Source organism: Pristiophorus japonicus, chromosome 1 (genome assembly GCF_044704955.1).
Source record: "Pristiophorus japonicus isolate sPriJap1 chromosome 1, sPriJap1.hap1, whole genome shotgun sequence".
In the NCBI taxonomy this organism is placed as follows: domain Eukaryota; kingdom Metazoa; phylum Chordata; class Chondrichthyes; family Pristiophoridae; genus Pristiophorus; species Pristiophorus japonicus.
Genome location: NC_091977.1, coordinates 101,201,436 through 101,489,793, shown reverse-complemented (window position 1 = coordinate 101,489,793; position 288,358 = coordinate 101,201,436). Strand labels below are relative to the sequence as shown.

The window sequence follows — 288,358 nt, the reverse complement described above, 5'->3', positions numbered from 1 at the left end:
AGCCAGCTCCTTCCAAGCAGTGTGGGGCCATCGCCTGGGACAATCCGGAGTGGCAGTTCATGCACCGTCCCTTCGTAGATGACCTTGACCATGGCGCTGCCCAGGACAGTGATGAGCTCTTTGGTGTACGTTCTCAGTTTCGTGTGGATGGGGCTCAGGGCTGGTCTGAGTGCCTTGTTGCACCACAGTCTCTCAAACATCTTTTTAGTCATGATGGATTGGCTAGCGCCAGTGTCCAGTTCCATGGCTACGGGTAAGCCATTCAATTTTACATTTAGCATTATAGGTGGACATTTCATCAAAAATGTGTGCACCTCGTGTACTTCAGCATCTGCCTCCTCTCTCTGAGGCTCGAAATTGCTTTGATCCACCATGGACCGATCTTCCTCTGCCATGTGGTGGTTAGCAGGTTTTGCAGAGCTTGCAACTCGTCTGCAAGCTCATTGGAGGTGCCCCATTGTTCCACAGCTCTTGCAAACATACTCTTTGAAGTGGCATGAATAGGCTGAATCGAAGCCTCCACAACGCCAACAAGATGTGAATTGCCTTGCATTCATCCTTTGTTGGGGATGCTGAGTCATCTGGGTCACCTGAAGCCTGTTGGCGGTTGCAGACTCGTGGTTTCTGCCCTGTACATTTCTGCTCGCAAACACAGTTCCAGTTATTTTATGACCATTGCTGGCACTTGTGTGTTGAGAAATTTGTTTGGTGTTATCACTGGTGGACATAAACACCTGTGCTATCGCAATGGCCTTACTGAGGGTCGGTGTCTCTACAGTCAAAATTTTTTGTAGGATGGTCTCGTGGCCAATGCCCAGTACAAAAATGTCTCTGGGCATCTGCTCCAGGTAGCCATCAAACTCACATTGTCCTGCAAGTCACCTTAGCTCGGCGAAGTAGCTCGCCACTTCCTGACCTTTAGATCACTGGCACGTGTAGAACCAATACCCTGCCATCAGCACGCCCTTCCTCGGGTTAAGATGCTCCCGAACCAGTGTACACAGCTCCTCATACGACTTATCTGTGGGTTTCACCAGAGCCAGAAGATTCTTCATGAGGCTGTAGGTCGGTGCCCCGCAGACTGTGAGGAGGACCGCTCTCCTTTTTGCAGCGCTTCCTTCTCCGTCCAGCTCGTTGGCTACAAAGTACTAGTCCAGCCATTCGACATAGGCTTCCCAGTCCTCACCCTCTGAGAACTTTTCCAGGATGTCCACAGTTTGCTGCATCTTTGTGTTGGATTCGTATACTCGTCGCCAGTTGTGTTCCTAACACAGCTGGGATCCCTCGGGACTTCAGGGGATGCGCTCCCAGGTGGCGGAACATGGGAATGCATGCTTTGCAGATACACAACACACCTCACTTCCCTGACCCCCCCCCACCGCTTCTCCTCCCCACCTCTACCCCTTCCCGTTCCCCTCAAGTCTCCAAGCCGCCTGGCCGAGGAATTCCTCAGGCGCTGCTTCATTGCGGGGGGGGGGGGGGGGGGGGGGATGATGGCAGAACCGCTGGTTGGACGGATACAGGAGAAGATGGTCCCGAGATGGGAACATGCTCCTAGCCAGATGCAAGATCTTCCTCCTGGCTGTCATGTGTCGTTGGCAATGGCGGCACCTTGGGGTGCAGTACCATGCTCCGGGAACACTGGGATGCCTCTGCCACCAATGTTGCTGGTTATCAGCTCCAGGGCCTCTGCCATCTACGGCACATACTCCATCATGGTGGCGGACGTGCTCGCCAGCTGGAGGGATATGTCCCCCATTATCTGTTGGATCTGCTGACCTATTTCAACACTCCTCCTGAACAAGTGTACCATGTCCCCGTTCAGATCTGCCACTCGTGGAGCAGACCTGCCACATCGAACCAACTTCCGCTTGGTCGGCACCATTCTGGAGACACCTGGGGTGCCCTGTGGCAAGGTGCTTGGGCCCGGTACCTCCACGGTGGATGCGGGAATGGCCGCAGGAGCACTAGATGTCTTCGATGTTGACTGGATTATGGAGCTTGGCGATGCAGGTCTCCTCGAAGTTGGTACTGTCATTTGTTGAGAAGGGACCCAGTAGATGCACGGGCAAGAATCGGTGCTCCTCAGCACCAGATGGAGGATTGTCCGGCGAGTCTGTCCCCGCACCTTCTGGGCTCGGTGTTCTTGCCTGGGGCCGCACTGCTGGCTGAGCTGCAAAACATAAATGAGGTTATTAGAGGAGTAGGGGGGTGCTAGGGTCACAAAATGAGTGCAGTGCTACACACAGCATATGCACAACAAAAGCACCACCGCCATCAAGATCATCACAGACATCACATTTCATGACCATCACCAAATTCTGCATTGCAATGATTCTCATGAGGACATCATTATTTCGAGAAGAAGTTTATGATTTTTATGATACATCAGGCTCTGCTGCTGTTTGCGTGGCCAACCAGGGGTGGATCCCCACTAGTGCCAGCACCCGCTCCTCGATGTCGGTGAGGTCGATGATGACTGGTGGCCCCCACCCATTCACCTCTGTTTGGCCCTATTCCTCGATAGCTTCTTCTATAAAAGATAACAACAGCATGACATGGCATGAGATCATTGCGATATCATTGCTAGGTACTGTCACAGAGACTGATACAACACATAACCGACAGATGTAATCACGATTATGATGAAAATTATCATTCTTTACCTAAAGACGTACACTGTGACCGCAGGCTTTGACTATAACCTTCCCGGTATAATTGCAAGACATCACATCCGATTTTAATCACTCATTGCACTTACAATTGCAATTATATAAATATTTCAGTGCATGTAAATAAATGTAATACTTACTCTAGTGAATCTGACAAAGTCGTTCCATCATTTGCGACATTGGTTGCCCTCTTGCACCTCATTGATCTCCGATGAGACCACCTCGACTATCTCGGCCCATATCTTCTGGTAGGCCTTTGGGGTGGGCTTCCCACGCCCTCCCTGGGTCAATTGATCCCAGCGTGACTCGACCTTCTGCATGAGGGAGATATTTGCCTCATCCGAGAACCTCCTTGCTCTTTTGCATCCTCCCAATTGTTCCTCTCCCAGCTCACTGCTTTCGCAGCTTCCTCAGTCTCCACAGTGTTCTGGGTCGCCTCCTCCATCCCTTCCATGTTAAATATTATTTTTTCCACAAAAACTTGGTGCCAAATACCTTCTTTGTGCTTAGTAGGCTTTTTGCTGCTGGTGAATCTCCCTCGTGCCTCCCACAACAGCCAAGGAAGCACATACCACACCCACACACGCTTTCAGTCCCTCTCTGCTCCCTCGCTCTCTGTCTCCTCTTATGCGCATGCAATGATGACCTCTGACCTCCTGAAACACGGGAAACGAGTGTTGCCATGCCGTTGCTATGGTCAGCGACACTTTACATCAGAAGGTCAAAAAAATTTAACGCTAAAGCCTGTTTCAGATCGCTCGCGGTAACGCCCATTTTCAAAAATGGAAAGTTAGGGTTTTGAAAATGGGCAATAATCCAGCAATCTCAGAACACATTTTACCGCCTACACTGGAAATAACGCCCATTTTTGGGCGTCGGCACAAAAGTGGGAAGTCTAGCCCCATATCTTTTGTTGTGTATAACCGTGCAAGTTATGTATGATGATTATTTTGTTATGATCACTTCTTCAGTAAGGAAGGAGAACTGTAATATAGAGATCCCTCTAATGGACTACTGCTCCACCTAATGGACTACTGTGGTAATGCAACTGCTGCTGTAAATACAATAAATGTCACATGATATATTGGAACCATCTCGTAAAGACTGTGGGGCCGAAATTCACCGTCCCCAAAGGGACGGCTACCGTGGGGTTTGGGCGGTTAGGTACTTTTCCCTCCCCGAGCCATATTCAGCTTGGGGGGGGGAGGGGGGGCGGTGTGTTGGTTGAGCAGTGCTCACTTCCACCAGAAACGGCAGGGTGTAGCCGCTGTAAAGGTAAATTTCCAGCGTTGAGGTCTGCAGCATGTGGGCCGTTGGAAAGCGGCCAGGACGATTTTCAGCTCCAAAAAGATAGGAGTTCTTCAGGCAGTGCCCCCGCGAGGTATTGGAGTCAGTGCTTGAATGCAACAGCACTGGAGTATTGCCACGATCGGGGCCCTTAGGTCGAGAAATAGTTTTATTAATTTTAGTTTTTTATTTCAGATTGCATCAACCGCAATATTTATGTTTTCACATAGTTTTATTAATTATTCGTGTTTTTAATGTCAGATTCCATCATCCGCTGTATTTTGCTTTGTAAATAGTTTTATTAATTGTTTTGGCTCCATTAAACCTGCTGAGTGCTGCTTAGAGGTGTTCACATACTTTTGTACAACTTTCAGGTCTGACTCTTTAGTGGAGTCCTGTTAGCCGCAGAGACATGCTTGGCAGGGTTCACGCTGAGGATGGGCGGAGTGTTGGCAGGGCGACACTTGGTACACCTGCTCAGAAGCAGGGTGGCATGCAGGAGAAGGCACGCCATCAGCACCGTGCAGACAGGCAGCAGGCAAGGGAGGCAGCAGCCATGATTCGTTCATTCTGCACCAGACCAGTGTGCCCACCGCCTTCACCGGCCTGAATCAGGATTGCAGTTGGCTGCTTGGGGACAAGGAATATCCTCTGTCCACTTGGCTTCTCATTCCACTGTGGAACCCCAGGACAGTGCCAGCATATAATGACACTCATTGTGCCATCAGATACATCATTAAGTAGTGCATAGGCATCCTTAAGCAGAGGTTCTAGTGCCTGGACTACTCTAGTGGCACCTTGCAGTACTCTCCTCAATGGGTCTCCATAATCGCCGTGGTCTGCTGCATGCTGCACAACCTGGCCATCATGAGGGGACAGCTGCTGGAGGTTGAGCCAGCAGTACCAGTGGAGGAGAAGGAGGAAGAGACACAGGAGGAGGAGGAGGATCCCTGGCGCCCCAGAGCTAGGAGGCATTGACCCATCGCCACCCTGGAAGAGCCGGGTGCAGACTGGCCAGCACCCTCCTGGGAGGGTGCATCCTCACATATATGGAGGTGCCTGACACCCCCCCTGCAATCTCCCTCAATGCATTATGAACTGACAGTCTGCCAAGTCTCCCCTTGTCAGGAAACAGTATTCTTCTTCTGTCCTCCACACCGTTCATCAGTGTCTCCAGCTCCATATCAGTGAACCTGTTGGCTCTCCTTGCACCTCTTACACCAGCCATCCTTCCAAACTCCTTCCAGCAGGGCCTTGCTGAAAAATCTACTTTGGAAGGGTTCATTAGCGCTGGAACCCATTTTTTCACTTTTGGAGCTGAATATGGGGTGGCCCAGCCGCGAAAAGATTTTGGCGCTAATGGCCACAAAAAGGTGGGGAGAGCACTAGCTTTCCAGCAATACTGAATTTCGGGCCCACAAGCCTCAACATTTGGCAGAAGAGATGTGACAACCAGTTACTCAGAAGAAGGCTTACAGTGGGTTGCATTAAACACCTTTACTTAAATGCTCATACCGTCCAATGCACAACATCCATTTGCATGTGTTTCTGACTCTGGCTCAAACATAAGATCCCTGTCAGCCCTACATCAACATCCATGAATACCAATGCACTTCTTCAAAACTACCTTACTCCGCTTCATTATAAATAAACTGCCATGATTCATTACAGTATCAATTAACCCAAATTGTATTTGTCCCAACAGTGTGTGCTGCAAGTCTGTTCTTTGTATTTTTCCTCAGTGATTCCTCTTTTTGACAGTGTATGGCTTGCTGCTTCTACATCTTAACTGTGTGCTTCTCCAAAGTGTTCCCCAGTTAGAGGAGGTAGTGAGGTAGTTAACCGCTGCATGTCAATGGCTGCCTCTAAGGATGGAGGTGGTCAGCAACTGCAGGTGCCCAAGGTATGGTTGTCTGAGCTTGTAAACTATCTGACACATCTGCACTTATTTGAGTACAATGGTTGGGTGTTACGGATGTGACACCATCCTGCAAGACATCTCCATCATTTGTGCTGATTTTTACCATTCCCCTCCTGCTTGGGAATCCCTTAGCATGCCAGCTGTCTGAGTGGGAGCAGACTGCTGGGCAGCAATGTGGTTGCTGTAACCTTGGATTATGGCTGCCTCAGTCTGATTCTGCAACATGCTGAATTCAGACATATCATACTGCTGTAGACTGGAGGCTGGGGTCTTGATAGACCCCATCAGAGCTTTCATTATGGAAGCTATGCCTAAGCTTGGTATCTTTGTTAAGGGGGCTTCATTGTAAGGAACCCTGGCATGGCCATCCTCCCACAGTGGTCTGCAGCTCAGTCAAATGGTCAAACATGATGCAGTACTGTGCAGATGCAGGTTGTGCGTGCTTCCTAAACTAATATCGCAGGGGGATGGGAACCTATGCAGGGAGACAGAGGGAGACAAAAATGAGGCAAAAGCAAAAGACAGAAAGGAGATGAGGAAAAGTGGAGGGCAGAGAAACCCAAGGCAAAGAACAAAAAGGGCCACTGTACAGCAAAATTCTAGAAGGACAAAGGGTGTTAAAAAAGCAAGCCTGAAGGCTTTGTGTCTTAATGCAAGGAGTATCCGCAATAAGGTGGATGAATTAACTGTGCAAATAGATGTTAACAAATATGATGTGATTGGGATTACGGAGACGTGGCTCCAGGATGATCAGGGCTGGGAACTCAACATCCAGGGGTATTCAACATTCAGGAAGGATAGAATAAAAGGAAAAGGAGGTGGGGTAGCATTGCTGGTTAAAGAGGAGATTAATGCAATAGTTAGGAAAGACATTAGCTTGGATGATGTGGAATCTATATGGGTAGAGCTGCAGAACACTAAAGGGCAAAAATCGTTAGTGGGAGTTGTGTACAGACCTCCAAACAGTAGTAGTGATGTTGGGGAGGGCATCAAACAGGAAATTAGGAGTGCATGCAATAAAGGTGCAGCAGTTATAATGGGTGACTTTAATATGCACATAGATTGGGCTAGCCAAACTGGAAGCAATACGGTGGAGGAGGATTTCCTGGAATGCATAAGGGATGGTTTTCTAGACCAATATGTCGAGGAACCAACTAGGGGGGAGGCCATCTTAGACTGGGTGTTGTGTAATGAGAGAGGATTAATTAGCAATCTCATTGTGCGAGGCCCCTTGGGGAAGAGTGACCATAATATGGTGGAATTCTGCATTAGGATGGAGAATGAAACAGTTAATTCAGAGACCATGGTCCAGAACTTAAAGAAGGGTAACTTTGAAGGTATGAGGCATGAATTGGCTAAGATAGATTGGCTAATGATACTTAAGGGGTTGACTGTGGATGGGCAATGGCAGACATTTAGAGACCGCATGGATGAATTACAACAATTGTACATTCCTGTCTGGCGTAAAAATAAAAAAGGGAAGGTGGCTCAACCGTGGCTATCTAGGGAAATCAGGGATAGTATTAAAGCCAAGGAAATGGCATACAAATTGGCCAGAAATAGCAGCGAACCTGGGGACTGGGAGAAATTTAGAACTCAGCAGAGGAGGACAAAGGGTTTGATTAGGGCAGGGAAAATGGAGTACGAGAAGAAGCTTGCAGGGAACATTAAGGCGGATTGCAAAAGTTTCTATAGGTATGTAAAGAGAAAAAGGTTAGTAAAGACAAACGTAGGTCCCCTGCAGTCAGAATCAGGGGAAGTCATAACGGGGAACAAAGAAATGGCAGACCAATTGAACAAGTACTTTGGTTCAGTATTCACTAAGGAGGACACAAACAACCTTCCGGATATAAAAGTGGTCAGAGGGTCTATTAAGGAGGAGGAACTGAGGGAAATCTTTATTAGTCGGGAAATTGTGTTGGGGAAATTGATGGGATTGAAGGCCGATAAATCCCCAGGGCCTGATGGACTGCATCCCAGAGTACTTAAGGAGGTGGCCTTGGAAATAGCGGATGCATTGACAATCATTTTCCAACATTCTATTGACTCTGGATCAGTTCCTATCGAGTGGAGGGTAGCCAATGTAACCCCACTTTTTAAAAAAGGAGGGAGAGAGAAAGCAGGGAATTATAGACCGGTCAGCCTGACCTCAGTAGTGGGTAAAATGATGGAATCAATTATTAAGGATGTCATAGCAGCGCATTTGGAAAATGGTGACATGATAGGTCCAAGTCAGCATGGATTTGTGAAAGGGAGATCATGCTTGACAAATCTTCTGGAATTTTTTGAGGATGTTTCCAATAAAGTGGACAAAGGAGTACCAGTTGATGTGGTATATTTGGACTTTCAGAAGGCTTTCGACAAGGTCCCACACAGGAGATTAATGCGCAAAGTTAAAGCACATGGGATTGGGGGTAGTGTGCTGACGTGGATTGAGAACTGGTTGTCAGACAGGAAGCAAAGAGTAGGAGTAAATGGGTACTTTTCGGAATGGCAGGCAGTGACTAGTGGGGTACCGCAGGGTTCTGTGCTGGGGCCCCAGCTGTTTACATTGTACATTAATGATTTAGACGAGGGGATTAAATGTAGTATCTCCAAATTTGCGGATGACACTAAGTTGGGTGGCAGTGTGAGCTGCGAGGAGGATGCTATGAGGCTACAGAGTGACTTGGATAGGTTAGGTGAGTGGGCAAATGCGTGGCAGATGAAGTATAATGTGGATAAATGTGAGGTTATCCACTTTGTGGTAAAAACAGAGAGACAGACTATTATCTGAATGGTAACAGATTAGGAAAAGGGAAGGTGCAACGAGACCTGGGTGTCATGGTACATCAGTCATTGAAGGTTGGCATGCAGGTACAGCAGGCGGTTAAGAAAGCAAATGGCATGTTGGCCTTCATAGCGAGGGGATTTGAGTACAGGGGCAGGGAGGTGTTGCTACAGTTGTACAGGGCCTTGGTGAGGCCACACCTGGAGTATTGTGTACAGTTTTGGTCTCCTAACTTGGCCGGCTCCTGCACCTATTTTCTATGTTTTCTATGTTTTCCATCAAAGCTCCCAAACTGTTGCAGCTGCTTGGTACTCCCTCGAATAAATGCATGGATTGCTGGTGGTGAACTAGCAATTTGTGATTTTAAGCAGGGCCTGTGAGGTCTGGGTTCAGCAACTGATGGAGTCCTTGAGCTGGCCCTCTGGCCAGCAGGATACTACTCCTCTAATTCCACTTGTACACTGTACTTGCTCCTCCTCGCTTATGCTCTGTGCTTCATTAAGCACTTGCTCCTGCAGCTCTGACTCCCACTGAGCGGACATATCTCTGTTGGTGCTCGTCATTGTAGCAATAAATGATACGGAGTGCTGTGAGCTGCTTGGCTTACGCTGGACAATGCACTCCACTGGTTTGCCCTCTTGGTCATCTAAATAAGTCGAAGAAAGTATTTAATAATGTCGGTAATAAGACAATAAAACAAAGCTGTACATGGTAAGACACTGTGGTGTGTTAAGCTGTAGTGTTGCGGTCTATGCTTATATAGGACTGAATGAACGAGTGCATGAATTAGTGAATAAGGACAGAAAGAATGAAAATCAAAGTGTGGTACCAATCATGTGCTTGAGGGAGGCCTTCAACTATACCTTCCTCTACCCGCCAAATCTGAAATGCTAAATGCAAAAAAAAAGTAAATCCAAAAAGTGATTCTCAGCTTTAGTGATTGTCAATCAAAAGTTCAGTCTACAGTCTGCAGTCTTCAGTCTACAGTCTACAGTCTCAGCTGATCCGACCAGGAAATTTGGGGTTGCAGCACTGCTGGCCCTCATTTACATATATTACGATTAGGTGGCTGGGGACTGCAGGCAGATGGTGGGAATGACCAAATCTCATTAGGAAATTTGGCAGAAATCGATTTCTGGGAGGAAACCAGTGGAAAAAGCTTCCACCCCAATTTGCTGCCCAGGAAAGTACTTGCAGTACAGTGGGTGCACTGCTTTAACTCATCTATGACCACAAAAATAGTAACAATCTCTAGCTTGCACACGATTGCCTTTTAAAAGCTCAAATTGTGACTTGCTCCAAGAACACAAACAGGGTGGTAATATAATTAAAATGGCGCTGTTTACACTTACCATCTTGACTTAAGTTAGGAACCAGGCATTCCAAGCACCTGCCTGAATCCAACATTTAAATATTTAAACAGGAATCCTATCATGCAGATGGGGCCTCCAGTTTGATATTGAAGTACATCAGAATTAGGAGCAGGAGTAGGCCATTTGGTCCTCAAGCCTGCTCCGTCATTCAATAAGATCATGGCTGAACTTCTACCTCAACTCCACTTTCCTGCACTATTCCCATATCTCTTGATTCCCTTAATATTCAAAAATCTATCGATCACTGTCTTGAATATACTCAACGACTGAGCATCCACAGCCCTCTGGGTTGGAGAATTCCAAAGATTCACCACCCTCTGAGTGAAGAAATTTCTCCTCATCTCAGTCCTAAAGGGCCGACCCCTTAGACTGTGACCCCTGGTTTAAACTCCCCAGCCAGAGGAAACATCCTCCCTGTACCCACCCTGTCAAGCCCTGTAAGAATTTTATATGTTTCAATGAGATCACCTCTCATTCTTCTAAACTCTAGAGAATAAAAGCCTAGTGTACTCAATCTCTCCTCATAGGACAATCCCCCCATCCCAGGAATCAGTCTGGTGAACCTTCGTTGTACTCCCTCCATGGCAGGTATATCCTTCCTTAGTTAAGGAGACCAAAACTATACACAATACATCCAGGTGTCGTCTCACCAGGGCCCTATATAATTGAACTACGACATTTAGGATAGAAATTGCCCTCCGCCAGAAATGGGATGCACATACTGTTTTAAAAAACATTTTCTCCACCCCAGTCCATAGGGCGGAGATACCAGAAAAATTCAGCTGACGCATTACAACATCTCTCCCTTTCAGTTAAAAGGAAGGGCTGCTGCAAACTCTGAAATTACTTCAGTGGTGCCCACTGGGCCATTAGGGAGGGTTTCCTGACCAGCCAGACCAGCCGCCAGATACCCAAGAGGGGGTGCTTGGCTGCCTATTGGCGGCCCGGCCGAACCCGTGGCCACCATTGTCAGGCCGACTTGGCAGTTGGCCGACAATTAAAATAAAATGCGCCCTCCCCTTTAAGGGCAGTCATGACACCATTTCACAGAGTGTGCACCAGAGCACTGGCCAGTGGTGGGGCTGCTCCCGCGGGGCAATTCCGGGTAAAGGGCAATTTCGCGAGGGGTCCCCGCCAGATGGTATGGGATCGGCGCGTGCACGTTGCAGCGGGAAAACGGGTGGAGTGGTCCCGGGTACCGCTCCGCTCCTGAGCAAGGACAATTTCTAAAATGGCAATCCCTCCAAGGGGAGTCGGCGGCCATTCTGTGCTGTCCCATGGGCGCCTGTCTATATCCCCTTGAAGCCTCATTGCATCCTCCTCACAACTTACATTCCCACCTAGCTTTGTATCATCAGCAAACTTGGATACACTACATTTACTCCCTTCATCCAAATCATTGATATAGATTGTGAATTGCTAAGGCCCAAGCACTGATCCTTGCGGTACCGCACTAGTTAGTTTGCCTACCCAAAAATTACCCATTTATTCCTACTCTTTGTTTTCTGTCCGTTAACCAATCCACAATCCATGCTAGTATATTACCCTCAATCTCATGAGCCCTAATTTTGTTTAATAACCTCTTGTGTGGCACCTTATTGAATGCCTTCTGAAAATCCAAATCCACCACACCACTGGTTCCCCCTTATCTATTATATTAGTTACAACCTCAAAAAACTCGAACAGATTTGTCAAACATGATTTCCCTTTCATAAATCTGTTTTGACTCTGTCCAATCCTACTATTATTTTCTAAGTGCCCTGTTACCATGTCCTTAATAATAGATTCTATCATTTTCCCTACTACTGATGTCAGGCTAACTGGTCTGTAGTTCCTCATTTTCTTTTTCCTTCCTTTTTTAAATAATGGGGTTACATTTGCTACCTTCCAATCTGCGGGAACCATTCTAGAATCCATGAAATTTTGGAAGATGACAACCAATGCATCCACTATCTCTATAGCCACCTCTTTCAAAATCCTAGGATGTAGGCCTTCAGGTCCAGGGCGATTTATCGGCTTTCAGTCCCATTAATTTCTCCAGTACTATTTTTTTTATTAATACTAATTTCTTTCAGTTGCTCATTCTTGTTAGATCCTTGATTCTCCATTATTTCCGGCAATTTTTTGGCGTCTTCTTCCATGAAGGCAGACACAAAGTATTTGGTTAATTTCTCCGCCATTTCCTTATTCCCAATTATAATTTCTCCTGTCTCATCCTGTAAGGGACCCATATTTACTTTCGCTTATCTTTTCCTTTTTACATACCTATAGAAGCTTTTACATTCTGTTTTTATGTCTCTCGCTAGTTTACTCTCATATTCTATTTTCCCTTTCTTTATCAATCTCTTGGTCCTCCTTTGCTGAATTCTAAAATTAAGGTAAATAACGGGACTACTAATGAAGGCAGGAACTGTCCAGTAGGAAGCAGACAGACCATTTGGAGTACTACTTAAAGGGGAACTCACATGAAACTTGATTTATCTGGAAGCAAGCTGAGCTTATTACAGAGCAGTGTACTTTGCCAATAAAAATGTTTAGTTGGAATTCTGCAAGAATCGTGCAGACTCCTACAATCTGTGAAACTTGCTGAGAATGGGAGCTGTCCCAGCAACACCAATATGGTTGGCGGAGAAGAAGAACATTGGCAGCAGCACAGAGACCTAGAGCTGCACGGGAGGGTGGTGGAAGACTGCCAAATGGGGCAAACAACAAACACCACAGAGGGTGGTAAGTTCTGTGCCGCCATTTTAACGATGTTACCACCCAGTTTGCACCCTCAGAGCAGGTCAAAATTGGTCCCAGTATGAGGGCTTCTAAGGTCATTGCAAAAGAGCCAGAGGTGAGACGGGAATTTTTTTTAACGCAGTGAATTATTATGATCTGGAATGCGCTGCCTGAAAGTGTAGTGGAAGCACATTCAATGGTAACTTTCAAAAGGTTATTGGATAAATACTTGAAGGGGAAAAAATTGTAGGGCTATGGGGAAAGAGCAGAAGAATGGGAGTAATTGGATAGCTCTTTCAAAGAATCGGCACAGTAACAATGGGCCAAATGGCCACCTTCTGTTCTCTAAGAGTCTATGTTAGAAGTGGACTCCTCCAAACTCTCAGCGATGCTGCAGCATCAATATGGCAGGCTGGCCAATGCATCCACTACTTGCTGATACAATTCCAAGACCCTTCTCAAAGGTTGAGGGGCTGAAATCTACATCTCCACCTTCTTCACCAGTGCTTGGATTTGGGCACACTCCTTGAACAGTGTCCTCTGCTCTCCCTTCTACCACTGCCAACTGCTGTTCCCTTGTGATGTGCACTTCACCATGTGAAGACCCTTCTAACCAACTATCTGTTCCCCCAGAGTGCTGATCTTGCTGGTGGTTGTTAAATAGGGAGTGGGTGTTGGTACAGGCTGGCTTGGCTTGTCTTTATCTACAGCAGGGATCTGAAGATAGAAGAAAGGAACAATGATTAGTGAGTACTCGGCGGGTTAAGGAGTGTCAGAAATACGAAGCATCACCACTTTGGCCAGTATACATTGGGGACAGATAGAAGAAAAGAGAAAAAGACAAAGACCCTGCCATTCCTGTTAAGTTCAGAATAACTCCACGAGACTGTGTTGTAAGCTCAAACCATTGTAACCTTGGTCTCTTGAATATAACTCCAAAGCGAGGCAGCAGCATGGTGGACTGCCTTTTATACCTGCTTGCTCCAGGGTACACAGGTGACCCTTGGGTCTCCCACAGGTGTGCCCCCTAGTGGCAAGTTGTACACATAGGTTAGGTTCACTTCCCCCCAAAGTCTTAAGTACAAGTTATTTACAGATTGAGGCGATCTGGCGCTCTGTGCTCCCGGGTCGATCGCCTGAGTAGAAGTCCTGGCATGGGTGAGTTGGTCGGATCATTGCTGCACGGCAGCGCGGCTGGTCTGAGCAGAGTGTCGGGCATAGTGGGTTCATCCTCGTGGTTGACAGCGAGGTCGATTGCTGGTTGGGTGTTCTTGGTCGCAGTTTGGTCTGATCCAGGTGCTTTCTGCACGTTTACCCATTCAACAATTTCACAACAAACACCCTATTCTCCTCCTTGGCTAAGACAGTGCCGGCAATCCACTTGGGACTGTGACCGTAATTTAGAACAAACACCGGATCATTGACCTCAATGTTGCGTGATGCCACTGTACAATCATGGTACACGTTATACCGGTGCCACCGGGTTTCTATGTGATCATTGAGATCCGGGTGGACTAAGGAGAGCCTGGTTTTGAGTGCTCTCTTCATTAACAATTCTGCAGGGGAACTCCGGTGAGTGAGTGGGGGCGCGTCCGGTAACTGAATAGGACCCTAGATAACTGGGTCTGCAAGGAGCTGTCCGTTACGCGTTTCAAGCTTTGCCTGATGGTTTGGACTGCCTGTTCCGCTTGGCCGTTGGATGCGGGCTTGAATGGGGCAGACCTGACATGCTTAATGCCATTGCGGGTCATGAACTCGTTGAATTCTGAGCTGGTGAAACATGGTCCATTGTCACTGACAATGGGAAAACCATGGGGGGAAAACCATGGGTGGCGAACATGGTCCTAAGGCTTTCAATGGTGGCAGTGGACGTACATGATGACATTATTATACATTCAATCCATTAAGAGTAAGCGTCTACTGCTACTAGAAACATCCTCCCTAGAAAGGGGCCAGCGAAATCTATGTGGACCCTGGACCACGGCTTGGAGGGCCATGACCACAGGCTCAGGGGGGCCTTCCTGGGTGCGTTGCTCAACTGTGAGCAAGTGTTGCATTGGTGTATGCATGACTCCAATTCGGAGTCAATGTTGGGCCATCAGACATGCGACCTGGCGATAGCCTTCATCATGACTATGCCTGGGTGGGTACTGTGTAGGTCGTGTATAAACGTTTCCCTGCCTTTTTTGGGCACGATCACACGATTCCCCCATAGAGACATTCCGATTGGATGGACAATTCATCTTTGCGTCGGTGAAACGGCTTAATTTCATCTTGCATTTCCCCGGGAACCGCCGACCAGCTCCCATTGAGGATGCGATTATACTAGTGATAGCACAGGGTCCTGGCTAGTCCAGGTCCTGATCTAGTGAGCCGTGACGGATGACCCCTAGCTCTCAAAAGCATCCATTACAAAAAGCAAGTCTGCGGGTTGCGCCATTTCCACCCCGGTGGTGGGCAATGGCAGCCGATTGAGGGCGTTAGCGCAGTTCTCAGTGCCTGGTCTGTGGCGGATTACATAGTCATAAGCAGACAATGTTAGTGCCCATCTCTGGATGTGGGACGAAGCATTGGTATTGATACCTTTGCTTTCTGAGAGTAGTGAGGTAAGCGGTTTGTGGTCGGTTTCGAGCTCAAACCGGAGGCCAAATAGATATTGGTGCATTTTCTTAACCCCGTATACACTTCTTTCTCAACCATACTGTAGGCTCTTTCAGCCTTGGATAAACTCCTGGATGCATATGCAACCAGTTGCAGTTTGCCTGACACATTTGCTTGCTGTAACACACAACCGACCCCGCATGACAACGCATCACATGCTAGTACTAAATGTTTACATGGGTCATACAATACAAGTAACTTGTTAGAGCATAGCAGGTTTCTGGCCTTATTAAAGGCTGTCTCTTGAGATTTACCCCAAACCCAGTCGTTACCCTTGCATAGCAATAGATGTAAGGGTTCCAGCTGTGTGCTCAACCCCTTCCGTAGAAAGTTACCAAAATAGTTGAGGAGTCCCAGGAATTAACGCAGCTCTGTCACATTCTGTGGTCTGGATGCATTCTTGATGCCCTCCATGTTGGAGTCCGTGGGTCTGATGCCATCTGACACGACCTTCCTCCCCAGAAATTACATCTCTGGTGCCAGGAAAGCACACTTGGAGCATGTCAGCCTGAGTCCCACTCTGTCCAGTCACTTTTCCAGGTTGTGCAAGTGTTCAGTGGTGTTGCGACCAGTGATCAAGATGGCGTCTTGGAAAACCATGGTGCATGGAACCGATTTCAGCAGACTCTCCATGTTCCTCTGGAAGATGGCCGCAGCCAAGCAAATCCAAAAGGGGCATGTATGGTACATGAACAGTCCTTTGTGCGTGTTGATGCACGTCAATTTCTTTGACAGTTCAGCCAACTCCTGTGTCATGTAAGCAGAGGTTAGGTCTAACTTGGTGAATGACTTTCCCCCTGCTAGCGTTGCGAATAAGTCCTCCGCTTTGGGTAATGGGTACTCATCCTGTAACGAGACTTGGTTGATCGTCACCTTGTAGTCCCACAGATTCTGACCATCCCGTCACTCTTTAGCACTGGCACGATTGAGCTGGCCCACTCGTTGAACTCGACTGGCGATATGATTCCCTCTCGATGAAGTTTGTCCAGCTCGATTTCGACTTTCTCTCGCATCATATATGGGACTGCTCGGGCCTTGTGATGAACAAGCCATGCCCCAGGAACAAGATGGATCTGCACCTTGGCGCCTGTGAAGTTTCCGATGCCTGGCTCAAATAATGCCGGGAATTTGTTTAGCACCTTGGCGCATGGAGCATCATCCACTGAAGATAGTGCTTTGATGTTGTCCCAGTTCCATCGGATCTTGCCTAGCTAGCTGCTGCCTGCTACAATCCATAGTGTTAAATAATGCATCATTCCGTCGTACCATACTTTCAGTGCCGCACTGCCGATAACAGGTATGAGTTCTTTGGTGTAAGTGCGCAGCGTTGTGTGAATCGGGCTCAGTTTTGGCCTCTGTGCCTTGTTGCCCCAAAGTTTCTCAAAAGCCTTCTGGCTCATAATCGATTGACTCGTCCCCATGTCCAATTCCATGGAGACCGGAATGCCGTTGTTTAACTTTTAATATTATTGCAGGGCTTTTGGTGGTGAAGGTGTGTACCTCTTACACTTACTCCTCATCCTCCGGTTGAGTTGCCGCTCCTGCTCGTTCAGTGTGATCCACGCTGGATCGGTCGTCCTCTGCTGACTCTGCCATGTGGTAAGTCCGAGGTCGATTGCACATTCGCTGGAGGTGTCCCATTGTTCCACAGCCCTTGCACACATATTGCTTGAATCGACATTGATGGGCTCCATGACTGCCCCTGCAGTGCCAGCATGGTGTTAATGGACTCGCATTACCACTCCACAGCGGCCTTTGAGTTACCCTCGGCCTGGCCTTTGCAGTCATGTGGGCCCTACCATGTACTGTTCTGCCTGCTGAATGCATTATTTTATGCATAGTACTTGCCGGTGAGCTTCGATTCTGTGAAGATATCTGTTTCGTGGATATGAAGACCTGGGTTATCGTGATGGCCTTGCTCAGTGCTAAGGATTCGGCAGACAGTAATTTGCGGAGGGTGGCTCATGGCCAATTCCGAGCACGAAAAAGTCCCGCAACATTTCCCCCAAAGATCCTGCAAATTCGCACTGTCCCGCAAAGCATCTTAGATCGGCAACAAAACGCGCCACATTCTGGCCCTTGGAGCGATGGTGCGTGTAAAAGCGATATCTGGCCATTAAAATGCTCTCCTTCGGCTGGAGGTGTTCCCGAGCCAGCGCACACAACTCTGTGTAAGTCTTGTTCTTTGGTTTGTCTGGGACCAGTAGATTTTTGAGGAGGCCATATACCGATGACCCACATACGGTGAAGAGAATCGCCCTGCACTTGGTCTCTGTCTCAGCCGTGTCCAGCTCATTTGTCACGAAGTACTGGTCGAGACGCTCAACGAACATTTCCCAATCATCACCCTCAACAAATCTTTCAAGAATACCAATGGCAGCCATTTCCGCGTGAAAGTCCGTGATCTGTAACTCGTCGCCAGTTGTTAAGTTCAGAATAACTCCACGAGACTATGTTGTAAGCTCAAACCATTGTGACCTTGGTCTCTTTAATATAACTCCAAAGTGAGGCAGCAGCATGGTGGACTGCCTTTTATACCTGCTTGCTCCAGGGTACACAGGTGTCCCATAGGTCTCCCACAGGTGTGCCTCCTAGTGGCAAGTCTTACACATAGGTGAGGTTTGTATACATAACAGTTCCCATCCTCCCACTTCTTCATCTCCGACACTCTGAGATAGGCCTAGAATCTCCAGGGCATCCTGATCCATGGAAGTGACAACCTGAAGGGAGGTTGGTTCTCCTCCTGTTCTCGCCCATTTGCAGCTATCGTGCGCCAACTTTTCTTGCGGAAAGAAAGCGAGCTTCTTAATGTGTGAGGCATACTGATGTGTGCATGGAGAGTGTTTCATGCATCAAGCAATGTGAAGGATGGGGAGGTATCATAGAACAGGAAAGCAACAGGAGCATGACATTTGGATCGCAAATACAAGAAGGGTGCAGTGCTTTCCCTTTGCAACCAGGTGACAACAGTATGCTGCATGCACTTGCTACGAGAATAGCAGTAGTTACTGCTTGTACACCTGAAACTAGGAGGACAGTAGGCTTAGTCCCCATTATTAATTAGAGTAGAAGCAGGTAGAGAATAGGTTGGGAATGTACAAGGTGGAGGTGGGTGAGGAAGCGGGGATGTACTGTGGCATGGTGTGATTCAGAGAAGGAGACATCATAAGTAAATCTTACCTTGGCCGAGCATGTCACATCATTAAACTTCTTACGTCATTGTAACCATGTCCTGGGCTGGGGGCGGTGGAGGCGGGGGGAAGGCGGGCTGGTGGTGTAGCTGACTGCTCAGATAGCTCCCTCTTGGCCTGACTTGAGACGTTAGTCCTACTGGAGGAGATGAACATATCCCTGTGTGCCCTCGCTTCCAACAAAATCTCCAGGGCAGCGTGTGAAAATCATTCCTTCAGTGTCTGTACCATCAGTTTCTTCTCTTAATCTGCAGACAAAAATAAGGCCATCCTTGGTTCAACAGCTTGCATCTCACTTTGAGAGATGCAATCTCTCTTTATATAAACTCCAGAGCCTGTCATCATGGCCTGATCTAGCAATGTAATGCCAATTATAATGACATCCCTTTATGTAATCCACAGAGTCTCAACAACATAGATACCTTCTAGCTGTTGTTGATTGGCCACTCATTATATACCCAGCCCAATTTTCCTTTCCATTGTAACAAGCAGCTGATCCTCAACTATCTGTCTTCCGCCCACCCAAGTGAATATTACCCTCAAAGAACTCATCATGTAAATATTTTTTCCAGAAGTTCTGTCCACAACATTGCTTCTCATGATGTTGCTGCTCGATTCCCCTGGGTACTAAACATGACTCCTCTCTAAAAATGGATAGAATGTCGTGATAAGCTTTTGTTCCAGATGCTGTATTTTCTGCAGCAGGAACCATTGATTTTTGTCAGATTTTACTCGAATTATAAAAAAATATTAATAGTTATAGGCATAATCTGTCTCCTAAAACTACCATTGTACCACCAATCATGTCAGAGGACATATTTTCATTTCCAAACCTGGTCTTCCAAGACACGTTAACAGATAATGGGCTCAAATTTTCCTAACCCATTTTTCTGGCGCACTAACCCGAGGTGCGCCTCTTTTATCCGTCTCCAAGCGTGCCGAAAATCTTCCTCCTGATTCTGGCCACTCCCCAGCCTCTCCTCGGTGGTGGTGTAGCGTGGCCCAGTGGATTGAGGGCGGAGCCAGGTCCCGGCGCTGAAAGCAGTGCCGGACCTCTGCACATGCGCGCTAGAGTCTACGCGCATGTGCAGTAGTTCCTGGCAGGCCGAATCTGTGAGTGCGCACTGCAGGCTGTGTGGGAGGGGCACGAAGCACATCACCCCTAGCCCTGGCAAAATGGGCTCCCTCATCGGCGGCCCGCTGCGTTCCCTAAGGTTGGACTTCTATTTTTTATTTGTTATTTACTGATTGATTGATTGCTTATTACTTTGGTCTTGTGTCTTTAGGTGCAGGGTTCTTTCTATTTTTTTATTTGTTATTTATTGATTGATTGATTGATTGCTTATTACTTTAGTCTTCGTGCTTTAGGCGCAGGGTTCCTTCTATTTTTAATTTTTTAATTAATTGCTTATTACCTTTTGTGCTTTGTTTAGTGCTTGGTGCAAATGTACTGCTTTGTTTTGCAGCACTCCCCACCCCAACCCGCTGATATCAAGGCCAGTATCTCACTACCCTCCCTGAATGGCCTCACACACAGGCCGACCTGCTGCCTTCCTGGGCAGACTTTAAAGATTAAGGTAGGGTTTACTTGATTTCTATTAGCATGTTACTTGTTTCTGCTTTTACTAGCAATGTTTGGTGCTTGGTTATATTGTTTCAGGTCCTCTCCGGTTCCCTTCCCTCCCCTATCCCTGCCCTAATGTCCGCTGATGTACTAATGTGCGCTGCTTTCTTCACTGCCCGCAATGTTTTTCAGAGCTGGACACATACGCTGACCTAAGTCGATTTGGAGTAAGTTTTAGCTGGCCAAAGTGGGATAAATGGCCAAAACTGGCTAAGTGGCTGGGAACGCCCCCTTTTGAAAAAAAAATGGAACTAAAAAAAATCGTACCTAACTAAGTTACTCTGGAGCAAGTTTATTGGGAAAATGACGTTTTTCAACTTACGGCAGAAAAACCAACTTACTCCAAAAAAATTGGAGCAAGTCATGGCCAAAATTGGGCTCAACCGTATCAAAGCTGAAACTCTACTGTGATCAAATCATTAATATATATATATATTTATATATTGATTGATCAAAGGGAGGAATGTGGAAGTATAGCCCATTATGATACCATCATATACAGTATATAAACAGAATATGTATCGCAGGAAAAGATGACTGGGCCGAAATTGCCCTCCGCCCAAAATGGGACACACCTATCGATTACGAAGGGTTCCATCGGCCCCAATGCATTGGGCGGACATTCCGGAGAAATTCAGGTCTTTGTGGTTTTTTTTGGAGTGGGGTGGACGTAGTCTCATCAGGACAGAAATGCGGGTGGGTCGGAGCGGCCGTCGCTACGGGTCATCAGCGCTGCAGCGATGAAGTCAACACGTCGCGCTGATGCGTCACAACGTCCTTCCCCTTCAGTTAAAGGGAAGGGCCACTGCAAATTCTGCAGCCACTTTAGTGGCAAACACTGGGTCACCAGGGAGGGTTTCGGCCAGGCCAGCAACCTGGTACCCAAGAGGGGGGTGCTTGACTGCCTGTTGGTGGCCCGGCCGAACCCGTGGCCACCATTGTCGGGCCAACCTGGCACTCGGCCGACAATTAAAATTAAATGGCGGCCGCGGCAATGCGCCCTCCACTTTAAGGACAGGGCAGATGTGCCGCCCAGCCACAAGAAGCCTTCTACCGGGAAAAACCGTCGGGGGTACCGACCGGCGGCAGCGCCGCTCCCGTGGGGTAATTCCACACGGGGAAATTTCCCGTGGGGCAATTTCTGAAAGGGGGTCGCTGCCGTAAGGGGTTGGCGCATGAACAATGTGGCGGGAAAATGGGCGGGACAGTCCTGTACAACGCTCCAAAAAAAAGGGCAATTTACAAAATGATGGCCCCTCTGCGCTGCCCGAGTGGTTATTCCTTACTGACCCATGGCCACCTCTTTGAGGCAGCCACGACCCTTATAGAAAGGGACAATTTCGACCCTGATATGTGTGTGTTATTTGAGTCAACATTTCGGGCTGTCATTTTCATACACTTTCTTCCAACTCCATGTTTGCTATTTAGCCATCGGATGTATTATGCATACAGAAAACAAGAGCAGGCAGCGGAAAGAATGTGCGGCAAACCTGTCCCACCCACCCTTACCCTCAATGACTGTCTGTCCCACCTGTGGCAGGGACTGTGGCTCTCGAATTAGACTGTTCAGCCACCTAAGGACTCACTCTAAGAGTGGAAGCAAGTCTTCCTCGATTCCGAGGGACTGCCTATGATGATGATATCTTCAGTGCTGAGGGGAACAAGTCAATGCCGCTGGTCAGAAAATTAGCCATGATGTTGCACATTCACCTCAAACTATGCTAACATATGGGAACAAAGGGAATTAAAAGACAGGTTTGCTTGTCCATCCAGTAGACTGTGTAACCTCAGATAGGAACACCCATCCCCTAGTACTGCTGCCTTCTGGAAGAGTCAAATACCACAGAGAAAAAACTGTGGCCAATTCAAGAAAAACTCTGCAAAATTCCTCTCCAACTCTCTGAGGCGATCAAGTAAGTTCTAGGATACATCATAATCTAAACTAACTAACCACTTTCCCCCGATAGCCGGCAATTTCCTGACTTCTCAAATAAACAAATTAGATGATTCCTTCTTCTCTACCCGCTTTTCCAAAGCTGGCTAGAAAAGCTGGTAAAAGGTTAGGAATCCTCAAAAAAGCTCTGCCATGCTTGTCACCATTGACAACTTCAGTATTCTACAAACTCCATATGTGCACAAACCACAGAGAAAATGTAGAGCAGATTTTCATCTGATGTCCTGTCAATTTTGCACGAGGACTGGGGCAAGAGAAAATGGATCAGTGATGTTGGATCTCTGCCCATTTTTGTCCACATAAATTTTCCCAGCAGAAGTGATGTATGGCACTGAAAATAAAAATATAATCAAATGACACAGTAATGATCGACTGCTGGCATACATCACATCTTTCATTACCACCAACGCTCAAACTATCAAAATTCGTATACAACAGGAACCCAGCATTGCTAGGGCCAGCCCATAACAATTTCTCTAGCATGATGCCAAGCTTGTCAGGTAAGAGGAGGCAAGATTACAGCTGAAGGCCTATATGGCAGCAGTCTGAGGACTATGAGGAGATGATAGAGGTAGCATACTGGCCTCTGCCATGAAGGACTGCCCTGGAAATGCCAATTGTTGACTGAATGCTTTTGATGCGTTGTGCACGAGAACTTCACACACGCAGAATCCTCCAGACTCGCCACCATGTGTTGGAAGCTGTTTGGCAAATCCCTCAATGACTCCAATGTATTCCTAAAGCATTCTTCTTTTAAAAGCTGGGAGAATCTTTAGCCTCAGCAGCTGTGGATAAAGGTGACCTGACCTTATGGCTGCATGCTTCCTGCTCCTCTGGACAATTTCCACCTGCTCCTACTCATTTGTTCTCTGTGCTGCACCCAGTGCGCTGTCCTCAAACTGACTGACTTAACCCATTCTTCTGCCGCCCCTCCCCCATCCACCCCCAGCCACCACCATCCCTCCCCTCTGAATTTTAAAAAGGTCTTATATTTCTAACAAACTATGACGATTTGATATCTGGGTGCTGAAGTCTGAAACGTGATGGACACACATTTGATTCCAAAATTGTATTTGGCAAAATTGAGGCACTACCCACAGTAAGTTGGGTGCACTGTTTTTAGGTACAAGGACTGTTCTGTTTTGGGACTTTTGACCATTTTGTAGTGGAAAGGACTTGGGGATGAGTTTTTTGAAGTTACTGTTTCCGAGCTTACAGCTCGCATCCCACCGTAGGCAACTAGGCTCATTCAGCACTGCCTGGTCTCCAGTCGTCTTGGACCCCCTTGCCACTGGACCAAGACCTTGCTCTGCTAAGCCCGTGTAGTAGCCGGTGTGCAACGGCCACCCCACGTTAAAAGAATTTACTCACAGGCATCTTCCACCCTTCAAAATGAAGTTCGGGACCTGGAACGTCGGGACCCTCATGGGCAACTCAGTCACCTGAGAACTCAGTTTTGGAGTGGAAGCAAGTCTTCCTTGATTTCAAGGGACTGCCTATGATGATGATGGCTACATGAAATCTAGCTAGCCCCATGAGTGAAGGTGCACAGCCACAAGATTAGTGGATAGAATTATGCAATGTGCAGACCCTGGTCATGGAGAGAGTTCATTATGAGTTATCTTAAGAAAATATTGTATAAACATAGGAGCATAGGAAAGGAATAGATCACTCAGCCCCTCAAGCCTGTTCCTCCATTCAATGAGATCATGGTTGATCTGTATCTTCCTCCATTTACCACCTTAGTCCATATTCATTAATACTGTTGGCTAGCAAAAATCTATTGATCTCAGATTTTAAATTATTAATTGAGCTAGCATCTACTGCATTTTGTGCAAAAGAGTTCCATACTTCTTCCACCTTTTGTGTGAAGAAGTATTTCCTAACACGCTCCTGAATGGCCTGGCTCTGATTTTAAGGCTATGTCCCCTTATCCTTGTAATATAGCTCCACCTAGTGGACTACTGCTCCACCTAGTGGACTACTATGCTAATGCAACTGCTGTTGTAAATACAATAAAAGGAATGGCGCCATCTTGTAGTCTGTGTGTTTATGATGTCGTAAAGTAGATATATCACATTGATGACGTATAATAGCATAATCGATTCCCTAGCTGAAATTTTTGTTGGTGGATGTTCCTGCCAACCGACAGAGCAACTTTGAGAGGTTCTTTCTTTTGCAGAACAGCTAAAAATCCAAGGTAAATTAAAGGCACACTTGGCTTAACTAAAGAGTTCAGATTGCCGCGCCTATGGGAATAATAGGGCGCTTGGGTGAGTTCTATAGTGACCAAGAGATTTTCGGAGCATACGTAGAGCGGCTAGAAATGTTTTTCACCACAAATAGTACCGTCGAAGTCCCTGATGATGAAAACTGTAACCGGGTAGTTTTAGAAAGAAATGTCCTTGACTGAAGCAGACCCCGAGGTGTATAATAACATAAGAAATAGGAGCAGGAGTAGGCCATTTGGCCTCTTGAGCCTGCTCTGCCATTTAATAAGATCATGGCGGATCTGATCACGGACTCAGCTCCACTTCCCCGCCCATTCCCCACAATCCTTTACTCCCTTATCATTCAAAAATCTGTCTACCTCCGCCTTAAATATATTCAATGACCCAGCCTCCACAGGGCAGAGAATTCCATAGATTTACAACCCTCTGAGAGAAGAAATTCCTCCTCATCTCAGTTTTAAATGAGCGGCCCCTTATTCTGAGTCTATGTCCCTTAGTTTTAGTTTCCCTATGAGTGGAAATATCCTCTCTGCATCCACCTTGTCGAGTCCCCTCATTATCTTATATGTTTCGATAAGATCACCTCTCATTCTTCTGAACTCCAATGAGTATAGGCCCAACCTACTCAACCTAACTTCATAAGTCAACCCCGTCATCTCCGGAATCAACCTAGTGAACCTTCTCTGAACAGCCTCCAATGCAAGTATATCCTTCCTTAAATACGGAAACCAAAACTGGCTTCATCAATACCCAGTACAGTTGTAGCAGGACTTTTCTGCTTTTATACTCCATCCCCCTTGCAATAAAGGCCAACATTCCATTTGCCTTCCTGATTACTTGTTGTACCTGCATATTAACTTTTTGTGTTTCATGCACAAGGACCCCCAGGTCCTTCTGTACTGCAGCACTTTGCAATTTTTCTCCATTTAAATTATAATTTACTTTTCTATTTTTTCTGTCAAAGTGAATAACCTCACATTTTCCCACATTATACTCCATCTGCCAAATTTTTGCCCACTCACTTAGCCTGTCTATATCCCTTTGCAGATTTTTTGTGCCCTCCTCACAATTTGCTTTCCCACCCATCTTTGTATCATCAGCAAACTTGGCTACATTACACTCTGTCACTTCATCCAAGTCATTAATATAGATTGTAAATAATTGAGGCCCCAGCACCGATCCCTGCAGCACCCCACTAGTTACTGTTTATCAACCGGAAAATGACTCATTTATCCCGACTCTCTGTTTTCTGTTATTTTGCCAATCCTCTATCCATGCTAATATATTACCCCCAACCCTGTGAACTTTTATCTTGGGCAGTAACCTTTTATGTGGCACCTTATCGAATGCCTTCTGGAAATCCAAATACCCACATCCACTGGTTCCCCCTTATCCACCCTGCTCATTACATCCTCAAAAAACTCCAGCAAATTTGTCAAACATGATTTCCCTTTAATAAAACCATGTTGACTCTGCTTCATTAAATCATGCTTTTCCAAATGTTCTGCTACTACTTTCTTAATAATGGACTCCAGCATTTTCCCAATGACCCTGAAAAATTTGCTTGTTCCCGTCTAGCCAAAGTATATGCCATTGATAGAAATTCTAACCAAGTTAGAATAGCACTGCAGTTCTGAGCCCCTGGAAATTGCTGAAAGTTATCATTTTGGAACACAAGATCAGTTAAATGATGAGAATATCAGTGAGTACATTGTAGCTTTAAGAAAGCTATCCATTCACTGTCATTTCTGAAACTTTCAGGACCGAGCATTTCGTGACCACTTCGTTTGGATGAAAAATGAAACAATCAGAAGAAAGTTGTTGACAACTCCTAACTTGACTTTTGATTTAGCTTGTCAGACAGCTATGTCGATGGATATGGCCGACCAATACTCCCGAGAATTTTGTGATATTTCCAGTCGACAGCCAACTGAGGTGGATCACTTGCATGCTAAAAGTAAAAGGCAGCTGGGCCCCAAAGTCTCAGCAACTGGCCAAGGTAACAGCGCATTGAAGTTGTGCTATCGCTGTCTGGGACAACACATTGCTCAAAGCTGTCCATATGTGAAGGCAGAATGTTTCTTCTGCAGGAAAACTGAGCATCTTGCAAGGCATGCCAACTGAAGAGTAAACCAACTTTCAGTGCTATAAGTAAAAATTGGCAGAGACTACATAGCATTGAAGAGAAGCAATAGGACGAGGACATTTTGAAGATACGTGTCATCAGGAGCACGAGGGTACCTACCAATGATTCATAATATAATCGTCATCCATGTAGACATTGCAGAAACCAGGATACCTATGCAAATCGACACTGGTGCATCTGTGAGTGTAGTACTGGAATTGCTATATCTCGACAAGTTGAGTGATTTTCCACTGGAGATGTCGAAGATAGAGCTGCAAAGCTACTCAGGAGAGCAAATCCCTGTGGTAGGACGGATCACCATACTGGCGAAATACAAGGATCACTTTCAGAGCTTGCCGTGCTTAATAGAGGCAGAAGACAAGCCTGCCTTAATAGGTAGAAATTGGTTGGGATCTTTGAAGCTGGATTGGAATTACATTTTTCGTGTTGAAACGAGATTTGCATTGAAGGATGATATCATTAAGCAATATCCAAAGGTGTTCCGCGGTAAGGTTGTGTGGTGATTGTAAAGTAACCATAAACCAGGTTCTCGAGGGTAATCGAACCAATACATTGCCAAACGTAGAAGATTTGTTCACAATGCTGACAGATGGCCAGGTCTTCTTAAAGTTAGATCTCACAAATGCCTACTTACAACTTGAACCAGATGAGGAGTCCAAGTCATGCTTGACTATAAATACTCATCTCAGCCTATAGCAATTTAATAGGCTACCATTTGGAATGTCTTCCGCCCCCGCCATATACTAAGGGGTGATGAACCAAATTTTGCAAGGCACTGAAGGGATAGTATGTTATTTAGATGACATACTCATTTCTGCACCAAACAGGCAAATCCATAATAATGTATTGAAATAAGTGCTCAAATAGCTGGAGAAGCACAGAGTACGAGTGACTGCTCCCAAGTGTGAGTTATTTCAAAACTCAGTGGAGTACTTAGGGCACAGAGTAAACAAAGATGGTTTACATCCAACCAAGGGAAAGCTAGATGCAATTAGAAATGCACCCACTCCCAAGAATATCGCTGAACTTCGATCATTTTTGGGTCTTTTGAACCATTATGGGAAGTTCCTACCAAATCTGACTACAGTATTACATCCACTGAATGAGCTGTTAAAAAAACAGGTCCATTGGAAATGGTCAGAAGAATGCAACACAGCATTCAAGAAGTACAGAAGTAAGAGGATAGAGCAGATGAATGCATGGCTGGAAACTTGGTGCAGGAGGGTGGGCTTTAGATTCCTGAGGCATTGGGATCGTTTCTGGGGGAGGTGGGATGTGTACAAGCTGGACGAGTTACACCTCAACAGAGCTGGGACCAATATCCTCGTCGGGGGGGGGGGGGTGGTGGTGGGTGGCGGTGTGGGGGTTGCTAGTGCTGTTGGGGAGGTTTAAATTAGTTTGGCAGGGGGATGGGAACCTGAGAATAGAGTCAGTAGGGAGGGACGAAAAACTGGAATTGGAAAACAAAAATGTAGAAAGTAAATTAGAAGGACAGAGGAAACAAGGGCTAGATAGTAGTCAACAAGGAGGTTTGCCTGTACTAAATAGCATATACTTCAATGCAAGGAATATAGCAAATAAGACAGATGAGTTGAGAGCACAGGTAGACACTTGGGAGTACGATATTATAGCTATTACAGAGACATGGCTAAAAGAGGGGCAGATCTGGCAGCTCAGCATTCCTGTTACAGGATTCTAAGATGATATAGAGACCAGGGTAAAATGGGAGGTGGGGGGGTTTGCGGTATTGATTAAAGAAACTATTGCAGCTGTGAGGAGGGATGATATGTTAGAGGGATCATCAAACGAGGTCATATGGGTCGAACTGGAAAACAAAAAAGGAGCGATCACACTGCTGGTCATGGCAATAGACTCCCAAACAGTGATGGGAGATCGAAGAGCAAATATGTAGGCAAATTTCTGAGAAGTGCAAAAGCTATAGGGCAGTAATAGTAGGGGATTTCAACTATCCTAATATTAACTGGGATAAAATTAGTGTGAAGGATATACAGGGTGCGGAATTCCTAAAATGCATTCAGGAGAACTTTTTTCACCAGCATATAGCAAGCCCAACAAGGGAGGGGGTGGTTCTGGATTTTGTTTTAGGGAATGGAGCTGGGCAGGTGGAAGGAGTATCAGTGAGAAAGCATTTAGGTGCTAGTGACCATAATTCAGTCAGCTTTAAGGTAGTTATGGAAAAGGACAAGGATAGACCAGGAATAAAAGTTCTAAATTGGGGAAAAGCCAACTTTGCTAAGCTGAGAGGTGATTTAGCCAGTGGACTGGAAACAGCTACTTGAAGGTAAATCAGTGTCAGAGCAGTGGGAGGCATTCAACGAGCAGATCCGAAGGGTTCAGACGAAATATGTGCCCTTAAATAAAAAGGGTGGGACTAACAAATCTAGGGCCCCCTGGATGTCTAGGGACATACAGGGTAGGATAAAGAAAAAAAGAGGGCTAACTACGGCAGAATCTCTGGAGGCATATAGCCGGGAAATTGTGTTGGGGAAATTGATGGGATTGAAGGCCGATAAATCCCCAGGGCCTGATGGACTGCATCCCAGAGTACTTAAGGAGGTGGCCTTGGAAATAGTGGATGCGTTGACAGTCATTTTCCAACATTCCATTGACTCTGGATCAGTTCCTATGGAGTGGAGGGTAGCCAATGTAACCCCACTTTTTAAAAAAGGAGGGAGAGAGAAAACAGGGAATTATAGACCGGTCAGCCTGACATCGGTAGTGGGTAAAATGATGGAATCAATTATTAAGGATGTCATAGCAGTGCATTTGGAAAGAGGTGACATGATAGGTCCAAGTCAGCATGGATTTGTGAAAGGGAAATCATGCTTGACAAATCTTCTGGAATTTTTTGAGGATGTTTCCAGTAGAGTGGATAAGGGAGAACCAGTTGATGTGGTATATTTGGACTTTCAGAAGGCGTTCGACAAGGTCCCACACAAGAGATTGATGTGCAAAGTTAGAGCACATGGGATTGGGGGTAGTGTACTGACATGGATTGAGAACTGGTTGTCAGACAGGAAGCAAAGAGTAGGAGTAAATGGGTACTTTTCAGAATGGCAGGCAGTGACTAGTGGGGTACCGCAAGGTTCTGTGCTGGGGCCCCAGCTGTTTACACTGTACATTAATGATTTAGATGAGGGGATTAAATGTAGTATCTCCAAATTTGCGGATGACACTAAGTTGGGTGGCAGTGTGAGCTGCGAGGAGGATGCTGTGAGGCTGCAGAGCGACTTGGATAGGTTAGGTGAGTGGGCAAATGCATGGCAGATGAAGTATAATGTGGATAAATGTGAGGTCATCCACTTTGGTGGTAAAAACAGAGAGACAGACTATTATCTGAATGGTGACAGATTAGGAAAAGGGGAGGTGCAAAGAGACCTGGGTGTCATGGTACATCAGTCATTGAAGGTTGGCATGCAGGTGCAGCAGGCGGTTAAGAAAGCAAATGGCATGTTGGCCTTCATAGCAAGGGGATTTGAGTACAGGGGCAGGGAGGTGTTGCTACAGTTGTACAGGGCATTGGTGAGGCCACACCTGGAGTATTGTGTACAGTTTTGGTCTCCTAACCTGAGGAAGGACATTCTTGCTATTGAGGGAGTGCAGCGAAGGTTCACCAGACTGATTCCCGGGATGGCGGGACTGACCTATCAAGAAAGACTGGATCAACTGGGCTTGTATTCACTGGAGTTCAGAAGAATGAGAGGGGACCTCATAGAAACATATAAAATTCTGACGGGGTTAGACAGGTTAGATGCAGGAAGAATGTTCCCAATGTTGGGGAAGTCCAGAACCAGGGGTCACAGTCTAAGGATAAGGGGTAAGCCATTTAGGACCGAGATGCGGAGGAACTTCTTCACCCAGAGAGTGGTGAACCTGTGGAATTCTCTACCACAGAAAGTTGTTGAGGCCAATTCACTAAATATATTCAAAAAGGAGTTAGATGAGGTCCTTACTGCTAGGGGGATCAAGGGGTATGGCGAGAAAGCAGGAATGGGGTACTGAAGTTGAATGTTCAGCCATGAACTCATTGAATGGCGGTGCAGGCTAGAAGGGCCGAATGGCCTACTCCTGCACCTATTTTCTATGTTTCTAAGTGAAATTAAAAAGGATATTAGGAAAACAATGAGAGAGCATGAAAAATTCTTCGTGGCAAGTAAAATCAAGGAAAACCCAAAGATGTTTTCTAAATATATTAAGAGCAAGAGAATAAGTAAAAAAAGGGTAAGGCCTATTAGAGACCATGAGGGTAATCTGTGTGTGGAGGCGGGAGATGTGCGTATGGTTCTCAATTAATACTTTGCGTCTGTTTTCACAAAGGAGAGAGGCGATGCAGACACTGCTATCAGGGAGGACGAATGTGAAATATTAGATGAAATAAACATAGTGGGAGAGGAGGTATTAAGGGGTTTAGCAGCTTTGAAAGTGGATAAGTGCCCAGGCCTGGATGAAATGTATCCTAGGCTGTCAAGCGAAGCAAAAGAGGAAATAGCAGAGGCTTTGACCATCATTTTCCAATCCTCTCTGGCTTCAGGTATAGTGCCAGAGGACTGGAGGACTGCTAATGTGGTACCTTTGTTTAAGGAGAGAGAAAAGATTAGACCAAGTAATTACAGGCCAGTCAGCCTGACTTAGGTTGCGGGAAAATTAGTGGAAAAAATTCTGAAGGACAGGAAAGATATTCATTTAGAACTACATGGATTAATCAAGGACAGTCAGCATGGATTTTTTAAGGGATGGTCGTGTCTGACTAATTTGATTGAATTTTTTGAGCAGTTAACAAGGAGGGTCAACGAGGGTAGTGCGTACGATGTAGTGTATATGGATTTCAGCAAGGCTTTTGATAAGGTTCCACATGGCAGACTGGTCATGAAAATAAAAGCCCATGGGATCCAGGGCAAAGTGGCAAGTTGGATCCAAAATTGGCTCAAAAGCAGGAAGCAGAGGGTAATGGTTGATGGGTGTTTTTGTGACTGGAAGGCTGTTTCCAGTGGGGTTCCGCAGGGCTCAGTACTAGATCCCTTGCTTTTTGTGGTATGATCTAGACTTAAATATAGTGGGTATGATTAAGAAGTTTGCGTATGATACTAAAATAGGCTGTGTGGTTGATAATGAAGAAGAAAGCTGCGGACTGCAGGAAGCTATCAATCAACTGATCAGGTGGGCAGAATAGATGCAAATGGAATTTAATCCGGAGAAGTGTGAGGTAATGCATTTGGGGAGGGCAAACAAGGAAAGGGAATACACATTAAATGGTAGGACACTGAGAAGTGTAGAGGAACAAAGGGACCTTGGAGTGCATGTCCACAGATCCCTGAGGGTAGCAGGCCAGGTAAATAAGATGGTTAAGAAGGCATGCGGAATGCTTGCCTTTATTAGCCGAGGCATAGAATACAAGAGTTATGCTTGAACTGTGTAAAACATTAGTTAGGCCACAGCTAGAGTACTGCAAGCAGTTCTGGTCACCGCATTACAGGAAAGATGTGATTGCACTGGAGAGGGTACAGAGGAGATTTACGAGGATGTTGCTGGGAGTGGAGAATCTTAGCTATGAGGAGAGATTGGATAGGCTGGGTTTGTTTTCCATGGAACAGGGGAGGCTGAGGGGAGACCTCATTGAAGTGTATAAAATTATAAGGGGCCTAGCTATAGAGGATAGAAAGGGCCTATTTTCCTTAGCAGAGTGGGTATAAATTTAAAGTAATTGGTAGAAGGTTTAGAGGGTATTTGAGGGGAAATTTCTTCAACCAGAGGGTTGTGGGTGTCTGGAACTCACTGCCTGAAAAGGTGGTAGATGCAGAAACCCACGCCATATTTAAAAAGTACTTGGATGTGTACTTGAAGTGCTGTAACCTGCAGGGTTACAGACCTAGAGCTGGAAAGTGGAATTAGGCTGTACAGCCTCTTGTTGGCCGGCATGATACACGATGTGCTGAAATGGTCTCCTTCCGTGCTGTAAATTTCTATGATTCTATGAGTGTAAAAGCCAGTTGGTAGGGAGTACCATGTTAGTTCACTGTGATGTATCTAAGGAAATCAAGCAAGCATGTGACACCTCTCCGTATGGAGTTGGAGCAGTGATCTCTCATAGAAACATAGAAACATAGAAATTTACAGCACAGAAAGAGGCCATTTCGGCCCATCGCGTCCATGCCGGCCGACAAAGAGCCACTTGGCCTTTGGTCAGCAGCCCTGAAGGTTACATATAAACCAATGAAAAATGGCAGAAAGGTAAAGAGCGCCCAGCCCAACCAGTCCACCTCACAGAACTGCAACACCACTTATATGTAAGAGAAGGGATAACCAGCCGTGGATAACCAAGGAAATAAAGGAGAGTATCAAATTAAAAACCAATGCGTATAAGGTGGCCAAGGTTAGTGGGAAACTAGAAGATTGGGAAAATTTTAAACGACAGCAAAGTATTACTAAGAAAGCAATAAAGAAAGGAAAGATAGATTACGAAAGTAAACTTGCGCAAAACATAAAAGCAGATAGTAAAAGCTTTTACCGATATATAAAAAGGAAAAGAGTGACTAAAGTAAATGTTGGTCCTTTAGAAGATGAGAAGGGGGATTTAGTAATGGGAAATGTGGAAATGGCTGAGACCTTAAACAATTATTTTGCTTCGGTCTTCACAGTGGAAGACACAAAAACCATGCCAAAGATTGCTGGTCACGGGAATGTGGGAAGGGAGGACCTTGAGACAATCACTATCACGAGGGAGGTAGTGCTGGACAGGCTAATGGGACTCAAGGTAGACAAGTCCCCTGGTCCTGATGAAATGCATCCCAGGGTATTAAAAGAGATGGCGGAAGTTATAGCAGATGCATTCGTTATAATCTACCAAAATTCTCTGGACTCTGGGGAGGTACCAGGGGATTGGAAAGCAGCTAATGTAACGCCTCTGTTTAAAAAAGGGGGCAGACAAAAGGCAGGTAACTATAGGCCGGTTAGTTTAACATCTGTAGTGGGGAAAATGCTTGAAGCTATCATTAAGGAAGAAATAGCGGGACATCTAGATAGGAATAGTGCAATCAAGCAGACGCAACATGGATTCATGAAGGGGAAATCATGTTTAACTAATTTACTGGAATTCTTTGAAGATATAACGAGCATGGTGGATAGAGGTGTACCGATGGATGTGGTGTATTTAGATTTCCAAAAGGCATTCGATAAGGTGCCACACAAAAGGTTACTGCAGAAGATAAAGGTACGCGGAGTCAGAGGAAATGTATTAGCTGGAAAGAGAATTGGCTGGCTAACAGAAAGCAGAAAGTCGGGATAAATGGGTCTTTTTCAGGTTGGAAATCGGTGGTTAGTGGTGTGCCACAGGGATCGGTGCTGGGACCACAACTGTTTACAATATACATAGATGACCTGGAGGAGGGGACAGAGTGTGTGTAACAAAATTTACAAATGACACAAAGATTAGTGGGGAAGCGGGTTGTGTAGAGGACACAGAGAGACTGCAAAGAGATTTAGATAGGTTAAGCGAATGGGCTAATGTTTGGCAGATGGAATACAATGTCGGAAAATGTGAGGTCATCCACCTTGGAAAAAAAAACAGTAAAAGGGAATATTATTTGAATGGGGAGAAATTACAACATGCTGCGGTGCAGAGGGACCGGGGGGTCCTTGTGCATGAAACTCAAAAAGGTAGTTTGCAGGTGCAGCAGGTAATCAGGAAGGCGAATGGAATGTTGGCCTTCATTGCGAGAGGGATGGAGTACAAAAGCAGGGAGGTCCTGCTGCAACTGTACAGGGTATTGGTGAGGCCGCACCTGGAGTACTGCGTGCAGTTTTGGTCACCTTACTTAAGGAAGGATATACTAGCCTTGGAGGGGGTACAGAGACGATTCACTAGGCTGATTCCGGAGATGAGGGGGTTACCTTATGATGATAGATTGAGTAGACTGGGTCTTTACTCGTTGGAGTTCAGAAGGATGAGGGCTGATCTTATAGAAACATTTAAAATAATGAAAGGGATAGACAAGATAGAGGCAGAGAGGTTGTTTCCACTAGTCGGGGAGACTAGAACTAGGGGGCACAGCCTCAAAATACGGGGGAGCCAATTTAAAACCGAGTTGAGAAGGAATTTCTTCTCCCAGAGGGTTGTGAATCTGTGGAATTCTCTGCCCAGGGAAGCAGTTGAGGCTAGCTCATTGAATGTATTCAAGTCACAGATAGATAGATTTTTAACCAATAAGGGAATTAAGGGTTATGGGGAGCGGGCGGGTAAGTGGAGCTGAGTCCACGGCCAGATCAGCCATGATCTTTTTAAATGATGGAGCAGGCTCGAGGGGCTAGATGGCCTACTCCTGTTCCTAATTCTTATGTTCTTATGTTCTTACATTGAAACATTGTACACTCCACCCCAACCGGAGCCATGTGATTTCCTGGGAGAGGCAAAAACCAGATAAAAACCCAGGCCAATTTGGGGGGAAAAAATGTTGGGAAAATTCCTCTCCAACCCATCCAGGCAATCAAAATTAGCCCAGGAGATCACCCTGGCCGTATTCGATTCCATGCAGTACTTACCATCATATCTGCACCGGCCAACAAGAGGTTATCCAGTCTAATCCCAATTACCAGCTCTAGGTATATAACCCTGCAGGTTATGGCACTTTAAGTGCCCATCCCACCATCTTTTAAAAGTGGTGAGGGTTTCTGAATCCACCATTCTTACAGGCAGTGAGTTCCAGACCCCCACAACCCTCTGCATGAAGAAGCCACCCCTCAAATCCCCTCTGAACCTTCCACCAACCATCTTAAAACTATGCCCCCTCGTAATTGATCCCTCCACCAATGGAAATAGACCCTTGCTATCCATTCTATCCAGGCCACTCAATATTTTGTACACCTCAATGAGGTCTCCTCTCAACCTCCTCTGTTCCAATGAGAACAAACCCAGCCTATCCAATCTGTCTTCATAACTAAGATTCTCCATTCTAGGCAGTATCCTGGTAAACCTCCTCTGCACCCTCTCTAGTGCAATTACGTCCTTCCTATAATATGGTGACCAGAACTGCACGCAGTACTCCAGCTGTGGCCTAACCAGAGTATTATACAATTGAAACATAATCTCCCTGCTCTGATATTCTATGCCTTGGCCAATAAAGGCAAGCATTCCAAATGCCTTCTTAACCACCTTATCCACCTGACCTGCTCCTTTCAGAGATCTGTAGACAAGCACTCCAAGGTCCCTTTGTTCATCTACACTATTAAGTATCCTACCACTTAATGTGTACACCCATTCCTTATTAGCCCTCCCAAAGTGCATTACCTCACACTTCTCTGAACTAAATTCCATTTGCCACTGCTCTGCCCAACTGACCAGCAGATTGATAGCCTCCTGCAGCCCATGACTTTCCTCTTTATTATCAACCACACAGCCAATTTTAGTGTCATCTGAAAACTTCTTAATCATACTCCTTATATTCAAATCTAAATCGTTGATATATACCACATAAAGCAAGGTACCCAGTACTGAGCCCTACGGAACCCCACTGGAAACATCCTTCAAGTTACAAAAACATCCATCAACCATTACCCTTTGCTTCCTACCTCTAAGCCCGTTTTGGATCGTACTTGCTACTTTGCCCTGGATCCCATGGGCTTTAACCTTCGTGACCAGTCTCCCATGTCTCCCTATTTTGCTAAAGTCTATATACACTACATCATACGCACTACCATCTTGGTTATCTCCTCAAAAAATTCAAGTTAGTCAAACACGATCTTCCCTTAACAAATCACTAAGGAGGTGGTACTCAGTAAGATAATGGGACTAAAGGCAGATAAATCCCCTGGACCTGATGGCTTGCATTCTAAGGTCTTAAGAGAAGTAGTGGCAGGAATTGTGGATGCTTTGGTTGTAATTTACCAAAGTTCCCTGGATTCTGGGGAGGTCCCAGCAGATTGGAAAACTGCAAATGTAACATCCCTATTTAAAAAAGGAGGCAGAGAAAAAGCAGGAAACTATAGACCAGTTAGCCTAACATCTGTGGTTGGGAAAATGTTGGAGTCCATTATTAAAGAAGCACTAGCAGGACATTTGGAAAAGCAAAATTCAGTCAGGCAGAGTCAGCATGGATTTATGAAGGGGAAGTCATGTTTGACAAATTTGCTAGAGTTCTTTGAGGATGTAACGAACAGGGTGGATAAAGGGGAACCAGTGGATGTGGTGTATTTGGACTTCCAGAAGGCATTTGACAAGGTGCCACATAAAAGGTTACTGCACAAGATAAAAGTTCACGGGGTTAGGGGTAATATATTACCCTGGATAGAGGATTGGCTAACTAACAGAGAACAGAGAGTGGGGATAAATGGTTAATTCTCTGGTCGGCAACCAATAACTAGTGGGGTGCCGCTGGGATCAGTGCTGGGACCCCAACTATTTACAATCTATATTAACGACTTGGAAGAAGGGGCTGAGTGTAACGTAGCCAAGTTTGCTGATGATACAAAGATTGGAGGAAAAGCAATGTGTGAGGAGGACACAAAAAATCTGCAAAAGGACAATGGCCCAAATTTCCCCAGCTGCTTAGAGAGGCATAGTTAGACGTGGTGCGCCGATTTTGTGGTGGAGAAAACACGCCAAAAACTTACTGGGATAATTTGGCTGCTCCTGGGTCCCTGTGGTCCCGTGGAGTGGTGCTGCAAAACCTGTGGGGGGCGGAGCATGCTCAGCGCAGCCAGCAGGAGGCAGGGCTTGCGGCCAGCATGTCTTCGAGTGCCGGCAGGGGAACGCATATCCGTTTGTGCGTGCGCGCACGTGCAATGCGCATTGAAGTGTGTGCGCATGCGCAATGGGCCAGGCACGTTGGCAATCGGCCATTTAAAGGGAGAGCATCCTCAGTGCATCAGCAGCATTGGCAGTGGGCCATATTGGAAGGTAAGATGTTAATATTGATTTTTGGATGGCTGAGGGAGTGGAAAAGAGTGCTGTATAGGTGCATGCAAGGTGAGAACTGTGTTTTTTCAACATTACCTGAGTGTGAATCTGATACACCAATAACGCAAGAGCATGCAACAAGAACGAAGACTTATTGCATAAGTGGAAGTGGAGAAACTAGTCACTGTCATTGAGGACTGATGGCAGAAGCTGGATATCAGTAAGAGTGGTCCCACAAAAGTTCCACCCAAAGAAATGAGGAGACACTGGAACCTAGTTGCAGAAGAATTCTCCGCAGGGGTGAATACCATAAGAACTGGAAGCCAGTGTAAAAAGAAATGGCAGGATGTTGGTCAAGTAGTGAATGTAAATATTATCTTGAGTTTTAAATGGAATTGCAATTGTTACTCTGATCATCTGTATATGTCCCATCCATCAGAAGCTCACCATGTGGCAAAAATTACATTTTCATCTTTGCAGAAGAAATTGGCCGACAACAAAAGGGAGAGAACTAGAACAGGAGGAGGGCCGCCAAATCTGCATCAACTATCATCTCTGGGACAGAGGGTCGCTGCCGTGCTGAGTCACACCTGCAGAAAAAGAATCAGCTCTGCACAAGTTAGGCCCCACACGCGAGGGTGACGTCAATCATGAAATGAAATCATCACCATTCAAATCAACCTGCTGACTGGCCTGCTACGCATGAGACTACTCATTCCACCCATCCTGCTCCCTCCTTTTCTGCTAACCATTTGACTGATCTATTGTATTTTGCAGAACAAGAAGATAATCTTGAACATCCTGAAGATCAACAAGAAGATCCAGATGCGTCCGCTCCAGACCAAGGCGAGTCGGGGGAGAAGAGGTCCATGGATCTGTGTTCACAGGAAAATGCTGGTCGTGATATGGATCAGTCCATGGTACAGGGCATCACTTTGCCAGACATCTCCATGAGCTCTGCCACGACATTCCTTCGTTTCACACCTTCCGAGGTTGTGAGTCCTAGTGGTGGTGCTGGAATGCAGGTTGGAACACCCAGTGCCCCACCATCCCAGCCTGCGCCTTGCACTGGAGGGGTGCCGCTAGGCAGACCCATGGCGAGGGGAAGGAGAAGCCGACAGTCTCTCCTGAGATGCAGCCTTCATCAGATGTATATCAGGTTGTGTCATCGGGTGAGGAGACGAATGCCCTTACCCGATCACTCGTGGCCACTCGTGATGAGGTTGTGAAACTGTCGGGAAAAATATCAGCACTGAGATGGGAACTGAGGGCAGGCATGTCAGAGGGAGTGCAAACGATGGCAGAAGCCATGAGGGAGCTAGCTAATGCAATAAGGGCACATAGGCCTGACAATCAAATGCCACTCCCACTGCAATCCCCACACCAGCCTCTGTTGAGACCCATGCAGGGCCCCGAGCTCCCCCGCACTGTTGTGAATCTGTAAAGCATGCACTCCCATGTTCTGCCACCAGGGAGCGCATCCCCTGAAGTCCCAAGGGATCCCAGCATCCCTTGGGAGCACTCTATATAAGCCAGCCCCTAAGGCCTGTTCCTGACTCTGGAGTGTCTTAATAAAGACTGAGGTCATGGTTACTTTAACCTCCCTGCATGCAGTCTCAGCTGTGTTAGGAACTCAATAACTGGCGATGAGTATACGAATCCAAGCAAAGATGCAGCAAACTGTGGGCATCCTGGAGAAGTTCTCGGAGGGTGAGGACTGGGAAGCCTATGTCGAACGGCTATACCAGTACTTTGTAGCCAACGAGCTGGACGGAGAAGGAAACGCTGCAAAAAGGAGAGGGCACTGACCTACAGCCTCATGAAGAATCTTCTGGCTCCGGTGAAACCCACAGATAAGTCATATGAGGAGCTGTGTACACTGGTTCGGGAGCATCTTAACCCGAGGGAGAGCGTGCTGATGGTGAGGTATCGGTTCTACACGTTCCAACGATCTGAAGGTCAGGAAGTGGCGAGCTATGTCGCCGAGCTAAGGCGACTTGCAGGATAATGTGAGTTTGATGGCTACCTGGAGCAGATGCTCAGAAACTTTTTTGTACTGGGCATTGGCCACGAGACCATCCTACGAAAACCTTTGACTGTAGAGACACCGACCCTCAGTGAGGCCATTGTGATAACACAGGCGTTTATGTCCACCAGTGATAAACCAAACAAATCTCTCAGCACACAAGTGCCAGCAATGTTCATAAATTAACTGGAACTGTCTTTGCGAGCAGAAATGTACAGGGCAGAAACCACGAGTCTGCAACTGCCAGCAGGCTCGGGTGACCCAGATGACTCAGAGTCCCCAACAAAGGATAAATGCAAGGCAATTCACAACTTGTTGGCGTTGTGGAGGCTTCCATTCAGCCTATTCATGCTGCTTCAAAGGGTATGTTTGCAAGAGCTGTGGAACAATGGGGCACCTCCAACAAGCTTGCAGATGAGCTGCAAGCTCTGCAAAACCTGCTAACCACCATGTGGCAGAGGAAGTTTGGTCCATGGTGGATCAAAGCAATTTTGAGCCTGAGAGAGAGGAGGCAGATGCTGAAGTACACGGGGTGCACACATTTTCGACAAAATGTCCACCTATAATGCTAAATGTAAAATTGAATGGCTTACCCGTAGACATGGAACTGGCCTAGCTAGCCAATCCATCATGAGTAAAAAGATGTTTGAGAGACTGTGGTGCAACAAGGCACTCAGACCAGCCCTGAGCCCCATCCACACGAAACTAAGAACGTACACCAAAGAGCTCATCACTGTCCTGGGCAGCGCCATGGTCAAGGTCACCTACGAGGCACGATGCATGAACTGCCACTCTGGATTGCCCCAGGCGATGGCCCCACACTGCTTGGAAGGAGCTGGCTGGGCAAAATCCGCTGGATCTGGGGTGACAGCCGAGCGCTATCATATGTCGATGAGGCCTCATGTACCCAGGTTCTTAACAAATTTCCTTCCCTTTTTGGGCCAGGCATTGGAAACTTTTCCGGGGTGAAAGTGCGGATCCACTTGGTCCCAGAGGCATGACCCATTTACCACAAGGCGCGAGCGGTACCTCACATGATGAAGGAGAGAGTGGAAATCGAGCTGGACAGGCTGCAACGTGAGAGCATCATCTCCCCAGTGGAATTCAGTGAGTGGGCCAGCCCGATTGTTCCAGTACTCAAAAGTGATGGCACGGTCAGGATTTGCGGCGATTATAAAGTAACTGTTAATCGTTTCTCACTACAGAACCAATACCCGCTACCTAAGGCAGACGATCTATTTGCGACGCTGGCAGGAGGCAAAACGTTCACCAAGCTCGACCTGACTTCGGCCTGCATGACGCAAGAGCTGGAGGAGTCTTCGAACGGCCTCACCTGCATCAACACGCACAAGGGACTGTTCATCTACAACAGATGTCCGTTTGGAATTCGGTCAGCTACAGCGATCTTCCAGAGAAACATGGAGAGCCTACTCAAGTCGGTACCACGCACGGTGTTTTTCAGAACGACATATTGGTCACGGGTCGGGACACCGTCGAGCACCTACAAAACCTGGAGGAGGTCCTCCAGCGACTGGACCACGTAGGGCTGCGGCTGAAGAGGTCGAAATGTGTCTTCATAGCAACAGAAGTGGAGTTTTTGGGGAGAAAGATCGAGGTGAACGGCATTCGGCCCACAGACGCCAAGACAGAGGCTATCAGGAACGCGCCCAGGGCTACAGAAAGTCATGGAGCTGCGGTCATTCCTGGGACTCCTCAACTATTTTGGTAACTTCCTACCGAGGTTAAGCACCCTCTTAGAGCCCCTACATGTGTTATTGCATAAAGGTGAGAACTGGGTATAGGGAAAAAAACTAAGTAATTGCTTTTGAGAAAGCCAGAAACATTTTATGCTCCAACAAGCTGCTTGTATTGTATAATCCGTGTAAAAGACTTGTGCTAGCATGTGATGCGTCATTGTATGGAGTCGGGTGTGTATTACAAGCCAACATTGCGGGGAAGTTGCAACCTGTCGCCTATGCCTCCAGGAGTTTGTCGAAGGCCAAAAGGGCCGACAGTACGATTGAGAAAGAGGCATTAGCGTGTGTGTTCGGGGTAAAGAAAATGCATCACTACCTGTTTTGCCTCAAATTTGAGCTGGAAACCAATCACAAGTCCTGCATACCCCTGTTCGCTAAAAACAAGGGGATAAATACGAATGCCTCAGCCCGCATACAAAGGTGGGCACTCACGCTATCAGCGTATAACTATACCATCCGCCACAGGCCAGACACCGAGAACTGTGCAGATGCTCTCAGTCGGATACCATTGCCTACCACGGGGGTGGAAATGGCGCAGCCTGCAAACTTGTTGATGGTGGCGCAGCCCACAGACTTGTTGATGGTCATGGAAGCGTTTGAAAATGATAAATCACCTGTCAAAGCCCACCAGATTAGGACTTGGACCAACCAAAATCCTCTGCTGTTCATAGTAAAAAATACTGTGTACTGCATGGGATCTGGGCCAGCATCCCCGTTGAAATGCAAGAGCTAATCAAGCCATTCCAGCGGCTAAAGGATGAGCTGTCCATTCAGGCAGACTGCCTGTTGTTGGGTAACCGCGTAGTGCTACTCAAAAAAGGCAGGGAAACATTCATCTCGGATCTCCACGGCATACACCCGGGTATAGTAATGATGAAAGCGATAGCCAAATCCCACGTATGGTGGCCCGGTATCGACTCTGACTTAGAGCCCTGTCTCAGTTGAGCAACGCGCCCAGAGAGGCACCACTAAGTTTGTGGTCCTGGCCCTCCAGACCATGGTCAAGAATCCATGTCAACTATACAGGCCCGTTTCTCGGTAAAATGTTCCTGGTGGTGGTGGATGCTTTTTCAAAATGGATTGAATGTGAAATAATGTCGGGAAGCACCGCCACCACCACCATTGAAAGCCTGAGGGCCATGTTTGCCACCCACGGCCTGCCTGACATACTGGTCAGTGACAACGGGTCATGTTTCACCAGTGCCGAATTTAAACAATTCATGACCCGCAATGGAACCAAACATGTCACCTCGGCCCCGTTTAAACCAGCCTCCAATGGACAGGCAGTGCGAGCAGTACAAACCATCAAACAGAGCCTTAAATGAGTCACAGAAGGCTCACTCCAAATCCGCCTGTCCCGAGTACTGCTCAGCTACAGCACGAGACCCCACTCGCTCACAGGGGTGCCCCCGGCTGAGCTACTCATGAAAAGGACACTTAAAACCAGACTGTCGCTGGTTCACCCCAACTGCATGATCAGGTAGAGAGCAGGCGGCAGCAACAAAATGTAAACAATGGTCGCGCCACTGTGTCACGGGAAATTGATCTGAATGACCCTGTGTATGTGCTAAACTATGGACATGGTCCCAAATGGATCGCGGGCACGGTGATTGCTAAAGAAGGGAGTAGGGTGTTTGTAGTCAAACTAGACAATGGACAAATTTGCAGTAAGCATCTGGACCAAACGAGGCTGCGGTTCACAGACTGCCCTGAACAACCCACCGCAGACACCACCTTTTTCGAGCCCACAACACACATCCAAAGGATCAACGACACCACGCCGGACCAGGAAATCGAACCCATCACGCCCAACAGCCCAGCAAGGCCAGGCTCACCCAGCAGCCCTGCAGGGCCAACAACATGTCAGTCCAGCGAGGGCACAGCCAACACACCAGAACAGACATTTGTACCGAGGCGATCCACCAGGGAAACAAAGGCTCCCGACCAACTCACCTTGTAAATAGTTTTAAACTTTGACTTTGGGGGAGAGTGAAGTTGTGTATCTGTAAAGCATGCACTCCCATGTTCCGCCACCAAGGAGCGCATCCCCTGAAGTTCCAAGGGATCACAACATCCCTTGGAGCACTGTATATAAGCCGGCCCCTAAGGCCTGTTCCTCACTCTGGAGTGTCTTAATAAAGACTGAGATCACTGTTACTTTAACTTCCCTGTGTGCAGTATCATCTGTGTGAAGAACACAATACCGCCCCTATGAGGAAGTGCACATTCCCCGATATGTGGATGAGAGATGGGTGCAGCCTTTCTTTGCTGTTGTTCTTGTTGTTGTTCTTGTTGTTGTGGAAGTGCATTGTAAACTTTCCAATAAAAGATTTTTTGCATTAAAACTGAATCATGTTCCATTATCACCACACAACATTTAGGAACTGTAAAAAAAAAAAATCCCTTACCCCTACAGTTATGCATGCCTGCTGCCACTTCCCTGGCCAAAGGACTAGCCGGTTCGTTTTGCAGTCGGCAAGACAGGACTGCTCTATTTTCAGTAGCTCATTTATCTTTCATTTATTTTTGATGATGTCGTGAAGATGTTGTGTTGAAGTTGTTTGATGCTGTGCTGCTGCTGTGAAGGTGTTAGTAGTTCAGAATCCTCTAACTCACCCCTGCCGCCCACCCCCGTATCTCTGGCTACCTACGCTGATTTCTTAAATGTAGGTAAGGTTTTTCTGTGCCGACAAAAGTGGCCTCATGCTCTGGCCTAAGTTAGTTTAGAATAACTTTTAGCTGGCCAAATTTGCTTCTATGGCCAAAACAGGCATAAGTGGCTGGTCACGCCCCCTTTTGGAGAAAAAAAACGAAACTAAAAAAAAAACTAACTAACTGACTTACACTTGAGCAAGTTAAATGGGTAAATTTGCAATTTTTAAGTCACTCCAAAAAAAGCTACTTGTTCAAAAAAAAGCGGGGCAACTCCTGGGGAAATTTGAGCCCATAGACAGGCTAAATGAGTGGGTAAAAATTTGGCAGACGGAGTGTAATGTCTGAAAGTGTGAGGTCATGCACTTTGGCAGAAAAAATCAAAGAGCAAGTTATTATTTAAATGGAGAAAGATTGCAAAGTGCCACAGTACAGCGGGATCTGGGGGTACTTGTGCATGAAACACAAAAGGATAGTATGCAGGTACAGCAAGTGATCAGGAAAGCCAATGGAATCTTGGCCTTGATTGCAACAGGTTGGAGTATAAAAGCAGGGAAGTCTTGCTGCAGCTATATAATGTATTGGTGAGGCCACACCTGGAATACTGCGTGCAGTTTTGGTTTTCATATTTACGAAAAGATATACTTGCTTTGGAGGCAGTTCAGAGAAGGTTCACTAGGTTGATTCCGGGGATGAGGGTGTTGACTTATGAGGAAAGGTTGAGTAGGTTGGGCCTCTACTCAATGGAATTCAGAAGAATGAGAGGTGATCTTATCGAAATATATAAGATTATGAGGGGGCTTGACAAGGTGGATGCAGAGAGGATGTTTCCACTGATAGAGGAGACTAGAACTAGAGGGCATGATCTTAGAATAAGGGGCTACCCATTTAAAACAGAGATGAGGAGAAATTGCTTCTCTCAGAGGGCTGTAAATCTGTGGAATTCGCTACTTCAGAGAGCTGTGGAAGCTGGGACATTGAATAAATTTAAGACGGAAATAGACAGTTTCTTAAACGATAAGGGGATAAGTGGTTATGGGGAGCGGGCAGGGAAGTGGAGCTGAGTTCATGATCAGATCAGCCATGATCTTATTGAATGGCAGAGCAGGCTCGAGTGGCCGCATGGCCTACTCCTGCTCCTATTTCTTATGTTCTTATATTCTGCCTCCACACAAAGATTACCCTCATGGTCTCTAATAGGCCCGAACCTTTCTTTAGTTACCCTCTTACTTTTAATATATTTAGAGAAATCTTAGGGTTTTCCTTAATTTTACTGGCCAAGAATTTTTCATGCTCTCACTTGCATTCCGAATATCCTTTTTAATTTTGCCTCTTAACTTTCTATATTCCTCCAAAGATTCTACAGTATTTAGCCATCAGTATTTAGTCATCAGCTTCCCTTTTTTTATCCTCCCCTGTAAGTCCCTAGACATCCAGGGGACTCTAGAATTGTTATTTCCACCCTTTTTCTTTAAGGGCACATGTTTGGCCTGAGCCTTCTGGATCTCCTCCTTGAATGCTTCCCACTGTTCTGACACTGATTTACCCACAAGTAGCTGTTTCCAGTGCACTGTGACCAAATCACTCCTCAACTTAGCAAAGTTAGCTTTCCTCAATTTGGGACTTTTATTCCAGGCCTATCCTTGTCCTTATCCATAACTAACTTGAATCTGACTGAATTATGGTCACTGGCACCTAAGTGCTCTCCCACTAATACCCCTTCAACCTGCCCAGCTTCATTCCCCAAAACTAAATCCAAAACCGCCTCCTCTCATGTTGGGCTTGTCACATACTGACTAAAAAATTTCTCTTGAATGCATTTTAAGAATTCTGCACTCTCTATACCCTTCACACTATATTTGTCCCAATCAATATTTGGATAGTTAAAATCCCCTACTATTACTACCCTACGGTTTTTGGACTTCACAGCAATTTGCCTACATATTTGCTCCTCTCCCTCCCACTATTTGGGGGTCTATAATACATGTCCAGCAGTGTGATCGCCCCTTTTTTATTTTTCAATTCGACCCATATGACCTCATTTGATGATCCCTCTAACATATCATCCCTCCTCACTGCTGTAATAGTTTCTTTAATCTGTACCGCAACCCCCGCCCCCCCCCGCCCCACTTTCTACCCCCTCTCTGTCTTGTCTAAAAATCCAGTAACCAGGAATATTGATCTGCCAAACCTGCCCCTCTTTCAGCCATGTTTCTGCAATGGCTATAATGTCATACTCCCAAGTATCTACCTGTGCTCTTAGCTCATCCACCTTATTCATTATACTCCTTGCATTAAAGTATGTACTAGTGTACATGTACTAGTTAGATGGGGAGGAGAGACCAATTGTTTTTGCTTCACGCACTCTCCGTGCCAGTGACTAATTATACACAGATCAAAAGGGAAGCTTTGGCGTGGATTTTTGGGGTCAAGAAGTTCCACAAATACTTGTATGGTCGTAAGTTTACCATCGTTACTGACCATAAGCCCCTGACAGCAATCCTCCATCCAAAGTCCCCAGTTCCAACCTTAGCTGCAGCCTGAATGCAGAGATAGGATTTGATTTTGTCAGCATGTACGTATGACATTGACTACAGACGATCAGCTGATCATGGTAATACTGATGCTACGTCTAGGTTGCCAGCCCCATCACAAGTTACACACAATAGGGAAGCAGTGTTCTATTTTTCAAACATTGATGAACTGCCCGTCAAAGCTGAAGAGATCGGTAGAGCAACCAAATGTGACCCAGTTATGTCAAAGATGTATGATTACATCGCAAATGGCTGGTCAAACCAGGTAGCAGAGAAAGATATTCATCCACACTTTGTTCGTAAGAATAAATTATCAGTGGATAAACATTGTATTATGTGGGGTGCAGGAGTAGTTATTACAAATAAGTTCGGGTCCAAATTATTAGGAGAGCTTCATGACCAGCACTTGCGAATGTGCTTGACCAAGAGTTTTGCATGCAGTTACTTATGGTGGCCAGATCTAGATAAAGATATAGAGTACATCATTAGTCAGTGTACAACATGTCAATTGGTAAGCAAGAAACCACCATCAGTACCATTACAGCCATGGGAATGGCCTCCCAGGGTATGGCAAAGGTTGCATGTAAATTTTGCTGAGCTAGGACAATTGTTCATTGTGATTGATAGCCATTCGAAGTGGGTAGAAGTGTTTCTGATGCGGAAAATAACAAGTAAAACCCTAGACAATTTGCGAAGATTGTTTTCATCATATAGCCTCCCAGAAGGAATTGTGGCTGATAATGGCCCACAATTTTGTTCAGAAGAATTTGCAGTTCATGAGCAGAAATGCTGTGAAACATACGAAAGTTCCATTGTACCACCCTGCTTCAAATGGTGCAGCAGAGCGCACAGTACACATTGTAAAATGTGCTCTCATCAAATAAATGTTGGATCCAAATCCACTGCAGTTGTTGTTGGACCACAAATTAGCTAATTTTCTGATTTCTTATCGTAATGCTCATCATTAAGCTACTGGTAGAACATCAGCAGTGTTGTTTCTCCAACAGTCATGAACCAGATTCTCGTTATTAAAGCCAAACTTGGCACAGTCAGTAGAAGAGAATTAAGACAGAAAGAGAATCATGATAGAGGTGGAGTAAGAGAATTCAAATGTAAATCAAGGGTTGCCTTTGGAGGAAAACTGTCCTCAGGCTCAGCCTAGAATGAGTCTAAGTTCGACACCCGGTCTGTTCGAGAGTGAAGGTATCCTCTTTGAAACAGAAAACACATGGTTAAGTTTCATGGGCTAGAATTTCCACTCCATTTCCGGCGGTTTTCTCGGTGGTACTGCTTGTTTTCGGTGGAAAAACACCCGGCGAAAATTTCCACTCCATTTCACAAAGAGTTCCGCCGATGGTTTCGAAATATCGCTGGGGAGCAGAATGCTGGCGAGCACCGCTGAAAAAACCATTACTGCCCAAGTTTGGGCTCAGCGGTGACCTGTAGGTAAGATCGAAAAAAATGCCCATGAAAAGCAATCAGAGCTGGGCGGTAGGTAAGTTGTGCTGTACAGAAAGGTAAGTTAAAGTGTTTTTTTAAATAATTCTTTGAAAATTATTTTACAGCGATTAAGTTAAAAAGGGTCTTGAGAATGTTTTCTGATTTTTTATTTTTTGTTTCTTGGAAAAAATATTTTTTGTGTTTTCCCTCCTCCCTAGGTCCAACTGCAGCCTCGGTCTAAATTTGAGTAATTACCGTCCATTTTGATTAAGAACTGCCCAATTTGCCCAGGATTGCATTTAACTGCCTAGAATCTGCGTGTAAGATCTATTTTCTCGCCGGGTGGTATTTTTTCCTTTTTTTGTGCAATTTTCCGACGGCATTAATTTAAGAATGTTGGCGATCTTTTGGGCGACAATCAGCAGTGGTGGGTTTAATCAAAATTCTAGCCCCATATCTTTTGTTATGCATAACCATGCAAGTTATATATGATGATTATTTTGTTATGATTACTTCTGCATTAAGGAGGGAGAATTGTAATATACCTCCACCTAGTGGACTACTACTCCACCTAGTGGACTACTGTGGTAATGCAACTCCTGCTATAAATACAATAAAAGGAATGGAACCATCTTGTAGTCTGTGTATTTATGATGTCGTAAAGAAGATATCTCACAGTCTTAGCCTCCTCCACCAGCAGAAAAACATTCTTTCTACCCTATCAATTCCTTTCATAATCTTAAAAACTTCAATCAAATCACCACTTAAGATTCTATAGTTGGGAATCCTTGTACTGACATGTGGGACAAGAAAGATACTAGAAAGGTGCACTGTGTAGTTTCATGGGTAGGTTGAAAGTCAAGGAATGCATGGGTAAAATAGAAGAGTTTATGCTGGTATTAGTTGGTAGAGTGCCAAAATATGAGCTAATGTTAAGGGTGCCGAACTTGCCCCTCCTAGAGATGTTGTTGACTTTTTTTTGCAGCCAAGTCTTTGTATAGTGCTGCTGGCATTTATCATGTCAGCAATCTCCTGCCAAAATCATTGCACCACTGTGTTGGGCACCCTGTGGCTATGGCTATTCCTGGGACAAGGTTTCTGTGCTTTGCTCACACATGCAGGAGGTCCTGCTTCTCGTACCAATGCTGCCAGAGATCTAAGCCAATTGAGAAAGTTTGCAGTGATTTGTATTTCAACAACAATAACTTGCATTTATATAGTGCATTTAATGTAGTAAAATGTTCCAAGGTGCTTTCAGTGGCAAGCTAACTCCCCAAATATAGACATTAGGCAAACACAGCAGAAATAAGAAGGTTCAGGTCTGTTCAGGTGGATCTCAAGCACAGGAAGAGGAAGGAAAATTGTCCCCATGTAATCTATGTCATGCACAACAATAGAGTTGATGAGGATGATCTAATCCATGCTAGAGTCTACTCTTTCTAACATTGAAACACTTGCCCAAGCTGTCAGTCCTGTACACTGGAACTATTAAAATTGCCTAGCAGTTAAGTAAGACCCCCAGGAAGACTAAATCTACTGCAGCTACACATCATTATTTTGTATCAACCTAAAGGCTTGGAATTTCCTCTACTATATGCCCAAAATCAGACAAAGGAGAGAGATTGGGCTGCAGAGGCTAGATCCTCACCCTTGGAACTGCAACTGAAAGTTTTTCTCACAGAGGGAACCCAGCCACCTGAGTCTTATCTGCCCTATCACACTTAAATGACGTGGAGTGGGGGGGGAATGATGGGCCTAGAGGAACCAAACAATTTCCTTGCCTTCCCTCTGAAGTACTGGGATCCCAGGTACCAGCAGAAGTGGGGTGGTAGTACATCCTGAGACAACACTGGGAATCCCGATGATGGCCATATTGGAAGTAGTGGGCCTGGTACTGGCCACCTGGCCCTTCTGCCCTGATACCTGCACCAGAAGAAGTTGCAACCCATGAACAGCCTTTTAAAAACATTTTAAATAAATCCTCAGTATGTTTCTGCTCCCTTTATTTTCCCTTCCTCCGCCTTATGACGCTGAGTTTTGCTGACTGGCAGTGTCAAGATCTCTCTATGTGGTGGAGAAACCACCGGGTGCCCGCACTGCATGTTTACTGACACCAAACCCAGGAAAATGGGTCAGCAGCACGCTGGGGTTAGGCTGGTGGGAGGAAGCCCTGCACATACTTCTGAAAGAAAAACTGCCTGGAAAGAAGGCAGATGAAAAAGTTCACATAGAAAACCATTGATGAATCTTCATGTGCCGCTTGTGTCAATGGAATTCTTTTCTTGAAACACCATCTCTTCTGTGTAAACATTTCAGTCCAGTTAACCATCACTTTTTGAAGCAAGGTTATTGTAATATCTGTTAAACTATGAGAAATCTGTTGCCTCTGTGGCCAAACCCATTGTTTTACTACTCTATTATTCACAAAAATAGAACAAAAAATGGCGCGTACATTAGTGTGCGTGCTTAGATATGAAGCATGAAGATAAAATTTTATATGATGAAAAACATATGTGTACATTATAAAACCATCAGTTAGATTTTTGTATTCTGACCTGAGATATTATCAGGTACACTAATACATTTCTGGCAAAACCTGCTCTTTTAACTTCTGCTGGTCACTGTGCATTAAATAAATGTAATCTGATTACATAAGTGAAAGATGGCGGATTTCCAACAGGTGCTGTTGATCAGCAAATAGAGTCAAGCTGTGTAAAGGGAAATAAGAGGACTTTATAAATTCTGTCTTGAACAAATTAATCCGTTGCATTTTGTAACGTCTGTCAGTGAAAATAAAAAAAATTCTGAACATCTGTTATAGATTTGCACAGTATTACTTGCAATAGCAATAGTAAACTGAGAAATACATTTAGCTCTCATTGATAAAATTACATTCTTATCTATAATTTCTGAGGCTAAAAATATACTTTTTGTTGCATCAGTGTGTGGAGTCTTCATCACTGAGTCCTTTGGAGACTTGAGGTCAGAGAATCATGCCATAAAAAAACAACTCCCTAATGTTAAACTGGCTGTTTTAGATATCATTGTAATTGGCAGGTAGTGAAGATTTGCTTTAGGTAAATTCTGAACAGAACAATTTCCTCTTTTCACCCAGTGATAACTGTCCTGGTTCAATTTGAGCATGGATTTGGTGCAGTTTGGAGCTCCCTCTAGCTTGCTCCAGGAAACAATGAACAATATAACTCACTGGGTCTTGCCCACAGCTGTAGAAGACATGTGCTAATGTAGCATTTCCATTGACCACACCAGTCATTGTTCTAGCATTCTCTTTGAGATTACCAAACTATTGAGAGTTTTGTGCTATGCACATCCACTGGAACATTTGCTGACATTTCTTAAACTAATCTAATAGCCATCAAAGATAGGAAGTTTTCATCCAATCACTTTAGGCTTGGTTCAAACTCAAGCCCATGTGTGTTTTTCCTTTCCTCTTCTGAAAGTGCTTAATCTTGCTACAGTATAGCTACGTAGAAAAAGGTAGTTCTCCAATACTTCACTTAAGTAACCACATTTCATCTTTGAGCCACGACAGTGAGAGGCTAAACATCTGCGATCCTGCTCTTCCATTATAACTACAGCAGAGTGGGAATCACACACCAGCAGTCAGGAGGTAATTTTAAACATTTTGCAACATAAATTTCTGCCCCAATCCTTGTGGTACCTACCTGTAGAGCTCACTTGCACTCTTCAGGAGGCTAGTTCACCTCAACTGACTGAGTGCAGTGGCCTGCAAATTTACACTGAGTCCTTCTGAGGCCGAGGAAGTGTGAACTCGCAGTGTGAAGTGTAAATGATGGCCTTGCCTCCTCTGACACTGGGGACCATGTTTGGGGTGAATAGAGGTTATATGCCCGACAAGGCCCCCTAGAAGCTATCCAGCTAGACTGTGACCCATGTATCTAGGTTTCGGACTATTTCCCAGACCTTCCAGTCCGAGACGCACTCATTTTTGAGGCCATGGAGTCGAGCAGTACTTAAAAGTGGGTGCAAGTAAAAGCAAACATTTTTGAATCTGAACTGCTTCTTAGAATTTAAACATATAACTTCTTATGCAAATTCTGAACTGCAGTTCATAGAAACATACAGCAGAGAAAGAAGCCATTTGGCCCATCGTGCCTGTGCCGCTCTTTGAAAGAGCCATCCAGTTAGTCCCACTCTCATATTCTTTCTCCATAGGCCTGCAAATCTGTCCTTTTCAAGTACCTATCCAATTCCCTTTTGAAAGTTACTATTGAATCTGCTTCCACCACCATTTCAGGCAGTACAACCCAGATTACAGAAGATAACAACTCGAGTAAAAAGAATTCTCCTCATCTCTCCTCTGGAAACAGATTCTCCTTATTTACTCTATCAAAATGCTTTAATAGGGTTAGAAGAAGAAAATGGCAAACAGCCTATTCCACAGCTGGTTTGTGATCAGCAATAAACAAACACATAAAGAGCCCTCCATCCTCGCACAACATAAATCGCAAAGTAAGAAAAAACATTTTCTTTAAACATATTTTTAACAATCTTCCAACACATCATAAAACTAGAAAGGAGCATTCAGTGTAATGTAAAACCTCCAGCTGAACATTGATTTGTATAGAAAGTTCAGTGTTGTAGAATTGGCTTCACATCCTTTGAGTGTAGAAATCCATAGCTGGATTTAGATGTGTAGTGGAAAAATATGATGGTATTTAATACAATCATTTAAATTCATTTACATACAACCAATCAATCCATATGGCAACGCAATTCATTTACATACAACTTTTTAGTCCTAGTGAAACCTGATAGCATGGCGCGAGTTTGGGGGCTCTTCCTCTGTATCTTCTTTTGTGGTTAGTTATTCTGTTGCAAAGCTTTCTATGAAACAGTGGCCTGCACCTGGCCAGGAATCACTTGTTGCTGCAGAGTTCATATCAGGGACAGCAGATAGGCTTCTTGGTACAAAGTTCATTTAGTGGTGGCTTACCCCATCCTGCTTTGCTATGTCCGAAAATCCACTCCAACAGTTCCCCCTGTTGGTCCTGGAGGATGTTCACGAAATCCAGATGACCACAATGAAGGTGGCTCAGTGCCTACCTTCGAGGCACGTTACTTCCCTGCCTTGCCTGTAGCTCTAGCCTACCCTTCATAGGTAGTGGTCTGTGCCTGTGTCGTCCGCTCCGTCTTCCTCGGAATCCCCGGGTGTTCCCATCAGATGTTCTTTTCCGGTGATCGCGCTGGCAACCGGCACTAGTCGGGCCATCATAACTTTACAGCAGATATTAAAACATCCGATAATCAAGCAACAAGTAATTATTATTACAACAAGAATAACTACTCCATGCGTTAAATAGGAACTCCCAGGATCCCCCTAATAGCCAGTCAAGCCAGCTATTCCTCCTTTTTGGGCCTTGTCTGAACTCGTCAAGCTGCTTTCTTATGGCATCAATGGCTTGGGTGATATTGTATGATTCATCCGTAACATGCGTTATACATTTGTCTCCTATTATTGTGCATACTCCCCGCTGTTGGGCTAACTGATAATCTACGGCATAAGGGTCTGCTGCGTATACAATCTTAATTCAGACAGCTCCCGGATGATGGCATCCAATCCCTTAGATGTGCTGTTTCCCAGAATGGTTAATCCACAAATAAGATAGTTCCTATTTTTGGCACTAATTACCCCTGCTGATCCCCCCACAGACAGGGCCCCGAGGAACCCGTGGCCGAGTGATGATCCCAGCATGATAGGATCCTCCCAATTGGCACAGAACTCCTTGCTGATGGCCCGCGTTACTATCCTTCTCCGGGTATGCCCCCTTTGGGGGCATGGAATAGTAAGTGGTCCTATAGTTCCTACTACAAAGAGGACCGGGAGGGTCGGTGCTGCGGTCTTGAAGGTGCCGCTGAGGAGGAACACAAATCCCTCCTTAGCTCTAACACTTTACGTCGGTGTTGCTAACACTCGTGAACTGCTTATACCACCAATTGCTCGGTTCCCTTGAATTTGAGCCCGATCCTACCAATTGGTAAGCATCAAACGGGTATGCCCATGTTTCTGAGCTGACATGAGTTCCGTTGCACTGACCGCAGATAACTTGCCTCCCTGCGGTCATGTTCAGGCATCTTTGCTCGTTACAGGTGCAAGTAAACTGGCCTCTGTGCACTCGACAGTGCTGACGGGCACACTGCGTCTGCACACAGGTGGCGTTCTCGGGGACCAGGGCATATGCACACCCCCATCCTTGCCCCGAGAAGCAAAGCAGGTAGCTTGCATTGTCTGAGCATACCGTTTTGTCCTTTCCCCGGGACCCCCTGCACACAGGATCTGTGGGATTTATTAATTCCATGCATCTTCCCTGTATACCCCTTCTATATTCGCCCGTTTGTCCCTCACAGGATGCGTCCGAGGTATCCGCCATATATAAGTCACGGGGGATCCACCCAGGGGTGGCCACGAACAGGGCCTCTACTGATTGGGCCAGTGGGTTCGATTGCCATGTAAACGTATATGGGTCTTGAAAAACAAGTTATCTTCTAATCCTATTCGCTTTACAACCGTGACAACATAGAGTAACGCGATTATATACGCTTAGACATGTTTGTTATGCTCAAACAATACAATATTTACACATTAGCAGTAGCCGTAATTTGGGTTTGCTTGCAGTCGTCACCTGTTCGGGGTGCATAAACAAGTATCCTGGTTACATTATCGTGAATCACATGTCTTATGTTTACTCCTTTTTTTTTTGTACAATTTCAACTGGGTCCAATGTTTCCATACACTCTTCCCTCTTTTGTCCAGACAGGCACAGGTGTCTCCACTGATTATGACCTCATATGGGCCATTCCATTTTGGTGCAAACCCTGGTTTTTCAGGTAATGTTTTTACCATGACGCGACGTCCCGCCATCGGAACGTCAGGGAGCCTTTCAAGCTCTTTCTGAGCGTCTCTCTCTTCCTGATTGTCTCTTACTAATTTACGCATCCCTTTGAGTTGAGTGCTTAGTTCCAAAACATACCGTTTAATTTTGTCTTTTAATGGGCCTACGTCGGCCCCACCTGTTATGATGCTTTCTGTTAATTGCATCGCCCTTCCTGTCATTAGTTCATAAGGGGTTAATCCGGTTGTCCGGTTTACCATGGCTCTTAACTTCATTAAAATAATAGGTAATACTTCTGTCCATGTTCTTCCTGACGTTTGCATGGCCTTGGCCAGGGCGTTCTTAAGGGTACGGTTCATGCGTTCTACCATTCCAGAACTCTGCGGGTGGTAGGGGATATGGAATTTTTGTTTTATGCCCATCAGCTGGCATACTGTTTTTACAATCTTCCCGGCGAAGTGGGTGCCTTGATCTGAATCTATCTGAAGAGGCACTCCCCCTTGGGGAACCACCTGCTCGGTCAATATCCTTGCCACTGTTGAGGCAGTGCAATCACATGTGGGGAAAGCTTCCACCCACCTGGTAAATTGATCTATAATCACTAGGCAATATCTTTTTCCATGGGATGGGGGCAAAGGACCTGTGAAATCAATTTGTAAATGTTCCCATGGCCCCCGTGGACAGGGCTGGTGTCCCATTTTAATTTTAATGGGCCTGCCTGGATTATTTTGTGCGCACGTATCGCATCGATAGCAATGTTTGGCAATATCTCTCCCCATCAATCTCTTCCAAGACTCCCGGTCATGGCCTCATGTCCCGAATGGGACAGGCCATGGTGCAACTCCAATAAGGTATTCTGTATGCATTGAGGCGCCATTATCTTGTCGTTTCGTCTCCAAACGTTATCCTTTCCTTGCGTTGCGCCCTGCTTTGTCCACATACCCCTTTCTTCCTCAGAAGTGTCCTGGTGTAGTTTCTCGATACTTATCTGTTCGTCTCGGACCCCAGCGGCACTGACTGAGGCTTCCTCACGCTCCTCTTGTTCTAATGCCTCTTGTGCAGCTAAGTCCGCAGCTTGATTTCCCTGGTGACTCAGCCAATCTGGACTGGTTCGGTCCGGTTTCCTTTGGTGGGCTTTAATTTTAATGACCGCTACCTGTTTTGGTTTATTACTGGCTGCTAAGAGAGCTTCTATTCTCAGCTGGTGTTTTATGGGATGTCCGCTGGTTGTGATAAAACCCCTCCTCCCCCATGCTGTCATATGTACTACCGCGAATGCATATCTACTGTCCGTATAGATATTAACGATCTTACCCCCTGATAGTTCCAGTGCCCGGGTGATGGCTACCAATTCTGCCACCTGAGCTGACGACCCCCCATTAATTCGCCCTGATTCGACTGTCTCTAGATCCTGGTTAACTACCGCCCATCCAGTACGAGGTAGTCCCTCTACGTATTTTCGCGAGATGTCCACAAACAAGGTTTGTTCTGCGGTTTGAAGGGGCGTGTCTTTTATTCTATCCTCTTCCATGTCCATATCCACGTCCCCGCAATCGTGGGGCTCTCCCTCTTGCACTATGCCCTCCGCGGGGTTTTCCCCTACATCTCTGATTATAGTTACTGCTTTGTTGGGTGGCAAGAGGACTGCTTCCCACTTTGCCCGTCTCATATTAGAAATGGTTCTCAGTTTTCCTGTGTTTAACATTTCTACCAATGTGTGTTTGGTGTGGAGAATGATGTTTCCGGTCATTACCACGGGCTCGCTTATTTTTACTGCCCAAGCTGCGCAGTCTAGTGCAGCTATACATCTGGATAATCCGGCCACCACCGGACCTTCGGCGGTGGAGTAATAGGCTATAGGTCTCCTTTTATCCCCGTGATCTTGGGTGACCACGGCCGTATAGAACCCATCTTCATTGGTACAGTGGATGTGGAAATCTTTACCCGTGTCAGGCAGTCCCAATCCAGGTGCAGAGACTAATTCTGACTTGAGTTTACTATATGCCTGTTCTTGTTCAGGGCCCCACTCTATAAGGTCTAGGGCCGGTTTTCCTCCCTTTACTAGTCTTTGTATAGGCTCGGCAATCTTTGCAAACTCAGGGATAAAGTTCCGGCTGTAATTAAAGAGACCCAGTACCTTCCTCACCCCCCTTACCATTACTGGTCTAGGCATGTCCTTGACAGCCTTTTTCCTATCCGAGGGCATTTCTTTCAACCCCTTTGAAAGGCAGTACCCTAGGTACAGGACTTGGGTTTTCCCTACCTGGGCTTTCTTGGGGTTGACCTTAAGGCCTGCCGTCTCCAAAGCTCGTAACACCAGGTATAGGGTTGCCTGGTGTCCCTCCTTGGTTTCTGAAGCTATTAATATGTCGTCGACATATTGTAAAATACTATTTCCTGCCGGTACTTTTATTTGTTTTAGTACGTCGCTCATGACTCGGTGGAATATGGCAGGACTATTATGGAACCCTTGTGGTAATGTAAGGGGTGGTTTGCAGGGGGTCAGCTTTCCCTTCTGACCTTATATGAGCGGTTTTGAATCGCTCCCACACCCTTGGTTCTAGACACTGGAATTATGAAGGGACTGTGACAGACTTGGACAGACAATCGGTTTCAAGGTAGGAAGCAGGTATGGCTTTATTGTGTTTAAAAAGAAGTAAAAGGCACACCTTTAATAACACACACAGACCAATACACACTGAAGGGTACAACACATTGAATAAAATGTCAAATTACAGCCTGTGGAGAAAAGAATACAGCTTAAACTCTAAATGGGGTAAAGAGGAGAATGCAGATACATTTACATAAGTTATCCCAGCCTTCCCCCTCCCAATTCCCCTAACTAACTAAGTTATAGCTCTGAGGGTTCAGGGGCTATGCTCACCAATCCCTTTAGACAGTTGCCGGTGAATCACGGTTTCGGGGTTCGCCGCACTTGGCCTTCTAGGCAAGCCACATCCCGGACGGAGGAGAGAACTTCGGACTGCGTAGTCTTCGGTCGGGGTGCGTCCGTTGATGCGTTAAGTTGCGTTTTGGATGTATGGGGTAAGTACCCACTTTCTTTGGTTAGGAATAGTTTTAGTTAGTCCCTTTTGGTAATTTCTCCCCTGTTGGGTCGTTCAGAAGTAGATTGTAGAGTGGTTGTCAATTTGGTTGCTGACAACCTTCCGTTTCGTGGGCCTCGTGCTCGGTCAGTTCTTGATGAGTTCTGGTAGTTTCCTTCACTATTCCATTTCTTCACTGTAGAGGAAGCAGGCTGCTTGTGTCAGTGTCTGTGTTCCAGTCTGTGTCCTTGTTCGAGTCTGTGTCCTGCTAGTCTTTTCTTGTAAAACTGGGGGATAGATATATCCAAAAAAAATGCTCCGTTATCTCCCATCAAATCTCTTGGGCTCTGTTTAAACTGTTCTGTCCATTGATTTTCAAATGTCTCCTTTGTCAGCAGTAACTCGATTAGGGTGTGAAAATGTGCGATCACTGGTTTTGCATTGTTTTAGGATTGTCCAGTTTCTTGACCATGATTTCCATTGTGCTTGATTGGGTAATTCGATTATCTCTTAGAGGGTGAATAGCCTGGGATCCTTAATACACGAATTTGCTTCAGAGGTTGGCCCCACCTCCTGTATTTGGTAACTCTTTTTCGCAGCCAAAATGTTGTAGAATCTTAAAATTGATATGCTCCTTCCCATAGATGTTTAGGGGATCTCAAGCTTCTGTAATTTAGGTCCATTTTGAATTCCCTTTCCTATGAGTCCAAATACTGGGGGGGGGTTCTCCCTGAATGCATCCCCTTTTATCCCCCGCAGGCTTCGTCTGCCCCTCTAAACTCATTTTAAAAGCCCAGAAAAGGGATTCTTCTCCTCTGCAGGGGAAAGGTACCTGGAATCTTTGCGAGATATTGGTAAATTCTACAGTAATCGGGTCCAAGTATATTGTTTATCCTCCACCGTGATTCTGGGTCGAGGGGAAGGGCCCAGAAGCCATTGGCTATGTCCAGGACTGTAAAGATTTTATGTTCAGGGGACAATCCATTAAGGATTGTGGAGGGACTGGCCACTATCGGGTATAGTTTGGGAGTGACCTTATTAAGGGCAGTGTAGTCAATGGTTAGTCTATAACTCCCATCTGGCTTCCCTACTGGCCATGTTGGGGAGTTAGTGGTGCTAACAGTTTCTCTTAAGATACCTTTTTCCACTAATCCCTTTACTATTTCTACAACTGCTGTTCTGGCTTCGGGTCTTATAGGGTATTGCCAGTGTGGTTTACGAGATGGTCCAGGGACCTTAATAGGGTCCATGTCCGCCTTTCCGGTATCCAATTTTGTCTGTGCCCAAACCCCGGGCACAGAGGCACAAATGCCGCCATATCCTCCAGTCTCAGTATGCCAGTTGGTTTTTGTGGCTGTTGCTACACCTAAACTTTCCATATGGTGAGCTATCTGTCCCAAATCTCCCTTACTGCCATCTGCCTTTGGCCATGCTAATTTCCCCTCACCACAATCAATCAGGGCCTGGAATTCCTTCATTACGTCATTCCCCAATATTGTTCCCTCACGATTCTTGCACTTGTAAAATCTCATGGGTATACATAAATTATCAATTTCCACCACTTGGGTGGTGCTCAGGTAGGCCAGTGTTGGCCGTCCATCTATTCCGTTTATTAAAGCCTTTTTTTCGGTTACGGGAAGGGGTAGATTGGTAATAGATATTGAGGCTCCAGTGTCCACTAGCATCTCACACTGTTGGCCCCCTACTAATGCAGACACATATATCCTTCCCTCCTTTTTACTTTGTACAGGGGCCGCCGGGCATCACAGGATGGCTTTGTACTCCTGCCAATGCTGGTATTCCTGTGTTGACAGGGTCCTTGCCTTATTAGGATAACCATTTTTACTATAGCATGTCGCGTCTAAATGTCCCTTTTTGCCGCAATATGTGCATTGTTTTTCCATGCGTTTCCCCTTACATTCTTTGGCAAAGTGACCCACCTTCCCGCAGTTATGGCATGGCCCCTTTTTCTGTCCTCCCCCCGTCCCTGCTGCAAAAACCCTTTCTTGTTTTATCTTTGTTTGGGATTTTTCATCGCCCCCTACCTGGACACCACTAGCCCACTCGACCAGTTCATCATAATCCTGGGTTACAATTACTCCCATTTTTATAATGGTCTGGTGTGCAGCAGATAGTCTGTACTTAAATGCCTGGATAAATGCTCGGTCATAAGAACATAAGAACATAAGAATTAGGAACAGGAGTAGGCCATCTAGCCCCTCGAGCCTGCTCCGCCATTCAATAAGATTATGGCTGATCTGGCCGTGGACTCAGCTCCACTTACCCGCCTTCTCCCTGTAACCCTTAATTCCCTTATTGGTTAAAAATCTATCTATCTGTGACTTGAATACATTCAATGAGCTAGCCTCAACTGCTTCCTTGGGCAGAGAATTCCACAGATTCACAACCCTCTGGGAGAAGAAATTCCTTCTCAACTCGGTTTTAAATTGGCTCCCCCGTATTTTGAGGCTGTGCCCCCTAGTTCTAGTCTCCCCTACCAGTGGAAACAACCTCTCTGCCTCTATCTTGTCTATCCCTTTCATGATTTTAAATGTTTCTATAAGATCAGCCCTCATCCTTCTGAACTCCAACGAGTAAAGACCCAGTCTACTCAATCTATCATCATAAGGTAACCCCCTCATCTCCAGAATCAGCCTAGTGAATCGTCTCTGCACCCACTCCAAGGCCAATATATCCTTCCTTAAGTAAGGTGACCAAAACTGCACGCAGTACTCCAGGTGCGGCCTTACCAATACCCTATACAGTTGCAGCAGGACCTCCCTGCTTTTGTACTTCATCCCTCTCGCAATGAAGGCCAACATTCCATTCGCCTTCCTGATTACCTGCTGCACCTGCAAACTAACTTTTGGGGATTCATGCACAAGGACCCCCAGGTCCCTCTGCACCTCAGCATGTTGTAATTTCTCCCCATTCAAATAATATTCCCTTCTACTGTTTTTTTTCCCAAGGTGGATGACCTCACACTTTCCGACATTGTATTTCATCTGCCAAACCTTAGCCCATTCGCTTAACCTATCCAAATCTCTTTGCAGCCTCTCTGTGTCCTCTACACAACCCGCTTTCCCACTAATCTTAGTGTCATCTGCAAATTTTGTTACACTACACTCTGTCCCCTCTTCCAGGTCATCTATGTATATTGTAAACAGTTGTGGTCCCAGCACCGATCCCTGTGGCATACCACTAACCACCGAGTTCCAACCCGAAAAGGACCCATTTATCCCAAATCTCTGCTTTCTGTTCGCCAGCCAATTCTCTATCCATGCTAATACATTTCCTCTGACTCCGCGTACCTCTATCTTCTGCAGTAACCTTTTGTGTGGCACCTTATCGAATGCCTTTTGGAAATCTAAATACACCACATCCATCGGTACACCTCTATCCACCATGCTCGTTATATCTTCAAAGAATTCCAGTAAATTAGTTAAACATGATTTCCCCTTCATGAATCCATGCTGCGTCTGCTTGATTGCACTATTCCTATCTAGATGTCCCGTTATTTCTTCCTTAATGATAGTTTCAAGCATTTTTCCCACTACAGATGTTAAACTAACCGGCCTATAGTTACCTGCCTTTTGTCTGCCCCCTTTTTTAAACAGAGGCGTTACATTAGCTGCTTTCCAATCCCCTGGTACCTCCCCAGAGTCCAGAGAATTTTGGTAGATTATAACGAATGCATCTGCTATAACTTCCGCCATCTCTTTTAATACCCTGGGATGCATTTCATCAGGACCAGGGGACTTGTCTACCTTGAGTCCCATTCGCCTGTCCAGCACTAACCCCTAGTGATAGTGATTGTCTCAAGGTCCTCCCTTCCCACATTCCTGTGACCAGCAATTTTTGGAATGGTTTTTGTGTCTTCCACTGTGAAGACCGAAGCAAAATAATAGTTTAAGGTCTCAGCCATTTCCACATTTCCCATTATTAAATCCCCCTTCTCATCTTCTAAGGGACAAACATTTACTTTAGTCACTCTTTTCCGTTTAATATATCTATAAAAGCTTTTACTATCTGTTTTTATGTTTTGCGCAAGTTTACCTTTGTAATCTATCTTTCCTTTCTTTATTGCTTTTTTAGTCGCCGCGGCCCGGGTTTCCCTGTCCAGAGCATTCTTGATATATCTGGAATAATCATTCCCCATACTCTGAGGCTCCTTCCCCCTTTTGTTGTTTGGTTGTAGTAATTTTACTCCAATTAGTAGGGGCATTACCAAAAATGTAGTTGGTGGCCCACCCAAACTGTATCCAGCTCTGCCTAAAATTTGGTATTCGCACACCGGGGTTGTAATTTTCCCAGGGATGCCATTATCTGCTGTCTCTCGCCGGGGGTAAATGGTTTATAGGTTGCAGTGGGATTCACTGCAGTTCCTCCCCTGGTGACTGGCGCCGCCGGGAAGGTTTCTCGATCTTCCTGACCCGGGGCTGTTGCCTCACCTTGGTAATCTTCGTAAGGGGGCAGTGAGGCTGTTTCTCCCCCGCATTGGGAACGGTTCTGAATCTGTTGTTCTAACGCCAGGCATTTCTTTTCCCATTCCCTCCATTTTCCTTGTGCCTGACTTAATTGTTTATTTTTCTCTTCCCTTTTCTCTCTAATGTCCTTTACTTGCTCAATTAGTCCTGCTAACTGATGTACTAGTAATATGCCGGCCTTTTTGGTTTTATCTTTCTTTTGTTTTGCCATCCAATTTCATTGTTGTTCTAATGTCTGGGATACATCCTAGCCGTCTTTCTGCATTTTTTTAATTAAGACTTGTCGATCGGTCATGTAAGAGTTAATTAGGAACACTGGCGGTCCACATTTTACGTCCGTTTCCTTACCTGTCATTGAAGATGTTTACTCTATGTTCCTGTATTCCCCTCTAGTTTATGGAATTTCCGAACTTAAATACTCACGGCCACGATTCACCTCGCGAAGATTAACGTGTTTCCTTACCATCGGAGTCCGGCTCTTGGTTGGAGTGATCAGCTCCCTTCCACACCGATTTCTATATCACCTTCTATGAACATTGGACTAAAATAATCAACCCCTGCATCACTAATTACTTTACTTTCAGTCTGCGTTGTACGCCACCACAGTCTGAATTTCTTAACTCTCATCACATGCTATCACATACTATCACATACTATCAAGTTATGTCTCTTTACTTATTTAATCTATTTTATTCGTTTGATACCACTTCGCCGACCAGCCGCTTCCCCCAGTATAATTTCTGGGTGGTCAGAAATTGACTACTATCGCGTTCTACTGGGTCATATGAATATTCAGCTCTGCGGTATCCTGCCGACTACGCCAATTTGTTAGTGAAAATAAATTCACACAGACTCTAGTAAAGTAAGAGAAACAACTTTATTGCTAACAGAGCTCTGGGAGAAGAGTTGCGGTCCCGCGATCTGCGAACACCTTCTCCCCGAGTGCCTTGTGCCGCGGGGTTATAAGCAGTTTACAGGGGGCGGAATACAATCATTTAAATTCATTTACATACAACCAATCAATCCATATGGCAACGCAATTCATTTACATACAACTTTTTAGTCCTAGTGAAACCTGATAGCATGGCACGTGTTTGGGGGCCCTTCCTCTGCATCTTCTTTTGTGGTTAGTTATTCTGTTGCAAAGCTTTCTATGAAACAGTGGCCTGCACCTGGCCAGGAGTCACTTGTTGCTGCAGAGTTCATATCAGGGACAGCAGATAGGCTTCTTGGTGCAAAGTTCATTTAGTGGTGGCTTACCCCATCCTGCTTTGCTATGTCCGAAAATCCACTCCAACAGTATTTCTCCAACAGTATATTTGGGAGGAGGTATTGACTTTGTCATGTATCTTACATTATTATATATAACTGTATCCTAACATGCTATACATGATTGTAATAAGATATGACCTGTAACCACCAGCATACCTTACCACCAGGGGTGCACTTGCAAGAGACAGGTATATAAGGACAGGTCTCAGGCAAGTGCAGCATTCCAGAGCTGTGAAATAAAGGTGCAGGTCCAGAGTAACCTTGACTTCACTACATGCCTCGTGTGAATCTGTACTGAGGGGACAGGACTTTACAGTGGCGACGAGTTATGGGATTACAGAATCCACAGAATGGCGAACAACGGATCAGATGAAAAGTACAATGCGGGAGACAATTGGGAGGACTTTATAGAAAGGCTCCAGCAAAGCTTTGTAACCAAAGACTGGTTAGGCGACGATAAGGCAGACAAGAGAAGAGCCCATCTCTTGACCAGCTGTGGCTCGAAAACATATGCTTTAATGAAGGATCTGTTGGCACCCGAGAAACCAGCAAGCAAGTCGTTTGAAGAATTGAGCACACTGGTAAGAGGCCACCTGAAGCCAGCGAGCAGCCTACACATGGCCAGACACAGGTTCTACAACTACAGATGCTGTGTGGGCCAGAGCATACCCGACTTCGTGGCGGAACTTCGGAGGTTGGCTAGTTTATATGAGTTCTCCGATGAACTGAGGAGAGAAATGCTGAGAGACTTTTTCATTGAAGGAATAGGCCATGCAGGCATATTCCGAAAGCTCATAGAGACCAAGAACCTGACCTTAGAGGCAGCAGCACTGGTTGCACAGACATTCTTGGTAGGGGAAGAAGAAACAAGGTTGATTTACAATGCAGGTACGACAACTAACGAAATATCGGAACAAGAAGTTCACAGCACTAAACAAGCTGCTACCCCCACACACAGACAAAACTGGGAGAATAGGCTCTCGACAGCAGGCAGAAGCCATCAAGGGCCACAGGAACGGCTGTTCACACCTCATAAACCCACAATGCAAGCAATCAACTACAAACTGAGAGAAGCTCAAGAGAGATCAGCCAGACACAGCTCATTCTTTGGGAACACTTTGAACAATGGAACAGGTCTGTGCTGGGGGTGGGCACTCATCAAGGGGATGTCGATTTCAGCAGGCTGTTTGCAGAAATTGTGAATATACAGGGCATTTGGCCCACATGTGCACAAAAATGGCAGCTCGGCTGGTATATGAATCGGATGGGTCGGAAAGTGGACCAGAAGACAGTAGGGACAGTACCCGGGACACTGATGTACAGCGAGTAAACACGATCAATAGCTGCTGCTCCTACAACAGGACGCCTCCTATAATGATGAGGGTCCTACTCAACGGGATATCTGTCAACATGGAGCTGGATACGGGAGCGAGTCAATCTCTCATGGGCGCTCAACAATTTGAACAACTGTGGCCGCATAAAAGAGACAGACCAAAACTCAGAAGGGTCGACACCACACTAAGGACCTATACCAAAGAAATCGTACCAGTCCTTGGCAGCGCCATGCTCTCTGTCACACACAAAGGGACAGTGAACCGACTTCCCCTGTGGATTGTCCCCGGAGACCCCCAGCACTGCTGGGGAGAAGCTGGCTGGCAAAACTAAACTGGAAATGGGATGATGTCCTTGCCATGTCATTAGAGGAACAGACCTCCTGGTCAACAGTTATAAAGCAATTTGAACATCTCTTTCAGCCAGGTGTGGGCACTTTCAAAGGGGCCAAAGTCAAAATCTACATCGCACAGGATGCTAGACTGGTCCATCACAAGGCCAGAGTTGTACCCTATGTGATGAGGGAAAAGATGGAACGCGAACTAGACAGGCTTCTGTGGGAAGGCATTATATCACCTGTGGAATTTAGCGACTGGGCAAGTCCCATCGTCCCAGTCATGAAGCCTGATGGATCCGTACGAATCTGTGGGGACTACAAATCTACCATAAACAGAGTCTCCCTACAGGACCAGTACCCGCTGCCCAGAGCGGAGGACTTATTTGCCACATTGGCTGGAGGTAAACGTTTCTCAAAACTAGACCTCACATCTGCGTATATGACGCAAGAATTGAGCGAGGAATCCAAGCTACTCACCACCATCAACACACATCGAGGCCTTTTCATGTACAATCGATGCCCATTCAGCATCAGGTCGGCAGCTGCCATATTCCAGCGCAACATGGAGAGTCTGCTCAAGTCCATCCCGGGACGGTTGTATTTCAAGATGACATACTTATCATGGGCAGGGACACCGACTCCCATCTCCGTCATTTGGAGGAAGTACTAAAGCGGTTGGATCGGGTAGGCCTACGAGTCAAGAAATCCAAGTGCCTGTTTCTCGCACCCGAGGTTGAATTTTTGGGCAGAAGGATTGCCGCTGATGGAATCTGCCCAACAGAGTCCAAAACAGAAACAATTCGCCTGTCACCCAGGCCCCGGAATGTCTCAGAACTGCGTGCCTTTCTCGGGCTACTCAATTACTTTGGGAACTTTATGCAGAACTTAAGCACGCTGCTGGAGCCTCTCCACGTGCTACTCAGGAAGGGGTGCGATTGGTTTTGGGGGGACGCCCAGGAACGCACCTTCAATAAGGCATAGAAACATAGAAACATAGAAAATAGGTGCAGGAGTTGGCCATTCGGCCCTTCTAGCCTGCACCGCCATTCAATGAGTTCATGGCTGAACATGCAACTTCAGTACCCGATTCCTGCTTTCTCACCATACCCCTTGATCCCTCTAGTAGTAAGGACTTCATCTAACTCCTTTTTGAATATATTTAGTGAATTGGCCTCAACAACTTTCTGTGGTAGAGAATTCCACAGGTTCACCACTCTCTGGGTGAAGAAATTTCTCCTCATCTCAGTCCTAAATGGCTTCCCCCTTATCCTTAGACTGTGTCCCCTGGTTCTGGACTTCCCCAACATTGGGAACATTCTTCCTGCATCTAACCTGTCTAACCCCATCAGAATTTTAAACGTTTCTATGAGGTCCCCTCTCATTCTTCTGTACTCCAGTGAATACAAGCCCAGTTGATCCAGTCTTTCTTGATAGGTCAGTCCTGCCATCCCGGGAATCAGTCTGGTGAACCTTCGCTGCACTCCCTCAATAGCAAGAATGTCCTTCCTCAGGTGAGGAGACCAGAACTGTACACAATACTCCAGGTGTGGACTCACCAAGGCCCTGTACAACTGTAGCAACACCTCCCTGCCCCTGTACTCAAATGCCCTCGCTCTGAAGGCCAACATGCCATTTGCTTTCTTAACCGCCTGCTGTACCTGCATGCCAACCTTCAATGACTGATGTACCATGACACCCAGGTCTCTTTGCACCTCCCCTTTTCCTAATCTGTCACCATTCAGATAATAGTCTGTCTCTCTGTTTTTACCACCAAAGTGGATAACCTCACATTTATCCACATTATACTTCATCTGCCATGCATTTGCCCACTCACCTAACCTATCCAAGTCGCTCTGCAGCCTCATAGCATCCTCCTCGCAGCTCACACTGCCACCCAACTTCGTGTCATCCGCAAATTTGGAGATACTACATTTAATCCCCTCGTCTAAATCATTAATGTACAGTGTAAACAGCTGGGGCCCCAGCACAGAACCTTGCGGTACCCCACTAGTCACTGCCTGCCATTCTGAAAAGTCCCCATTTACTCCTACTCTTTGCTTCCTGTCTGACAACCAGTTCTCAATCCATGTCAGCGCACAACCTTCTGTGTTCCAACAGTGTTTTGACTTTCTTTGATCCAGGTAAAAAGCTAGTTCTCACATGCGATGCGTCAGCATATGGGGTCGGGTGCATTTTGCAACATGTCAATAGTGCGGGCAAATTACAACCCATAGCTTATGCCTCCAGGTCACTTTCGCAGGCGGAGCGCGGGTATGGAATTGTGGAGAAGGAGGCGCTCGCGTGGGTGTACGATGTCAAAAAAATGCACCAATACCTTTTCGGGGCCAAGTTCGCATTAGAAACCGACCACAAGCCACTCACGCCCTTCCTATCCGAGAGCAAGGCAATAAACGCCAACGCCTCAGCGCGAATTCAACGGTGGGCACTCATGCTGGCATCCTACGACTATACCATAAGGCACAGACCTTGCACAGACAACTGTGCCGACGCGCTCAGCAGGCTACCCCTGGCGACCACGGAAGGGTCTGACGAACAGGACTGTGAGATAGTCATGGCAATCAATGCCTTTGAGTCCACAGGTTCGCCCATGACGGCCCACCAAATCAGAGCCTGGACGGCCAGTGACCCCACGTTATCCTTAGTAAAAAGATGTGTCCTAACCAGTGACTGGGCAGGAGCTCGCGATGCCTGCCCCGAGGAATTAAAACCCTTTCACAGGCGCATGCATGAGCTATCACTACAAGCAGACTGCCTGATGTGGGGCAGCTGCGTAGCCGAGGCAGAGAGGCATTTGTCCGGCAGCTCCACCGCGAGCACCCGGGGACCGTTCTCATGAAGGCCATAGCCAGATCCCACGTCTGGTGGCCTGGTATTGACGCAGACTTGGAGCTCTGCGTTCGAAGGTGCACCATTTGTGCCCAACTCAGCATTGCCCCGAGGGAGGCTCCCCTGAGCCCCTGGCCCTGGCCTACCAAACCGTGGTCGCGGGTGCACTTAGACTATGCGAGCCCATTCATGGGCAAAATGTTCCTCATAGTTGTAGATGAATTTTCAAAGTGGATCGAATGCACCATTTTAAACTCGAGCACAACCTCCACCACTGTGGAGAGCCTCGCAACCATGTTTGCAACGCACGGAATCCCTGACATATTGGTCAGTGACAATGGTCCGTGCTTCACCAGCGCAGAATTCGAAGATTTTATAATTGACCACAGCATAAATCACGTCAAGCCGGCACCGTTCAAGCCGGCCTCCAACGGCCAGGCGGAGAGAGCAGTGCAAATCATTAAACAAGGCATGCTTAAAATCCAAGGTCCGACGCTGCAGGGTCGCCTGTCGCGACTGCTGCTGGCATACAGATCTCGTCCGCACTCATTGACTGGGATCCCCCCGCGCAACTGCTGATGAAAAGGACTTTAAAAACAAGGCTCTCATTAATCCTCCCAGACATGCACGAAATCGTTGAGGCAAAGCACCGTAAGCTGACTGAGTACCATGACAGAAATTCGAGGGGGAGATGGAATGAGATAGGGGACAAAGTGTTTGTACTAAACTATGGCAGGGGTCCCAAATGGCTTGCAGGGACAGTAACGGGCAAGGAAGGAAACAGGCTACTGGTAGTACAAATGGACAATGGCAAAACCTGCCGGAGGCATGTAGACCAAGTCAAAAGCAGATTTACCAACAACACTGCGGAACTAGAGGCAGACTACAATGTGGAACTCGCACCACGCCTGGTAGACAGACAGAGGGAACAACCTGAGGAAAGGGCAATCCCAACAGACAGCCCAGGCGAGTCAACAACAATCACAACAATCGAAACAGACAGCCCAGGCGAGATACCAGCAACCACACCCAAAGAAAAACAGACACCAAGGCAAACAACTGAACCACAACTCAGACGCTCCACGCGAGAGCATAGACCACCTGATAGACTGAACCTATAAAGACAATAAGACCTTGGGGGAGGGCGATGTCATGTATCTTACATTATTATATATAACTGTATCCTAACATGCTATACATGACTGTAATAAGATATGACCTGTAACCACCAGCATACCTTACCACCAGGGGTGCACTTGCAAGAGACAGGTATATAAGGACAGGTCTCAGGCAAGTGCAGCATTCCAGAGCTGTGAAATAAAGGTGCAGGTCCAGAGTGACCTTGACTTCACTACATGCCTCGTGTGAATCTGTACTGAGGGGACAGACTTCAAGCTAGAGCATGGTTTCACAACACCACACATGCTCCAGTACCTTTTCAAGTGACCATTATTCACCTATAAACCGTGGCATTGACATGCACCAGTCAAACATGATCATGTTCGCACTCAATGCCTACACACAAGCACTTCTAGAAAAGCGTAACTGGATTGCATTCAGTAGTAGGAACCTTAGCCAATGAACAATTTAAGTCCAGTGTGCTAAAGCCAATTGTAATGCTCCTATTATCAGCCAGGTTGTGATGGGCCAATTTAGCATAGACCAAGGCTCGAACCTGCGACCCTCCTGTTCGATGACCCAGCTACCTACGGAATAAACTTGTGAGGCGATCAAGGAAGCTCACAGTTCTGTTTTTAACAGCAACACGAGTGAGCAGTAGTTATACTGCTTGTTTACACCACTGTTGAGTGAGAGAAGGTAAAGCTTTGCACATGCATTGCACTGAACTCCAACTACTGTTGAGATTCTAATGATGACGGTATGAGGGTAACTGTAGCACTCCCATTGTTGATCCAGTTAACACAATACAGACCAGGGATCAAACCTGGGAACTTCAGATCTGTATGGCCTAATGTATTTACCCGCTGAGACATTTTGGAGCTTCTATAATGAGAACCAAACCACTAGAACTGTATGTACAACAGTTATGTGTTAAAAGCAATGCACTGTTTACTGGATTTAACACACATTAACTTAGACTCAACCACTGCTAAAATAATAACCACCTGCTCGTTTCAATTTACAGATCATGTAAAATGAAAAACCTCCCTCCAAAATTCTGTTGCTTTGAGGCCAGTACAATCATGAGTTGTGCATTCACTCTGCTTAGCACAGTACAAGCTCTCAACGTGGCACCTTTAGGAGCACTGTGCATCGATCAAAATCAACAACTACAAGTTAATAAAAACACTGCTCTGAAAGACAATCTGTTGTGTGTTCCAGTATATCATGTATGTAGACCATGTATACTAACTGTATAGTCACAGAAGGTGTGCCACCAGAGGACACTGCAGTGGGAGACCTGAGGGTCACCAGCATAGGTGTGCAGGGCCCAGTATAAAAGGCTGCCCACCATGCTTGTACCTGACTCTGGAGTTATAATAAATAGGACTAAGGTCACAACAGCTCAAGTACAATACTCGACCTCACGGAGTCATTCATAAGAGTATTAAAGACATAACAACTGGCGACGAGATTACGAACTTTCCCGCAAAAATGACTAACGGTGCATTCGAAAAGTTCTCAGAGGATGAAGATTGGGAAGCCTTTACGGAGCGGCTCAACCAATATTTCATAGCAAATGACCTGGTAGACGATGATTCGGCCACGCTGGCAGATAAGCGCAGAACTATCCTGTTGACCAGTTGTGGGCCCCCAGTCTACGGCCTCGTCAGGGACTTGCTTGCACCAGAGAAAACAATGACCAAGTCATACAAGGAGCTGAAAGTGCTAATTCGGGACCAACGCAAACCGAAGGAGAGCATCCTCACAGCCAGGCATCAATTTTATACACACTGCCGCCCTGAGGGCCAGGAAATCGCAAAGTACGCTGCCGACCTCATCACACCTCAGAATTCTTTGAGGATATAACGAGCATGGTGGATAGAGGTGTACCGATGGATGTGGTGTATTTAGATTTTCAAAAGGCATTCGATAAGGTGCCACACAAAAGGTTACTGCAGAAGATAGAGGTACGCCGAGTCAGAGGAAATGTATTAGCATGGATAGAAAATTGGCTGGCGAACAGAAAGCAGAGAGTCGGGATAAATGGGTCCTTTTCGAGTTGGAAATCGGTGGTTAGTGGTGTGCCACAGGGATCGGTGCTGGGACCACAGCTGTTTACAATATACATAGTATATGGAAGAGGGGACAGAGTGCAGTGTAACATAATTTGCAGATGACACAATGATTAGTGGGAAAGCGGGTTGTGTAGAGGACACAGAGAGGCTGCAAAGAGATTTGGATAGGTTAAGCGAATGGGCTAAGGTTTGGCAGATGGAATACAATGTCGGAAAGTGTGAGGTCATCCACCTTGGGGAAAAAAAACAGTAAAAGGGAATATTATTTGAATGGGGAGAAATTACAACATGCTGAGGTGCAGAGGGACCTGGGGGTCCTTGTGCATGAATCCCAAAAAGTTAGTTTGCAGGTGCAGCAGGTAATCAGGAAGGCGAATGAAATGTTGGCCTTCATTGCGAGAGGGATGGAGTACAAAAGCAGGGAGGTCCTGCTGCAACTGTACAGGGTATTGGTGAGGCCGCACCTGGAGTACTGCATGCAGTTTTGGTCACATTACTTAAGGAAGGATATACTAGCTTTGGAGGGGGTACAGAGACGATTCACTAGACTGATACCGGAGATGAGGGGGTTACCTTATGATGATAGATTGAGTAGACTGGGTCTTTACTCGTTGGAGTTCAGAAGGATGAGGGGTGATCTTATAGAAACATTTAAAATCATGAAAGGGATAGACAAGATAGAGGCAGAGAGGTTGTTTCCACTGGTAGGGGAGACTAGAACTAGGGGGCACAGCCTCAAAATACGGGGGAGCCAATTTAAAACCGAGTTGAGAAGGAATTTCTTCTCCCAGAGGGTTGTGAATCTGTGGAATTCTCTGTCCAAGGAAGCAGTTGAGGCTAGCTCATTGAATGTATTCAAGTCACAGATAGATAGATTTTTAACCAATAAGGGAATTAAGGGTTCCGGGGAGAGGGCGGGTAAGTGGAGCTGAGTCCATGGCCAGATCAGCCATGATCTTGTTGAATGGCGGAGCAGGCTCGAGGGGCTAGATGGCCTACTCCTGTTTCTAATTCTTATGTTCTTATAAGCTGGCAGGACCGTGTGAATTTGGCACATTCCTCGCCAATGCGTTGCGGGATGTCTTCGTAATTGGCATCGGTCATGAGGCCCTTCTTTACAGGCTACTGTCTGCCGAAACCACCGTCACTCTGCAGAAGGCCATCAGCATCAGCCAGGTATTCATGACCTCAAGCTGCAGCTCCAAGCAGATGATGTCTCACTCTCAGGACTCAAACTCGGCAAATAGAATGGCGCCTTTCACAGGCAGAACTGTTGAACATGAATCTGCCCAGAGCAGAGTGTATAGGCTCCCGAGTCCTTTAACTCAGAGTCCACCGAGGAGTGCAAATGCTGGCATTGCGAAGGTAATCACAGGGCTCAGCAGTGTCGGTTCAGAGACTATGTGTGCAAAGGCTGCCGCACAAAGGGCCACCTCCAGCGAATGTGCAAAAGAACTGTGACTCACCATGTGGAAGAGGAGTCAGCAGATGGCTGTGAATCCAGCGCTGATTACGAGGAGATGGCTAGAGAAGCAGCTCAGTCCCAGGACGAAGTGTATGGAGTATATATCTGCACCACAGATTGTCCTCCAGTGATAATGGAAGTCGAGATAAATGGCATTCCAATCTTCATGGAAGTGGACACGGGGGCAAGTCAGTCAGTAATGAGCCAGGAAGCCTATGAGAGGCTATGGAACGATCAAGCTGAACGACCCAAGCTGGTCCCGGTTCAGGCAAAGCTGCGCACCTACACCAAGGAACTGATATCGGTTGTTGGTAGTGCGATGTAAGTGTATCCCATGATGGCGCGGTGCACAATTTACCATTGTGGATTGTTTCAGGTGATGGACCAATGCTACTTGGAAGAAGATGGATGAGGAAGATTCATTAGAACTGGGAAGACTTCATCCCTCCAGCGATCGACGTCTCCCGTGCTCAGAGGCAGAGTAAGCCCCCACTTCGGTTGGACCAGGCACCAGAGAGCAGATTCATGCAGCCCCCCGAGACACAGACCACTCATCACGACTGCGTGACGATGATCCAGCCGAGACGACCCGAACACATCTTCCCGGTTTCAGTGGCAGGACTCCTGGGGAGAAGATTGGATCCGAGGGCGCCTTCCCAGCTACAGTGGCAGAATCACTGGGAAAGAAGATCGCGGCAGTCAACATCATGGACAGGGAAAAGATGGCGTCCAAACCACGAGGTACAGCGCTAATGGAGCAACGACATGTGGTTCCACACAAGGAAGATCATTGGGGTAAAAGTAGTAAGGCCATTTTAAAGGAGGCCAGCAACCCGCCATTTTTGAATGAACTACTTGAAATTGGTAACCAATGTAACCAATTCTCCAGAACATCTGCGGCGCCACAAACTTTCTTTTAGGTGGTGGAATTTAATGTAGACTCTTCCAGTCCTGCAAATGCACCTACTCCCCGCCCCCTCCAAAATTATTAACCCCCAATTGGAATTGGAATCTAACTTTTGTTAAGCTCATCTCCCACCCACCATGACCGAGAGAGTTTTTTTAGTATCATTCCGTGCTGGGATATTCTTAATGGAGATTGGCTGTCCTGGCAATACCACATTCAGGTGGGCATGATTCATGTATTGGCGCCTCCAGTTCACCTACGTCACTCTGGCTTCATCATTGTCCATCATCCATCATCATAGGTGGTCCCTCAAATGAGGATGATTTGTTTCCACATGAGTTCACAGATGTTTCAATGAAGGACCCGATACTCCAGTTGAAGGGATGGAAGATGCCTGTGCGTGGATTTTTTTAACGTGTGGTGACCATTGCACATCAGCCACAACACGGGTTCGACAGAGCTCAGCCTTTATCCAGTGGCCAGAGTTAACCAGGACGACTGGAGACGTGCTCTGCTGCACGGACTTAGAGCACACACATCTAACAGCACTGTGTGGGAGCACCTTCACCACACTGGACTGCAGCAGTTCAAGGCAGTGGCTCACCACCACCTTCTCAAGCGGCAATTAGGGAATGGGCAATAAATGCCTTGCCAGCGACGTCCACATCCTGAGAACGAATTTTTAAAAACCCACGACTTTCTGACGGAGGCGAATGTGCTAACTACCTAGCCAAGCTGGAAACAATTCCATTATTCCAGAGTATATAAAGTCCAGTTGGTCGGAGGAGCACCACTCTGGTTTTGTATGCGTACATTTAAGAGGTTTGGGGCCAGGTCTCCAGGATGGGAGCTGCGGGCCGCCATGTGGGCCTTCTTCAGCCACGACCACACAAGAGATTAATGTGCAAAAATTAAAGCACATGGGATTGGGGGTGCTGACGTGGATTGAGAACTGGTTGGCAGACAGGAAGCAAAGAGTAGGAGTAAATGGATACTTTTCAGAATGGCAGGCAGTGATTAGTGGGGTACCGCAAGGTTCTGTGCTGGGGCCCCAGCTGTTTACATTGTACATTAATGATTTAGACGAGGGGATTAAATGTAGTATCTCCAAATTTGCGGTTGACACTAAGTTGGGTGGTAGTGTGAGCTGCAAGGAGGATGCTATGAGGCTGCAGAGTGACTTGGATAGGTTAGGTGAGTGGGCAAATGCATGCAGATGAAGTATAATGTGGATAAATGTGAGGTTATCCACTTTGGTGGTAAAAACAGAGAGAGAGACTATTATCTGAATGGTGACAGATTAGGAAAAGGGGAGGTGCAATGAGACCTGGGTGTCATGGAACAGTCGTCATTGAAGGTTGGCATGCAGGTACAGTAGGCGGTTAAGAAAGCAAATGGCATGTTGACCTTCATAGCGAGGGGATTTGAGTACAGGGGCAGGGAGGTGTTACTACAGTTGTACAGGGCCTTGGTGAGGCCACACCTGGAGTATTGTGTACAGTTTTGGTCTCCTAACTTGAGGAAGGACATTCTTGCTATTGAGGAGTACAGCGAAGGTTCACCAGACTGATTCCCGGGATGGCGGGACTGACATATCAAGAAAGACTGGATCAACTGGGCTTGTATTCACTGGAGTTCAGAAGAATGAGAGGGGATCTCATAGAAATGTTTAAAGTTCTGACGGGTTTAGACAGGTTAGATGCAGGAAGAATGTTCCCAATGTTGGGGAAGTCCAGAACCAGGGGTCACAGCCAAAGGATAAGGGGTAAGCCATTTAGGACCGAGATGAGGAGAAACTTCTTCACCCAGAGAGTGGTGAACCTGTGGAATTCTCTACCACAGAAAGTTGTTGAGGCCAATTCACTAAATATATTCAAAAAGGAGTTAGATGTAGTCCTTACTACTAGGGGGAATCAAGGGGTATGGCGAGAAAGCAGGAATGGGGTACTGAAGTTGCATGTTCAGCCATGAACTCATTGAATGGCGGTGCGGGCTCGAGGGGCCGAATGGCCTACTCCTGCACCTATTTTCTATGTTTCTATGTAAAAGTCCAGCTGTAACGAGCAAAATGTTGTTGAGCAATGTCGGGTGCAAGTTGCACTCAGCCAATGTAGCGGGCGAACACCTAACGGTCGTTTACAGGTCCAGCAGGCTACCCAATGCTGTCGCCTGCATCCCCAGGACCAGAACGATGTATCATAAAGTGTCCCCACAGCTGACGGAAGTAGACAAGCTGCAGAGTAAACAATCCCCGGAGAGCAGAGGCACCGGTAACGATACCCTGCCTCAGATCGGTTTAACATTGCATGCACCTGATGGCATGAACCGCCACGGGCCAGAAACAGTAAACTGCACCTATGCTACCGTCGCCCACCACCCGGATGGAAAAGGCATAGCCCACAAACCCACTCGCCACCATGACAATGCCCAAGAGCGAAGGGTCACCCACAACGGCTCCTCCGAACAGGACCTGGACCAGCCAGGATCCCAAACTAGAGAGTGCTCACAATAGTGCCCTCAAGGAAAGCGAGTCAGCAGTCCCGTGCGAACTGCTAGACAAGACGAGGCAGCCCCACCGTCGCTTAGACGAAACGCTCACTCGCTCAAACCGCTTCCCAGGGAGCACCAGCGACACTGTGCAAACGAAAACGACAGGGAAGTCACAGACACATCAGCTGTCTTTGGGCCTGCCCGACACTAGGAGTAATGGCAAGAGCCCTGAGCTCCGGCAACTCGAGCAAAATGAGCTCATCTTGCCCACAGACCCACTAGCATGGGGCGCTGCGCCGCCACCAGACGACCCGGATCTCATCCGGCCGTGCTGGAACTCGACTGTCCTTGTGTACCTATACTGATATACCTGTACTGATCATGTAAATGTACCACACAAAAAGAAACGCAACTGTAATCCACCCAACAAATGTACCAAGATGTAAATGTAAAACCCACGTGATAAACTTGAATGCAACTTGTACGTAATGGGCCATTAGCATGATCTCTGTGTGGGGGGGGGGGGGGGTAGAAGGGAGTAGTCATGGACTCACAACCAGAAACCACGGGGACCTCCACTGGCAACAAATCTCACTACCAACCCACCCAAACTAGAAGCGACCCTGCAATGGTCAATCAGAGCAAAGCCCAGGTCACCGTCAATGTACGAGTCAATTTGCATTAAAGGCTCAGGGGGAAATTATGTCATGTATGTAGCATGTATACTAACTGTATAGTCACATAAGGTGTGCCACCAGAGGGCACTGCGGTGGGTTACCTGAAGGTCACCTGCATAGATGTGCATGGCCCAGTATAAAAGGCTGCCCACCATGCTTGTGCCTGATTCTGGAGTTACAATAAATGGGACTAAGGTCACAACAGCTCAAGTACAATACTAGACCTCGTAGAGTCATTCATAAGAGTATTAAAGACATAACACAGTGTATGCAAATATTATTGCTTTCCGCTTGCGTTGTTCTTTAAAGCATTATGGTAAACACACCAGTGAATTAAAGATTTGTTCTTATTTGTCAGTTCTTCATGAATGTTAAGAATAGAGGCCTGGATTTCCTCTGAGTTACTGCCCGCTTTAAGGTGGTAAACAAAGGAAAATGAGTTCTTAAAGACTACTGCCTGAAATCACAATAAAAAGGAACTCGAATTCTCCTCCCAAAAACAGTTAATTTTAAAATCTGTAACAGGACTGCTACACCAGATTTAAATAGGGTCTAGATGGATGTGGCTAACCCTTCTGCTCCATTCCCGTCAATATCAGTGGTAGAGAGCATCTACAAGGTATTCCCAAGGTGGATACTACATTGAGAAGGCCATTTTGTGTGCTGCTACTGACAGATGTTATTTCTTTGCCTGCATAGGGATATTCTTAGTATTTTGAGGGTTGAGTCAAGCGTCAGGACTTTTTCTGCTACTTTTATTCAGTTCTGCTCAAAGTACTGTTTTATACTTTAAACATGGATTTCTCAATGGGCATACCTTTGTTTTGATGTTATGAAGAGGAGGGTGAACACATGGTAGAGGCAGGGTTAGAGACTTATAGGGGGAGATTTTCACTGGGTAGGAATGAGGTGATAAATGCACCAATATTATAGGGGATAAACTTACTGCCCCATTTTTATTATGTTTGTAATGTACTTATGAATGACTCCACGAGGCAATGTGTTGTACTCAAACTGCAGTGACCTTGGTCCTTTATTCCAAACTCCAGAGTGAGGCACAAGCATGGTGTGCTGCCTTTTATTCTGGGCCCTGCAGGAAACCCTGGTCTCCACCAGTTGCACCCTATAGTGGTGCCAGCAAGTATATACACTGTGCAAACCTTATTGATAGTGCATCAGGTAAACAAGTCTCCATCTTATGCAACCACACAGTAACTACACAGAGAGTACATCCATAGTCTGCACATACAACAATTTCCACTTCCAAACTTGCCGATGCCAGCCTGAAAGGGGCCTACCGCTGGGCAGCAGGATCATCTGCCTGTTTCAGGTGGTAGGCCCGTTTAATATTGTCATGTATCTTACATTATTATATATAACTGTATCCTAACATGCTATACGTGACTGTAATAAGATATGACCTGTAACCACCAGCATACCTTACCACCAGGGGTGCACTTGCAAGAGACAGGTATATAAGGACAGGTCTCAGGCAAGTGCAGCATTCCAGAGCTGTGAAATAAAGGTGCAGGTCCAAAGTGACCTTGACTTCACTACATGCCTCGTGTGAATCTATACTGAGGGGACAGGACTTTACAGTGGCGGCGAGTTATGGGATTACCGAATCCACAGAATGGCGAACAACAGATCAGATGAAAAGTACAATGCGGGAGACAATTGGGAGGACTTTATAGAAAAGCTCCAGCAAAGCTTTGTAACCAAAAACTGGTGAGGGGACGACAAAGCAGACAAGAGAAGAGCCCATCTCTTGACCAGCTGTGGCTCGAAAACATACGCTTTAATGAAGGATCTGCTGGCACCCAAGAAACCAGCAAACAAGTCGTTTGAAGAATTGAGCACACTGGTAAGAGACCACCTGAAGCCAGCGAGCAGCCTACACATGGCTAGACACAGGTTCTACAACTACAGATGCTGTGTGGGCCAGAGCATACCCGACTTCGTGGCGGAACTTCGGAGATTGGCTAGTTTATGTGAGTTCTCCAATGAACTGAGAGAAATGCTGAGAGACTTTTTCATTGAAGGAATAGGCCATGCAGGCATATTCCGAAAGCTCATAGAGACCAAGAATCTGACCTTAGAGGCAGCAGCACTGGTTGCACAGACATTCTTGGTAGGGGAAGAAGAAACGAGGTTGATTTACAATGCAGGTACGACAACTAATGAAATATCAGAACAAGAAGTTCACAGCATTAAACAAGCTGCTACCCCCACACACAGACAAAACCGGGAGAACAGGCTCTCGACAACAGGCAGTGGCGCCAGAAGCCATCAAGGGCCACAGGAACGGCCGTTCACACCTCATCAACCCACAATGCGAGCAATCAACCACAAACTGAGAGAAGCTCAAGAGAGATCAGCCAGACGCAGCTCATTCTTTGGGAACAATGTTTGCAGTCTGTGCTGGAGGTGTGGGGGTGGGCACTCATCAAGTGAATGTCGATTTCAGCAGGCTGTTTGCAGGAACTGTGAATATACAGGGCATTTGGCCCGCACGTGCAAAAAAACAGCAGCTCGGCTGGTATATGAATCGGATGGGTCAGAAAGCGGACCAGAAGATGGTGGGGACAGTACCCGGCACACCGATGTACAGCGGGTCAACACGATCAATGGCCGCTGCTCCTACAACAGGACGCCTCCTATAATGATGAGGGTCCTACTCAATGGGATACCTGTCAACATGGAGCTGGATACGGGAGCGAGTCAATGGGCGCTCAACAATTTGAACAACTATGGCCGCAGAAGAGGCAGACCAAAACTCACAAGGGTCGACACCAAACTAAGGACCTATACGAAAGAAATCGTACCAGTCCTTGGCAACGCCATGCTCTCTGTCACACACAAAGGGACAGTGAACCGACTTCCCCTGTGGATTGTCCCCGGAGACCACCCAGCACTGCTGGGGAGAAGCTGGCTGGCAAAACTAAACTGGAAATGGGATGATGTCCATGCCATGTCACTAGAGGAATGGACCTCCTGCTTAACAGTTATAAAGCGATTTGAACATCTCTTTCAGCCAGGTGTGGGCACATTCAAAGGGGCCAAAGTCAAAATCTACATCACACAGGGTGCTAGACCGGTCCATCACAAGGCCAGAGCTGCACCCTATGTGATGAGGGAAAAGATTGAACATGAACTAGACAGGCTTCTGCGGGAAGGCATTATATCACCTGTGGAATTTAGCGACTGGGCAAGTCCCATCATCCCAGTCATGAAGCCTGATGGATCCGTACAAATCTGTGGGGACTACAAATCTACCATAAACAGAGTCTCCCTACAGGACCAGTACCCGCTGCCCAGAGCGGAGGACTTATTTGCCACATTGTCTGGAGGTAAACTTTTCTCAAAACTAGACCTTACATCTGCGTATATGACGCAAGAATTGACCGAGGAATCCAAGCTACTCACCAGCATCAACACACATCGAGGCCTTTTCATGTACATTTGATGGCCATTCGGCATCAGGTCGGCAGCTGCCATATTTCAGCGCAACATGGAGAGTCTGCTCAAGTCCATCCCGGGGACGGTTATATTTCAAGACGACATACTTATCACGGGCAGGGACACCGACTTCCATCTCCGTAATTTGGAGGAAGTTCTAAAGCGGTTGGATCGGGTAGGCCTATGAGTCAAGAAATCGACGTGCCTGTTTCTCGCACCCGAGGTTGAATTTTGGGGCAGAAAGATTGCCGCTGATGGAATCCGCCCAACAGAGTCCAAAACAGAAGCAATTCGCCTGGCACCCAGGCCCCGGAATGTCTCAGAACTGCGCGCCTTTCTCGGGCTACTCAATTACTTTGGGAACTTTATGCAGAACTTAAGCACGCTGCTGGAGCCTCTCCATGTGCTACTCAGGAAGGGTGGCGATTGGTTTTGGGGGGACGCCCAGGAACGCGCCTTCAATAAGGCATGCAACAGTGTTTTGACTTTCTTTGATCCAGGTAAAAAGCTAGTTCTCACATGCGATGCGTCAGCGTATGGGGTCAGGTGCGTTTTGCAACATGTCAATAGTGCGGGCAAATTACAACCCATAGCTTATGCCTCCAGGTCACTTTCGTGGGCGGAGCACGGGTACGGAATGGTAGAGAAGGAGGCACTCGCGTGCGTGTACGGTGCAAAAAAATGCACCAATACCTTTTCGGGGCCAAATTCGCGTTAGAAACCGACCACAAGCCACTCACGTCCCTCCTATCCGAGAGCAAGGCAATAAAACGGCAACGCCTCGGCAGGAAATTCAATGGTGGGCACTCATGCTGGCGTCCTACGACTATACCATAAGGCACAGACAACTGTGCCGACGCGCTCAGCAGGCTACCCTGGCGACCACGGAAGGGTCTGATGAACAGGACTGTGAGATAGTCATGGCAATCAATGCCTTTGAGTCCACAGGTTCGCCCATGACGGCTCGCCAAATCAGAGCTTGGACGGCCAGTGACTCCACGTTATCCTTAGTAAAAAGATGTGTCCTAACCGGTGACTGGGCAGAGGATCGCGATGCCTGCCCCGAGGAATTAAAACCCTTTCACTGGCGCTTGCATGAGCTATCACTACAAGCAGACTGCCTGATGTGGGGCAGCCGAGTAGTCATGCCTCTGCGAGGCAGAGAGGCATTTGTCCGGGAGCTCCACCGCGAGCACTCGGGGATCGTTCTCATGAAGGCCATAGCCAGATCCCACGTCTGGTGGCCTGGTATTGACGTGGACTTGGAGCTCTGCTTCCGAAGGTGCACCATTTGTGCCCAACTCAGCAATGCCCCCAGGGAGGCTCCACTGAGCCCCTGGCCCTGGCCTACCAAACCATGGTCGTGGGTGCACGTAGACTATGCGGGCCCATTCATGGGCAAAATGTTCCTCGTAGTTGTAGATGAATTTTCAAAGTGGATCGAATGCACCATTTTAAACTCGAGCACAACCTCCACCACTGTGGAGAGCCTCGCAACCATGTTTGCAACGCACGGAATCCCTGACATATTGGTCAGTGACAATGGTCCATGCTTCACCAGCGCAGAATTCCAAGATTTTATAATTGACCACAGAATAAATCACGTCAAGCCGGCACCATTCAAGCCGGCTTCCAACGGCCAGGCGGAGAGAGCAGTGCAAATCATTAAACAAGCATACTTAAAATCCAAGGTCCCATGTTGCAGGGTCGCCTGTCACGACTGCTGCTCTCGTCCGCACTCATTGACTAGGATTCGCCCCCCCTCACGCAACTGCTGATGAAAAGGACTTTAAAAACAAGGCTCTCAATAATCCTTCCAGACATGCACGAAATCGTTGAGGCAAAGCCCCGTAAGCTGACTGAGTACCAAGACAGAAATTCAAGGGGGAGATGGAATGAGATAGGGGACAAAGTGTTTGTACTAAACTATGGCAGGGGTCCCAAATGGCTTGCAGGACAGTAACGGGCAAGGAAGGAAACAGGCTACTGGTAGTACAAATGGACAATGGCAAAACCTGCCGGAGGCATGTAGACGAAGTCAAAAGCAGATTTACCAACAACACTGCGGAACCAGAGGCAGACTACAATGTGGAACTCGCACCACAGCTGGTGGACAGACAGAGGGAACAACCTGAGAAAAGAGCAATCCCAACAGACAGCTCAGGCGAGTCAACAACAATCACACCAATCGAAACAGACAGCCCAGGCGAGTCAACAACAATCACAACAATCGAAACAGACAGCCCAGGCGAGATACCAGCAACCACACCCAAAGAAAAACAGACACCAAGGCAAACAACGGAACCACAACTCAGACGCTCCATGCGAGAGCGTAGACCACCTAAGAGACTGAAGCTACAAAGACAATAAGACCTTGGGGGAGGGTGATGTCATGTATCTTACATTATTATATATAACTGTATCCTAACATGCTATACATGACTGTAATAAGATATGACCTGTAACCACCAGCATACCTTACCACCAGGGGTGCACTTGCAAGAGACAGGTATATAAGGACAAGTGCAGCATTCCAGAGCTGTGAAATAAAGGTGCAGGTCCAGAGTGACCTTGACTTCACTACATGCCTTGTGTGAATCTGTACTGAGGGGACAGGACTTTACAAATATGAAACTCGGGGTCCTATGATATGCATAGGACTATGCTCCACCCAGTTTTACCCATCGAGACAACCTAAGGTGAACATGAACAGTAAGATTTAAATTAATTCTGTGGGCCCAGGAGCAGGATTGCGTTTTTGGGTGTCACAAGAATAATGTGGACCACTGTCCTCCTCCATGATCGCCTGCTGAAAGAAAATAGTGACCCCAATAATTCCATGGGCCATTTACGTCCCCACCTGATAATCCTCCCTTTCTTGCCAGTCGCCGTGACTTGTAAGGGATGGAGTTTCCATTCACCACTTTGAAAATAAATTACAGGCCAGAGATTGCGGTGAGGGGCGGGAGGTGGGTGAGGCAAGATCAGGGACTGCCCCTGCTCCTCAATTTGGGCCTGGATTTTGTTTGGTGCCCAGTTTGCCAAGTGAATGGAGCCATACTGGCTTCCACAATGGCATAATTGGTGTAGTCCAGGGTCAGCCTGTGCCTCCAATTAATTCATTTTTTTTTAAACCAAGCCAGATCAGCCTACTTGCTCAGGGGGTAATAGGATGATTGCTGGATTCAAAACCCTGGGCAAACCTCCCCACCAAACCACCAAGGGCAGAACAAGTCTGGAGTTTCCAACAGTATGGGGCAGGTAGGTACCAGAGATGTGCACTTGTACCCACCTGCCCCAAACTCATGAAGTGCTTTCCCACTGACCCTACAAACTCTAAACCCAGGGAGTAACCAGGCAACATAGGAAGTTTAAATCTTGCACTGATTTTTGACATCAATTTCTGAAAAGTGGACAGATGCCTAGAAATGCAGACTGTCAGTGTGAAACACTAATTGTTGACATGTATGTAGATACTTCATGGTGGGTTGTGCTGATCACTATATGCTGGTCATGAAGCCCTCCTTGTAGTTGCTGCCCACCAACCAAGGGCTCAAAGTTACACTGTCAATTTCTGGTGGTAAGTGGAGTTTCTTTGGGCCCCAATGGTTCTATGATGGATAATTGCATGTATAATGAAATCAAACATTTTGTGCCAGACTCAGTAGTCTGATATCTGAACCAGGCACATTCACAGTACTCCAGAGTACTATTGATGATTGATTAGCCAGCTTGACTCCTTAATGGGACCTGAAGCAGTGGACTTCTCAATGGAAGCTGGGATTCTTCTCAGTTGGTTCCAGATAGCCCTAAAAACCTCCTAACAAGTTCATGCTGGACAAGCAGCAAGAAGCTTGCCAGTACTGTGTTGATAGGTCACATAGCCTAGGTTGGTTAAACTCCAGCAGTAACCCTGCAGACATTTTGGGATCCATAACACTTGGCACTGACAACGCGGACCTAAGTTCTGTGCTTTATATGAATTTTCAAAGAGTAATGTAATAGGGTACTGCAAAAGAGACACAAAATTAAGCGGAATATGGTACATGAATAGAGAGATGGCTGGAAGGCAGAAAGCAAATTCTTGTTGAGGCCACTCTTATTTATAATATACATAAATGATCTGGACTTAGGAATTGATGGAATATTATTGAAATTCACTGATGACAGAAAACTGGGGGGCATGGCAAATTGTGTCAAAGATTATGAAATTCCACAGGAGAATAAAGATAGGCTGCTACCACAAAAGGTAAGTTTAATATATATTGTTTTAATGTATGTGGAGTCAGGAGGAGCAGGAGTCCTTCTCCTGGCTCCATAATACTGCCGGCCAAGATCGGTCCCCCTCCTGCTGTCTTCCGCCCTCTCCTAACTTACCTGAGCGCCAAAATTTGTTTTGTGATATGTGCAAACCACCTCTGGAGGCATGGCAGGTGCCAGCACCTCACCAAACTCATTGAAATGAAGCTTGAGATTAAGGCACAGATTCTGCATTGGGCCGGAATTGTTTTTACCTGCAGAATACCAAAGCAAGAAGGTAATGTTCAATTTGCACAAGACTTTAGGCCATAGTCGGAACATGCAGTTTCTGACATTCCTTTATAGGATGTAAAAGCAATGCAAAAGGTCCGTAATAGTTTCACTGGGATGTTACCAGGGATAGGAGTTCATTTAAGCGAGGTTTCAAAAGTTATGACTTTTTCACTACAGCAGAGGAAGTTAAGCGGCAATCTAATGAAGATCTTCAAGATTATGAAAGGTTATGAGAAGGTAAATAATGATAGATTGCTTCCACTGGTAAAGAAAGACAGCACTAGAGCAAATTTAAGAGTCACAAAATGATCTTTACAGAGGATGGTTAGAATGTGGAATTCTCTGCCACAAACTGCTGCTAACGTAGAACATATAAATTGTTTTAAAAATGAAATAGTTGCTTGAAAAAGAGGAATATTAAATGATACAGGGAATAAGCAGGAGAGTGGGACTAGATGGCTTTTGTGGAATTCAACACTGGTGCAGACTTGATGGGTGTGTAGCCAATAACATCCAATGATTCTATTCTATTCTAGATGCTGAGTGGTTGTTTCTCCTGGCTGGAGAGTCTAGAACTAGGGGGCATAGTCTCAGGATAAGGGGTCGGCCATGAGATGAGGAGGAATTTCTTCGCTCAGAGGGTTGTGAATCTTTGGAATTCTCTACCCCAGAGGGCTGTAGATGTAATAACAACCAATGATTCTATGACCCAGGTAAGGAGGGTGTGGCCCGATGAGGTGGAATTGGAATTTCACTTTGGTAAAACAGGAACTTTTCCTGCGTATATTTCTCAATAGTTTAGGTTTGGAGATCCTTAAACAGAGTGATGGGGCTCCACGTGTGTCAAGACACCCCCTCATCAAAATACATATATAATCATGTGCATTGAACAGAAATAAAGAACACAGGGAGTGATCCTGGCGTTAAATGTAAATATATATATATTTAGTTGTGTAACACTGGGAATATTTTGTGTTTTAATTTAAAGTATTTTTGTAATTGTTTTTAAACCTTTAAAACATCATAACGGATGCTAATATAGAACTAGATTGATCCCTGGGGTGAGGGTGTTTTTGTGACTGGAAGACTGTTTCCAGTGGGGTTCCGCAGGGCTCAGTACTAGATCCCGTGCTTTTTGTGGTGCATATCAATGATTTAGACTTGAATGTAGGAGTATGATTAAGAAGTTTGCAGATGATATAAAAATTGTCCATGTAGTTGATAATGAAGAAGAAAGCTGTAGACTGCAGGAAGATATCGATGGACTGGTCAGATGGGCAGGACAGTGGCAAATGGAATTTAATCTGGAGAAGTGTGAGGTAATGCATTTGGGGAGGGCTATCGAAGAAAAGGAATACACAATAAATGCTAGGACACAGAGGTGTAGAGGAACAGAGGGACCTTGGAGTGCATATCCACAGATCCCTGAAGTTGGCAGGACAGGTAGATAAGGTGGTGAAAAAGACATATGGGATACTTGCCTTTATTAGTTGAGGCATAGAATACAAGAGCAGGGAGATTATGCTTGAACTATATAAAACACTAGTTAGGCCAGAGCGAGAGTACTGCATGCAGTTCTGGTCACATTACAGGAAAGATGTGATTGCACGAGACTAGGTGCAGAGGAGATTTATGAAAAAGTTGCCTGGACTGGAGAAATTTAGCTATGAGGAAAGATTGGTTAGATTGGGGTTGTTTGCTTTGGAATAAAGGCCGAGGGGGAAACCTAATTGAGGTGTATAAAATTACGAGGGGCCAAGATAGAGAGGATAGAAAGGACCTATTTTCCTGAACAGATGGGCCAACAACCACAGGGCATAGATTTAAAGTAATTGTTAGGTGGTTTAGAGGAGATTTGAGGGGAATTTATTTTCACTCACAAGGTAGTGGGGGTCTGGAACTCACTGCCTAAAAGGGTGGTAGGGGCAGAAACCCTCATCATATTTAAAAAGTACTTGGATGTGCACTTGAAGTGCCATAACCTACAAGGCTACGGACCAAGAGTTGGAAAGTGGGATTAGGCTGGATAGCTCTTTGTCGGCTGGTGCAGACATGATGGGCCGAATGGCCTCCTTCCGTGCTGTAAATTTCTATGATTCTATGAGAGGGTTGTCCTATGAGGAGAGATTGAGCCTTTTCTCTCTGGAGTTTAGAAGAATGTGAGATGAGCTCAATGAAACATAAAGGATACTGAGGGGGATTGGCGGGGTAGATGCTAAACAGTTGGTTCCCCTGGCTGTAGAGTCTAGAACTAGGGGGCACAGTCTCAGGATAAGGGGTCAGCCATTTTAAGACTGATCAGGAATTTCTTCATTTTGGAATTCTTTACCTGAAAGGACAGTGGATGCTGAGTAGTTGAGTATATTCAAGGCTGAGATCAATAGCTTTCTGGACTTTAGGGAAATCAAGGGCCATTGAGGTCGGGCGGGAAAGTAGAGTTGAGGTCTAGATCAGCCATGATCTTGGTGAACAGGCTCGAGAGGCCAGAGGGCCTACTCCTGCTCCTAATTCTTATACAAAAACAAAATACTGCGGATGCTGGAATCTGGAATAAAGGGTTCTGACGAGGGTCATCGACCTGAAACGTTAACTCTGTTTCCTCTCCACGGATGTTACTGACATTTCCAGCATTTTCTGTTTTTATCCCTAATTCTTATGTTCTATCTGTGGAGACTCGGCCTTGTGTGTCGGCCTCGATCTTTGAAATCAGTCGCGCTGCTTTTGGTCCAAAGTTAAATGTTTAAGAGTGAGATGCCACCGTTAACTACTTGGTTTTTCAAAGGGAGGCACCACGTTAAACGCCTTTGAAAAACAATGAGTGACGCCTGATCTGACTGCTCTGCTGGCTGACGCTCGGGCCACTTGCACATCGGCGGGCCCGCGCTGGGCCGTCACTTAGCAACCGCCCCCTCCGCGGGGCAACCGTCAGTGCCGCTGTGATGTCACGTGCTGTGACTGGTCATGTTAAGTCACATGATCCCATGGTATTCTTCCGGGTGAAAGGCAGTGAGTTGTGTGGATGACGTCAGACAGGATTTGAAGGATTGAGAGGTTGCGAGGCGAGCGGGAGAATTGTGACGCAAGACGCAGTCGGTGAGTGAGCGGCGCCGCGCGGGTACTGGATCCACATAAACACTGCTTACATTCATTAGGGGCACTGTTATAAAGCCCGAGCCGCCCAGTTGGCAAGTAACCTTCTGGTAGCTCAACTCTGTTTTGGAAGCCATTGATTTACTCCCTGGTGACTGCCGAACCCATTCATGTTCTTATTCCATTGGGTCCAGGGGAATTTCCCGGAGTGTTGGGGATTGCATTCAGTGATCCCGTCCACTTTTCCCAGTGTTGGGCATTCCAGAGTCGGGATTGCATTCAGTGATCCTGTCCACTTTTCGCAGTGTTGGGGATTGCATTCAGTGATCACGTCCACTTTTCCCAGTGTTGGGGATTCCAGAGTTGGGATTGCATTCAGTGATCCAGTCCACTTTTCGCAGTGTTGGGGATTGCATTCAGTGATCCTGTCCACTTTTCCCAGTGTTGGGGATTGCATTCAGTAATCCTGTCCACTTTTCGCAGTGTTGGGGATTGCGTTCAGTGATCCTGACCACTTTTCCCAGTGTTGGGGATTGCGTTCAGTGATCCTGTCCACTTTTCCCAGTGTTGGGGATTACGTCCAGTGATCCTGTCCACTTTTCCCAGTGTTGGGGATTGCGTTCAGTGATCCTGTCCAATTTTTGCAGTGTTGGAGATTGCATTCAGTGATCCAGTCCACTTTTCGCAGTGTTGGAGATTGTATTCCAGAGTCGGGGATTGCATTCAGTGATCCCGTCCACTTTTCCCAGTGTTGGGGATTGCGTTCAGTGATCCTGTCCACTTTTCCCAGTGTTGCGGATTGCATTCAGTGATCCTGTCCACTTTTGTTTGAAAACTAAATTTGGCTTTGGTAATCAGGCCTAGAGAAGCTGAAGTAATGATTCTTTTGCTTTTGCGAGTTCCTATGTTTAGGGAAGAAGCGTGAAAGAAGAAGAAGTAGTAAGTGGCTAAGAGGATGAGGAGATACAGGGGAGAAAGAATAAGAGGGGAATAATAGGAATGAGATTAGGAGGAGAAGAAGGGGGGGGGTAAGGGAAGAAAGAAGACAGGAGGACAAGGCAATGATGGAGAGGAGATTGGATGAAAGTGGGTGTTTGAGGCGAGGGAAAGAAGTAAAGGCGGAGACAAAAATGGTGGTTAGAAGGATGTGGGAAAAAGAGGTGAGAATTAGTTATTGGTCCTTGAACAACCTGATTGAGGACTGCAAGCACAAAACATAGCAACTATCAGATTCCACACTGATGGTCACTGTGTAATGCCTAGTGCCTACTTGTCAATGTTTGCTGAGAGAAGTAGCATGGGATTTAAACTTCCTGCACTGACCCAAAGTTACTCCAGGCTACTGTTGGACAAAGCTCTTCTATATATATGCGGCTGTGGGGTTCGATAGGTTTGCAACTCGTGACAAATAGATACTATGGGCTCAATTTTCCCCAAGCCCGTTTTCTGGCATATTGCCAGAGTTATGCCCGTTTTTCCAGGCCAGAAATGCGCCAGAAATAATTTGCCAAAGTTTCCCCGATGTATAATTTGAATTTGGCGCCTCGCAGCGTGTCCGGTCACCTCGGAGGGGTGGAGTCTGCTGTCTGCGCCGAAAAACGATGCGGCACCTTCTGCGAATGTGCGGGGGGAAAAGTTAAATTTTTGACGTCATTGCAATGGACTCGCATGCTCAGTACAGCTCGGATTTGGCAATCGGCCATTTTTAAAGAGCCAGTTGTGTGTGTGTGTGTGTGTGAGAATGTTGACTGCTGTGTGAGAGCATTGGAAAAATCGCAGCTGCAGAAATACAAGATGCAATGCCGTGCAAGGATCAAGAATTTCTTGCAGGATGAAGTGGAGGCACTAGTTACTGTGATTGAGAACAGATGGCAGGAGCTGGACACCAGCAGAGGTCACATAAAAGTTCCACCCAAAGAAATGAAGAAACATTGGAACCAGAAGATTACTGTGCAACGGTGACCACCACGGGATCTGGAGGCCAGTGCAAAAAGAAGTGGCAGGACCTTGGTCAAGTAGTTAGTGTAAGTAATATTTTAATTTATTCAATGCAATTGCAATTGTAAATTTGACCATCTGAATACGTCCCACCCAGCAGAAAGACACTCTCTTTAAAAAGTTAGGTTTTCATCTTTGCAGAGGAAGGTGGCACATAATAAAAGGGAAAGAACTCAAACAGGAGGAGGCCTGGCAAATCTGCATTCACTGGCACCCTTGGAAAAGTGGGTCACTGCTTTGATGGGTCCTGCCTGGAAAAAAGCAATCGGTACTGCTGGGTCCATACTCGAGGGAGAGTGTGAGTCCTGCAAATTGATTGTGGTCTTTCAAATCAGCCTGCTGCCTGCGATGTGTGAGCCGACTCCTCCAACCCATCCTGCCCCCTCCTCTGCTGCTAACCATTTGACTGTTCTGTTATATTTTGCAGAACTTGAGCCAACCCTGACAATGCAGAAGAAGATACAAATGCGGATGAGCCTGAAGAGGAGAACATCTTCCAATCCATCCATAGAGGGAGGGGATGGAGCTGGATGAAACTCCCACTGTTGTACTGACTTTGGAGGAGGTGCCGCTCATGGAGGTGACAGCTCCTTCCGTGACTAGTGGTTTGAGTGTTGTTGGGACATTCCATGGTTTCACACCTTCCGAGGTTGCGGGTCCCAGTGGTGGGGTGAAGCGAGGCACACCCAGGGCCCCACCGATCGAGGCTACGGGTCCCAGAGGTGTGCAGCGAGGCACACCCAGGGCCCCACCATCCGAGGCTGCGTGTCCCAGTGGGATGCAGCGAGCCACACCCAGGGTGAGGAGGGGAAAAGAGTTCGACCGCGTTCTCCTGAGGTGCAGGATCTAACAGATGTGGTTCAGATGATGTCATTGAGTGCGGAGAGCATTGACCTTACCCGATCACTCCTGGACACCATCAGTGGTGTGAGTGATGAGGTAGCGGGACTGTCGGGAGAAGTAACAGCAATGCCACAAGAAATGGGAACGATAGCCGGGACCATCAGTGAGGAAATAGTGGCCATGAGGGAGGGAATGTCAGAGGTAGTGCAAACCATGTCACTGACCATGAGGGAGGGAATGTTGCAGGTTGTTGAGAGACACTGTCAGGGCACATGAAGGACGGCTTGTTAGAGTTAGCTACTGCAATAAGGGAACACGCCCAGACCCCGCGCCCATTGACCGAATCAACTGTCACTCCCACTGCAATCCCCACATCAGCCTCTGAAGAGCCCAAAGGCCGGGCCCTCCAACTTGACGCCGACGCCGCCCCCGCCCTCAAGAGGTGCGCAGTACCCGAGATGTTAGAAAGAATAAGCTCCAGAAGCACTGTGCCACCGCCTGCAGGCAGGGGTGGTGGAGTATCCAAGACCAAGCGCAGCGGGCGGTCTTAGAATAAGCGGGAGGAGAGATGGGGACACCCTTTTTTTTGCTGCTTGTTGTTACTGTTGTAACTGTTCTCAAATTAAAAGTTTTTTGTAAGTTATGTAAATTTACAAGTTTATAAGTGATCTTAAAGTTTTTAAGTGATCTTAAAGAGTGATATTAAAATAAAGTTTGATACAAGAATAATTTTATTAAAGTTAAGTACATTGTAAACTTTTGAATAAAATCTATTTTACATTAAAACTGAATCATGTTCCATTAACACAACACAACATTACGGAACAGCTCCAAACAATAAACATGTCGATGTGGAATAGTTGTCGCTGAGCCCTCAGGCATCAGTAAAGCGTTCATGGATGAGCTGCTGGCGCAAGGCTCAAGCAATCGTTAAAGGGGCACGATGAGCCGCCCTCTTCCGCCATCATGCTCCGGCCTCAGGCTCTTGCATGGCTTCCTCATCCTCGTCATCCTCCCCCTGCTCATCACCTGCATCTTCCACATCATTATCATCAGCGACTCTCACCGCAGGTGGGTCTTCCAATACCAGGTGCTGCTGCCTCATGGTGGCTAAGTTATGCAGCATGCAGCACACAACAGTGAACTGACCGACAACCTCACGGGAGTACAGCAAGTAGCCTCCAGAATAGTCCAGACATCGGAAACGCTGTTTAAATATGCCAATGGTCCTCTCTATGAGGCTGCGCGTCACAATGTGCGACATGTTGTATTCACAGTCAGCTCCCGTCCGTGTTACGCATGGGGCATCATGAGCCAAGTGGCGAGGCCATATCCTTTGTCTCCCAGTAGCCAGCTCTGTCCTTCTGGCTGCTGCTGCTGAAACATGGCAGATGTAACACTGTCGCGTAGGATGAACGCATCATGGGTGCTCCCAGGGTATCTTGCATCGACTAACATGATATGATGTATGTCGTCATGCATGAGCTGCACATTAATGGAGTGGAAGCCTTTTCTGTTCCTGTACATCTCGGAATCCTCCAAAGGTGCTCGCAAGGCGATATGGGTACAATCAATGCAGCCCTGTACCTTTGGGAAGCCAGCAATCCTGGCGAAGCCCACCGTCCTGTAATGGATTGTTTAGGCAGTCATGGGGAACTTTATGAAGTAATTCCTCTGCGCATACAGTACAGCCGTCACCTGGCGAATGCAGACATGTGTTGCATGTTGAGATATGGCGCACACATCCCCAGTTGCAGCTTGAAACGATACGGAGGCAGAGAATGAAAGTGCAGCTGTAATCTTCACTTCAACTGACAAAGCAGTCCTCCTGATACAGGTCTGCTTTGACCAACTCATAGATCTCAGTTACAACTTTTTTGTGGCAACGCAGCCTTCTGACACAGTCTGCATCACTCAGGTGGAGGTACGAGCACCTGTCTCGATATACCCGAGGTGGGTAAGGCCTCCTCCCAGTACCCTATGGGCTCTGATGTTCCTGATGCGATGACGTCGAATCAATTGTCTCCTACGTAGCACCATGATGCAGAAGGCTCACACAAGGTATAGCATTGTCAGTATTGCCCCCATAATTAAATTTAACCTTTGAATAGATGTTAACAAAAATGATGTGATTGGGATTACGGAGACGTGGCTCCAGGATGATCAGGGCTGGGAACTCAACATCCAGGGGTATTCAACATTCAGGAAAGATAGAATAAAAGGAAAAGGAGGTGGGGCAGCATTGCTGGTTAAGGAGGAAATTAAGGCAATAGTTCGGAAGGACATTAGCTTGGATGATGTGGAATCTATATGGGTAGAGCTGCAGAACACCAAAGGGCAAAAAACGTTAGTGGGAGTTGTGTACAGACCTCCAAACAGTAGTGATGTTGGGGAGGGCATCAAACATGAAATTAGGGATGCGTGCAATAAAGGTGCAGCAGTTATAATGGGTGACTTTAATATGCACATAGATTGGGCTAGCCAAACTGGAAGCAATACGGTGGAGGAGGATTTCCTGGAATGCATAAGGGATGGTTTTCTAGACCAATATGTCGAGGAACCAACTAGGGGGGAGGCCATCTTAGACTGGGTGTTGTGTAATGAGAGAGGATTAATTAGCAATCTCGTTGTGCGAGGCCCCTTGGGGAAGAGTGACCATAATATGGTGGAATTCTGCATTAGGATGGAAAATGAAACAGTTAATTCAGAGACCATGGTCCAGAACTTAAAGAAGGGTAACTTTGAAGGTATGAGGCGTGAATTGGCTAGGATAGATTGGCGAATGATACTGAAGGGGTTGACTGTGGATGGGCAATGGCAGACATTTAGAGACCGCATGGATGTACTACAACAATTGTACATTCCTGTCTGGCGTAAAAATAAAAAAGGGAAGGTGGCTCAACCATGGCTATCAAGGGAAATCAGCGATAGTATTAAAGCCAAGGAAGTGGCATACAAATTGGCCAGAAATAGCAGCGAACCCGGGGACTGGGAGAAATTTAGAACTCAGCAGAGGAGGACAAAGGGCAGGGAAAATGGAGTACGAGAAGAAGCTTGCAGGGAACATTAAGACGGATTGCAAAAGTTTCTATAGATATGTAAAGAGAAAAAGGTTAGTAAAGACAAACGTAGGTCCCCTGCAGTCATAATCAGGGCAAGTTATAACGGGGAACAAAGAAATGGCGGACCAATTGAACAAGTACTTTGGTTCGGTATTCACTAAGGAGGACACAAACAACCTTCCGGATTTAAAAGGGGTCGAAGGGTCTAGTGAGGAGGAACTGAGGGAAATCCTTATTAGTCGGGAAATTGTGTTGGGGAAATTGATGGGATTGAAGGCCGATAAATCCCCAGGGCCTGATGGACTGCATCCCAGAGTACTTAAGGAGGTGGCCTTGGAAATAGCGGATGCATTGACAGTCATTTTCCAACATTCCATTGACTCTGGATCAGTTCCTATGGAGTGGAGGGTAGCCAATGTAACCCCACTTTTTAAAAAAGGAGGGAGAGAGAAAACAGGGAATTATAGACCGGTCAGCCTGACATCGGTAGTGGGTAAAATGATGGAATCAATTATTAAGGATGTCATAGCAGTGCATTTGGAAAGAGGTGATATGATAGGTCCAAGTAAGCATGGATTTGTGAAAGGGAAATCATGCTTGACAAATCTTCTGGAATTTTTTGAGGATGTTTCCAGTAGAGTGGACAAGGGAGAACCAGTTGATGTGGTATATTTGGACTTTCAGAAGGCTTTCGACAAGGTCCCACACAAGAGATTAATGTGCAAAGTTAAAGCACATGGGATTGGGGGTAGTGTGCTGACATGGATTGAGAACTGGTTGTCAGACAGGAAGCAAACAGTAGGAGTAAATGGGGACTTTTCAGAATGGCAGGCAGTGACTAGTGGGGTACCACAAGGTTCTGTGCTGGGGCCCCAGCTGTTTACACTGTACATTAATGATTTAGACGAGGGGATTAAATGTAGTATCTCCAAATTTGTGGATGACACTAAGTTGGGTGGCAGTGTGAGCTGCGAGGAGGATGCTATGAGGCTGCAGAGCGACTTAGATAGGTTAGGTGAGTGGGCAAATGCATGGCAGATGAAGTATAATGTGGATAAATGTGAGGTTATCCACTTTGGTGGTAAAAACAGAGAGACAGACTATTATCTGAATGGTGACAGATTAGGAAAAGGGGAGGTGCAAAGAGACCTGGGTGTCATGGTACATCAGTCATTGAAGGTTGGCATGCAGGTACAGCAGGCGGTTAAGAAAGCAAATGGCATGTTGGCCTTCATAGCGAGGGGATTTGAGTACAGGGGCAGGGAGGTGTTGCTACAGTTGTACAGGGCCTTGGTGAGGCCACACCTGGAGTATTGTGTACAGTTTTGGTCTCCTAACCTGAGGAAGGACATTCTTGCTATTGAGAGAGTGCAGCGAAGGTTCACCAGACTGATTCCCGGGATGGCGGGACTGACCTATCAAGAAAGACTGGATCAACTGGGCTTGTATTCACTGGAGTACAGAAGAATGAGAGGGGACCTCATAGAAACGTTTAAAATTCTGATGGGGTTAGACAGGTTAGATGCAGGAAGAATGTTCCCAATGTTGGGGAAGTCCAGAACCAGGGGACACAGTCTAAGGATAAGGGGTAAGCCATTTAGGACCGAGATGAGGAGGAATTTCTTTATCCAGAGAGTGGTGAACCTGTGGAATTCTCTACCACAGAAAGTTGTTGAGGCCAATTCACTAAATATATTCAAAAAGGAGTTAGATGAAGTCCTTACTACTAGGGGGATCAAGGGGTATGATGAGAAAGCAGGAATGGGGTACTGAAGTTGCATGTTCAGCCATGATCTCATTGAATGGCGGTGCAGGCTAGAAGGGCCGAATGGCCTACTCCTGCACCTATTTTCTATGTTTCTAAAAAGGCAGGAAAGCAGGCAGGCAGGACAGGTTCGCAGTTCTCTCTCTCCCCAAGGTCTGTATGGATGGACCACACCCAAAGGTCTTGTGACTTCTCTCTTTCTCCCCCCCCACTTAACTAATTGGAGTCTTGTGACTTTTCCCCTTCTCTTTTCCCCTCCCCCATTAACTCATTGCAGTCTTCAGTGCAGAAGTCTTACGATCGATACCTTGCTCTCGCTGTCTCCTCCTCCTCCCCCCCCCCCCCACGCGGCTTGTTTTGTAGCCAAGCCCCGAGCCGCTGTGTCTGGGTGCGGGGCCGATTCTGCCGGCCAAAGCTACGACCCTCCAGCCCTGCTTTAAGACGTTCGGTGGTGGCGTGTGAGTGAGTAAAAAAAAAGGGAAAACTTCTGAAATCCAACAAATTTACACTTCTACGTTGACAGATTAACAAAAAATTGAACTCTATTATTGATTTTGACAGTGTTCTTGACTCCCTCCAAAATCTTCGATTTAAAAACAATGGCGTCTTTCAGCACCGATTTGTCAATGTGTGCTGGCTTTCTTAGTGCCCAGAAGGCTTTTTGGGAGTGGCCAGATACGACGACCTAGGAAGAAAAAATGTTGGCCAAACTGTGGAAAATTGAAAAAAAACAGCGTAGACATGAGGGAATGCCCTCTATGATGTAAAATAAAACTGGCCTAGAAAAATCGTAACTCAGTCAGTTACGCCGGCGCAGATTGCAGGGGGAAACTTGGAAAAAAAATAAATACACCAGAAAAAACGGTGCAAATGACCAGGTAAAATTGAGCCCAATTGTTTATCCATGTGACATAGCCCATCAGAACATTATGTGCCATTACATCATTGCTTCAAAAGTTTTTTTAAAAGGTTCTTAAAGTCTGGTCACTCTGAATTACATCTTTTTGTTCTTACTATTGAGTATTTGTGAAAACAAGAATTCTGGTTGTTTGTCACTTTCTGTAATTTCCATTGTATTATATTTTGATTCATGTTTAAGCATCGAAGAATGTAGAGAAAGAAAATATGATCCAAGGAATCATTGTTGTGGCTGATGCTGTTATAATGTACATAAAGACTTGGAATGAGGACAAGAACACATCTTCACATTTGCCGATTATATCTAAATAGGAGGGACTGCAAACAACAGAGAACAGACTAATCAAAATTGTAAGAGTCTGGATAGACTGGGGAGGTGGGCTGATAATTGGCGAATGTTGTTTAACGTGGGCAAATGCAAAGTAATGAAATGGGCAAAGGATAATAAACAGTGACAATGTAAGATAAATTGTATTATTCTACAGGTCACAACACAGGTGATGAATTTGTAGGTACTGGTGCATAGATCAGTGAAACCATCGACACAGTTTGTGGCAACAGTAAAGAAAATAGGATCTTGGTCTGTATAGCCATAAAATGGAGATTAATAAATTTTGACATGTGCTTTATTTTTCGAAAGTTCTCGAAAACCATGCATTGAGAAGATCTACAAATGGAGCTAAGTGTCTCAGATCCTGAATCAAATATCGATAACAGAGCAGGTATGTATAGCAACCCTTGAATAGTTGAATGATTTTGTTTGTAATCTGCATTTGACTAATGCTCTGGCAGCTATTTCCATTTGGCTGACATTTTTAATCTAATTCGCTTACTTACTGAATTTCTTTGTTTTCAGAAAACTGGTTTGTCGGTGATCAGGTTTTTGCCCCCTTTTCTGGGGATGATAAGCTGTACGAAGCCACAATAACGTCAATTTCTAAGATTGAAGGTGGAAAAACTGTGGCAGTTGTAAGGTTTTCCAACTTCAAGGAAGAGACTGTGGCAGTGACCACACTAAAAAAGAAAAGCAAATGTGAACGTTGGAAAGGTTTTATATTTGATGACGAAGATCTGGAGAAGCCCTTCTTCCATGAAAAAAAGATACCAGGCCCCAAGGTCTCTTTGAAATTGTCTGAGGGCGGTGTATGTGTGCCACATACTATTAACAGATACTTGCGAGACTACCAAAGAGATGGAGTCCAGTTCATTTGCAGACATTACTTTCATGGCAAAGGATGTATCCTTGGCGATGACATGGGACTTGGAAAAACTGTGCAGGTAATTAATGTTATTGAATTAGACTTGCCAGCTTAGTAGTGTTGGAGTGTGGGCTATAATAGGGGGTATGAAGAACCATCAATCCATCCCAATATACCACAACATTGGGTTGTTTTCTTGGCTTGTTTTCCACTGGGACATGATCATCAAGGCTCTATTACAGCATTTCTGCATCAAAAGCAAACTGGCAGCATTACCTTTTCTAGGAAGTTCAGTTTATTGAACACTAAAGTGAGATTTTCCTTAATTATTTCTGTTTCTTAAAATCTGTTTGATGGCAAGAAAATTGGGGAGAAGGAGGTTGCACCACTATGAAAGAAGAAGAGTGCATAGTATTTCAAATGCTGAGCAGGCATTTTGATAATAAAGGAATAAAACCAGCATAGGTTTAAGCCATCTAGGACTGAGATGAGGAGAAACGTTTTCACCCAGAGAATTGTGAACCTATGGAATTCTCTACCACAGAAAGTTGTTAAGGCCAGTTCGTTGGATATATTCAAAAGGGAGTTAGATGTGACCCTTGCGGCTAAAGGGATCAGGGGGTATGGAGAGAAGGCAGGAGTGGGGTACTGAAGTTGCATGATCAGCCATGATCATATTGAATGGTGGTGCAGGCTCGAAGGGCCGAATGGCCTGCTCCTGCACCTATTTTCTATGTTTCTATAGAGACCAGCATAATAAATGGCAAACCTAATGAATTCTGGTGTAGGATGTCTCCCTCGCAATGATATGAAGCTTGTCGAATTGCATTGTTTATCACTTGGCTGCTCCAGTCTAGTTGTAAAGAGCATTAGCCCGCAGCACAGGACTGTCTTTTATGAGGCTGCAGCTGAGAAAGTAATCGCTGGGCCTCCAGCATGCCCCTCCTTCATCTGATATTCCTGATCTGCACAATTACTCTGTTGTAGCAAAAGACTTGGGGCTAGACTTTCGGCATATATCCGCCCATTTACCACCCATATAACCGCCAAGATTCAGTTTACCACCTATATTTGATTATAACTGGAAACTAACGGCCAATTATCGGCGACAGAACTTTTGGCATACAATTAGCGCCGGGAATGAGCTGAACTGTCCACCCATATTTTTTTAATATAATCTGACGTCATCACTCGTGCACCGCCCAGAAGACTGTTTATAATGGAAACTAATGCCCAAATACCGCCCAGATTATCGCCGAGCGTTTCTTTCGGCATTTCGCCCACATACCGCCCAAATGATCGCTCGCCCAAAAAGACGCTCAAGAAAAGCTGCACTCACCTGACCTTAACCCAGCAGTACGGACGCCATTTTGTAAATTGGAGGACTTTTAATAAAATTCAATTTGATGGGAGCATTGAAGTAATTTGTGAGTGATTTTAAGGGTGTTTTAAAATATTGACAATCATCTAATCACATTGTGATGAATTTTGAGTTTATATTGCATTTGTAGAGGACAGTTTAATAATTTTGAAGACATTAGGGCATTTATAGTAATGGGGCCTGTAATTTCTCAGCCAGTATTCATCACTAATCACATGCTGCAGAATAGAGATGGGAGAAGGTTCACTGAAGAGCATTATGTGCCCAATCAAAGAGTTGGCAGACTGCTGAGGAGGAGGAGACCTTACACCCAACGCATTAACAGGGATAAGCGATCATACCTGGATTTTTCTGATAATGCGTGCATTAGGAGACTGCACTTCCGAAAGAAGGCCATCAGTGAGTTATGCCAACTAATTAAGGGAGATCTGCAGCCTACCAGCACCATCAGGACCGCACTGCCCGTTGAGGTTAAGGTTACTGCGGCACTTTCCCTCTATGCATCGGGCTCCTTTCAGGTTTCAGCTGGCGACATTTGCGATATCTCTCAGCATGCCACACATTGCTGCATTCAAAAGGTGACTGAAGCCCTTTACGCACGTGAAGTTACGTCAATGACAGTTACAGTTACGTTACGTTACGTTTCATCCTTGCCTGGCCGTGCCATTGTTTGAAACCCTTGTATGATGTTTAACCTGTCTGTTACTAGAAGACACTGCACAACAAGTTAAATAAAAAATATTTAATAATTACACTTAAAAATTTTTTTTAAAACAAACTAAAGTGAAAAAACAAACATCTACATCAAATAAATAATTGAATATAAACACCCATCTCTGCCCCACCCCCACCCCCACCCCTACAGGCAACGCATTGTTAATAACAACAATATTTAATAACAATTAAAATGTAATGGAACACAAACACCCCCCACGCACCCCCCACACCCCCAACTGTCAACAAATATTTTAATAACAAAAACAACAACCCCGCCAACAGTCAACAATACAAAAGCAAGAATAAGGCACCCCCCCACCCGCCCCCCACCCACCTGCGGCCATGCTTCCCTCTGCTTCTACACCCCTTGGCCTGAACCATCCCTTTCCCACTTACACTCCCCCTTCTACCCGCATTGACACCAAGCCGTCTTGCAGCAGGGCACCTCGAGTGCTGCTGCTGTGGGGATGGGGTGACGGTGGCAGAGTCACATTTTCTGGTGAAGCTGGAGAAGACGTTTCCAAAGAAACATCTTCCGAGTCAGAAACAACTGCTACCTCCTGACTCGCATCTGTCGGCTTGGGTGGTACGGCACCTTGGGGTGCAGTACTGTATTCCGAGACCTGCTGCATGGCATCGACAGAATTGGCCATTCTCCGCATTGCTGCAACCATCTGCGCCATGTCCTCCGAAATATGCGCAGTCAGTGCGGCAATGTTACCGGTTAATCCACCCATCGCCTGGAGGAGCTCTCGACCAATGTCGACGCTCGTCCTCGACAGTGAAACTATGTTCAGGTTCAAATCTGCCTGTCGTTGCGCATGCCTGCCTCGTCGAACCAACCTCCGCCGGATCGGCATAGGTGCTGGACCACTCGGGGTGTCCTGCTGCAAGATGCTTGGTCCCGCACAGGAACATTAGACCCTTGAGTTGAGCAGCATGCTTGAGGCTCATCATCCTTCTCACTCGTCTCCTCCATGGTCAATACAAACTGCACCAGAAGTGGTGACACTCCAGGGGCCTCCAAGTTCCTGCCTTGCTCCTGGGGAGCTAGAAAACATAATTGAGGTTAGTAGAAGAGAAGGGGAGGCCAGGGTGACGTGAGAATGCTTATGCTACGCAGGCATCTGTATGAGTAGCAACACTACTGCAATAAATATCACTGACAGAAGTCACATATAATTAATATCATGAGAGTACAGAAGCTGCATGGCATTTCCATGAGATTTCATGATCCCATCATTAATTACATAACATTACATCATTCATATTATACTCAAATGGCATTAAATTACTAATGGTTTATACATTACTCACAACGGGATCAGCACCAGTACGGGTGGCCAAACGATTGTGCACACCAACAAGTGCTGAGGCCCGTTCCTCCATGTTGGTTAATTAGTAGAGGTCAGCAATCCATCCTCCTGTGCGCATGCGCTCAGCGCGATTCTTAGATATCTTCCTCTGCAAAGGTGACAAGAGCATGGCATAAGCTAATTGCTTAGGTACTATTACAGATATTACTGGATGCTATTACAGAACACACATATTATAATCCACAATTAGTCATTGCCCATGCTTTTCATCATTAACATTATATGCTAATACACTTTGTATGCAATTGATGCATGGTTATAGCTATGATCGGAAAATAAATTTAATAAGATCGTGGTTAGGGACTAATGCATGACACCAAGATTATCAGCTTAATTACAATCCATCAGGTTTACATTTTAATTAATGAGTCATTGCATCATTACAATTAGAAATGTAATAATTTAATACTTTTGCAGACCCAACAAGGTCGTTCCAGCGCTTGCAGCACTGGTTTGGCTCTTGGACATCGTGGGCCACCGATGATATAACTTCGGCAATCTCCGCCCAGATTCTTTGGTATATGCGGGGGGGGGTTCCCGCGAGCACCCTGGGTTAACACCGAGTTTCCATCTTGTGTACAAAGGCAGCATTTGCTTTGCCAGAAAATCATTTTGCTCTCCTCCCTCCAACCTCCGCCAAATCACTCCCCTCACCCACTTCCTCCACCTCACCAACATCACTCACTCCCGACTCCTCATAATCCGTCTCCATCTTAGTATCAGGTTTTTTCTCTTTTCGCTCTGCTAGCCTCGACAATAATGCGGTCTCTCCCTCTCTTTCAGTCTTCTGAGCATGCACAGATGACCCCCGAACTCTTGAATCGCGGGAAAAGTTAATTATCTAAAAAAAACACGCAGCGCAGAATGGCCGTTGCTATGGACACCGGCCTTGCACGACTGAATACATCGCTATCGCCCATTTCACATCGCTACGGCTATCGCCCAAATTAAAAAGGCGAAACTAGCGGTTTTTAAAAGGGGCACTACTCCGGTGATCCCAAAAAAGAAAACAACCACTAACGCTGGAAATGGGCGATAGCGATTGGTACTTCGTTGTAGATTTTACAGTTGAGAGCTTCTGGCTTCCCTGAAATGTTTATTATTCCTCACAATCTAATTCGATTTTTTTCCTTACCCTTCTCTCCTGGAAGTACTGTCTTTTGCTGGAATGCAATTCCACAAGTAACAATAGCCCTCCCATACCTTGCCCCAAGTGCTTATTCTTCAGGTGTGAACCTAAGCCGAGGCTCTTTGATTGTGCCGGGCATAACAGCGGGACCCATTTCTGCTTCCCAAGCCTTTCTACCTACCAATATTATCTACAACAAGCAATTTCACTTGGAGTAATGCCATGGTGGAGAAAGATGATGTAGTTGACTGTCAAATGACAGAGAGAGGCAAGACAGAGAAGAAAGGATAATGCACCACAATTTCAGCCGCAAAGGAGATCATTGGTGATTTTTACAAGGGTAGTCTTGGTGCTGTGGGCAGGTGAAAGCAAGATTGAAGAGATTCACAGAGGGAGTGATTGGAGAGGTGGATCCAGAGCTAGTTGGTGACAAGACATTTGAGGAAAGGGAGGTTAGAGATAGGACATTACCTGGTGAGGATAAAGGGAAGGTTTTGAGGAGAGGGGTGAAGACTACAATCTTGAAACGTGGGGACACAGCCTGGAAATAGGAGGCATTGACGATGCTTGAGAGCATTAAGCCAGCAGAGGTGGTTCTGTCTATATTGAGTTGGATAGGATCCGAGAGCACAAGTAATGGGACACGTTGGTGATTAGCTTGGTGAGGGCTTGAGAGAAAATAGGAAAAAGCTATGAAGTGATCAGAAATGGGGGCAAGGATGTGGGAGGAGACTACTAGATCAGAAACAAGGAGAGGAAGGAGGCAGCTGAGGCAGTCAAGTGGATGGAGGCTCGCGTGGAGCATAAACGCCGCCATTGACTGGTTGGTCCGAATGGCCTGTTTCTGTGCTATATATCCTATGTAATACTCTGATTGATAAACAAGGACCAAAAAAGTAGGAGATGCAACAAGAGGAGAAAAAAGGAATAAGAACATAAGAAATAGGAGCAGGAGTAGGCCATACGATCCCTCGAGCCTGCTCCATCATTCAATAAGATCATGGCTGACCTGATCTTGGCCTCAACTCCACTTTCCTCCCTGTTCCCCTTAGCCCTTGAATCTCCTATAGTTCAAGAATCTGTCTACTCAGCCTTGAATATTTTCAGTGACTCAGCTTCCACAGCTCTCTCGGCTAGAGAATTCCACAGATTTATGACCCTCTGAGAGAAGAAATTTTTCCTCATCTCCGCCTTAAAAGGGTGACCCCTTATTCTGAAACTATGCCCCCTAGTTCTAGATTCCCCCACGAGGGGAAACATCCTCTCAACATCTACCCTGTCAAGGCCGCTCAGAATCTTACATGTTTTAATAAGATCACCTCTCATTCTTCTAAACGCCAATGAGTACAGGTCCAACCTGCTCAACCTTTTCTCAGGAATCAACCTAATGAACCTTCTTTGAACTGCCTCCAATGCAAGTATGTCCTTGCTTAAATAAGGAGACCAAAACTGTACACAGTACTCCAGGTGTGGTCTCACCAATGCCCTGTACAGTTGTCGCAAGACTTCTCTGCTTTTATTCTCCAACCCCTTTGCAATAAAGGCCAACATTCCATTTGCCTTCCTAATTACTTGCTGTACCTGCATGCTAACTTTTTGTGTTTCATGTACGAGGACACCCAGATCACTTAGTACTGCAGCATTCTGTAGTCTCCATTTAAATTATATTTTGCTTTTATATTTTTCCTACCAAAGTGGATAACCTCACATTCTCCCAAATTATACTGCATCTGCCAAATTTTTGCCCACTCACTTAACCTATCTATATCCCTTTGCCAATTTGCATGTGGCTCAGGTAGTAATCCAGAGATTATTACCCTTGAAGTTCTGCTTATTAATTTAGATCCTAGCTCCTCAAACACCCTCAGCAGAACCTCATTCTTAGTTCTGCCTATGTCATTGGTTCCTACATGGACCAGGAGAATTGGATCCTCTCCCTCCTACTCCAAGTTCTTCTCCAGACACGAGGAGATATCCTTAACCCCGGCACCGGGCAGGCAACATAACCTCTGGAACTCCCTGTCGCGGCTGCAGAGAACCGTAACTATCCCCTGACTATACTGTCCCTTACCACTACCACATTCTTTTTTACTCTCCCCCACTTGGATGGCCCCCTGTACCACGGTGCCATGGTCAGTTTGCCCATCCTCCTTGCAGTCCTTTTCCTCATCCATACAGGGTTAAAGGCTGAGGCTCCTCCATCACTACATCCTGGGTTCCCGTACCTTCCTGACTTGGTCACACCCTCCTGTCCCTGACCATTGACAAACTCTCTAAAGTACGATTTAACCTTAAGGGTGTGACTGCCTCCTGGAGCAAAGTGTCCAGGTAACTCTCCCCCTCCCTGATGCATCGAAATGTCTGCAGCTCGGACTCCAGCTCAACAACTCTGAGCCGAAGTTCCTCGAGTTGCAGACAATTACTGCCGATGTGGTTGCTCGGGATCGTGATGCTCTCCGCCAACAATGCTACAAATATGACACACCACCTGCCTATCATCGCTAACCTTGTTTTATTTATTAATTAATTGGATAAAGCTTTTATTAAATTGATATTTTAGTTTTATTGTTTAATTATTTTATTTGTTCTAAGTTATTAATTTAATAAGTACTAGCAAGTTGCAGTTTACCCTTTCCCTAATTTAGACAGCAAAGAAAAGCTGTAATACTCACCAACCAATCACCTACCTGCTCTCCTGTGACGTCACGTTTTGATTTTTTTTTTTCGCCGCGCTCTGTATTCAGCTCCGCTCACCGTGCTCCCACTCAGGTTCGCTCCGCCGGTGGATGGGAAGGGAACATTTTATATCCATATTTCTCACAAGGGTTAACTTACAACATTTTCAATTTAGAAAATTAGTGGTTGATTCTAAATCCAGCTAGTCCACTTTTGTGCAGGTCAGGTGTAGAGTCAATTATGTCTGTCTTTGAACCATATGCTTTGGTCTGGCTGATTACATAAAACCGAGTTGCCCTGGCACAATGGAGAGAGTTCCACTGCACTAGGCCTGAATTAAAAATTGAGATATTGGCAGATTGTATTTTAGTAGAATCACTGACATTGTTACATCACTAACGATATGCATCTTCTGTAAAAGAGGATATTTACTCTTTCCTTTTAAAATTTGCTTTTGAAACTTTTTATTTGACCCAATTAAAAAATGAATTGAGTGGAAGTAGTTGTATTATTCATTTAAAAAAAATCTTGGTCAACTTGGTAAACTGCTAACTTTTTCCCTCACAGGTTATTTCCTTTCTAGCAGCTGTGCTTCATAAAACAGGGACCCGAGAGGATATTGAAAATAACATGCCCAAGTTTGTTCTGAAGACTATGAGGAAGGAATCAAAAGCACTCAATGACAAAGTAATCATTTACAGCCTGTATCTTATTGCAAATCTCACTTTCCTAGAAATAATACATTTTGCTTTGATACAGGAAATTCTTAATTTAAACCTTTAAAGAAGTTGCCATTAATGGCACTATAAGTTGCAAACATTTTCTTGTGGAATCTTTGATTCACTGTCCACATTAGCTTTGTTGAAAGTTTAAAAAAATATTTTTTTTTCCATTTTATTCTTGCCCCCTGTCCATCTGCCTTTATTCATGTTGTCTGCAACAGTAACTTGTGACCCCAGTATCACTATGGTCTCCTTTTGTGCTGTATGATTCTATGAAAACAATTGATGAAGTTTGGTATAAATCAGATGTGATTTCCTCTCTCATACTCACCTATAGTGTAGAACCATTGAACCTTACGACACAGAAGGAGGCCCATCATGTGTGTGCCAACTCTCTGAGCTATCTAATTAGTCTCATTTTCCAATACTTTTCTCATGCCCCTTAAAAATGTTCTTTTTCAAACATTTATCTATTTTCTTTTTAATGCCCATTAAGGATTCCACTTCCACCACTGTTTCTGGTAGGACATTCATAGAAATATAGAAAATAGGAGCAGTAGTAGGCCATTCGGCCCTTTGAGTCTGCACCGCCATTCAATATGATCATGGCTGATCCTCTATCTCAACACCATATTCCCGCTTTTTCCCCATACCCCTTGATGTCTTTTGTTTATAGAAATCTATCTATCTCCCTCTTAAATATATTTAGTGACTTGGTCCCCAGAGCCTTCTGTGATAGAGAATTCCACAGGTTCACCACTCCCTTAAGTGAAAAAATTTCTCTTCATCTCAGTCCTAAATTTCCTACCCCATATCCTGAGACTGTGAGCCCTTGTTCTAGACTTCCCAGCCAGGGGAAATATCCTCCCCGCATCCAGTCTATCCAACCTCATCAGAATTTTATACGTTTCATTGAGATCTCTCATTCTTCTCAACTCTATTGAATACAGGCCTACTCATACGACAGTCTTGCCGTTCCAGGAATCAGTCTGGTGAACCTTCGCTGCACTTCCTCTATGGCGCCAAAACTGCACACAATACTCCAGGTGTGGTCTCACCAAGGCCCTATACAACTGCAGCAAGACATCCTTGCTCCTGTACTCAAATCCTCTTGCAGTGAAGGCCAACATACCATTTACCTTCCTAACTGCTTGCTGCAGCTGCATGTTTGCTTTCAATGACTGGTGTACAAGGAGACCCAGGTCCCTCTGAACATCGATACTTCCCAAGCCATCACCATTTAAATAATACTTTGTCCTTGTGTTTTTCCTACCAAAGTGGATAACTTCACATTTATCCACGTTATACTGACGGTAGCGACGAGTGATATCATCAAGGTCCAGTTCGGTGATTGGAGCATGGGCAGGTACAGCTGGAGCGATGAGATTGGGGCGAAGGAGCAGTGAGAGACTAGCGGCACGTGATCGGGGCCCAGGAGAGGCATGAGTTCGGGGCCAGAAGAGGCGATGGCCCAGGGGCAGCACGGGTCAGCACACACTCTAATATGTGTGCGCCCTAGGTCCGTGCAGCAGAGTAGGTCTCCAGTCGCCCTGGATAACCCTTGCCACTGGACCAAGACCTAGATCTGTCAAGCTCGTGTGGTGGCTGGTGTGCAATGGCCACTCCACGTTAAAAAAATCCACACACAGGCATCTTCCAGGATGTAGTTCAGGACCTGGAATATTAGGTCCTTCATTGAAACACTTGTGAACTCATCCTTTTTTGGCATGGAAGCAAGTCATCCTCGTTTCGAGGGACTGCCTATGATGATGATGATGACTGCATCTGCCGTGTGTTTGCCCACTCACTTAACCTATCTAAATTGCCTTGCAGTGTCTTTGCATCCTCCTCACAACTCACAATCCCACCTAGTTTTGTGTCGTCAGCAAACTTGGAAATATTACATTTGGTTCCCTCATCCAAATCATTTTATATATATATATATATATATATAGTGAATAGCTGGGGCCCAAGCACTGATCCCTGTGGTACCCCACTAGTCACTGCCCACCATCCCGAAAAAGACCTGTTTATTCCTACTCTCTGTTTCCTGCAAGTTAACCAATTTTCAATCCATGCCAATACATTACCCTCAATCCTATGTGCTTTAATTTTGTACACTAACCTCATTTGTGGGATTTTATCAAAGGCCTTCTGAAAATCCAAATACACTACATCCACTGGTTCGCCCTTATCTATTCCAGCCATTATGTCCTCAAAAAACTCCAGTAGGTTTGTAATACATGATTTTCCTTTCATAAATCCATGTTGACTTTGTTTAATCCCGTTGATATTATCTAAATGTGCCGTATAATAGTCTCTGGTATTTTCCCTACTACTGATGTCAGGCTCCGGTCTGTAGTTTCCTGTTTTCTCTCTCCCTCCTTTTTTGAATAGTGGGGTTACATTTGCCACCCTCCAATCTGCAGGAACTGTTCCATAATCTATAGAATTTTGGAAGATGACAACCAATGCATCTACTATTTCCATGGCTACCTCGTTTAGTACACTGGGATGCAGATCATCAGGCCCTGGGGATTTATCGGCCTTCAGTCCCATTAGTTTCTCCAGCACTAGTTTCTTACTAATAATCATTTCCTTTAATTCCTCTTGCTCACTAGACCCTTGGTTCCCTAGCATTTCTGGGACATTATTTGTGTCCTCTTCCGTAAAGACAGAACCAAAGTATTTAGTTAATTGTTCTGCCATTTCCTTGTTCCCCATTACAAATTCTCCCGTTTCTGTCTGTAAAGGACCTACATTTGTCCCCTCCACAAGCTCCATTATCACCTCTAAGAGGTGGGAATGGAGTGGAGAGGCCTTACCGACCGGGGGACAGATGGATGGGCCGACCCTTCCGAAACTGCTCCCGGGCCGGAAGTGGCAGGAGCGGGTTTCCGCTCATCCCGTTTTTCCACCGCATCAAGCACGCGCCAACCCCTTATCGACCGGCGGCGACCTTCAATCCAACCCCCGTGGGAAATTGCCCTGTGCAGAATTGCCGGATGGGAGCGCCGCTGCCGCCGGTCAGTACCACTGACAGCTTTAGCTTTTTCTGTCGGAAAGCTGTGTGTGTTTAGACGGTGCGTCTGCCTTTAAAAGGGAGGGCACGCTGCCGCAGTCGCCATATTATTTTTTGTTGTCGTCCAACTGCCAGGTCGGGCCGACAGTTATGCCCCCGGGTTCAACCAGGCCGCCAACAGGCAGCCTGGCACTCCCTCTTGGGTGCCAGGCTGCTGCCCGGCCGAAACCCTCTCTGGTGGCCCAGTGGACTGAACTTAAAACTCTGCAGAGTTCGCAGCGGCCCTTCCCTTTAACTGAAGGGGAGGGATCTTGTGACACGTCAGCGCAACGCTGATGACTTGGAGCGACGGCCGTTCCGACCTGCCCCCACTTCCACTCTGGTGATGACGGCCACTACGACCCATCCCTATCCTGACACCAACTGGAAACAAAATACGAAAACCTGAATTTCTCCGGATTGTCCGTCAAAGCAGGGGTGTCACCAATTTGCACTCTGTTATTCTCAATGACATGTCCCTTAATGTGCTAACTTCCCACTTCCCAACTAATTATTAGTCCCTCCCCACACACACTTTTAAGCATCCTAATTCATTGTGCACATGTGACATTTTGAGTCGTGCATACCTATATTCTAAAAGCAGCTTGAGTGAACAAATTTCCCCTGGATTTGCTTTTAACTGGCTCAGCCTGAAATAAAAGACTGTCTTTTTCTGGATTCCCCTCTATCTAGCCTATCTATTTCCTTCAATACTTTAACTGTTACTTATATCACCCATTGTACAGGGAATTTACCTAGTCTCTCAATCCCTTCATCTTGTAAGTCATCCTGGGAAATCACTCGGCTTTCTCCAAGGCCAGTATATCCTTCCTAAGGTCGGACACCCAAATCTGAATACAATCTTCCAAATTCCATCTGACAAAAGCTTTGGATAATTGCAGTTGCTTTAATATTCTACATCACTATACCTCTTGTGGTGATGCCAACATTCCATTAGTCTTTTGATTACATTTTGCACCTGTGCAGTAAGTTTTAATGATTTATGTACCTGGCGTCCTACACTCCTTTGTTCTTCTCCTCTCAGTGCTTGCCCATTTGCTATTATTATTTCAAGGTGTACTGCATCATATTTGATTATCCTAAACTGCCCACATACTTAATCTACCAATCTTTTTCTCTTCACAATTCACCAAAACTCCTACTGAAGCATCATTTGCAAACCTGCATATACTTTCCTCATATTGCCAAATCCAGGTCATTTATATATAGGCCAGGAATTTGCGGTCAGTGGCGAAGCAACGGTGATTGCTGCTGATCACGAAGAAAGCTACTACAAAGATCTCTACAGAGTGAAATAAAGATTGGGACATACACATTGGGTTAAGGTAGCAACTGAAAATCATATTTAAAAAAATATTTTTTTCATTTTAAAAAAATTATTTAAAAAATCTAGTAAGTTTCTATCATAATGGAGAAATTTGATATTCCACAAATGTAAAATTAATTTTTCAGAGCTAGAACGGTTCAGCAGTCAATACGTCATTAAAACCCCAGTTACACCTATTCCAAAAAGGCCTGGACTTTGCGGTCGGAGGCGTACCTCCGGAGTATGCCTCCACCCACTAAAATTATACCTATTTACCTTCAGGCTCCTAGGCTGTGGAGACTTAGGGTCCTGCGCCTGCATTAAGGCTCAGGGATGCGGGCAGCTCGGAAGTATCCCTGGTATCACGTGGGCCAGCTCCTCCAACCAGAAAGGAGGATTCCTAATGTGCTTATGGAGATTCCATTTATGAACGGAAACCCCATAAGCATACGGTATTAGGAATACCCAAATGATTAAATAATTTAGACAACTGCAATAAGAATAAATATTCTCATTTTCAAATTTCATTAAAAGTCCCTTCAATAAAGCAGATACAATAAAAAATTAAATTTTTTGAAAAATAATTTTAAGCATTTTAGCCTGGATCAAAATTTGCATCAACTACTTTTGTGTTTGGGCATAATTCTTTATTTAAAATGTTTTAATTTAAGGTTTATATTAACCCTTGCGCTGGTGAAAGCAGGCCTTACGCTCTACCAGGCGTAAGGGTTTTGTGGGCATTTGCTGGGCAGTAGTTGGGCAAATAGCCCAACTTTGCGGCAGCAAAAATGATTTTGCTTTCGGTGCGGTATATCTCTCGAGGCGAACCTTGAGAGATTGCAAGTTCTGTGTTTTCGCGCATATGCAGTGCATGCACAAACTAAAAACTTTGCGGTCGTTTCTAAAGGCTTACGACAGCGTATGCTGTGAGTACGAGCTCATTGGAACCGCAAAGTCCGGGCCTTAATTTTTAATGGGGTGTTTAACAGCACAATTAGAAGCTTAAGTTTTTGTCAGTTCCACTGATTTCTCAGAATGTTGGCTATGTGGAGTTCCGTAGCGCAGCCTGTGGTGGAGCAATGAATGACTGACCACAATTTCAGTAATTCTGTGCTTAGCTGCGCATGCACTAAAACCTGAAGTTACAGTCAGTTTCAGAGAGTAATGACCCCAATTGCTGACAATTTGCTGTCATTACCCACCACCAAATCTGGGCCATTGAGTGACAAGTGAGGGTCCCAGCACTGCTCTCTGGTGAACACTGTCAAATCAAGAATGTCTCTTTTATCCAAACTCTCTGTCTCTATCTCCGACCAGTTTCCTATCCATGCCATAAAGTTGCCTTCAATTCCACATGCCTTGATTTTAAATAGAAATCGCTTGTGCAGAACCTTACCAAATGCCTGCAGAAAAATCTATGTATATTACATCCTTTGATCATCCTCTATCCATGAACTTGATGACTCTGTCAAAGAACTCTACTAAGTTAGTTAGACATAGCCTACCTTCCACGATACCATGGTGACTCTCCTTAATCAGCTTATAATTAAAAAAACACTCACTTGCTTTACCACAACAATGGACCTAAAACTTGTCTTTTTTTTCCCGTTGAAGATTTTCCTAATCATTGCTCCTTTGTCTGTGCTGTATAACTGGAATGATGAACTGGATACCTGGGGTTATTTTAGAATTTGTATCTTGCATGGCAACAAAAAAGATCATACTCTCAGTTGCATTCGACGAAGGAAGTGCGAAATCGCCCTGACAACCTATGAAACAGTCCGCCTCTGTTTGGATGATATCAACAGGTAATTGGTTCATATTGCAATGTATTTAAAGTTGGATTGCATTGAAAAGAGTTATTAGTGATATTAGCTGTGACGTTTGGTACACTGTAAATGTAGGCTAGTCTGAGAGATCCTGTTTGTTTGATGGTGGCCAGAATAATCTTGTTATACAATTAGCTGCTTGGAATACTGCTTCAAAAAGATGATATACAGGCAGATGTCAACTGGGAGGGATTATGGAGTGTCCTCCTCAAATTCGGCTGCCGTCAAAAGTTTGTTACGATCCTCCGCCTGCTTCATGATGACATGCAAGCTGTGATCCTGATCAATGGATCCACCACAGACCCAATACACATGTGGACCGGGGTCAAGTAAAGCTGTGTCATCGCACCAACGTTCTTCTCCATTTTCCTTGCTGCAAAGCTCCATCTCACCCTCATTAAGCTCCCTGCTGGAGTGGAGCTAATCTACAGAACAAACGGGAAACTGTTCAATCTCCGTCGCCTCCAGTCCAGGTTCAAGGTCGTCCCATCCTCTGTCATTGAATTACAGTATGCAGACGACGCTTGCGTTTGTGCACACTCGGAGGTCGAACTCCAAACCATTGTCAACACTTTCACCGAAGTGTACGAGAGTATGGGCCTTACACTAAACATCCGTAAGACTGCCCCCCCTGATTATCAAGATCCATGACGAGGCCTTGGACAACGTGGACCATTTTCCATTTCTCGGGAGCCTACTGTCAACGAGGGCAGACGTCGCTGACAAAGTCCAACACCGCCTTCAGTGTGTCCGTGCTGCCTTTGGTTGCCTGAGGAAGAGAATGTTTGAAGACCAGGACCTCAAACCCGGTGCCAAGCTCATGGTCTACAGAGCAGTAGTGATACCCGCCCAGAGACATGAACCATGTACAGCAGGCACCTCAAAGCACTGGAGAAGTACCACCAATGTTGCCTCTGCAAGATCCTGCAAATCCATTGGCAGGATGAGCGCACCAACGTCCGTGTTCTCGCTCAGGCCAACATCCCCAGCATCGAAGCATTGACCACACTCGATCAGCTCCGATGGACGGGCCACATCGTCCGCATGCCCGATACTAGACTCCTAAACCAAGTGTTCTACTCAGAGCTCCGACACGGCAAGCGAGCCCCAGGTGGGCAGAGGAAACGCTTCAAGGACACCCTCAAAGACTCCTTGAAAAAGTGCAACATCCCCATCGACACCTGGGAATCTCTGGCTCAAGACCACTCAAAATGGAGGAGAAGCATCCAGGAAGACGCCGAACACCTTGAATCTCTTCGCCGGAAGCACGCGGAAGCCAAGCGCAAACAGTGGAAGGAGCGCATGACAACCCAAGCACCCCACCCACCCGCCCCTCCAACCACCGTCTGCCCCACCTGTGACAGAGACTGTAGGTCCCGCATTGGACTCATCAGTCACCTGAGAACTCATTAGTGTGGAAGCAAGTCACCCTCAACTCCGACAGACTGCCGAAGAATAATAATAATAATACAGGCAGATCCACGGGAGATCCAATTTGCCCATATAAAAATTATTTTTCCCTTAGTTGTTCAGTGGGATTAAAACCCTGATTTAAAAACAAGTTATTTTTCTGATAAGTAAATATTTTCTTTAATTCCAATGCAAAAGCTGTGACACAGAAGCCAGCACCATCTGAGTGATATATGGAGGTTGCATTGTGAAAACTTGTCCAATATAATTTCTATTCCACAAGCGATAATAGATACTGCAACAATCGTGGGGTTGCACTCATATCTGCCAGGTCTTCATGATGCGTCTCTTTACAGAATAAAGTGAATTAAAAATAGAGGTGAAAAAGGTGGGTTTGATTTCCCCTGTGGTTCAGTTGCAGTGAAGTTAGAGGCAGAGTAAGGGCTAATTTTTCTGGTGTGTTAGTATATTTACAAATGGTTTTGAACAATTTTGTCCCAGCAAATCAGTAGCGACATCATAAAAGCACACATTTCTACTGTCAGGAAGTTTGTTTCATAGCAAATTGAACATACTCTTAAGAATGGGGTGTGGAATATATTTTCAGTACGTTTCTTCTTTACCTGCTTGGATTTAGAAACATAGAAACATAGAAAATAGGTGCAGGAGCAGGCCATTCAGCCCTTTTAGCCTGCACCGCCATTCAATGAGTTCATGGCTGAACATGAAACCTCAGTACCCCCTTCCTGCTTTCTCGCCATACCCCTTGATCCCCCGAGTAGTAAGGACTTCATCTAACTCCCTTTTGAATATATTTAGTGAATTGGCCCCAACCACTTTCTGTGGCAGAGAATTCCACAGGTTCACCACTCTGGGTGAAGAAGTCTCTCCTCATCTCGGTCCTAAATGGCTTACCCCTTATCCTTAGACTGTGACCCCTGGTTCTGGACTTCCCCAACATTGGGAACATTCTTCCTGCATCTAACCTGTCTAAACCTGTCAGGATTTTAAACGTTTCTATGAGGTCCCCTCTCATTCTTCTGAACTCCAGTGAATACAAGCCCAGTTGATCCAGTCTTTCTTGATAGGTCAGTCCCACCATCCCGGGAATCAGTCTGATGAATCTTCGCTGCACTCCCTCAATAGCAAGAATGTCCTTCCTCAAGTTAGGAGACCAAAATTGTACACAATACTCCAGGTGTGGCCTCACCAAGGCCCTGTACAACTGTAGCAACACCTCCCTGCCCCTGTACTCAAATCCCCTCGCTATGAAGGCCAACATGCCATTTGCTTTCTTAACCGCCTGCTGTACCTGCATGCCAACCTTCAATGACTGATGTACCATGACACCCAGGTCTCGTTGCACCTTCCCTTTTCCTAATCTGTCACCATTCAGATAATAGTCTGTCTCTCTGTTTTTACCACCAAAGTGGATAACCTCACATTTATCCACATTATACTTCATCTGCCATGCATTTGCCCACTCACCTAACCTATCCAAGTCACTCTGCAGCCTAATAGCATCCTCCTCGCAGCTCACACTGCCACCCAACTTAGTGTCATCCGCAAATTTGGAGATACTACATTTAATCCCCTCGTCTAAATCATTAATGTACAATGTAAACAGCTGGGGCCCCAGCACAGAACCTTGCGGTACCCCACTAGTCACTGCCTGCCATTCTGAAAAGTACCCATTAACTCCTACTCTTTGCTTCCTGTCTGACAACCAGTTCTCAATCCATGTCAGCACACTACCCCCAATCCCATGTGCTTTAACTTTGCACATTAATCTCTTGTGTGGGACCTTGTCGAAAGCCTTCTGAAAGTCCAAATATACCACATCAACTGGTTCTCCTTTGTCCACTTTACTGGAAACATCCTCAAAAAATTCCAGAAGATTTGTCAAACATGATTTCCCCTTCACAAATCCATGCTGACTTGGACCTATCATGTCACCATTTTCCCAATGCGCTGCTATGACATCCTTAATAATTGATTCCATCACTTTACCCACTACTGAGGTCAGGCTGACCGGTCTATAATTCCCTGTTTTCTCTCTCCCTCCTTTTTTAAAAAGTGGGGTTACATTGGCTACCCTCCACTCGATAGGAACTGATCCAGAGTCAATGGAATGTTGGAAAATGACTGTCAATGCATCCGCTATTTCCAAGGCCACCTCCTTAAGTACTCTGGGATGCAGTCCATCAGGCCCTGGGGATTTATCGGCCTTCAATCCCATCAATTTCCCCAACACAATTTCCCGACTAATAAAGATTTCCCTCAGTTCCTCCTCCCTACTAGACCCTCTGACCCCTTTTATATCCGGAAGGTTGTTTGTGTCCTCCTTAGTGAATACTGAACCAAAGTACTTGTTCAATTGGTCTGCCATTTCTTTGTTCCCCGTTATGACTTCCCCTGATTCTGACTGCAGGGGACTTACGTTTGTCTTTACTAACCTTTTTCTCTTTACATACCTATAGAAACTTTTGCAATCCGCCTTAATGTTCCCTGCAAGCTTCTTCTCGTACTCCATTTTCCCTGCCCTAATCAAACCCTTTGTCCTCTGCTGAGTTCTAAATTTCTCCCAGTCCCCAGGTTCGCTGCTATTTCTGGCCAATTTGTATGCCACTTCCTTGGCTTTAATACTATCCCTGATTTCCCTAGATAGCCACGGTTGAGCCACCTTCCCTTTTTTATTTTTACGCCAGACAGGGATGTACAATTGTTGTAATTCATCCATGCGGACTCTAAATGTCTGCCATTGCCCATCCACAGTCAACCCCTTAAGTATTATTCGCCAATCTATCCTAGCCAATTCACGCCTCATACCTTCAAAGTTACCCTTCTTTAAGTTCTGGACCATGGTCTCTGAATTAACTGTATCATTCTCCATCCTAATGCAGAATTCCACCATATTATGGTCACTCTTCCCCAAGGGGCCTCGCACAATGAGATTGCTAATTAGTCCTCTCTCATTACACAACACCCAGTCTAAGATGGCCTCCCCCTAGTTGGTTCCTCGACATATTGGTCTAGAAAACCATCCCTTATGCACTCCAGGAAATCCTCCTCCACCGTATTGCTTCCAGTTTGGCTAGCCCAATCTATGTGCATATTAAAGTCACCCATTATAACTGCTGCACCTTTATTGCATGCACCCCTAATTTCCTGTTTGATGCCCTCCCCAACATCACTACTACTGTTTGGAGGTCTGTACACAACTCCCACTAACGTTTTTTGCCCTTTGGTGTTCTGCAGCTCTACCCATATAGATTCCACATCATCCAAGCTAATGTCTTTCCTAACTATTGCATTAATCTCCTCTTTAACCAGCAATGCTACCCCACCTCCTTTTCCTTTTATTCTATCTTTCCTGAATGTTGAATACCCCTGGATGTTGAGTTCCCAGCCCTGATCATCCTGGAGCCACGTCTCCGTAATCCCAATCACATCATATTTGTTAACATCTATTTGCACAGTTAATTCATCCACCTTAATGCGGATACTCCTTGCATTAAGACACAAAGCCTTCAGGCTTGTTTTTTTAACACCCTTTGTCCTTTTAGAATTCTGCCGCACAGTGGACCTTCCTGTTCCCCGCCCCGGGCCTCTCCGCCCCCCCCCCCCATCTCCCCTCCGTCTCCTGCCTCTGCCTCCCTTTTGTCTCTCTCTGTCTCCCTGCATTGGTTCCCATCCCCCTGCCATATTAGTTTAACTCCTCCCCAACAGCACTAGCAAACACTCCCCCTAGGACATTGGTTCCGGTCCTACCCAGGTGCAGACCGTCCGGTTTGTACTGGTCCCACCTCCCCCAGAACCGGTTCCAATGCTCAGGAATTTGAATCCCTCCCTGCTGCACCACTGCTCAAGCCACGTATTCATCTGCGCTATCCTGCGATTCCTACTCTGCCTAGCACGTGGCACTGGTAGCAATCCCGAGATTACTACTTTTGAGGTCCTACTTTTTAATTTAGCTCCTAGCTCCTTAAATTCGTTTCGTAGGACCTCATCCCTTTTTTTACCTATGTCGTTGGTACCAATGTGCACCACGACAACTGGCTGTTCTCCCTCCCATTTCAGAATGTCCTGCACCCGCTCCGAGACATCCTTGACCCTTGCACCAGGGAGGCAACATACCATCCTGGAGTCTCGGTTGCGGCCGTAGAAACGCCTATCTATTCCCATCACAATTGAATCCCCTATCACTATCGCGCTCCCACTCTTTTTCTTGCCCTCCTGTGCAGCAGCGCCAGCCACGGTGCCATGAACTTGTCTGCTGCTGCCCTCCCCCGATGAGTCATCCCCCCCAACAGTACTCAAAACGGTGTATCAAAGATTTGACTCTTTGCATTGTGCCTGGAACTGTACATCCCTCCATTTGAAAGCTTGACACAGTCTGGACACTGTTTCCAATATCATCAGCATGCAGGAGTTGTAGATAAATTGTGTAGCACTCCATTTAGTACTGATGAAACTTGTACAATCGAGATGGCTGAGTTTGAATGACAGGGCAATCCCCAGGACTCTCAACTCTGGTTGGAAGTCAGGCTTTCAACAGTAATGGGCTGACTGAGATGTTTTCAGTTAATGTTCAGAGTGAATTGTTTTAAAATTCAATCTTTATCTTTCTTGGAGATAAGGATGTGTAAAGAAAAAAATGTGTCGTAATTTGCTGTGACAACTGCAACATTTCCAAAGTTTATTGGTAATGGAACCAAAAAATCTTATGAAAGAATTGCTGACTACCAAAGTAATGTATTGTGTGAAATGTCTGGAGTCATTATGATCAACGCCACTGATTTGCAATTTTTATGTAAATTGGACAGAATTACAGATTGTGATCTCCAAAACGGCAGTTAAAAGCTGGCCCTCTGCCACTCAGTTGTACCGAACCACTACAAAGAAGAAGAATGGACTGCAGCGGTTCAAGAAGGCGGCTCACCACCACCTTCTCAAGGGCAATTAGGGATGGGCAATAAATGCTGGCTTTGCCAGCGACGCCCACATTCCATGAACGACTAAAACATTTTTTTCCAGAAATGTTTTATTCCCTGAAGCAATTGGGTTATTTTTTTTACTTTTTTTGTTCCCCTTTTGGTGCTACCCCCACATATAATGCTGTGTTTTGAGAGTATGGGCAGGTGTCATGTCCCCAAACCTCTGCCATTCTGAAGTGGCCACTTGGACCTATACATGAGTGCTGTAGCTTGCTCAGGATTTCCCTGTGATTTCGAACTTGTTTTATGAAGTATTATGGAAATTAAACTATATGGTATTCTTCAGTGCTCTTAGGGTGTCAGATATTTTTGCATGTTTTTAAAAAATTTGCCAACATACTTTAGTTCATTTTCCTCTGTTCTGGAATAGTTTCATATATCTTGTATGTTATATACCAAAGGTCCTGAAAACTTAGTCCCAATTTAGGTGATGCCAACTTAAATCTTGGTGGTGTTACTCACTTTTAGCTAGTCAATGTAAAATATTTTTTAAAGTCACCTACTGTAATAGAGCAAGAACAGTGGAACTGATTCAAAATCTCGAGGTCACAGGTATAGAGCATAGAGATGGAGAAAGATGAGAACTGGGCCCCATAGAGCAAGTTGTACTGTTGAGGACTGGGAGCATTCCAGCTTATTTAGAGTATAAAACACATTTGTGTATACCCTCCATTGGACAAAGTTGGTATCTTCCAATAATAGCATGTTCAGAAAATATTTAACAAAATTTATTAGCTCTGACTTCAGTTGTGAATGAGTTTTCTACAGCAACAGCTATAGAACTGCACTGTTATTGTGCTGGAATTTCTTCATAATTTACTGAACTGTAAATCTATTGTGCTGTCAAACAGGCAAAGAAAACTTTAAGGATTACAATATTATGTTATATGTGGTTCATTTTCGGTTTCTTCAACAGTATTGAATGGTCTGCAGTGTTTGTAGATGAAGCCCATAAGATAAAGAATCCTAAAGCTCAGATCACACAGGCTTTGAAAGCCCTGAAGTGCAGGGTCAGAATTGGGCTAACTGGGACCATTTTGCAGAACAACATGGATGAGCTATGGTGTGTCATGGACTGGTAAGCAATATGATTATACTCATTTTAAAAGTGGCAAATTATTTCAGGTTAAACTTATGAAATGTCAAAATGGAAAGTAGGTACTAGAAATGTGCCTGTTAGTCATTGACAGAGCAGTTGACCAATCTAGTTGCAGCACTTACTGTATTAATTTTCTTCCCAAGTGTCAATAGGTCACAGCTAGAGGCAACTGTTGCAAAGATAAATGACTCCAGAATTTGACCCTGGTGGTCGCCAGGTGTACAGAAAGACGTGAGAAAATTGTACTGGCATTTCCAGGATTAAAATTGTGAGCCACCTGTCCCCATTTCAGTTACCAACAGTTGTAAGTAATTTCCCATAGCCGAATGAATAGTCCAGCAACCCTAGTTCAACAAGTGATAGTTGAACCTCTGTGTACAAGAGATAGCGTTTCAATTGACTGAGGGGTGAGCGGTTTTGTCACTTGTATTCTGTGCACACACATTTGAACTGACATTGAGTATTGAGGTGCAGCTGCAGCAGCTCCAGATTAACTGGCCATTGATCTCATTACTGTTTGGAACGTTGCTGGTACAGAATGGTTGCTGTATTTATACCTACCTAGAGGTGACTGCAAAATAAGTTATGTGTATAACAATGTGATAAGGTGCTATATAAATGCATTTTTTCTCCCAGTAATCCTGGTTAAAATGTAGCGATGCAGTTTAAACGCTTACAGCCCCGGTGCTCCTCTGGTCATTACTTTATTGTCTAATAAGAATCTAAATGCAGTTTTTGAAGAAATGCATTAATATTAAATACTAATGATTCTCTTGTGGTTATTGCCCGTGGTAGCTACTAGCCTATCTCCCAGCCACTCTGCCAGCCTGTCACAGGCTTGCTCTCTCTAAAGTAAAAACAACATCTTGAAAATAGTTTTCTCGTCAAAACTTACCTCACAAATGTTCTAAAACCATCATGGTAGGGTTTATTGATGTCCCTGGCCAAAGACCGCCCTAAGTGGAGGAAGTGCATCCGGGAGGGCGCTGAGCACATCGAGTCTCATCGGCGAGAGCGTGCAGAAATCAATTGCAGGCAGCGGAAAGAGCGTGCGGCAAACCTGTCCCGCTCTCCCTTACCCTCAACGACTACACACTGGAGGTGGTGTTGGACCTCGTCGTTGATGTCTGCCTTTGCTGATAGACTCCTGAAGTATGGAAAATGGTCCATGGTGTCCAAGGCCGCGCCGTGGATTTTGATGACCCAGGGGCAGTGCTTTGTGGCGGGGTCAGGTTGGTGGAGGACCTTTGTCTTACGGATGTTTAGTGTAAGGCCCATGAGAATCTTACGGTTGCATTCTCAGAGGTTTGTCCACAGCACATGCACTCGGACTCACTTGTGCTGAATTGTTGGCACTGGTGCTAGCGGGGAGTTGGAGTTAAGTCTCCTGAGCTGTTGCTTCGGGTAGAATATCAGTTCAAACTCTAGGATTCTCGTAGAGGCTGAGGCCTTCGACTAAAAGTTTTAATGAAGGCAGTCAGATCAAAAAATGCAGAAGTAGTTCATGCTAATTTATTGAGTTTGTAAATTATTTATGTGGTTATTCTTTGACTGATGGAAATAATGAAATGACTCTTGGAATTCTTGGTACTTACAGGGCCATACCAGGCTGCCTGGGCAACAGAACTCGTTTTAAGGAAGATTTTGCCAATCCAATTGAATTTGGCCAGAGGCACACAGCAACCAAAAGAGAGCTAGCTGTTGGGCGAAAGTCAATGAGACGGTTGGCAAAACGCATGTCCTATTGGTTTCTGAGACGTACCAAGGCTCTCATCAGTGACCAGCTACCAAAGAAAGATGACCGGGTAATAAAGCTCTGTCTGCTGCCGGTGTTTAGTGTATTCCTGAATGAAAATAGAAGGCCAGCACTCACATTAATCTGTTGGAGAGTACTCATCAACTTCCCTGGTCACCACGTAGAATTGGTGACCTTCAATAATTGAACATTATGTCAAAATACTACTGAAGTCTAATATATGGTAGCAGTATATGTGTAATTGTATACAATCACAATAATTGCTATACATATATTAATGTATGTGTACATAAGAAAAAGACAAATAGGAAAGTCTCAAAGACTTTGTGGTTATGTGATACAACCTGCAGTTGTGGCAGCCCTTTATTGTTGCCACTGCTATGATGTGTACAGACATGTTGACCCTGATATTTGCGGGGAGGAAGCAGGGGGTGTGTAGTGGCTGAGATATCCGGGAAATAGGGAAATAGGACCATTTAATGCAGGACCAGATTTACATATTTGGACTCTGTTTCCCGGCCGCAGCCAGTCAGATCGAGAGGCTGGTTGGCTGTCAGGCGAGAAGGCCTGCGGAACCAGGCTGCAACCAGGGATGCGGAGGGAGGGAGAGATCATGGGTCCGGAGCGTCACCTGGGAATGGAGGGGAGCGGAGGGAGGGAGAGATCATGGGTTGGGAATGACACCTAGGAATGGAGGGGAACGGAGGGAGGGAGAGATCATGGGTCGGGAGGGTCACCTGGGAATGGAAGGGAGCGGAGGGAGGGAGAGATCATGGGTCGGGAGGGACACTTGGGAGTGGAGGGGGGGGGAGGGAGGCGGAGGGAGGGAGAGATCATGAGTCGGGAGGGACATCTGGGAGTGGAGGGGAGGGGAGTGGAGGGAGGGAGAGATCATGAATCGGGAGGGTCACCTGGGAGTGGAGGCGGGGGGAGGGAGGGAGAGATCATGGGTCGAGAGGGACACCTGGGAGTGGAGGGGGGTGGAGGGAGGGAGAGATCGTGGGTCGAGAGGGACACCTGGGAGTGGGGTGGGGGGGTGGAAATCCGGAGAGATTGGTTGGTGTCGGACTTTGGGGGTGCAGAGAGATTGGTTGGGGAGGGTGTGGAGGAGGGCCGGAGAAATCAGTTTGGGGGGGTGGAGGGGCGCATGGGCTGGATGGATTAGTCGGGGCTGGAGAGATCGCGGGTTTAGATTGTGGGGAAATTAACAGGTTTGCTTGGGGACCTGGGATGGGGAGCACTCCTGGTCCACAAGTAGTGTTTAAAAACGTGTTGGATCCAGCCGTCGTTTCATCCCTTCAGTTACCCATAGGCATTAAATCTGAAACAGAGCTTAAATCTGAGACATGCAATCTCATTAAAATATTTAAATTAGGGACCTGCCTCAGGAGAGCAGGTTAATTGCCCCCCCCTCAACCCACCTCTGTTAAAGCTGCAAGTTGGGGTTACCATTTTTGAAATTTGACCCTGACCATTTTGGAGGGTTAAAATTACCCCCATTGTTTCATCACCTCAAATGACTACTTTTCTACAACATGAGATAAAGGTGAAAATCAGAACAACCCTCACTGTCGGAAATCTCACTCTTTAACAACAACTTTCATTGTCCAAGCTTTATTTTTTTAATTTCTCGAATACACATACACAGGTAGATGACACTTTCTATCCATGCCCCTCAGCTAACAACTACGGGGACCCAGGATAAATTATTTTAGTTGCAATCTAAATATTTTCGAATATGAACTTGAGCTTAAATAGGAAGTGCAGTTGTGGGTTCCTTTGAAAGCTGGAGAGAAATGCTTCATCACTTTGGACCAGTCCTATAGGCAAGCTATTGCTCCCTGCCAACCAGAGTGTGTCTTTACCACCTCAGTATCTTAAGTAATTTGTAGCAAGGCCAAGGACTGCACAGAAACCTCTTGGGGGGTGAAATTCATTATCACCCCGTTTGGGGGGCAGTAACAGTTGGAAGGCGCGAGACTTGGCACCAGGCACTCAAGTCTCGCCCCTCTCAACAAATTTGGGTTACCGCCCCCGGGAGCAAGTGGAGTGCTAAATCAAGCGTTCCATTTTCTTCCTGGTGTGCTCACGGGGCGGACGCCTCAGCAGTGCTGCACACTGGGCCGTGCAGCGTTGCCGCGTCCGAGAGGCTCTTCCCTCATTTAAAGGGAAGGGCCCATGTTGCATACTGTGCAAATGAAAAAGGGGCCTCCCTGGACCACCATGGAGTGAGGGTGCCGCGCGATCAGCCCGGCACTTGAGCAGATCGCGGCCACAACCCCGCGAAGAAAACGGAGCAGCTGTGGGAAAACCAAGTTAAGTTCTTTTTTGAATTTTCATCCTGGTAACGGTCAGCCGCCCAATCCGCACCTCCTGCAGCTGTCTGTGCTTTTGCCTGGCGCTGCTGCAGGGGGCAAAAGTGAATTTCGGGGCCAGGGCGCTAACGGGGCGACGTCCGGGCGCAGGAGATGGGAGCGCAAAGCCATAGCGCCGCCGCTAAACTGCCGCATCAATATGGCGGAAGTCGTTGCCAGCGCCGCGCCCGGGTGGTAAGGCATTTGCACCCCATTAGCTCACGGGAGTCGCAAATGCACCGAATTCTAGTCCCTTGTCTCTTTATTTTGGCTTACTGGTGATATCACATGCCCTGATATAATCTTCATTGACTTTGGAAGGTGGTAAAGTAAATACTTTATTAAACTGTGATTTTGGTTATAAACTGCCAAACAGTTATTAAACTTGTAATTAGATAAATGAACAGTAGCAATGACGCTTTACATTTACAGTAGTTACAGGGTGAACTATGCCTACTCAGAATTATGGAAAATTAAGTTTTGTCTGCAGCACAAACCTTCATTGTGATCCAAGACCCCTGACTTAACCTTATGTGGCGCTTTGCTGTTGACCTTCCATAGAGTCTTTCTGGCTCCAGTGTCAGGGTATTCAAAGAATAGCACAGATATATCATGTTAATTTAGCTATCATATTTTTAATAGAAGTTGGATAGGCTACTTCTTTAGGTGGAGCTCCCCCATCCAATGATACATTTCCACTACCATACTGGATTAGTACAAACTTAATCAAATATACACTTTTCCTCATACAGAGACTTTAGTTGAAACTTACTATTGCAGTTATTGATCTTGGGTTTTCATATCTTTGTGGTTCAGTTGTGATTGTGTAGAAATAAAATGTGCTCTCTACTGACCTCTAAGATTAGCTACCAAAACTGGTTAAACTGGTAGCCTGACTAGCTATCAGTGGATGGGGAAAGAATTTCCCATTTTGAAATGTATTGTTGTTCTCAGGTGGTATACTGCTCCCTGACAGAATTCCAGAAGACAGTATATAAGGCGGTGCTGGAGACTGAGGACATAATGTTGGTTCTGCGTGGCTGGGATCTATGTGATTGCAACAGTGGCCGAAAGAGGAAAAACTGCTGTTATAAGGTCAGCTGTACGACATTGCGCGTAGAGATTCTTATTGGAGAATAGTTCAAAGAACTAGATGCTGCTTTCAGTAAAATTGAGTTGTGTGGCATGAGAAATATAAAACCTGCTTGTATTTTTTTTAAATCTAAATTTCCTGGTCATTTCTGTGTTGGATCAATCTGTATGTTTACATTCTACTTATTTGCAAATGAGAAGCTTAATATCTGAAATCAGCTCATATGTAAGTACAGGTTAATGCAAATACTTTCACCTGTTGGGTACTTAAATTGAGAAGTGACTAGTGCTGCAATTATAACAGCAAAAGCAAAAGTAATTCAGTACAGCAGCACATATTCTGATCAGAGTTCAAGCTACTGCATTGAATTTTGAACCACTCATTTGTAACTTAAGAGGAGATTAAAAATAGTGGAAGTTCTAGAAGGTGCCCCCATCTTGGCAATTCCTCAATGTTCTTCCTTCGCTAGTTTTTTTAAGTAGATAAACACTGCTGTTTTTAAAATGTATATTTTTGGCTGAGTTTTTCTGCTTGTCAAGGCGAGGGGTGTCAGTGCGACTGAATGGAACCCTTTTTGACTTTTGGCAACCAGTGTGAGAATTAAATCTGGGTCAGGAATAGCACAAATTAGTAAAGCTCCCTCTGTTTTACCTCAGCAATGTGTTTTAACCCTATACTAGAACATTATGACATTTCTATTTCCTGCCCATTATTGTGACCTCTTCAGTGCAATTTTAGTACAGAAATGTGAGCAGTTTGGTGATATGGACCAACACTGTTGAGACTGTCCAAACTCATTTCATATGGGTGCCATACAGCTGACAGAAAAGATACTTCTCATCAGTCTGGGCTGTATTCAAACTCCGATACTAAGGCAGCATACAGTATATTAAACCACTGCATTCTTCCCCATCCTCCATAAAGCTTCTGCACATCATCTTAGCTAAGTTGTTATCACTCTTGCTCTGAGTTAGAAGCTTGTGGTTTCAAGCCACACTCCAGGAACTGAGAACACAACCTAGGCTGATACTCCAGTGCTGTACAAAGAGAATGCTGCAATGTTGGAAGTCATATCCTTTGGATGAGATGATAAGCTGTTTGCCTGTTTTGGTCAATCAAGTGGACAGCCAGCAATCCCATGGCACTATTCAAAGAAACGCAGGAAACTCTGGGGACCTAGTCAGCATTCTTTCCTCAGCCAACCCCATCAAAACACAGATTTACTGGCCCTTTATTCATGGGACCGTGCTATGTGAAAAACCACTGCTGTGTGAAAAACCACTGCTGTGTTAGCCTACGTAACTGCACTTCAGAGTAGTTTCCTTATATGTGAAGTGTTTTGAGATGGGATTGTGTCAATCAAGTCTTATTTTTAATTATTAATTCTCGATCCCGAGAGAGGCTGCACTACCTTAATTGGAGCAGCAGGGGTGGTCAGCTGAGTTCTGAAACGTTACTTCGCTGTCAGATTCAGAAATGTAATGAAAATGGCAGCTCTGTTAGGGAGGTTGCCGCTCCTGGTCATAACTTTTTTTTTTAAGTTCTAAATAAGTTTTGGGGGTGGGAGACTCCATGATAAATTCCGTGATCATATATTTTCAGATTCTAAGTTGAGGTCCCAGTTACTGTTAAATCAAGAACTGGAATAATTTGACCTATTTGCTTTTAATAGTACTGATCACTTTTTAATTAAATTTTTTCAGCAAAATCAAGATGGCTCGACAGTACGACAAATCTATTTTAGTTACTTGGCCATCCTCCGTAAGATATCCAATCATGTTTCACTCCTGAAGCCAGATGAGAACACTAGCAAGATGCAGGTAATTCTTTGAATCTAGTTGTATAACATAGCATTTTATTGCCTTTGTAACTGCTGCCCAAACTGACCATTTCAATATTTGAGCAACTGCTACTCCAGGTCTTTCCTGACACTTTATTTAATGTAATGTCATGTTATGCTCCTCCTGTGCTATGTGGGAAGTCAGGGACGCTTCCAGTGTCCCTGACAACTACATGTGCAGGAAGTGTATCCAGCTGCAGCTCCTGACAGACCGCATTGCAGGACCGCTGCGCATGGATTCACTCTGGAGCATCCGCGATGCTGAGGATGTCATGAATAGCACGTTTAGTGAGTTGGTCACACCGCAGGTAAAGGTTACACAGCCAGATAGGGAATGGGTGACAATCAGGCAGAGCAGTGGAAGGAAGGTAGTGCAGTGGCCCCCTGCAGTCATTTTCCTCCAAAACAGATACACCACCTTGGGTACTGTTGGGGGAGATGGCTCATCAGGGGAAGGCAGCAGCAGCCAAGTCCATGGCACCAGGGGTGGCTCTGCTGCACAGGAGGGCAGGAAAAAGAGTGGAAGAGCTATAGTGATAGGGGATTCTATTGTAAGGGGAATAGATAGGCGTTTCTGCGGCTGCAAACGAGACTCCAGGATTGCTACCAGTGCCACGTGCTAGTCAGAGTAGGAATTTCAGGATAGCTCAGATGAATTCGTGGCTTGAGGAATGGTGCAAGGGGGAGGGATTCAAATTCCTGGGACATTGGAACCGGTTCTGGGGGAGGTGGGACCAGTACAAACTGGACGGTCTGCACCTGGGCAGGACCGGAACTGATGTCCTAGGTGGAGTGTTTGCTAGTGCTGTTGGGGAGGGTTTGAACTAAAAAGGCAGTGGGATGGGAATCTATGCAGGGAGGCAGAGGGAAGTAAAAAGGGGGCAGAAGCAAAAGGTAGGAAGGAAATAAGAAAAGGTGGAGAGCAGAGAAATCAAAGGCAAAAATCAAAAAGGGCCACATTACAACATAATTCTAAAAGGACAAAGAGTATTAAAAAAACAAGCCTGAATGCTCTGAATCTCAATGCGAGGAGCATTCGTAATAAGGTGGATGAATTGACTGCGCAGATAGCTGTTAACGGAAAGTATATAATTGGGATTACGGAGACATGGCTCCAAGGTAACCAAGGCTGGGAACTCAACATCCAGGAGTATTCAAGATTCAGGAAGGACAGACAGGAAGGAAAAAGAGGTGGGGTAGCTTTACTGGTGAAAGAGGAGATTAACGAAGGACATTAGCGTGGATCATGTAGAATCTATATGGGCAAAACACCAAAGGGCAGAAAACGTTGGTGAGAGTTGTGTACAGACCACCAAACAGTAGTAGGGAGGTTGGGGATGGCATCAAACAGGAAATTAGGGATGCGTGCAATAAGGGTACAGCAGTTATTATGGGTGACTTTAGAAACATAGAAAATAGGTGCAGGAGTAGGCCATTCGGCCCTTCGAGCCTGCACCACCATTCAATGTGATCATGGCTGATCATTCACCTCAGGGAATTCTACAGGTTAACAACTCTGAGTGAAGAAGTTTCTCCTCATCGCAGTCCTAAATGGCTTACCCCTTATCCTAAGACGGTGTCCCCTGGTTCTGGACTTCCCCAACATCAGGAACATTCTTATCGCATCTAACCTGTCCCGTCCCGTCAGAATCTTATACGTTTCTATGAGATCCCCTCTCATCCTTCTAAACTCCAGTGTATAAAGGCCCAGTTGATCCAGTCTCTCCTCCTGAGGACTGGAAGAAATTTAGAATTCAGCAGAGGAGGACTAAGGGTTTAATTAGGAGGGGGAAAATAGAGTATGAGAGTAAGCTTGTAGGGAACATAAAAACTGACCGCAAAAGCTTCTATAGATATGTGAAGAGAAAAAGATTAGTGAAGACTAATGTAGATCCCTTGCAGTCAGAATTAAGTGAATTCATACTGGGGATCAAGGAAATGGCAGACCGATTGAACAACTACTTTGGTTCTGTCTTCATTAAGGAAGACACGAATAACCTTCCATGGTGGTCATTGATGCATTGGTGGTCATTTTCCAACATTCCATGGATCAGTTCCTATGGACTGGAGGGTAGCTAATGTAACCCCACTTTTTAAAAACGGAGGGAGAGAGAAAACAGGGAATTATAGACCAGTTAGCCTGACATCGGTGGTGGGGAAAATGCTGGAATCAATTATTAAAGATGTAATAGCAGCGCATTTGGAAAGCAGTGACAGGATCGGTCTAAGTCAGCATGGATTTATGAAAGGGAAATCATGCTTAACAAATCTAGACTTTTTTGAGGATGTAACTAGTAGAGTGGATACGGGAGAACCAGTGGATGTGGTGTATTTGACTTACAAAAGGCCTTTGACAAGGTCCCACACAAGAGATTTGTGTGCAAAATTAAGGCTTATGGTATTGGGGGTAATGTATTGACATGGATAGAAAACTGGTTGGCAGACAGGAAGCAAAGAATGGGGATAAATGGGTCCTTTTCAGACTGGCAGGCAGTGACTAGTGGGATGCCGCAGGGTTCAGTGCTGGGACCCCAGCTATTTACAATATACATTAATGATTTAGACGAAGGAATTAAATGTAATATCTCCAAGTTTGCAGATGACACTAAACTGGGTGGCGGTGTGAGCTGTGAGGAGGACGCTAAGAGGTTGCAGGGGGACAGGTTAGGTGAATGGGCAAATGTATGGCAGATGCAGTATAATGTGGATAAGTGTAAGGTTATCCATTTTGGTGGCAAAAACAGGAAGGCAGATTATTATCTGAATGGTGACAGATTAGTAAAAGGGGAGTTCGCAACGAGACCTGGATGTCATGGTACATCAGTCATTGAAGGTAGGCATGCAGGTACAGCAGGCAGTAAAGAAAGCGAGGGGATTTGAGCATAGGAGCAGGGAGGTCTTACTGCAGTTGTACAGGGCTTTGGTGAGATCACACCTTGAGTATTGTGTGCAGTTTTGGTCTCCTAATCTGAGGAAGGACATTCTTGCTATTGAGGGAGTGCAGCAAATGTTCACCAGACTGATTCCCGGGATGGCTGGACTGACATATGAAGAAAGACTGGATCAACTAGGCTTATAATCACTGGAATTTAGAAGAATGAGAGGGGATCTCATAGAAACATATAAAATTCTGACGGGATTGGACAGGTTAGATGCAGGAAGAATGTTCCCGATGTTGAGGAAGTCCAGAACCAGAGATCACAGTCTAAGGATAAGGGGTAAGCCATCTAGGACCGAGATGAGGAGAAACTTCTTCACTCAGAGAATTGTGAACCCTGTGGAATTTTCTCCCACAGATAGTTGTTGAGGCCAGTTCATTGGATATATTCAAAAGGGAGTTAGATGTGGCCCTTACGGCTAAAGGGATCAAGGGGTATGGAGAGAAAGCAAGAATGGGGTACTGAAGTTGCCTGATCAGCCATGATCATATTGAATGGTGGTGTAGGCTCGAAGGGCCGAATGGCCTACTCTTGCACCTACTTTCTATGTTTCTATGTAATTATGTTATTTTGTCAGGTCAATTGCTATTTTTAGCAATAAACATGCATTACTCTACATCTGCCATTAACTATGGAGTTGGCTGGGGAACACTGTCCCAGGCAAATTCATTCGCCATTCATTCTCTAGTGACAGACAAGGAAATTATTAGCTTGCTATGATTGGAATGCAAATCCATCACAATGTACCTGATAGAAAGTGACTTAAAATCATCCAACTATTGAGCTAGTGATCTCAAGTGACACACGCAAATGGAAAACATGTTTTCAGAAACGCGTTGGCAGTCACATTGTAATTTGTAAATTTTGTTTTTCTGCACAGAAATATTTGCTCTGGTAGTTTTGTGATAGAATTATCTTTTACAATCTCTCTTTTGTGTTCTTGCCTGTAGCCAAGTGAACACAAATCCAACTTTTAACTGAAAGGACCTGCAGCAGAAACTCACTCTTCCCAGCTCTGGGAAGACAGGGAATGGGGGTGAAGGAGAAAAAAATAATTACAATCAGCCCTACTGTTGGTTGGGGAGCGACAGCAGGGAGGCTGACCGATACATTGGTCTGCATTTAGAGTCAACTGGCCAGGAAAGTGACAGGGTTAGGCAGGGTAGGGAGCTGGGTCTGATGTTGAGGCAAGGTGAGCCGAGACATTACTTAGATTTTCAAAAGATATTTCATGTGAGGTATTTAAGGAAGATTAAGGTGAAATCAATGGCAGATTAATTGTTTAAGTTGATGATTAGCTTGACAGTAAAAATAGAAATAATGATTAATAGAAAACCTAGTGTAGTTCTATATTTCTGTATATTCTCAGTCTCCTGTTTACAAAGTTCATAAATTATATGAAAGATGGAGGCCCAATTGTAAAATTAACAGGCTATGTGGCCAGAAGATAAGTGTAATGAAGATCAACAGCTTTCAAGAGGATGCGGACATATTAAACAGATGGAGTAAGTAATGGCAGGTGAATTTTGATGTAGATAAAAGGGAGACATAGAAACATAGAAAAATAGATGCAGGAGTAGGCCATTCAGCCCTTCGGACCTGCACCACCATTCAATATGATCATGGCTGATCATTCACCTCAGTACCCCTTTCCTGCTTTCTCTCCATACCCCTTGATCCCTTTAGCCGTAAGCGCCATATCTAATTCCCTCTTGAATATATCTAACGAACTGGCATCAACAACTCTCTGCGGAAGAGAATTCCATAGGTTAACAACTCTGAGTGAAAAAGTTTCTCCTCATCTCAGTCCTAAATGGCTTACCCCTTGTCCTTAGACTGTGACCCCGGTTCTTGACTCCCCCAACATCAGGAACATTCTTCCTGCATCAGTCCCGTCAGAATTTTATATGTTTCTATGAGAGCCCTCTCATTCTTCTAAACTCCAGTGAATACAGGCCCAGGCGATCCAGTCTCTCCTCATATGTCAGTCCTACCATCCCTGGAATCATTCTGGTGAACCTTTGCTGCACTCCCTCAGATTAGGAGACCAAAATTGAACACAGTATTCCAGGTGAGGCTTCACCAAGGCCCTGTACAGCTGCAGCAAGACCTCTCTGCTCCTATACTCAAATCCCCTAGCTATGAAGGCCAACATGCCATTTGCCTTCTTCACCACCTGCTGAACCTGCATGCCAACCTTCAATGACTGATGTACCATGACACCCAGGTCTCTTTGCACCTCCCCTTTTCCTAATCTGCCGCCATTCAGATAATATTCTGCCTTTGTGTTTTTGCCACCAAAGTGGATAACCTCACATTTATCCACATTATACTGCATCTGCCATGCATTTGCCCACTCACCTAACCTGTTCAAGTCACCCTGCAGCCTCTTAGCATCCTCCTCATAGCTCACACTGCTACCAACTTGGTGTCATCTGCAAACTTGAAGATAATACTCTCAATTCCTTCATCTAAATCATTAATGTATATTGTAAATAGCTGTGTTCCAGCACTGAGCCCTGCGACACCCCACTAGTCACTGCCTGCCATTCTGAAAAGGACCTGTTTATCCCGACTCTCTGCTTCCTGTCTGCCAACCAGTTCTCTATCCACGTAAATACATTACCCCCAATACCGTGTGCTTTAATTTTGCACACAAATCTCTTGTTGGGACCTTGTCAAAAGCCTTTTGAAAGTCCAAATACATCACATCCACTGGTTCTCCCTTTTCTACTCTACTAGTTACATCCTCAAAAAATTCGAGAAGATTTGTCAAGCATGATTTCCCTTTCATAAATCCATGCTGACTTGGATCGATCCTGTCACTGCTTTCCAAATGCGCTGCTATTTCATCTTTAATAATTGATTCCAACATTTTCCCCACTACTGATGTCAAGCTAACCTGTCTATAATTCCCCATTTTCTCTCTCCCTCCTTTTTTAAAAAGCGTTGTTACATTAGCTACCCTCCAGTCCATAGGAACTGATCCAGAGTCGATAGACTGTTGAAAAATGATCACCAATGCATCCACTATTTCTAGGGCCACTTCCTTAAGTACTCTGGGATGCAGACTATCAGGCCCTGGGGATTTATCGGCCTTCAATCCCATCAATTTCCCAACACAATTTCCTGACTAATAAGGATTTCCTTTAGCTCCTCGTTCTCGCTAGACCCTCGGTCCCCTCGTACTTCCGGAAGGTTATTTGTGTCTTCCTTCGTGAAGACAGAACCAAAGTATTTGTTCAATTGGTCTGCCATTTCTTGTTCCCCATTATAAATTCACCTGATTGTGTACATGTACAATGTACATCGGAACACAAATGGTGAAACATGGGTTATATTTTAAGTTAGTCAGTAAATTGCAAGTTGGGGCAAAGAGATATGTCAAGAAGAGTTTCCCCTTACAGAAAGGAATTAATGTTTCTTTTAAGTCAGTGCATCCTCATTAATTGGGGGAATGCAATGAATGGGTTATATTTTGAAATGGGCTAGTGATTTGAGGAAAGCCCATTTTCTTGTAAGGGAAGGCACCCATGAGTATTTCCAAGGGGACAGGTCCTATTTTATGTAGGTCACTACGAACTTTGAGCCAGAGGAACCTGGCCCATTGTGAAACAATCAGGTGCATCCTCTCCCCCTCCCCCCACCATCAAGGAATGACGCCACAAAAAAAAATTGGGAGATTCATTTTATAACAAAACAAAATACCTTTTTGCAATAGTAGAAAAGGAAAAGATTTGTATGTGATTATTAACCATTCAATGAAAGTATCCAATCAATAAGACTAGTTGAGTACAAAGATGTAAGTCAAAGCAAGTTATTTTAACTCTAACTTATTTAGAACATTGTGTTCAACTTTGAAAATCCTAGCTTTGTAAGAATGCTGATGAAGGTTTAGGATAGAGTAGTACAGACAATATTTGGACATAGTTTATAAAGAGAGATCAATGTAATCGAACGTTTTATTGGAGAAGAGAAGATTGTGAGAAGACATGATCTGGGTCTTCAAGGGATCAGCGGCATAGAACATGTAAATGTAACAAGTTATGTAACTTAGAATGTTTCTATTTTACCTCACAGAAGGATATGATTGAAGGTTATAAGGATAAGAATATGTACTGATGTTCACTCTCTCTACAGCATGACAATTGCTGTGTTCTTGTGCAGTGAAAATGAAGTCTAAAAAATAATTACAGTAAATGCTGGAAATACTCCTCAGGTCAGGCAGCATCTGTGCAGAGAGAAACCGAGTTAACGTTTCAGGCCGATAACCTTTCGTCAGAATTGGTCTGAAAAATAATTAGTCATTTTGAATATTGTTTGTTGTAACATTACACTAATCGGCAAGAATTCTACTTGAATACATTCTGGAGTCTCGCATAAATTTCAGAGTATTTTATCTTAGAAACGTTCCTGTGTTTTGTTGACTTCCCCAGGAGATTAAATAGGACTGGGCTTCATGGGACAGGTTGCCTTCTCTCATTCCATACTTGTGTTAGTACTGTCTGATGTATAATGAGATTTTGATCGCAAGTTTAGTTCATATTTATGATTTTTGTCTTTGTTTAAGGCATCCACTGTCAGAAGAGTCTGTGAACATGTATTTTGCAAGTTTCCAGAGTTTGTACAGCAGAGCAAAGAAGCTGCTTTTACGACCATTTCTGATCCTAAATACAGTGGGAAAATGAAGGTAAGAATCAGGACAAATGTTGTATAATTGTCCAATGATTCAATATTTGTTTTTGTGAAAATGCAAATATTTATATTTTTCAATTGCAACAACAGCTTACATTCATGTGACATCTTTTAATGTAAAGTGCTTCATAGAGATGAAAATAACCAGAAATTAAGAAATGGAGCAAGAAGTTTTTATAGTAGTGATCAAAGAGGTAGGTAGGCCTTTAGATGGCTTTTGAAGGAGAGGAAAGAGATAGCGAAGCAGAGGGACTTAAGGAGAATGTTTGTGTGTAGGGCTGAGAAACCTGAAGACTGGAACGAAAAGTGGATGGAAGAGAAGGGGAATGTAAAGTGAAAGAGCAGACAGTGCGTACAAAAGCATAGGAATAAATGAGGTTGCAGAAGTAGGACAGCAATGACATGGTAGGAATTGCAGATGATTACAAAGATTTCGGGCTAGACTTTCCACCACATCGCCCAAATGTGGCTGATCTATCGCCCAAAATGGGCCTCTATCGCCCATTTTGAGGAAAAAAATGGAAACTAGGCCAGAAATATCGCTGGAAAATTAGGCCTCCCAAGTTTCGGCTCACTTCGCCGAACTGATCGCCGAGCTGATCACCCACACAAAGCCCATCCCAACTTTCGGCACATCGCTGGCACAAGGCCAGGCTGATGTAAGGCCTAAAACATCGCTGAGAAATAGTTGCTTTTCCTGGGCCTTACAGAAGGAAATGGGCACGATGGGCGCCATTTTGAAGATCAGAGAAAGGGGGAGACAGCCAAAAAGACATGTTAGATGGTTGTGAGTGATTTATGGGTCCTGCATCGGTAGATCTGCTCAGATTTGTAATTATTCTTAATTGTATTTCAGTGGATTAGGCATTTTTTATGGAATACATTATAGAGTAGTTTATAGATTGAAAATAATTATTGATAGTGATGGGGCCTATGCTTTCTGCGCCATTATTCGTAACTGCCCACAAGCTGGTTTCTGAAAGGATCAATCGAAGAGGTGGCAGAGAAATGCGGAGACAGCGGAGACAACCAATGAAGGTACAAAGAAATGCAATCTTACCTCAACTTGACAGAAAACGCGTGTCTAAGGAGGCTACGCTTCAGGAAGGAGGTCATCGATGAGATCTGCCAGCTCATCAAGGGGGATCTTCAACCTTCCAGCACCATCAGAACCACACTGTCCGTTGAGGTGAAGTTTACTGTTGCCCTAGCCTTCTATGCTACGGGATCTTTTCAGGCTTCAGCTAGCGACATCTGTCATAACTCTCAGCACACCACACACTGCTGTATTCGGCAGGTGACTGGAGCCCTTTACGCTCGCAGGATGGACTTTATCAGCTTCCCTATGATCAGGGAGGCACAGACAGGGAGGGCTTTGGGTTTCTACAGAATAGCACACTTCCCCAAGGTGCAGGGAGCAATAGACTGCACACACATTGCACTGAAAGTTCCTTAAAGAACATAAAGGTGTTTCGTAACAGAAAGGAGTTCCATTCCCTAAATGTGCAGCTTGTTGTCGATCACAAGCAAATAATCATGACAGTAAATGCTACATTTCCTGGCAGCATCCATGATGCGCAAATCCTACGTGAGAGTGCTATCCCTGACCTGTTTGTCAATCAGCCAGAAGGTCACGGTTGGATGCTGGGGGATAAGGGATATGGCCTTGCCAGTTGGCTGATGACCCCTCTGCGTAATCCCGTCACTGAAGCAGAGAAGCGTTACAATGAAAGCCACATAGCGACACGCAACATAATCGAAAAGACAATTGGAGCCCGAAAGCAGCGCTTCAGGTGCCTGGACCATTCTGGTGGCAGCCTACAGTACCACCCTGACCAGGTCGCTGAGTTTATTGTGGTGTGTTGCATATTGTATAACCTCGCTATAAGGAGAGGACAAGTAATACCCGATCGGGCTGCAGGTCCACCTCCAGAAGGAGGGGAGACGGAAAAGGCAGCCGATGAGGAGGAAGAGGCGGAAGAGGAGGCTGATGAGGACCTAGGGGAGGGCAGTCAGCCTGGCGATCTAGCCCTGGTACCATCACCACCCCAAAGACCAGTGCCCAGTGGCAGTTACGCGGCTGCTAAGCTTGTGCATTAGCAGCTCATTTACGAATGCTTTTCATGACCTTTCATTGTGGATAGTCACATTTACATTTACATTTATAGTTAAGCAAAAGTTGCATTTGCGTAGAGTTACGTTTTTGCCTTGCCTGCAGTGGTCTGGCATGTTCATTAATGCTTAAGTTATGCAAACTTTTGTAACAGTAGTACAGTGCTCAAGTAATGCAGAACAATTGTTAAAATGCTATGCTTAACGTAACTATGAGAGAAGGCACAACACTTGTTAAACTCAATAAAAAATGTTATTTAACAAAATGAAGTATTAAATCTCAACACCCTCCGCACCTCCCCCCCCGCCCCCCGCACCCAACACACCGTTCCCCCACACCCAAACAGCAGTGAATGAACGAACTTTTAAACAATTAACAATTTATTAGAAAAACCAACCCGCCTCCCTACCTGCGGCCACGTTTCCCTCCAGGTCCTTTCCCACCCTGTGTTTCAACACCACCCGCCCATTTTGGTCTACACAGACCTGGACGAAGCTGGAGTGCAGCGGGAAACGGCAAGACTTCCTGCCATGGTGGAGGTGACGAAGTGGAAGGCGAAGCCTGAGGCTCGTCTTCCGAGTCAGGAGGAACTGTATCCTCCGTACTCGCCCAAGTGCTAGGGGTCGCACTCTGAGCTGATACGACACCTTGGGGTGCAGCGCCGTATCCAGCCAGCAACGCATGCCGAAGGGCATTGGTTGAGGCGATCTGCTCGGTTTTAAATTGGCTCCCCCGTATTTTGAGGCTGTGCCCCCTAGTTCTAGTCTCCCCGACCAGTGGAAACAACCTCTCTGCCTCTATCTTGTCTATCCCTTTCATTATTTTAAATGTTTCTTTAAGATCACCTCTCATCCTTCTAAACTCCGAGTAAAGACCCAGTCTACTCAATCTATCATCATAAGGTAACCCCCTCATCTCCAGAACCAGCCTCGTGAATCGTCTCTGTACCCCCTCCAAAGCCAGTATATCCTTCCTTAAGTAAGGCGACCAAAACTGCACGCTGTACTCCAGGTGCGGCCTCACTAATACCCTGTACAGTTGCAGCAGGACCTCCCTGCTTTTGTACTCCATCCCTCTCGCAATGAAGGCCAACATTCCATTCGCCTTCCTGATTACCTGCTGCACCTGCAAACTAACTTTTTGGGATTCATGCACAAGGACCCCCAGGTCCCTCTGCACCGCAGCATGTTGTAATTTCAAATAATATTCCCATTCATTGTTTTTTTTTCCAAGGTGGATGACCTCACATTTTCCAACATTGTATTCCATCTGCCAAACCTTAGCCCATTCGCTTAACCTATCTAAATCTCTTTGCAGCCTCTCTGTGTCCTCTACACAACCCACTTTCCCACGAATCTTTGTGTCATCTGCAAATCTTGTTACACTACACTCTGTCCCCTCTTCCAGGTCATCTATGTATATTGTAAACACTTGTGGTCCCAGCACCGATCCCTGTGGCACACCACTAACCACCGATTTCCAAACCGAAAAGGACCCATTTATCCCGACTCTGCTTTCTGTTCGCCAGCCAATTCTCTATCTATGCTAATACATTTCCTCTGACTCCGCGTACCTTTATCTTCTGCAGTAACCTTTTGTGTGGCACCTTATCGAATGCCTTTTGGAAATCTAAATACACCACATCCATCGGTACACCTCTATCCACCATGCTCGTTATATCCTCAAAGAATTCCAGTAAATTAGTTAAACATGATTTCCCCTTCATGAATCCATGTTGCGTCTGTTTGATTGCACTATTCCTATCTAGATGTCCCGCTATTTCTTCGCACGCTGATTGAAACATGGCAGTTAAACTGGTGGCGGGACTGAGTGCGGCGCATACCCGAAGGGAGGACGCTGCCTCCATTTTATATTGGGTTATTTCGCCAAGGGGAGGAGGCAGGGCAGAGTCAAAGCTGAGCTCACTCCTGCCCTCCCCCAGTGTTCACATGCATTCACTTTCCAGCAGGATCAATGGTTAGCTGTCAAGACCTGGAACCCTGGCTGATTCCCCCCCAACCCCACTCTAGCTCAGGTGTGCTGAGGCTGCTGCAGTGCTCATATTAAGAAGAAGCTAAGTTAGCATAGACTAAGCATCAAATTTAGGATTTGCTTGCTCTGTATGGTTCAGAATCACATTGCATTTACTAACTGAGTCAACGGTGGAGCCCGAATTGAAGTTCAATTGGAAAAGTAGCTTTTTCAACGTTTGATCTATCAGTCTCCATATGAACACCTGTGAGTGACATCACCAGAGTAAGCATGAAGATATATCGCTAAATAAATATTTTAATGTGCTTTAAATCATGTGCGTAATCTGTATCTTTCTGCTATAGCAGACTGGAATGTATTTATATGTTAAGTTAGTGACTACATGTATTTTTATTGCTCGTTCTGCTTGTCTAAATGCATACAGCTTGTCGCTGCATTTTCAAGCAGTAAATTAAACCTGCAGTTAAGTTGATGTTTATAGGCGGATTCCAGCCTAGCTGATTTGAAAAGCTCTGTAAATATTGAAGTACACATCAATAGTTGTAATATTTTATTACTGAATGAATGAAAGCAGTGGACATGGTGCAGAAAATTCCTCATTTCCCCTTGGTACATTTTGTCTTCTGCGTAGTCCATTAAGTCTGCCACTGCCAGATGTGGACATACTTCCCTTGAAAATAACAGTCCAGCCATTGTACACAAGGCACCAGTTATCGGCTTCCCCAAACCATGGAACATCTTGCGAGTCAGATTATTGGCAGGTCCACATCTGTACACATTCTGGGAAGCCAGGGCCTACTGTAAACAGAGCAACACAAGAGCACCCCCTGGGCATCTGGCTGATTATTTAGAGAAGAGCGTTCCAAGAAGATATTGAGTAAAGTCCTTGCTTTAGTAATATTCAGATAAGATGAGCTCTGTGCAGACCCATTCTAACCAGAATGTATTGATTATTTTTTCACTGAATGGCTTTATTGAACTCCTGGTGTGTTCCCTAAATCCCCATAGAACGTGCAATGTGGGCTTAAAGTAAAGTGTGTCTTTTTTGTACACTAGCCTATCCAAGTTTCCAGAAATGTGCTGCCATGCATGCCCTGGTTAAAAGCATGGTGAATAAAGTTTGATTAAACCAAGATGGTTGTTCCCTGCAGATTTTTCTGGGTCCAATTTTCCTGTATGGTTGACAATATTACAATAACTGTCCAGAATAGAAATTAATGTCTCACTAATTTGCTATCAAGAGTGACAAAAAAGTGCAATTATGATGCCTTACATGCAATCTCCAGCAAAATGAATCCCACAGCTAAACCAGTACTAAATTTCATCATTCTTCTCAAAAGCTGGATTTAAGAAAATATAGTGAGAATCAAGTTCAGTCTAGTTATGTGGCACAGCATGACACAGCTGAGAAACCCCTCAATTTTGAGTGCTATCAGCAGTTGTAAAAGGTAAGCTATTCTGCATTGTGCTGTTATTCCACGCTGGTATTGTTGAAACATTTTTTAAAAATCATTTAACATGGTACATTACAACAGAGACAATACTTCAAAGGTACTGCAGTTGTCTATCAAGCACTTTGAGGCAACTCGTGGATGGGAAAGGTGCTTTATAAATGCTAGTTCTTTCATTTCCTTCCTTCCTCCCTACACTGTTCCATCGGCCAAATGGCAGTCAGACTTCTGCTAGTAGGCAGGCAGGATAAGTTTCAATGCACCTTACAAGAGACATGATTAGATTTGGGGGCATTATATTGGCTCCAGGTTTTCTATGGAAGCTGACGCAACACTTTTCCACCACTCAGCTAACTTTTGGCTGTATTGCAGCAAAGGCTAAAGGTTCAATTTTGCAGTTATCTCTGAGGATTACTGCACTAAATCTATAGGTGTAAATCTGCCTTGAAAATCTTGAATAGCATTGATACAAACTGAAAATGATCATGCATCACCTTCTGCAGGCAATTTTTTAACAAATCTTTTGCTGCCCCACTCTGTGGAAGAAAAGAAAACTAGAGGACAACTTACCCTGTATAATGTCCGTGTACTGTCTAACAGCTGACTTAATAGCAGGGCATTATTGAGCCGTCCATCTTGTGATGGAGGTAAACCTGGAGATAATTCTGCACAAGATTTCAGCCCCTGTTGAATAGTTAAAGAGCTACATTAAAGAGTCTGGCCATCTGTGATGGGGACTATTCAATATTCTCAGCTTTGTGGCTAATAGTGCAAAGGGAACATAGAAATAGGTTTTAAAAGAAAACCCTTTTCTACCCTGTTTGTGTTATTTTTCTGTGCTTACCCAGCTAAAGGCTGAGGAGCATTTTTCATCTTATTAACCCAACCCTTTAGACACAATATAACCCACCACAGAACGGCTGCAAAACATTTTAAAGTTTGAACTTCAAGTCCACCTATGTCTTTGGATTCAAAGAACTCGAATGATGTATTACTGTTTGAATTTTTGATTCAACAAGAACAGCAACATTGAGAAGCGAATATTAAAATAAAAATGGCAAAGCAATCAACAATAACAACTTACATTTATATAGTAGCTTTAACATGGTGAAATGTTCCAAGTCATTTCATGTTTTGGGTGAAAACAGAGTCGGAGGAAAATCAGGGGAAATAGTAAAAGTTTGGTCAAAGCGCTAGGAGGCTTTCAAAGTAGGAGAGAGATGTGGCAATGTGGAGATGTTTAGGGAGGTCCAGAGTGTGGGGGAAAGATAGCTCAAAACTCTACTACTGATCGTGGAGTATAGGGAGGGGAGAAAATACACAGTATACCATAATTGGAAGGATAGGGTTGGAAGAGATAGCAGAGGTTGGAGTGTGACCATGGAAGGAGTTGCACCATAGAAGTGTTTTTGTACAGGTGAGCCAGGGAATGATAAATAATGCTAATTTTCATTTTCAGTTGCGGTAGGAAACTGGCAGCAGCAGAGCGACCACCTGTTAGACATTCTGCCCAAAATTCCTTTCTGTGGAAAGGAGAATCGTGCAGGACGTACAATGGGAGGCCAATCCAGTACTGCCAGTTTTCCACCCCTGCCGCAAATGAAACCGACCCCAATTGTCATCATCATAGGCAGTCCCTCGAACGAGGATGATTTGTTTCCACATGAGTTCACAGATATTTCGATGAAGGACCCGATATTCCAGTCTTGAACTCCAATCGAAGGGATGGAAGATGCCTGTGTGTGGATTTTTTTAACGTGTGGTGACCGTTGCACATCAGCCACCACACGGGCTTGACAGAGCTAGGCCTTTATCCAGTGGCAAGGGTTAACCAGGACGACTGGAGACCTGCTCTGCTGCATGGACCTAGTGTGCACACATATGCAGTGTGGACAGCATCCAGTGAGCATGTAGAGGCTGCCATATCCATTTTTCCTTCAGCTTTCTGCTTGTTCCGATTTCCAGTGGCTGCTTGTGAGGCACACACCTTCCGAATGTCCAATGTCTAGTGTCTAGTGTAGATATTCATTAAGCTTATAGAGGTGTATCAATTTTTAGAAATTAAAGCACAGAAACAGGGCATTCAGCCCAACCAGTCCATATTGATACTTATCCTTCACACGAGCAGTACTCCTAATTCCATGTATCCACCTATTCCCAAATCTTTGTACTCCTTTTTCCTTCAACTAACTAACTTGCCCTTAAATGTTGACTGACACTCTCGGCTTTTTTCATGGTTATTGTTATATATGTAAACCTGTAAATACCTTGTATAACTACCAGAGGGCTCATCCCCTGGAGTCCCAAGGGATCCCACAATCCCTTGGGAGCACCTGCACTTAAGGAGGCCTCACAGGCTGGAGAGGCACTCTGTAATAAAAGATGACGGTCACGCTTTACTTTGAGCTCGCAGTATCTGGTCAGACTCTTTATTCATACATAACAATTGGCGACAAGATACAGATGACGAACCCCACCGCAACGATGCAGAGAACAGTGGGCATCCTGGAGAAATTTTTGAAGGGAGATGATTGGGAAACCTTCATGGAGTGACTCGACCAATACTTTGTGGCCAACGAGCTGGAAGGAGAAATGAACGCTGCCAAACGAAGGGCGATTCTCCTCACCGTTTGCGGGGCACCAACGTATGGCCTCATGAAAAATCTGCTTGCTCCAGCGAAACCCACAGAGAAATCGTATGATGATTTGTGCACACTGGTCCGGGAGCATCATAACCTGAAGGAAAGCGTTCTGATGGTGAGGTACCGGTTCTACACGTACAAAAGGTCTGAATGCCAGGAAGTGGCGAGCTATATCGCCGAGCTAAGACGCCTTGCAGGACATTGCGAATTTGAAGGACATTTGGAGCACATGCTCAGGGACTTCTTTGTACTTGGCATTGGCCATGAAGTGATACTTCACAAACTTTTGACTGTAGAGACCCCAATCTTCAGTAAAGCCATAGCGACAGCCCAGGCGTTCATTGCCACCAGTGACAATACCAAGCAAATCTCTCAGTACACAAGTGCTGCTACAAGTACTGTGAACAAAGTAATGTTTTTTTCGAATTGCAACGTACAGGGCAGGCCTCACATGCCTGCAGCTGCACGTCCGCAGATGTCTCAGAGTCCACCATCAAGGGTGATGAATGCTAGGCCATTAACACCTTGTTGGCGCTGCAGGGGTGATCCATCATTTCCATTCATGCCGCTTCAAAGGATACCTTTGCAAGGGCTGTGGAACAATGAGACACCTCCAACGTATGTGCAGGCAAGCTACAAACCCTGCTGATCCTGCAAACCCCCATGTTGCAGAGGAGGACAGATCCACGGCGGATCACGGCGAACCAGAGCCTCAGACTGAGGAGGCAAAGGTATATGGGGTGCACACATTTACCACAAAGTGTCCTCCAATAATGCTGAAGGTTGAATTAAATGGACTCCCGGTGTCAATGGAGCTGGACATGGATGCGAGCCAGTCCATTATGAGCAAAAAGACTTTCGATAAATTGTGGTGCAGCAAGGCCTCAAGGGCAGTCCTGACTCCCATTCGCACGAAACTGAGAACATACACAAAGGAACGGATTCCCGTAATCGGCAGTGCTACTGTAAAGGTCTCCTATGGTGGAGCGGTGCACAAGTTACCACTCTCGGTGGTAGCGGGCGATGGCCCCACGCCGCTCGGCAGGAGCTGGCTGGGGAAGATACGCTGGAACTGGGATGACATCCGAGCGCTCTCGTCTGCTGACGACACTTCGTGTGCCCAGGTCTTAAACAAGTTCCCCTCGCTGTTCGAACTAAGCTTCGGGAAGTTCCAAGGAGCAAAAGTGCAGATCCAATTCCTGGGGCGCGACCCATCCATCACAAGGTGAGAGCAGTACCGTACATAATGAGAGAGAGGGTGGAGATCGAGCTGGACCGGCTGCAACGAGAGGGCATCATTTCGCCGATCGAATTCAACGAGTGGGTCAGTCCGATTGTTCCAAGGGAGACGGCACCGTCAGAATCTGTGGTGATTACAAAGTAACTAGCACTTGTTTCTCCCTGCAGGATCAATATCCACTACCAAAGGCAGACCTTTTTGCAATGCTGGTGGGAGGAAAGACATTCATGAAGCTGGACTTGACCTCGGCCTACATGACGCAGGACCTGGAGGAATTATCGAAGAGCCTCACCTGCATCAGCACGCACAAAGCTGTCTTTATATACAACAGATGCCCATTTGGGATTCAATCAGCCGCGGCGATATTCCAGAGAAACATGGAAAGCTTACTGAAGTCAGTCCCGCGCACCGTGGTCTTCCAGAACGACATCTTGGTTACAGGTCGGGACACAGTCGAACATCTGCAGAACCTGGAGGAAGTTCTTAGTTGACTCAACCGCGTAGGGCTCAGGTTAAAATGCTTGAAGTGTGTTTTCCTGGCACCTGAAGTGGAGTTCCTGGGGAGAAGAATCGCGGCGGACGGCATCAGGCCCACCGATTTGAAGACGGAGGCAATCGTGAACGCACCGAGGCCACAGAACATGACAGAGCTGCGGTCGTTTCTCGGACTCCTGAACTACTTTGGTAACTTCTTACCAGGTCTCAGCACCCTGCTAGAACCACTACATGTCTAACTGCATAAAGGAGACGAATAGGTATGGGGCAAAAGCCAAGAAAATGCCTTTGTAAAAGCTAGAAAATTGTTATGCTCAAACAAATTGCTTGTGTTGTATGATCCATGTAAGCGTTTGGTACTAGCATGTGATGCGTCGTCATACGGTGTCGGGTGTGTATTGCAACAAGCTAATGAATCTGGGAAATTGCAACTGGTTGCTTATGCATCCAGAAGTCTGTCTAAGGCTGAGAGGGCCTACAGCATGATTGAAAAAGAAGCGTTAGCGTGTGTTTATGGGGTAAAGAAAATGCATCAATATCTGTTTGGGCTCAAATTTGAATTGGGAAACTGACCATAAGCCACTGATATCCCTCTTTTCTGAAAATAAGGGGATAAATACTAATGCATCGGCCCGCATCCAGAAATGGGCGTTCACGTTGTCCGCATACAACTACGCCATCCACCACAGGCCAGGCACAGAAAACTGTGCCGATGCTCTCAGTAGGCTGCCATTGCCCACCATGGAAATGACACAGCCCGCAGATTTAGTCATGATAATAGAAGCATTCGAGAGTGAGTAATCACCCGTTACCGCCCGACAGATTAGAACCTGGACGAGCCAGGAGACCCCTTACTGTCCTTCGTAAAAAACTGTGTGCTTCACGGGAGCTGGTCCAGTGTCCCATTAGAAATGCAGGAAGGGATAAAGCCTCTGAATGAATTTTTTTCCTCATCTCCCCTCTAATCCTTCTACCGACTACTTTATATCCACAAAGTGCAATTTTTAATGCCTTGTGAACCTGAACCCCCAAATCCCTCTGATCTTCACATTACTTAACCTTCTCCCATTCAAAATATAACTTTTTAAAATGAAAATGTTGTACCACCTCACACATACGTTGAATTTTATCTGCCATTTTCTTGCCCATTCCATCATCTTAATCAATGATTCCCTTGCAGCTTCTGCTGGCCCTTAACCCCTATGCTCTTTTCCTTTCTTCTAACCAGTTTTTAATCCACATTTCTGCACCTCCCCTAATTCCATGCCCCTTAATCTTCGTAGTCTGAAGTGTGGCACCTTGTCAAAAGCTTTCGGAAAGTCCATGTACACCGAATGAACTGCATTTCACTCTGCCATCATATCTATCACTTTCTTAACAAGAACCCTTGGGTAAAAAGACTACTGAAACTCAAGACAAGGTCTCAACCTAAACGTGAAGTATTCATCTGAAAAATATAATAATCCAATTAGTCCATACCTGTTAAACAAAGATGAAGAATAGACAATTCTAACTTGTAAGGATCTGTTACCTAACCTTATGGTTAGGATGAGTACGCACCATTGAACTAGAAATGACCCAAAGTAATATCACAGGAGAGGGGAGTCAGGTCTGTGGGAGGAACAACAGGAATCATTAAAGTAAAAGGAAAATAGAGTCACCCACAAGGAGCAAAGCAGGGAAACGAATTACAGACACCCCTAGAAATTTATCTGCAATCCAAAACTACTAGCTACATTCTGTGAATGATGATACCAAAACAGAGATCAAATTTGCCTGGGTTTTGCCTGCTATTGTTGTACTGAGTATGTCATTCTCCCTCATTTGAGCTTTGCTCCAAAGTTGATCAGCCCAGGTAGATTGTGGAGGTAGAAGCACTGAAAACTGGAATGCAGGAATGAGATACAAACTTAAGGAGGCGAATGAGTAGCCCAAAATATAAATACAATGACATTTCAACAAAGAACCACAATGAAGTGCATTATGTTCTTCTTCAATTCCTGTAATGATTTAAACCCTCTTTAAATAACATCTTAGCCTAGTAACTTTGCCAAAAGGCAAGGACACATGATTTGAGAGAAACCGCTGAATGTGCCACATTCCCTCCAAAATATATCTGAAATCTAAAGCTGAGTTTGGTTTGAGTGTAGATTCCAATTTATGAAGCTGCTGTAATTGCACTGGGAAGTCAAAGTTTCCCACTTTTTGTTGGAGTTAAAAGCAGTAATTTCCTTTTGCAAATCTATCTTGGCAATTTCTCAAAGTAATCAACGGTTAACATGTAGAAAGTAAAGCAAACACTGAAGTGTTATCTGCTTAATGTCCTAGGATATCCAGACAACAAACAAGTTTCTGATCTGATCTATCAAAAGAACCACTTGTGCAGCCCAGACTGCGGTATATAATAAATCAGGAATAAAACTTTAATCCTGAAATAAAGTTTTTGCAGGCAAGAGCACAAAGTGTAACACTGTTGTATTACCCTAAATCCAGGGATTGACCAGGGCCAGGTCCTCACACCCATGATGTAGGAAATGAGACACACTTCCTGTCTAACTTCAGGTGTCACAAATTTTGGTAACATTTTTATGTTGACACAATGAAACTGCCTATGTAAACACTTACCTGTCACTGGTGTGGTTGAAGGCCTCCCACCACTGGTGGTGCTGTGGCACCTTCTCGCTCTCATCTCCCACATTCCCACATTCCATTTCTTGGCCTACTCATTGATCAGTGAGATATCTTTTTTTTCACTATAGATGAGAATTAATGCATACCTGCCTTAGAATTTTCTCCTAGATGTGCTAAAATTCAAATTTCTCTGTAATAGCCCATGGGCAAGTTAGGACAAGGGTTTGAAGCGGTAAGGTGTGGCGTACACATTTGATTGAAAAACTCTTGGATTAGATTTTATGTGAAGTTAGTCATGGAGTCGCTCTCAAAAATTCAAACATGGTTGAGGTGACCATTATTATCCAAGACTGCCACTATATCGTTGAGGGTGGTGATGCTCAGCCTCCTCTACCCACTTAGCAATTCTTTCTGCAGCTGATTCAGGCTGTTAAATTCATGTCCAGTGCAATCGACGTTCCGAAAGGATGGTTACTGAAGTAGTAAGCTGAAGATCTGAAGAAGGGCTGGAGCTCAGCAGGTTGAGATTTGGCAGCAATTTACAAAGTACCAGGCTTTGAAGCAAATGTTGAGGGGAGTACCTTTAGCAAGGATTGACTCGACTTTTTGATACGGGCCATGATTGAGAAAAAAAATTCCATATTGATGTGAAGAGAGTGGGTTAAAAGGTGTTAAAAATCGAATTAAATACCTCGTAACTGAGAGAGCTTCACAGCATGACATCATCATCATAGGCATTCCCTCGAAATCGAGGAAGACTTGCTTCCATTCTAAAAGTAAGTTCTTAGGTGACTGAACAGTCCAATATGGGAATTACAGCCTCTGTCACAGGTGGGACAGACAGTTGTTGAAGGAAAGGGTGTGCGGGACTGGTTTGCCGCTTGCTCCTTCCGCTGCCTGCACCTGGTTTCTGCATGCTCTCGGCGACGAGACTTGAGGTGCTCAGTGCCCTCCCAGATGTACTTCCTCCACTTGGGGCGGTCTTTGGCCAGGGACTCCCAGGTGCCGGTGGGGATGTTGCATTTTATCAACGAGGCTTTGATGGCGTCCTTGAAACATTTCCTCTGCCCACCTTGGGCTCGCTTGCGGTGCAGGTGTTCCGAGTAGAGCGCTTGCTTTGGGAGTCTTGTGGCAGGCATGCGAACAATGTGGCCTGCCCAACGGAGCTGGTCGAGTGTGGTCAGTGCTTCGATGCTGGGGATGTTGGCCTGATCAAGGACGCTAACGTTGGTGTATCTGATCTTCCAGGGGATTTGCAGGATCTTGCAGAGATAGCGTTGGTGATATTTCTCCAGCGATTTGAGGTGACTACTGTATATGGTCCACGTCTCTGAGCCATACAGGAGGGCAGGTATCACAACAGCCCTGTAGACCATGAGCTTGGTGGCAGATTTGAGGGCCTGATCTTCGAACACTCTTTTCCTCGGGCGGCCAAAGGCTGCGCTGGCGCACTGGAGGCGGTGTTGAACTTTGTAGTTGATGTCTGCCCTTGCTGATAATAGGCTCCCGAGGTATGGAAAGTGGTTCACGATGTCCAGGGATCTTGATGGCTAGGGGGGCAGTGCTGTGCGGCAGGGTCAGGTTGGTGGGGGACCTTTGTCTTACGGATGTTTAGTGTAAGGCCCATGCTTTCGTACGCCTCAGTGAAGATATTGACTATGACTTGGAGTTCAGTCTCTGAATATGCACAGACGCAAGCGTCGTCCGCGTACTGTAGTTCGACGACAGAGGTTGGGGCAATCTTGGATCTGGCCTGGAGACGACGAAGGTTGAACAGGTTCCCACTGTTTCTGTAGTTTAGTCCCCTTCCAGCAGGGAGCTTGTTGAGTGTGAGGTGGAGCATTCCAGCGAGGAAGATTGAACATAACATAATAACATAAAAAATAGAAGCCGGAGTAGGCCCCTCGGGTCTGCTCCACCATTTAATAAGATTATGACTGATCTGATCATGGACTCAGCGCCACTTCCCCGCCCGCTCCCCATAACCCCTTATCGGTTAAGGAACTGTCTATTTCTGTCTTAAATTTATTCAATGACTCAGCTTCCACAGCTCTCTGAGGCAGCGAATTCTCCTCATCTCTGTTTTAAATGGGCGACCCCTTATTCTAAGATCATGCCCTCTAGTTCTAATCTCCCCCATCAGTGGAAACATCCTCTCTGCATCCACCTTGTCAAGCCCCCTCATAATCTTATGCATTTCAATAAGATCACCTTTCATTCTTCTGAATTCCAATAAGTAGAGGCCCAACCTACTCAACCATTCCTCATAACACCCTCATCCCCGGAATCAACCTACTGTACCTTCTCTGAACTGCCATCAAAGCAAGTATATGCTTTCTTAAATATGGAAACCAAAACTGCACGCAGTATTCTAGGTGTGACCTCACCAATACCTTGTATAGCTGTAGCAAGACTTCCCTGCTTTTATATTCCATCCCCTTTGCAATAAAGGCCAAGATACCATTGGCCTTCCTGATCATTTGCTGTACCTGCATACTATCCTTTTATGTTTCATGCACAAGTACCCCCAGATCCCGCTGTACTGCAGCACTTTGCAATCTTTCTCCATTTAAATAATAACTTGCTCTTTGATTTTTTTCTGCCAAAGTGCATGACCTCACACTTTCCAACATTATACTCCATCTGCCAAATTTTTGCCCACTCACTTAGCCTGTCTATGTCCTTTTGTAGATTTTTTGTGTCCTCCTCACACATTGCTTTTCCTCCCATCTTTGTATCGTCAGCAAACTTGACTACGTTACACTCAGTCCCTTCTTCCAAGTTGTTACTATAGATTGTAAATAGTTGGGGTCCAGCACTGATCCCTGCGGCACCCCACTAGTTACTGGTTGCCAACCAGAGAATGAACCATTTATCCCGACTCTCTGTTTTCTGTTAGTTAGCCAATCCTCTATCCATGCTAATATATTATCCCTAACCCCTTGAACTTTTATCTTGTGCAGTAACCATTTATATGGCACCTTGTCAAATGCCTTCTGGAAGTCCAAATACACCACATCCATCCCGTTCATTACATCTTCAAAGAACTCCAGCAAATTTGTCAAACATGACTTCCCCTTCATAAATCCATGCTGACTCTGCCTAACCGAATTTTGCTTTTCCAGATGTCCTGCTACTGCTTCTTTAATAATGGACTCCAACATTTTCCCAACCACAGATGTTAGGCTAACTGGTCTATAGTTTCCTGCTTTTTGTCTGCCTCCTTTTTTTAAATAGGGGTGTTGCATTTCCAGTTTTCCAATCTGCTGGGACCTCCCCAGAATCCAGGGAATTTTGATAAATTACAACCAATGCATCCACAATCCCTGTCGCTACTTCTCTTAAGACCCTAGGATGCAAACCATCAGGTCCAGGGGATTTATCTGTATTTAGTCCCATTATCCTACTGAATACCACCTCTTTAGTGATTGTGATTGTGTTAAGTTCCTCCCCCCCCCTATAGCCCCTGGACTATCCACTGTCGGAATATTGTTAGTGTCCTCTACCGTAAAGACTGATACAAAATATTTAGCCACCCTTTTCCTTTTTATATACCGATAGAAACTCTTGCTATCTGTTTTGTATATTTTATGCTAGTTTACTTTTATAGTCTATCTTCCCTTTCTTAATCATTTTTTTAGTTGTTCTTTGCTATGAGGCTGCAAAGTGACTTAGATAGGTTAGGTGAGTGGGCAAATGCATGGCAGATGAAGTATAATGTGGATAAATGTGAGGTTATCCACTTTGGTGGTAAAAACAGAGAGACAGACTATTATCTGAATGGTGACAGATTAGGAAAAGGGGAGGTGCAACGAGACCTGGGTGTCCTGGTACATCAGTCATTGAAGGTTGGCATGCAGGTATAGCAGGCGATTAAGAAAGCAAATGGCATGTTGGCCTTCATAGCGAGGGGATTTGAGTGCAGGGGCAGGGAGGTGTTACTACGGTTGTACAGGGCCTTGGTGAGACCATACCTGGAGTATTGTGTACAGTTTTGGTCTCCTAACTTGAGGAAGGACATTCTTGCTATTGAGGGAGTGCAGCGAAGGTTCACCAGACTGATTCCCGGGATGGCGGGACTGACATATCAAGAAAGACTGGATCAACTGGGCTTGTATTCACTGGAGTTCAGAAGAATGAGAGGGGATCTCATAGAAACATTTAAAATTCTGACGGGTTTAGACAGGTTAGATGCAGGAAGAATGTTCCCATTGTTAGGGAAGTCCAGAAACAGGGGTCACAGTCTAAAGATAAGGGGTAAGCTATTTAGGACCGAGATGAGGAGAAACTTCTTCACCCAGAGAGTGGTGAACCTGTGAAATTCTCTACCACAGAAAGTTGTTGAAGTCAATTCACTAAATATATTCAAAAAGAAGTTAGATGTAGTCCTTACTAATTGGGGGATCAAGGGGTATGGCGAGAAAGCAGGAATGGGGTACTGAAGTTGCATGTTCAGCCATGATCTCATTGAATGGCGGTGCAGGCTGGAAGGGCCGAATGGCCTACTCCTGCACCTAGTTTCTATGTTTCTATGTTGCTGGCTTTAAAAGCTTCCCAATCTTCTGTCCTCCCACTAGTTTTGGCCACTTTGTATGCCCTTGTTTTTAAGTGGAAACTGCCCTTTATTTCTTTAGTTAGCCACGGATGGCTATCTTTTCTCTTACACTCTTTCCTCCTCACTGGAATATATTTTTCTTGAGAGTTGTGAAATATCTGCTTAAATGTACACCACTGTTCATCAACCGTCCTACATGTTAATCTGTTTTTGCAGTCCACTTTACCCAACTCTGCCCTCATATCTTCATAGTCTCCTTTATTTAAGCTTAGTACGCTGGTTAGAGATCCAACTTTCTCACCCTCCAGCTGAATTTGAAATTCAATCATGCTATGATCACTCATTCCGAGGGGATCCTTTACTAGGAGATTGTTTATTAATCTTGTCTCATAACACAGGACCAGATCTAAGATAGCCTGCCCCCTGGTTGGTTCCAATTACATACTGCTCAAGGAACCGTCGCTTACGCACTCTATGAACTCCTCCTCAATGCTATCCTGACCAATTTGATTTGTCCAATTAATATTGAGGTTAAAATCACCCTAGATTATTGCTGTTCCCTTTTTACAAGCCCCCACAATTTTTTCTTGGTTTATGCTCCGACCAACAGAGTTGCTACTGTTAGGGAGTCGATAGACTACGCCCACCAGTGACTTTTTCCCCTTATTGTTCCTTATCTCCACCCAAACTGTTTCAACACCCTTATCATTTGAGCCAATATCGTTTCTTACTATTGCAGTGAATCCATCCTTTATCAGTAGAGCTACCTCACCTCCTCTTCCTTTCTGTCTATCCTTCTGGATTGTCAAATACCCCTGAATATTTAATTCCCAGTCCTGGTCACCTTGCAACCACGTCTCTGTAATGGCAATCAGATCATATACATTTGTCTCAATTTGTGCTGTCAACTCATCTATTTTGTTACAAATGCTATGTTCATTTAGACAAAGTGCCTTTAAGTTTGTTTCTTTTACCCTTTTTTCCTACTTGTTTCCTCTCTCCTTCAAACTCACTTTCTTTATTCTTGCTTTCTAATTCCAGCTTTGCTCCCCTCCCTACTGAATCTATTCTCAGGTTCCCATCTCCCTGCCAAGCTAGTTTAAACCCTCCCCAACAGTACTAGCAATGCCTCAGGAAACTAAAGCCCTCCCGCTTGCACCATCTCTCCAACCATGTATTCATCTGTTGTATCCTCCTATTTCTGTACTCACTAGCTCGTGGCACTGAGAGTAATCCGGACTATCTTTTGAGATCCTGCTGTTTAATCTCTCTTCTAGCTCCCTAAACTCTGCCTGCAGGACCTCATCCCTCTTTCTACCTATGTCATTGGTACCGATATGGACCACAACTTCTGGCTGTTCATCCTCTCCCCCTAGAATGCCCTGCAGCCGCTCAGTGACATCCTTGACCCTGAGAAGAGGGTTGGCGCGATGACGCAGCCCTGCTTGACCCCGGTCCAGACGTCGATTGGCTCTGTGATGGATCCGTTGGTCAGGATCACGGCTTGTATGTTGTCATGGAGTAGATGGAGGATGGTGACGAACTTTTAGGAGAAACGGAGGAGGACACTTCATAGTCTCTCGTGGTTGACGGTGTCAAAGGCCTTTGTAAGATCAAAGAAGGCCATGTACAAGGGTTGATGCTGTTACCTGCATTTTTCTTGCAGTTATCGCGCTGTAAAAATCATGTCCGTTGTACCTCGTAGAGGACGAAATCCGCACTGTGACTCTGGGAGGAGCTCCTCAGCCACAGGGAGAAGCCGGTTGAGGAAGATTCTAATTCCCCGTGACTGATAACAGGGAGATTCCTCTGTAGTTGCCCCCTTTTTTAAAGATGGTCACGATAACTGCATCTCTGAGATCTCTCGGCATGCTCTCCTCCTTCCAGATGAGAGAGATGAGGAACCATCTTGGGCAATGACATAATTGGCCCTTTTATAAAGTTTTTTACGCACAGAGGAATGGTGGAGAACATTTTAGCAGCACTTCCCAAAGAGCCATTGTCTTTCAGATCCTTCCACCTGAGTATGCTGAATTGATTTGACTGGGCTGACTATTACCTTCAGAGCTTTCTCTATAGGTGGATAAGGAACTTTGTTCCTTTGTAATCCAGAATGATAGCATTAACTTTACCAGAGCGCCAACCTACATAATCAGGCCAGTTGCATCATTAGTTTCTTAAGTGTATATAATTATTTTTAAAAATTGCTTTACATTTCATTCCTTTTTCCCAATTTCCTCTATCTCTCAATCAATTTAGAAACGTTAGCAATAATGGCTCAGTCCCTATTGTAATCTGCAAACCCAGTAACCAGAGTGCTGAAATATCAATATCTACATCTGTGTTTTTAGGTTCTTCAGCGGCTTTTGGACCACTGTAGAAGAAACCGGGACAAAATTCTGCTCTTCTCTCTCTCTACCAAGGTGGGTAACCATGTTCAAATATGCTTTGCTGACGAACTGAACCAGAACATTTTGTATGAGTGTACAGAGAAAACCTGAGATACATATACAAGTGTTCCATTTATGAGTTACCTAGTATTTTTGGCAGGAAGAGGTTTAAAATACTGGCTTAGTGGGATATCCCCCTCCCACTGACTGAAAACCAGGGAAGATGAACAACAGGGTGGTGATTTATGGAAAATTTACCATGGAATGGGTTGTGAGAGTTACATCTGGAGTATTTTTTTTTCATAAACTCCCAGGGGGAGAAATTCGCATTGTTTTCACCCACGGGGGTGCTAACGGGGCGCAAACAATTTCTTGCCTACGGGGGGGCGAAGATGGGGGTGGGGTGCTACTGGCTCCCGCAAAATTGTGCGGGAGTTGGTGGAGAGGCAGAACCGGCAGTGGCCCGCTCCTGCCAGTAGCACCCCAGGCCACTGCGCCAACGATGATTAGGTCATCGCGTGCGCAGCGACTCGTTTTTCTCGTGGTGGCCCGTTTTTGCCCCGTGGCGGAAAATGGGCAGCAACTGTGAGGCCGCTGCGGGCAAAGTCAGTGCCAACCTCACGGGTTGTGAATCGGGCCGCACTCGGTTCACGGAGTGAAAATTAAAGGTGAGGTGTGCGCCGCCATTTTTTTCTCCCGGCCAACTTACCTGTCCGGCCTTTCGTGCAGTATTTCACAGGGTTCGTGCCGCGACGGTGCAGCCCAGCACTCTGGGCTCAGGTTTCAGCCTGAGTTGCTCCTATTATTTTTGGAGCAACTAGTTTAGAATGGAGCATTTTAGAAATTGCAATTCTCGGCATTTAGTTTACTCCAGTTCTAGTGAGTTAGAATAGTTTCATTTTAGAACAGATTTTTTTTTCAAAAGGGGGCGTGTCCAGCCACTTACGCCTGTTTTGCAAGTTTAGGCAGCGAAAACTTACTCCAAACTAACTTAGATTGGAGTAAGTGTAGATTTTTGTACGCTCAGAAAAACCTTGCCTACACTTAGAAATCAGGCGTAGGGATCGAGAGATGGAAGGGGGGAGCGGAAGGAAGTTTACAAACATTAAACACTTCACTTTTATAAGTAAGGAGCCATCATCAATAATAAATGATAAATAAATCAATAAATCAACCAATAAATCAATCAAAAAAAATTTAAAAATTAAAAAAAAAAATCACTCAATAAATAAAAAAAAAATTCTATTCACCTACTGCAGCACTGGGGAGAAGAGGGGGTGGTGAGGGGGGAGAAGAGAGGTGGGGCGGGGTGGAGGAGAGAAGAGTGGGGGGAGAGAAGAGAAGAGAAGGGGGGGAGAGGGGGAGGGAGAAGCCGGGGGGTAGAAGGTGAACAGGGGCGGGGGAGAGGAAGATGAATGGGGCGGGGGGAGAGAAGGGCGGGGAGAAGAGAAGGGGAGGGGGGAAGTCCGAAACTTGAGCCCTCCGCTTCTGTGTCGGGCTGTGGCCACGACACCCTGCATCCCTGGTGGCGTAGTGAAGACCCCTCGCTCACTGCAGAGCACTCAGTGAGCCCTCCCCTTTAATGGAAGGGGAAGGCGCTGTGCTCCCACCAGCACTATGCGGAGAGGTCACGTAGCGCTACAACATTCATGCGCTTACCCACCTGGTCTCGCCCCCGGGAGGAAGTGGAGCGCCTCCTGGTGGGGGCTGTAACCCCAATTTCGTGGCCGAGGCAGGACTTGAGTGCCAGGCATAGGAAGTCCCGGCTCGGTTATCGCCCCCAAACAGGGTGATGCCGAATTTCGAACTGCCCAACGTCCTAGAATCTAAATTCTTCCAAATAGGCATTGTTACCAAAATGCTGTAATTGTTTTTCAAGCTGTTTGAGATTAATTGCTATCTTAGTGACCCCTGTTGAATGCTAAGACAAATATAACCCTGAAGAGTGTTATCAGGCCGTGCTGATTTAAAAAATTGGCTGTTGCTCAACTTAGTCTTCGAAAATAGAGACAACTGGCTGCAGTATGTTTGTATTTGAATTTATTCATAGTTTCTATCCTTTGTATTAGCCCCTAAAATGACTACTTCATGTAACCTGGAATTGCACTTTGCAGTAGAATGATTTTGGTGGAATGTTAAATTTATTCAATCCCATTGGGATCAATGATACAGTTCTGGGACCAGATGAAAGAGCCAATGTGTGTGATTTCCTGTGTAAAATGTCAGTGAAATTAGTTCTATTCTTAGTGTGACTGGATGGAAGAAAATGTTCCATTTAACAGTGCAAAATAAAGACAAGCTACAGTGACTTCAAAAGTTAATTAAATACAGGGTGGTTGAAGACTCATCAAAGCCAAAAAGCTTATTATGCTTGTTCATGAGCCACCATCTTCAAGTTCCCACTTCTGTGAAGGAAGTCAAGCAAAGCAGCATCAAAAAGAAACATTTCCAGATTCACCTGTTGACCAAATCTCTCAGAATTCAAGTCTGCTTCTGCAATGCTATTTACATTTTACATCAAAGTTGGCAGGAGTTCAAACTATTTAGTTCTAGCCCCTTGGGTTTCCAGCTTCTCCGCCTTGGGTTTCTGAAGTGCAGTCTTGTTCTGCTGTTTGTGCTCATCACCCATGTAGAGCCTAATGACTCAAAGCTGCGCTTTTTGATGTCAGCTCTGGGTGAGAGCCAGGAGAACAACTACTCTTCCTGATGCGATGGTGAGGAATAGCTTGGGGCACCTGTCGTCGAGTCATCATATTTCAACAGCAAGCAGTTCTTCTAAAACTGGAGCCGCACCAAGCCCTACTAAGCATAATTGTCTACAGCACTAAAAGCTCAACTATGACCTCCCTAAACTCCACTTTAGTGGCATGGATCTGGTACCATTAGGCAAAACGTGAGCTTGCACTGCCGAGTACAAGGTACATCCTAACCCCATGAACAGAAATTGAATAGTCTGTGGCCGAGATTTTCCAGCAGCGGGAGTGATCGGTGGCAGGTCGTATGGGAACGTTTTTTTCCCCCAACGGGTTGGGACCCTGCTGTGAACCCGTCGCCACGCGCCTTTCCCCGATGTCAGGTCTGTAAGCACTGAGCAGACCCAACATGCAGCGGCAGGGGACCCAATTATCTCATTATGACCTTGTTTAGAGATCATTAAGAATACATTTGAGCTCACCTTGTGATTTTATGTGCTCACCCACGGGGTTCTCGCTGCTTGGGGACTACGTCTGTTAAGCTGAGGCGGGAGATGAATGAATATTGAATCAGCTGATTACTTGACAGTTTGAAATGTGCTATAAAAGCTCCCACTTCACAGCTCTTCACTTTCCAAGCTCGGAAGCTGTTGCCGACTGCACTTAGAACACAGATTGAGCTTTACGCAGGTTGCAAGTGTTTGGAGCAAACTCGCTATCCAGTGTCACCTCATTACAACAACCTCTCTCACCATTGACGGAATGCTTCTGTCATCTGCCATCTATTCCATCAACATGAGTGCCCTTTATACGCTCTCTCACTTTGGTCCTCAGGATTCCACCATGATCAGTCCCAACGCCAGCAGCACCAACAACAACACCAACCTTCTCCGCAATCAACTGATGCTGCACAGGACACAGGGCATCAGCACCTGTCCACATTGCTGCCCAGGAGGCCAGGTTGGCACCACACCACATCAAAACCATAAAGCATCCCTACAATGCTCAAGCCATTCCTTTCACACTCCTGACCATTGCGGGGGAATAGCGTTATGTCTCAACATTCACTGCAACTCACAAAGCCACTTCCAAAGATGCACAGAAATCTGTCCAAGAACGCAAAAGTGTTGAAAATAAAGGTTTCAATATTTGACACCACATTAACAGAAACTTTACATGAACATTGCATAAAACACCCGAGTGCTACCCTTGTGTGTTGTTAGTTGGTATGATTGGACTAGGATGAGGGTGAGTGTGAGGGGTGGCTAGTGAGATAAGACAGCGATAATATAGATAGAGAGGGATGGGTGAAGGTGCAAGGTAAGTTGGTGTGAGTAAGAATGTGCAGGGGCAGGGTAGAGAAGGCAGAGTGATGGGGATGTGATGAGAGGCACAGCAGGATGAGGTTGAATGTGGCTTTGCAGTAAAGTTTTGTGATTGACTGAGAAAATTGAAAGGTTTGCGGCACTACACCCAGGTCCTCCTGACCACATCCTTGCTTGGGCCCTCCTGTGAAATGAGCAACCAGGCTGTGTTGATCTCCTGGGGAGGTCTCTTCTGTTCACAGGAAGGGAAGAAGACCTCCCTGCGTGCTGTGATTCCCTCCATAAGCATATGGAGGGAGTCATGGGAGAGCCTGGGTGCAGCCTCTGTACAGTGATTGTCAGTGTTTGCACCACCTCAGTGCTGTAGAACACCGGCAGCACAAATGTCAAAATTAATTCGGACATGGTCCCTTTCTCTCCCGCTTCCTCTAATTGGTCCGGGAAATGTGCTGGGCGGACTTAACAAGCCCAATCAAGGGAAATTCATTTCAGATAGCGGGAGGGACCCACCACCGACTTCGCCCGCCATGAACCTGCCTAGGTCAGCAAAATCACAGCCGATGTCATTGGTGACACTGGAGACTATTCCAAAGCTCGATCACAGGTCATGCTATACTGAACAACTATTAGGGGAGGGCAATAGTCTATGACTATTGTCTACTGCACCCCTAGTACCACTTTCAAAGGAAAGAGCTATGGAAGTACCTTCCCTCCCTGCGTCATTTTTATTTTTATTCCTGTTTGCCATTTCAACAGATTTGCATCAGAATTCATAATTGTGCACAAGGCTTGACTAGGGTTAGTAAGTGGAGAATCCAGAATCTGGTACTCCCCGATGGGGACAAAAAAAGAACAGTTCAGACCGAAATAGGTTTTTACTGGAAATGCTGGCATTTTTACTTAAATCAAACAAAACATCTTTGTGATTAGGGTCCCAGAAAAAGTCTTGCCATCAGGTGGGAGCCACATTATTCCACCTCCTTGCTCTTTCTACAAAGACCTCAGCCTCTTAAGTTATACCCTCTGTCGCTTCTCACCCTCCCAAAATGGTGGGCTGCCTATCAGTGCTCAAATTATGCAGGCAGCTTACCAACTATATTCAAATGAGGTCCAGCCATCAAAATGTTTTAGAACACTTGCTGACAACATTAGGCGGGCATCGCAATTGCTCTGCGCACTGCCTAGCTTATGTACACCATAGACCAAAATCAAGGCCTTTGCCTCTTTATCAGCTCCTTAAGCAAGTTTTTTAATCCAGTTTGCACAAAATGACATATACTCATTTTGAAACTGCGAGTGATGTCCTGCAGCATTGATCGTGGATAAAAAGTAATAGATTTAGTATTCAGGATTTTTTTGACTTTATCCCACATTTCTCTCATGGACTGCTCCCCCTCCCATGGCCAGGGCTATGTTGCCAAACCCTGGCATCTCTGTCATCTGTTGGATGTTGATGTTAGACTGTAGGTAGTTATCACACATGAATTACTTACAGAACAAGACACACTCCATATCTATTCTCATGGGCCTGCTCCAAATACAGAGAACAGGCTACAGTTCCTGGTAGTAAATATGCATCTGGTATCCAGATTGAGGCCTAACCTTCTGTTCCTTCTGACTCACCAGTTAGTAACTGCACGGGTGTAACTGCCATAGTGCCCCCCACAGCCCTGCCCTGCTGCAGCAGTCATGCAATTGTGCCATGGTCCATGTGCAAATTGTCTGTGTGTCCACTTGCTGGCACTAATTCATGTCCATTTTTTAATTCATTCCTAAGATGTGGGTGTCGCTGGCAAAGCCAGCATTTATTGCCCATCCCTAATTGTCTTCAATAGGGTGGTGGTGAGTCGTGTGGTGAAGGTACTCCCACAGTGCTGTTAGGTAGATAGATTTTTGGACTCATGGGGAATCAAGGGATATGGGGATCAGGCAGGAAAGTGGGGTTGAAGTCGATGGTCAGCCATGATCTTATAGAATGGCGGAGCAGGCTCGAGGGATCGCATGGTCTACTCCTGCTCCTAATTCTTATGGTCTTCTGTTCTCTCCTCTCTTCCCTTCTTCCTCCTCTGCCTTTCTGTCCTCCTTTTGCATTTTATCTTTACCTTCTCTCTTTGTTTTCTTTCTTCTTACTACCATCACCTCATCTCGGTATTTTGCTCTTGTTTTCCTTCTTCCCAACAATCGCATTCCCTCTCCTGGGTTCAAGTCATTGGTTTCACTCTGCTTGGCATGGTCCCATTTTCCCCATGGACCTGCTTCAAGCTCTGCTAATTTTTGCAGTTCTCGCTTCCAGCTCATACCTGGAGTCCTTTTTAGTCTTATTATATGCTGGACTCGAAGCACATAAAGGGGTGCCTGAAAAATTCAGCAGAATAGGTGGATGGTGATGAGGGAGGCTGGAAGGGGAGCCCACAGTCTAAAGCTAGGGAGTGGAGTTTCGATATGGGGCTGTAGACATGAGCTGGGACCTAGTTGAACTTGCTGCCGCTAAGAGTTTGGTGCAGGTTTGTCCTTCGGTCCCTGTTGGTCAGATAGACCAATCAGATTGACGTCGACATGCTTACAAGAGACAAATTAGATATCATGGAGCATCAATGGATGGGAATTATATATATCTTTGAGTACTGTTATGAACTTTAAAACTAACAGAAAACAGAGAATCGAGATAAATGGGTCATTTTCCGGTTAGCAAACAATAACTAGTGGGGTGCCACAGGGATCTGTGCTGGGGCGTAAACTATTTACAATTTATATTAATGATTTGAATGAAGGGACCAAGTATAATTTAGCCAAGTTTGCTAATGATACAAAGATGGGTGGGAAAGTAAGTTTGTGAGAAGGACACAAAAAATCTGTAAAGGGATATAGACAGACTAAGTGGTTGGGCAAAAATTTGGTAGATGGAGTATAATGTGGGAAAGTGTAAGGTTATCCACTTTGGTAGAAAAAATAAAAAAGCAAATTATTATTTAAATGGAGAAAAATTACAAAATGCTGCAGTATAGAGGGATCTTGTGCATGAAACACAAAAAGTTAGTATGCAGGTATAGCAAGTAATCAGGAAGGCAAATGGAATGTTGGCCTTTATTGCAAGGGGGATGGAGTATAAAAGCAGAGAAGTCCTGCTACAACTGTACAGGGTATTGGTGAGGCCACACCTAGAGTACTGCATACAGTTTTGGTCTCCTTATTTAAGGAGAGATATACTGGAGGCAGTTCAGAGAAGGTTCACTGGGTTGATTCTTGAGATGAAGGAGTTGAGTAGATTGGGCCTATACTCATTGGAGTTTAGAAGAATGAAAGGTGATTTTATTGAAACATATGATGAGGGGGCTCAACAAGGTAGATGTAGAGAGGATGTTTCCCCTCATGGGGGAATCTAAAACTAGGAGGCATAGTTTCAGAATAAGGGGTTGCCCATTTAAAACTGAGATGAGGAGGAATTTCTTTTCTCAGAAGGTTGTAAATCTGTGGAATTCTCTGCCTCAGAGAGCTGTGGAGGCTGGGTCATTGAATATATTTAAGGTGGAGATCGACAGATTTTTAAGCGATAAGGGCGTGAAGGGTTATGGGGAGTGGGCAGGGAAGTGGAGCTGAGCCCAAGACCAGATCAGCCATGATCTTATTGAATGGCGAGGCAGGCTCGAGTGGCCATGTGGCCTACTCCTGCTCCTATTTCTTATGTAGCTTTTTATTTAATTAACTGAATTTAAATTCCTCAGCTGCCGTGGTAGGATTTGAACTTGCGTCTCTGGATTATTAGTCTGTGCCTCTGGATGACTAGTCCAGTATCATTACCACTATGCTACTGTTCACGTGTATCTCACACAACTTCTATAATTTATTGTCTTGTTAAACTATCGAATCCAGCCTGTGGTCAGTTAGTTTAATTTTGGTTGCTATCTTGAACAGACCATGTCAGTTTTTTGTTTCCCCACTGGAGCTATTGCGTCAATCCAGACTAAGAAAGGCTGTAACACACACTCATGCCTTGTCAGAAAATCTTGTAGAATTAATAATATTTGGAAGAGTCCATCAAAAGGACTAGTGTTATAAATGCTTTCTTCCCGAGTATATTAATTTTGAATATTACGAGGAACATCAAAATTGATATAAAATCTAAGCTTTGTCGCGCTGCATTTCAGACAGGAATGTTTATTACAGTTGGAAGGTGTAAGTTCACCGTGTCCCTCACAATTTCTGCACAGCTGAATTTCTACATAGGTTCTCCAGCTCGTCTGCTGTAACTTGGCAGAAGAACAACAGAAACGCCATTTTATTGGATTTTGCACCAAAGTTGCAATGGATAAACAGGAGAACCCTATTAAAATTCACACAGCCAATATTTTTAGCATAGAATTACATAGGATATATGGCACAGAAACAGGCCCAACCAGTCCATGCCGGCGTTTATGCTCCACTCGAGCCACCTCCCGTCTTTCCTCATCTAAATCTATCTGCAGAACCCTCTATTCCCTTCTCCCTCATATGTTTGTCCAGCCTCCCCTTAAATGCATCTATACTACTCCCTGTGATAGTGAGTTCCACATTCTCACCACTCTTTGGGTAAAGAATTTTCTGCTAAATTCCCTATTGGATTTCTTGGTGACTATCTTATATTAATGGCCTCTAGTTATGCTATTCCCCACAACTGGAAACATTCTCTCTCTATTCACTCTTATCAAGACCTTTCATAATTTTAAAGACCCCTCAGCCTTCTTTTTTCATCCTTTCCTGATATGTATACCCTCGCATTTCTGGTATCATCCTTGTAAATCTTCTCTGCACCCTCTCCAGTGCCTCTATATCCTTTTTATAATATGGCGACCAGAACTGTACGCAGTACTCTAAGCGTGGTCTAACCAAGGTTACAAAAAGGTTTAGCAGAACTTACTTACTTTTCAATTCCATACCTCGAGAAATAAACCCAAGTGCTTGGTTTGCCTTTTTTACGGTCTTACTAACCTGTGTCTCAACTTTTAGCAATTTGTGCCCCGTGATCCCTTTGTTCCTCTACCCCACCTAGACTCTCACCCACCAAGTAATATGTGACCTCCCTATTCTTCCTACCAAAATATAATACCTCGCATTTATCTGTGTTGAACTTCATTAGCCAATTATATGTCCATTCTGTAAGTTTATTAATGTCCTCCTGTAATTTTTTGGCATGGGTAAGTATTTTTTTAATTTATGACATCCACTTACACTGAACTTTTGCTTTAGTATTAAACACCTGTATTTGATTTATACCTTATAACAAATTTAGCTTTTACTGAGCAAAATGTAATAGTCAACGGGAAAGGTGATTTTTTTTTTTAAAGAGAGGGCGCAGGGCTTTTTGCCTTGTTTTTTAGTTCAAAGTAAAAGAAGTGGGTGCAGCTGTAAGTGCAAACCTAATGGGGATTTACATAGCAGTACCTCCAAATTCCCATCAGAAGCCATCATCATAGGCAGTCCCTCGAAATCGAGGAAGACTTGCTTCCACTCTAAAAGTGAGTTCTCAGGTGACTGAACAGTCCAATACGGGAATTACAGTCTCTGTCACAGGTGGGACAGATAGTTGTTGAAGGAAAGGGTGGGTGGGGAGTCTGGTTTGCTGCCTGCGCTTGATTTCTGCATGCTCTCGGCGACGAGACTTGAGGTGCTCAGCGCCCTCCCAGATGCACTTCTCCACTTAGGGCGGTCTTTGGCCAGGGACTCCCAGGTGTTGGTGGGAATGTTGCATTTTATCAAGGAGGCTTTGAGGGTGTCCTTGAAATGTTTCCTCTGCCCATCTTGGGCTCGCTTGCCGTGTAGGAGTTCCGAGTAGAGCGCTTGCTTTGGGAGTCTTGTGTCAGGCATGTGAACAATGTGGCCCGCCCAGCGGAGCTGGTTGAGTGTAGTCAGTGCTTCAATGCTGGGGATGTTGGCCTGATCGACGACGCTAACGTTGGTGCGTCTGTCCTCCCAGGGGATTTGCAGAATCTTGAGGAGACATCGTTGATGGTATTTCTCCAACGATTTGGGGTATCTACTGTTTATGGTCCACGTCTCTGAGCCATACAGGAGGGCAGGTATCACCGTGTAGACCATAAGCATGGTGGCAGATTTGAGGGCCTGATCTTCGAACAACTCTTTTCCTCAGGCAGCTGAAGGCTGCGCTGGTGCACTGGAGGCGGTGTTGAACCTCGTCGTCTATGTCTGCCCTTGCTGATAATAGGCTCCCGAGCTATGGAAAGTGGTCCACGCCGTGGATCTTGATGACTGGGGGGGGCAGTGCTGTGTGGCGGGATCAGGTTGGTGGAGGACCTTTGTCTTACGGATGTTTAATGTAAGCCCATGCTTTCGTACGCCTCAGTGAAGATGTTGACTATGACTTGGAGTTCAGTCTCTGAATGTGCGCAGACACAAGCGTCGTCCGTGTACTGTAGCTCGACGACAGAGGTTGGGACGGTCTTGGATCTGGCCTGGAGACGACGAAGGTTGAACAGGTTCCCACTGGTTCTGTAGTTTAGTTCCACTCCAGCGGAGAGCTTGTTGAGTGTGAGGTGGAGCATTGCAACGAAGAAGATCGAGAAGAGGGTTGGCGCGATGACGCAGCCCTGTTTGACCCCACTCCGGACGTGGATTGGGTCTGTGATGGTTCCGTTGGTAAGGACCATGGCTTGCATGTTGTCATGGAGCAGGCGAAGGATGGTGACAAACTTTTGAGGCCAGCCGAAATGGAGGATGTTCCGTAGTCCCTCGTGGTTGACAGTGTCAAAGCCTTTGTAAGGTCAAAGAAGGCCAAGGGTTGGTGTTGTTCGCTGCATTTTTCTTGCAGCTGTCGCGCCGTAAAAATCACGATCGTTGTACCCCATAGTGGACAAAATCCATACTGTGACTCTGGGAGGAGCTCCTCAACCACAGGTACAAGACAGTTGAGGAGGATTCTAGCGACAACTTTCCCAGTGGCTGATAACAGGGAGATTCCTCTGTAGTTGCCGCAGTCAGACTTGTCCCCTTTTTTAAAGATGGTCACGATTACTGCATCTCTGAGATCTCCCGGCATGCTCTCCTCCTTCCAGATGAGAGAGATGAGATCATGTATTCGTGCCAATAATGCCTCTCCGCCATACTTCAATGCTTCAGTGGGGACTCCATCCGCTCCCATTGCCTTGTTGTTCTTGAGCTGGCGTTACATTTTGCAGGGCTGGGGTTTTGCTGAGATGATGGCAGGTAGTATGCTGCGGGATGGAGTCGGGAATATTCGAGTCAAAGGCAGAGTCTCGGTTAAGGAGATCTTCGAAGTGCACCTTGCAGCGGGTCCTTGATGAGTGTCTCCCTGTTCTTGGCCAGCAGTGGGGTGGGACCTTGGGTGCTTGGGCCGTAGATGGCCTTGACTGCGGTAAAAAATCCTCGCACATCATGGCTGTTGACCAGCTGCTGAATCTCCTGTGCTTTCTCCACCCACCATTTATTCTTTAGATCGCGGGTTTTTTGTTGGACCTCGGCCTTAAGCTGTCTGTAATGTTGCTTTGCTGCTCCCGAATTGGGTTGTTGTTTTAGGTTCAGAAATGCCCTGCGCTTGCGATTTATTAGCTCTTGGATCTCCTGGTCATTCTCATCAAACCAGTCCTGGTGTTTCCTGGTTGAGTGATCCAGCGTCTCTTCGCAGGCACTGGTTATAGTGGCCTGGAGGGCAGACCAAGCGCTGTGGACATTCTGCGTCTCGGGGTCATCAAGGGTCGCCAGGTCTCTGGCTGTATAGGGCTCTCTTAGCTGGGTCTTTGAGTGCCCCGGCATTGACTTTTTTACGGCACTGCTTCTGCTACCATTGCTGCTTTGGGGATATGTTGATGATGATGGAACGGATTAGGTGGTGGTCCTTCCAGCAGTCGTCAGCGGGTAATGCACACATCCTTGCGAACTCTGGCTCGAACGATGACATAGTCGAGTAGGTGCCAGTGTTTGGAGCGAGGGTGTTGCTACGGTGACTTGTATTTGTCCCTCTAGCGGAATAAGGTGTGAGTGATGACAAGGTCGTGCTCTAGGCATTTTGTCAGGAGCAGGGTACCGCTGGAATTAGCTTTCCCGACCCCCTCTCTGCCGATCACGCCTCCCCAGAGGGCTGTGTCCTTGCCGATCCTGGCGTTGACATCGCCGAGGAGGATCAGTTTGTTGTCGTAAAAACCTCTTTGGTCTCATCTGTTGCATCGAGTGTTGGGGCGTAAGCACTGATGGTTGGCGCATTGGATCCGGGATAGGGTGAGTCGGAGAGGTATGAGATGTTCGCTAATCCCGCAGGGGGAGTCTCTGATGCGGTCGACCAGCTCGTTTTTGATAGTGAAACCGACTCTGTGTAAGTGGCATTCTTCCTCTGGTTTGCCTTTCCAGAAGAAGGTGTAACCTCCACCTTGTTCCTTGAGCTGGCCTTCCCCTGTCCGCTGGGTCTCGCTTAGGGCGGCGATGTCGACATCAAAGCGTCTTAAGTTCCCGGGCAACTATGGTGGTGCGGCATTCCGGCCTGTCGCTGTTGGAGTTGTTCATGAGGGTCCTGACGTTCCAGTCCCGAAATTCATATTGAAGTGGGTAAGATGCCTGTGTGTGAGTTCTTTTAACGTGAGGTGGCCGTTGCACACCGGCTATCACACGGGCTTAGCTGAGCAAGGTCTTGGTCCAGTGGCAAGAGGGTCCAAGACGACTGGAGAACAGGCACTGCTGTATGAGTCTAATTATCTACGGCGAGATGTGGGCCGTAAGCTCGGTGCTGAGCAGCGCCCTTCGGTGAGATGGTAAGTGATCCGAGGCTTGGCTGGGGGCAGGCATTTGGAAGGTCAGAGGTCCATTTTGTGGAAGGAAGAGAGGTCAGAGTGACCACAGCCATTGTGCTCACTACGTGCAGGAGCAGGTGAGGCCAGGTCGCCGCTGGGGAAAGGGAGGCCAGGTCGCCGCTGGATGAGGAAAGGCCGGGTCGTCGCTGGGGAAAGGCCAGGTCGCCGCTGGAGGAGGAGAGGCCGGGTCACCGGTGGGGGAGGAGAGGCCGGGTCACCACTGGGGGAGGAGAGGCTGGGTCACCACTGGGGGAGGAGAGGCCGGGTCACCACTGGGGGAGGAGAGGCCGGGTCACCGGTGGGGGAGGAGAGGCCGGGTCGTCGCTGGGGAAAGGCCAGGTCGCCGCTGGAGGAGGAGAGGCCGGGTCACCACTGGGGGAGGAGAGGCCGGGTCACCACTGGGGGAGGAGAGGCCGGGTCACCACTGGAGGAGGAGAGGCCGGGTCGCCGGTGGGGGAGGAGAGGCCGGGTCACCACTGGGGGAGGAGAGGCTGGGTCACCGGTGGGGGAGGAGAGGCCGGGTCGTCGCTGGGGAAAGGCCAGGTCGCCGCTGGAGGAGGAGAGGCCGGGTCACCACTGGGGGAGGAGAGGCCGGGTCACCACTGGGGGAGGAGAGGCCGGGTCACCACTGGAGGAGGAGAGGCCGGGTCACCGGTGGGGGAGGAGAGGCCGGGTCACCGGTGGGGGAGGAGAGGCCGGGTCGTCGCTGGGGGAGGAGAGGCCGGGTCGCCGCTGGGGGAGGAGAGGCCGGGCACTGCTGGGGGAGGAGAGGCCGGGTCACCACTGGAGGAGGAGAGGCTGGGTCACCACTGGGGGAGGAGAGGCCGGGTCACCACTGGAGGAGGAGAGACCGGGTCACTGCTGGAGGAGGAGAGGCCAGGTCACCACTGGGGGAGGAGAGGCCGGGTCACCGCTGGAGGAGGAGAGGCCGGGTCACCACTGGGGGAGGAGAGGCCGGGTCACCGGTAGGGGAGGAGAGGCCGGGTCGTCGCTGGAGGAGGAGAGGCCGGGTCGTCGCTGGAGGAGGAGAGGCCGGGTCATCGCTGGAGGAGGAGAGGTCGGGTCACCACTGAGGGAGAAGAGGCCGGGTCACCGGTGGGGGAGGAGAGGCCGGGTCACTGCTGGGGGAGGAGAGGCCGGGTCACCACTGGAGGAGGAGAGGCCGGGTCACCACTGGAGGAGGAGAGGCCGGGTCACCGCTGGAGGAGGAGAGGCCGGGTCACTACTGAGGGAGGAGAGGCCGGGTCACCTTTGGGGGAGGAGAGGCTGGGTCACCACTGAGGGAGGAGAGGCCGGGTCACCACTGAGGGAGGAGAGGCCTGGTCACCACTGAGGGAGGAGAGGCCGGGTCACCTCTGAGGGAGGAGAGGCCGGGTCACCGGTGGGGGAGGAGAGGCCGGGTCACCACTGAGGGAGGAGAGGCCGGGTCACCTTTGGGGGAGGAGAGGCCGGGTCACCGGTGGGGGAGGAGAGGCCGGGTCGTCGCTGGAGGAGGAGAGGCCGGGTCACCGGTGGGGGAGGAGAGGCCGGGTCACCGGTGGATGAAGGGAGACCTGGTCGTCGCTGATGGGTGGAGGCCCGGAGGGAAGGCTCGCGCGTGAGGTCGACCCAAACCTGTTTTGGAAGCTGGTCAAAGGCTCACCACCGTTGAGATCGCCGGGGGTCGCATGGAGCAGCTGAGTCGTCCGTGGGGAGCAAGAAGTGAGGGTCCAGGTGGAAGGACTTGGCAGTGAGGAGGTCAGCCTGGCAGGTGGGGGATGGGCAGTGGGCCCTTGCAGCACAGTTTAAGGGGTAGGTAGAGTACTTTGAGGGTCGGAGTTAGGACCAGAGGGGGCTTAGACATTGGGGGCGCGGGGGGGTTGCCGTGCAGAGTTAAGGGAGAGAGAGGTGGAAGATAGTCAGATGAGGGCTCGTTTGGGGAGAATTCCCAAGGGAGCTGCTATCCCACCTGCCATTCTGGAGTAGCGCCATCAGAAGTAGCACGATATGAAGCTGGGCAATTTGGCATAATTTGAAGAATTTACATTCGGATTTTGAGATTGGATTTTCTGGTGAGTCCCATAATTGCCATTGTAAATGTGGCTTTAGTGACAAATTACAGCGAACAATTCTTAAAAGTTCTGATTTGGGATGTTGCATTATATACACTTGATAGTTTTAATATAAAACTAAATTGGGGATTTATCTCTATAGTAAAAACTCTATTCAGCAATATAATGCAATTTCCACTTTTTTTGTACTTGTTAATGAACTCTTGCCTGAGAATTCATAAAATGTAAATGCCGAATATTGCATCAAATTTGGTCAGTCAAAATTGCCATTCCTTTCCAGTGTTGTGAGAACATATTTTTTGCAAAAAAGTAGTTATACTTCAGGAACAGATTGTTTAGAAATTGTTGGGTGAATTACCAGAGAATTGCTCGCAAGAGCAAGTGTTTGTAAGGGAGAGCATTGTGGGGGAGAAAAACATACTTTTTAAAATGAAAAAAATGACAATAACTGTCTGCTTTTTTAAACATGAATTTATTTTAGCCATGTGGCCATCCAATCATCTTTTTGTTTTTTTTAATGATTCAATCTGTTATACTTCTCAAAAGCAAAGTTATTTTTTAAAGAGGTAGTTTATACTTCCTGAGTATTTATTTCAGCCACTTCAGATAATACGTAGACAGTCAAGCTTCCAATATTTATATTTTTATTGCATTTCATAGCCATCAAAGCCAACAAGCTTTCAATCTGCAGGTTAAAATCCTGTCTTACGTAGGAGTTTTACACAAATCTACTACATATAATCTACAGCATAGAAACAGGCCATTCAGCCCAACTGGTCTGTGCCGATGCTTATACCCCACACAACCCCCCACCACTCTCATTATCTCATCCCACCCTGCCCTCGTATTCCTCTATTCTCTTCTCTCGTATGCATCAAGCCGCCTTTTCAATGCATCAGTGCTATCTGCTTCAACCACTCCATGTGGCAGTGGGTTCGACATTCTCACCACTCTATAAAAAACATTCCTCCTAAATTCTTTATTTGATCGGTTCGTGGATAACTTATATTTTTGCCCTCTTGTTCTGGACTCACCCACAAGTGAAAAAAGTTTCTCCACATCTACCCTATCAAAGCCCTTCCCTGTCATTAATTCTCAGTCTTTATATCCCCAGTTATAAATTGACAACTAGTCCCTGCAAAGTGATCCTGGTTTACAAATCAGTCCATGCCCCAACGTGATTTATAGATTAAGTAAAATACAAGCTTTACAAAGCAATTTGCTTGGTTGTGGCAAGCTTCAGAGCTGATATTATATTCATCATAAGGATTTCAGCTCTGGAAAGTTTCTTGTTTATTCTTTTAACATTGTGGTTGCATTTTTTATTTTATTTTAAGGTTTGCCGCATTCTCTGTGATTCCATTTCTTCAATTACCCATTTTAACTGATCCCAATACAGGTATCACATGATTTACTACAAAAAAAAACACTCACCCTTCCCTGGTGTCTGAAATTGTCCCATTCTTACTCCGGGCATGTCTGATGATATTTTGCAAATGGCTCACATCAAGGAGAAAGTATAAACTTTAAAACATATCTGAATCAATTATTTTCTCATTTGTGGTTTTTGCATATGTAGCATATTGAAGAGTAAGTGTATTGATTACATGTATTTCTTTTCTTTTTCTGATCATGTTTTCATGCATAATGTAGACAGATAAATGTGATTTTATTTATTATTTTGAACCTCGATCCATCCCTGAATGTCAGTGAGAGATTGCTTCAGTCGTATCCATATCAAAACAGCCATATGGGTGCATATAAAAACAGAAGTAAGAGATGGAGAAAGGATTATTCAACCAATTAAATCTCATCCCTTAAGTACATGAACTCATCCATCATTGTAGCCAATTGTATTCTGAATATTCCCAGTTTTGTACTTTTTACTATCTTGCATGGTAGATTATTGCACAAATGTTTCACTTTTTCTAATATATATTTCCCTGATTGCTAATTTTTTTAAAGCGTTGATGTTATTGTAAAGCAATGTTTAAAGCAGTGAGTTTTGACAAATGAAGGTAAATTTATCTCCTTGAGTCTCTACGTTTTTTCTTTAATATCTGCTCTAAATCTTGCTCTGCTGTTTCGAGGGAGCAGCACTATACGGGCCTCCTGCTGCCACTCACCCTTGTTTACTTTTCCATCAGATACAGGGCGAAAATAGCTTATAAATCTTTGAGCAAGTCCCAAGATTCATAAAGAAAATGAGTCTCTGCCTCTAGCAGAACAATGAGTCAAGCCACTTACCTTCCAGAGTGCAGCTCAAGGCAGGAGAGTGGGTGTTTACTGCCGATTGCATTTAAAATACGAAAGCAGCTTTTGAAAAGACAACTTAATTCAATATGGAGGGAGAAATACAAAAACTTTAATTCCATCTCAACTAAAATTTACATTGCGGCACTATAAATCCAATATGTTTGAAAAGAAGCATTTAATTCTGTACCCGGTTTAAAGTAAGGCAGTGGAGAGATGCTTCACTGTCTAAACAGGAAGTGGGCAATGTGCAGAACTGACTGAGCTTGCTTCATGTTTGCGTAAAATGTTTGTGTTCCATCAGCTTTTGGATGTGCTGGAGAGATACTGCATGGCAACCGGGTTGGATTACCGACGACTTGATGGGAAAACCAAGACGGAGGAAAGGGTTAGGATAGTGAAGGAATTCAACAGCACACCAAACATCAACATTTGCTTGGTGTCCACAATGTAAGCTGTGTAGAATTTGAAGATTGTGAAATCATTTCAGTTAATTTTTCTTTAAAAAAGGTAAATTACTGTATCTACATCTGTTTTTGTTTCATCACAGGGCTGGTGGGTTAGGACTAAATTTTGTTGGAGCAAATATTGTTGTGCTGTTTGACCCCACATGGAATCCAGCTAATGATCTGCAAGCTATTGACAGGTATGTGATCAAATTATTTGTGCCTTTTTTGAGGTCTTCCTATATTTTCCTAAGGGCCATGCTGCTCCCAGACTTCCTAAAGCTTGCATTCTGCCAGCTACTTGTGGCCATGTAACTGTGGCCACAATGACAACTCTTCATCTGGTTTCCCTACCTGTGTGGACAAGCTGACTTATTCCAGGCAGCAACAACCAACCATGGGGCCTTGACGACTAAAAGTAAAATTCTTAATACAGGTGCAGCGTCCAAAATCTGGAGTTCTGGAATGTTCCGGACTCTGGACCGATTGGTGGCAGGGTCATCCGGAATCCGTAAAATGTTCCGGAATCCGGACCCTGCCGACCTCGAGGTCCCACCGTTGCCTGACCTCGGGTCTTGCCTTACCGCTACTCGCCACGCCGCTGCTGCCCATACCTCGGGTCCTCCTCTCCTGCCTGCCCGAACACCTCCTCCTCGGTGGGGCCCGCCCGAATAAATCCTCGGCGGCGGGCCCTCCCGAACACCTCCCTGGCAGCAGGGTCCGCCCGAACACCTCCTCCGCGACGGGGCCCGCCCAAACACCTCCTCGGTGGGGCCCGACCGTACACCTTCTCCGCGGTGGGGCCCGCCCGAACACCTCCTTGATGGGGCCCGCCCAAACACCTCCTCCTTGGTGGGGCCCGCCCGAACACCACCTCCTCGGTGGGACCTGCCCGAACACCTCCTCCTCGGTGGGGCCCGCCCGAACACCTCCTCCTCGGTGGGGCCCGCCCGAACACCTCCTCCTCGGTGGGGCCCGACCGAACACCTCCTCCTCGGTGGGGCCCGACCGAACACCTCCTCCTCGGTGGGGCCCGCCCGAACACCTCCTCCTCGGTGGGGCCCGCCCGAACACCTCATCCTCGGTGGGGCCCGCCCGAACACCTCCTCCTCGGTGGGGCCCGACCGAACACCTCATCCTCGGTGGGGCCCGACCGAACACCTCCTCCTCGGTGGGGCCCGCCCGAACACCTCCTTGGTGGGGCCCGCCCAAACACCTCCTCCTCGGTGGGGCCCGCCCGAACGCCTTGGCGGGGCCCGCCCAAACACCTCCTCCTCGGTGGGGCCCGACCGAACACCTCCTCCTCGGCGGGGCCCGCCCGAACACCTCCTCCTCGGCGGGGCCCGCCCGAACACCTCCTCCTCGGCGGGGCCCGCCCAAACACCTCCTCCTCGGTGGGGCCCGACCGAACACCTCCTCCTCGGCGGGGCCCGCCCGAACACCTCCTTGGTGGGGCCCGCCCGAACACCTCCTCCTCGGTGGGGCCCGCCCGAACACCTCCTCCTCGGTGGGACCCGCCCGAACACCTCCTCCTTGGCTGGGCCTGACCGAACACCTCCTCCTCGGTGGGGCCCGCCCGAACACCTCCTCCTCGGTGGGGCCCGCCCGAACACCTCCTCCTCGGTGGGACCCGCCCGAACACCTCCTCCTTGGCTGGGCCCGACCGAACACCTCCTCCTCGGTGAGGCCCGCTCGAACACCTCCTCCTTGGCAGGGCCCGCCCGATCAGCTCCTCCTCAGCAGCAGGGCCCACCCGATCAGCTCCTTTGCGGCGGGGCCCGCCTGAACAGCTCCCCGGTGAGCCCCCCCCCCCCCCCCCACTCTAATGTTCCAAAATCCAGAAATACCCGAACCTGGGCTCGGGTGTTTCCGGATTCGTGATGTCAGAAAGATGATCCAAAGTCCAGACAAACGTGAAATACGGAATTGTTTCGGTCCCGAGGGTTCTGGATTCTGGATGCTGCACCTGTAGTCTATAAATGAAATTGCCTTAGTCCAATAGTTTAATAAACATTTCCATGTGAGGGAACGCCCCCCCCTCCCGGCCCCCCGCCCCTGCAAATATTAACACGTTCCCATGGAGCCCCATCTTCACTTTCAAAATATAGCATTAGCTATTCAAAGAAAAACAGTGGTGCATACAGACTCGCGAGGCCTCGCAAAAGTCGGTTTCCGGGCCGCAATGTGCATGTGCCGAAAACCGGCTTCTCTGATTTGTCAAGATTTCTCCATACAGATCCTCTGCATCCCCGGGAGAAGGGCATCTGCGCGGCTATTTGCCCAACTCATGCCCAACAATTGTCCTTCAAACTTTTACGCTTGGCAAAAGCAGGTGCAAGTAATATTTTTAAAACAATTAAAAATTAAATTCCAACACTCATTTTTATATTAAAAACCCTGTCCATTAAGATAAGTTTATTTTTAACCCTATTAAAACATATTTTTAAAAATTCCCCAAAATATATATTTGTTCTAAAACATTTAATTACATTTAAATTCAATTAATTTTAAATATGTGAGGTGTTTTATTTATTTATTATGCTGTGTTTCGGTGTTTTAGGTGGTTTTCTCATTGATAGTAATGAGAACTCGTACAAACAGAGTTCCCATTTTTATCAATGAGAAAACTGCATAGTCCAGGCCCACGTGACTGAAGCATGCATGTACATACATTAAAGACATCTCTCTGTGCACTGCGCAGCGAATCTAGGCCTCCGACCGGAATCCTACGTTCCCCCAAGACCACCAGGACTTTCGTAGATTTTTTGGGGGTCGGAGGCGTTCATACGAAGGAAGCCTCCGACCGCAATTTTCCTCCCACTGTTTTTGTTGCAGAAAATTCAGAAATCTCATGATTTCAAAGACTCCCTAGACCCCCTAGAGTACAGGGACAGCAGATTGAAAATTCTAGGGATCGATTTTAATCCGCTGTGCCCGACTAGGCTGTCGCGCACTTAAAATCACTCTTGATAGCTTGCCGCTTTATTCCTGCCCGCTGCTATCTTAATTAGGTCCTTTATTTAGGAGGCCGAGGTGCTTGCCTCAGGCTGGAGCCTCATGAATACATGCGAATCAGGACCCTAGGAACCGGCAACTCTGCAGGGTGTTCGTTGTGACTGCCCGGCTCAGTGAAATGTGGTCTGCAGGAGGAAGCCCCTCTGCTGCTCCGACCCCCTTCCATCCCATGAAACTCCCACCACTATCTACCTGAGTGGCAACAGGCAGTCGCCAAGCTGCCCTGCTTCCTTTTTCTGCCTAATTCAGGTGGGCAGCTGGCCAGTGAGATGTAAATAAGGCCCAGGAGTTAAAAGAGCCTAGGCTTTAAATTGATGATGATACATTTGTCCCTTCCTCACTGCAGAGCTTATCGCATTGGACAATGCAGAGATGTTAAAGTGTTCCGACTGATTTCATTGGGTACAGTTGAGGAAATCATGTATCTGCGCCAACTTTATAAGCAGGTGAGCTATTCATAGTACTCAGTATTTCTCAACTTTTCATCTACTTCTAATTGTAATAATAATTTGTTCTTTTTGAGTCTTTTCTAAGCCGGTCTTTTTAAATTGTAGATCAGGTGGGTATACTTGTCCCTTAGATGCTCTAAGGATATAAAAATGTACCAAGATGAGCCCTGATAATCCTGTGAAGGTGAATCCTCTCTGTTGGATTTATTGTGAAATTTAAAAGTTTTTCAATATTTTAGTTTTTTTTAAGCAATACCATCTTCACACTATTAAAACCATTACTCTCTCTCACCCTGGCCGTTCCCCCGGTATGTCCCTCATCGCTCCCTCAAATCCAAGAGGCACAGACTTGAAGGGATGTGGTGGACAGCTGGTTTAGCCATTCACCGCCAGATCTAGCTGGACCACATAAAGCACTATTGGGGTCCTACTCCTGTCTGCCAAAACTGCTCACTATTCCAGGATCATTCTAGGATGCAAAGATAACACCGGGTTACTATTCTCTACTGCTTCTTAAACCCCTCTCCCCTGTCTCCACCACACTCACCTCCAACAAAAAGTGTGAGGAGCTCATGGACAATCCAATCAGCTGCCTCTGCGAGTTCCCTTCCTTCCCCTAGCCCACCGGGCCAAACTTCCTCTGAGGTTCCCCCCTGCCCTAGCCCACATCTTTCCCCAGTTTCTCTCTGTTCTCCCCTCATGACCTCTCCAGGCTCTCCTCATCTTGTCCATGAGACCCACTTCCTGCTCCTTTCACCCTATTCCCACGAAACCGCTGACCACCCAACTTCCTTTTCTGGCTCCCATGTTAGCCGATGTTGTTAACGGTTCTCTCTCCTCAGGTACTGTCCCCCTCTTGTTCAATCGTGCAAATCATGTGATATCTTCTGTATGACCTCACAAACACACAGGCTCTAAGATGGCTGATAACTTCAGGAACCTGTCAGGTGACCTGTTCCTTCTTTATTGTTGTAAACAGCAATGGCTGCATTACCATAGGGTGGAGCTATATATAGATATTACAATCACCCCTCTCCCCAATAAACCAACCTTTATCCCTACTGTGCTTGCTAGCTGCCGCCCCATCGCCAATCTTCCTTTCCTCTCTAAAGTCCTTGAATGTGTGCCCATATTTCCCGGAACTCCATGTTTGAATCCCTTCAATCTGGTTTCCGCCACTGCCATAGTACTGATACGGCTTTCATCAAAGTCATAAATTACATCCTTTGTGACTGTGACAAAGGTAACCTATCCCTCCTTGTCCTCCTCGACCTGTCTGCAGCCTTTGACACGGTTGACCACTCCATCCTCCTCCAACACCTCTCCACCATCGGCCAGTTGGGTGAGACTGGTTCCATTCTTATCGCTCCCGCATCGTTACCTCTGGTGTCCCCCAAGGATCTATCCTTGGCCCCCTCCTATTTCTCATCTATATGATGCCCTTTGGCTATGTCATCCGAAAACACGGAATCAGTTTCCGCATGTACACTGACGACACCCAGCTCTACCTCTCCACTACTTCTTACGACCCCTCCATGGTCTCTAAATTGTCAGACTGCTTGTCCGGCATCTAGTACTGGATGAGCAGAAATATTCTCCAATTAAATATTGGGAGGACCGAAGCCATTGTCTTTGGTCCCCGCCACAAACTGCCTTCCCTAACCACTAACTCCAACCCTCTCACAACAAGCAGTGGGAGGTCAGACCCCAGATAAAAGGACGCAAAATTGGGAGGAGCAGCACAACAAGCGGCTAGCCAGAACAGCACCAACTGACCTGGGAGGACGAGAAGTAAAAAGATTCAAAGGGTGACATAACAGGAAAGCAGGGAAGTGATTGGTTGGTGCGTATTTCTCTCTTCCTTGGGCATTAGTTTAAATTAAGAACCGGGATTAAAAACTAAACGTTCAAAAATGTCAAAACTTAATTAATGAAATACATTAGAGATGGCAGGGCATGCGATGTGTTACTGCTGCAACATGTGAGAGCTGGTGGACACCATTGATGTCCACGGCGACCACATCTGCAGTAAGTGTTGGAGGCTCGAGGAACTTCGGCTCCGTATTGATGAGCTGGAGTCCGAGCTACGGACACTGCCATACATCAGGGAGGGGGAGAGTTACCATGACGCTGTGTTCCAGGAGACAGTTGCACTCCTTAGATTAATTCATTCAAATTTGGTCCGTGGTCAGGGACAGGAGGGTGTGACTACGAGTGAAGAAGGTATGGGGACCCAGGAGATATCGATGGAGGAACCTGAGCACTTGCTGTTGACCAACAGGTACAAGGTTCTTACTCCCTGTGTGGACGAGAGCAGGGACTGCAGGGAGGATGAGCAAACTGACCACAGCACCGTACTACAGGGGGCCATTCAAGTGGGGAGAGTAAAAAGAAATGCTGTAGTGGTATGAGATAGTATCATTAGGGGGATAGATACTGTTCTCTGCAGCCGAGAGCATGAGTCCCGAAGACTGTGTTGCCTGCCCGGTGCCAGGGTTAAAGACATCCCCTCTGGGCTGGAGAGGAGAAGATCCAGTTGTTGTGGTCCACGTAGGTACCAATGACATAGATAGAACAAAGAAAGAGGTTCTGCTGAGGGAGTATGAGCAACTAGGAGCTAAATTGGAAAGCAGAGCCACAAAAATAATAATCACTGGGTTACTACCTGAGCCACGAGCAAATTTGCATAGGTTAATAAGATCAGAGAGATGAACGCGTGTCTGAAAGACTGGTGTGGGGGAGAAATGGATTTTGATTCATGGGGCACTGGCACCAGTACTGGGATAAGACAGAGCTACTCCATTCGGACGGGCTCCACTTGAACCATGTTGGGACCAGTTTCCTGGCGAATTGAATAACTGGGGCTGTAGAGAGGGCTTTAAACTAAATGCTCAGGTGAGCAGAAATGTAAAACTTCAAAGAGCAAGGAGAAGGCAATAGAGCAGGGTACCGGTGGGAGAAATGATAACCAGAGTGCGACAGGAAGGGACAGAGTGTATAAAAATAACAGTGTGTCAGAAACTGGGGTCAAAGCAGGGAAAATGGTAAAAAGAAAAAATTAAAAGCTCTTTATCTGAATGCGAGCAGCATTCGTAACAAGATAGATGAGTTGACAGCACAAATAGATATAAATGGATATGATCTGATAGCCATTACAGAGACGTGGTTGCAAGGTGACCAAGGCTGGGAACTAAATATTATGGGGTACGTGACAACTCGGCAGGATAGACAGAAAGGAAAAGGAGGTGGAGTAGCTCTGTTAATAAAGGATGAGATCAGTGCAGTAGTGAGAAATGATATTGGCTCAGAAGCTCAAGATGTAGAATCAGTTTGGATGGAGATAAGAAATAATGGGAAGAAGTCACTGGTGGACGTAGTCTATAGGTCCCCAAACAGTAGCTACACTGATGGACAGAGTATAAATCAAGAAATAATGGAGACTTGTAAGAAAGGTACGGCAATAATCAGGGGTTAATTTAATCTTCATATTGATTGGATAAATCAAATTGGTCAAGGTAGCCTTGAGTAAGAGTTCATAGAGTGTATCCGAGATGGTTTCCTTGAACAGTACATTGCAGAGCCAACATTGGAGCAGGTTATCTTGGATCTGGTGCTGTGTAATGAGACAGGATTAATAAATGATCTCATAGTAAAGGATCCTCAAGGAAAGAGTGACCATAGCATGGTTGAATTTCAAAATTAGTTGGAGGATGAGAAAGTTGGATCTCAAACCAGTGTCCTGATCTTAAATAAAGGCGATTACATAAGTATGAAGGCAGAATTGGCTAAAATGGACTTGGAAAATAGATTAAAGTGTAAGACGATTGATAACAGTGGCAGACATTTAAGGAGACAGTTCATAACTCTCACCAAAATATATTCCAGTGAGAAGGAAAGATTTTAAGACAAGGGAGAACCATCCGTGGTTAACTAAGATCCCACACAAGAGATTGGTGTGCAAAATTAAAGCACATGGTATTGGGGGTAATGTACTGACGTGGATAGAGAACTGGTTGGTAGACAGGAAGCAGAGAGTCGGGATAAACGGGTCCTTTTCAGAATGGCAGGCAGTGACTAGTGGGGTGCCACAGGGCTCAGTGATGGGACCCCAACTATTTACAATATACATTAATGATTTAGATGAAGGAATTGAGTGTAATATCTCCAAGTTTGCAGATGACACTAAACTGGGTGGCGGTGTGAGCTGTGAGGAGGACGCTAAGAGGCTGCAGGGTGACTTGGACAGGTTAGGTGAGTGGGCAAATGCATGGCAGATGCAGTATAATGTGGATAAATGTGAGGTTATCCATTTTGCGGGCAAAAACATGAAGGCAGAATATTATCTGAATGGCGGCAGATTAGGAAAAGGGGAGGTGCAACGAGACCTGGGTGTCATGGTACATGTCATTGAAAGTTGGCATGCAGGTACAGCAGGCGCTGAAGAAGGCAAATGGCATGTTGGCCTTCATAGCTAGGGGTTTTGAGTATAGGAGCAGGGAGATCTTACTGCAGTTGTACAGGGCCTTGGTGAGGCCTCACCTGGAATATTGTGTTCAGTTTTGGTCTCCTAATCTGAGGAAGGATGTTCTTGCTATTGAGGGAGTGCAGCGAAGGTTCACCAGACTGATTCCCAGGATGGCTGGACTGACATATGAGGAGAGACTGGATCGACTGGGCCTTTATTCACTGGAGTTTAGAAGGATGAGAGGGGATCTCATAGAAACATATAAAATTCTGACAGGACTGGACAGGTTAGATGCAGGAATAATGTTCCCGATGTTGGGGAAGTCCAGAACCAAGGGACACAGTCTAAGGATAAGGGGTAAGCCATTTAGGACTGAGATGAGGAGAAACTTCTTCACTCAGAGAGTTGTTAACCTGTGGAATTCCCTACCGCAGAGAGTTGTTGATGCCAATTCGTTGGATATATTCAAGAGGGAGTTAGATGTGGCCCTTACGGCTAAAGGGTTCAAGGACTATGGAGAGAAAGCAGGAAAGGGGTGCTGAGGTGAATGATCAGTCATGATCTGATTGAATGGTGGTGCAGGCTCGAAGGTACGAATGGCCTACTCCTGCACCTATTTTCTCTGTTTCTATGTTTCTAAAGGATGGTATCAAATTGAAAACAATGGAATATAAAGTTGCCATGATTAACAAGAGACCAGAGGATTGGGTAACTTTTAAAAATCAACAAAGGATGACCAAAAATTATAAAGAGAGGGAAGATAGAGTATGAGAGTAAACTAGCAAGAAATATAAAAACAGACAGTAAGAGCTTCTACAGGTACAGCTAAAGTAAACATTGGTCCCTTAGAGGATGAGACTGGGGAATTAATAATGGGGAACAGGGAAATGGCGAAGACTCTGAACAAATATTTTGTATCGGTCTTCACGGTAGAAGACACTAAAAACATCCCAATAATTGATAACCAAAGGGCTATAGGGAGGGAGAAACTTAAAACAATCACTATCACTAAAGAAAAAGTACTTGGTAAAATAATGGGACTAAAGGTCGACAAGTCCCCTGGACCTGATGGCTTGCATCCTAGAATCTTAAAAGAAGTGGCTGCAGAGACAGTGGTTACATCAGTTGTAATCGACCAAAATTTCCTGGATTCTGGAGTGGTCCCAGCGGATTGGAAAACCGCAAATGTAACGTCCCTATTTTTAAAAAAGGAGGCAGACAGAAAGCATGAAAATTATAGCGCAGTTAGCCTAACATCTGTCGTTGGTAAAATGCTGGAATCCATTATTAAAGAAACAGTAGCAGGTATTTGGAAAAGCACAGTCTAGCAGAATCAGCATGGTTTTATGAAAGGGAAATCATGATTCACAAATTTGCTGGAGTTCTTTGAGGATGTAACGAGCAGGGTGGATAAGGGAGAACCAGTGGATGTGGTGTATTTGGATTTCCAGAAGGCATTCGATAAGGTGCCACGTAAAAGGTTACTGCATGAGATAAGAGCTCACGGGGTTGGAGGTAATATATTAGCATGGATAGCAGATTGACTCACAGAAAACAGAGAGTAGGGATAAATGGGTGATTTTCTGGCAAATGGTAACTAGTGGGGTGCCACAGGGATCGATCCTGGGGTCTCAACTATTTACAATCTATATGAATGACTTGGATGAAGGGACTGAGTGTAATGTAGCCAAGTTTGCTGATGATACAAAGATGGGTGGGAAAGCAAGTTGTGAGGAAAAAATCTGCAAAGGGATATAGACAGGCTCAGTGAGTGGGAAAACAATAGGCAGATAAAGTATAATGTAGAAAAGTTTGAGTTTATCCACTTTGGCAGATAAAATAAAAAAGCAAATTATCATTTAAATGGAGAGAAACTACCATATGCTGCAGTACAGAGGGACCTAGGGGTCCTTCAGCACAAAAAGTTAGTATGCAGGTACAGCAAGTAATCAGGAAGGCAAATGGAATATTGACTTTATTGCAAGGGGGCTGGAGTACAAAAGCAGCAAGTCCTGCTACAACTGTACAGTGTATTGGTAAGGCCACACCTAGAGTACTGCGTACAGTTTTGGTCTCCTTATTTAAGGAAGGAGGCAGTTCAGAGAAGGTTCACTAGGTTGATTCCGGAGATGAAGGGGTTGACTTATGAGGAAAGGTTTAGCAGGTTGGACCTATGCTCATTGGAATTCAGAAGAACGAGAGGTGATCTTATTGAAACATATAAGATACTGAGGGGGCTTGACAAGGTAGATGCAGAGAGGATGTTTCCACTCGTGGGGGAATCTAGAACTAGGGGGCATAGTTTAAGAATAAGGGGTCGCCCATTTAGAACTGAGGTGAGGAGGAATTTCTTCTCTGAGGGTTGTAAATCTATGTAATTCTCTGCCCCAGAGAGCTGTGGAGGCTGGGTCATTGAATATATTTAAGGAGGAGATAGACAGATTTTTGAGCGATAAGGGAGTAAAAGGTTATGGGGAGCGGGCAGGGAAGTGGAGCTGAGCCCAAGATCAGATCAGCCATGATCTAATTGAATGGCGGAGCAGGCTCGAGGGGCCTAATTGCCTATTCCTTCTCCTATTTCTTATGTTCTCTCACAAGCATCTATCTGAGGCTAAACCAGAATGTTCACAACCTAGGCGTCATATTTGACCCTGAAATGAGCTTCCGGCCAGATATCCACGGCATAACTCAAACCGCCTATTTCCACCTCCACAACATTGCCTGCCTCTGCCACTGCCCCTGCCTCAGCTCACCTGCTGCTGAAATCTTCGTCCATGCCTTTGTTACCTCTAGACTTGACTGCTCCAAAGCACTCCTGGCTGGCCTCCCACATTCTACCCTTGAGGTCATCCAAAACTCGGCAGCCTGTGTCCTAACTCGCACCAAATCACGATCACCCCTGACTTTTTACATTGATTTACATTGGCTCCCAGTTAAGCAGCGCCTTGATTTCAAAATTCTCATCCTTGTTTACAAATCGCTCCATGGCCTCGCCCCTCCCTACCTCTGTAAACTCTTGCAGCCTCACAACCCCTCGAGATGTCTGCGCTCCTCAAATTCTGCTCTCTTAAGCATCCCTGATTATAACTGCTCAACCATCGGTGGCCGTGCCCTCAGCTGCCGAGGCTCTAAGCTCTGGAACTCCTCCCGTAAACCTCTCCGCTTCTCTAGCTCTTTTTCCTCCTTTAAGACGCTCCTTAAAACATACCTCCTTTGGTCATCTGCCGTAATTTCTTCTTATGTGGCTCGGCATCAAATTTATTTGTTTTGTGTTATAACAGTGCAGTGAAGCGCCTTGTGACATTTTACTATGTTAAAGGCGCTATATAAATGAAAGTTGTTGTTGTTGGATATTATGGGGCCGAAATTCACCCCCGCTGGAAACGAATCGCACCTACCGTTTTTCTTGTGCGTCGGCAGCCCATCTTGTGAAATTCAGCTCCTTGTCGTTTTTTCGAGTAGGGCGGAATTCGGTCAGAATGGGTGTGGAAGTGGGGGCAGGAGTGAAGTGTCCGCCATAAGAGGGGCGGAAGTGGGGATTAGCAGAGTGTCCGCCACTGTCAGTCATCAGCGCCGGGCTGGTGACATCATCGCGCTGGCGCGTCAGCACATCTCTCCCCTTCAGTTAAAGGGAAGTGGGGATGCCAGGCTCCCTGTTGGCGGTCCGGCCGAACCCGAGGACATAACTGTCAGGCCGACCTGGCAGTCGGTATAACAAAAAAAATAAGATGGCGACCTCAGCAGTGCGCCCTCCCCTTTAATGAAGGCCGTACCGCCAGTTTACACACAGTGCGGACACAGTTCACCGACAGAAAAAACTGTCAGGGACACCGAGCGGCGGCTGGAAGATTTTCTAAGGTGAAATTTGCTTGCGGGATGGGACATTGGCGGTGCACGCTTTGTTGACGCACTTTGGAGGGTTCGGCAGCAGTGGGGCGGAAGTGGGAACCACCGGAAAAACCACCGGGGAGAATTTCGCGAGCGGCAGCTATTCGACTACAAATCGGCGGCTATTCAACACTGCCGCGTGGCTGCCGCGTTCCGGCGGTAACAGGCCTTATCGGGAGGCTGAATTTCGGCCCCTATGTTTTTTGTCCCGTCAACAGCTATGGTATAAATAGTTTTACTTTATTCAAAAGTGATTGACAAAATAAAACTTATAACATGAATTTAACTTGATAATTATTGTATTGTACAGTTAATGTTATTGCTTCTGTTAATTTGTGAAAGGACAACATAACCCCAGTGTGATGCTGCACTTACAGCACTGCTGCTAATGGCAACCCTGTACTCAGTAACAGTGCTCTAGCTAACAAGTTGGCACTGTTGCCTTTGAAAACTCCAGGACCCACTTAGAGATGCACTGCTCCTAGAGGCAGAGGCTGTCAGCTTTTCTGCCTTTCCACAGGTTGAGTGACTTGGGATAGATACCCTGAGTTGGGATAGATACCCTGAATAAGTGGAAAGGGTAAAAGCAGCCAAGGCTCTGGTGATTCCTGCTAGGAGTGGATGAGCATGTGTGAATGGTGAGTGAGGACAGGGTGATGACCCAGACTCAAACAGCCATTATCTAGGCTCACCTATAAAGAAAAGCCACTTAGCCAAGGTGCTGGTGCCTGTAGATCTGCATCCCAACATGAGTCCAGGCATTAAGGAAGGAATTACAAAGTATTTTGGTGGAGGGAATAGAAAGAAAAACAAAATCTGAATTTGTGTGCACGTGAGGGTCAAGAATCCTGACATTGTGAATAGCTCCTATATCTGAACCATCAAATTTCACCAAGCTCATCAAGTATTGAAAATGTATGTTCTGTTAAATTGTCAGACAAGTTTGTACAGAAGCTATATTAACATACGAATAATATTCAGGTTCAAAGCATGTTGAGATTTTTATGTTCTGAATTAAACGAAAAATGTCCCATCTACTAAATGGATCCAAGCAGAGTAGCATTTAACCACAATGGCAAAATCTACTCGTTCAAGTCTGACAAATTCAGTACCACTCGGAATTGCTGCTTGCATCAATTTAAAACTGTATGTACTTTGTGAAAGCCACCAAATGATACGTATTGCTGGATCTGATGTTTGTGAAATATCTATTTTTTCAATTGTATTAGCAACTGCACTGTGCCGTTGTTGGAAGTGAAAACGCAAAGCGCTATTTCAATGCAGTGCAAGGATCAAAGGAGCACTCTGGGGAGCTGTTTGGAGTCCACAATCTTTTTGGCCTTCGGACAGGTGGATCCTGCTTGACTCGGGATATAATTCAGGTGAGGAAAGCTGCAGCAAACCCTCAGAATGTGGTTCGAAGCTTTTAGCTTTTGGACTGAAATATGCCTCATTTTATGTTTTTTTTCCCAATCATTTTCTCTCTGTCTCACACTTTCTCTTACATCCTTTCTCCTTCTCTGCCCATCCCCCCCCCCCCCCCCCCCCCCACCCTGTTCATTTTATACTGCAGTGCAAATTATGGTGAACTCACATATTCCAAACTCACACAGCTGGTACTGGTTTTCCACAGAGTTCTGGGTTCCACGTTATTCATAATGTTGTTACAACATGATTAAATGAAAGTACACCTACATAGCATTTCAGGCTTTTAATCATAATAGATGGCTGTTTTTAATTAACAAAAATATATATTGTGTGACCATTTATTTGGAGATGTTTCTAGAAATGATCAAAAACTTTCAGTTTGTGATTCAAATCCTGGCAATTTATATCTCTCAATGAAATCTCCCACCTGGATTCTCTGCTGCCAGCCTTGCACTGTGGCGGTGTACATTTTGCAGCTGACAATGGACAACGGCTAAGATTTCAGCTATTCTTTAACCAATTTATTTTATTCTCCTGCTGCAATTTAGATTCTCTTTAGTCTTTGTGCCGATTGTTGTAAGTAATTTTTCTTATCCCCAGAGCCATTGCTGATACCAACGGGTTTCCCAGTGGGAATTCTCCTGTTTGAAGTGTTTGGAAGAATAAGAGGACCAATGAAGGGATGTCAGGCTGCACAAGAGGTTCTCTGGGCCTACTTGCGAGTACAGTACCCACACAGAGGAGAACATGCCACACTCTGACAGATGATTAATGCTTGCAGGGGCTCCCCTTCCCAAAGGAAGCTGGGACAGCACACCCAATGGCACCAGTACAAAATGTAAACTCCTGACTAACCATACCAACCAGTGCACCCTGATTGGCCGCACCAAGGTATCACGAACCATATTTGCAGGCACTGGCACTTACCTGGCAAACTGCCTTCACGGGATCCAGATCAACAGAGGGGGCAGCTGCAAGGCAGTGCTCCTCCTGGGCCCAAGAGAAAACTCCAGCCCATTGCGAACCCGTGCGAGGAGCCTCCCCCACTCCCCCACCCGGCCCCAACTTGCCAGTGGTCTCCGTGTGGGAGCCAGTCGATTTCCAATGCTGCACCGAGGTGCCCGTTTGGTGCCCGCAGTTCGCCGGTGGCATTTAAATGAGGCCCAAACCTTGAAGTGGTTCGGGCCTCCTAACACTGGTTTTGGGTGGGTAGCCCACCCGAACTGTGACTTTGCATCTGTCACGGGCAGAAGTCAAAGATCGCCGCCGTTGTTGTGACAGAGTAGAAAGTACTCGGTATCCGGCTGTGCTGTATTTAATCTGGAAGTGCCAGCACTGGCAATCCTCAACCTTGAGCACAAACACAAGTTCTTCAGAGAAAGTGCCAATTGGGGGCTAAATAGTTTGACCTCACTGGGAAAGAAGATAAAATTATCAAATGCATTACTTCAAACCTGCCTTGGACATCTTCCAGTGGCCACTTAAAGAGCGCTTGGCAGAAGCCCAAAGCTAGGTCACTTGTGTGTTTTGTGCCAAGAGGAATGGTTTGGGAGAAGAATCTAAAGGTGCTGATGGTGCAATTGACATAAAGAGAATTATTATAAATTCACCAGATCGAGAGGTATTGTTTCCTTAAAAGACAAAACATCATTTTAGTAGAAGCTGGTCTTGCGTGCAGTTAAAATCGGCTGCATGACTTACCCACCGATGTCCTGCACCAGTCCCGCTGTCTGGAATTTTAACATGCTCTTTGGAGCAGGCGTCAAGGACACCTGCCTGAAGTCAGCGAGGTCCTTCTTTAAATATACAGATCGGAGTCCAATGACATCATCGAGTGCTGACTGCAATTTGAACTGCTGGCGTGGGCGGGCAGTCTGTTATGGCTTTCCCGCCAGGTAAAGACAGTGGAGAAACAGATCAGGGGCGAGAAGAGGCCCAAACAGGTAAGTTTTTGTGTAGATGCAGGAATGCTCCTCCATGCCCATCAAGGTAAGTTTAAGTCTCCCTTGCCCCCGGGCTTCCCCACCTTTTCAAACATAAGACCGTCTTGTAAACCCCTCCCCACAACTCACCCGTGTGCCAGTGACCATTTCTTCAGTGCCAGCCGGTGATTTAATGCTGCCCGAAATTCCGCTCCTGTCTACCAGCATGTAAATGAAGCCCCGGAGTTAATAATAACTCAGGGCTCACAATGCTGAGGTGAGGGGAAGTGGTGCTAACCTTGTCCCAGCCCGTTCGTGTTAAAATCGGTAGAATTCAGTACAAACAGCAAGCAGCAGATGATGCCTTTTTATCTCGGTTATATTTGTGAGGACTACATCAACTTTTATGCACTACAAGAAGAAATGCTTTGTTTGCATCTAATTGCTAAATGGCCAGCTTTTTTTTATCCTTGACTTTCCTTATGCTTTTGTATTTCTTGGATTTTTACTTTTGTGATGTTCTGTCTTGGAAAAACATTGTTTTTAATTCTGCGTGTGTTGACGTGATTTTAGGTGTCAGCTGTGGCTCAGTGGGTAGCACTCTCACCTTTGAGTCAGAAGGTCTTGAGCACATAATCTAGGCTCACACTCTAGTGTAGTATTGAGGGAGTGCTGCATTGTCGAAGGTGCCGAATTTCGGTTAAGACATTAAACCAAGGCCCCATCTGCTCAGTCAGATAGACATCAAAGATCCCATGGCAGCTTTTGAAGACGAGCAGGGGAGTTCTCCCTGTGTGCTGGCCAACATTTATCCCTCAACCATCACCTGCAAAACAGATTATCTGTCATTTATCACATGGCTGTTTGAGGGACCTTGCTGTGTGTAAATTAGCTGCTACGTTTCCTACACTGCCCATTAAAAGTACTTCATTGGCCGTGTAGCACTTTAGGACATCCTGAGGTTGTGAAAAGTGTTATATAAATGCAAGCTCTTTTTTTAAAATACTGCAGAATATTTAATAGCAACAAAGGACATTCTGTTCTCCAAGGATAAAATGGGAGCAGCACATGGTGTAAATGTCAAGGAAGTCACATCCTGAACCTACCTACTGGGTTCTCTCAGTTCATTTCATGCTAGAAAGTAAAATATTTAGAGCCCCGATTTAAAAAAAAAATCAAGTGGAATAGATTGACATTTCTGGGGCTTCTAGTTTAGAGTCCCTTTTTATCATAGCATTACAAAAATTGACAAATACTGTTAATAATAACTAAGAGCTCTTCTGTTTTTAATGTAACTAAAGCATGTGATTGCTTGCATGTTTTGTTGCAGAGGGAGGGCCAAGTGGAAGCAGGAGTGATGACAGCTGCTACACAGCTGGGAGAAGAACCTCCAGCGACAAGGCTGGAAACAGTGAGTTTTCCATCATCTCCTGTAGGCATGAAATACTACTCCTGGAAACCATGGAGAGCACAGGGAGCATTAATGACCCCCAGTGACTCCTTACCACTCTGATACGCTGCTACTTCCCAATGCTGTCCCCAGCTTAATAGCTCACTTTCCCATAGATTAGCACTGTTCAAATTCTGGGTGGGAGGCTCATCTGGAAACCGAGATATCTTTTGATTACATAACCCTTTAAAACATTCTTTTCCCATGACGAATACTGGAGTGTGCAGTGTACTCTGATGTATTTGTACAATTCAGGCACATCCAAATATCTCAACGCGGCTGAATCAAGCTGATCGGTTAACAGCTGTCATTAGTGCAGGCGTGGATGAGTAGATTGTTCAAAATTTTATTTACGTGCAAATAATTAAAATATTGCAGAAAATTTTGAACCGTTCAATCTGTTACTGGTTTAAAAAAAATAGCTTTAAATATACCCCAGCTGCAAAGAAGCAATATTTGAGAACATAAAGTAGGAATAAAAAAAGCTCATGCAATGCAGCTCCTCTGATTATTTAGGTCCACATTCAGGACCTGCTCAGGCCACTTTCACTTCCCTCTGCCCAAATCTTCCTTAAATACTGCTGACGGGAGAATCTGGCAATTTTTTTGTTTTAGTTATTCAACCCAGTCTCCGGATTGTTCCGGTGTAAGATTTATCCATACTGATGGTTAAAGTCAATAGTCAGTTAACTTCCTGGTTTGAACAAGTGTCTGAGCAGTTCAAACATCAGCTATTATGATAAATAACTGCACCATGTTTCCAAAAAAATCAATGGAAGCAAACTGATACACCTACAGAATTGTGGAGTTTATAGCTTCCCAACATTTGGATAACACCTCATAATTAATCCATGCCTAATGAAATAAAGCTCTTACTGACCCTACAATAATCTATATCTCGTGCTCCCTCATTGTAAATATCGCCTGTACAAAAAAATGAGATTTAGATGAAGGATCTTCAGTGAATATTCAGTTTAAAAATCAGCAGTCTGACAACTCTAGAGATGAGAGCATAGCGCTCTAGCGCTCCTGTCAATAGTGCTCCGAGAGCATGCAGAAATCAAGCGCAGACAGCGGAAAGAGCATGTGGCAAATCTGTCCCACCCTCCCTTATCCTCAACGACTATCTGTCCCACCTGTGACGGGGACTGTGGCTTTCATATTGGACTGTTCAGCCACCTAAGGACTCATTTTAAGAGTGGAAGCAAGTCTTCCTCAATTCCGAGGGACTTCCTATGATGATGATGACGTCCTGTCTACAGCGCTCCTGTCCACAGCGCTGATTGCAGTGCGGGCAGGCACAGCAGGAGGGGCGAAGGAGCGGCAAGAGTTTGTAGATGGAAGTGACTGGCACCCAGGAGAGGCGTGAGTCTGGGGCCCAGAAGAGGCGAGGGTCCATGGGCAACACACTGCTATATGTGTGCGCACTAGGTCCATGCAGCAGAGCTGGTCTCCAGTCGTCTTGATTAATCCTTGCCACTGGACCAAGACCTGGCTCTGTCAAGCCCGTGTGGTGGCTGGTGTGCAATGGCCACCACACGTTAAAAATATCTAAGCACAGGCATCTTCCACCCTCCAAGAAGTAGTTCAAGACCTGGAATATTAGGTCCTTCATTGAAACATCTATGAACTCATTCCTTTTTGGCGTGGAAGCAAATCATCCTCGCTTTGAGGGACTGCCTATGACATGACATGTCCGCAGCGCTCCTGTCCACAGCGCTCCTTTATTTACCGCTCATATCACACCAGTTCATATCGCTCCTGTCGATAGCGACAATGTTCACATCCAGCTGCACTCAGATGTGTTTTAACAATTCTCGGGCAAGCTGGTAGATGGAATGGGTGTTGTGGTAAAAATAGGGAAAGCATTGGCAGTCGCACACCATCATACCTGCAGTGTGTTAAAGGAGTGGAATTCAAGTCAGTGGTGAGACAAAGGCCCGGAATTTTCACCTTTGCGCCGGGTTGGGTGTGTGTGGACAGCGGGTCAAAAATGCGATGTTCGGAGCAATGCGCTGCTCAGAGCAACTTTCACTTAATGGCCCCAATTGAAAGAGTCACGCGTGTTTCCCGGGCCTGTTAAATGGTGCGGGTCTGATAACACCATCGATGATTCACTTCCAACACCCATATTTAAAGCAGCCTTGCTCTGAACTCACTTGTAGGTTTCCGGAGGAGGGTGTGAAAGAAAGGCCACAGTACAGCTAAAACTTTTAAAACATGGATAGTCAAAGACAGAGGGCTGCATCCCAGTTCTCTGATTCTCCATTGCATGCTGTTGTTGAGGCTGTCAAAACACGCAGGGAGGTCCTCTTCCCTGCTGACAGGCAAAGGAGAACTCCACCAGCAACAAAAGGAGCCTGGCTGGATATTGCTGAGGAGGTCAGCAGCAGGGATGTGGTGAGGAGGACCTGGATACAGTGCAGGAAGCACTTCAATGATCTCATGAGGTCAGGAAAGGTGAGTACAAAGCCTACTCCCTGCACATCATTCCTCACACCAACATACCTTGAACGTCCACCCATCCCTCTCTCTATGTACATACTCACGTTTTCATCTAACTAACCCCTCTTCACACTCACTCTCACCCTAATGCAATCATAGCAAGTAACACCACAGAAGGAGGCCATTTGGCATTGGCACCTCAATTCCTTATAGTCACCCTCTACAGATGTAACTCATCCATGACTTACACTCATTCCATCACTCGCACTCAAATTTTTCTTCTTTTCTTGCAGGAGAAGAGAGCTCACAACAACAGGGAGAGGGTGAGAACCGGAGGTGGCCCTCTAGTAATTGCACATCTTGCAGCAGCAGAGGAGGCGGCTGTGGCAATTTCGGGACTTCGAGAGACGCTGGAGGTGGGAGATGGAGAGAGGGGCACATCCCAGCAACCTGGTGACAGAATCACATCTCATAAAATCACATGGCATGACTGATGTAAGCAGTGAGTGAAATGTTATCATGTGCATAATGGTAACATTACCCATTCTTATCATAGCACTTCTAATTCATCTCTTTACTCTCCCACAGGTCTATCAACTGCCTTCCCACTGTCCTGCCAGAGGAGGAAGATGACTCCTCAGAGGAACCTTCAGCCTCTGAAAGTGCAGCATCAGACCCAAGCGCAGCCCGCACCAGCACAGATACACACACCTCGGTGGGTCCTTTGCGCCATAGAGTAGAGTTGTCGCCTGTTGTCTCACGATTCACAAGTGAGCAAGAGCAGATGGTGTTGACAGGAACAGCAGTGGAAACTCATCACCGGAGGGCGCAGAATGCTCCAAACTCTGCTGAGCTGCATGCAGATACTGAGCCTTGGGGGCCATCGAGAAAGAGGGTGAACCTGGAGGGGCAGCAACAATTGCATGAAGTTCTGGCACCTTTGCAGCTGCAATGTCTGCAAATGTTCAGAGAATGGAGGAATCCATCTCCAACATGAGCACCACCGTGTTGCAGGCAATGACGATGATGTGCTCTTCCATGGAAAAGATGGCCACTTTCATGGAGCAGCTAAAGCGCCATTCGCATGAGCACATGCTAGCTGTGGACAACAGATGGCAGGTGCTCATAGATCTCCTCTCGAGGAATGTAAACATTAACTTGAGCTTTCATTGCGCCTCTGCTGTGCAGCAAGGTGCTCACCAGCTGCACAGCAGAGGCGCAATGAAGGCTCAAGTTAGCAGGGAAGTGCAGGTGGTCCATGAGCGGGATGGTGGTGAGAGGGGACATGGAAGTGGGGGCTCCTCTCAAAGTGCTCCCACTTCTCCTCCATTGCCCTCCCCCTAAGTCAGAGCCTCAGGTGGCTCTCGGATCGCGATGGCCGAGTCTGTCCCTGCAAAGTCGCAGGAGGAGCAGACTTTGGCAGGGCCATCACAGGCTCCAAAACCTAGAGGACATCCGCCAAAAGTGTCTATGCAGTCGTAGCAGGGAAGTGAGCAGCCTGCAACTATCTCTGCTGAAGCCACAGGGGTTGCACCTTGTAGAAGCACTCGCAAAAGAAAAATGACACAAAATAGATGCACAAGGGTAAGCATATGAGTATATAAAAAATGTAAGTGCTAAGTTTCAGTTGTTTTGATTGCACGCATTAATGATTTTCTTTGCACCATTTTTAGGTCCTGTCCAGTTCTGCCTCAAAATTTAGAAGTGGCTTTGTCATGTGGAGTGCCAAGATCCCGCAAATGTCTGCTGCAGATCCCTGGAAGGAGCCTGAGGCAAAGAAGTTGAAGGCGGTGGTGACTTTGACAGCTACTGGCGAGGAGTGTCCACCAGAACCTCTGGGAAGCAGGTCTTGTTCCAGCAAGCTGCAAATGCCTGAGCCACCTGAAGCACTGCAGCTCAATCATGTTGAGGAAGCTTACCCTCTGCCTGTATACACTGTGTTGGGGGTATCGCCTCTGGCAGGTTGCAGCCCTCTTGTGGAGCATTAGGTCATTGCGGAGAAGGCTGCTGTTGTTAGTGCTGGTGTGGCAGGTGTTGTTGGTAATGGGGCTCATCTTGGTCCAATTCTGAGGACCAAGTTGAGACAGTATAAGCAGCACCCATGCAGATCAAGTAGTGATCAGAGGGCCAATCCCTCAATGTTGTGATAGTGATTAGTAATGTGGTGAGAGTGGCTTTTGAGCTTGCAGAAATGACCTGCAAACTTCAGAAACCTAAATCTGTGCGCAAAATGGAATTGGCAACAGCCTTTCCCTTCGGTAACTAATGAGGTGTAAGGTGTGTCTATTTATCTGTTAATTAATGCCCTTGCACAATGGCCACTGAACTTCTGCTTCCCCTTCACAGGCCAGGTTCCTGAGCTGTGTGGATCTCGTGCGCATACCGTTAAATTTAGAAGCTGCAGTTAAAAACCTGTTAAGGGTCTGATAACAAACATTTAATTAGTTTAATTTGGTCGCCCACCTTTCCCGATCGGGTCCGTGGCGTGCTGGCAAACGCGCCTGAGTTAAAGGCACGAGGAGGCAGGAAGACGCCGAATTCCTGACGCGCTGCCAATTTTTGCAATTTTTAAAGCTGACCCGCACGCACGGCAAGGCGGAAATTCCACCCAAAGCTGCAGATTTATATAGAACTGGCTAAATTAGCTGATGTTGCCAGCTTGGGAGTCTTCAACACCACTGGTACTAACTTTCTCACTGCCATTCTTTCATTTTGGGCATCCTAATTTAAAATGGAGCAGTTCTGGGGTTTTCACACCACACAAATCCCATCACCTGTCATTCAGTTGTAAGGTAGCATTGATGCTCCAAAATATGAATTAAATTACTATAAATTATTACATAGAATAATGTAGAATATGTAGCATAGAAACAAGCCTTTCGGCCCAACAAGTCTGTGTTGGTGTTTATACTGAACACAAGTCTCCTCCCATTCGATCTACCTGCCTCATCTCAACCTTTCAGCATATCTTTCTATTCCCTTTTCTCTCATTTACTTTTCTAATTTGCTTTTGAAAGCATGCAAGCTATTTGCCTCAACCACTTCCTGTGGTAGCGAGTTCCACATTCTAACCACTCTCTGAGTAAAGTCATTTCTTCTTATTTCCCTATTGGATTCATTAGCAGCTATCTTGTATTTATGGCCCCTAGTTTTGGATTTTCCCACAAGTGGAAACATTCTCTCCACATATACCCTGACATACCCATTCATAATTTTAAAGACTTCAAACAGGTTCTAAATCTCGTTTCGAAAGAAGAAAAGCCCCTACCCGTTTAATCTTTCCTGTTAGCTGTAATCTCTCAGTTCTAGTGCCATCCTTGTAAATGATTTTTGCACTTTCTCCAGTGCTTCTATGTCCTTATTATAGTATGGAGACCAGAACTGTGCATACCAGTTTAACATAAATTTACTACCTTTGAATTCTATACCTCTAAAATAAATCCCAGTACTTTGTTAGTATTTTTAATTACTTTACAATGCTGCTTTTAATGATTTGTTCGCCTGTAGCCCTAAATCCCTTCACCTTTCTACCCCATTCAGTTTCTTATTTTCTAAGGTGTGGGTGATGTTTCTATTTATTTCTACCAAAGTGTATTACCTCACATTTATCTGTGTTAAAGTTCATTTGGCACTTCATTGCCCAGTCTGTAAGTTTTCTTGTGTTTTCTGTATTATGTAAATACATTCACAGGCTGACATTGCTGGGTTTCTGCAGCATTCCAAGGAAGGATCCATCAATAAGTAATTTTTAAAGATTGTGCTGCCCTGCATTTAAATGGCAAGCAGATTCTCTTCACTGCCTTTCTATTTTCTTGACCCTGGTATGTTCCTGTTCAGCTTTTGAAATCAGCCTCTTCAAACTTCGGCTCACGATTGTGGTTCACTCATGCTCAGTCACTTTCTCTTCTGTAAAACAGAACATAACAAGTACAGTCACTGTGCCAGAACTGATATAATACTTCATATGAGATGCTGTGGTTGACATTGTATTATGATGTAATCTTCCACAGAGAGGTGCGTGTTTGGAATGCACTGTGCATGGTGTGCTTGATTGCAGGTCTGCCGCCTTGCTTTTTTCCACAACGAGTTTCTGATCTTGACTATGCTTCCTGAGAACATTGCTAAACAAAGGCTAGTGCTTACCACAGGGAGGAGAAGTCAGCTTGCACCATTTGGAGGAGCCAATCTTAAAATAGCGTGATCTGGGGCTGAAATTGAATTGGTGTGGAGCTCTTTGAAGTTTGTGTATCTCATTTAATTTTATTGGAGTGTACTACTGCCTGGTCGTTCGAATCCAGGTGCTGCTTTTTGACTTTGAATGTTTCTGAAAACGATGGAATCTGTTTTGAGTCTGAAGGATTACACAGAAACATAGAAACATAGAAAATAGGTGCAGGAGTAGGCCAATCGGCCCTGCGAGCCTGCATCACCATTCAATAAGATCATGGCTGATCATTCCCTCAGTACCCCTTTCCTACTTTCGCTCCATACCCCTTGATCCCATTAGCCGTAAGGGCCATATCTAGCTCCCTTTTGAATATCCAATGAACTGGCATCAACAACTCTCTGCGGCAGGGAATTCCACAGGTTAACAACTTTCTGAGTGAAGAAGTTTCTCCTCATCTCAGCCCTCAGGCCCCTTGGGGAAGAGTGACCATAACATGGTAGAATTCTTTATTAAGATGGAGAGTGACACAGTTAATTCAGAAACTAGGGTCGTGAACTTAAGGAAAGGTAACTCTGACGGTATGAGGCGTGAATTGGCTAGAATAGACTGGCAAATGATACTTAAAGGGCTGACGGTGGATAGGCAATGGCAAACATTTAAAGAGCAATTGTACATCCCTGTCTGGAATAAAAATAAAACGGGGAGGATGGCTCAACCATGGCTAACAAGAGAAATTAAGGATAGTGTTAAATCCAAGGAAGAGGCATATAAATTGGCCAGAAAAAGCAGCAAACCTGAGGACAGGGAGAAATTTAGAATTCAGCAGAGGAGGACAAATGGTTTACTTAGGAGGGGGAAAATAGAGTTTGAGAGTAAGCTTGCATGGAACATAAAAACTGATTGCAAAAGCTTCTATAGATAAGTGAAGAGAAAAAGATTAGTGAAGACTAATGTAGGTCCCTTGCAGTCAGAATCAGGTGAATTCATAATGGGGAACAAAGAAATGGCAGTCCAATTGAACAAATACTTTGGTTCTGTTTTCACTAAGGAAGACACGAATAACCTCCCGAAAATACTAGGGGACTGAGGGTCAAGCGAGAAGGAGGAACTGAGGGAAATCCTTATTAGTCAGGAAATGGTGTTAGGGAAATTGATGGGATTGAAGGCCGATAAATCCCCAGGCTCTGATAGTCTGCATCCCAGAGTACTCAAGGAAGAGGCCCTAGAAATAGTAGATGCATTGGTGGTCATTTTCCAACATTCCACGGACTCTGGATCAGTTCCTATGGATTGGAGGGTAGCTAATGTAGCCCCACTTTTTAAAAAAGGAGGGAGAGAGAAAAGGGAATTCTAGACCAATTAGCCTGACATCAGTAGTGGGGAAATGCTGGAATCAATTATTAAAGATGTAATAGCAGCTCATTTGGAAAGCAATGACAGGATCGGTCCAAGTCAGCATGGATTTATGAAAGAGAAATCATGCTTGACAAATCTAGAATTTTTTGAGGATGTAACTAGTAGAGTGGATAAGGGAGAACCAGTGGATGTGGTGTAGTTGGACTTTCAAAAGGCTTTTGACAAGGTCCCAAACAAGAGATTAGTGTGCAAAATTAAGGCATGTGGGATTGGGGGTAATGTATTGACATGGATAGAGAACTGGTTGGCAGACAGGAAGCAAAGAGTCGGAATAAGCCGGTCCTTTTCAGAATGGCAGGCAGTGACTAGTGGGGTACTGCAAGTGGGGAGCAGCAAAGTAGCATTACAGACGGCTCAAGGCTAAGGTCCAACAAAAAACCCGTGACTTAAAGAACAGGCGGTGGATGGAGAAAGCACAGGAGATACAGTAGCTGGCTGACAACCATGATGTGCGAGGATTCTTCATCGCAGTCAAGGCCACCTTCGGGCCAAACACCCAAGGCCCCACCCCACTGCTGGCCAAGAACAGGGAAACACTTATCAAGGACCCGCTGGAAGGGGCACTTCGAATATCTCCTCAATCGAGACTCTGCCTTTGACTCGAGTGTTCTCGACTTCATCCCGTAGCATGCTTCCCGCCACAACCTCAGTGAGACCCCAACATTGCACGAGGTAGAAAAAGCCATAAGACAACTTAAAAACAATAAGGCTATGGGTGTGGACAGAATTCCTGCTGAGGCATTGATGTATGGCGGAGAGGCACTGCTGGCGCAAATGCATGACCTCATTTCTCTCATCTGGAGGGAGGAGAGCATGCTGGGGGATCTCAGATATGCAGTATTCGTGACCATCTTTAAAAAAGGGGACAAGTCTGACTGCGGTAACTACAGAGGAATCTCCCTGCTATCAGCCACTGGGAAGTCCTCCTCAACCGACTTCTTCCCGTGGCCGAGAAGCTCCTCCCGGAATCAGTGCGGATTTCCTCCCCTGCGGGGCCCAACGGACATGATTTTTGCAGCGCGACAGCTAGAGGAAAAATGCAGAGAACAGCGCCAGCTCTTATACATGGCCTTCTTCAACCTTACAAAGGTCTTTGACTCTGTCAACCGCGAGGGTCTATGGAGCGTCCTCCTTTTTGGATGCCCCCAAAAGTTCGTCACCATCCTCCGCCTGCTCCACGATGACATGCAGGCTGTGATCCTTACCAACGGATCCATCACAGACCCAATCCACGTCCGGACCGGGGTCAAACAGAGCTGCATCATCGCCCCAACCCTCTTCTCAATCTTTCTCACCGCCATGCTCCACATCACAGTCAACAAGCTCCCCACTGGAGTGGAACTAAACTACAGAACCAGAGGGAAACTGTTCAACCTGCGCCGTCTCCAGGCCAGGTCCAAGACCATCCCAATCTCTGTCATCGAGCTACAGTATGCGGACGACGCCTGCGTCTGCGCACATACAGAGGCTGCACTCCAGGACATAGTCGACGGATTTACTGAGCCGTACGAAAGCATGGGCCTTACGCTAAACATCCATCAGACGAAGGTCCTCCACCAGCATGTCCTCACCGCACAGCACTGCCCCCCAGTCATCAAGATCCACAGTGCGGCCCTAGACACCGTGGACCATTTCCTGTATCTCGGGAGCCTCTTATCAACAGGAACAGTCATCGACGACGAGATCCAACACCGCCTCCAGTGCACCAGTGCAGCCTTCGGTCGCCTGAGGAAAAGAGTGTTTGAAGACCAGGCCCTCAAAACTGCTCATGGTCTACAGGGTTGTAGTAACACCTGCCCTCCTGTATGGCTCAGAAACATGGACCATGTACAGTAGACACCTCAAGTTGCTGGAGAAATATCACCAACGATGTCTCTGCAAGATCCTATAAATCTCCTGGGAGGACAGGCGCACCAACATCAGCGTCCTCATTCAGGCTAACATCCCCAGCATTGAAGCACTGACCACACTCGATCAGCTCCGCTGGGCAGACTACATAGTCCGCATGCCAGACACGAGACTCCCAAAGCAAGTGCTCTACTCGGAGCTCCTTCACAGCAAACGAGCCAAAGGTGGGCAGCGGAAACACTACAAGGACACCCTCAAAGCCTCCCTGATAAAGTGCAACATCCCCACTGACACCTGGGAGTCCCTGGCCTAAAACCACCCTAAGTGGAGGAAGTGCATCCGAGAGGGCGTTGAGCACCTCGAGTCTCAACGCCGAGAGCATGCAGAAATCAAACACAGACAGCGGAAAGAGCGTGCGGCAAACCAGTCCCACCCACCTCTTCCCTCAACGACTATTTGTCCCACCTGTGACAGAGTCAGTGGCTCTCGTATTAGACTGTTCAGCCACCAAAGAACTCACTTCAGGAATGGAAGCAAGTCTTCCTCGATTCCAAGGGACTGCCTATGATGATCACTGCAAGGTTCAGTGCTGGGACCCCAGTTATTTACAATATATATTAATGATTTAGACAGAGGAATTGAATGTAATATCTCCAAGTTTGCAGATGATACTAAACTGGGTGGCAGTGTGAGCTGTGAGGAGGATGCTAAGAGGCTGCAGGGTGACTTGGACAGGTTAGGTGAGTGGGCAAATGCATGGCAGATGCAGTATAATATGGATAAATGTGAGGTTATCCACTTTGGTGGCAAAAACAGGAAGGCAGATTATTATCTGAATGGTGACAGATTAGTAAATGGTGCAATGAGACCTGGGTGTCATGGTACATCAGTCATTGAAAGTAGGCATGCAGGTACAGCAGGCAGTAAAGAATGCAAATGGCATGTTGGCCTTCATAGTGAGAGGATTTGAGTATAGGAGCAGGGAGGTCTTACTGCAGTTGTACAGGGCCTTGGTGAGACTGCACCTTGAGTATTGTGCGCAGTTTTGGTCTCCTAATCTGAGGAAGGACATTCTTGCTATTGAGGGAGTGCAGCGAAGGTTAACCAGACTGATTCCCGGGATGGCAGGACTGACATATGAAGAAAGACTGGATCGACTAGGCTTATATTCACTGGAATTTAGAAGAATGAGAGGGGATCTCATAGAAGCATATACAATTCTGACGGTATTGGACAGGTTAGATGCAGGAAGAATGTTCCCGATGTTGGGGAAGTCCAGAACCAGGGGTCACACCCTAAGGATAAGGGGTAAGCCATCTAGGACCGAGATGAGAAACTTTTCACCCAGAGAATTGTGAACCTGTGGAATTCTCTACCACAGTAAGTTGTTGAGGCCAGTTCGTTGGATATATTCCAAAGGGAGTTTGTTGTGGCCCTTACGGCTAAAGGGATCAGGGGATATGGAGAGAAGGCAGGAGTGGGGTACTGAAGTTGCATGATCAGCCATGATCATATTGAATAGTGGTGCAGGCTCGAAGGACCAAATGGCCTGCTCCTGCACCTATTTTCTATGTTTCGATATCTTCCTACAATCTGCAGCTTTCTTCTTCATTATCAACTACACAGCCTATTTGAGTGTCATCTGCAAACTTCTTAATCATTCCCCCAACATTTAAGTCCAAGTCATTGATATATACCACAAAAAGCAAAGGACCCAGCACTGAGCCCTGTGGAACCCCACTGGATACAGCCTTCCAGTCACAAAAACACCCTCAACCATTACCCTTTGCTTCCTGCTTCCGAGCCAATTTTGGTTCCAACTTGCAACTTTCTCCTGGATCCCATAGACTATTACTTTGTGACCAGTCTGCTATGTGGGACCTTATCAAAAGCTTTGTTAAAATCCATGTACACTGCATCATATGCACTGCCCTCATCGACCCTCCTGATTACCTCCTCAAAAAATTCGATCAAGTTAGTCAGACACGACCTTCCCTTGACAAATCCATGCTGACTGTCCTTGATTAATCCATGTCTTTCCAAATGAAGATTTATCCTTTCCCTCAGGATTTTTTCCAATAATTTTCCCACCACCGAAGTTAGGCTGACTGGTCTGTTGGTTGAGCAGGTTGGGCCTATACTCATTGGAGTTTAAAAGAATGAGAGGTGATCTTATTGAAAGGTAGATGCAGAGAGGATGTTTCCACTTGTGGGGGAATCTAGAATTAGAGGGCATAGTTTAAGAATAAAGGGTCGCCCATTTAGAACTGAGATGAGGAAGAATTTCTCCTCCCAGAGAGACATAAATCGATGGAGATCTTTGTCCCAGAGAATTGTGGAGGCTGGGTCATTGAATATATTTAAAGTGGAGATAGGCAGGGATGTGGAGCTGAGCCCAAGATCAGATCAGCAATGATCTTATTAAATGGTGGAGCAGACCCAAATGGCCTACTTCTGCTCCTATTTCTTATGTTCCACAGATGCTGCCTGACCTGCTGAGTAGTTCCAGCTTTTTTTGGGTTTTTTTATAACTTGATTGGTATGTGTGTGCATATAATACTCTTTTTAATATTTAGCCCGTGGGCACAGGAAAGATAATGGGAGAAGAGAATCAGGACTTGCGGGTACAATCTGATAAAGGGAGCAAGCCGACCAAAAGAAAGTCAGAACAATTTTTTGACTTTAGCAGTGACAGTGAGACGGAGCCTTTGAGTACATCAAAAATGAAGAGTAATAAAGGTGGTCTGGTAGAAACCAGTCACGATGCAGATACCCGGGGGCAACTCACATTGGTCCAATGTGGGTTTTCCAAACTCCTTGACTGGACAGCAGACACTGGAGAGGAATTCAGCGCGAGTGACTGCAGTTCTGATGATGAAATATTAGAGAACCAATGTACAGAAGAAAGCACAAGCGATGATTTGGGTGCCCCTGTAGCAAAGGGAAAACACATGCCCAGCTACCTGGTCTCGGAGGCCCACTCAGCTGCTCAGCTTATAAAAGAGAATCGTGGGCTTGTTCAGCAAGCAAGACAAAAGCTTTGTCAAAACTGGAGTGCTTCTAGTGAATCTGAGGGAGAGGCTGAATTAGGAAACAAATGCAAGCAACGTGGTACTTTAGAAAATGTTGCTGTTGCCACGGGAACCGACAACAGCACAGAAGAAAGCGATGATCTCAAACTTCCTTCACAAGTGTTGGGAGAAAAGAAAAAAGTGCTTTCCAAGAAGTCGTCTAAACTTAACTTCCTGTCAAAAGATTCTGAGGATTCAAATGATGCAAACTTGACAAGTATTTCCTGTAAAGAAAAGGCTTTGTTGTCATGTAAACACTCAGGATTTCCTGTTGCAAAACCAGGCATCATTGGTGATTGCCCCAAGATAACAAAGGGGAAACCCTTGAGCCATTCTGCCAAATTGAAAGCACAATTGGAAGAACTAGACAACATCACTGATGAGTCGGATGACATTGAAATATCTACAGAATCACCAGGGAAAACATACAATCAAGCTGAACACAGAGCTGAAGGAGGCCGAAAAAGTCTTTACGGTAAATCTCGAGTCCTTTTTAAAAAAGGGACGGTACAGTACAACATTGAGGAATTTTCATCCTCTGGAGATGATGTGCCCACCAAACGAATCCTGTTCAGTGCAAACAGAGAGATGGGTAAAAGTAACAGTAAGCAAGAGTGCAGCAAAATTCAATCTCGGCCTAAGGATAGGCCGAGTGGAATTGCCAAAGGTGAAGATCTACCGGGGCACAGGAAACGGAGCCAAAGTCACGGGGAGAAGTTTGCATCAATGGACAGATTGCTAGGTAATTATAAAACTTCCTTTTCGAGAGTGATGTGAAGACAGGATGTATATTGTCTCTTGTTAAGGCTTTTCAACTGAGCATAAAAAGTATGTTGCGGATTAATGTTGCATTCACACTTCACAAGACTAGTGTTAGGTTGCAGCTGAAACTGCTTGCACCAACACTAAACTTGAAGAATAAATCAAGTGTGAAGGCCCAACCTGACTCCGAGATGAAGCAAAATAAGATTCCCTCCTGAAACAAGATAGGCTGCATTGACGCTATGGGGTAGACATTAGCATGTTTAGCGGCCATTTTGGGGGCATCAAGTGAGCACAAAGCATACCAATTTAGATGTGCGACAGCCTATACTCAATCGGCACAGGTGTTGGTCCCACTGCTCACTTTTTAGGAGCCCTGATTCGGGGCCTGACGCCTGTTAAGGGACCCCCGAATATAATTAGTTACCCACGAGCGGAGCAGACGTCGAGTCTGCCCAGTTCAGGATTCTTCAGCAGCTCCTGCGGCTGCCGATCAAATCTAAGTTTTATTTTATGTTTTTTTTTGTAAACAAAAATACTGTGGAGATGGGTGCAGCAGAAATGCTACCCCCATCTCCACAGTCCAGGCGATCAATATGGAGACGAGTCATAGCTCTGGCAGCTCACCCTGAATAGGGTTGCCCACTCTGGTTGGACGTGTTCCTGTTCTCAGCACATGCCCTCCTGTCTCCAATCACACTGTCCAGTTAATCAGCTCCCCCCCCACCTGTCCAATATTTGTATAACTAATAAACAAATTGAAAAAATAAACTTTTTTTTTTAATGCCCCTATGATTTTTCTCCTGAGTTGCTCGTATCAGGGTGCAGGAGATTAACCTTTAATTATTGGAGACTCCAGGACAATCCTGGAGGGTTGGCAACCCTAGTCCCAGATATGTAGATGAGGCTCGGGGACCAATTCCTGGCTATCCTCGGGCCTCTTGGTTCAGGCGTGCGCTGCCTTCGCAGCACCGAGTCTAGCCCTATAATTGCAATGTTCGTGCAAAGCAAAACTACCACAGTTGCAGTGTGAATGCACCGTAAGGCCTGCAGTGCTGAATTTGTATTGACGCATAAGCACCTCAGCTAGAAAAAAAGGAAAAGCAGCTCACTGCTCCAAACCTTAAAACAAATTGCTGCCTTAATTAGAATTGCTGTGTGCCTCTCCAATCACAGCTGCTACTGGGAATCAGTCATATCAGGTCCAAAACAGAATACAAGCCTGGTAAAGATTTAAAACAATCTTTCCAATAAGTGATATTAAAGAAGCCATGTTCTTGCAGAAATAAACAACTGTATTGAACACAAATGGATTGGAGGCCTATTCTGAATAAATTCAAGGCTGTTAGCAGTCTGGTTTTACCAGCGGGTGGGTTTCTTCAAGTTTCAGACATGTTGTCCAGGGAAGTAAGCGAGAACTGGTTGCCTGGGGTTCCATCACTCAAGCACATTTTGATCACTGAGGAACACCATAATGCATTTTAACTAATAATTATTTTATCATTGGTAAAGTCAATTTGAATTTAACCCAACTGGATGAAAATCAGGGAAGAGGTAAACCGGAAAGTTACACTTTTATATGCAAGATAAATGACGTGATTTCCTATGGGATAGTTGCTTCTTTAAAATTATTTTAAGTTGCTGCTAACTGATATTTAATGTTTCACTTATTAGGTGATGTACAGGAAGTGGCTTTCATTCATTCAAACCAACGCGTGATTGGATCCAGCAAGGCTGAAAATCAAATGAGTCATACTGCAATTCGTGACGTGTTTGAGCGAAAACAGTATTCCCAGATTCTTGCCAATGTAGCAGTTCACACTAGTCAGGTAAGATGGGGAGTGAACATATTGATATATATCCATCTCTTGTTGTTAGTGGTGATTTATTAGCTAGAAATTTAGCCCTGTTTGTTACTTCTATATTCTGCAAGAAATACATTAAAATATAGCCCTTAAAAGAAGCCAATGTTATATAATACATATTTTCAACACAAATATATGTGATGTGTGACCGAACAGATTCAGCTGTTGATTATTACTGTAACTTAACCTCCCAGTTTCCAGTTTAGTATTAATCAGTCTGGCCTGCACAAGTGTCTTTACATTTTAGTCTGCTCTTAACTTTAATGATATATCATAAAGGTGACTGTCTTCATTTCTTACATCATCTTGGACAAATTGCTTTATGCCATTTAACAATTTATTCATGAGTTTATTGCATCGCGTTAATAAAGTTGCCTATCTGGCTTTCAGAATTACTCCAAGTACTGTTTGTGTTAAAACTGGTTCTGAGATGATCTGACTAGATTTTCACAGGTTTGGCTTCTCTTATGTTTTCCTACATACATTTCCTGCTCTCAGCTGTGTTTTTAAGTGCGCTGGAGGAACCCTTTTCCTTAATTATTGCAAGAGAAATATGTTTTTTTTTCTTTTTAGATTTTTTAATAGACACATTTTCCTTATTTTAATAAAACTACAGTACCTGTGTAGCAAAGGATCAATTCAATCTAGCAAACTTCTAGAGAGTAGGGACAAGAGATGGGAAGTAAACGAGCGACACTGATCATAGAATAGTACAGCACAGAAGAATGCCATTTGGTCCGTTGAGTCTATGCCAGCTCTTTTGAAGAGCAATCCAATTAGTTCCACTCCGCTGCTCTTTCCCCTGCAATTTTTTATCATTCAAATATTTATCCAATTCCCTTTTGAAGGCTACTATCTGTATCCACCATCCTATCAGGCAGTGCATTCTAAATCCTAACAACTCGCTGCGTTAAAAAGATTTTCTTCATGTCGTGTCTGGTTCTTTTGCCAAATATCTTAAATTTGTGCCCTCTGGTCATCGACCCATCAGCCATTGGTTACAATTTCTCTTTATTTACTCTATCTAAATCCTTCATGATTTTAAACGCCCCTATTGAATCTCCTCTTAACCTTCTCACCTTTGAGGTGTATGAAATTATGAGGGGCCTAGACAGAGTAGATAGGAAGGACCTATTTCCCTTAGCAGAGGGGTCAACAACCAGGTGGCATTGATTTAAAGTAATTGGTAAGAGGTTTAGAGGAGATATGAGGGAAGATTTCTTCACCTAGAGGGTGGTGGGGGGTCTGGAACTCACTGCCTGAAAGGGTGGTAGAGGCAGAAACCCTCACCACATTTAAAAAGTACTTGGATGTGCACTTGAAGTGCCGTAACCTACAGGGCTACGGATCTGGAGCTGGAAAGTGGGATTAGGCTGGATAGTACTTTGTCAGCCAGTGCAGACACCAATGGCCTCCTTTCATGCTGTAAATATCTATGATTCTATAGTAGAAAGGTTGGTAACAGCATGTTAAAGTCTCCTTTAAATGCAGCTGTGTTTTTGTTAGGCAAGGCTATTAAGAGCTACAGAGCCAAGGCGGTTAAATGGAGTTAAGTTACAAATCAGCCATTGAATGGCAGAACAGGCTCGTGGGACTGAATGGCCTACTCCTGCTCCAATGTTCACCCTGTTTAATAAAGACTTTTTTTGGAGGCAAGCAGCACTTAGAAACATAGAAATTTACAGCGCAGAAGGAGGCCATTTCGGCTCATCGTTTCCGCGCCGGCCGACAAAGAGCCGCACAGCCCTCTGTCAGCAGCCCTGAAGGTTACATATAAACTTATGAACAATGAACAATGGCGGAAAGGCAAAGAGCACCCAGCCCAACCAGTCCACCTCACACAACTGCGACACCCCTTACACTGAAACATTCTACACTCTACCCCAACCGAAGCCATGTGATCTCCTGGGAGAGGCAAAAACCAGATAAAAACCCAGGCCAATTTAGGGAGAAAAGAAATCTGGGAAAATTCCTCTCCGACCCATCCAGGCGATCGAAACTAGTCCAGGAGATCACTCTGGCTGTATTCGATTCCCTGCAGTACTTACCATTATATCTGCCCCGGCCAACAAAAGGTCATCCAGTCTAATTCCAATTACCAGCTCTAGGTCCGCAACCCTGCAACTTCTGTTGTCTTCCTTTGTAATTGAATTACTTCATGGAAAATAAATAATTTACTTCAAGCAAAAGGTACAGTGAATCACAAAAATGGTGATTCTGCTTAAGATTGTTTTTAATGACAATAGAGATGTGGTAACAAGGAGGAAGGTTCCAATCTCCCACTGCTGCCTGCTGGTTGTCATATTTGACTTCTACATCATGATTTTGGGTCAAAACATAGACCATGTCAGAGACTGGGAAACTATATCTGCTTTAGGCAAACGGCATGTTGGCCTTTATTGCAAGGGGGTTGGAGTACCAGAGTAGAGGAGCCGAAATTGCCCCCCTCTTTAAGGCCCATTACCGCCTCTAAGAGGTGGTATTGGAGCGGATAGGCCGCACCGACGGATGGGCCGACCCGCCCTAAATTGTCCCTGGCCCGGGAGTGGCAGGAACGAGTTTCCGAACCGCCTGTTGGGCACGCGCCGACCCCCTTCCAATTGGCGGCGACTCCCTTTCTGCCCCATGAGAGAAATTGCCCCGCAGGAGCGGTGCCGCTGCCGGTCAGTGCCACTGACAGCTTTCCCCTGCGGGAAGCTATGTGTGGCTGGGTGGTGCGTCTGCCCTTAAAGGGGAAGGTGCGCTGCCACTGCCTCCATTTTATTTTAATTGTCGGCCAACTCCGAGGTCGGCCCGACAGTGGTGACCATGGGTCCGACTTGATCGCCAACAGGCAGCCCGGCACCCCTTCTTGGGTACCGGGCTGCTGCCCTGGCCGAAACTCTCCCTGGTGGCCCAGTAGGCCTAACTAAACTAAATGCAGAGCTCACAACGACTCTCCCCTTTAACTGAAGGGGCGGGATGTTGTGACACGTCAGTGTGACGCGGCACATGAATTGGGATGGAGAAAAGCCGAATGAATCGGTGAGTGTGCTTACTGTTTGGTCGGGGGGGAAATTTCGGCCCCAGGAAGTCTTGCTACAATTGTACAGGGCTTTGTGAGACCACACCTGGAGTATTGTGCACAGTTTTGGTTTCCTTATCTGAGGAAGGATATACTTGCCTGAGAAGCGATGCAACATAGGTTCACTAGATTGATTCCTGGGATGAGAGGGTTGTTTTATGAGGAGAGATTGAATAGATTGGACCTATACTCTCTGGAGTTTAGAAGAATGAGAGTCGATCTCATTGAAACATACTGGGCCTGAAATTCCAGCCTCCCCGAGTGTGTATGGACCCGGCGAGGTGCCGCAAAAGCCGTTTTTCGGCACGCGATGCGCATGCGGCGAAAACTGGCTTTTCCGATCTGTCAAGTTCTGGCTTGAGAGATCCAACGCATCTCGGCAGCAAGAACATTCACATGGGCGAGATTGCGCTATTTGCCCATCTCTTGCCCAGCGAATGTCCTGAAAACTCTTGTGCTTGGGAAAAGCAGGTGCAGAGCCTACTTTTACCAGCGTAAGAGTTTTAAAACATATTAAAAAAAAAAATTTCATCAAATTTTTCTGTTTAAAAACCCAGCCCACTAAGGCAAGTTTATTTTAAACCCTAATTACAAAAGTTTTTAAAAAATCCAAAAAATATAGTTTTTTTCCAACACATTTATTAACTTTAATTTAAATCAATGTTAAATATGTGATTTTTCTATTTTTTAATTTGTATTTTGGTGTTTGGGGTGGGGTGGGTGGTTTCTCATTCATAATCATGAGAACTCCTACTTACAGAGTTCCCATTATTATGAATGATAATACTTTACCTTGATTGGCTGTCCAGTGCCACCTGACTCCAGCTTCTCCCTGCGCCATCGCCAAGACGTGAACACGCGCAGGGAGAGGAGGCCTCCGACCGGGATCGCTGGAGGGCGCAGCAGCAAAAAATAGGTGTGGATCTTTTTTACTATTTTCCGCGGGAAACCCAGCACCGGAATTTCAGGCCCATAAGATTCTGAGGAGGATTGACAGGATAGATGCTGAGAGGCTGTTTCCCCTGGCTGGACCATCTCAGGATAAAGGATCAGCCGTTTAGCACTGAGATGAGGAGGAATTTCTTTACTCAGAGGATTGTAAATCTTTGGAAATCTCTACCCCAAAGGGCTATGGATGCTGAATCATAGAGTATATTCAAGGCCGAGATAGATTTTTGGACTTTAGGGAAATCAAGGGATATGGAGTTCAGGCGGGAGAGTGGAGTTGAGTTCAACGATCAGCCATGATCTTATTGAATGGCAGAGCAGGCTCGAGGGGCCATGTGGCCGACTCCTGCTCCTAATTCTTATGTTCTTATGTTTTTATTCTTTTCTTGTTGGTGAGCACAAGTATTGCACACTTAAACAAAACATGACCTAATCTGATAAATATGTTCATAACCCATTGCATTCATGGTAGGGTTTCATCAGGAAAATCAGGAGAAGACTTCTAACAAACTTAGATTAATAGTAAACTCTCCCATTATGTTGCTTCTTATTGAGGTGTTAGACAACAGAAAACCATTGGCTGTGGCAGACTTTCAGTCTTCAGATTTTCTGAGCACTTCCACATAATTGTACAAAGAGCATAAGTTTTGTTTGGGCATTTTAAATTTTATTTTATTAAATGAATCTCATCAAAAGTATCTTGTCAAAAAAAATTAGACATTTTCAAAAAGAACTATATTTAGTTTTAAGATTTTTTTCATCCTGTCTGAAATAGTCAGGACTGGTGACCTCGGTGGTGGAAATGACATAAGAACATAAGAAATAGGAACAGGAGTGGGCCATATGGCCCCTCGAGCCTGCTCCGCCATTCAATAAAATCATGGCTGATCTGATCATGGACTCAGCTCCACTTCCCTGCCCGTACCCCATAACCCTTTATCCCCTTATTATTTAAGAAACTGTCTATTTCTGTCTTAAATTTATTCAATGTCCCAGCTTCCACAGCTCTCTGAGGCAGTGAATTCTACAGATTTACAACCCTCTGAGAGAAGAAATTTCTCCTCATCTCTGTTTTAAATGGGTGGCCCCTTATGCTAAGATCATGCCCTCTAGTTCTAGTCTCCCCCATCAGTGCATCCACCTTGTCAAGCCCCCTCATAATCTTATACGTTTCGATAAGATCACCTCTCATTCTTCTGAATTCCAATGAGTAGAGGCCCAACCTACTCAACCTTTCCCCATAGTCAACCCCCTTATCTCCGGAATCAACCTAGTGAAACTTCTCTGAACTGCCTCCAAAGCAAGTGTATCCTTTCGTAAGTATGGAAACCAAAACTAGACGCAGTATTCCAGGTGTGACTTCACCAATACCCTGTATAGCTATAGCAAGATTTCCCTGCTTTTATACTCCATCCCCTTTGCAATAAAGGTCAATGGAATCTTGCTCACTTGATCCCTTGCTGTACCTGCATACTAACCTTTTGTGTTTCATGCACAAGTACCCCCAGGTCCCGCTGTACTGCAGCACTTTGCAATCTTTCTCCATTTAAATAATAACTTGCTCTTTGATTTTTTTCTGCCAAACGCAAGACCTCACACTTTCCAACATTATACTCCATCTGCCAAATTTTTGCCCACTCACCTAGCCTGTCTATGTCCTTTTGCAGATTTTATGTGTCCTCCTCACATATTGCTTTTCTTCCCATCTTTGTATCGTCAGCAAACTTGGCTATGTTACGCTCAGTCCATTTTTCCAAGTCATTAATATAGATTGTAAATAGTTGGGGGTCCCAGCACTGATCCCTGCGGCACCCCATTAGTTACTGGTTGCCAACCAGAGAATGAACCATTTATCCCAACTCTTTGTTTTCTGTTAGTTAGCCAATCCTTTATCCATGCCAATATATTACCCCCAACCCCATGAACTTTTATCTTGTGCAGTAACCTTTTATGTGGCACCTTGTCAAATGTCTTCTGGAAGTCCAAATACACCACATCCACTGGTTTTCCTTTATCCATCCTGTTCGTTACATCCTCAAAGAATTCCAGTAAATTTGTCAAACATGACTTCTCCTTCATAAATCCATGCTGACTTTGCCTGACCAAATTTTCTTTTCCATATGTCCTGCTACTGTTTCTTTAATAATGGACTCCAACATTCTCCCAACCACAGATGTTAGGCTAACTGGTCTATAGTTTCCTGCTTTTTGTCTGCCTCCTTTTTTAAATAGGGGCGTTACATTTGCAGTTTTCCAATCTGCTGGGACCTCCCCAGAATCCAGGGAATTTTAGTAAATTACAACCAATGCATCCACAATCCCTGCCGCTACTTCTCTTAAGATCCTAGGATGCAAGCCATCAGGTCCAGGGGATTTATCTACCTTTAGTCCCATTATCTTACCTCCTTAGTGATTGTGATTGTATTAAGTTCCTCCCCCCCATATAGCCCCTTGACTATCCACTGTCGGAATATTGTTAGTGTTCTCTACCGTAAAGACTGATACAAAATATTTGTTCAGAGTTTCTGCCATCTCCATGTTCCCCATTACTAATTCCCTGGTCTCGTCCTCTAAGGGACCAACATTTACTTTAGCCACTCTTTTACTTTTTATATACCTATAGAAACTCTTCCTATCTGTTTTTATATTTTGTGCTAGTTTACTTTTATAGTCCATCTTCCCTTTCTTAATCATTTTTTTTAATCATTCTGAGTTAGACTCAGAGGAGTTACTCAGTCTGATCTCAGTACTTGCCTAATCTGAGGAAGGACGTTCTTGCCATTGAGGGAGTGCAGCGAAGGTTCCCGGGATGGCAGTACTGACATATGAGGAGAGACTGGATCGACTGGGCCTGTATTCACTGGAGTTTAGAAGGATGAGAGGGGATCTCATAGAAACATATAAAATTCGACGGGACTGGACAGGTTAGATGCGGGAAGAATGTTCCCGATGTTGGGGAAGTCCAGAACCAGGGGCACAGTCTAAGGATAAGGGGTACGCCATTTAGGACTGAGATGAGGAGAAACTTCTTCACCCAGAGAGTTGTTAACCTGTGGAATTCTTTACCGCAGAGAGTTGTTGATGCCAGTTCATTGGATATATTCAAGAGGGAGTTAGATATGGCCCGTACGGCTAAAGGGGTATGGAGAGAAAGCAGGAAAAGGAGCACTGAGGTGAATGATCAGACATGATCTTATTGAATGGTGGTGCAGGCTCGAAGGGCCGAATGGCCTATTTCTGCACCTGTTTTCAATGTTTCTATGTTTCTCAAATAATTGGCTTAGTAGCAGACTTTTGATCAAACCCTTAAAAGGTCTCACTCTTATTTGACAATTTGAAGGTTTAATTTAGGTGCTAATTGATTCGAACCCTTTTTTTTGTTGGTTATATATGGAAGTGGGACCATCTTCCTATATCCATCAAATCTCAGAAACTGTTCATTTTATTTCACCAGATTTTCATCATAAAACAAGAAAACAAACGCCACTAAAAACTTGGCACACACAATATCAGATTTTATTTTGTATTACCAATTTAACAAAAGCCAGAAGAAATGTACTACTTTGCACACATGCTTCATAGCTATTTCTTTTCCTTCGTAACTATATCACATTCCTTTTAATGTGGGGGGTCAATTGTTAATCTTTATGTTAAATAACACATTTGAGGTAGCTGTATATGCTCCTAGTTGGGCTGCTTTTATTATAACTTTGTTTTAATTCCGATGCTGGCAGGCTGATCTTCCAGAATTGAATTAAATTGAAGCAAAGCCAATGTAAAAGCAGCTTTGAGATACAATTGGTGTGTGTTCTGATGGATGTGGTGTGTATTGCAGTATCATTGGAATAGACTGCATTATTACAGCATATCACTTATTCCTGCTTTTGCTCTGCTCAGAATTAAACTTGTCACCTTTTTTAAGATATTATTTTGGTGAACACGACTGATGATGATAGGCAGTCCCTTGGAGTCGAGGATGACTCACTTCCACACTCGAAATGAGTTCTCAGGTGACTGAAGAGTCCAATGCAGGACCTACAGTCTCTGTCAAAGGTGACGCAAACGGTGGTTGAAGGAACGGGTGGGTGGGGGGCCTGGGTTGCCGTGCGCTCCTTCCGCTGTTGACGCTTGGCTTCAGCTTGCTCTTGGTGAAGAGACTCGAGGTGTTCAGCGCCTTCCCGGAAGCTTTTCCTCCACTTTCGGCGGTCTTGGGCCAGGGATTCCCAGGTGTCGGTGGGGATGACATTTTTTCAAGGAGGTTTTGAGGGTGTATTGAAGCGTTTCCTCTGCCCACCTGGGGCTCGCTTGTCTTGTCGGAGTTCCGAGTAGAGCTTGTTTTAGGAGTCTCGTGTCAGGCATGCGAGTGATATGGCCCGTACAGCGGAGCTCATCAAGCGTGGTCAGTGCTTCGATGCTGGGGATATTGACCTGAGCGAGGACATTGACATTGGTGAACCTATCCTGCCAATGGACTTTCAGGATCTTGCAAAGACAGTATTGGTGGTACTTCTCCAGTGTTTTAAGGTGCCTGCTGTAAATGGTCCATGTCTTTGAGCCATATAGGAGGCAGGTATCTCCACTGCTCTGTAGACTATGAGCTTGCCAGGTTTGAGGTCCTGGTCTTCAAACACTCTCTTCCTTGGGCGACCAAAGGCTGCACTGGCACATTGAAGGCAATGTTGGACCTCGTCATCGATGTCTGCCCTTGTTGACAGTAGGCTCCCGAGGTATGGAAAATGGTCCACGTTGTCCAAGGCCTTGTCGTGGATTTTGATAACCGGGGGGTAGTGTTGTGTGGCGGGGGCAGGTTGGTAGAGGACCTTTGTCTTACGGATGTTTAGTGTAAGGCCCATGCTCTCGTACGCCTCGATGAAGGTGTTATCGATGGCTTGGAGTTCGACCTCCGAGTGTGTGCAGGCGCAGGCTTCGTCTGCATACTGTAGTTCGATGACGGAGGATGGGATGACCCTGGATCTGACCTGGAGGCGGCAGAGGTTGAACAGATTCCCGTTTGTCTTGTAATTTAGCTCCACTCCAGCGGGGAGCTTACTGAGGGTGAGGTGGAGCATTGCAGCAAGGAAGATCGAGAAGAGCGTTGGTGCGATGACGCAGCCCTGCTTGACCCTGATCTGAATGTGGATTGGGTCGGTGGTGTATCCGTTGGTCAGGATCACGGCTTGCATGTCATCGTGGAGCAGGCGGAGAATGGTGACAAACTTTTGAGGGCAGCCGAATCTGAGGAGGACGCTCCATAATCCCTATATTTTCCTTGCATGAAATGGAAATAATGGGGGTCACCAACTCAATAGGTTAAGCACCAGAATAGGCCTTTTACGGATCTCAGCAGGATTCCATATTAACTTTATTCCCAACTAGCGCAGTTTTCCTGAAACACCAGGATCAAATGTACTTCTCTTTCTTCCTCTTCTTACACTGAATGGCATTGTTGGGTTGGTTATGAATTCTGCAGGGCCATGTTAGTTTCTGAATCTTTTTTATTCCCTCTCTTGATGGTTTACTCTAATGAACTAACTTGTCAAGCTTTTCAATACTGAAGGAAGATTTTAGCCTCCAAAATAAATAAAAAACGAATGCTCTTTTATTTCTGAGAGGCTGCAAACGAAGAAATGTAACCTGATAGCAGCAATGATGTAGAACTGATCCAGTCTCCGCGTCCTCCCAACTCATGATATTCCAAATTATATGGATGGAAAGAACACATATGAGTACACAAACTCAATAATATGGCTCACTTCCCTCTTAACTGGCAATTGTGCCAATATCAATATCCATAACTAACTTTATTGACAGGATCCATCTACGACTGCCAGCAGCATGGATTGGAATAGTTAGTGATCGGGGACATGCGCTAAAACCAATTTTTGATATTGCTGCCACTTCTTTCCCAGTTACCAATTACACCAACATTACAGATTTAGGGGAAGATTTTTAACGGATATTGGCAAACAGGGCTGCCATTGTATCAGCCAGTGGGTGATCCTCATATTGACAGGCCATTTCTAACAGTGAATGTGTTTGGCAGAGTTAAAGGGCTGGATATTAACTCCCGAGTTGCGGTGAAAGCGGGGTGGGGCTAATTTGAAGTCGGGAAGCCCGGAAGAACGGGTTTCCCTCAGATCCTGCTGAACGACAAGACCTGATTACCATTTTTTGTCTCCGTTTCCCAGCTGCAGCCAGCCATTTTGGGAGGCTGGGTGGCTGTTGGGCGAGAGGCCGCAGCAGGGGAGCAGAAAGGAGGGGAGACCGGGTGGATGGAGGAAGAAGATCAGAGTCCGGAACCAGTGAAGATCGGGGAGGCTGGAGCACAGGGAGGAATATCGGGGTCCGGAGCCAGGCAAAATCGGAGGCTAGAGCAGGGCGTGATCAGAATCCGGAGGAGCCCAGGGTCGGGGAACATCAGAGGTCACAAAAAACATCAGAAGCAAGATCAGAAGCCAGAACAGGGGTTGAGATCATAAGGGTCAGGGGGGTAAATTGGAAGGGTCGGGGGGGAGTGCTGTCGAGGGGGGAGAGATCGGAAGGGTCAGGGGTTGAGATTGGAAGGGTCGGCAGGGTAGATCAGAAGGGTCGGAGGGGGAGATCAGAAGGGTCAGGTGGTAGGAAGGGTCGAGGGGGTTAGATCGGAAGGGTCGTGGGTGGGAGGGGGAGATCGGAAGGGTCGGGAGGGGGGAGATCAGAAGGGTCAGGGGTTGAAATCGGGTGGGTCAGGAGATAGATTGGAAGGGTCCGGGGGAGAGAGGGGGTGGGGTGGGGGAGATCGGGGGGAGGGATTGGACGGATCAGGGTGGAGATGGAAGGGTCGGGGTAAGATTGCCAAGGTCAGTGAGGGGGTGATTGGAAGGGTCGGGGTTGGGTGTCCGATTGCGGGGGTTGGTGAAACAGGTAAGTTGGATCCAGCAGGTAAGTGGAAAGTCACTTACCTCCTGGATACAGCAGTCCTCACTTCCATTTAGCCGCCAGTTTCCCACGGCCCGGAAAACTCGTCCGGCCAGGGCTAAATTTAAAATTTAACTTGCGAGTGGGTTTATTTAGAAATACTGGTTGAGAGATAATATTGGCCAGGGCACTAGGGAAACCGTCTCTGCTCTTTTTCGAATAGTGCCATGAGATTCTTTACATCCACCTGAGAATGCAGTCAGGACCTTGTTTTAAAGTCTCATCTACCGAACTGTTTGCTATCGAGTTGTATCGAAAGGTAAGTACCATGTGGTAGTTCACATTTATTTTAAGATGGCCGTACAAGCCAACGGTTGGGGTACTTATCTAGTCAGCACTTACGCAAATAACCAAATTAAAACCACCATGTTCCAAGATAGTAAGAATGAGGGTACATCGCTCAAGGCATTGAGCCAGTTATCCTGCATGTTTTAATCACTCGTTCAGTAATTCAATCCAAAATAAATGGCAGAAAATCCTAAACAAAACAATGTATTTGATACAACTGCAACTAGATTATGTAAAACGCAGTCTCCTAATTGAAATGCAGCAGTGGATTGACTTGTGTCCAGCGTCCTTCATGGTAAACGAGCCAAAGGAGGACAGCGGAAACGTTATAAGGACACCCTAAAAGCCTCCCTGGTAAAGTGCGACATCACTACTGACACCTGGGAGACCCTGGCCGAAGACCACCCGAGGTGGAGAAAGTACATCCGGGAGGGTGTTGAGCTCTTCGAGTCTCAACGCAAAGAGCATGAAGAGGCCAAACGCAGGCAGCGGAAGGAGCGCGCAGCAAGCCAGCCCCACCGACCCCTTCCCTCGACGAATGTCTATCCCACCTGTAACAGGGTCTGTGGCTCTCGTATCGGACTGCTCAGCCATCAAAGAACTCATTTTGGGAGTGGAAGCAAGTCCTCCTCGATTCCGAGGGACTGCCTATGATATGATATATGATAGCGTCCACTAATTGGGTAACATTTTATTTCTGATTTTTACACAAGATGTTTTGCTTGACTTAGGAATTCTAAACAATGTGAGGTAAGTGGCAAGAGATTTGGGAAATTCTGTGCTTGGATCAACTACTTGTTTATCTGGAGTTGGCAGCACATTGAATCCTGTGTAAGACCATATTCTCGAAAGTATTTTGCTTCTGTTTTTATTTTAGATGCTTCAAGAAGCTGATGATATGCTTGGTTCCCCTCAAAAATCCTTCCACCAACGCCAAACAAATGAAAGTCAAAAGTTAGCCCCCCTCTCACTTGTGCATCCTGTCACACAGACGGAGCGGAAGATCCATCGAGCAGGTGGCACCACCTTTTTGATTGGACAAACACCCAAAGGCATCTGTAGGTGAGTGAACCAGAAGGCAGAGGTCAAAAACGCTCTGCTTCCTTTCTGTTAAAGTAGCTGTACTAATTATCTCTTTTCTTGGTTATAAGATACTTTACCTGAAGGTGACACTCCAGGTGCTTCTTTTTCTTTTGTACGTGCGAGAGTCCAAAAAGAAATTGGACACTCTGTTATGTGATCTTGTGAGCCCAGACCATCCTGAATAAGTGTACTGACCTAATGTATTTTGCCAAATGATGGGACAGCTGCAGAATACACGTACAGGAAATGCTTAACCTATTCTTCCACTGACCATTTGTTTCCATTCAGGTTGGTAAAGCCTTTTCTCACAGTGGTAGAGCTAGCAGAGTGCAGAGCCTATCAAAGGTAGTCGCACCTGCAGAGCTTGGCAAGGAATGCAGACTGAGCAGCAGTGGTTCATTTTGGGAAACAGACCAGTACTTTTCCAGAAGCCATTGTGTTTCCTCTCATTTCTGATTCCATTGTTGCATCACGTTCTCTGTGAATCTGATCTTTGTACAGGATTTGGTGCTCCTTTTTCCCCCTCTCACTCTCTAGATTACTGATTCAAGAAGCCTTGTTTTGACAGCCATCACTATAATACAATAATTGAGCAATAATGAATAGGAAAGCATGAATTGATTATATGGTAAATAACAATTGAGCCTTTATTTGTAATCATGGGTGAGCCGAAAGGCCACATATGTGTTCTGGTCAGTTTTTTGTTTGTGTTCAGCTGTTCAGTGGTGCTGTGCTGAATAATGCACACAGCCCACACAGGTTCTGAAGGCTGGGATGCAGATACAGCAGTCTCTGCTCGAGACATGGTAGTGCAGCTGTGCAAGCATTCTCGGCAAACACTTTTTTTTTCGCCCACCATCACAGAAGTAGCTTGCAAATAGGATTAGCCATGGATCTGAAAATAATACCAACACGTTAGACTGGTAGTAAGTGACAGGAAACTTCTTTTTATTGATGTGGTTCTGTTACTAATCTGAGAGATACATTGTGAAAATTAATTTTGAATTGGGTTTGTGATAGAGGAATTTTTAGACTTCCTACGTCAATGCTAACTGTCTGAGTGACAGCTGAGCCAGCGGAAGCCGGGTGAGGGAAGGGAGAGAGAGAGAGAAAAAGGAGGTGTCAGTAGAAGTCCAGCATTTTGTTATCACTCTATGCTAACTGGTAATAGGACGTCCTGCATCGCAATTAGACAAATATAATCACTTGTTTAGAAACACCGTTGTGGTCCATGCCACCATGGAGTTTTAGTTTAAATCAGCGGGAGAACAGAAAATACAAAGAATTCACAGAATAGAAACAGGCCGTTCAACCCAACTGCTCTATGCCAGTGTTTATGCTCCACACAAGCCTCCGCCTACCCTACTTCATCTCAGCCTTTCAGCATAACCTTCAATTCCTTTCTCGCTCATGTATTTAGCTAACATATTCACGGTCTTGCCTAAAGCAAAACCTCAATGAGTCTTGAAGAGGCGTCTGCTAATGTCCTGTACATACATTCTGTATATGTAATGTATAGAACCGTGGCTAGTTGGGAGTAAGCAATAAGATGGAAATTTAATAAAAGAGGATTCCAATGGGATTATAAACCACGAGCTTGAATCTCGAATGGCTTCAAATTTGTTCCTTCAACAAGATGTAAAATACAGCTTTCTTGCTCAGCAATACATGTGTGTTGTGACCTGTATACTACATGCTTAGAAGTTGCTTTGAAATGAAGATTGAACTGAGAGAGGCTATTATCACCTCCTGGCTCCTAAATAATGCCAAATTATTTACAGGGAGAAAATGGAAATTATTATTTTACATGTGGAAAGTAAAGTGATAGAAATATTAGGATCATATAAGAACATAAAAAATAGGAGCAGGAATAGGCCATTTGACCATTCGAGCCTGCTCTGCCATTTAATAAGATCATGGCTGATCTGATCATGGACTCAGCTCCACTTCCCTGCCCGCTCCCCATAACCCTTTATTCCCTTATTGCTCAAAAATCTGTCTATCTCCACCTTAAATATATTCAATGACCCAGCCTCCACAGCTCTCTGAGGCAGAGAGTTCCATAGATTTACAACCCTCTGAGAGAAGAAATTCCTCCTCATCTCAGTTTTAAATGGGCGCCCTTATTCTGACACTATGTCCCCTCGTTTTCGTTTTCCCTATGAGTGGAAATTTCCTCTCTGCATCCACCTTGTCGAATCCCCTCATTATCTTACATGTTTCGATAAGATAACCTATCATTCTTCTGAACTCTAATGTGTATAGAGGCCCAACCTACTCAACCTATCTTCATAAGTCAACTCCCTCATCTGCGGAATCAACCTAGTAAACCTTCTCTGAACAGCCTCCAATACAAATATATCCTTAAATACGGAGACCAAAACGGTACGCAGTATTCCAGGTGTGGCCTCACCAATACCCTGTACAGTTGTAGCAGGATTTCCCTACTTTTATACTCTATCCCCCTTGCAATAAAGGCCAACATTCCATTTGCCTTCCTGATTACTTGCTGTACCTGCATACTAACTTTTTGTGTTTCACGCACAAGGACCCCCAGGTCCATCTGTACTGCAGCACTTTGCAATTTTTCTCCATTTAAATTATAATTTGCTTTTCTACTTTTTCTGCCAAAGTGAATAACCTCACATTTTCCCACATTATACTCCATCTGCCAAATGTTTGTCCACTCACTTAGCCTGTCTATAACCCTTTGCAGATTTTTTTGTGGTCTCCTCACAATTTGCTTTCCCTCCCATCTTTGTATCATCAGCAAACTTGGTTACATTACACTCGGTCCCTTCATCCAAGTCATTAATATAGATTGTAAACAGTTGAGGACCCAGCACCGATCCCTGCGGCATCCCACCAGTCACTGTTTGCCAACCTGAAAATTACCCATTTATCCCGACTCTCTGTTTTCTGTTAGTTAGCCAATCCTCTATCCATGCTAATATATTACCCCCATCCCCATGAACTTTTATCTTGTGCAGTAACCTTTTATATGACACCTTATCGAATGCCTTCTGGAAATCCAAATACACTACATCCACTGGTTCCCCCTTATCCACCCTGCTCGTTACATCCTCCAGCAAATTTGTCAAACATGATTTCCCTTTCATAAAACTATGCTGACTCTGCTTGATTGAATTATGCTTTTCCAAATGTCCCGCTATTGCTTCTTTAATAATGGACTCCAGGATTTTCCTAACGACAGATGTTAGGCTAACTGGTCTATAGTTTCCTGCTTTTTGTCTGCCTCCTTTTTCAAATAGGGGTGTTACATTTGCGGTTTTCCAATCCGCTGGGACCTCACCAGAATCCAGGGAATTTTGGTAGATTACAACCAATGCATCCACTATCTCTGTAGCAATTTCTTTTAGGACCCTTGGATACAAGCCATCAGGTCCAGGGGGCTTGTCCGCCTTTAGTCCCATTATTTTACTGAATACTACTTCTTTAGTGATAGCGATTGTATTAAGTTCCTCCCTCCATATAGCACCGTGATTATCTGCTATTGGGATTTTTTAGTGTCTTCTACTGTGAAGACCGATACAAAATATTTGTTCAACATCTCTGCCATTTCCCTGTTCTCCATTATTAATTCCCCAGTCTCATCCTCTCGGGACCAACATTTACTTTAGCCACTCTTTTCCTTTTTATGTACCTGTAGAAAGTCTTACTATCTGCTTTTATATTTTGTGCTAGTTTACTTTCATAATCTGTCTTCCCCCTCTATCATTTTTTATGTCGTTCTTTGCTGGCTTTTAAAAGCTTTCCAATCCTCTGGCCTCCCACTAGTCTTGGCCACATTGTATGCCCCTATATTTAATATGATACCATCCCTTATCGCCTTAGTTAGCTATGGATGGTTATCCCTTCTTTTACAGTCTTTCCTTCTCATTGGGATATATTTTTGTTGCGAGATATGAAATATCTCCTTAAATGACTGCCACTGCTCATCAACCGTCCCATACTTTAATCTCAGCATGGAGGCCCCGACCTGCGAGGGAACATTAGCGGCAGGTTGGGGCCATAAAAGGAGCAGCGAGCTGTGGCCATGGGCAGCGTGGAGGCAGACCACTTCAAGGTACAGCGTGAACTGGTGCAGGAGGGTGACGGCTGTGAAGAGTGACGTCATCAAGGTCCAGGTCGGTGATTGGAGCGTGGGCAAATACAACAGGAGCGGTTGGTCAGGGCAAAGGAGTGGCGAGTGATTGTAGAGGGAGGTGATCTGGGCCCAGGGGAGGTGTGAGTTCGGGGCCAGGGGCCAGCCCACACTGCGATACATGTGCGCACTAGATCCATGCAGCAGAGCTGGTCTCCAGTCGTCTTGGGTAATCCTTGCCACTGGACCAAGACCTAGCTCTGTCAGGCCCATGTGGTGGCTGGTGTGCAACGGCCACCACATATTAAAAAATTCACACGCAGGCATCTTCCACCCTTCAGCAAGTAGTTCGGGTCTTTCATTGAAACACCTGTGAACTCATCCTTTTTTTTGGCATGGAAGCAAGTCATCCTCGTTTCGAGGGACCGCCTATGATGATGACTTTAATCTATTTTCCCAGTACACTTTAGCTAACTCTGTCCTCATACTTTTGTAGTCTCCTTTATTTAAGCTTAAGACACCGGTTTCTCACCCTCCAACTGAATTTGAAATTCAACCATGTTATGTTCACTCATTCCTAGAGGATCCTTTACTAGGAGATTGTTTATTAATTCTGCCTCATTACACAGTACCAGATCTAAGATAGCTTGCTCCCTGGTTGGTTCCGCAACGTACTGTTCAAGGAAACTATCCAGGGATATACTTTGTGCAGGAGGTGAAAGGGTAAGGAATTGAAAAATATCACATAATCTCAATGATCTTCCATTTATGTAACGCCTTATCCCCCATCCACATCTTCACGTCGCCAACAAAAAAACTTTGCGAAACATCTCACCTGGTAGGATAAATCTTTCTTTCAATCAGTTCCAAATAGCTTGTTGGAAACACAACATATCAGGTTAGGAAGACACTGAAGTAACATTCAACTAGTGCCTGACCCAGTTTGGTCAGCAATTACTTTCACTGATGCAACAAGAATCAATGTACTTTTTAATTCCCAGGTTCTAACACAAAGCAGCCGATCACTTTCTAATTTACACCAGGCAAACATTCAGCAGTACTCGGCCAGTACTTGATTAGAAAATGGCTTGTGTCTTTGGATCAGCATCCATAAATGAAAAGAATTATGTTGATGGAGGCAATTGCTGATTAAGCCATTGGCTGACATCAACTGAATGGTTCTACAGAGTCTTACCAGCTTCTAATGCCACGCCTTTGTTGGGGGGAGGGGAAGCGAGCAGAAAATAGGTGCAGTGACTTAGGCAGTATTTAAGAGATTTTAAAGAAATAGCATCTTCCCGCTATAATGCTTTCCTTTAAATACTGAATTGTTTACCTAATAGTTTGTTTTTTCTGTTACAGAAAACAATTCTCTGAAATGGCTGAGTACTTCAACATGCCCTCTGTGGAAAATTTGGCAGAGCATGTTTTAAGCAGCACCTCGCAGCACCGGCTGACAATGCTGAGGGACTTTTACACAGCCCAGTATCCAGAGCTGAAAGACATCTTGCCAGTCAGGCCCCCAGAATCTGAACTTGAGAGTGATGTCTCAGTGAAAAGGTCAAGGATCTGTATAGCCACAGACCATTCTGACAGTAAGAATAAAAAATCAATCAATTCTTCTTTGATTCGGGGTGTATCAGGTGGCAGAACAAAAAGTTTTAGGAAAAAACATCTAAAGGAACCAGCTGTGTGTTTTGAAACACAAAATGAAGTTAGTTCAGAAAAACATGACTGTAGGTCAAGACTGCCTCATATAAAAATTAATAAAGTGATGGCAGACAAATCCTTTTCTAGTGATTTTGCTGAAGGTGTTGACAGTAGAATCTGTATGGATTATTCAAATTCTTCAACTACTGCGCACTCAAAGAGTCAACCAGACAGGAGTGAGACAAGCTTCAGAAAGACTGTGAAACTTCAGCAACACCATGAAGAGATAGGGCCACCAGCAGAAGGGTCAAAGTGCAAGTCAGATAACAGCCAAGAAATATCACAATCCAAAACTGCCTCAATTGCAGAGCTGCTTGGTGACACCTCAATACTGGATACATTGTTTGACAGAAAGAAAAACCTTACTGCACGGCCAAAAAAGGCTTCTGGGGATGTGCCAAAAAGAAAAAGCAAGCCTAAAGATTTCTGGGATTTTCTCAATAAAGGTAACGATGAATATATGAGTACACTAACAGATTTATCTATGATAGAGAGGTTATGTGAAAGTGCACCTGTAAAATCAAAGAAAAGTGGAGAAGAATGGGATGACTCCCTTTGGAAAAAGAATGAGAAGTTTTTGTGGAAAAAAAGTGATCCACAGAATGACTCCAGCGCCTCAACATCTGGCACATCTTTGGCAGGTTGTCAGTTGTGGAAGCGGAACTCTCAAACACTGGATGGCAAACCGTGGCAGAATCCTGCAAATGAATAATAGTTTAACTGATCTAGCTACAATCATTGTAAAAAGAATCTTACACAAAAATGTGTTTCTGCTTGTTTTTCACAGCTAAGATATTTGTATTTCAAAAGACTGCAGCAGTAATGGGTTACGGTAAGGAGGTTCGATAACATGCTGTTGTAAGCTGCCCATTTTGGACATATTTGCAGTTAATACTTTGTTTTATATTAGTTGACTTATCGCTCTCAGGGTCTAACTATTTTTTATCATATTGCATTTTTAGTAAATGGATGCGCAGCCTTAATTTTATAGAGTGATCATGTCCTTTTCATTGTATTTATTTTAGTATATATGGAATGTCACTTGCTGTTTTGCAGCATTGGTTGCTCTTGTTTGTGAATTTGTCTAAAACAATAGAACTGTCAGTGTGAGAGAGCACGGCATCCAACTGTCTTGCACCTTTACAGTTTGTACCATTCCTTTTTCCTTGGTTACAGTATTACACTTTCTGGTGCAGGGCACCTTTTAATGAATACACATGAATGTAGCTGAAAATCCATTCACATGCATGAACTCTAAAACAATAAACTCCTTTTCTGTGCAAGTGTCAAAGATTGATTTCTCAAAAGTTATGATATACTTGTTTAGAGATATTAGGAACATAGGAAGAAGAATAGGCCATTTAGCCCCTCAAGGCTGAATTAGATTATGGCTGATCTGGAGCTTAGCTCCATTTCCCCAAGACTTGACCATTTCAATTGACCCAGCATCCACAGCATCTGGGGGGGAGAGTTCCAGATTTCCGCTCCCCTTTGTGTGATCAAATGCTTTCATACCTAGCTCTAATTTTAACATTATGTCGCCTTATTCTGGATTTCTCCACCAGAGGAAATAGTTTCTCTATATCTAACGTATCAAATCCCTTTATCATTTTAAAGACCTCGATTAGATTACCCCACAATCTTCGAAAATTAAAGGAATACAATCTCTCCTCATAATGTAACCCTTTAAGTCCTGATATTCTGATGAATCTGCACTGTACCCCCTCCAAAGCTAATATATCTTTCCTGCGTCTCGGTGTTCAAAACCGAACATAGTTACTCCAGATGAGTTCTGACCAAGGCTCTGTACAAGGGAAGCATCACTTCCTCACTTTTGTATGTCAACCCTCCTGAGATAAAGGCCAACATTTCATTAGCCTTTTTGATTACTTTTTGTACTTGTGCATTCTCTTTTGATGATACACAAAGATACACTACTTTTTTCTGGCAAGTTTTAACTTCCTATATTCAAATTATTTTTTAAAAATCTTAACCTATTAGGTGATGTCCCATGGCATTGCTCACAGACAAAAACATTTTTGAGTATATTTTACTATATTATATGTACTGTAATATAGGTACACGTTCGAAATCCGGCAACCTCGGGACCGAGACCGTGCCGGTTTTCGGATTTTGACGGATTTCAGACTTCGCTGTTAGTGCTCCTCGACGATCCTCCGCTTCTCTCCGCCCACCGATCCCCTCCACTCCTCGCCACCCACAGCTTCTCGTGGCTCACCGGCACTGCGTTTTTTACTGGTTTTTACCGGTTTCCTCGTCCCTCGCCACCCGATGTCACCATCTTGGCCGCCTCAAAAATGTCTGCTTTTCGGACAATTCCGGTTTTCGGACAGCAGGGTTCGGGATGTTATACCTGTATATTATTTATATTGTATTTGATATATTTCCTGATATTTCAGCTTCTTGAAATGTTTTTCCATGGTAAAGATGCTATATAAAATGCCAGTTGTTAGCTTATTGGTCAGCTGCCGGTACTACATATCGCTATTAATTTACAATATACGGGAAGAACACATGTTGTAGGACCCCTTCCTGAAATCAGGTTACCCTGCAGGCGCCAGCTAAATTTCGGATGAGCCTTGGGCACACACTGGAAGCGCACAATCAGTTATGCGCCCAAAATGGGCCATAACAAATTTCTACCCCTTTTGAAAGAGTGCCTTGGGATATCCACCTGAACAGGTAGATGGGGCCTCAGTTTCAAAATCTACTCTAAAAGGCAGCACTTCTGACAATGCAGCACTTTTTCAGTAAATAACAGGTATCAGCCTACTCAATCCTGGAATGAGGTTTGAACCCACTACCTTCTGAGGTGAGGGTATTATCACTTGTTTGATATATGAATAACACAGTGGAACGTCCTGGTGATGTTCCCTGTTCTAGTCTGGCAGGAGCTTGAGGCGTAATGATTGAGGCCAAGGACACTCGAACAACCATTAGCATTGCTGTCCCTATGTTCAAGGTTGGTTGCAGGCCTCCTAGAAGCAGTTTTGAAATTGCGTCCATCAACCATTGACAGCTAGCTGTGTCTCACTTGGTGGGTGGCATTAGGACGTGCACACCATTTTAACTGGGCTGTCTTAAGATACAAACAGTCTCAAGCTCGCCAACATCAAGCTTGAGGCAGGAGGAGCCTGGCCGTAGGAGACCAGGAAAATTCCATTTTTTTTAAAGAGAGGAGGCCTCACAAGGATACCTTTGACATTCCCTGTCCTTACCACTGTGCTTACCACCCTCCCAAGGCTTGTGGACTATACCGAATCCCCACCTTCCTCAGTTACCTGGCCAAGGAACATTTACCATTTCTATGCCTGGTGGCATTCTGACCCGGGCGTTAAAATCCCTTGGGCCTCATGCTCGAATCGCAACTGCTTCAGTCCACGCAACCTCGATTTCTGCTCCAAGTTAAAATTGGGCCTTTGGTTTTCCATTATCTAGCACAGTTCACCTTCTCGCATCCATTGGTTCTAGAATGGACAGAGGCCAAGAATCCATCCTGCCTGCCATATTAGAAGCATTAATTTATCAGGAGGAATGATTCAACCTAATGGCTGTCGCACTGGAGGAAGAGAATCAGTGTAATTGTGTTCATCTGTTCTCGTCCCAAGACAGTGGCTGCTATATGGCTAGTGTAAGTCTCAGGTAAATGAAAATACTCCTTTGCTGTTCTTAATGGTTGTTCTTTTTTTTAAATAATTGAAATTGCCCCAGTTATGATTGTGATCCCCAGTTTTAAAAGGGATATTATTTCACACGCCAGCTTTATCAATATTGCCTTTAAACTTTTTTTTATATTTTAAAATTAAAGCACAGGTAAATCCAGGTTTTGCCACTGCTTACATAGTTATATATGAAAAATGTGCTGACAAAGTGAAATATTGCGCATGCCCACTTAGACTTGTTCCTGCATCCTTCAGCTCAAAAATGTTTTGACCAAAAAGTTGCTGCTCAGTACACCAGGGATAACTCCACTGCTCTTATTAGAAATAATACCATGGAATCTTTTACGTCCACCTGAGAGAGCAGACAGGGCCTCGGTTTAATGTCTCATCTGAAACGTGGCACCTCAGACAGTGCAGCAGTCCCTCAGCACTGCACTGAAATGTCAGCGTAGTTCCTGGAGTGGGACTTGAACCCACAACCTTCTGACTCAGAGGCGACTGTGCTATAACTGAACCACAGCTGACACGAATGAGATTAAAGGATTGAGAAATAGAGGTAGGACTGAAAGAGGGTGGATTAGAGTGGGTGAATTCAATGTCAAATCAGGGACCGAAAGAGAAATAAAAGGGGAGAATTTTAAATTTGAGGAGCGCATGGGTTTGGGTGCATGTGGGCAGTGAAAATGGAAAAAAGCAAGCGTGTTGGGAAGCCGGCTCCTAACCGCCAACTTCTACATTTAACTCAGAACATAAGAACATAAGAAATAGGAGCAGGAGTAGACCATTTGGCCCCTCAAGCCTGCTCTGCCATTTAATAAGATCATGGCTGATTTGATCATGGACTCAGCTCCACTTCCCTGCCCGCTCCCCTTAACCTTATTTCCTTATCGCTCAAAAATCTGTCTATCTCCGCCTTAAATATATTCAATGACCCAGCCTCTACAACTCTGGGGCAGAGAATTCCATAGATTTACAACCCTGAGAGAAGAAATTCCTCCTCATCTCAGTTTTAAATGGGAAGACACATATTCTGAGCCTATGTCCCTAGTTTTAGTTTCCCCTATGAGTGGAAATAACCTCTCAGCATCCACCTTGTCGAGCCTCCTCATTATCTTACATGTTTCGAGCGCATTAGGTTGGTTGCGTGCAACAGCCTCGGGAGTGGCGAGTTGCCTATTAACATATGGTAATCGGTCACTTGGAGTGATATTTCACACAATTTATTTTAATTGCACATAGATGTTTTCCAGGCTTCCGGGAATTTGCAAGTGAAGACCAGCTGAGAGCACAACAGCAATTGAGGGGACTGAATCAAACTCAAGGAAATACTGCAATAAATACTCAGTACTCACAGCTGCTGTATTACCTGCTAGTGGGAAAGGTTTTGTTCACAGTACTTTTGCTGCGAGTTTACTTTCTACACATTGGAGATTTTCTCCATCTTTCTTAACGTTTTTGGACCTGGAAACACACTTGAGGGGGTGCTGCTTGGAGACCAGGGATAGCCACTTCAAATTTGGCTATTAGTACCCGCCAGAAATACAACCAATGAAGCTCAACAATTAATACCATATGACCAGCAGATGTGTGATCAAACAAGCCACCAGTATGCTGAAGATGCGTTTCAGGTGCCTAGACAGATCTGTAGGCGGCCCTCTGTACACAACAGCAATAGTCTCCAGAATGGTTGTGTTTGCTGTACACTGCACCACATTGTGCAGTAAGGAGATTTGGACCTGCAGGAGGAACAAGGCTGTCATGTATGTACTTTTGGGATCACTAGCCACTAAATGGCATCACTGTTGGAGGCGTGCAACCCAAGTATAAAAGGCCAGCCATTTTGTATGTATGCACTTTGGGCCTTAATAAAGCAGAGCCAAGGTCAGACCTCTTGGAGTTAAACAGTACTCAGTCTAACAGTTACTGCAAACACAACATTTGGCGACGAGGCAACAAGAACCTATGCATGCAAAAATGAGCACAATTGGATTGTTGGAGCGATTCGTGGAAGGAGAAGTTTGGTCAGACTTTGTGAGCCAGTTGAGCCAGTTCTTCGTGACCAACAAAATAGAGGAGATCGGCGATGCAGATCGGCGCCGGACGGAGCTCCTCACGGTTTGCAGTCCAAAAATTTGTGGTCTGATAAAGAATCTACACCTGCCTGTGAGTCCAACAGAGAAGACGTATGAAGAATTGCGTACACTGGTACAGGACCACCTTAAGCCAGACAAAGGCATCATCATCTCGAGATACAGATTTTACACACACGTTCGCTCAGAGGGCCAGAATGCGGCAGAATTCGTTGCTGATCTGAGACGTCTAGCGGGACCGTGTAAGTTCGGGGCTGTGTTGGCAGACATGCTGCGGGACTTCTTTGTAATCGGCATCAACCACAAGGTGATCCTGTGTAAACTACTGGCAGTGGAGATGTTGGACTTGAACAGGGCCATCACGATCGCTCAGTCATGCATGACGATGGACATAAGTCTAAAGCACTTATGACCATAACTCGGCAAGTACTGTAAATATGATTGATTCGGCGTTCAGCAAAGCGGCACATGGCAGGGCCTACCCGACTGCGTACACAAAACCTGTGGCCGCCCAATGTCTGCCAGCAGGAATGCATCCGATTTTTCTGTGTTGGCGTTGTGGGGGAAATCACCGGCACCAGCAGTGCCGATTTAAACAATATAGTTGCAAAGACTGTCTGAGAGTGGGGCATCTCCAGCGCAAGTGTCTGCAGATGAGCAAGCATGCTGCGACACACCACGTGGAGGATGATAGTCAGACTAGCGCGGATCCGGATACGCAATCCAAGATACCAGAGGAGGAAGTGTATGGACTGTACTCGTTCCTAACTAAGAGCAAACTGATAATGATCAATGTGAAACTTAATGGGGTGCCTGTATCGATGGAACTGGACACGGGGGCGAGTCAATCGATAATGAGCCAGTGGGCATTCGATAAGCTGTGGGATACTAAGGCTGTGAGGCCCAGGCTGAGTCTAGTCAATGCCAAGTTGCACACGTACACCAAAGCACTCATCACGGTGATTGGCAGTGCCACAATTAAAGTGTCGTATGACGGTGCGGTTCACGATTTCCCGCTATGGATTGTCCCAGGTAATGGCCCAATGCTGTTTGGCAGAAACTGGACTGAAAAAATCAGATGCGATTGGAACAACATCAAGGCGTTGTCATTGGAGAAAGATACATGTGCCCAAGTACTGAGCAAGTTCCCCTCGCTGTTCGAACCAGGCATCAGCAACTTCACGGGAGCCAAGTTGCAGATCCATGTGGACTCGGATGCAATAAAGCTCGTCCATCATAAAGCTCGGGCAGTTCCGTATATGATGAGGGAGAAGGTCGAAATCGAACTGGACAGACTCGAGCGTGAAGGGATCATATCCCCGGTCAAATTTAATGAATGGGCTAGCACCATTGTTCCTGTGCTGAAAAGTGATGGCACAGTCAGAATCTGTGGAGACTACAAGGCTACGATCAACAGGGTTTCGAAACAGGATCAGTAACCGTTACCGAAGGCTGATGACTTGTTTGCAATGCTAGCTGGGGGGGAAGTCGTCCACCAAACTGGACTTGACGTCGGCCTACATGACACAGGCGCTGGTCGAGACATCGAAGAGACTTGCGTGCATTAACACGCATAAAGGACTGTTTATTTATCACAGGTGCCCTTTTGGAATTCGCTTGGCTGCAGCAATATTTCAGAGGAACATGGAGAGTCTACTGAAGTCCGTTCCCAGAACCGTCGTGTTCCAAGATGATATCCTGATCACAGGTCGTGACTCCAAGGAACATCTGAACAACCTGGAAGAGGTTCTACATTGTCTGGACAAAGTGGGACTCAGACTGAAATGTTCGGAGTGGGTCTTCATGGTACCAGAGGTCGAATTCTGGGGAGGAAAATTGCTGCTGATGGCATCAGGCCCACGGATGCGAAAACCAAGGCCATCAAGAATGCACACAAGCCGCAGAATGTGACAGAGCTGCGTTCGTTCCTGGGTCTACTCAACTACTTCGGTATATTCCTACTTAAACTGCACATGCTGCTAAGAAAAGGCGACAACTGGGTGTGGGGTGCATCTCAAGACAGAGCTTTTGAGAAAGCCACTAATCTGCTTTGCTCTAACAAGCTGCTGGTACATTATGGCCCATGTAAACGTTTAGTATTGGCCTATGATGCTTCGTCATATGGAATTGGTTGCGTAATCCAACAAGCTAATGAGTCAGGTAAACTTCAAGCAGTCACGTATGTTTCAAAAAGTTTGTGTAAAGCGGAAAGAGCCTATAGCATGGGAGAGAAAGAAGCACTAGCCTGTGTATGGGGTTAAAAGGATGCATCGGTATCTGTTTGGTCTTCGGTTTGAACTGGAGACAGATCACAAGCCGCTCATTTCACTGCTCTCTGAAAACAAAGGTATCAATACCAATGCTTCATCCCGCATCCAGAGGTGGGCGCTGACATTATCCGCTTATGATTGTGTCATTCGCCATAGACGTGGCACCGAGAATTGTGCCGATGCTTTGAGCCTTTCTGCCGTTGCCCACACCGGAGGTGGAAACGCCACAACCGGCGGACCTATTGTTAGTTATGGATGCTTTTGAGAGTGAAGGAACCCCTGTCACGGCTCAACAAATTAAGACCTGGACCAGCCAGGACCCGATTTTATCGGTGGTGAAGAGTTGCATCCTCAAAGGTAATTGGTCTGCCATAACCAAGCAAATGTGCGAGGAGACCAAACCTTACATTCGTCGCAAAGACGAACTGTCTATTCAGTCGTGTTGTTATGCCCAAGAAAGGGAGAGAGAAATTTGTATGTGAGCTACATAGCACACATGCTGGCACTGTAATGATGAAAGCCATCGCCAGGTCTCATGTATGGTGACCGGGAATTGACTGAGCTGGAATCATGTGTGCATCAGTGCAACACTTGCATACAGCTCAGCAAAGTGCCAGCGGAATCGCTGCTGAGTCTGTGGGCGTGGCCGTCCAAACCATGGTCCAGGATCCACATGGACTTTGCAGATCCCTTCCTGGGAAAGATGTTTTTAGTTGAGGTAGATGCATATTCGAAGTGGATAGAGTGTATAATCATGTCATCCAGCACATCCACAGCTATCATTGAGAATCTCAGTGTCATGTTCGCGACACATGATCTGCTTAACATTGTTGTTAACGACAACGGATCGTGCTTCACCAGTCAGGAGTTTCAAGAGTTCATGAAACTCAATGGTATCAAACATGTAAGGTCAGCACCGTTCAAACCTGCATCCAATGGGCAAGCAGAACGTGCTGTCCAAACAGTAGTAATGATGTTGGAGAGGGCATCAAACATGAAATTAGGGGTGCGTGCAATAAAGTTGCAGCAGTTATAATGGGTGACTTTAATATGCATTTAGATTGGGTTAACCAAACTGGAAGCAATACGGTGGAGGAGGATTTCCTGGAGTGCATAAGGGATGGTTTTTTAGACCAATATGTCGAGGAACCAACTAGGGGGGAGGCCATCTTAGACTGGGTGTTGTGTAATGAGAGAGGATTAATTAGCAATCTCGTTGTGCGAGGCCCCTTGGGAAAGAGTGACCATAACATGGTGGAATTCTGCATTAGGATGGAGAATGAAAGTTAATTCAGAGACCATGGTCCAGAACTTAAAGAAGGGTAACTTTGAAGGTATGAGGCGTGAATTGGCTAGGATAGATTGGCAAATGATACTTAAGGGGTTGACTGTGGATGGGCAATGGCAGACATTTAGAGACCGCATGGATGAACTACAACAATTGTACATTCCTGTCTGGCGTAAAAATAAAAAAGGGAAGGTGGCTCAACCGTGGCTATCAAGGGAAATCAGGGATAGCATTAAAGCCAAGGAAGTGGCATACAAATTGCCCAGAAATAGCAGCGAACCCGGGGACTGGGAGAAATTTAGAACTCAGCAGAGGAGGACAAAGGGTTTGATTAGTGCAGGGAAAATGGAGTACGAGAAGAAGCTTGCAGGGAACATTAAGACGGATTGCAAATGTTTCTATAGATATGTAAAGAGAAAAAGGTTAGTAAAGACAAACGTAGGTCCCCTGCAGTCAGAATCAGGGGAAGTCATAACGGGGAACAAAGAAATGGCGGACCAATTGAACAAGTACTTTGGTTCGGTAATCACTGAGGAGGACACAAACAACCTTCCGGATATAAAAGGGGTCGGAGGGTCTAGTAAGGAGGAGGAACTGAGGGAAATCCTTACTAGTCGGGAAATTGTGTTGGGGAAATTGATGGGATTGAAGGCCGATAAATCCCCAGGGCCTGATGGACTGCATCCCAGAGTACTTAAGGAGGTGGCCTTGGAAATAGCGGATGCATTGACAGTCATTTTCCAACATTCCATTGACTCTGGATCAGTTCCTATGGAGTGGAGGGTAGCCAATGTAACCCCACTTTTTAAAAAAGGAGGGAGAGAGAAAACAGGGAATTATAGACCGGTCAGCCTGACATCGGTAGTGGGTAAAATGATGGAATCAATTATTAAGGATGTCATAGCAGTGCATTTGGAAAAAGGTAATATGATAGGTCCAAGTCAGCATGGATTTGTGAAAGGGAAATCATGCTTGACAAATCTTCTGGAATTTTTTGAGGATGTTTCCAGTAGAGTGGACAAGGGAGAACCAGTTGATGTGGTATATTTGGACTTTCAGAAGGCTTTCGACAATGTCCCACACAAGAGATTAATGTGCAAAGTTAAAGCACATGGGATTGGGGGTAGTGTGCTGACATGGATTGAGAACTGGTTGTCAGACAGGAAGCAAAGAGTAGGAGTAAATGGGGACTTTTCAGAATGGCAGGCAGTGACTAGTGGGGTACCGCAAGGTTCTGTGCTGGGGCCCCAGCTGTTTACACTGTACATTAATGATTTAGACGAGGGGATTAAATGTAGTATCTCCAAATTTGCGGATGACACTAAGTTGGGTGGCAGTGTGAGCTGCGAGGAGGATGCTATGAGGCTGCAGAGCGACTTGGATAGGTTAGGTGAGTGGGCAAATGCATGGCAGATGAAGTATAATGTGGATAAATGTGAGGTTATCCACTTTGGTGGTAAAAACAGAGAGACAGACTATTATCTGAATGGTGACAGATTAGGAAAAGGGGAGGTGCAAAGAGACCTGGGTGTCATGGTACATCAGTCATTGAAGGTTGGCATGCAGGTACAGCAGGCGGTTAAGAAAGCAAATGGCATGTTGGCCTTCATAGCGAGGGGATTTGAGTACAGGGGCAGGGAGGTGTTGCTACAATTGTACAGGGCCTTGGTGAGGCCACACCTGGAGTATTGTGGACAGTTTTGGTCTCCTAACCTGAGGAAGGACATTCTTGCTATTGAGGGAGTGCAGCGAAGGTTCACCAGACTGATTCCCGGGATGGCGGGACTGACCTATCAATAAAGACTGGATCAACTGGGCTTGTATTCACTGGAGTTCAGAAGAATGAGAGGGGACCTCATAGAAACGTTTAAAATTCTGACGGGGTTAGACAGGTTAGATGCAGGAAGAATGTTCCCAATGTTGGGGAAGTCCAGAACCAGGGGACACAGTCTAAGGATAAGGGGGAAGCCATTTAGGACCGAGATGAGGAGGAATTTCTTCACCCAGAGAGTGGTGAACCTGTGGAATTCTCTACCACAGAAAGTTGTTGAGGCCAATTCACTAAATATATTCAAAAAGGAGTTTGATGAAGTCCTTACTACTAGGGGAATCAAGGGGTATGGTGAGAAAGCAGGAATGGGGTACTGAAGGCATGTTCAGCCATGAACTCATTGAATGGCGGTGCAGGCCAGAAGGGCCGAATGGCCTACTCCTGCACCTATTTTCTATGTTTCTATAAAGCAGAGTATGAAGCGAGTAACCCAAGGGTCACTGCAGACCCGCATGTCATGCATATTGCTTAGTTACAGGACAAGACCACACACGCTTGCCGGGGTCTCGCCTGCTGAACTAATGATGAAGAGAAGTCTTAAGATCAAGCTATCTCTTGTCTACCCTGACTTGAATAATCATGTTAAATATAGAAGACAAAGTCAGCAAGGGTATCACAATCGCGCAGCTGTGTCACACGATATTTCTGTAAATGATCCTGTATATGTTCTGAATCATGGTCAGGGTCCCAAGTGGATCGCTGGTACTGTCATAGCCAAGTAGGGCAACAGTGTATTTGTCAAGCTCAAAAATGGGCAAACATGCAGGAAACATATGGATCAGACAAAGCTGCGTCACACAGACGAGCCAGAACAGTTGGAGGAAGAGACAATCGACGACCAACCAACTTACCCCCAGTCCTCAGAGGACGCAGTAGTCATCACTGATTCGGGACTTTTAATCACTGACATGTTCAATGAAAATGGACTTTCAATCCCTGACATGGCCATTGCCGCTCCCACCAGGTCAGCCACCCAGCCACCAGTCACAACAGACTCTGAACACTCACCCAAGGCTGGAGTTGAACTGAGACAGTCAATCCGGGAGCGTAAAACACCGGACCGTCTCAATTTGTAAAAGACTTAATATCTCAGAGTGGGGTATTGTCATGTATGTACTTTGGGGATAACTAGCCACTCGATGGCGTCACTATTGGAGGCCATTGGGCTGCACGCACATATGTGCAGCCCAAGTATAAAAGGCCAACCATTTTGTATATTAGTCACTTTGGGCCTTAATAAAGCAGAGTCAAGGGCATACCTCTTGGAGTTAAACAGTACTCAGTCTAACTGTTATTGCATACACGACAAAGGCGAAGAGCTCAGATCCTCTTTGGAAAATTCCGAGGAGCAGGAAGCAATGGAGGAGGAGGAGGAAGATGATGAGCAGGAAGGTGATGAGATCAATGCACCACTAGCTGCTCACATTGTTGCCAGGGATGCTCTTATTAATGCAAGTTTCACTTAGGCTGCACCAGTGGACTGATGTCATAAGCACTTGCAACGGCCACTCTTCCGCCCTACTCCACAATGCCACTATTGTGTTGCTAACACAGATAGACCACACACAGGGAGGTTAAAGTAACAGTGACCTCAGTCTTTATCAAGACACTCCAGAGTGAGAAACAGGCCTTCGGGGCCGGCTTATATACAGTGCTCCCAAGGGTTGTTGGGATCCCTTGGGACTTCAGGGGATGTGCTCCCTGGTGGTGGAATATGGGAGTGCATGCTTTACAGATACACAACATCACTCCCCCCGCAAAATCAAAGTGAAAACTATTTACAAGGTGAGGCGGTCGGGAGCCTTTCTTTCCCAGGTGGACCGCTTCAGTACAAATCTCTGTTCTGGTGTGTTGGCTGTGCCCTCGCTGGGCTGGTGTGTTGTTGGCGCTGCAGGGCTGCTGGGTGAGCCTGGCCTTGCTAGGCTGCTGGGCGTGATGGGTTCGATTTCCTGGTCTGGGGTGGTGTCGTTGATCCTTTGGGTGTGTGTTGTGGGCTCGAAAAAGATGGTGTCTGCTGTGGGTTGTTCAGGGCAGTCAGTGAACTGCAGCCTCATTTGGTCCAGGTGCTTTCTGCAAATTTGTCCATTGTCGAGTTTGACTACAAACACCTTACTCCCTTCTTTAGCTATCACCATGCCCGCGATCCACTTGGGACCATGACCATAGTATAGCACATACACAGGGTCATTCAGATCAATTTCCCGTGACACTGTGGCGCGACCATCGTTTACATTTTGTTGCTGCCGCCTGCTCTCTACCTGATCATGCAGGTTGGGGTGGACCAGTGAGAGTCTGGTTTTAAGTGTCCTTTTCATGAGTTGCTCAGCCAGGGGCACACCTGTGAGCGAGTGGGGTCTCGTGCGGTAGCTGAGCAGTACTCGAGACAGGCGGGTTTGGAGTGAGCCTTCTGTGACTCGTTTAAGGCTCTGTTTGATGATTTGTACTGCCCACTCTACCTGCCCATTGGAGGCTGGTTTAAGCGGGGCCGACGTGACATGTTTGATCCCATTGCGGGTCATGAATTCTTTAAATTCGGCACTGGTGAAACATGGCCCGTTGTCACTGACCAGTATGTCAGGCAGGCCGTGGCTGGCAAACATGGCCCTCAGGCTTTTAATGTTGGCGGTGGCGTTGTTTCCCGACATTATTTCACATTCAATCCACTTTGAAAAAGCATCCACCACCACCAGGAACATTTTACCAAGAAACAGGCCCGCATAGTCGACATGGATCCTCGACCATGGTGTGGAGGGCCAGGACCACAAACTTAGTGGTACCTCTATGGCTGCGTTGCTCAACTGAGCACACATGCGGCATTGCCGTACACAGGACTCGAATAAGTCAGATTCGATACCGGGCCACCACACGTGTGATCTGGCAATCGCTTTCGTCATTACTATACCTGGGTGTGTGCTGTGGAGATCCGAGATGAACGTCTCACTGCCCTTTTTGGGTGGCACTACGCGGTTACCCCACAACAGGCAGTCTGCCTGAATGGACAGCTCGTCCTTTCGCCGCTGGAATGGCTTGATTAGCTCTTGCATTTCAACGGGGATACTGGCTCAGCTCCCATGCAGTACACAGTTTTTTTACTGGGGACAGCAGAGGATCTTGGCTGGTCCAAGTCCTAATCTGGCGGGCCGTGACAGGTGATTTATCATTTTCAAACGCTTCCATGACCATCAACTGGGCTGCGCCACCATCAGCAAGTTTGCAGGCTGCGCCATTTCCACCCCCATGATGGGCAATGGTAGCCGACAGAGCATCCGCACAGTTCTTGATGCCTGGCCTGTGGCGGATGGTATAGTTATACACTGATAGCACGAGTGCCCACCTTTGTGTGCCGGCTGAGGCATTAGTATTTATCCCCTTGTTTCCAGCGAACAGGGATATGAGGGGCTCGTGATCGGTTTCCAGACAAATTTGAGGCCAAACAGGTACTGATGCATTTTCTTTACCCAGAACACACAGGCTAATGCCTCTTTCTCAATCATGCTGTAGGCCCTCTCGGCCTTAGACAAGCTCCTGGAGGCATAGGCGACAGGTTGCAACTTCCCCGCATCGTTAGCTTGTTGTAATACACACCCGACTCCATATGACGACGCATCACATGCTAACACAAGTCTTTTACATGGGTTATACAATACAAGCAGCTTATGGAGCATAAAATGTTTTTGGCTTTCTCAAAAGCAATGACTTGTTTTTTTCCCCATACCTTTACGCAATAACACTTGTAGGGGCTCTAAGAGGGTAGGAAGTTACCAAAATAGTTGAGGAGTCCCAGGAATGATCGCAGCTCCGTGATGTTCTGTGGCCTGGGTGCGTTCCTGATAGCCTCTGTCTTGGTGTCTGTGGGCCGAATGCCATCTGCCGCGATCTTTCTCCCCAAAAACTCCACTTCTGTTGCCGTGAAGACGCATTTCGACCTCTTCAGCAGCAGCCCTACGCGATCCAGTTGCTGGAGGACCTCCTCCAGGTTTTGTAGGCGCTTGACGGTGTCCCGACCCGTGACCAATATGTCGTCCTGAAAAACCACCGTGTGTGGTACCGACTTGAGTAGGCTCTTCATGTTTCTCTGGAAGATCGCTGCAGTCGACCGAATTCCAAACAGACATCTGTTGTAGATGAACAGTCCCTTGTGCGTGTTGATGCAGGTGAGGCCTTTCGAAGACTCCTCCAGCTCCTGCGTCATGTAGGCCGAAGTCACGTCAAGCTTGGTGAACGTCTTGCCTCCTGCCAGCGTCGCAAATAGGTCATCTGCCTTAGGTAGCGGGTATTGGTCCTGTAGCGAGAAACGATTAATAGTTAATTTATAATCGCCGCAAATCCTGACCGCGCCATCACTTTTGAGTACTGGAACAATCGGGCTGGCCCACTCACTGAATTCCACTGGGGAGATGATGCCCTCGCGTTGCAGCCTGTCCAGCTCGATTTCCACTCTCTCACTCATCATGTGAGGTTCCGTTCACGCCTTGTGGTGAATGAGTCGTTCCTCTGGGACTAAATGGATCCGCACCTTCACCCTGGAAAAGTTTCCAATGCCTGGCTCAAAAAGGGAAGGAAATTTGTTAAGAACCTGGGTACATGAGGCCTCATGGACATGCGATAGCTCTCGGATGTCATTCCAGTTCCAGCGGATTTTGCCCAGCCCGCTCCTTCCAAGCAGTGTGGGGCCATTGCCCAGAACAATCCAGAGTGGCAGTTCGTGTACCATGCCCTCGTAGGTGACCTTGACCATGGCGCTGCCCAGGACAGTGATGAGCTCTTTGGTGTACGTTCTCAGTTTCGTGCAGATGGGGCTCAGGGCTGGTCTGAGTGCCTTGTTTCACCACAGTCTCTCAAACATCTTTTTACTCATGATGGATTGGCTAGCACCAGTGTCCAGTTCCATGACTAGGGGTAAGCCATTCAATTTTACATTTAGCATTATAGGTGGATATTTCATCGAAAATGTGTGCACCCCATGTACTTCAGCATCTGCCTCCTCTCTGAGGCTCAAAATTGCTTTGATCCACCATGGACCGATCTTCCTCTGCCACGTGGTGGTTAGCAGGTTTTGCAGAGCTTGCAGCTTGTCTGCAAGCTCGTTGGAGGTGCCCCATTGTTCCACAGCTCTTGCAAACATACCCTTTGAAGCGGCATGAATAGGCTGAATGGAAACCTCCACAACGTCAACAAGGTGTGAATTGCCTTGCATTCATCCTTTGTTGTGGACTCTGTGTCATCTGGGTCACCTGAGTCACCTCAGGCCTGCTGGCAGTTGCAGACTCGTGGGTTCTGCCCTGTACATTTCTGCTCGCAATCACAGTTCCAGTTATTTTATGAACATTGCTAGCACTTGTGTGCTGAGAGATTTGTTTGGTGTTATCACTGGTGGACATAAACGCCTGTGCTATCGCAATGGCCTTACTGAGGGCCGGTGTCTCTACAGTCAAAGGTTTTCGTAGGATAGTCTCGTGGCCAATGCCCAGTACAAAAAAGTCTCTGAGCATCTGCTCCAGGTAGCCATCAAACTCACATTGTCCTGCAAGTCGCCTTAGCTCGGCGACGTAGCTCGCCACTTCCTGACCTTCGGATCGCTGGCACGTGTAGAACCGATACCTCACCATCAGCACGCTCTCCCTTGGGTTAAGATGCTCCCAAACCAGTGTACACAGCTCCTCATACGACTTATCTGTGGGTTTCACCGGAACCAGAAGATTCTTCATGAGGCTGTAGGTCGGTGCCCCGCAGACCGTGAGGAGAACCGCTCTCCTTTTTGCAGCGCTTCTTCTCCGTCCAGCTCGTTGGCTACAAAGTATTGGTCTAGCCGCTCGACATAGGCTTCCCAGTCCTCACCCTCCGAGAACTTCTCCAGGATGCCCACAGTTTGCTGCATCTTTGCATTGGATTCGTATACTTGTCGCCAGTTATTGTGCTCCTAACACAGATGAGACTGCAGACAGGGAGATTAAAGTAACAGTGACCTCAGTCTTTATCAAGACACTCCAGAGTGAGGAGCAGGTCTTAGGGGCCGGCTTATATACAGTGCTCCCAAGGGATGCTGGGATCCCTTGGGACTTCAGGAGATGTGCTCCCTGGTGGCGGAATATGGGAGTGCATGCTTTACAGATACACAACAGCCACTACCACAAAGCAGTCCTGCAAATAACCGAGCACTCCTTGCATATCCCCCCTCATTGTGCCCATCAATTCATGTCTTCACATTCATCATCAAACAAGTTAAAAGGTGACTTGCTACCCAGCACCCAGGAATGGGAAAGTGGCACAAAATAATAACATTTATATGAATGAACTAAACAACAGAAACCTCACAACAGTACATTTTCTCATACACACGTGCATACCCATATGCATCTGAAAAGCTTTTCTCTTCATTTTCTTTCTGCTCCTACATGCTGCAACCCCTGTGACTTCAGTGGTAAAGGCAGGCTGCTCAGATCCCTGGTCTAACTGCTGAGATGCTCTTGGCCGACGTCCTCTAAGTTATGGAGCCTGCGAGGACACCGCCAAAGACTGCTCCACCTGCACCGGCCATTCAGTCCGCATGTCGGATACTGACTGCGGGGGTGGGGCAACATAGAAACATAGAAAACATAGAAAATAGGTGCAGGAGCAGGCCATTCGGCCCTTCGAGCCTGCACCACTATTCAATATGATCATGACTGATCATGCAACTTCAGTACCCCACTCCTGCCTTCTCTCCATACCCCCTGACCCCTTTAGCCGTAAGGGCCACATCTAACTCCCTTTTGAATATATCCAATGAACTGGACTCAACAACTTTCTGTGGTAGAGAATTCCATAGGTTCACAATTCTCTGGGTTAAAAGGTTTCTGCTCATCTTGGTCCTAGATGACTTACCCCTTATCCTTAACTGTGACCCCTGGTTCTGGACTTCCCCAACATCGGGAACATTCTTCCTGCATCTAACCTGTCTAATCCCGTCAGAATTTTGTATGCTTCAATGAGATCCCCTCTCATTCTTCTAAATTCCAGTGAATGTAAGCCTAGTCGATCCAGTCTTTCTTCATATGTCAGTCCTGCCATCCCGGGAATCAGTCTGGTTAACCATCGCTGCACTCCCTCAATAGCAAGAATGTCCTTCCTCAGATTAGGAGACCAAAACTGCACACAATACTCAAGGTATGGTCTCACCAAGGCCCTATACAACTGCAGCAAGACCTCCCTGCTCCTATATTCAAATCCTCTCGCTATGAAAGCCAACATGCCATTTGCTTTCTTTACTGCCTGCTGTACCCGTATGCTACTTTCAATGACTGATGTACCATGACACCAGGTCTCGTTGCACCTCCCCTTTTAATAATCTGTCACCATTCAGATAATAATCTGCCTTTCTGTTTTTGCCACCAAAGTGGATAACTTCACATTTATCTACATTATACTTCACATTTATCTTCATTATACTGCCAGGCATTTGCCCACTCACCTAACCTGTCCAAGTCACCCTGCAGCCTCTTACCATCCTCCTCACGGCTCACACTGCCACCCAGCTTAGTGTCATCTACAAACTTGGAGATATTACATTCAATTCCTTTATCTAAATCATTAATGTATATTGTAAATAGCTGGGGTCTCAGCACTGAACCTTGCGGTACCCCACTAGTCACTGTCTGCCACTGCCAACCAGTTCTCTATCCACGTCAACAGGTGAGAAGTAAAAGCACTTTGAGTGAAGTCCCATTTCCGTGTACCCTTTCGCCATCATTCCTCTCATGGGCCAGCCACATTTCACTGCTACCACTCTGCTGGAGAGCATTTTGGTGCGGATCAGTGCGGCGCTGTAAGGCCGAGTCTAAGGTATGTGCCAATCCCATTCAAGGTGTCAGACAAGTTGGCATCCAGAGTCTGCATGGCGGTGGTTCAAGCGGGCATGGACTCATTTGATCATAGTGTTTGATGTTCCACGGAGCTGGCCACTCTATCCATGGAAGAACACATCATCGCAACGCCCTGCAATATCAACCCACTCAGGCTTGCTGCGGACTCCTCCATTCTTTCTGCAATCATGGTGAGTCCACTTTGAAGGCCTGTCACTGCATCACACATTGCTGCTGCTCAGTGATTCTCCTTTCATCAACAGCCACCAGGGTACAGCATCTGTGTCCAGCTGAGCAGAGCTTGGAGAGGGCTGCACCCTCCAACACGGACTCTCTACTGCTGATCCTACCATCAGCATCTGCTCTTGCTCACTTGTGAAGTATGAGTCATCAGGTGAAAATCCAACTATCTGTCTAACTGGTCCCACCAAAGTGTGAGTATCTGAGCTGGTGCATGGTAAGCATGAGTCCTGTGACAGTGCACTCTCAGGAGGACTCAGCTCCTCTGAGGAATTGTCCATGACCCCCACCAACTGCTGCTGCATGTGTGCAGGCCATGGAGGAGAGAAAAAACATGAATGAGTACTGGCAAGGTAATAAAGTTGCAACTTAGCATCATGAAGATCATCATATTTCACTTGCTGCTGAAATCAAGTCAACATGACTGAGTATTGTTTGACATGTGGGTCACTGATATTTAATTGTGTCAGCAGGCATCTTGGAGGTTCCCATCTCCCCATCTCCGACAGCCAGGGACACTGAAACTCCACTGATCTCCAGCGTCTCCTCTGCATTTATGAGCTGGGAAATCTGTGGAGGACTACCTCCAGCAGGACCTAACCAGGTCAGGAAAGGTAAGTACAGTTGCACATTCACCTAAATCCTGGTGTGCGCATCACCCTACCCCCTCATAAGCCTACTCCATCACATCACTCCTCACACCCACTTACCTTGCAGGTGCTTCTACCCTTCTCTTCCTATGCACTTCCTCACATCCGCACATCTCCATCCACCAGTGCCACTCAGCCTCATCCTTATGCAGTTTTATGTCTCTCCCTGATAGTCCCCCTCACCAAATGCACTGCATTCATCAGATGAAAACATGCCATTACAGTCACTCATAGGTCTGTTCTTTCCCTCATTGCAGGAGAAGAGAGCACCAGGGAGAGGGAAGGAACTGAAGGTAGCCCTCCACAGATTTCCCAGCTCATAAATGCAGAGGAGACACTGGAGATAAGAGAAGTTTCAGCGTCACTGGCTGTCGGAGATGGGAACCTCCCAGCTACCTGCTAACACAATTAAATATCAGTGACCCACATGTCATACAACACTCAGTCATGTTGACTTGATTTCAGCAGCAAGTGAAATATGATGATCTTCATGCTAAGTTGCAACTTTATTACCTTGCCAGTACTCATTCATGTTCTTCCCTCCACCGTGGCCTTCACATGTGCAGCAGCAGTTGGTGGAGGTCACGGACAACGATTCCTCAGAGGAGCTGAGTCCTTCTGGGCCACCTCCAGCCAGGCCTTCTTAGTGTCAGCAGCAGGTTTCTCCCTCCCATTGCTGTGAAGAGTATCTCCCTCTGACGCAGCAGCAAGGGAGCCATCATTGAACCGCAGCGCAGCTTTTGACCATCTGGAATCCATTTCACACAGTTCCTCTTCTCTTCTTCCCAACTCCAAACTCCTCCAAATGCCATCTTTGGTTCAGCCCTTTAATTACTGGAGTTGTGATTATGTCATGTGGGTCCTTTTCATGTATGCTGTTGCGCAATCAATGCCAGACCCGGAAATAAAACCTTAATGAGCTGGCTGAATTAAAAAGCGACTGACCGATGCACTGAACTTTCTTTCAGGTTTTCCACATGATATCGGACACCCCCTCCCCCCTCCACATACTCCCAACACATCTCTGAGTTAATATCGGGGCCAAAGTAAAAAAGATTGGATTAAGAGAGGCAGACAAAAGGGGCCCAAAGGAAAAGTAAGAGAAAAAATTTTAATTGGGCTTTTTAAAAATCTCCAACAATAATTCACTACCTGAAGCAATAGTTCACTTTCTGAACACGAGAGGATGTTTGGCAGTTATTAACAATTATCACATCATTAAAAGGGTACTTATTACGCTATTAATTACAAGACTTCACTTTCTGTAGCGCGTTTAATGGGCATTTAATGTGCAAATGCAGCAACTTCATGAAAGTCACGGAGAGGTTAAGGGAAAGATGCCGTATTCGCAAAGCTAATGGCAGAGCAGCGCAAATCGTCCAGCAACTTGTGGCAATTCGCAATTCACGGGGTGTCTCCTTATCGCCAGAAGTTTCTGGCCAGTAGATTTGCACATTAATAACAGCATGCATCATTCACATACCGTTACTTTTTCAACAAATTATGGGTCATTATGTCCATTGCAGTTATTGCTTATGTGCATATCTCAAGACAGAGAGGGAAGGAAATAGATATAGAGTGCCCACTGACATATTATCCACAACTGAAAAGGACATTGTGAAAAAGGCAGGTTGCAGCAACAACTTTACCTAATAAGCTTTAGGGAAACAAAAATAATAAGGGAACTGAAAAGATGGTTGGTATTCTGCAGTTCAAACTGTAAAGGCATGGATTATTCTCTCATCTATTGACAGGTTTCTGCACGACTCTTTGCTAAACAAGCTAAACCCTAAAAAAAACTGAAGCAATCCGTTTTGCTTTGTTTTGTTAACGTGTTTTAACATGACACATGGTTTTCTTATAGAGCTCAACACATAAAAGAATGAATGCAATTTTTGTGTGCTGATCCTACAGCTTTTGTTTTAACAAAGAACAAACTCTCATCATGGTGGGTCTGAGTTTCACTGAAGATTGTGCAATGTTATTCCATACATGGGGCACTAATTTAGGCAGCTAACTTTGGCTTTTTGATAAGAATTGTGCAGGCTCTGATTGCCAGAAAAAACACTGAGCTGCAAATCTGGTTCTTGGTTACTTGTGCTGAACTGATGGGCTTCAGAATGGGAATAAGTTGAACTTGACATTTCTGCTTTTTCTTCATCCAATTAAGAAAATGTCAAAGTAAATTAAATTTGTTCAAGAAGTTTTAAGTGACATAAATTATGATAGAATGCATCCTGATGAGGTTTATTTAAGAGCAGAAGAAAAGCACATAGGGAGGTAAGCCATTAATTTCATTTGGGTTTTAACTTTTTACGCATTCCACTGGATGGTTCAATAGAAGGTGATAAGAGTTCAGAGGTGAATTCTGTTAGGTGCAGGTGAACTGTGGAGGTTCCACAGAAGCCTTAAATTCAGTAGTTAATGTTGCGGAATTTGCACATTCCAAACCTGATGCTTTAGAAGTAAAATTAAATTATCACTGCCTTACAATGTTTGAGCTGAACAATATTGCGAAATGGCATGGGGATTTGCTGGATCAGTTTTCACAATGAGTTCTTACATATAGTGTGAACTCCAGCAAGACAGATGAAGCCACAAAATTCATTAAAATGTTTCTAATGCAATTCCTTTCCAATTTAATTGAAACTTACATTTGGCCTGTGTATAGAATCTTTTTGGGAACCATCACCTCAGGTTTACACAGTGCTTATTCTGCTATAGGTTGCTCACATCACACATCATTCCTGAGCAAAATAATGGGTAAATTACTTTCTTTCAAAGCCGTGCTAATGTATTCGTCATACAGGTGCTGTGGGATGGTCATTCCTTACTTACAAGTATCCTGTTCAGGTTGGTGGGGAAGCATCTAACTTCTCTCTGGAGCTTCTACTGACGGGACATCAATGTAGCAATGTCCACTATTTCTATAAATCTATAGATCAGATCATCTTTTAAGTATTAAAAATCCTGCACTAGTCTTCATTGTTAAAAATGCCAGCTGGCCCATTAGGATAAGGGGGTGATAGCTTTACTCTCAACTAGATGAACTCCAGCGCTATCTGCCATTTGTACTTGTCTACCTCTGTTGGATGAATTTTGGCCATTGATCTGAATCAAGAGACTAAATTGACATTTTATGGCTCACCAAAATTTGCATTGTGCTTTGCGTTGGCCTGAAACCAAAGCTCCATTGATAGGAGCTGTGGCGATATCTGTGGCACAAAATTGGCTGCCATCGTATTTGAATGGAAAGGTATAGTAGCAAGCAGCCAGCAAAAGAAAAAAACTAGTTTAAAATTATTAAACATACTTGATTTAACGAAAGAAAGTTAGAAGGTCTTGATGTTAAATTCTTTTCCAATAATCTTAAGCTGTGTGGCAATAAGAAAACAGGTTATATTTGTCATGTATGTAGACCATGCACACTTACTGTATAGTCACATAAGGTGTGCCACCAGAGGGCATTGCGGTGGGAGACCTGAGGGTCACCTGCATAGGAGTGCAGGGCCCAGTATAATAGGCTGCCCACCATGCTTGTGCCTCACTCTGGAGTTACAATAAATGGGACTAAGGTCACAACAGCTCAAGTACAATACTAGACCTCGTGGAGTCATTCATAAGAGTATTAAAGACATAACAACTGGCGGCGAGATTACGAACATTCACACAAAATGACTAACGTTGGTGCATTAGAAAAGTTCTCAGAGGGTGAAGATTGGGAAGCCTTTACGGAGCGGCTCGACCAATATTTCATAGCAAACGACCTGGTAGGCGATGATCTGGCCACGCTGGCAGATAAGCGCAGAGCTATCCTGTTGACCAGTTGTGGGCCCGCGGTCTACAGCCTTGTAAGGGACTTGCTTGCACCAGAGAAAACAACGACCAAGTCATACTGAAGAAGAGCATCCTCACGGCCAGGCATTGATTTTATACACACCGCCGCCCTGAGGACCAGGAAATCGCAAAGTACGCTGCCAACCTCAGGAGGCTGGCAGGACCGTGTGAATTCGACGCATCCCTCACCGATGCATTGCGGGACGGGACGTCTTCGTAATTGGCATTGGTCATGAGACCCTTCTTCACAGGCTACTGTCTGCCAAAAGCACCGTCAATCTGCAGCAGGTCATCAGCATCAGCCAGGTGTTCATGACCTCAAGCTGCAGCTCCAAGCCTTTGATGACTCACTCTCAGCAAGTACTGTAAATAGAATGGCACCTTTCACAGGCAGAATTGTTGAACGTGAATCTGTTCAGGGCAGAGCGTACAGGCCCCCGAGTCCTTTAACTCAGAATCCACCGAGGGATGCAAACGTAAGTCGAGTAGCACCATGCTGGCGTTGCGGAGGTAATGACAGGGCTCATCAGTGTCGGTTCAGAGACTATGTGTGCAAAGGCTGCAGCACAAAGGGCCACCTCCAGCGAATGTGCAAAAGAGCTGTGACTCACCACATGGAAGAGGAGTCAGCAGATAGCTGTGAATCCAGTGCGGATTACGAGGAGATGGCTAGAGAGACAGCTCAGTCCCAGGATGAAGTGTATGGAGCATATACCTGCACCACAGATTGTCCTCCAGTGATAATGGAAGTCGAGATAAATGGCGTTCCAGTCTTAATGGAAGTGGACACGGGGACGAGTCAGTCAGTTATGAGCCAGGAAGCCTATGAGAGGCTATGGAACGATCAAGCTGAACGACCCAAGCTGGTCCCAGTTCAGGCAAAGCTGCGCACCTACACCAAGGAACTGATATCAGTTGATGGTAGTGCGGATGTAAGTGTATCCCATGATGGCGCGGTGCACAATTTACCATTGTGGATTGTTTCAGGTGATGGACCAACGCTACTTGGAAGAAGATGGATGGGGAAGATTCACTGGAACTGGGAAGACTTCATCCCTCCAACGATCGACGTCCCCCATGCTCAGAGGCAGAGCAAGCCCCCACCTTCGGTTGGACCAGGCACCGGAGAGCAGATCCACGCAGCCCCCGAGGCACAGACTGCTTATCACGCCTGTGTGGCGATAATCCAGCCGAGACGACCCGAATGCACTTCCCGGTTTCAGCGGCAGGACTTCTGAGGTGGAAGATTGGATTCAAGGGAGCCTTCCCAGCTTCAGTGGCAGAATCTCTGGGAATGAAGATCGCGGCAGTCGACATCATGGACAGGGAAACGGTGGCATCCAAACCACGAGGTACAGCGCTAATGGAGCAACAACACGTGGCAAGGAAGACGATTGGGGTAAAAGTAGTAAGGCCATTTTAAAGGAGTCCAGCAACCTGCCATTTTTGAATAAACTGCTTGAATATGGTAACCAATGTAAAAGTCCAGCTGTAACGAGCAAAATGTTGTTGAGCGATGTCGAGTGCAAATTACAATCAGCCAATGTAGCGGGTGAACACCTAACGGTCGTATACAGGTCCAGCGGGCTACCCAATGCTGTAACCTGTGTCCCCGGGACCAGAACGATGTATCATAAGTAGACAAGCCGCAGAGTAAACAATCCCCAGAGAGCAGAGGCACTGGTAGCGATACCCTGCCTCAGATCGGTTTAACATTGCAGGCACCCGATGGCATGAACCACCACGGGCCAGAAACAGTAAACTGCGTCTACGTTCGCAGTCGGCTACTCTCGCCCACCACCCGGGTGTAAAAGGCGCAGCCCACAAACCCACTCGCCACCACGGCAATGCCCAAGAGCGAAGGGTCATCCGCAACGGCTCCTCCAAACGGGACCTGGACCAGCCAGGATCCCAAACTTGAGAGTGCTCACAACGGTGCCCTCAAGGAAAGTGAGTCAGCAGTCCCCTGTGAACTGCTAGTCAAGACGAGGCAGCCCCACCGTCGCTAAGACGAAACGCTCACTCGCTCAGACCACTTCCCAGGGAGCAGCAGCAACACTGTGCAAACGGAAAGGACAGGGAGGTCACAGACACATCAGCTGTCTTTGGGCCTGCCCAACACTAGGAGTAATGGCAAGAACCCTGAGCTCCGGCAACTCGAGCAAAATGAGCTCACCTCGCCCACAGACCCACTAGCATGGGGCGCTGCGCCACCACCAGACGACCCGGATCTCATCCGGCCGTGCTGGAACTAGACTGTCCTTGTGTACCTGTACTGATATACCTGTACTGATCATGTAAATGTATCACACAAAAAGAAACGCAACTGTAATCCACCCAACAAATGTATCAAGATGTAACTGTAAAACCCATGTGATGAACTTGAATGCAACTTGTATGTAACGGGCTATTAGCATGATCCCTGTTTTGGGGGAGGGAGAATGGAGTAGTCATGGACTCACAAGCAAAAACCACGGGAACCTCCACTGGCAACAAATCTCACTACCAACCCACCCAAGCTAGAAGTGACCCTCCAATGGTCAACCAGGAAGAGCAAAGCCCAGGTCACCATCAATGTACGAGTCAACTTGCATTAAAGACTTGGGGGGAAGTGATGTCATGTATGTAGACCACGTATACTAAGTGTATAGTCACATAAGGTTGCCACCAGAGGGCACTGCGGTGGGAGACCTGAGGGTCACCTGCATAGGTGTGCAGGGCCCAGAAAAAAGGCTGCCCACCATGCTTGTGCCTCACTCAGGAGTTACAATAAATGGGACGAAGGTCACAACAGCTCAAATACAATACTAGACCTTGTGGAGTCATTCATAAGAGTATTAAAGACAAAACAATATTTTTCTCTGTCTGCTAACCTTAATGGAAATGTTGGTGTAATTATAACGCAAGGAATATTTCTTTATACTCATGCACACATTTTGCTGAAGTTAGCAAGTGTAGAAAAATATAGCTATGTGTTGTTTTTCAGTAATATTATCTATGTAAAATAAAGAGAAATAAGTTACATTAAAATAGCACCTTTCGTGACATCCCAAAGCACCTCACAGCCAACAAAGTACCTTTGAAGTGTAGTTCCAATTGTAATGTGGGAAAACTCAGCTTTAGTGAATAGCAAAATCCTACACACGCAGCAATTAAATAATCACCAGATAATCTGTTTTAGTGGTTCTGGTTGAGGGATAACAATGTTTTCAATGACTTTGAATAGTGCCATCTTTTAAGTTTGCCTGAGAGAATAGATGGAGCTTCACTTTAACATTAAGGGTATGGTAGCAAAGTGGTTATGTTAATGGACTAGTAACATTCAGCGCACATTCAGAGGCTGAACTCCAAGTCATAGTCAACATCTTCACTGAGGCGTATGAAAGCATAGACCTTATACTAAACATCCGTAAGACAAAGGTCCTCCACCAACCTGACCCCACCGCAGAGCACTGCCCCCCAGTCATCAAGATCCACGGTGCGGCCCTGGACAACACGGACCACTTTCCATACCTCAGCCTATTATCAGCAAGGGCATACATCGACGATGAGGTTCAACACCGCCTCCAGTGCGCCAGCACAGCCTTTGCTGCCTGAGGAAGAGAGTGTTCGAAGATCAGGCCCTCAAATCTGGCACCAAGCTTATGGTCTACAGGGCTGTAGTGATACCCGCCCTCCTGTATGGCTCAGAGACATGGACCATGTACAGTAGACACCTCAAATCGCTGGAGAAATATCACCAACGATGTATCCGCAAGATCCTGCAAATCCCCTGGAAGGACAGACGCACCAACGTTAGTATCCTCGATCAGGCCAACATCGCCAGCATCGAAGCACTGACCACACTCGACAGGCTCCGTTGGGTGGGCCACATTGTTCGCATGCCTGTCACAAGACTCCCAAAGCAAGCGCTCTACTCGGAACTCCTACATGGCATGCGAGCCCCAAGTGGGCAGAGGAAACGTTTCAAGGACACCCTCAAAACCACTTTGATAAAATGCGACACCTGAGAATCCCTGGCCAAAGACCACCCTAAGTGGAGGAAGAGCATCCAGGAGGGTGCTGAGCACCTTCAGTCTCGTTGCTGAGTGCATGCAGAAAACAAGCACAGGCAGCGTAAGACGCGTGCGGCAAACCAGACTCCCCACCCACCCTTTCCTTCAACCACTGTCTGTCCCACCTGTGACAGAGACTGTAATTCCTGTATTGAACTGTTCAGTCACCTAAGAACTCATTTTTAGAGTGAAAGCAAGTCTTCTTCGATTTCAAGGGACTGCCTATGATGATTCCAGAGTCTTGGACTAATAATCCGGCAGATATGAGTTCAAATTCCACCATGGCAGCTGGGGAATTTCAATTCAGTTAATTAAATAAATATGGAATAATTTAAAAAAAACAAGTGTAAGCATGGATTTATGAAAGGGAAATCATGCTTGATAAATCTTCTAGAATTTTTTGAGGATGTAACAAGTAGAGTGGACAAAGGAGAACCAGTGGATGTGGTGTATTTGGACTTTCAAAAGACTTTTGACAAGGTCCCACACAAGAGATTGGTGTGCAAAATTAAAGCACATGGTATTGGGGGTAATGTACTGACGTGGATAGAGAACTGGTTGGCAGACAGGAAGCAGAGAGTCGAGATAAACGGGTCCTTTTCAGAATGGCAGGCAGTGACTAGTGGAGTGCCGCAGGGCTCAGTGCTGGGACCCCAGCTATTTACAATATGCATTAATGATTTAGATGAAGGAATTGAGTGTAATATCTCCAAGTTTGCAGATGACATTAAACTGGGTGGCAGTGTGAGATGTGAGGAGGACACTAAGAGACTGCAGGGTGACTTGGACAGGTTAGATGAGTGGGCAAATGTATGGCAGATGCAGTATAATGTGGATAAATGTGAGGTTATTCACTTTGGGGGCAAAAACACGAAGGCAGAATATTATCTGAATGGCGGCAGATTAGGAAAAGGGGAGGTGCAACGAGACCTGGGTGTCATGGTACATGTCATTGAAAGTTGGCATGCAGGTACAGCAGGTGGTGAAGAAGGCAAATGGTATGTTGGCCTTTATAGCTATGGGTTTTGAGTATAGGAGCAGGGAGGTCTTCCTGCAGTTGGACAGGGCCTTGGTGAGGCCTCACCTGGAATATTGTGTTCAGTTTTGGTCTCCTAATCTGAGGAAGGACGTTCTTGCTATTGAGGGAGTGCAGCGAAGGTTCACCAGACTGATTCCCGGGATGGCAGGACTGACATATGAGGAGAGACTGGATCGACTGGGCCTTTATTCCCTGCAGTTTAGAAGGATGAGAGGGGATCTCATAGAAACTTATAAAATTCTGACGGGACTGGACAGAAAGAATGTTTCTGATGTTGGGGAAGTCCAGAACCAGGGGACACAGTCTAAGGATAAGGGGTAAGCCATTTAGGACTGAGATGAGGAGAAACTTCTTCACTCAGAGAGTTGTTAACCTGTGGAATTCCCTACCGCAGAGAGTTGTTGATGCCAGTTCATTGGATACATTCAAGAGGAAGTTAGATGCGGCCCTTACGGCTAAGGGGATCAAGACATATGGAGAGATAGCAGGAAAGGGGTACTGAAGTGAAGGATCAGCCATGATCTTATTGAATGGTGGTGCAGGCTCGAAGGGCCGAATAGCCTACTCCTGCACCTATTTTCTATGTTTCTAAGTAATGGTAACCATTTTATTTTCATTGATAAATCTTGTATTTATTACGGCAGATGGTATCCCTTCATGATTCTGGATAGGCTCGGTTTTGATACTTCATCTCTGCTCAGCATTCTTCATTATGTTCCTCAATTTAGTTCCTGTGCCAAACTTATTTTAAAATGGTTTGTTGTACTCAGGCAGCAGGAAGTCATTGCAAAATCAGTTCTTTTAATGTATACTTAAGGAAAATGATCCCGATACATAATTTATTTTATTTGCTGAAACAGGAACTAAATCTCAGAGTCGTCATTCTCTCCCCCAGATTTTGCCTCAGTTGTAAAGTCGTTGTTTCTTCCTGTTAGGTGTCCCTGTGGCACATCTGATTCCACAGCTGATCTGCTCCCAGGCCGCTACCAATGCCATTCCTGAGATGGTCTGTATGAGGTGACAATGCGGGCTTTTAACTTTTCTTCTCTCTGTGAGGGCTTGCTTGACCTCTGTGGCTCTTCCAAGAATGAAAAAAGCAGCTACAAACCTATGTCCAACCCCACGGAACAGCTGCTGTGACCAACTTGTACCATATCACAATGCTGCGGTTTGCACCACTCCAGTTAAATATAATTCCATTCTGTTGATGGCCTCCCTGTGCCACAAGCACTTATGGCTGAGAGTGCAGACAGCTCCTAAGCTTCTATCTACGATCATCTTGAGTAAGTCACTTGAAAAGGACACTAAATATTTCTCAGCAGTTTCTTAGTTCATTTGGCCACAGCCTTGCATTTCCACTAATTATGGTCACTTTGGTTCTCTGTCCTGCTAAATAGCACTTATAACTGATATCTGTAACAAATGCTAGTCCTTTGATGTAATATACCAGAACTGTCAACTTTGGCAAAATGGTTGCAGTGAGATTCACGCTAAAAAAGAGTGAAAGTGTTAACAAACACATTTAATACACGAAACAGAGTTCATTTTTAGGAATAAGATACATCAAAAATAGGTTAAATTTTAAAACCAAAATCAATGTGACTCGCTTTAAATGAGCAAAACTTGACGGGTCTTCATTTATACTTAAAATGATGTTCCAGCAACCTGGGTGGCCTAAATCAGTTGGCACAGTAACCAGAGGAATAAGGAAGCAGACACATCTTCACAGTGATTGAAGGAAGTACAAATAATATGACTTTAGCATTTGTATTTAGTTCTCCTTCAATAGATGAAATCACAGTCATGTTGAAAGTTTGTTTTGTTTACATCTGTTAAAGAGAAGCCAACTTCTTTCATTAGTTTACTCCTTCTTCTTCATTTAGTTTGCTTTGTAACTCACTTAGAGCCAGTCCAACTGTCTTTCTTATGCATAATATATTGTGGAAAAGTTCAATAATGAGCAAGATTGTTACCAAATCTCTGACTTCAAGCTTAGCTGCCACCTGGGGCTAGATTTTACACTTTTTTTGCATGCATAACGTCCAGTTAACATCCATTTTGTCGCTGAAATGACGTATAACGCCCAGATATCGCCCATTTAGCCACAAAATGGAAACTGACGCCCATTTTTCTAACACTTATTGCCGAGCGTTAATTTTCCCCATGTGTGTAAAGCCGGGAAAAAATAATACCGCCCGCTCACTTTTTTTGGGCGGAATCATCAGAATGGGCAAAACCAAAGCCCATAATATCGCCCAGCATTACTTTCTGCACGTAATTAACGCCGAGATTCAATAATACCAACCGCCCACTTTAATTTGTCGTAAAGATCACATTTGCCAAAATGAATGCCCAGGAGATCGCCCAGCGTCACTTTCACCACCTCGCACACATCTTGCCCACAATATCGCTCGCCCAAAAAACCGCCGGGAAAACGTAGAACGAATCAGATCTACTCACAGCGGTATGCATGCCATGTTCTAAATCACATGTTGCATCATTTAAAAGGCTGCTCTGCTTCAACTTCGGGGAAGTTCAGATGTACTCTGGAGGTCTCTGATGTGACATCTGAACAAACATCTGTATCATACTGTGACCAATTGGAATTTAATAGGTGTCTTCATCGAGACATTCATTCTTTGTGACCAATCGGTGGAAAACAGATAGCTATTTGAATGGGACCTGTCCTTTCTCACCCTCTCTTGATGACCAATTACATGCTGCAGACTCGAGATGGCCGAAGGTACACTCCACAGCATTATGTGCCCAATGTAAGACGTGCCAGGCTGATGAGGAGGACTGACATTACACCCCCCGCAAGTACAGAGAGAACTTGCCTGACACCACCTGCCTTCGGAGACTGCTTCCACAAAGAGGTTATGACTGAGATATGCCAGCTCATGAGGAGAGATCTGCAGCATACCAGCACCATCAGTACTGCACTGTCCATTGAAATCAAAGTCACTGCGGCACTGTCGTTCTACGCGTCGGGTTCTTTTCAGGCCTCAGCTGGCGACATTTGCAATATGTCTCAGCATGCCACACATTGCTGCATTAGACAGGTAACTGAAGCCCTGTACGCAAGCAGGATGGACTTTATTAGCTTCCCTATGACCACCGAGGCTCAGACTGAGAGGGCTCTAGGATTCTACTGAATTGCTAACTTCCCCATGGTGCAGGGAGCAATAGACTGTACGCACATCACGATGCGGGCACTGTTATGTATGGAGAAAGAGTCAGACTGAACACTGTGAGCTCAAAGTAAAATGTGACCTTGGTCTTTTATTGCAGGTCTCCAGAGTGCCTCTCCAACCTGTGAGGCCTCCTTAAATACGTGTGCTCCCAAGGGATTACGTGATCCCTTGGGACTACAGGGGATGAGCCCTCTGGTGGCTGTACAGAGTAAATACAAGTTTACATATATAACAGCACTCCCCCGCCGCCCCCGCCCCCCCAAAGTCAATAGTGTAACTATTTACAATGTGAGTCGATCTGGGGCCCTTCTTGCCCAGGTTGATCGTCTCAGTGTGAAAGCTGGTGTTGTTGAATCATTTGTTGGGCCCTCGCTGGGCTGCTGTGCAGCTGGCCTTGCTGGGCTGCCTGGTGTGTTGGGTCCTGCTGGGCTGTTGTGGATGATGGGTTCTGCTTTGTGGCCAACCGTGGTGCCGGTTGCCACTGGTGTGTATGTTGGGGAATCAAACAAGGTAGGGTTCAAGGTGGATTGCTCAGGATAGTCCGTGAATCTGAGTTTGATTTGGTCCAAGTGTTTCCGGTGAATGAGTCCATTTGAAAATTTGACCCGAAACACCCTGCTCCCCTCTTTGGCCACCACAGTGCTGGGAAGCCACTTGGGACCTTGTCCATAATTCAATACAAATACAGGATCATTGATTTCAATCTCGCGTGACACATTTGCGCTATCATGGTATGTACTTTGTTGAAGCCGCCTGCTCTCTACCTGTTCATGTAGATCAGGATGAACTAACAAGAGGCTTGTCTTAAGTGCTCTTTTCATGAGCAGTTCAGCAGGTGGGATCCCAGTGAGCGAGTGGGGTTTCGAGCGGTAGCTAAGCAGGACTCGGGATAGGTGAGTCTGCAGCAAGCCTTCAATTACCCACTTCAAGCCTTGCTGGATGGTTTGCACTGCTCTCTCTGCCTGACCATTGGACGCTGGTTTAAACAGGGCAGCTGTGACATGTTTGATCCCATTACGGGTCATGAATTCTTTGAAATCAATACTGGTAAAACATGGCCCATTGTCGCTCATCAGGACATCGGGTCGGCCGTGTGTGGCAAACATGGCCTGCAAGCTTTCAGTCATGGCAGCGGACGTGCTAGATGACTTTATCTCACATTCAATCCACTTGGAGTACGCATCTACAACCACAAGGAACATTTTACCCAAGTACGGGCCTGCATAGTCGACGTGTACCCTAGACCATAGTTTGGAGGGCCAAGACCATAAACTTAGCGGCGCCTCCATGGGTACATTGCTTAACTGCGAGCATGTATTACATCTGTGAATGCAGGACTCTAAGTCTGTATCGATACCGGGTCACCACACATGGGATCTGGCTATTGCTTTCATCATTACGATGCCTGGGTGGGTACTGTGGAGGTCATTGATGAAGGTGTCTCTCCCCTTCTTGGGAACCAGTACTCGACTGCCCCACAGAAGGCAGTCTGCCTGTAAAGACATTTCACCTTTGTGCCGCTAGAACGGCTTTATCACTTCCTGCATTTTCACTGGAACACTGGACCAGCTCCCGTGAAGCACACAGTTTTTGACTGGAGACAATAAGAGATCCTGGCTCGTCCAGGTTTTGATCTGCCGGGCAGTGACGGGTGATTGTTCACTCTCAAATGCTTCCATAACCAAGGCTAGATCTGCGGGCTGTGCCATTTCCACCCCTGTGCTACTGAGAGCATCAGTGCAGTTTTCTGTGCCTGGCCTGTGGCGGATGGCGTAGTTGTATGCGGACAACGTGAGCGCCCATCTCTGGATGCGGGCCGATGCGTTGGTATTTATCCATTTACTCTCGGAAAACAGGGATATGAGTGGCTTATGGTCAGTTTCCAATTCGAATTTTAGCCCAAACAGGTATTGATGCATTTTCTTTCCCCATAGACACACGCTAATGCTTCTTTCTCAATCATGCTGTAGGCTCTCTCAGCCTTAGACAGACTCCTGGATGCATAAGCAACCGGTTGCAGTTTCCCGAAATCATTAGCTTGTTGCAATACACATCCGACGCCATATGACAACGCATCGCATGCTAGTACCAAACGCTTACATAGATCATACAACACAAGCAATTTGTTTGAGCATAACAATTTTCTCACTTTTACAAAGGCATTTTCTTGGCTTTTGCCCCAAACCCATTCATCCCCTTTTCGTAGTAAGACATGCAGTGGTTCTAACAGTGTGCTGAGGCCTGGTAAGAAGTTACCAAAGTAGTTCAGGAGTCCCAGAAACGACCGCAGCTCCGTCACCTTCTGTGGCCTCGGTGCGTTCTCGATTGCCTCCGTCTTCGCGTTGGTGGGCCTGATGCCATCCACCGTAATCCTCCTTCCCAGAAACTCCACTTCAGGCGCCAGGAAAACGCACTTCGAGCGTTTTAACCTGAGCCCCACACGGTTGAGTTGACTAAGAACCTCCTCCAGGTTCTGCAGATGCTCGGCTGTGTTCCGACCTGTGACCAAGATGTCGCCCTGGAAGACCACGGTGTGCGGGACTGAATTCAGTAAACTTTCCATGTTTCTCTGGAATATCGCTGCCCGCTGATCGAATTCCAAACGGGCATATTTATGAATAAAAAGACCTTTGTGCGTGTTGAGGCAGGTGAGGCCCTTCGATGATTCTTCCAGTTCGTGCTGAAGTCAGATCCAACTTCGTGAACGTCTTTCCCCCTGCCAGCGTTGCAAAGAGGTCATTGGTCTTTGGTAGTGGGTATTGGTCCTGCAAGCAGAAACGATTGATAATTACTTTGTAATCGCCACAGATTCTGACGGTGCTGTCTCCCTTGAGGACAGGAACGATTGGGCTGGCCCACTTGATTGGTGAAATGATGCCCTCTCAATGCAGCCGGTCAAGCTTGATCTCTACCCTTTCTCTCATCATGTACGGTACTGCTCTTGCATTGTGATGGATGGGTCGTGCCCCAGAATTAGGTGGATCTTCACTTTTGCTCTTTGGAATTTCCCGATGCCTGGTTCAAACAGCGAAGGGAACTTGTTTAAGACCTGGACACACAGAGTGTCGTCACGGACAATAGCGCTCGGACGTCGTCCCAGTTCCAGCGTATATTTCCCAGCCAACTCCTGCCGAGCAGCGTGGGACCATCACCCGGTACCACCCAGAGTGGTAGATTGTGCACCGCTCCATCATAAGCGACCTTTACGGTAGCACTGCCAATTACGGTAATCAGTTCTTTCATGTAAGTTCTTAGTTTTGTACGAATTGGAGTTAAGACTGACCTTGAGGTCTTGTTGCACCACAACCTTTCGAAAGTCTTTTTGCCCACGGCTTGCACCCGTGTCCAGTTCCATTGACACCGGGAGTCCATTTAGTTCAACATTCAGCATTATCGGGGGACAATTCGTGGTGAATGTGTGCACCCCATGTACCTCTGCCTTCTTGGTCTGAGGCTCTGGTCCGCCGTGATCCTCCGTGGAGCTATACTCCTCTGCAACATGGTGGTTTGCAGGTTTAACAGGATTAGCAGCTCGCCTGCACAAACGTTGGAGGTGTCCCATTGTTCCACAACCCTTGCAAACATACCCTTTGAATCGGCATGAATGGAAATGATGATCACCCCCACAGCGCCAACAAGGTGATAATGGCCTTGCATGCATCACCCGTGATGGTGGACTCTGAAACATCTGCGGACGTGCAGCTGCAGGTATGTGTGACCTGCCATGTACGTTGTGATTCGAAAACAACATCACTTTGTTCACAGTACTTGTAGCAGCACTTGTGTGCTGAGAGATTTGCCTCGTATTGTCACTAGTGGCAATGAACGCCTGGGCTATCGCTATGGCCTTACTCAAGGTTGGGGTCGCTACAGTCATAAGTTTGTGAAGTATGGTTTCGTGGCCAATGCCAAGTACGAAAAAGTCTCTGAGCATGTGCTCCAAATGTCCTTCAAATTCGCAATGTCCTGCAAGGCGTCTCAGCTCGGCGACATAACTCGCCACTTCCTGGCCTTCAGACCTTTTGTAGATGTAGAACCGGTACCTCGCCATCAGAACACTTTCCTTCGGGTTCAAATGCTCTTGGACCAGTGTGCACAAATCATCGTACGATTTCTCCGTGGGTTTCGCTGGAGTGAGCAGATTCTTCATGATGCCATACGTTGGTGCCCTACAGATGGTGAGGAGGATCACCCTTCGTTTAGCAGCGTTCTCTTCCCCATCTAGCTCATTGGCCACGAAATATTGGTCGAGTAGCTCTACAAAAGTTTCCCAATCATCTCCCTCCGAGAATTTTTCCAGGATGCCCACTGTTCTCTGCATCTTTAGGTTCGCTATCTGTATCTCGTTGCCAGTTGTTACGTATGGCGAAAGAGTCAGACTGAACACTGTGAGCTCAAAGTAAAGTGTGACCTTAGTCTTTTATTGCAGGTCTCCAGAGTGCCTCTCCAATCTGTGAGGCCTCCTTAAATACCTGTGCTCCCAAGGGATTATGGGATCCCTTGGAAGTCCAGTGGATGAGCCCTCTGGTGGCTTTACAGTGTAATTACAAGTTTACATATATAACAGGCACCTTTTCAGGATGCAGAGGTTTGCAGGAACCGCAAGGAATTCCACTCCCTGAATGTCCAACTCGTTGTTGACCACCAGCAAATTATTATGGCGGTGAATGCTAAATTTCTGGGCAGCATCCATGATGCTCACATCCTGCTTGAGAGCACTGTATTTGACTTGTTTAAAAATCAGCTACAAGGTCAATGCTGGATGCTTGGTGACAAAGGATATGGCCTCGCCGCCTCGCTGATGACCTCCCTGTGTGACACCCACACCGAGGCCGAGAAGCGATACAACGAGAGGCACAGAGCTACTCGCAATATCGTGGAGAAAACCATTGGAGTGCTTAAGCAGCGCTTTAGATGCCTGGACCACTCAGGAGGCGAGCTCCAATACCACCCTGAGCAGGTAGCTCAATTCGTGGTGGCGTGCTCCATGCTGCACAACTTGGCTATCAGGAGGGGCAAGAATTGCCAGAAGAGTCTGACAGTCCACCTCACCAGAGAGAGGAAGAGGAGGACAAGGAGTTGGACGCTGACCTCGGGCCAGACAATCAGGCTGATGCTGAAGCCATGCCCCCGCCCCACTGTAGACTGCATGAAAGGGCCTGTGGTGGCTACATAGCAGTAAGAGCCTTACGTCAGGAGCTCATAAATGAGCGCTTTGCCTGAAAGAAAGTTGGTGGTATTTACAAAGCTGACACACTGCTGGGTGTGCAGGCATGCATCAATGGTGGGCATCACCTTGGTGACAGTTAAAGTTTAAGTTGATTGAAGTTAAGTTTAATTTTACCCTTTGATGTAAAGGCATCACCAGCGTGTAATGGTGCAGCTATCTGGGCCAATGTGCAACAAGGTTTTGTTAAATAAAAAACATTTAAACCGAACATTTGTCTGAAATCCTAAGTATTTCTGTAAAAACCAGCCCTCCACCCCCCACCCCCCGCCATCCCCGTTTCTCCTCCCCACCTCTACCCCTTCCCTTTCTCCTGCTGACTCCAAGCTACCTGGCCGAGGAGCTCCTCAGGTGCTGCTTCAATGGGGTGGGGGGGGTGGGTGGGGAGGGTGACGGCCGAACCGCTGCTTGGACGGATACGGGAGAGGACAGTCCCGGGGTGGGAACATGCTCTGAGCCAAAAGCAAGATCTTGATGCTGGCTCTCATGTGTGGTTGGCAATGGGGGTGCGACACCTTGGGATGCAGTGTCACGCTCCGGGACCACTGGGAGCCCTCTGCCACCAGTGTTCCTGGCTACCAGCTCCAGGGCCTCCTCCATCCCTTCCATGTTATATATTATTTGTTGGACAAAAATTCGGTGCCAACTATGTTCTTGGTGCTTAGTAGGCTTTTTGCTGCTCGTGAATCTCCCTCATGCCTCCTACAACAGCCAAACAAGCACACACCACACCCACACACGCTTTCAGTCCCTCTCTGCTCCCTCTCTCTCTGTCTCCTCTTCTGCGCATGTAATGATGATCCCTGACCTCCTGAATCGCGGGAAACGAGCGTTGCCATGCCATTGCTAAGGACAGCGACACTTTACGGCTGTAGGTCAGAGATTTAACGTTAACGCCCATTTCATATCGCTCGTGGTAACGCCCAATTTAAAAAATGGAGACTAAGGGCTTTGCGAATAGACGGCAAGACGGCGATCTGAAAACCCATTTTTACCGCCCACGCCGGAAATAACACCCATTTTTGACGATCTGCACAAAAGTGTAAAATCTAGCCCCTGGTGTGGAACTGAGCCTTACAGAGCAGGAAGGTCTCAGCTTCCATTGCTACTCTGTGCTGCGTTAGCTGATCTCCTGCAGGATTGGTCTCAGTTTCCACTGGGCTGGTGCAGAGTCCCAACTGCTGATTGCTGTGGAGAGATCTGTACTGGAAAATGCATCTGTGTGGGCATGGAGCGAGGGCAGGATCAGGTTCAGCTCTTGATGCCTTATGATCAAATAGCCTGCTGACACAAACTGCCTAGGCACACAACTGAAATCGGGCCACTTGAGCAAGGTATAGGAGGGAGATTAACAATCACGATCCATTTCTCAGCTCTGGTTGGAACCTTATAGAGAGGAGGAAAAATGCATCAGATTCTGAGTTTAATCACGTGCCACAAAAAACTAGGTTCTACATTTGCAGGTTTACATTTTCAGATGAGTGATTGATTTGTATGAAGCAACGTTCTGAAAATGGCCGCCTTCCAGATTTATTGCATCCAAAGTGAGGTTCATGACTGAGTGCTATTCCATGAACCTTGCCATTTTATTCTGGGGAAATGATCAAAAGCCACTTGTCACATTCAGCGTACCAGATTACCAAAAGAAAAATACAGTGTTCAGTTTTCTGTTCAATACACAGGTTAAATATCTCAGTGAGCTTTGCTTGTAACAAGCTTGACTTCCTCATTATTCTTCACCTCTAAACCTGACCATAATCCACATTTCTTCAACTTGTGCACTTCTCACTCAGGTACCGTCGTATGAAAAAAAGCTGCCTCTGCCAATGCTTCAGAAAATCAAAGAAACAAATTGTTGTACTTAAAAAGTTTTAGGCTGTCATTCATTACCAGTTTGGTTTTAAGAAAATAACATCAATCAAGCGAAGAAATAGCTGTGTGTGTGGCCCAGTGACTTCATTCTCTTTATGGAATACACCCACCTGAGCACTGTCCAAACTAGATCTCTGCTTGGATTAAGGGGAACAGAAGCTGTTATGCAAACAGGCACAGGCAGTTGCATAATGTTTAATGGATTTTAAGTGTTCTGTAGTCACCCTTTATGCTCTATTATCTGCTAACTAAATAAGCTAAGTCCGTTCAACCAGCCAGACCTACAAATGCAAAGGATGTCTTGAAAGGAAAATAGCAGTACCAGGAAACAAACTGCAAGCAGTAAAATATGCATTGCCATTCAATTCTGGGAGTCTGGAAATGCTTTAAGCATTCATTCATTGCAACAAGCCTACAGACTGTCAACGTTCTTGGCACTCTACTGGCCTCTAGAGAAAATATAGAAGAAATGTTAGTTACAGTGAGGTACGAAGTAATGCACCTATGACCAGGATCAATACAAACCCAGTAAAACATGTGGAGGATTTTTGCCACACATAACATTTTAAGGAACATTAATGCATCTCTTTAGAATTTTTTATTAAGTACCTTCAGGAACTAATTGACTCATTGTGTTACTTTACTCTTCATCCACCTCTGTTGGGCTCACATTATTACCGGTACAAAACAGACTGATTGACGGGTCTGAATACAGGTCAGTGTCAATGGAGGCTACAGTATCAACTAGAACAGTGGGAATGAGACAGCTACTTTGACAATATGGCAGTTATTTAATTTAGCTTAGGGGCGCTGGTGGGATTTGTGACCACTTTTACGGTAATCTGCATCAAAACACAGAACCCAATAGTAAACTACGACAGAATTTTACAGCATAAAAAAAAGTAATTCGACCCAACTGATCCATGCCGGTGTTGTGGCTCTGCACGAGCCTCCTCCCACCTTACTTCATCTAACCTTATCAACATATTCTTCTATTCTTTTCTGCCTCATGTAATTATCTAGCTTCCCCTTAAATGCATCTCTGCTACTCGCCTCAACCATTCCATGTGGTAGAGAGCAATGTTCCTGCTAAGCTGCACAGCTGCATTTGGAGGTCCCGCACAGTATGCTCACCAGCTTTTCAATGCAGAGAACTGCGCAAGCGCAAAAATTTGAATGGGCCTTGCAGTCCATTACAGAGACCACGCACCCCCAAAAAATGAGAGGGAACATTGGTAGCGATTTGAACTATCCGCACCCTTTCCTCGTATAAAATGAATGAAATTATTTGTAGGATAACTATATTTTGGATGTAAAATATTTTCTAATTTTCAAAAGTATATTAAAGATTGGAGAGCTGTTGAGTCAGAGGACGCAGCTTTAGACTACAAGTGTGATTGTAGATTTAGCACTTAACATGTCAATTAATTGTGGAGCAACACTCAACAAAGGAATAAAATGTTGAATTAGCTTGCTAGTTGGACAGAGTAGAAGTTGGAAGATGGCATATTAAAGCCACAGTGCTCTGGTCAGACTGAGCCTTGAGTATTACGTTCAGTTTTGACCGCCAAGACCTAAGGAAAGAACTCAAGTCCTGAAGGAGTACAGAGAATAGCGATGATTCCTGGTAGCAAATAACATTGTCTAACCATCAATTTTAGGCTAAAACTAATAGATGTATTTGCAAGTAAGATAATGCACAGAAACAGTAAGAATACTTAGTAACAATTAAGATAAAATCAGCTGAGAAAGAGATTAAAATACCCTTTCTATAGTATTGGATGAAACAAACTTTTGTAGACTTCCTGATGCAGTGACATTTGCAGTTGATGTGATTCCTATGTTAACCCATGGCCTTCAAATGATCCATTCAGAACTGAACTGAAGATATGGCAAGAAGCTTCCAATATATCTTCCAGACCCACGGCTGCTGAATCCTGGCCCTGGCTACTGGCCCTCAATCAAGTTCAAAGACACTGTGGAGCTTACTGTGCATTGAATGATTTGACAAGAGGCTGTTCTCACCACATCCAGAGCTCACATATCTATTATTGCTTTGACCATGTGTATAATTTGATTTGCATCTCGGGAAAAGACTCTTATCTTGACTAATTTATAGATCAAACAGACAACTGGGTTTCAGTCTGTATTTTGCAGTCTGGTACTGAAAAAATGCATCCTTTTCAACTCATTATTTCAAAACAATAGGTTATAAAATACAAACATTTTGCTTATTTAATGCAGGAAGGCAACCTTTTTTTCATCATAGATACAATGTTAAATCCAGTAAGTGAATGACCAAAACTGTGATAATTGCTATCTCTTTGAGTGAGGACAGAGTACAGAAAAGTGTACGGCTTCCAGATCATAGAGGATAAGGTTCAAATGGGAACTGTTGTTGGACCATTGAAAGAGATGATGGGTCAATTAAAAACCCCAGGTTGCAACAACTTCCATGGTGGCTGCACTATGGAATTTTCCTATTCCAGAATTGGTGGTGGCATTAATAGGAAGTTACTCACCTGAAAATTCCACAGGAAAATTCCTTGGCTCCAAAGTGATAAAAATCAAAGTAAACTTGTGCATGTTCTAATCTATATTCATGCTGGAGTGCCTGAGGAAGAATAAGAGATTCAATCAACAGACACAAACAGATCCCATCTACAATACTCACTGAATGAACCTAGTTAGAGGAATCCACTGGAAGAAGAGAAGAGTGATATATGTAACTATCACAGTTTGTTTACACCACTGACTGCTATCTTATCCTTGCCACGACAAAAAGAAAATCAGCCACAATCAACATCAAAGGGTTTCACTAAGGACCAGTCAGCAGAAAATAGTGGGTACGATAGCTTAGTGGTTATATCACTGGACTAATAATCCTGAGAATGTGAGTTTAAATCCCAGTTCAGATGGCAATTTGAGAATTTGAATTCAGTTAAAAAAATCTGGAAATAAAAAAGCTGGTATCAGTAAAAAAAAAACGTGACTGTGAATCTTATCACATTGTCATAACTGCTTCACTAATATCCTTAAGGTTGGACATTTGACATCCTTACCTGGTCTGCCCTATATCATCATCATAGGCAGTCCCTCAAAATCAAGGAAGACTTGCTTCCACTCTAAAAGTGAGTTCTCAGGTGACTATGTAGTCCAATACATGAATTGCAGTCACAAGTGGGACAGACACTCATTGAAGGAAAGGGTGGGTGGGGAGTCTGGTTTGCCACATGGTCCTTCTGCTGCCTGCGCTTGATTTCTGCATGCTCTCGACGATGAGACTCAAGGTGCTCAGCGCCCTCCCGGACGCTCTTCCTCCACTTGGGGCGGTCTTTGGCCAGGAATTCCAAGGTGTCAGTTGGGATGTTGCACTTTATCAAGGAGGCTTTGAGGGTGTCCTCGAAGCTCACCTCTGCCCACCTGGGGATCGCTTGCCGTATAGGAGTTCCGAGTAGAGCGCTTGCTTTGGGAGTCTTGTGTCGGGTATGCAGACGATGTGGCCCACCCAACAGAGCTGGTCAAGTGTGGTCTGTGCTTCAATGCTGGGGATGTTGGCCTGATCGAGAACATGCGTCTATCTTCCCAGGGGATTTGCAGGATCTTACAGAGACAGCGTTAGTGGTATTTCTCCAGTGATTTTGAGGTGTCTATGGTACATGTCTCTGAGCCATATAGTAGGGCGGGTGTTACTACAGCCCTGTAGACCATGAGCTTGGTGCCAGACTTGAGGCCTTGTCTTTGAACACTCTCTTCCTCAGGCGACCGAAGGTTGCACTGGTGCACTGGAGGCAGTGTTGGACCTCGTCATCGATGTCTGTCCTTGCTGATAATAGGCTGCCGAGGTATGGAAAGTAGTCCATGTTGTCCAAGGCCGCGCCGTGGATTTTGATGACCGGGGGGCAGTGCATGTGGCGGGGTCAGGTTGGTGGAGGACCTTTATCTTACGAATGTTTAGTGTAAGGCCCATGCTTTCGTATGTCTCGGTAAAGATGTTGACGAAGGTTTGGAGTTCAGCCTCTGAATGTGCGCAGACGCAGACGTCGTCTGCATACTGTAGTTCGATGACAGAGGATGGGACAGTCTGGGAACTGGCCTGGGGGCCACAAAGGTTGAACAGGTTCCCACTGGTTCTATAGTTTAGTTCCACTCCAGCGGGGAGTTTGTTGAGTGTGAGATGGAGCATTGCAGCGAGGAAGATCGAGAAGAGGGTTGGCACGATGACACAGCCATGCCTGACCCCTGTCCGGACATGGATTGGGTCTGTGGTGGATCCATTGGTCAGGATCATGGCTTGCATGTCGTCGTGGAGCAGGCAGACAAACTTTTGGGGGCAGCCGAAATGAAGGAGGACGCTCCATAGTCCCTCGTGGTTAACAGTGTCAAAGGCCTTTGTGAGGTCAAGGACCTAATACAAGGGTTGGTGCTGTTCTCTGCATTTCTCTTGCAGTTGTCGCACCGTGAAGATCATGTCCGTTGTACCCCGTAGTGGACGGAATCCACATTGTGACTCTGGGAGGAGCTCTTCAGCTTATATATGACTTCATTCCCACACAGACGTTGATGACTCTTAACTGCCCTCTGAAGTGGCCTAGCAAACATATTAGGTTGTATCAAAGAGCTACAAGGAATCTGCTGTGGTTCCCACCACCTAATCAGGTCAACTAGGGATGGGTAATAAATGTCAGTCTTGTCAGTGAGGCTAACATCCCACGAATGAAAAGAAATGTCCTTCTGTGGGTATGTAAAGCCATTTTCCATATGCCACCTTATATGGTGAATGGCTGTAAGAAGTCTGTCATAGTATTAAAGGTTAGAGTTTTAAAAAGAAGTGATATATATCCCTGATTAGAGTAAAGCTTCATATGATAACTGGCAAGTAAATAGTTGCAGGTGTCTGGCCTCTGGATATGTCTCCATGTTCTTTAGCAGTCTCAGATGGTGGTGGTATTAGGTTCATGCCCAGACCTCTTAGGACAAAACTCAAAAACATGTTTATTTCTAGTGCAAGTCCAAGACATAAGGCAACGTTCAGTGCTGCAATAAGCCTGACATACGATGGGCATTCAACTTTAAATATGATTACAAATCGTCCTTTTGTGGCTCCGTTGGTTTAGGCCGTGTCTAACTGAGACATGCCGAGCAATAGGTCCCAGTTGTGAATTTCAATCAGTGCTGGCTCAGCCGATGGAAGCCAAGTCACAGTAAGGAGTGTTACAATTGGCTTTAGTAGCTCTTGTTATGTTCATAATAATTCCACAAGGCTGCATACTGTAAGCTCAAACTGTTTGATGTAACTTGGTCTCTTTAATGTAACTCCAGAGTGAGGAAGCAGCATGGTAGACTGCCTTTTATACCTGCTTGCTCAGGGTGTGCAGGTGATCCTTGGGTCTCCAACAGGTGTGCCCCCTGGTGGCAAGTCTTACACAATAGTAAAGTTTACATACATAACATCATTCCGCCCAAAAGTCTTAGATACGTTATTTACAAGTTGAAGCGATTCGGGGCTCTACGTTCCCAGGTTGATCGCCTGAGTTGAAGACCTGGCATGGGTGAGTTGGCCGGATCATTCCAGCACTGCAGCGCGGCTGGTCTAATCGGACTGTCGGGCATGGTGGGTTCATCCTCGCGGTTGACAGCGAGATCGGTTGCTGGTTGGGTGTGTGTTGGTGGATCAATGATGGTAATGTCCTCTTCAAACTGTTCTCGGTTGTTAGTGAATCGCAGTTTGGTCTGATCCAAATGCTTTCTGTATGTTTGTCCATTCAAAAGTTTGAAACAAACACTCTATTCTCCTCCTTGGCTAAAACAGTGCCAGCAACCCATTTGGGACCATGACCGTAATTAAGAACAAACACAGGGTCATTAACCTCAATGTCACGCGATACAGCCGCGCAATCGTGGTACATATTATGCCAGTGACGCCGGGTTTCTACATGATCATTGAGATCCGGGTGGACTAAGGAGAGCCTGGTTTTCAGTGCTCTCTTCATTAGCAATTCTGCAGGGGGAAGCCCAGTAAGCAAGTGGAGTCGCGTCCTGTAGCTGAGCAGGACCCGCGATGACTGTGTTTCAAGCTCTGCTTGATAGTTTGGACTGCCCGTTCCGCTTGACCGTTGGATGCGGGCTTGAATGAGGCAGACCTGACATGATTGATGCCATTGCGGGTCATGAACTCGTTGAATTCCGAGCTGGTGAAACATGGTCCATTGTCACTAACAAGGACGTCGGTAAAACCATGGGTGGCGAACATGGTCCGGAGGCTTCCAATGGTGGCAGTGGACGTACATGACGACATTATTATACATTCAATCCATTTAGAGTAAGGGTCCCCTGCTACAAGGAACATCTTTCCTAGAAAGAGGCCAGCGAAATCTACGTGGACCCTGGATCACGGTTTGGAGGGCCATGATCACAGACTCAGTGCGGCCTCCCTTGGTGCATTGCTCAAGTGTTACATTGGTGTACGCATAACTCCAATTCCGAGTCAATGCCGGGCCAGCAAACCTGCGATCTAGTGATAGCCTTCATCATGACTATGCCTGGGTGGGTACTGTGTAGGTCGCGTATAAACGTTTCCCTGCCTTTTTTTGGCAAAACCACATGATTCCCCATAGGAGACAATCCGAAAGGCTTAATTTCATCTTGCATTTCCCGGGAACAGCCAACCAGCTCCCATTAAGGTTGCAGCTTTTTACTAGTGATAGCACAGGGTCCTGCCTAGTCCAGGTCCTGATCTGGCGAGCCATGACGGGTGACCCCTCGCTCTCAAAAGCATCCATTACAAGAAGCAAGTCTGCGAGTTGTGCCATTTCCACCCCGGTGGTGGGCAATGGTAGCTGACTGAGGGCATCAGCACAATTCTCAGTGCCTGGTCTGTGGCGGATTACATAATCATACACAGATAATGTTAGGGCCCATCTTTGGATGCAGGACGAATCATTGATGTTAATACCTTTGCTTTCTGAGTACAGCGAAATGAGCGGTTTGTGGTCGGTTTCAAGCTTGAACCGGAGTCCAAATAGGTATTGGTGCATTTTCTTAACACCGTATACACATGCTAATGCTTCTTTCTCAACCATACTGTAGGCTCTTTCAGCCTTAGATAAACTTCTGGACGCATATGCAACCGGTTGCAGTTTGCCTGACACATTGGCTTGTTGTAACACACAACCGACCCCGTACGAAGATGCATCACAAGCTAGTACTAAACGTTTACACGGATCATACAATACAAGTAACTTGTTAGAACATAGCAGGTTTCTGGCATTATTAAAGGCTGTCTCTTGAGATTTACCCCAAACCCAGTCGTCACCCTTGCATAGCAATAAATGCAAAGGTTCCAGCAAAGTACTTAACCCCGGTAGAAAGTTACCAAAATAGTTGAGAAGTCCCAGGAACGAACGCAGCTCCGTCACATTCTGTGGTCTGGGTGCATTCTTGATGGCCTCCATCTTGGAGTCCGTGGGTCTGATGCTGTCCGCCGCAATCTTTCTCCCCAAAAATTCGACCTCTGGCGCCAGGAAAACACACTTGGAGCGTTTCAGCCTGAGTCCCACTCTGTCCAGTCGCTTTAGAACCTCTTCCAGGTTGTGTAGGTGTTCGGTGGTGTTGCGACCAGTGATCAGGATGTCGTCTTGAAACACCACGGTGCGCGGAACTGATTTCAGCAGACTCTCCATGTTCCTCTGGAAGATGGCCGCAGCCGAGCGAATCCCAAAGGGGCATCTGTGATAAATGAACAGTCCTTTGTGCGTGTTGATGCATGTCAATTTTTTCGAAGGTTCAGCCAGCTCCTGTGTCATGTAAGCAGAGATTAGATCCAGCTTGGTGAACGACTTCCCTCCTGCTAGCATTGCGAGCATGCCATCCACTTTGGGTAATGGGTATTGGTTCTGTAACGAGACTCGGTTGATCGTTACCTTGTAGTCCTCGCAAATTCTGACCGTCCCATCGCTTTTCAACACCGGAACAATTGGACTGGCCCACTCGTTGAACTTGACTGGCAATATGATTCCCTCTCGTTGAAGTCTGTCCAGCTCGATCTCGACTTTCTCTCGCATCATATATGGAACTGCTCGGGCCTTGTGATGAACGGGCCGTGCATCAGGGACTAGATGGATCTGCAGTTTGGCGCCTGTGAAGTTGCCGATGCCTGGTTCAAATAACGACGGGAATTTGTTTAGCACTTGGGCGCACGGGGCCTCATCCACCGAAGACAGTGCTTTGATGTCGTCCCAGTTCCATCAGATCTTTGTTAGCCAGCTTCTGCCAAACAGCGTGGGCCATCGTCTGGTACAATCCATAGTGATAAATCATGCATAGTTCAATCGTATGATACCTTCACTGCTGCACTGCCGATGACTGGTATGAGCTCTTTGGTGTAAGTGCGCAGCTTTGTGTGAATCAGGCTTAGTTTTGGCCTTTGTGCCTTGTTGCCCCACAGTTTCTCAAAAGCCTTCTGACTCATAATTGACTGCCTCGCCCCCGTGTCCAATTCCATGGAAACTGGAATGCCATTTAATTTAACTTTCAACATTATTGGAGGACTTTTGGTGGTGAAGGTGTGTACCCCATACACTTCCTTTTCAGCCTCGGGTTGAGTTGCCTCTCTTACTCGTTCAGCGTGAAACGGTCATCTTCTGCCGATTCTGCCACGTAGTGAGTTGCAGCACGTTTGCACATTCGCTGGAGGTGCCCCATTGTTCCACAACCCTTGCACACGTAGTGCTTGAAACGACATTGATAGGCCCGATGACTACCCCTGCAGCGCCAACATGTTGTTAATGGATTCGCATTCACTCCCCACAGCGAACTCTGAGTCATCCTAGGTCTGGCCTCTGCAGGCTTGTAGGCCCTGCTATGTACAGTTCTGCCTGCTGAAGGCGTTATTTTATGCACAGTACTTGCCGGTGAGCTTCGATGCTGCAAAGATATCTGTTTAGAGTTATCGTTCGTGAACATGAAAGCCTGGACTATCGTGATGGCTTTGCTCAGATCTAGGGATTCAACAGACAGCAGTTTGAGAAGAATGACCTCGTGGCCGATTCCAATCACGAAAAAGTCCCACAACATTTCCCCCAAAAATCCAGCAAATACGCATGGTCCTGCAAGGCATCTTAGGTCAGCGACAGAGCTTGCCACGTCCTGGCCCTCGGAGCGATGGTGCGTATAAAGGCGATAACTGGCCATTAAGATGCTCTCCTTCGGCTTGAGGTATTTCTGAACCAGCGTGCACAACTCTGCATATGTCTTGTCCGTTGGTTTTGTCAGTGCTAGCAGGTTTTTGACGAGGCCATATAGCGTGGACTCACAAACGGTGAGGAGAATCGCCCTGCGTTTGACCGTGATATCTTCTGTATCCAGTTTGTTGGCCACGAAGTATTGGTCAAGACACTCAATGAAGGCTTCCAAATCATCGCCCTCAACAAATCTCTCAAGAATACCAACGGCAGTCGTAACCGCGTGAAAGTTTGTGATCTGTTACTTGTCGCCAATTGTTATGTTTGGAATAACTCCACAAGACTGTATACTGTAAACTCAAACTGTTGTGACCTTGGTCTCTTTAATGTAACTCCAGAGTGAGGAAGCAGTGTGGTAGACTGCCTTTTATACCTGCTTGCTCTGGGTGTGCAGGTAACCCTTGGGTCTCCAACAGGTGCGCCCCCTGATGGCAAGTCTTACACAATAGTAACGTTTACATACATAACAGCTCTGGACTAAGGAAGGGAAAAGTAGCCAATAGTTTTTGATATCCAGTAAGGCCTGCTGGAAAGTACATCAGGTGAAGACATAACTGCTGTTTGCCTGAGTAGCCTACCACCACTACTGGTGAGGCTCACACATATATAGTAGCTACTTGGACAAGGTATCAGTGGGCAAGTGACATATGTAGAATTGTACCCAAACAAGGAGTTAACATCTTCACGAGAGGATGAGGAGTCAGTGAAAAGGGATCATAAATTTAAAATTTTCACTAAGAGAGAGAAGGAGAAATCTATTGACACAGAGTTGTTGGAGCTTGGAATGCTTTGCCCCAGGGAGTGGTTGAGGGAGAGATCATTGCATCTTTAATGGAAAAACAGGCAAACATTTGAAGCAAAGGAAGTCACAGGGTTATGAGGAGAGCAGGGCAGGGAGAATAATTTCAGATTGCTCTAGCAAAGAGCTAGCAGAGACAAAATGGGCCAAATGGCCTACTTCTGTGCTGTAAATCTCCATGGGAGAAAGCGAAGCAAATTGCTAAACAAAAAACACATTACAATTAATGTAATGCAAATATATATTTCTTTGCACACAGTGAAGCATTCTCTGTACCATAGAACCACCACACAATGCCCAGAGTTAGGGAGGATTAAAAAACTGGCTAGAGCCTCTGTTATCTTCTCTCTGGTTTCAGGGACAGTAACTTATCCACCTTGAGTTCTGCTAATATTTTCAGAACTAATTTAGTTTTTTATAGTTATCTCTATTAATTATTTCATATCTTTCTCCAGTACATATTTGTTCTCACTTCCACCATCATTTGTAAAAATTGATGCTTTATATTTATTTAACATTGCTGACATATCTTCATCCTCCACAATTAAACTCTCTCCTTCATTTGTCAGCAGTCCTGCCCTCTTTTAATTTTCTTTTAATGTTTATGTCCTTATAAAAGCCCTTACTATTTCCTTTTATATTACTATATCTGCTAGCCTTTTTTTCATATTCCCTTTTAGCCCTTCTAATCTCCATTTTCAGCTCTCGATTACATTTTCTCCATTCCTCATGATTTTGTTTAGTATTGTTATCCCTAACTTTATCATATGCCTCATAAGTTGCAGGTGAACTCCTTAAACTCCCTCTGCAAAGCCTTAAACGTACTTCTATCTATGTTTTTTTGACAATTCAAATGTGCTGCCCCTGGATACACTAAGGATTCATGAAAGTGCATATATCACTGCACACACATCACAAAGGTTCCTCTGTGTCTAATTTAAAAATGTAAGTAGTGTTAACCTGAAATTCCATTAGCATCAAACTCTCGCAAGAATCAAACTTTGCTTACTCACTTCACACAAATATTAATTTTAGGGGGAAAAACTTTTGTCCAACAATCCCATAAGGTTGAACTCCCCCTAAGGCAGGGCTCTATACTCCACTGGCCACTCACAGTTTCAGATGGAGCCGCCTGAAGTACTGATATTTGCTGCACATGGGCGATCCGATACACCCCTTCCATCCATATAATTCCTGGGAGTGAGATGTCCATAGCACCAAAGCTCTAGATGCACATGGCTGCTGCAAAATGGATGGAGATGGAACTTTCTACTCTCGTGTCTCTTCACAGAGAGAGACAACTGTGTAGCCCCAGAGATAACACCAGTGCTGCATTTAAAATGTTGGATTACTTGGGTACTTTATAAACTTAAGCAGATTTTTTAAAAAATGTTTAGAAAAGGTAAGATTTTACCATACATGGGGGGTGAAATTCCGGGGGTTGGGGGTGGTGTGGCTTACCCACTGTGGTTACCATAACTTTTCTATTTAAGCTACTTTTCCTGGATTTCTGCAGCAATTACCGTTGAAGTTACAGTGCCAGATCAGGAGAACGCTTGCGGAAAACAGACAATAGAAATAGTTGATATATGTTCATACAGATGACTCCAATTATACATATATTGTTTCTCTCCTCTGCCTCTAATTTTGTTCTTCCGCCACCTCCCTGTAGGTCCCAGTCTCATTTCCAAAAATAGACAATGGTCAGTTAATCCCTCATTGACCATTACAGTGCTGCTCTAGGGCTAGTTGCTAGTTGCTGACTTACCCACCATTGTTTCTAAATCATTATTTTTTCCTTTTCCCGTGGGATAGCACTTCATCTCCACCTAATGCCCCAAGCATAAACCTGGAGTTCATCAACTAGGAATGTCAGATGTAAACCCACATTTGCAGCACTCCGCACAGCACATGCCAGTACACCAACAAGTTCCACCACCAGCGTCCATAACAGATGTTATTTAAATATTATTGTGGATTATATTAGATAACTTCATTTCTATATCACCCATTTACCATTGTCATTCGATATGATCATCACAGTTACAGATCATCAAGTTACAATTTTGTTTTTGCCAGTGTGTTGATGTCTATACATTGGTTGCATGTTTTAATGAAAAGTCATCTTATAATTTCCATATTTTGTCCATATGAACTATACCCTTAAACACTAAGTGGGCCTTGAACTTCTGTGGGCGTTCTCCTGATCGCCTGCAAAAGTTATAGTGGGAGATTGGGACAACCCTCAGCCATCTAGCTTAGCAGTGCAGATAACCAGTAAGTCAGACACATTTATATTTAAATAATGAAAACAAATCCAGATTAAAGAAATACATTATAAGTGCAATCTGTCAAATGAGAATGGTTAGTGGTCCCTCAGAATAAGGGGTCGCCCATTTAAAACAGAGATGAGGAGGAATTTCTTCTCTCAGAGGGTCGTGAATCTGTGGAATTCTCTACCCCAAAGAGCTGTGGAGGCTGGGTCATTGAATATATTTAAGGTGGATATAGACAGATTTTTGAATGATAATGCAATCAAGGGTTATGGGGAGCGGGCAGGGAAATGGAGTTGAGGTCAAGATCAGATCAGCCATGATCTTATTGAATGGCGGAGCAGGCTCGAGGGGCCAAATGGCCTACTCCTGCTCCTATTTCTTATGTTCTCATGTTCTTATGAGACTGACTGGATAATGAATGACCAATAAAGTGAGTAACTGTCAGCTTCATGTGTGAAAAGAGAAATCACATCCCATAATACCTCTTCATTATAACCTGATCTGTACTTTGGGAATTTGACGCAGCTTCTCTTGGAAGTGCTGGAACAGTGGTTACAGAATTTGTGACAATTCTGCCATGGAAAAGAAAGTCAGCACCTTGTGACAACACGGCAGAGTGGACATTCATGTGTTATTCAGAGAGTATTTGTAATTTCTCATTATGCATAGAACTTTCAAAACTTTATTACTATTAGATAAGGACCAAGAAATCTGTGTGCCATAATCACAGCAGTTACATCGGGATCATGGACATCGCTGCCCTCCAGTAGCCCCCCCCAACCCCCCCCCTCCCCACTTCCTCCTGAAGCATGTCAAGTCAGCAGGAAGTTCCTTCATCTGCATAGGGTTGGAGGGAGACTCAGACCATTCGAGGCTCGTCTCTGGTGCCTGCTGACCTCAGGCAGCCAGAAAAAACCCCACCTGCCAGCCATTGGGGATGTAGAGTTGCCAACTCCCCTAGATTGTCCTGGAGTCTCCAGGAATGAATTATTAATCTCCTGGATACTGCTGCAAGCAACCCAGGAGAAAAATCATAGGGGCAATAAAAAAAAACCTGTGCTTTCCTTCATTTGAATTGAATGCTTCTGTTTCTTAGTTCTAAAAATATTGGGAGATGTGAAAAATAGTGTTTGACTGTGCACGGGTGGTTGAAAGTCATGTGATGACACGTCCCGGAAAATGTCCAACCAGAGTGTGCAACCATTAATGGAAAGATGCCCAGGCCTGCCTACCACTGAGCCCCTAGCCATCTCTTTTTCAACCTCCTGTCTAAGGGGGCTGATCCATATTGTTGTAAAGCAAAATGCTTTCTTGTCATCAGATGTCCTAACTGCTTTATCTCTGGTTGGATTAGGTTCAGCTGGATTCTGACTTCCATCACAAGCAATACAGCATGTGATTGATGCAGTAGAGTGTCCCAGGTCAGCAACCAACACGTGTGCTGTCAACTCTTTCAAGGAAAGAAAGAGCTGATCACTGGCACTAATAAATCTCCAAGATAAAAAGGGGAGTGAGTGATCTTGTAGCATACTTTACAAAACTACTTGAAGACTCTAAGAAGAGCAGCAGCAAATAATGCTTACTATATTTGTGTACAACCTACTAATAATCTATAATTGCAAGGTTAACATTATATTTGCAATTAATATTAAAGAGAAAAAAGTCCATCAGCTTCCTAGGTAATCTGTAAATTAAGAGGAGGGTTACTAGAATCCCAATAGGCTTATAAATAATTTTGGGTTCTGGTTCTAAAGATCTCTTAATTCTTTGACCACTGAAATTCTTCTGCAACTGCATAACAAATTGTATATTGTACTTTATGTAATGATTCTAATGAATATTACACTGTAGGTTTTCAGGATCAATGCCTGCCTTATAACGTATTAATGTTAAGATTAGGCTATAACCAGGGTCTTAAAACTCTTTATTTATTCTCTTTCTCAGTTTGCAGCCTGTATGTGTTCGGTTTTCTCCTGCTCAGAACTAATCCCAGGAGGCTGAGCACAGAGGAGATTGACAGAAGTGAGCTGAGTGCAGGGTTTCTATCTACTTTCATTTAATATCCTTCCCAAGCTGCATTTTGTGAAAAAGCTAGCATGGTGCTACTCAAATAAACCACACATGAGCAAGTGTGGGCACGTTTAGAGCCATACTCACAGTCAGAAGTAGTAAAGAGAAACCGAAAACTGCAAGAAATTATATACAAGTTAAAGCAACGGTAAGATTTAATAAAATCAAATTACATTATTTATTTATAAAAAGAAAAAGCAGATGTTGGAATAAAAGTAGACAATGCTAAAAATACACAGTAGGTCTATCAGCATCTGAAAAGTGGAACGACAAATGAACATTTCAGGTGTGCACCCAAATGTGTTCAAAGGCAAAACCTTAACTTATCTTTTCTTTGATATACACTGATGGACCTGCTGTGGTTTGCCAGCATTTTCTGCATATTATTTATTTTTTAAATATGTATTTTTTTAGTGTTGTTCTAGAGTATCTCAGATCCAATTAGTCTAACCCTTCTCCAGAGCAGTTGGAATGATGTAACAGTCCATCTTTGTGCACGAACAGCCCGTGAAATGGTGTCAAGCACAGGTGAGCTAGAATATTCAGATGCCTCCTTCTCATTCCATTCATATGAATAACGGCAAGAGTACTTTAATTGCACTTGTTTTTAACTTCCTTTCCTATCAATTTTGATAAGGGGTGATCATCAAGGTAAGGGATGTAAGCATCCAGTGTCACAATTAAGCACTCGTAGATCAAACATATTATGGTTAGATTCAGATCAAGAAAGAAAGAAAGACAGGATTTATATAGCACCTATCACTACCTCAGGACAAATTGCTTTACAGCCAATTAATACTTTTTGAAGTGTAGTCAGCTCATTGTACTCTGCTTCAATAATGTGCTTCAGTCCCAACCTCAGGAAAGCAGACCCGAGTGCACCAGTATGACACATTACCATTTCCTGAGACAACTGCCCTGTAGTCTCTCTGAGTAAAATTCCCAATTTAGTGCCAAGTTAGTGCCAAATGAGGGACATGGCCACTGGAAACAATTAAGATTGCCCAAATCCAGATAAGTAGATGTAAATGATGAATATCTGGCAATGTTTGCTTGGCAGTATTCACATTCAGGGCTTCAAATAATTAAAAATGCTCATGAATTGTCATGGGATGACATCCTAAGATAAATCCCATGACCTTATAACCTAGCATGACAATCATGATTATGCCCAAAAATAAGGTCTTTCTTTTTAGAGAGCTGCAGTGATTGTGGAGGTCACTCCCAAACATACATTATTTTCGATTTCTACTGTTGCATAGAGGAAACAGTTTTAATTCATATTTGCCAGGTATATTTTTCAATTGGTAGTTGGGACAGTCTGTACATCTGATATACTCCATCGTAATAGTAGTGATGATATTGTCACAAAAATGATGCATGGCTGTTCTCACGCTACTCCCTCCCTAAAAGAAAGAAAAAACATGTTAACATGAAGTCATTGTCCCTTTAAGGACAATGTTCTTTATTCATGAATTTTTAGGCATGGCTCAGTTTCCTTGGCAGACAAACCAGAATTCTTTGCACTCTTAGAAAAATAGTTGCTGGTGGGTGAAATCCCTTTATCTTTACAATATAGAATTTTGTTGTTTAAAAGGAAGGCCTGAAAGGTCTTTCCACAACATTCACTTCCATCTTTCCTGAGTGTGGTCTTTGTAACATCTCACCCTGAGATGAGGAGAAACTTCTTCACTCAGAGAGTTGTTGACCTGTGGAATTCCCTGCTGCAGAGAGTTGTTGATGCCAGTTCATTGGATAAATTCAAGAGGGAGTTAGATGAGGTCCTTACTGCTAGGGGGATCAAGGGGTATGGCGAGAAAGCAGGAATGGGGTACTGAAGTTGAATGTTCAGCCATGAACTCATTGAATGGCGGTGCAGGCTAGAAGGGCCGAATGGCCTACTCCTGCACCTATTTTCTATGTTTCTATGTTTCTATATGGCCCTTACGATTAAGGGGATCAAGGGGTATGGAGAGAAAGCAGGAAAGGGGTACTGAAGGAATGATCAGCCATGATCTTATTGAATGGCGGTGCAGGCTCAAAGGGCCGAATGGCCTACTCCTGCACCTATTTTCTATGTTTCTATGTTTCATCCACAGCACATGGTAGAACCTGACACAGTCCATCGCAAAAATTTTGGTTGGCATTGTATTAAAATAGAAACTACTTTGACATCAGGCAATTAATAAAAACACTAACCATTTTAAGCAGTGCTATTGAAACACATCAGTTGCCATGCTGTGAGTGAAGCTTTAGCATGAAAGACCCCACGTGCAAACAGTGCATGAAGAGTCTGTGTGCTTCAGCTTTGCCCACACAGTGTGAAGCCACTGCAGCATTACATGGACCTCACTTGGGTTTGGCACTAGTCCAGTCTGTAAATTAATCTGTTTGGGTTGTGTTTCCAAACCACTAAAGATAATACGCTATTTAAACTTTTTTTACAGAGCCCCAGAGTTTACAAATGTTACTGGTGTTTTATTTTGTTAGTTTTAATATTTTAATTTTGTTCCCATAGTATAAATTCATATATGCCTATTTCAATGTCCTGGCGCTGAATGAATTTATACTGCACACTTTAGGAACTGAAACTGATAGGAGACAGCCTCCTGGAGAAAATTCTACCCCTTAGGGTTTTCGTGTATTTAGTAGTCTTCTGAATTTCTTGCCACTTTTGCATTAATGTGCAACCAAAACCACTTTGCATCAATACAAAAAAGTTAGTAAAAATGCTGTCTTAGTTTATTACATATGATTTGAATTAACGTTTTCAACTATATGAACTCATTCAAAGTTTGCAGCTAATTTTTGTATTCATAATACTGCAGTGTTCTTAAAAAGGATTAACATCATTTAACTTGTCTGCCTTAGGCTAATGTGTATCAAGAGATCATTGTACGTTCACTGGTTTGATTTTAGTCTGCTCAGGTTAATAGAGTCAACTGTGGTATTGTAACTTCCCACGAGGATTTTGACTCATAAAATCTAACAGCCGTATTTTTCCGCATTGACTGGGTGGGAATTCTGCTTGCCTCAGTGGTCCATCCTTGAACCTGGCTGATAAATGCGGAATGCTTCCAGCAGGAATGTTGCCTCTGTCGGGAGGAAGGAAAATTGCTGCCCACTGAAGAGGAGTGTGAAAATGTTTCAAAAAAATTACATTTCATGTGGCTGGCGAACTGAGTTGATCAGCCCATGTTGCTAGGGAGAAAATGACGGGGAATACATGGGCCCAGAATTTGCTGCCAAAGTAACGCCGACTTTAATGGCGCTCACCGTTATCAATATGTAAATCGTCCAATATGCAAATATTGGCAAGGAAGAGATAGCCTGTGAATTGCAAGTCGCCACAAGCTGCTGGACAATTTGTGCCGCTCCGCCATTAGCTTTGCAGAAACACCAGCTAGCCCTCACCCTTCCCATGAGTTTTATGAAATTACTGCATTTGCACATTAATTGCCCATTAAACTCGCCGGAGAAAGTTACGACTAGTGCTTAACAGCGCAAGTACCTTTTTAATGACGAGATTTTTGTTCCTGCAATGCCAATCAACCTCTCCAGCCCAGAAAGGGAACAATTTAAATTGTGCAGTCTCATTCCGACAGGTAGTATGTTAGTCAATTTTTAAATTAAAATTTCAATGTTTTAAATTTTTTTTCTTACTTTTCTTTCTGTCTCTTCTCTCTCTTAATCAAATCTTTCTTTCCCTCTTTTTTTCTGTTTCTGCGCCTGATTTGACTTTAATTCACATTCCTCTACGTAATTCCTGTTTCTTTCTCAATCTTTAAGTCTCATTGGTTAAGGAGATAGATTGTTGGTCCCGTTGTTCACCAAGGTCCCAGATACCCTGTTATCAGCTCGCACTTCCAGCAGTGTACAGTACTAAAACAAATGTGAAGGGTGAGGATAAAAGTCTGCAAATTCTAGGCCAATGTTTTGAAAAAATAAATTTTTATGTGACTGTGGATTTGAATTAGTCAGCCCACGTTGTCAATTTGCAAATATGAAGAAATATGTGGAAGTCACATTCCCATCGTTTGTACTCCCTTCGAATACTCCTACCCATATTTGGGCAGATAATATACCATGTCCCCTGTCATGTCTGACAAAAATTCAGGAAATTATGTGGCGAGCAGAGAGCCAGTGGTGCATCTCCTGAGAATTTCCCACCCAGCATCAGATTGTGGAAAGTTTGAGATGAAAAGAAAAACCGTGAAAACTGGAAATCTGGAATGAAAACAAAAAAACAGCAGGTCAGTCCGCATCTGAAAGAGAAAAGTTAGGTAAACAAGTCTGGTGGGATCCTTCAGCAATCGCACTTGGAGCATTATTCCTTGGTTATATAGTAGTTAGAGACAGCCAAACTTGCCAGTGATGTTATCCTATCATGGATAAGGAGATTAAATGGAATCCTTACACATAGTGATAATGTACAGTTAACCACAACACAACAGCACACAGGAAGAAAAGATTGAGATTGTCATTTAAAGGTAATGCATAATTTCCATTGAACCAGACAAGTGGCCCAGGACCAGCAAGTTGAACAAAGCGCCTGGATATTTTAGTAATGCTCCAAAAAATATGGGTACTTGAAGGTAAGCTGACATTGAAAGTGAGTTAAAGCCTGACCCAATTATGTTTCTATCATGGTGGGAGATTTAATGGTTAAGAAATCTTGGTAATGCAGCAATTAAGGAAGTGCACAGACTAATGCACTTAAAGAAAATTTCAATTGGGAAAAGAAAGAACTTCCATTCTTAAGTGTTTCATCATATTACATATAATGAATTAGTTTGAAGTTCACTGAGTGTTGTTATGTAGGCAATGCATTTTAACACAGCAAAATTCCACAAACAGCAATGAGATGAATAATCAATTAATCCGTTTTTAGTGAGAGAGGGACATTGGCCAGGTTACCGGGAAAACTTCCTTTCTTCACATAGTGTAATGTCATCTTTAATATTCTTCTGAACTGGGAAATGACACCATTTTAACATCTCAAAAACAGCAACTTGCATTTATATAGTACCTTTAACATAGAAAAAAGTCCCAAGGTACTTCACTGAGTCATAATCAGCCAAAAATGGATGCTGAGCCAAAGAAAGAGATATGAAACATAGAAACATAGAAAATAGGTGCAGGAGTAGGCCATTCGGCCCTTCTAGCCTGTACCGCCATTCAATGAGTTCATGGCTGAACATGCAACTTCAGTACCCCATTCCTGCTTTCTCGCCATACCCCTTGATCCCCCTAGTAGTAAGGACTACATCTAACTCCCTTTTGAATATATTTAGTGAATTGGCCTCAACAACATTCTGTGGTAGAGAATTCCACAGGTTCACCACTCTCTGGGTGAAGAAGTTTCTCCTCATCTCGGTCCTAAATGGCTTACTTCTTACCTGAGACTGTGACCTCTGGTTCTGGACTTCCCCAACATTGGGAACATTCTTCCTGCATCTAACCTGTCTAAATCCATCAGAATTTTAAACGTTTCTATGAGGTCCCCTCTCATTCTTCTGAACTCCAGTGAATACAAGCCCAGTTGATCCAGTCTTTTTTGATATGTCAGTCCCGCCATCCCGGGAATCAGTCTGGTGAACCTTCGCTGCACTCCCTCAATAGCAAGAATGTCCTTCCTCAAGTTAGGAGACAAAATCTGTACACAATACTCCAGGTGTGGCCTCACCAAGGCTCTATACAACTATAGTAACACCTCCCTGCCCCTGTACTCAAATCCCCTCGCTATGAAGGCCAACATGCCATTTGCTTTCTTAACCGCCTGCTGTAGCTGCATGCCAACCTTCAATGACTGATGTACCATGACATCCAGGTCTCGTTGCACCTCCCCTTTTCCTAATCTGTCACCATTCAGATAATAGTCTGTCTCTCTGTTTTTACCACCAAAGTGGATAACCTCACATTTATCCACATTATACTTCATCTGCCATGCATTTGCCCACTCACCTAACCTATCCAAGTCACTCTGCAGCCTCATAGCATCCTCCTCGCAGCTCACACTGCCACCCAACTTAGTGTCATCCGCAAATTTGGAGATACTACATTTAATCCCCTCGTCTACATCATTAATGTACAATGTAAACAGCTGGGGCCCCAGCACAGAACCTTGCGGTACCCCACTAGTCACTGCCTGCCATTCTGAAAAGTACCCATTTACTCCTACTCTTTGCTTCCTGTCTGACAACCAGTTCTCAATCCACGTCAGCACACTACCCCCAATCCCATGTGCTTTAACTTCGCACATTAATCTCTTGTGTGGGACCTTGTCGAAAGCCTTCTGAAAGTCCAAATACACCACATCAACTGATTCTCCCTTGTCCACTCTACTGGAAACATCCTCAAAAAATTCCAGAAGATTTGTCAAGCATGATTTCCCTTTCACAAATCCATGCTGACTTGGACCTATCATGTCACCTCTTTCCAAATGCGCTGCTATGACATCCTTAATAATTGATTCCATCATTTTACCCACTACCGATGTCAGGCTGACCGGTCTATAATTCCCTGTTTTCTCTCTCCCTCCTTTTTTAAAAAGTGGGGTTACATTTGCTCCTCTCCACTCCATGAGGAAGGTAACTAAAAGCTTTGTCAAAGAGATGGGTTTTAAGGAGCCTGAGGTAGAGGACAGGGGGGGGCCCGGGATAGAGGACAGTGGGGGCCCGGGGTAGAGGACAGGGGGTGCCCGGGGTAGAGGACAGGGGGGGCCCGGGGTAGAGGACGGGGGGGGGCCCGGGGTAGAAGACAGGGGGAGCCCGAGATAGAGGACAGGGGGGTTGAGGTAAAGAGCAGAATGTAGTAGAAGGTTGCAGAGAAGGAGTGAAGGATTTATAGATGAGGATAAAGATTTTACATTCAATCCATTGAGGAAATGGGAAACCCATCCCCAATTGTAGAGGGGATGGTTGAGTGGTGAGAATGTGGAACTCGCTGCCACAGGGACGAATAGTATCGATACATTTAAGGGGAGTCTGGACAAGTATATGGGGGAGAAGGGAATAGAGGGTTATGCTGATAGATTTAGATGAGGAAAGACGGGAGGATGCTCGAGTGGAGCATAAATGCCGGCATGGACTGGTTGGGCTGAATGGCCTGTTTCTGGGCCGTATATCCTGTGTAAGGAGGATCTTAAAAGAGGAAAGGGAGGTAGAAAGGCAAAGGGATTTAGGGAGGGAATTCCAGATCTCATTTAAAGGATAGTACCACCAACAGTGGTGCACACACTCAGGGCAGAATTTTCTGGGGGATCAATGGGCATGATCGGTGGCAGGTCTGGTGGGAAAATGTTTTTTTTTTACAGCAGGCCGGTATCCCGCCACCACTTGCCTTTATCCAAATGTTGGATCTGCCAGCGCTGAGCAGATCTGACACACAGCGATGGGGGAGGCAATTGAAATCATTATTGGCTTGTTTACAGCCACTATTTTTCCCAGCTTTTTGATTTTGACAGGTTTTCCTGTTGTGCCTCGACCTCGTCAGTGAAGCTGAGGCAGAATGTGACTTGCCATTCTTTCAGCTGATTACTTAACAGTTGACAAGCTACCAGCTGAATCAGATCTCTTCCCTTAGCCGTTAGCTTCTCTAAACTGCATTTCCACTACAGATTCAGAATGCTGCAAGACTTTACATAGGTCTCCATCCAGTTAGACCTCATTACCTCTCCCAACATTGGCAGATCACTTCTGTCATCTTTACTTCACCTGCCATCTATTCCATCAGCATCAGTGCCCTTTGTACTCTCTCAACTTGGTTCTCAGAATCCCACCATGATCAGCCCCAACACCAGCAGCACCAGGTACACCGGCAGCACCAACAACAACACCAACCTTCTCCACAATCAACTGATGCTGCACAGTACACAGGGGATCAACACCCGACCGCATCACTGCCCGGGACGCCCGGGATGGCTTCACCATGACCAGATTTACTTCACTTGGCGCTGTATACCCTGGCTGTCACATGATGTGCCAGGTTGGCACCACCCCATACCAACACCATAAAGCATACCTACAGTGTCCAAGCCATTCGTTTCACACTCATCACCATTGTGGGGAGGCGGGGGTACCGTTATGGCTCACCATTCACTGCAACTCACTAAGTCACTTCTAAAGATGCACACAAATCTGTCCAAGAGCGCAAAGTGTTGAAAATAAAGATTTCAATGTTTGACACCACATTAACAGAAACTTTACATGAACATTGGCAATAGCACTCAAGTGCCTACCCTTGTGTGTTGTTAGTTGGCATGATTGGACTAGAATGAGGGTACATGTGAGGGGTGATTAGTGAGATGAGGAAGTGATAGTATAGATAGAGAGGGATGGGTGGAGGTGCAAGGTAAGTTGGTGTGAGTAAGGATGTGCAGGAGTAGGGTAGGGAACGCCAAGTGATGGAATGTGATGAGTGACACAGCAGGATGAGGTTGAGTGTGGCTTTGCAGTAACGTTTCATGATGTACTGAGATAATTGAAAGGTTTGTGCCACTGCAATCAAGTCCTCCTGACCACATCCCTGCTTGTGTTCTCCTGTGCAATGTGCATCCAGGCTGCGTTGGTCTCCTGGAGAGGTCTCTTCCGCCCATTCGAAGGGAAAAGGAACTCCCTGTGTGCTGTGACACCTTTCAGAAGCATATGGAGGTAGTCATGGGAGAGCCTGGGTGCAGCCATGCACGTCTGTGCAGAGCTTCTCAGTGTTTGCAGCACCTCAGTGCTGTAGAACATTGACAGCACAAATGTCAAAATAAATTTGCGCATAGTCCCATGATGATGTCATCAGACCCCCTTCCTTAAATTGGCCGGAAATGAGCTGAGTGGGCTTAACAAGCCCAATCAAGGGAAAATCTTTTTGGACATGGGGCTGGAGCTAGCAACGAGGCCGGTACCCGCCATCGATGTCGCCTGCCACTGACCTGCCGAGGTTGGTAAAATCCAGCCTTTAGTATCACATTTACTATTTCCCCTGCTGCGGGGATTGAACCACAATTTTTGGACCTAACAGTGGAAGTGCTGTCAAGACAACACTAGAAAACTGATAAGCTTGACTTTTGTATGGATTTTTTTCCCCTTTATTGCTATGGCATTGCATTTCTGTTAAGGTTAAGCTGTTCCACTTATAAACAACACAAGCAATTCCATGGTCCCAACAACAACAACAACAACTTGTATTTATAGAAACATAGAAACATAGAAAATAGGTGCAGGAATAGGCCATTCGGCCCTTCGAGCCTGCACCACCATTCAATAAGATAATGGCTGATCATTTCCTCAGTACCACTTTCCTGCTTTCTCTCCATACCCCTTGATCCCTTTAGCCGTAAGGGCCATATCGAACTCCCTCTTGAATATATCCAATGAACTGGCATTAACAACTCTCTGCGGTAAAGAATTCCACAGGTTAACAACTCTCTGAGTGAAGAAGTTTCTCCTCATCTCAGTCCTAAATGGCCTACCCCTTATCCTAAGATTGTGTCTCCTGGTTCTGGACTTCCCCATCATCGGGAACATTCTTCCCACATCTAACCTGTCCAGTTCTGTCAGAATTTTAAACTCCAGTGTATATAGGCCCAGTTGATCCAGTCTCTTCTCATATGTCAGTCCCACCATCCCGGGAATCAGTCTGGTGAACCTTCGCTGCACTCCCTCAATAGCAAGACATTTTTCCTCAGATGAGGAGACCAAAACTGAACACAATATTCCAGGTGAGGCCTCACCAAGGCCCTGTACAACTGCAGTAAGACCTCCCTGCTCCTATACTGAAATCCCCTAGCTATGAAGGCCAACATACTATTTGCCTTCTTCACTGCCTGCTGTACCTGCATGCCAACTTTCAATGACTGATGAACCATGACGCCCAGGTTTCGTTGCACCTCCCCCTTTCCTAATCTGCCGGCATTCAGATAATATTCTGCCTTCGTGTTTTTGCCACCAACGTGGATAACCTCACATTTATCCACATTATACTGCATCTGCCATGCATTTGCCTACTCACCTAACCTGTCCAAGTCACCCTGCAGCCTCTTAGCGTCCTCCTCACAGCTCACACTGCCACCCAGTTTAGTGTCATCTGCAAACTTGGAGATATTACACTCAATTCCTTCATCTAAATCATTGATGTATATTGTAAAGAGCTAGGGTCCCAGCACTAGCCCTGCGGCACTCCACTAGTCACTGCCTGCCATTCTGAAAAGGACCCGTTTATCCCGACTCTCTGCATCCTGTCTGCCAACCAGTTCTCTATCCACGTCAGTACATTACCCACAATACCATGTGCTTTGATTTTGCACACCGATCTCTTGTGTGGGACCTTGTCAAAAGCCTTTTGAAAGTCCAAATACACCACATCCACTGGTTCTTCCTTGTCCACTCTACTAGTTACATCCTCAAAAAATTCCAGAAGATTTGTCAAGCATGATTTCCCTTTCATAAATCCATGCTGACTTGGACCGATCCTGTCACTGCTTTTCAAATGCGCTATTTCATCTTTAATAATTGATTCCAACATTTTCCCCACTACTGATGTAAGGCTAACTGGTCTATAATTACCCGTTTTCTCTCTTCCTCCTTTTTTAAACAGTGGTGTTACATTAGCTACCCTCCAGTCCATAGGAACTGATTCAGAGTCGATAGACTGTTGGAAAATGATCAGCAATGCATTCACTATTTCTATGGCCACTTTTTTAAGTACTCTGGGATGCAGACTATCAGGCCCAGGGGATTTATTGGCCTTCAATCCCATCAATTCCCCTAACACAATTTCCCGCTTTATAAGGATATCCTTCAGTTCCTCCTTCTCACTAGACCTTCAGTCCCCTAGTATTTCCGGAAGATTATTTATGCCTTCCTTCGTGAAAACAGAACCAAAGTATTTGTTTAACTGATCCGCCATTTCTTTGTTCCCCATTATAAATTCATCTGAATCTGACTGCAAGGGACCTACGTTTGTTTTCACTAATCTTTTTCTCTTCACATATCTGTAGAAGCTTTTGCAGTCAGTTTTTATGTTTCCAGCAAGCTTCCCCTCATACTCTATTTCCTCCCTCCTAATTAAACCCTTTGTCCTCCTCTGCTGTATTACAACATTCTCCCAGTACTCAGGTATGCTGCTTTTTCTGGTCAATTTATGTGCCTCCTCCTTGGATTTAACACTATCCTTAATTTAATGTAATAAAACTTCCCAAGGTGATACACAGGAGTATTTTAAGACAAAACAAATAAATTAGGCAGAATAAATTACGGCAGTTGAAAGAGATAGGTTTTCTGGAGCATCTTAAAGGAGGAAAGAGAGGTAGAGAGGCGGAGAGGTTTAGGGAGGGAGTTCCAGAGCTTGGGGCCTAGGTAGCTGAAGGCACGGCCACGAATGGTTGAGCAGTCATAATCAGGGATGCTCAAGAGGGCAGAATTTGAGGAGCGCAGTCATCTGGGGGTGGGGCGGGGGGAGGCGGGCAGGGGGTGGGGGGTTTGTGAGCTGAAGGAGATTACGGAGAAAGGGAGGGGTAAGGGATTTGTAAACAAGGATGAGAATTTTGAAATTGAGGCATTGCTTAACCGGGAGTCAATGCAGGCATGATGGGTGAGCGGGACTTGGTGAGAGTTAGGACCCCGGCTGTCGAGTTTTGGATTATCTCAAGTTTACGTAGGGTAGAATGTGGCAGGCCAGCCAGGAGTGCATTGGAGTAGTCAAGTCTAGCGGTAACAAAGGCATGGATGAGGATTTTAGCAGCAGATGAACTGAGGCAGAGCGGAGACGGGCGATGTTACGGAGGTGGAAATAGGCGGTTTTAGTAATGCCGTGGCTATGTGGCCGGAATCTCATTTCAGGGTCAAATATGACACTTAGGTTATGAACAGTTTGGTTCGGCCTCAGACAGATGCTAGGGAGAGGGATGGAGTCAGTGGTTAGGGAATGCAGTTTGTGGCACGGAACAAAGACAATAGCTTCTGTCTTCACAATATTTAATTGGAGAAAATTTCTGCTCATCCCGTACTGGGTGTCGGACAAGCAATCTGACAATTTAAAGACCATAGAGGGGTCGAATGAAGTGGTGTTGAGGTAGAGCTGGGTGTCATCAGCGTACATGTAGAAACTGATGTGTGTTTTCAGATGATGTCACCAAGGGACAGCCTATAGATGAGAAATAGGAGGGGCCAAGGATAGATCCTTGGGGGACACCAGAGGTAACGATGTGGGAGCAGGAAGAGAAGCCGTTGCAGGTGATTTTCTGGCTACAATTAGATAGATAAGAATGAACCAGGCGAGTGCAGTCCCACCCAGCTGGACGGTGGTGGAGAGGTGTTGGAGAATGATGGAGTGGTCAACTGTGTCAAAGGCTGCAGACAGATCAAGAAGGACAAGGAGGGATAGTTTACCTTTGTCACAGTCATAAAGGATGTCATTTGTGACTTTGATGAGAGCTATTTCGGTACTGTGGCAGGGGCAGAAACCAGATTGAAGGGATTCAAACATGGAGTTCCGGAAAAGATGGGCACGGATTTGGGAGGCGACAACACGTTCAAGGACGTTGGAGAGGAAAGGGAGGTTGGAGATGGGGCAGTAGCTTGCAAGCACAGTGGGGTCAAACACCAGATCTCTGACTGGTCAAACACCCCACGATCTCTGACTGGTCAAACACCCCACGATCTCTGACTGGTCAAATCCCCCGCGATCTCTGACTGGTCAAACACCCAACGATCTCTGACTGGTCAAATCCCCCATGATCTCTGATTGGTCAAACACCCCGCGATCTCTGACTGGTCAAACACCCCACGATCTCTGATTGGTCAAACACCCCACGATCTCTGACTGGTCAAATCCCCCGCGATCTCTGACTGGTCAAACACCCCACGATCTCTGATTGGTCAAACACCCCACGATCTCTGACTGGTCAAATCCCCCACGATCTCTGATTGGTCAAACACCCCGCAATCTCTGACTGGTCAAACACCCCGCGATCTCTGACTGGTCAAACACCCCACGATCTCTGATTGTTCAAACACCCCACGATCTCTGACTGGTCAAAACCCCCGCGATCTCTGACTGGTCAAACACCCCACGATCTCTGACTGGTCAAACACCCCACGATCTCTGATTGGTCAAACACCCCACGATCTCTGACTGGTCAAACACCCCACGATCTCTGACTGGTCAAATCCGCCACGATCTCTGACTGGTCAAACACCCCACGATCTCTGACTGGTCAAACACCCCCACGATCTCTGACTGGTCAAACACCCCCACGATCTCGGACTGGTCAAACACCCCACGATCTCTGACTGGTCAAACACCCCCACGATCTCTGACTGGTCAAACACCCCACGATCTCTGACTGGTCAAACACCCCACGATCTCTGACTGG

General features: G+C 45.6%; 1 protein-coding gene across 6 annotated transcripts; it reads left to right on the top strand.

Moving 5' to 3' along the window:
* The first annotated feature begins 51,419 nt into the window (after positions 1–51,419).
* On the top strand, positions 51,420–222,771 carry ercc6l2 (excision repair cross-complementation group 6-like 2). 6 transcript variants are annotated; one of them, XM_070881961.1, is made up of 20 exons: positions 51,420–51,503; positions 97,114–97,195; positions 97,330–97,751; positions 105,519–105,638; positions 111,676–111,869; positions 119,214–119,375; positions 120,994–121,201; positions 124,461–124,601; positions 126,303–126,419; positions 133,949–134,068; positions 153,544–153,615; positions 171,001–171,146; positions 171,247–171,342; positions 174,504–174,603; positions 184,189–184,341; positions 187,640–187,720; positions 200,213–201,449; positions 203,144–203,298; positions 215,468–215,652; positions 221,141–222,771. In XM_070881961.1, exons 2-20 carry the CDS (start codon positions 97,147–97,149, stop codon positions 222,198–222,200), a joined length of 4,818 nt encoding a protein of 1,605 aa, XP_070738062.1. In that variant the 5' UTR covers positions 51,420–51,503; positions 97,114–97,146; the 3' UTR covers positions 222,201–222,771. The 6 variants fall into 6 exon arrangements, with proteins under 6 accessions (XP_070738062.1, XP_070738061.1, XP_070738067.1 ...); XM_070881960.1 differs by lacking the exon at positions 51,420–51,503 and adding an exon at positions 87,800–87,890; XM_070881966.1 differs by lacking the exons at positions 51,420–51,503; positions 184,189–184,341 and adding an exon at positions 87,800–87,890.
* Positions 222,772–288,358: the final 65,587 nt, after the last annotated feature.

Coding starts and splice junctions, on each gene's coding strand:
- ercc6l2 (XM_070881961.1), top strand. CDS start 97,147: ATGGAGCTAAGTGTCTCAGATCCTGAATCAAATATCGATAACAGAGCA. Junction 124,602..126,302: donor GGAAAAACTGCTGTTATAAG/GTCAGCTGTACG, acceptor AAATTTTTTCAG/CAAAATCAAGATGGCTCGAC. Junction 215,653..221,140: donor ACACCCAAAGGCATCTGTAG/GTGAGTGAACCA, acceptor TTTCTGTTACAG/AAAACAATTCTCTGAAATGG.